This window comes from Myiozetetes cayanensis, unplaced genomic scaffold, assembly GCF_022539395.1.
Source record: "Myiozetetes cayanensis isolate MyiCay16 unplaced genomic scaffold, myiCay2020 scf5-8, whole genome shotgun sequence".
NCBI classification, from domain to species: domain Eukaryota; kingdom Metazoa; phylum Chordata; class Aves; order Passeriformes; family Tyrannidae; genus Myiozetetes; species Myiozetetes cayanensis.
This window is the reverse complement of record NW_026087742.1, coordinates 96,235,489-96,523,846: the sequence shown is the minus strand read 5'-3', so window position 1 is coordinate 96,523,846 and position 288,358 is coordinate 96,235,489. Positions and strand designations below refer to the sequence as shown.

Sequence of the window (288,358 nt, the reverse complement as noted above, 5' to 3'; positions counted from 1 at the left end):
GTTTTGTTTTCCTGCCTTGTCATGCACCATCTCACTGCTTTAAACCGTATGAGGTCTGAGATGGGCTTATAACATGTTAAAAGAAAAAAGGCAACATAAAAAAATTCCCCTTAGCAACAGAGATACAACATTTGAAAGCTGTCACACCTGAAAACAGTATGACAAAACACAGAGGGGTGAATCTCAAGTTATTACATCAAATTTTGCTTTATGTCCATATGTAACCAGCTCATGAGCAGAAGACATCTGTGGAACTTTCTACTGCTATGGCTTCACTCCACCACCCCACTGCATCAGTGGGATAGCTGCTCATGCTTGAAAATTCTCAAGATATATTACTAAACATATGCGTCACTGTAACCAGGACAATGCTATGGCTGCTGGCAGCACCAAAAGAAAACAAGTACTAAACATAGAGTCCACAAAAAAGTATCCCTGATAAACTGGAAACCAAAAGGTATGATGGACCCCACTGTGCATATTTTCCAATTCATCATTATTTATCCTGCAGTGTTATGCACAGGACAAAGCAAAAATCAACAAAGCAAAACCCCCTGCCATCCAGCCTCAATATTCAATGTTTGTTATGGGTCTTACAAGTACATGTATCATATAATTCTTCATTATGGCTTTTTTTTTTTTTCCAAATTGTTGCTTTAAATAATTGTTCACTGTTCTTTCATGCTAAACCTCCTAAATTCACAACACAATTTTGAGTTGTTAAAGTCTTATACCTAGTTAAAAGAGAATATGAGAACACCACAGGAAATACTGCTTTGAGGGGTCCCACTCTCTCTTGGGTCCACCTCTCTTAGTGATTTTGGTCAGATCAGATGGGCTCCTTGAAAGCAAATCACCCATTTGTCTTCACTAACCACACTTCAGTTCATGCTACATGGTGATCTCTGAGTCATTTCAAATGACTTTGATGCACCCTAAGAGCATATGTGACAACCTCCAGACACCAGCAAGAGTTCAGCCCATGGGACCATATGAAAGTAAATGTAAATAAAATCTCATAAGCATCATCATCATCATCTTAAATTCATAGACTTGTATCTTAGGATGCCCTCTATTTTTTTAATTCCACAAATGATCCCAAGACATAAAACCAAGAGATTTCACTTTTTTAGAAACTGAAAGTTCAAAATGAAAATTGCCACTTTCCATGTGCATTTCTCTTTCAATAGAAAATGTGTTCTATTGTATGTTTGACAGTATTTTTTCTTTTTTGATTGGATGTTGTAATGTGGATTTTTCATGAAATTGAAGGTTACTAACTCAGAGGGGAATGGTAACCTGGCTGCTGTCCAGTGGTTGATGAATAATATTCAGACAAGCAAATGCCTCAGAGATGTGTCTGATCTAAGAATAAAACAGGAAGGTTGGTGGAAAAAAGGATCAGTATCCTCACAAGACAGGAACCTAAATGAAGGAAGTCCTAGCCTAAACAGGTGTGCATGACAGAGGTTATCACCACAGGTGGGCAGACTTTTGGCAGAGCAGTTTGGTTCAAAATGCCAGACTTTTTAAGTGGGGTGTGTGTGGGTCTGTGTGTGTGTGTATGTGCATAAAAAAGTAGAAATCTCAGAATCAAAGACTAAGAACTATGTTAGCTTTCTAGTTAGCTAATGGGAGCACTTCAGGCCATTTGGAAAGGAAATTCATATGAAATGATTCCCTGTCTCTGTTAATGGTAAGGGACCTCATATGTCAGTTGCAATTCGTCTGAAAAGCTCTCTTTAACTTTGTGGGGCTTTGCTGAGCAGCTGTCTAGGAATAACATATTTTTCTGGCTCCATTTTTGGACAAGTACACTGAAAGGTTTAGGAAAGGGGCAAGGGATGCCTGTCAAATTCTTACTCTCAGAGATTCTGTTTAGACCTGTACATTTTTTATGACAGGATGTGCTTCTGTGCAGTGATCAAGAAAGGGAAGGTGTCAAGCAAAATAATTTTAAAATCCACTCAAAACTGAGTTTCCATGAAAATTATCTCTGGGAAGTAACCTGTAATAAGCTGCAAAAAGGCAGTATCAGAACACGATATAAAGGTGCTTTCACTTGCAGCAACTACAAAGCTTTATGTTGTGGGGAACAAACTTACACTTTACCACGAGAGTCTCATGGGTGAAGAAAAGCAGCATTTCAGCCTTTTCACCTATAGTTTGCTTGAAAAAAGGACTGGTGGGACAAAAATGTTGACTTAAAGACTGAACTGAATGCATATTCACAAATCGCTCTGCTTTAGAACAGGTCAGCAAGAAGAGATGATAGACAAAGTGAGTATGACCATCTCCTGCTCTTGTATTCAGCCATGTGTTTCACTTGCTTACAAGATGAAGTCTATTTCCATTTCACATAAGGCCAGTGAACCTCATTCATTTATGCAAAAGGGGAGCTGTTTGTGGATCTCATCATACTGTGGGGAAGTCAAGCTGAAGAGGCAGTGTTGCAACATTGCCTGTAACTTCATGGAATGAACATCCAGTTATGGGTTAAAGGAAAAAATATGGGGAAGTTTTCAAAGCAGATTTACAAGTTCTGAAAGGTCAAGTCTAAACCAGAGTTAATGTTCTCCAATATTACTTGTCTTTTCCAGCCTTGAGATGGCAACAGCCTGTGGGGGTTCTAAGAAGCTCTTTGTATGAGCATCACAGGATTTCATTTTTCAGTCAAGTTCAGGAATCTTGGCTTGTTCACTTTGACTTGAGAGTCATGCCATAAAATGTGAATTATTATATTTTATATTAAAATACCTCACACACTCAAGTAATGCAGAGTTCTTTTTTATTGTTCGAGACTAATGAGTTGTCAGCTTCCACCCCACTGTTTCCTTTTCAGAATGAGATACATGCATCATCTTTCAAAAGAAGCAGTGCTGTTCATGACATTTACAAAGTGTTGCTCTAGTGTATGTGTCTATATTTTTAAAGTGACTACAATTTATGAAGTAAGATTTCTTAAGCAATATGAAAAAAGCCAATTTCTTTATGCACACTTTATACAACAACTGTGATGCATCTAAAGGTCATACTTCCATCTCACTATAAAACAGAGGTGACAAGAAGAATGGTCTGTTTTCACCACTGGCACTGGCTGGAGCTACTTTTCCCAGTCATATGGAGGAGCACTGTACATCAGTGCTGAAAGGTTTTCTGAAAATCTTGGTGTAGAGCAACGACATTGAGAGCAGATTCACAGCAGGGGAAGTGCATGGGAAGAGTATCTGAAAACTCCAAAGAGAGGACTGTGAACTTACTCTGTGACAAAATATAAATGACTCATATGACACTGTTATGCAAGGCAGGGAGATGATAGGGGACAGTAGGGGCCCAACAAATAGAAAAGAGTAATTTTTGAGAAATGACTCTGATAGGCCTGTGCCACCCGTCAGGGACAATTGGGACAGATGCAATGCAGAGGAACAGTGTCTTTGGTAGGGTAGTTCTGGAAGGAGCAGATGACTTTAAGAGATAATAAACTTTCCTCCAGTTCAGGGATCATGAAGAAATTTCTCTGTACTTGCCAGGCTGATGCACTGTAGGCTTGAATTTTGGACCAATTCTGTGACATTTTAGGCTATTGCCTTGCATCATGTGCTTAAATTCCTTTCTGATAAATTCAGAACTGTGGTGGGGCTGGAAATTGCTGTCCACCCACAAAGGGTCCAGGGCAGTGCCTGAGACACAGTTGTTTTGGTTTTTTTTCACCTGCAGAATGAAGCTGCTTAAAAAACCAAAATTGCACCTTCCACACATGTTCTATACATATACCCTACCATTAAATGATACAAATAAACTTATCTGTTTACATTGCAAATATAGTTGAACTCATAGGTCAATAGAAAATTAATTGAAGAACTTACTTGACAATGAAGACCCTTATGACGAGGAACTCAACCATTAAATTACTTGCAAAGAGAATGGTAATGGTGATTGGAGCCCTACTGAAAAGAAAGACCAAATGAGATGAAGAAATATTTCCCAGTATTTAGGTACAACAGCTTATACTAAACTCACTTAAAGAGAAAGGAATTACAAAAGGGAATAATATGTTAAAAGAAAAAAGAAAAGAGGGGAAAACATATAGATGTCTCTGAGGAAGATAAAAGCAGGAATGCCAGCAGCAAACCAAACAGCATTTCTCATGGCTGTTGCTACCTAAATATCTGACAGCTCAAATACATCACACTTTATCTCTGAACCTGAAATTTTTCTTCTCCTTCTTCACACAGATAAATTTCACTATCAGCTATTTCATGGGGGAAGAAACTGAGTCAAAGAAGGAAATTTAAATTGTCCAGTGCTGAGCACTTCTTTGGTTGTGAGACCATAAGGAAGTACAGGAGTCTGAAAGAGATGCTCAGATAATATTACCCTGATTTGTCAGTAGAGAAAAAAGCAAAGAAGAAGCAAGTCCTGCTGCATTGGCCATGAGACCAAAGTGATTGTGTGGTCCAGGGCTGCCTTCATGGTGCAGAGAGTCTGTGCTTCCACTGTGCTGCTTTTTTTCAGAGTACCAAGTCTGTTCTTGGCTTGTAGGAGGGATAGGTGCACACAAATGTGGTCGGAACAGTCAAATATTTTTGCAGGGAAAGAGAAGAGCCCTACTGAAGCCACAGAAAAAAAGAGGTTTACAGCTCTTCCATTGCCTTTTTCAGCACTTAGAGTGCAAAACCCTGTCTGCTATGAATTTGACAAAAGAAGATGGCTGTGGACAGAGATAAAAGAAAAACAACTTTTTTTCCTCCTTTCATTTTTGAACATTAGAAGAATTCAGTGTTTAGTCAGTAAGGTGTTCAGAAAGTCAGGGTTTGCCAGGGGGTTTCATTAAAACATTGCCTGAGGGAAGGATGAACAAGACGAATAATTAATATGTCTGGATGTTTCTTGGTTTGAGAGCAATGTTCCACATAGTAGATGTCTGACAGAATGAATTCAGTTAGATATTCAGAATGCAAGTATTGCCACTTGGTTGAAACTGGCTTATTTACCAGAGCTGCCTAAACTTACTAGGAGATTTGTTTGCAAATGGATTAACCAGAAGAAGGCTCAGGAGCCTAGTTGGTACTCTTAAGTGCTGGTGATTTATTACCCCTGACTACGCAAACACATACCAACATATCTTTCTGAATAATGGTACAGGAAGAGATGTCAGAAAACCAACTTCTTGTACAGACTCTGGAGCTACTTTTTAACCAAGTTTATGCTTAAGATTTTTCTGTGCCAGATCTTTCTGATATACACAGCTCTTCTTGAGACAAAGCATCTCACAAGACATGCCTTGTTTTCGTCTCCTACTTGTCCACAGTAGGGCTTGAAAAGTTGAGACACTGATGAGACATGAGATCAAAGAGAAGGATGCGAATCTCTATTCACTAGATAGATGTGAGAAAATAAAAGCTGTCAGGCTGAACCAGACTGACCTATGCCTTTTCCCTGAAGGTGTCCAACTGCATATGCTCTGATGGAAAAGACAGGCATAAACCTTCTAGCAGGTGATAGTTTACAGACTTGGGACAAAGATTGTAACTCATGCTCAGCAGTGCCTTGGTTACACTATCCATTTTGAGTTTGACTAATCCCTTTTAAAGCTCACTTATTTTATTGTTCTCTCAAATATCCTGTGGCAATGATTTCCACAGCTTTCTCTTTACGCACTGTGAAAACACCATTCTTTGTTGTAACCTGGCTGCCTCATGAGTCATAAGCTCTCCACTAGTTCTTCTTTTATGAATTCTGCAAGTTTCTCATTTTATAGACCCCTGTTACTCTAAATTTCACTCACAGTCATCTGTTTTTCAAGCCAAAGAGCTATCTTTCTTAGTTTGTTCTCCCAGTGGAAGATGCCACATTCCCCTGATCATGCCTGCTGTGCACATGTTATCCCCTGTAGCTCAAGGACACTTCCCACCAGTGAAGTAGAACTGCACTTGTGCCATTTAGGGTGTGGGAGCACCATGCAGGTAGTATGTAACTTCATAACAATATTTTTGCTTTTGCTATTACTTATAACAAGTCACAAAGGGTTATTTGTCTTTTGATCGTTGACCAGATGTCAGTGCTCTGAGGGTATCACCAATTCTGACTGTCCTGCCCACTCATTCTGTAGCTCCCCCATGCTGCCCACAGCCCATGACCCCATTTCAGCCCCTGTTTGCTTCCTCCCAGCCTTCTCACAGGGAGCAGCCGCCTCTCACTGCTCTCTGAGAGCTGATTTTTTGGAGATTATCTAAAATTAATGTCAGAGAGCAACCAGGGAATAAATTGCTACAACCTTCACACAGCTGCAATGAAACTTGAAAAAGGACATATACACAAAAATATCAGACAAAAATGATGTTTTTCACATTACTACTGATTACATAACTGTTGAAACCTATTTCATTCCTTCAAGAAAATTTTGTACTCATTGTCAAATTCTGTCAGCTCCTTAAATTGTGTAATACACATCTATATTGGGTTTATAGGCAACATTCAACTGTATATTTTAGCTATTGTATTACTTAAGTTAGTTTGTGGAGAGAGAGCAAGAATACTGATGAAAATCACAGAAACAGAATTCACTGACTTGTCTTACTCAAAGCACAAAAACGTTATCTTTTACTTTGCTGGAGTGTGAGACTACAATCTCACAACTGAGCAAGAAACTCCTTGGATCACAGAGGGCAGAAAAAATAAGGCATGAATCATTACAGTTTCCCCTCTATTCTTCAGATGGAATAAAATAGGACATCCCCTGAGGAAAGAATAAGACAAGACTGAGGAAAGGAAGAAACCAATGAAATGGGGGCAGGTACAAATTTATTCAGTCTACATTTATAACTGACTGAGGAAGGAGAGAAATGGTGAACTTGTGGTGACTTGCGTGGCTATAAATTCAAATGCTTATGATTTTGCCAAAATACTCAGGGGAAAAAACATTAAAACCTGGCAAGTTATTTAAGATCTATGCAGAATAACACAGAGAGGGTAAGGGGAGTAAGTGAAACCGTGCTCACTAAGTTAGCTACTACCAGTCTAGGAAAGTGCAGCACTTAAGAAAACCTCAATACAGAACAACTTGATCTTGAGCTTTGAAAACATTCCTCTCCCTCCAGGATTTCAAGGATTTTCCTTGAAGTTACTGCTGACTTGTGTGTACGCAAGACACGTAGAAACCAATTCACTCCAGCTGAGTAACAGTGGACAGTGATTTCCCATATGAAGTCCCTTGGAAATAAAAACCTTCTAAAGCACAGAAGACAGAAAATTTGGTCTATACATTCAAAAGGGATAACATCCTTGGACTTTTTGCTTAGAATAGAAGTTATTCTAAATAACTCACCATTTTCTGTTTAAAGAAACTTAATTGTGTCGAAGAAAAATGAATATTTGTTTTATATACATCTATATGTACACCCACATATGTACAAAAAAATGACAAAAAACAGCTTGAAAAGGTTTTTCTAAAGGGTCTCAAGAGTTGAGTTTGTATTCTTGCACTACTGCTCCACCTTGAAGCATAGGATGGAACACAGAAACACTGAATGCAGGAGAGATCCAAGAACTCAAATATACAAATCATGGAAAAAAATCTTTATGTTATATGAACAGTTGTTTAGAGCAGAAGGTCTATAACAGCCTAAGATGAAAAGAAAGTTTCTTTTCTTTAGTTTAGTTCCAAGAGAATAGGACAGGTGAATAGAAGAGGATCTTGCCTAACAAGTATGGAATCCAGCAAAGTCACTGAGCAATGAAGGCTGGCTGCTGGCTGCTGTCACTTGGGAAGGGCCACAGCTTTGGGACTGTGTCTTCTGCTTGGCTTAGAATGCAACACCTTCCTCTCAATTTATTTAAAATCATCAGTGGTTTAATGTCACTTGGCAGAAAAAGCAGCATGTCAGTCAGTAAAAATGGCTAGAAACTGAATTTTTTTGGCCATTTAGCTTTGGAAAACTGTTTAGCCCTGGAGTAACTGAATGAATGTGAGTTAATGTTTTTGTTCAAATCAGTTGAAGCCAGTCCCCTGTTCATCCCTTGTCCTGTGCGCTAATTTACACTGCAGCATCATCTTGGAGCATGTAAAGTGGCTTTTTTTTTTTTTTTTGACAGAACAGAATGGAAAGATATACTCAAGGAGGGCATCCACTGCAATAACTCCTAAAGACAGGTGCATTTGGATCACAGGTGAGACCAGAGCTTGTTGAAAAAAAAAATCCCCCAAATCTGTACAGTGCTGTCTTCAGGTCTGCAACACAAAAGCACCATCTGTTTTTTCTGATGGGTTTCTGGGGGAGGCTACACTACCTGCTAGTGAAAATGCAGCTACTGCAGTTCAAACCACCCAGGCACTAAGAGCTGTCCAAATGCCCGTCCACTTAGCCTAGCATATGGGAAAAAATTAAGCTAAAAATGCAACATGTTTCTCCTTAGTTGTGCCTTAAGGCAACAGAAAAAAATTGGGATAGGAAAGCCTGAAAACAGATGTTCTCCACCCCCTCATTCATACAATTTATAGAATCCTGTTTACTTCTAATAGCCCTGCTCATACACATAAGCTTACTGAAAGCAATTAAATCATAATATGTATTTTAAATTAAATTGAACCATGACAATCATTCCTTTTGGTATCCAGTTCCAATCACCTCTTTAGAGTTTACACTGCCAATGGATGGAAAATATGTGTGTAATTTTGATAACGCTTTTGCTGACAAAGTCATTTAATTGATGGCAGTGAAATCTAAGACTGGAAATGAACCATGCCAGACAAAATAATTATTGCCTTCTATAATTTCCCCCCCAAAGGCCACCTGCATTATTAATATGGTCTATTAAATGGTGCATTTTTTAAAGTAGCTTAGTTACATTTTGAGAATGACCTATTCAAACCAAAACAGCATTTTTCTAACTCTGGATTATAAATGTCATACAAAATGTATTTTTATAATTTAAAATGAGAGCTATGAATGGCAGTCACCTAAGTGAGAGGAGGGAAATAGAGATCTGTTGGGACTTAAAGGGCTCTGTTCTGACTTCTCTTGATTATTCCTGTGTTTGGCTTGTATGGTCTGGCTGGTTTAAGGCGTACACTTCATCAGATCTCTTAGCTTAACTTTCCCTGATGGTCTTTTAAGCAGTACAGTTTTGCCACACAGTTTAATAGACCCTTGTGTGAGAAGTGCTGTTCTGCATCGATAGACAGCCCTGCTCACTTAACCCATGTTTAATTTTCCTGGAATATGGAATTATTCTAAGTAGAGCACTCTGCAGAACCCTCCTCTGCAAGGACAATTTCTCAGTGAACAGTAATAAAGAGTGAATGCAAGTAATCAAATCTTGCCATGAGATTTCAGTGGCATTCCTTAAAATACTTTAAATGTCTGCCTTCTCTTGTCCTTAGACCATATTCCCAGAGTTGCTGCAAACTGGGTTTTTGTTTTTGATCTAAGAGTGATTGCTCTTGCCGTTTCTTTGTAGTGATGATGTCTCAGAAGTTATTCCCACAGAAATTTCAGCAATAAAAGTCTTCCGTATACAACAGGAGTAATACTAAATCTTAGTTGCAACAGATATGACAATTGAATAATAATGATTTTTTTGGCAATGGTACTTAAATGGCTCCTGAATAGAACTATTAAAATGTTTGGTTGCCATTTTCAAAGGTATTTCTCAAAGCTGATGAATCTAAGTCTCACCGACACTTTTCTCAGTCTGATTATTTTCTGTTATAGGGGCTTGAGTGCAAACCAGAGGTGCTCAGCACTTTTGGAACAAAATCCCATAGCTAAAGATGGATTTATGAATCTGCTGTAAGCATTAGGGCCCTTCTGTTCTGTCATAGGTTATTTTATACATTATAATGCTGAATAAAAGGAATAAAAGTACTACAGTGATAAAAGTACTACAGTAAAAGTTGCAGCCAAGTGCAATTTGTGAATATATGTTAGAGAATATTTCCATTTTTGTGGTTTAGATCATCAGTTATTTGTCACTGGAAAGCTGATATGAGAAAGTAAGCGGAACGTTGCCCGAGTAAAAGGGTATGGATCAGGAAAAACAAAGAAAACCAAACAATCCTCCTAATTTCTATAAATAAATAATTATTTTCTAAATGTGTATGGCTCTCTAAGACACAGTATGTACTTTAAAGTGTTAAATCCAAATTAAATTATTTCAAAATTAAAGTCAGCTACATTGGTACATGCTTTATCTGCCACTGAAATCCTGAAATGGGCTTACAGATATTTGAGAGTTGAACATGTTAGGGATGGTGATCTCTACATGGCTGGGGAAGCAGCCCAGCAGTAGTGAACAAGTAGAGCCACAGTACTCATTAGTCACTACTGAAAAATTAAGACGCATTTTTTAAACCAGACACATTTGTCCTGCCTCTGAAATTCAAGGGGTTTTCTAATCATATACCTTGTCCACATTCAGGCTCATGCCCAGGGGAGAGCTGTAAATCTTTCTGCATTGGTTATGAATCCTCTTTGTGAAAAAAAAGTAACTGAAGTCCAAATTATTTTTTGGATTTGGCCTTCTGCTTCATGGTAAAAATAAAAACACATCACAGGAAGAATTTACATTTTATTTTTCTTGTTCAGTCAATTTTATGGATCACTGGCTTATTTAGCCATATGGTACTCAACCTCCTCGTTTTTCTAATAAGAATTGACTGTTAATGTCTACTTTCTATTTCCTTACTCTTGTTTCATATAGAAATACTGAAACTCATGACATGATGATCATCATCTTTCCTTAAAAACTTTTTGAAGAACTGTAAAAAAATTTCCGAAAGGTTAAAAGGTTTCTCCTCATGCATGTGTGGCTAGGTTTAAAAAGAATTTTAAGGAAAGTTGGAGAACAACATTTGATTTTGCATAATACACACTGCAAAATGGCATGAATTAAGGATGGAAATCTTTTCTTAACTTACTTGTCTTGAGTTTAGACTTTTGAATTATTGCAGTTTATATCACTGAAAGAAATAGATTTGTCCTGAGCACAAAGGCAGCTTAACTTATTGTAAGAAACAGAGAGTTATCATCTTTTCCAGTCCTCCCTTAGCACTATATAAGTATTTTTAGGCACTCAGATTCCTGTATAGTGCGAATGAATTTGGAACACTGAGGCTGTGACTGAAGACTTGAAAAATAACATTACTGCAATATTCATTTTCAATAAAACCAGTCAGACAAGAGGATGATTACCATTTGCAAACAGTCATGAAGCAGTGAATTAATTTTATGAAAGTATGATAGACTAAACTGCTTCAAAATGATCGCTATCAGCACTGCATATAGCAGTTCTTAATCTATATTTTGAATATATCTTTATTTAACCAGGACAAAAAAAGCTGACTAAAATTCCTTTTGACATAGAACATAACAAGATAGCAATTTCTGCAAAACTCATAATTCTCAGGGAAATTGTTAACCAATTATAAACATAACACAAAATATCAATGGCTATGATGTATTTTAAACACAATTATGATAATAAAGCATAATCAAATATGTGCAAGCAGTAGCAATTACTAGTGCATATCATTAAGCCATCTGCTAATTAATCCAAAGCAATAATATGGTTTATTTAATAAGTTACAGCATTTCTCTTTGAAGATGTGTACAGAAAAATAAGTGGTTTATGTCTGGTGAAGCAGAAAATGATTCTATGAGACTGGAGTTTTGCTGTAATAACTTGGAACCTCTCAGATGTTTTTATTTAATTGTTGTCACTACTTTAATACTTTTAAATATCACCAGGCTGCTGGGAGCAAAACCTGCAAGACCAAAAATGTGGGAGCTGCTTTTGAGTATAAAGCAGTTTAAACAAATTGATCACAGAAGAGGTTATCTCCAAGGTCTAAAATGATAGGAGAAACTCAATTTCAGGGGGCTGCATATGGGATGGGAACACTCAGTATCATCAAATATAAACTTGTTTAGTTTTACTACAGAATTCAGTAGATTTATGTAACTGTTACATCTAGCTAAACACCTTGTAAATAGTGTCTTTAAGTATCTATCAAACATTTTTGGCTGTCATCCTGAAGTTTGCTGCTACACATACAGGATGCATTTGTTCTTATCCTCTTATGTGAATGTTTACTATCAGTCCTTATTTTCTCAGTGGAAAAGTCCATTCCACCAGGTAAAAAGGACTACCTTTTTGTAAAGAAATAAAATATTTAGAGTATATTATATTATAAGCTCAGCACTTCCTAAAGATTTAGAAAATATTCTTTAAACCCCACACTAATACACCTAGTGCCAAGTCTTTTTGACACAGAAAGATGTTTCTTCATTTTCTTAAAGAAGGAAAGCAATTTAGTGCTTTATGAATTTTGTAGTGTTTGAACTGCTACATCTATAAATGCTAAATTAGCAGTATTTGTTTTAAAAAGGGACAGCTTGTGCAAACCTTAGGGATAAGGAGGATTAAGTGATATTTTCACCACTCAAGATGACATTGCTTTTATGGAGAAGGAAAGAGGGGCTGTGAAGGGGCAAGAGGAAGAAAAATAAACTTCCATTTCTCTTGAAGAAAATACTGGAAAGATTTATCAGTTGGCAGAAAATGTCATCTGATAAAAGGCTGTGGTCTGATCCACCAAATCCTCTGAAACTCTGCTGAAGAAAGTATGATGCAAAGAGAATAATTTCAGGTTTAACCCACTGTATGGGTAAAAGCATTTCATATGGATTTTATCTGACAGTAAGATTAAATCAGCTAAGTTAGAAAGAGAAAAGGAGCACTTGAGTTTTCATGGTCCTTTACTTTTTCAAATTAAGGAAAAACATTACCTTACAAGTCTTATTCATTTGTACGAGAGAGCCAGAACAGTCAGGGTTTCAGACTGAATCTAAAGCAAAGAGAATTTACAGCAGAAAGGGAGCTGACTTTGCATTGCTCATAGTGATGGATACTGCTGCTGCCTGACAGGGCAGGCTGTAGAGTGCCCAGCTTGTTACTTGCCACTAACACCTTCTGTGAGGTGTATCACTTCTGCTGGGTAAATGAGTCCTGCTGTTGTTTTTAAAGCCAACCCAACTGATTTGATCACAGGCATAAGGCAACCCTGACAAGAGAAGGCCACGGTGGTCTGGTCTGTGGCATCAGGCTGGGAAGCGAAGCTAGGCTGAGCCAAACCCGCAGTGACCAGCTCACAGACCTTGCACAAAACTGGTAGGACTCAGATATATCTTATCTTCCTCAACAATCTCCTTGCAAGTTATTTAGGCATTGAGACCAACATCCAGGTGCACAAGTCTGGGTGAACAAGCCAACACACAGGGAAAGGGAGACATTGTCCAAGCCATGTCTATGGTGGGTGCCAATCTGGAGACAGCTCCTAGCTGGATTTGCAGAAGTAGCCTCTGTGTGCTTCCATTCAAATCCCTGCCTGCCCTCTTGTTCCTCAGCAGGCAACGGCTCACCTCCTATAGCAGGCAGAGTAGCTGCACAGGAATGTTCCCAGGGTAGGAAAACCACACTATGCCAAATTTCCCCTTTTCCTTCTTTGCAAGCGAATAGTGTTAACCACTTTATTTCACTCATGTCTCATAAGATGACGGAGTACAATCAAAAGTAGAATGTGCCCTGTCATGCACAGGACTTAAAAAGCATTATATATATTTATTCTTATTCCTTAAACACAATTTTCCCTCTGGTTTTGAATCCTTCATAGTTATGTAAAGCCATTATTATAAAAAAGTAGGAGATAATACAAATACCTTAGAAATGTGCAGTGAGCTCACTACAGAAGAGTCAATGTAAGCTAGCAATTACAGTAGAAAAAGAATGCTTTATGCAAAGCATTTTTCTTTATGTGTAAGATAGGTCTAATAACAATAATAGAAAAAAATATCTCCATCATTTGATGTCTCAGTCAAAATCAATAATACCATTAAAAATATTATTTTACTGCTGTCTGGGACTTAAAAAGGTGTCAGCTTCCACAGCTACTAGGGAAATCAAACAGCACATTTTTAAACTGCAGGTTTCTAGATTAAAACAAAATATTGCCATTGGCACTTTATGCAAATCAAAGATAAAGAAAGAGTTTATTCAGTAAATAAAACCAAAATAGACAAAATATTAAATGTGGCTACAGTATGGTTTTAGTTCTTCATGGCAAAAATCTCCAGACTTGTATAACTTCATCTGTACATAGGATTTTTGAAAAGACTTTCAAGCAATAGAAGAATTATTTGAGGGGGTGAAGTGAAGGAAAACCTTATGTGCCATGAGCTGTTATTCAGACTTGAAAACATACAAGCTTCACAGTTTTTAAAACCCAGGATATTATGCCTATCCAAGGCTTCCACTCATCTCCTTGGCCACTGACTCCTTTCTGCATTTACATCTGCAGTAACTGTCTCAGACAAGTCAGATATGATGTGTCGTCTCCAAAGTAAATACATGAATAAATAAGTGTTTTGGTTTCTTGGTTCCCTAATGGTTGTAGGGGAGTCTAATGTTTCATCTTCATTTTCCACAGTAGTTCAAGAGAAATCTTGCAAATAATGAGGACATTTTCTGGGAGCTGTTACTCTCTGGTAGAGACAAGCCAATGTTCAAATCTGGATTTAGAGGCTCAGACATTTGGGACACATTTGGGGCTTGTGAGCAGGTTTTACACATTCCAAAGGCAGAAGCAAACTTGAGAATTTGGGTTTAAGTTTGGGCTTCAGTGCCAAGGGCCTGCTCAGAGGGGGAAGGGAATGGGCTCTCTGCAGAGATGATTTCACTGCTTACAGTGATAGTATATTTATGAAAAAAACTTTCATGCCTCCCTTCAGTTTTCCTCAGTCCTCATTTTTCCTTCATTTCTCTTCCACTTTGAAAACATAACAATGGACAAATGCATGCTTTTTTCAAATTCTACATAGAGCCCAATATGCAAACACATTTATATGCAAATCACTTATATAAAAATGCTGCATGTTATCTCCAAGACCCCATCAGAAATGAAGCGTTTATGCCTCAGCAGGTAATACTCAGTCAAATATTCCAGTGATTTTTGTATTGTGTCTGAAGTGAATTATGGAGAATTGTTGAGGGTGAGAAATGACCTTTAAGCCCATTAAGTACATTAGAAGTTGATTGTCGCACAACCTTCCAGGATGGTAACTAATTGCTTCCAAAGCAACCCCAGCACTTCTGAATTTTTTTTTAATTATTATTAATCTTGTCATTTTACGAGTTCCTTATTCTTTGATTAAAATTTTTTTCTCTTTTTCAGTTAACATTCTTTTTTCATCTTCCATGTTTCTGTTTTAGTCCCATCATCCATGCTATGATAAAAGATGATGTATTATCAACATTAACTTATCATACATCATTTAACACTCAAGACAGTTTTTTTCCCCTTTTTTATATGTCTTCTTTCTCTTCTTCTTCATTTTTTGCTAAATGCTATGAATATATGAATTTTCAGTTTGGTCTTATTTTTCTCTAAAAAACAACCAACATTTTTAGTCTATCACCTTTTTTTCTTTGAATGTTGCATTATCACCACTGACGTTGAAAATACAAGAACAAAAATCAGCTTTAGAAAGATTTTATGCTTGGTTGGAAAGAAGTCAGTGTGCATTACATGATAGACATTTTACTTCATTTTAAAAGTAATGGTTTATTTCCTCATTTTTCTGTGAACTTTTAGCTCTCAGAAAAAAAAATTTTGTAGAAATTCATGTCTGTCAGAAGTCTGATCTAACTGCTTAGAGATATTTCGTAGCCCTCTGGTGTAACCCCAGGTGGAGGAGGTACTCTGGATTTTGGGTGAGCTGGAGGAAAAAGGGAGAGCATAAACTGTGGGTAATCGGTAACCTGTGATGGTGCCCTAAAATGATTCTCAGGACATACTATAAGAAGGGTAAAACCAAGTTCATTTATCAGTTCTGATAGAAAAATCTGTGCTGCCACCAGCCTGATCCACCAGCATTTGTGTGGAAGGAAGGAGTGAGCTTTCGCTCCTTTCTTGCAAGCTGGGACGTGACTGGCACAAGAATCCCTCTCCCACATTGAGTATTACCATATTCTGCTTGTATCCATGAAAAAAAAGTGTGGGTACTATTTGAGCAGGAAAGCATTGCTTAGCATAAATGAATTTATAATTCCTCCCTGCCTGTACTTGGTGAAACATGACAGGAGACAGCTCTGAAACAGCTTATAAAAGCAAATTCAGAAAGAGTCACCAGGATAGCACACTATGAACTAAATTTCAGATATGAAAACAAGGGAAAAACAAAGGAATAAATATTTAAAGATGTTTAAATGAAGAGGAAGAAGTATACTCCATGGGTCTTTAAAAAGCATAAATGCCTACAATCTACCCTATAGAGAAAAAGAGAGCTCCAAAACCACCTGCCATTAGAGCTGAAGGTTCTGCAAATCTCTGGAGATACTGTAAATTTTATCTGAACTTGTAAATACCAGTTTCAGTGCTGTTTCACTGGGAACCAGTTACTGTGATTTGAGATCTCTAGGTCAGATCCTTGATTAAAGAATAATAATACATGGAAAAGGGGATTTTCAGATGTGATTATGAGCTTCTGTGTTTGCACTCTTTGGAACAGGGAGTGCCATACTGCTGTGATGAGCAGGTCTTGGAAATTACTGAAGTTTGTAGGACATCTTGTCACAGTGAACCAACTGGGAAAGATGCCCTACTGGGCTTCCTATTTGTGTCCTTACTCATGAGGGATGTGGTGGTAGGTGGCTATCTTGGCCACAGAGATGATGAAATGGTTTAGTTAAAAATGTTCAGATGTATGATACGAAGAAATAGCACAGAATAGAAAGTTGCTACCTGGACTTTAGGAGAGCAAACTTTAAGCTGCTCAGGGAGCTACTTTGCAGTGGACCCTGGGAGTCTGCTTCAGAGGGCTTAGGAGTCCATGAGTGTTGGGCAGTTATTAAGAACTACCCTTCAGAAGCACAGCAGCAGGTAATTCCACTGTGTTGTAAGTCAAGTGAGACAGAAGACCACTTGGTTAAACAGGGAGCTCAAGAGGAAAACGAAATTGCATGAACTCTGCAAGTGAGGTCAGGCCTAGCAGGAAGAGTACAGAGCTGTGGTTTGCATTGCAAGAGATATGATATGCTCAGTTAGAGTTGAAGTGTGCCAGTGCTGTGCAGGATAACAAGAGGGACTTTTAAACGTACACTAATAGCAAGAGGAGGACACATGGGAATGGTTCAAAGCAGCACCAAGGGAAGTTTAGAGTGGATGTTAGAAAGCATTTCTTTACCAACAGGGTGGTAAAACCCTGGAATAGGCATCCTAGAGAGGTAGTTGATGCCCCAAACCTGACAGTGTTTAGAAGGCATTTGGACAAATGTCCTTAACAACAGGCTCTAACTTTTCATCAGCCTTGAATTGTCTGCAGTTGGACTAGTGATAGTTGTAGGTCCCTTCCCACTGGAATATTCTGTTCTAATCTATTTATCCAGAAACAATATAACAAGCTTTGAAGAGACATCAGTTAAAAAAGATTAATTATGACTGAGGAAATATTTATACTGCAGTATTTGCCATGGAATCTGAAGCAATTCAGATCTACCCTGCTCTCAGATGCTCTCCTGGGCCATTGTCTGTTAAATTAGGATTCTTAGTCTCCTACTTGATCTGGTCCTGTACAACAGTTCTTACATTACAGTCTAACTTTGGAATTTGACTCATCTAATTTAAATCTTTATTTTTATTGCTTCAAACAAAGGTTTCACCAGGGCCAGGATTTGTTAACTAATAAATTTTGCAACAGGGCTTACTTGTTTTCTTGAGAGTTGCAGTCAAAATGACCAAGTGTTTTGGAGAATCCTACAGTTTGGACACAATGCTTTACAAGAAGTTAAGTTTTATGAAGTGTCTTGGGTTTAATTTTAGTTTTCAGAAAACAAACCATCATATCCAGCTTTGTTACTAGGTATTTTGTACAGGGACACATAATTCTTCAAAAGCAGGAAAGCCCTACCCAACTTCCCCCTAAAGCAACACTTCATCATAAAAATAGAGCTAATATATATCCTACCAAATCAACTTACAATTAGCCAAAAAGTGGATCTCATTTCCTCACTGGAGCGAGTGTAAACTTGACAGCTTTCTTCTACAGCGTCTGTCATTGTTCCTCTCTACATTCTCACTCCCTAAAAGCAGAGTGTTTAAAATAGTCAAGTCTTTTATGATGTTTTCTAGATATACGTTTGGGCATAGTAGGTGTGAGCGCTTAAAAAGCATGATTCATATAAAAATGATATTTCTTGTATGACATCCAGCAATAACATTAGATTGAGATGAGAATGAAAATAGTCACCTAAATAAGTGCTGCAGGGGGTGTTGAAAGGAATATTTACCACCATTCAGGGAACTTCAGCAAGACTAAAATTAGTCACAAATGGCTAAGGGGCCCTTCTGTGAATTCTGTTCTTTACAAACTCCACTTCTTCAGGTACAACAGCAAAGGCATATTTCAGTCTGCCTGAGCACACCTCTTCCACGTGCCAGCACTAAATTCCACATACTGGCTTGGTTTTGCATCCTCATTAAATTCTTCTGTAATCCATTCATATCCTACAAGTATTGACTTTAAAAATCCTCCCGCTTTTGTCATCTATAAATTTTGATGCACTCCATATCAAATAAATTTCTAAATCACTAATATAAATGTTAAATAGAAAATAGCTCTGGGCAACCTCATCTGTCATATTCTGCCAGAAGGATCTTTTGTCATTTATTGTGATCCTTCAGGGGCCTGCTTACTACCCATTATTAATCCATTTTTCCTGACCAGTCTTCATAATTCCCACATGACTTTTCTTACTACTTTCTTATGATCTATATTTGAAAAAGCACTGCTAATATAAATGCAAATCCACTTTGCACTGTTAACCTGTTCACCATATCAGATAGAGGTCACATTATTCTCTATGATATGTTTCCAGTTTTGTGCTGACATCACCTAACAACTCTACCTACAAATACTGTGCTCTATGAAAATGTTATCACATCTGAGACAGTATTAAACATTGGCATCATCTTCTTTCTTAGCCCTTGCTAAAATGACAGGGTTAGTCCTCTAGTTTTTGCTGACATGATGATTCTTGTGATTCTGAATGGAAGGTCAGAGTCAGGCCCGAGGCACCTCGAGTAATTCCTTCTCTAAACCAAAGTGATTTCACCTTCCATGTTTCTCAGCAGCATCACACTTTCTCACTTGATACAGGTGATGCTTACACCATCATGTTCCAGGAGACAATAGGGATCAACTAACTGTTCTCCCTCTTTCAACATCTGTAAAGATCAGGCATTTAAAGTGGGTGTTTAATTACCCTGTCATTATCCGATCACCAAAAAACGATTGCTTTATTGTTTTAGCATGAAATTGTAGTCCTCGTCTCTTACAAATACTCATTTATCTTACGTCTCCTGCTAATTATGTTGACTTTCAACAAGTACAAAAGCACTGTGCAGAGAGTGAAGAGAATAGCCATGTCAACTGCTTGGGGATGTTCAGGAACTCAAATTCCAGTTCTAAATTAATGTTGAATAAAGATATTACTCTTATTTCTGAAGTAGTGTTCATCACTCCTTAGATAAGGTTAACATGCTTATGGAGGTGTTTGGTGGGTTTGGAATTTCATAGTGAGGAAAGGGAAGCAGACAGCATCTGGAATAGATTGGTCCTTTAGGATCTGCTAAGGTGGGTTTCTCACTGGGACAGGTAAGCATCAGTCAGTTGCACTGGGCCAGGTGTTTCATAGCCAGTCAGCCTGGGGTGCAACACTGTCCCAGCTCTGGGGAGAAGGGGAGAGAGGCTATGTGTAGGTGCAGTGATGTGAGGTCTTCCCATGGAGTGAAGGAAAGGTGTATCTCTCCCTTCAAGCACATGGGAGATTCTCTTCAGATTCAGATAGCTCAGGACTCAAGGGACAACTGAGGAGCAGGCTAACTCTTAGGGTGACATGGCCCCTGAAAGATGAAAGGGAATTGCTAAATGCACAACCCTTCTCCGTCCAAGACTGATAAGGATGTGAAAAATTTTCTATAGTCAGTAAATGTGCGTATGCTCTACCCCCACTTCCTTTTCCCATGTATAGTTACAGTACCTCTTTCTACTACTATAACATATGCCTATTTGAAGTATAGTGCAGCTGTTATTTTAAGAAGCAAAGCTGTTTAACTGGGTAATTAAACAGAATATTGTTTCTACCATTTATAGAAGATTTTTTTAATATTTAAGGGAAATGAAGGCAAGTCACAATACACGTAATTTCCAGCCAAAATGGTGCATACTTATCCTACAGTAAGAAAAACTGGCTGATTTTTCAAGAACTTACTGAAATCTCAGGAGTTAACCATCTTGCTGTGCAGGAAGGGTGAGAATTTTGGCAGAAACTATCCTTGGCTAAGAAGGCAGAATCCTGTAGAACTAAAGCGCAAAAAGGAAAGTTAGAAGAAGGTACACGCAAAATAAAAAAAAAAAAAAAACAGGAATTGCCTGAGTACTTAGGGATGAAATCAGGAAGCCAGAGCTTGTCTGGAGTTCAGATGGTGAGGAGCATTTAAAACAGTAAGGGTCTTTACAGTCACGATATTGGCAAAACAAAACTCAGGAAAAAGTAGGGATTCACTGATAACTAGAGGGGACTACAATGAACAGTGTGGAAAATAATGAAGCACTGAATGTCTGAATGAATGAATGCATGTCTACTTATATTAGTAAGCAAAGCTTTCTCCCAGATCTCCGTGTTTACCAGCAGAGTTTGAGAAGGGGGAGTGCAAAAAGTGGTGGAAGAACAATATGTTAGGGGCTCTTTAGAGAAGCTGAATTCATTGTGATCTATGGAGATAATGGGATTTACATATGGATGGTGTCAAAGCTTGTGGATGTGATGGTGATATTATTATCATCATCTGTGAAAAAGAGTTGTAAACAGGGCAGGTCTCTTCTAAGTGGAAAAAGTCTAACTCTATGCCTGTTTTCAAAAAAGGCAGGGTGGAGATCCCAGGAAGCGGTAGACCACTCAGCCTCCATTCAGTTGCTGGGAAAATTATGGAGCATGTTCTCTTGAAATCCATTTCCAAAATTGTGGAGGACAAGAAAGTAATTACGTGGCCTTCTGCAGAAAAATAATTGGTGATATGGATAAGGAAAGAGTAGTAATATTATTGAACATCGATTTCAATGAGGCTCTAAGCTCAGGAGGTATGACCAGGACAAATAAACTGCTAGAAACTTGGTTGGACTGCAGGCATGGAAGATAGTCATCAGTGACATGATGCCTGTCTGGTGGAGGGTGATAAGTAGAGTAGCCTTCCAGCCTTCTAGTGCATCAACACTGGGGTTCATGTTGTTCATGGTCTTCATCAATGACCTGAATGGTGACATGCAAATCATTCTCAGCAAAATTCACAGATTAGAGGCAGTGATCAACACAATAAACAGCAGTTTCAACCCAGAAAGACCTCGTGAAAATTGACAGCTGGGTCAACAGGCACCTCACAAGGTTTACCAAGCAGTACAAAGGCCTGTAACCAGAATGGGAATTCCCACTCATTGGTACAGGCAGACACATGATGGGCTGGCCAGATGACTTGCTGAAAAGGACCTGAAATTCCTACCAAAAAGGTCAGTGGAGTGTACTTCTCGGTAAATATGAACCAAGAACAGCCAAAAAAAAGGAAACTGTGAATAAGTTTCTTTAGGGGGATTATGGTCTGCAGACTGGGGAAAAAGAATGCTCCCCTCTACTTGGTCATGATAAAGCTACATCTGTACTACTGGGTTCAGTTTTGGTTCTTGCATTTCAAAAGACATGGTGTGGAAACCGAAGAGTGTGAGACAGTGGGTTTTCAAGTGTTCAGGGTCCTATGACAAGTGACCTACAGAAATAGTTTCTGGGTGGCCTTTTTATAACACAGAATCACAGAACAGCTGGGGTTGGAAGGGACTTCTGGAGATCAGCTGGTCAGTCCCCCTTTCCAAAATCTTACTAGACAAGCCCAGGACTTGCAGATGTTGAATGTTGGACTACGAGACCTCTAGAGATACCTTTCAACCAACAGTTCCATGATAAACTTATTCATGGCTACAACATTTGTGTAAATATATTACCAGAAACTGAAACATAATGATAACAGCAATCTCTAGATTAGGCAGATTAGTACAGTTTCTGCTCTCTTACTTCATGTTGCACATTAGTCTTGAAGGCCTGCAAATTTGAAGAGATCATGGCAGTTGGGTCCTGGTTGTTGAACAGCCCTATCTGAAGGGAAACAAGTTGGAAGTCTTGGCCTCCTTCAAACAAATGGCAAAACTCCCTTTAAAACTATTTTTATACAAACATATAAAAATAAATCTAACAAAAAGGGTAACAAGATATGGTAAGACAGACTCCCTGTTACTACATGGAAAAAGATTAAAATATTATCTTCATTTTTCAGAATATGAAAGAAAGATACAGGGTATGTGTCCCATATAAGGATCCTAGGAAGGTCTTGACCACCTGTATAGTATGAAAGGACAATGACAGACAGTAGACAGAAAATCTCTCCTGGCAGATGATGATTTAGTTTGAGCTGTTCACTCTTATATTGTTACTGCTGGTGATGACAATAAACCTCTGTGAATGCAAAGCTGTTGGTATTCAGAGAACTGCAGCTGATACAGCATGCTGTAGTACCTTTCCAGAGTGATTGTGGTTTGCACACCTCAATTTACCTCTCCTCTGTACTCCCATACAGAGCAGATCCAAAATTATTGTCTTTGTTCTGAATGTGGTCAGTACTTCACGTGAGTCAGTGTCTAAATGTACATCTACAGTGCATGTGGAGGAAATTGAGCTGATTTTTGGAACACATTATATAACTGTAACAAAACTAGTTGAGAAAAGAGAAAATTAGCTCATGTGGAAATATGTGATATGGCAGCTGCAGCTGGATTAATTCAACTGCAACTGGATTAATTCAACTTCCTAAACTACCTCAAGAGCTGCTACATTTTACTGCAGTTTAGACCTCTAAGACAAGCCCTTATGTTCCAGACAGTTCCAGTGAGAGCTCTGCAATGGGGTAATCTAGGACAGACTTGTGATAAGGCTTCAGCCTGAGGCCAAGTTTTCCATAAAGGAAGATAACAGATATTTTTAAGATGGTCAATGTGTTAAGTGCTGAGTCATTCTGGAAATATCTATGGATGAAATAATCCCAAGCATATACATGGTGAGAACTGTATCAAATTAAAAAGTACCCTTCACCAGTGACCAAATCTCATTGCAGCTGCATTTAAATTGCACATCTCCTCATGAGATATACTGTTGTGAGAATGAAATCACTGGGAGTTTTTCAGGTTTCAATTGGATTCAAGTATTCTCCTGGGAAGGATCGGTTGCTATACTACTGAATTTATAACGTTGCCATCCACAACAGCATGACAACTATTGTTGCAACATCACCTTTGGGGAATTAAAATGTAAACATATTCATGATGGTTAGATTTAAAAATGGAGTAAGGACATGAAGTATAGAAATATCTAGGTTACTCTGACTGTGACATAACTTTTATTTCAGAAGCAATATTAGTCTAAGGCTAAAATTCAGATGAAGAATAGAATCATAGAATAGAACCATAGAATCAGACGGGTGAGATCATCAAGTCCAACCTTTGATCCACTACCACCGTGGTTACTAGACTATGGTACTAAGTAATTGTCTTCAAAATGATACTTCAATAGATGCATAGTTAGGTCCTGAATCAGGTGATATTTATAGGGAGTGACTGTCCTAGTCTTGTCAAACACATTTGTTTTCTTTGTCTGTGGAACTGTCAGGAGGGACACCAGAAGAAAATCAGAAGTTGAAATTTAGGCTTTTTCTCTACCTCCACTGTCATTCCCCAGAATCACTTGCAAAGCAATTGCCAAACCCAGAATGATATGCAAAACATGTGGATTTCGAACTCTTTTAAGACCACAAGCCTCAAGTATAGTTACAACAGTATAGTGCACAGTGGTAATACAGTTGGCCAATAACCCATGTTCTATACATAGATTATTTTGGACCAAGTGAAAAGTGGAGCTGTGATGCCTCCTACTGGCTCTGTTTATGTCTCTTATTTCTATCTGCCATGCCTCACAAAAGTTGCCATTAGATCTGAACTATTAGTGCAGACATAATGATGGTAAAGCGTGCCTCAGATAAAGTCTCTGATATGAAAGACTAGGAGTTATTTAAATTTAAATGAAACTGAAAGTGATGAAAGCAGACTCACAAATACATGTCCAACAGGAGCAATGTATGCATTTTGTCTTATAATCCTGCTTACCAAATAGATATGGATGTTTTTTTGACAGGTTATTTCATTTGATGTTATAACGAAACTGAATGTGCTTTCTACGTTGATCTTAGTCTAACAACCAAAAAGGTTCTTTGATTCAAATGTTGTTCTGATTCAAAACTAACAAATCAGGATCACAAGAATAATTCATTTTTCTGGTGCTACCTCTTTTCCACAGGCTGTAAATTGTACCAGACATAATTTTAAATTGCTCTAGGGATGAAGAGCCTGATAAGTCATTATGTTTGTAGAAGAATTTATGTCTCAGTACCACTGCATGTGTCTAACCCTCCTATGCAATTTAGATATAACACTATAAATCAACATGTTCAAAATATTTAACAATATATATCCTTTATTGTTTAGGAAAAAATAATACCGTGTTACCTTCGTATCTAGAAATTATAGCTTTTAATAAAAGAATTGATCTAACAATTACAACCACACTGTTCATCTGTCACATACTGGATGTAGGTGTAGCTTTTCCTTTGACCACTGTTTTAGACAGGAGCGTCCCTAAATAGGTACTATGCAAGTTTTCACAGTTTTCTGAAAACTCCAAGCATGATCACTGATTTGGAATGACTAGGCATATCCTTGGGCTGTGCATACTCAGCCCAGCAGTGATCCACCGGTCTGTCCTGTAATTTAAACACTCTCCTCAGCAGCTCCATGCTTTCCTGTCTTTGCAAATGATATCCTCAAAGATAAATTTCATTCACGTGGATTTACTTAACACAGACAAGTACATGATCATGGTGTTTAACCTTGGACTATTCGTCCAAGAGAAAACACAGGAAAGTCTTTGTGACAATACTGGATTTTCATTTAAATAAATACATATCATGAAATAGCAACTGTACAGCAAATACGTAGATAGTGGTAACTCAGAGCTTTCAAATAATTGTAACCTTAAAACCCAGAATTACCATGTAATATTTTTTGCTGGTAATTCAAACAGTTAATAGGACTGGATGGGAAGATTCAGGACACACAGCAAACATCTTTCACAACTAACAGCTGCCATGCAGAAGGAAAAAACTTCCATTGGGAACTTGAAATGCACTGAAAATGTAAACAGGAACCAATAAGGGAAATCACAGCACAGATGTACATGTGATCATAACACTCCTTGTCTGAGCTGAGAAGATGAAAGAAAAAGCCACTAATTCATAATCTAGCTTCTTGAACTCATTCAAGCTTGGATGGACAAAAAAAGCCCTACAGTATAACAGAGATAACAAATGCTAGGCAGAACCTGAACAAGTTTGTAGCCCAGAAAGAGAAAGGACAAAACCCAGGACAAAACATGTAAAAAATGCTCATAGTGTTTTGTACTGAATTTCATCCCAAGTTCCTCTCAGGCTCTGATTCCAACTTCTGCAAAGAGCTGACTTTTACTACAATATTTCTTCAGGAACATGACAAATACTTGACAGGTTGAAGAGCTTAAGCAAGTAAAGGTGAAGTGACTCATATGCTGACTATAGCTCATCCATTCTCAAGAAAGTATGTTTTTTTTTCATGCGACAGCCCTGCTTCCACTTGCCTGCCTTTATAGTTTTTATTCACACTCATGTTGTCTGAGGACAACATCAGTATGAGATACTACCACAGATGGAAATGGCTACACAAAAGTGTGAAAAGCCAGATCTTTTACTGAGGAAAATGGACAAAAATATTTTAAAGTGTGTGTATGGAACAGAAAGTATATGGAGGTTCTTTATCAGGCTGATCAATTTATAACTCATTTTTCCAGGCATGACTTTGTCACATTAAGTACTTGTGTCACCTGAGCGCTCCTCTTAGCCTGTAAGGTCAACTCAGTCGATAAAGCATTTTGAACAGAAGTAACTTCAAATGAACTTTTTATAGCACCTGTTAAAATGGTTCCTTGATTGTCAACAAAAATAACTTACACTACTATTAAGCATGACCCGGAAAATTACTCCAGTATTTTCTAGTTTAAGTTTAGTTTTACAGAGAGCAAAAGTTACGTTGCTAATTGGTAAAATTTCTGGCTAGCTGCTGTCTAGAATGGATTATATTAAGAAGTTTATTGCATTGCAGCACACATATTGTGCCAATAACCATATGGAATGATCATTGTCTTTTAGATGTTTTCTGTAGTATTATACTGAACTGTTTGGTGTAGTTCTCAAACCACAAGCAAAATTAAGATATGCAAGATATTGATAACAAAACCCACACAATTACATAATTTTTAAAAAACTCATGGAAAAATATTACTGACATGTCTGTGAGGATGCTTGGTTTTGGAAGTATGACTTTAATTCCCCAGGAAGTAATTTAATAAAAATGGATTTTTCTACCTCAAGTAGATATCTGAAAAAAGATTATATCTATTGGATACAGAAATATCCTTCCAGTAACAACTGTCAAAGCTCCATCTTAAGTAATAAAAAGCTTAATAAAGTTTACCTTTGGTTAATGATGTTTTCCTCTTCCTCTAATTTTTAACTAAATGCCATCAGCTAATAGCATAATCAAGTGTGCCCCTACCTTACTCCTATAAATATTGATGTTCTTCCCTGTAGAATGCCACCAGAATTGTACCAGATGTTTTTGACATGGTGCCAGATTTTAAAGTTCAGATTTTAAAGTTAAGGTAAGTCTGATCCTCCAAAGACCTACCCACTCTCTTTACTTTTGTTCACTCCAGCCAATGCTGTTGAAGTCAATCGAACGTTAATGCATGTATGTCTTTGGGAGGTCAAATGAAATACTAGCTAAATATACTGCCCAGCAACTGCTGCTCAGAGAAATGAAATCAGGCCAGTAGAGCTGGTTTGCTGAAAAAATTAAATTGCCCATTATCCAGGCACACCTGGTAAATATCAAAATCCCAAAGGCCTAATGCACTTCTGTGTTACACCAGGTTTATGTCAGGGAAACCCTATATGCCTAAGCAGAGGGCTTTATATGCCCAAAGGTCTAAGGGTCAAATTCCAACCCTCATGAGCCCCTTCCCTCCTAAACCCAACTATTGTAACATATTTAGTGATTTATTTTCTATTTTAATGTCCAGCCACCTTTGAAGTCATCCCAAGCACCTAAGAGGAATCCAAATCTCATTTACTCAAAAGGGAAATCAATCTTAAGCTTCCGATTTTTACTGCTCAAATGATCTTTAATAGGTGTTAAGAAACAGGAGAAGGAGAAAGAGAGCGGCTCCTCCTTCCTGGAGAGCAGAGAAAGTCCTGCCACACTCTTAGAAGCAAGGATATTGACAGCTATCTTGGGAAGATGGTTCTGGCCTTGCTGAATGAAAATGCTTCATGTGCAACATCCAGTCATCAGAAAATGTGGGATTTAAAGGGCAAATCTTTATTTCAGTTTTTCCTACTAATGCTTGTGTGCTTTCTTCCTGTTGCCATGTGCCCTATCCCTGTGGTGCTGCCCCTTCAGACTTATTGTGTGTGAGCATTATCTTGGTATAATTGTGCCGTACTATCTAATTTGTTAAACACATTTAAAATGACCTGGTATGGGTGAATTCTTGAATGCTATACAGATATTCTCACTTTTAGAGCTTGGGATTGCTCCCCAGAACTGTTACTCCATTTCATGCCTAATGATTTTCTAGGACAGGTCAACCTTCTATTTTTTCTAGGAGAGAAGTCATCTCATTTTATGGCAGTAATAGCATCAAATATAGAGTGACTTGAAGCTTTTTTCTTTATTTTGTCTTCGTTTTGTTATCCAGATATTCCTCATTGTCCCTTTGGGCAATTCCTGTCACAAACAAAATTATTGTTCCATAGTGATATAACCACAGTCTGCCAACAGGAATCAAAATGTCACTGATTGTCACTGCTGTTACGTGGAGCCTTTTCCAAGGCTGCAGATCTGACAAGCCTAAGTAATTGTAAATCTTATTCACAGTCGTTGTCCCACTGCAATTAAGAGGCAATGTTCTGGGCTGAGCTCACAAGTTTGTGTTTTATAGCCCTGTGAGCAGCATTTCAAGGCTTTCCTCAAGTATATCCCTCCAAAGTGAGTAAGTCCCATTAGAAACTATTTATCTGACATGTATCCTTACTTCAAATTTTGTATAGTCCCATAATGACAGAGAACATGGAAAGAGATTTGGGATTGAGTTTACCTAGCTAACATACAAAAGTAATTTGGCAGCTGAGGCTCCACAGAGAAGGATGTAGGCAGGAAAAACCAGTCTGGTACGTAATGCATGTTTTTCAAATCCTCATGGGCTTAGGTACTTACTGTCAAGGTCAGAAACCGATGTATGTTATTGTGAAAATGTTTCCTTCTTTTTTTCTCTCCAGGATCTGTTTTTAAACACCCATTGGTCATATTGCAAATAATCAGTGGTAGTTAGTCTTATCAGGTCACAGCAACATACGCCCTATTTTGCAATATAAATTATTATTTAAATGATATTAAGTAGCATTAGCTCTATGGTAACAAGCAATGGCACATGCTGTACAAACAGATAAGCCTACTCTTCCTACGCCTGTATCCAGGGTGCTGGGCTGAGTTTGTTCTCAGAGGGAGAAGGATATGATTACCAAGATAAAACAAAATCACACTCTATAGTCATTATGGGAAAGGGGGGAGGGGAGAATGTTTAATGTATTTAAACTTCAGGAGGTTAAAACAATGTGTGCCAAAAAATCTCTGAACATGTCAGGATTAATAACAGCTGGAAGCAGGAGCAGAGCTGATTCTCCATTCATGATGCAGAGTACAGCATTTAAGGTGCCAGGATGCTGATTTATCAACCTTTTTCTTTCTATCCCAACAGCTCTTCCATATAATGGGTGTTGCTGATGATAAAGAGGGTACACAAATGTTAAATAATAAATTAATTTCTTTCCTTTGGCATAACCAAAGAACATTGTTTCAATACGCTGGATTATGTCTCCAAACCTCAAGGAATACCTAAGGTTTAGCAATTAAGCAAAAATCAATTAAAAAACTCCAACAAGCCAGAGACACACTCCAAATGAAATAAAAATTGAAAATCTATCTCAGTAATGCAAGAGAGCAGACAACTCAGAAAAGCATGTGGCTTTCAAATAAAAACATAGTGCTTTTGAATGAACCTCCTGCAATAAGATCAGAAAGCAAGTCTCTTGGATCCTTGAGGTGTAAAATCTGAGAGAAGTGGCATGTGAGTGACACTGGCTGATTGAGTTTCAAGCTGCATTTGAAGTCAGGACCTTTAACACTAAAATGTATGCTTATCCTACTCTAAATAGGCAAATTCAGCTAATCAGCATGATGGTATGTTTTCATCTTTTGACAGCCAGTAGGGCTACTTCTTTGATGGTGTTTATACACATCTTATATGGGTAAAGCAACCTATTCTAAATGTTTAAAAGCCCCCAGTTTTATGTTAATGAGCAAGTTTTATGATAAATGCTTCCTTGGGTTAAGAATTCTAAAAGCATGAACTAAAAAGAATTCCATCCATAGCTGGTATGCATTAATATATTTTAATGGATATGTGCTAGAAGAGGATGAAGCTTTCCATTTTCCATCAAACTTCTTAGATCTTCCTTGTATCAATTGCTCTATCAATGCAAGTTAGCACAACACCTACTTCCACTGTCAATTTCCAGAGAGAGGAAGTAGAGCTATTAGTTTCTGATAATATAATATTAGTGCATCTAACGAATAATATTTTCTACATTAAAATCTCAATTAGTTTTATATTACATCTATTCTACAACACAAACACAACATCTCACTCCAAGATTAGGAGATGGATGTACAGCAGATGCAGGAGAGCACCCTATCACCTGGCCAAGTCCATAGTCCTTGTAGGGACACCTATAGGGACTGACATCATGCTGCTCTAAGCATTAAACTTAGAGTGCTTAAACAGACTCTAAGCCTACGATTCAGTAATAAGAAAGTTTAAAAATAGACAAATCTCTACCCCACCACATGTATGAATAAATGCCATGAAAATAGCAAAGGTTATAAATGCAATAGTGTATGATGTAGTGGTGTAAGACTTTATGTCTTTTCTGCAGCCACTCATTCATGTTAGGTGTTATATATGGTTACCATAGTGCAAATAAATTCTGGAATAAAACCAGTAAAAGAATGATGTGGGTTTTTTTCCCACAAGACAATCCAGATACTCAGAGTTTTCCTTTAACCCAAACCACATTTTGTAATGAAGCACAACTCAAAGCCAGAACCAGCAAAAAAATCAGTCACAAAACTGTGACTGAAACTGTGACTAATTAACAGCTGGATGGAGGGCAGCTGATCATATGAGTTTGCCATTAGAATGCCGCTGTCTCAGTGGAAACTTAGTGGACAGGGAAGACTGGGTCTCAGACTTACAGGGCACTACTGGACATGCTTGTCAGTTCAAAATGAAGCCACCACACTGTAATATTTGTTTTGAGGGTTGTCTGTCTCTTCAAAACCAGAGAGGGTGTCTCTGGTTGATGAGGGGCTTGGGCTACTCTGAGTGGAAAGGTTTGACAGGGAGCTGCTGCAGACAAGGGACTCACTCAGCACACTCAAAGGTTTGTGCACTCAAAGTGGTCTGGGGGCTGGGAATAAGGAGTTTGGTAGAGCTACTGACTGGTGAAAAGTTTAGACTGATCTCAATTCCTGGCACATTATGGTTTCTGGCACAAATGGGTTGTGCTTCGGATGAGACAACAGTAGTCCAAACCCAGCACACAGTGAGCATTCAGCAATGACTACAGAAAGTCTCTTCCTGTCTTGCATGGGACAGTTGGAGGTTGGGTTCGTTGGAGGCTCTAATGAAACTATTTGGATGGATCAGCAGGGGGGAAGTGTGTATGCTTCAGATGCTGTGGGAAATGCAATGCCACTTTAGTGTAACTTCCTACAGGGGTCTTTTGATTTCCCTCACGTGATCTGAGACCTTTCACAGATTTACTTTTTTTGCAATTGAAAATAAGTTAGCTATGCTACTTTACAGGGTGGTTTGGGAGGTCAGCATTTCCTTAGACAGTCCTATCCCACACTGTCTCAATGAGATATGAAAAAGAAAGGTCAAGAAAAAATCTAACTGTAGAACAGCAAGTTATGCCTAAGAGAGGAAAGAGGGAAAAGAGAAAGATATAATAGCATTTACTGTCACTGTATCATTTCTAGCCAGGTCAAGGAAAAAAATCTTACTTCCTACCTTAATAAACCATTAGTAATAGGTCAGGAGTCAGCTGCTTTCCTTATCGGCACTAGGAGCTTAAATGTCAATGATTAAATGTTTCCATGGAGATTCCCCGAGCTTCACTAATGTGGGCACATTATTTACACCCACACTGCCAGAGAAACGATAATGACAGCAAGCTTTGTTATGCCCCAGCATATCTGAAGCAAGTGCTGCAGCTGGACTGTGAAACAGCATCTCAGAACACCGAACTGGATCTCAGGGATGTGAGAGACACCTGTTCATCTGATTTTTGGCTCTCACTGGAAAGAAGCAGCCAGCATTTTCAATGTTACATTCTGGACAGATGACTCCAGTGCAGGGGAATTGTCACAGCTACTCAGAAGTAACAAATGAATTCTTGCAGGAGACTGCAGTAGATAGTACATAAACTGTGTGACCTACATAGGCTGCACACAGCTTAGTTAATTTATTTAGTCTGGGGAAAAAGTAGATAAATTCATGATCAGAGGAGTGGGGGAATATCTTGTTTGTTCCAAATTGGTTCAGGCTGATCCAAGTGTGAAAATTACTGGTGTTATTTTGATGAATACTTCATCTGCCATTTAAATAAATTAATTTTCACTCCTTTCCACAAGCATGAAATCACCAAGCTATGATGATGTGGCTATAAGGGAATTTTGACGCCACATACACACCTGTATAGCACATTCCTGAATATTTACTTTCTGACTATGGTGATGCAGGAGACATTTTTAGGCAAAACAGAATGAAGTGCCATGGGATTTGATATAGCACCTTCTGCAGCCTGAGCAACTGCATACAGGCGGCTGCCAAAATATTTTGTTAGGTAATCTAGTAAAATATTTTGATGTATGATTACCTAACAGAATACACAAGTATGTATTTTAAAGTAGTACAGACATGTTTACTGATGACCAATAATAAACTATATATTTTGCACTAAAGAAAGCTTCAAAGTAAAATCTCCCTTAGACACTGATTGTTGTGCAGATGAAGTAGGTTCTTCCATGGACTGCCCTTTTAACCTCATGGGATGGATTAAAAACTGGATGACACAACTGGCAAATATGTATGACAGAACTATCTGAAATTTCTACAAGTCAGATCCGATATACCATGAGAAGATTAGATTCCCATCTCCTCCACTAGCACTGGCTTTCACACAGAGTGGATCAGCCCCAGAGCCACACAGCCTTCTCACAATCTCTGGACTTGTTAACTTATACTATGGAGCATGGCCCTGGCTTTGTCATAGATGCAACAAAGACTAGATAAAAAGCTTTTCCTTTTCTTCCCAGATACCCCAAGGCCTAGAGAAAGCAGAGGTTTGGTTTTTGGGTAGAGAGGATAGGGATTTCTAGCTGGGTATAGGCAGGGCTGGAGAACAGAACAGGACCTGTCAGAGCACTGGAAGCTGGCAGATGTGTGTTTCCTGAGGGTTGGATGCTCAGCAAGACTCCGCTGTGCTGAGAGTTTTCCCTTGATTATAGAATGGCTGAATCTAGGCCTGGGTCTTTACTGAACAGCTGGGTTGTAGTCATACTTTTGCAATATTATTCCTGGAAGTACCACTCTGTTTGATGGCATTTCTGGGAAGGTAGCAGAGCACCACTAACTCTGATTTAGTGTACAGCTTAAATTAAATCCTTCCTGGAAATGTGGCTGATGCGTAGGAAGATGCAAAGATCTTGCTAGTATCAAAGCTGTTAAAGCTATTTGTTTACCATTTTGGAAAAGAGAAACACTGCCAGTGAGGACACTCTTCTGGATGTGTAGGACTATATGGACAAATTCATTAAAAACCAGACTTGGATTGATTGTTAATGATCCTGCTTCAAGCAAACTATGCTTTGAACATATGGAAGACAGAAAAAATTAATTAGGTTCACAGTGAATTTAAGAAGAGGATTCTTCTGTTATCAGTGATGCTGATGAACTCAGCAGCTACAAAGTGGATTTTTGATTTGAGTACCCTTTGCAATGATGAATTTGAAATAAATCTGTCATATTAAACATTGAAAAAAATAAGTGTAGCAATGGAATCTCTAAGTATTTTAAATAGAGAGCTGGGCTGGTTGCTTTTTGTCACTAGTCTTACTTTGGTTCAGGCTAGGAAAAAGAAGTGACTCCAGTTTCATGGTTGTCAGTGGAGGTGACTTTCTCAGTTTAGAAATTAGTGGGCCGTTGCCAACAAGTATAAAGGGGTAGTTCTTATCCACTACCACATAAACCCAAAGTCTCTGTGGAGAGGTGACTGGATGAATGGGTGAGAACCCAGCAAATCTGGGAGGTGCAATCTTAGGTCATAAAATCTTATTCCGTACATTGGGGAAATCTATAGTGTTGCTTCCCAAGTTATTCTTCTTCAGAGGGCCTTGGTCATTTTCACCTCAGCTGGATCTGATTCAGCTGACCAGGCAGTTCACACACACTTGGTAATCTGATCTGCAGAAACCTGGGGTGGTGCAAGGAAACACTTAAGCTAACTGCAGTCAAGTCACTTCTGATGTATCCTGGCTGGAGCTCATATAAGCAGAGACCACACATGGGTTTCATTCAGAACTAGTTCAGGTCCAGCTGGGTAATTAGCTTATGGCTGCTTAATGTGCTCTGATCTACCTGTCAGGCATACCACATTCCCAGAATCAGGAGTACTGAATGAGAGGGAACTTGTAAAGAGCGTCTCTTTCCACAGGTTCCCTGCTTGTCTCCCCAGTCCCTGCACTCATATCTACACCTTTATATTTAAGTCGTGACCACCAGTCCTATGCAGGACATATCTTACTGAACCTGTAGAAAGCATTAGGTGAAGCAGGAAACAGGAGGGAATTGTGGCTGAGAAAGCTGAGGCATAAGGACTAAATTCCAAGGGCCCAACTACATCCCAGGGTGCAAGGTCCCTGTCCAGGACACAGCCCATGGATTTGCACAGAGCACAGGAGGTAATGCTGCCTCATCCTGCCTTTAGGCCAATGGTTAAACACTCTCCAGGGGAGACCTTTGGAGGACACATTTCTCTGAAAATCATCAGCCACTTCACTCATCCCTCAGACAAATGGACTAACTACCATGCATCAAGGTTTCCTGGAGCTCGTATGCCATTTTTCACTAAGGTCTAGGATTGATACTATTATTTTGACATTCTTTCTACTTTGAAATGATAAATCTATATAACAAGGAGTTAGGGAAGCATGTCTGATACTCAGTTTAAATCTAGACATCCAACAGAGAAAAATAATGCCATTTATGCCTTGTGAAAGAACATTCTGTTCTATTTTTAAGAACATAGAAGAATATAATCTGTACTTTTTTCTTCTACAAAGAAAAAGTAAAACATGAAGAAAATAACTTTTACTGTGACTCAGACTTTAACATCTTTTGTTTCTTCATGTTTTTGTCATAGCTCTTCTCGCTTTTTCTGTAAGTACCATGTACCCTTTTAGAGACCCATAGGAATTGCTGCAAATCTTCAGTGCTATATTTTATATAATATTTTTCTTTATATTGTACTTTTGTCAATATGGCAGGTTTTATTACTGTGCCATGTTGCATCCTGAGTTGTGAAGAGCAACCTACTTTAACGTCAAAAGAAGGATTGTAACTATTGATCCTTGTCAGAAGACACACAAGAATCTGACACTTCGAATAAACCCAAAACTTTTACAAAATGAACACTGGATTTTACCAAGTTTTGAGACAGAGAAAAACATTAATATATCTAGTTCAATAATATGACTGCGTCAGTAGCTGGTATCTGGTAGACAAAACTAACACAGAGAAAGTATTCTTTTCCACTGTCTTCTTTTAACTCTATCCTTCTTTTCTCTCACACTAAATGTAGTTTGGTTTAGTTAAAGCTCTTTTTTGTAATTTATTTTTTTTTTAATCTTTGGGGCAGGAAATTTTATCTGGGCCTGGGAAGGAAACAAGATGATGTTATGTTTAAAAGGTTACAGGATTTTATATAGCAATTACAGAATTATTATAAGTATATGCACACACATAGAAAATATTTTAAATTCTTTGCTACTGCTACCTAGCACATTAATTAATTTTCAGTCTGTGGAAACATAGAACAAAATAATATTACTTTAATTTAAAGTAAGTATTCTCTTTGATTTGAATCAGTGTTGGTACTTCATTCCACATTAAAATAAAATCTGTCCTGACTTTTTGCCTGTTTATCTTGCAGACAAACATAAAATAAAATGTTAAGTAGCACTACCTCTTGGCTCCAATTTGCTTTTCAGAGTAATTAATGTTCTTCAACCTTTCCCAGTTCAAGACCTTCCCTATTAAATCTTTCACATTTATAGAAGAAGGAACTAGGAGGGTAAGGCATGTGAGGCTTCTATCCAGTAGAATAAATGGCTTTCCATGCTTCCTTTTTTCACCTTTCCACATGTTTTTTCTGCTTGCTCTTACACTGAGCACAATGCTGTATTTTGTAGCAGTCTGTGCAGGAGAGCTGTGCTGATGTTCTGACTTACCATGAGCTAGGACAGATCCCCAGGGCTAGTCTGTGTCTTCAGAATTGCTCAGAAATGCAAGACAGACAGTAAGAGCCTGAAGCAGACAGTCTGTAATGCCCTGTAGAAAGAAATTAATGTCTAGTAACAAGCTCTCTGGTTTTATCACTAGTGTTTCTGTACAGTAGGAGGCAAAGAGGTAATTTTTTTTGAATTCTGTGAAAAATGCATAGTCTTTTTCCATGGTTTAGTTTCTTTGTAGTGTGTCCATACAGATGTGTGCAGAAAGATCCACGTTACTGGGTGGAAGTGACACAGGCATGTTTGGGTGATGCTGGGCCTGAATAGAATAGAACTGAAAGGAGCTTATTTCTTACAGAAGATTCATGGGCCCATCTGCATATTGTATCTTTGTACAGGCCTTTTGCTGACAGAATTTGACACTGATACTTGCTGTCAGAAGAGCTCTTGCTGCAACCTGTCAATCCTACAATGTTCCTATTTAACCAGATGTGAAAGAAGAGGTGTTTGTGGGAGGAAATTCCCATGCCCTTTCTTCCCCTAACCTCTACTCATCCAGAAGAGCAAAAACTGATACACTTTGCACAACAGAAAACATTCTCCCAACAAATCTCATAGATTCTTGGTATCCTTAGCTTGTCTGACGGTTTATCACAAAGGTCATACACCCTCTAAAGTTTACTTTGAAATGTTTTCTACAAGTGAAGCAAAATAGATCTCACTTGCAGCAGTCAACTTGAACATGACTAATATCATATTTCATAAACTTCTAATATATGTAGCAATCTAGAATATACCCAGAAGTTTTAACACTGCAAAGACAAACTTGTAGAAAATGTCCTTTTCTCTCTCTCACTGTCTTTCTCTTTTTAGTTTTTTAAAATCACAATTAAGTCATGACTAGGTTGTAAATTAAGTTTTCTTTTTCTCAAGGTTCTTCTGCTGTGCCCAAGGCATAATTATTCAGACGTAATTCTCAGTCTGTCATTCAGGAAGGATTAAAGACCTCTTGGTTTATACAGGTTATCTAGGTGATGACATGCTAGTCTTTGCTGTGTTACTGCCCATCCTGTATCTCAGTCTCAGATGAATGGGTACTTCCTTGTCTGCATTTCTGTCTTCTGTTAGGGCTGGAATAATAAATCTTTATTCTGATAAGACACTTATCAATTCTCTGCCATGATTATTTGAATGACTATGCAGTTGTTATTTGTTTAATACACTGTTTCATTCCAAATATATTGTCTATTCTGAAAAAAAACCCACCATACCCTTGCAATTTTGTCAGCTTTGCATACATTGACAGCAGACTTTGACTTTTCAGCATCTCTTTTTGTTACATCCAGCTGTAGTGGAGCAAAATTCTGCAACACTAAGGCAGACACAAATTCTGACATCCAACATTATACAGAGGTGCTGTTAAGACCATCACTGACAATGGTATTTCATCAGAGAGTGGCTTTTTTTTTTAAAATATAATCTCCACACCCGCTCCTCTCAGGTTCGATATCACTGAATGTGGTCATTAGACTGTGTAGTTTTCTGTGGTGCTTTTTCTGCGATGCTGTTGTAGTTTCACTCCTAGGCGATGTGCACAGGCTTAGAGCAATTAAAACTTGCAAATAAAATCTATTCAGTTTGGCACTCTATGCCTGAAATGTTTCATTTCTAGCTCTAAAATGGTCACTGTGGTTGTGTACTGGAGCTTGCCTGGTTCCCAGAAATCTAAATAGTTGTTTCTGCTGGGTGCAATGATTGTTTGTTTGTCAGCTCTTTGGATTCGTGTGCTCAAGTCTATTAGACTTGTTTCAATGGGAATGCATTTGACAGCAAATTTTCCCTGAAGTTATGGAAATTTATAGACTGTGTTGATTACATCAGATTTTTTTCCTGTGGAAAGAAATAGAGAAAAACTAGGTACTATCAAAGTGGAGAATATGTATTTATGTAGAGAAAGAAAGATAAAGGCATTGTTTCAATTTTTTTAATCATCCCATTAAAGTCTAAAATTTAAATTAAATTAAGTAGTCCAGCTACAACACAAAATGAAATTTTTGTAAAGAGAATTTTTCCTGCAAAAATTTCATACATGCAAATACAGTTGCCTGATGTCCTTTTTCAGTTTGTTTATATTTCTGTTCAGATGGCCATTGGAGCCTTGAAGTGAAAGGTACCGGCTATTCCTTTCATTACAACAAAGTCCTCCCCAAGCACTGACTCATTAGCATCACACTGCAAATTTGCCTAGTTACTCCCATCCTGGCATAGCACAGGGGAGTTGGTGACCCACAGTTAGAGTTCCAGTCTGCCTGAGGTAACCCCTGGTCTTGCATGTGTGCCTGCTACATGCCTCAAAACATTTGCATGCACCCAAGAAGATGTACTATTGCTTAATTTGTTTCACATTTTTAGGCACATGTATCCACTATATTGTGTTCAGTGGGATTTTTTTAGATTCATGTTACAGCAGGAAATTAACAAGTGTACTGACTGTGATACTGTAGTTAAATACAATTGCAGCTTATCTTAATTTTCCTTTAAATTTATTTCCCTGATTTCTCCTGAAATATTTTTCCCTTTGTAGTCCTTGTATACAAAGGTTCTGTCATGTCTCTCCATGAATATTTCCTAAAGCCAGCAGGACACTCACTGACTTGTTATATAGATATCAGTTTATTTAGTAGTGTTATCGATAGCTTTTTCTCACAATTTTTTCCCCGTGAACAAAAGTATTTACATTATAATGTTCAACTTGAAGGAGGGCAATTGGATTTCTCACACAGTATGACTTGTCAAAATCAGTCTTTTTGCACTGAAGTGCTGGAATGTAATCTTCCATCCTTCTTAGAACTTTCTAGTAAAATATAATCACTACTTTGTTTAAACAATTTGGACTTCTGCATCTGAATAATTGCTGCACCACTTAGCCAGTTTCTGATTACTCTGACTTCAGTATTGTCTCTTGGTTTGTTTGATTCTTTTCTTTCCTTTTCTGTCTCAATGTATACAAACATAATTAAGAACCAAGACCCTGAAGCACCAAGAGGAGGCTCCTGCAGTCAGAAGCAACCAGACTACTAACTGATGGAGCTGCCAGTCCTGTGCCCTCTGAGGGACCACATACCTCATTCTGTCTGAGGTAGGGACTACAGTACTGAACATGCCCAAAATGCTGCTGCAGAAAATGTTATCAGTATTTGGCTTTAAAAAAAAATTAATTTAGCTCCTGTACCTATTCATAGACATTTTCTTGACCTGCACCTAGTGACAATAAGTTCATATATTCACTGGTAGTTCAGCTGAAGGCTATGGCACTGCAGAAGTTTAAGACTACATAGTTTTGCTTGATCATGTACTTGAGATTCATACTTTCTTTTTTTTTTTTTTTTTTTTTTTTTTTTTTTTTTTTTTTTTTTTATCCACAGTGCCACAAAAATCTGTAGTTGATGCATTCACTGATGTCCCACTGTCTGTTTGGCACACCACTACCTGTCTGCGTGCCACTCTGCATCTGGTGCTTCTCTAAGCTTTCCAAATCATTTAATTTCTTGCCATTTTGTGCTATATTAATGTCATCCATGCACAGCTTTATTCTTCAGTTCCTTCTTGCTTCTGTGATATATTGAAATATGATTATTTCTATTTGTCTTTAAGTTTTCTATAATGATATCTCTTGTCACAGTCATTGTTAGCAATTCAGGATGCTTCATTTCAAGTCTAGATTTACCAGAAGTTATACAGAAGCTATAAAAACATTTCTACCCTTACCAGTTGGGCACTGAGATAGAGCTGAATCTAACCTCATTCTTTAATCAGGATTTTATCACCATATCTCCACATTTGCCCTTTTAAAATACTTTTCTGCTTCTCTGCAGTACTTGTTTGGTATATTAACTTTTTACCTTGTTTTTTTTTTTTTTTTTTTTTGTGCACTGAAGAGGAAGACTGCTGTGATTCACGTTCTGGACTGAACTTGGAATATTCTCTAGGCATTGTCCTAAGCATTCAGCTTGAAAGTTAAAAATATTCTTAGATGTACTCCTGAACTTTTGATCCCTGTTGCTAGTCACAAATTACTGCATCTTTTAAGAACTGTTAGTTGCGTTGGTCAGCTCCTTTTTGCAGTGTACCAGTATCCCAACTGATTTTTTATTCAGTGGTGATGCCTTTTTATTATCTCCTTAGGGTAAAAAAATTCTTCTGGAATTGTTCTTATGACTTCACTTGGGTTCACCTGTTTCAGTGTTAACTTGTCTAGCTGATAATAGAATATACAGCAACCACTATTCATAATACATAATATTCATTGCTACATTCTTTTTCTTTTTCCTTTTATCTAAACCTATTATTAGTTAATTAGTTTTTTTTTAACATTGCTTCTCACAGATAAAGTTTCCATTTTGAATCGATGGTCTGAACACTTTCAGACTCTCTTCAGTACTAGCCGTGTAGTTCAAGACTCAGCAATGCAGTTCATTTCACAACAACCAGTGAAAACTGAACTGGATACCACCCCCACCATGGGAGAAACTCTTAAAGCAATACAGCAGGTGAAAATTGGCAAGACAGCTGGGGTTGATGGGATCCCACCTGAAATCTGGAAGCACAGTGGTCAAGCACTCCATGCTAAGTTTCACAAATTTGTGATGCACTGTTGGGAACGAGGTGAACTGCCTTCAGACCTTCGTGACGCTGTCATTGTCACCTTATACAAGAGGAAAGGAGATAAATCAGACTGCTCAAATTACCAAGGTATTACTCTGCTCTTCATTGCTGGTAAACTCCTTGCAAGAATTCTTTTGAACAGATTAATACCCGCCATAGCAGAAGATCTTCTAACTGAAAGCCAGTGTGGTTTCCGAGACAACAGAGGTACCACAGACATGGTATTTGTTCTCAGACAACTGCAAGAGAAGTGCAGAGAACAGAACAAAGGACTCTATGTTACCTTTGTTGATCTCACCAAGGCTTTCAATACTGTGAGCAGAAAAGGTCTGTGGCAGATTTCGGAATATTTAGGATGTCCTCCCAAGTTCTTCAAAATGATCATCTCACTTCATGAGGACCAGCGCGGTCAAGTCAGATATGGCGATGCACTTTCTGAGCTGTTTCCAATCACCAATGATGTGAAGCAAGGCTGTGTTCTCGCACCAACTTTATTAACAGTCTTCTTCAGCATGATGCTCCAAAGGGCCACGGCAGACCTCAATGATGAAAATGGTGTCTACATCCAATATCGTACCAATGGGAGCCTTTTCAACCTAAGGCGACTGAAGGCCCACACTAAGACCTTAAATCACCTTATCCGTGAGCTGCTTTACGCTGATGATGCCACCCTCATCGCCCACACAGAAGTAGCTCTGCAGCGTTTAACATCCTGCTTTGCAGAGGCTGCTGAGCTTTTTAGACTGGAAGTCAGCTTGAAGAAAACGGAAGTTTTATATCAGCCTGCACCTCAGGAAGTCTCCCATCATCCCCATATAACCACTGGTGAAACAGAGCTCAAATCAGTCCATCAGTTTAATCACCTGGGAAGCATCATCTCCTCAGATGGTAAGATTGATGCAGAAATAGACAACAGGTTAGTAAAGGCATACAGAGCTTTTGGTAAACTCCATAAAAGAGTGTGGCAAAACAAACACCTGAAGAAAAGTACAAAGATCAGTGTTTACAGAACCATTGTACTGTCTACTCTTTTATATGGGTCTGAATCATGGGTCATTTACCAGCACCACTTGCGTCTCTTAGAACGCTTCCATCAGCGCTGCCTCCGTACAATCCTAAACATCCACTGGACTGACTGTGTGACCAACACGTCTGTCCTTGAACAGGCAGCAGTCACGAGCATTGAGGCCATGCTGCTGAGAACACAGCTGCGCTGGCCAGGGCACGTCTCCAGGATGCAGGACTACCGCCTCCCTAAGATCGTGCTCTATGGGGAACTTGCCACTGGCTGCTGCAAGAGAGGAGCCCCAAAGAGGAGATACAAGGACTGCCTGAAACAATCCCTCACCCTTGGCCATATCGATCATCACCATTGGTCTACCCTGGCCTCCAATCGGGAGGCCTGGAGACACACCATCTATAACGCTGCTGCTGCTTTTGAGAACACACACAGGATCACTCTCGAGGAGAAAAGACAACGCAGAAAGAATCGCGTCTTGTCAATATCACCTGGGGAGTCTTTCTGCTGTACCTTCTGCAACCGGACTTGTCTGTCTCGCATTGACCTTTTTAGCCATCAGTGCGCTTGCAGCAAGCATGGGTAGAGCCCTTCTCAAATCTTCGTTCGCGAAGCCTAGCCATGATGAGTTTTAACATTGTAAACTGAGGAATGTCTATTTTTACAAGTGTTGATGGCTGGTTTTGCCTGTGAGCATATTACTATGCCTTTAACTGATTCACCTTGGCCATTGTGATCAGGACTAAACAGCGAAGAAGGAGGCATCAGGACATCAAACCACTCAGGCTTTTCTTAGTCCTCCATAAACACTCTCTTCTCATACAGTATAAATAAATCCTTAAGTTAACATGTCTCTCCACTCCTTGTGTCACTTGCTCTCATTGTCAGCAGGGGTTGCACTAGATGACAGCTCTTGATATGAACTCCCGTAGACACAAGCCAAATCAGAGGGAGGAATAAAAGAAGGGAAAATAGAAGAAAAGCAGAGAGAAGGAAAAGAAGGTCAGATACCTCCCCTTTTAATGGAACAGATGGGATCAAAGCTATACAATCATAAGGTATTATTTATGATTGTGGGATTTTAATTTTCTAAGAATATAAAATTCTGTGTTTCCAGAGGTTCCTCTGCAGGGGCCTCCATATTTAAACATACATAAAGAAAAGTAGTATAGAAAAAAAAAAAAAAAGTGAAATATGTTTTAGAAAGAATGAAACAGCATCTTCTGTGGAATTACAAATATGACTTGGGAGCAAAATGATCTGCTGGCTCTGTTCATGACTTTCAGTGGCATAAATCCACAAAATCTTAGCATCATGGCTATCAGTTAGGAAGAACCTGATATTTTGATAAAGTCCAGGAAAAAGACACAATTAGAGGCCCTTGTCTCAACTTCTTTGAACTAAAATCTAACACTCCCTGTAATTATTATTTACTTGTAATAAGTCAGTAAGCCATTAAGACTAAGCAGGAGTCTTATTTCTGCTATTCACACTCATGAAATGATGTTCAATAAAATTGCTTCTATTTTTACAGTTACCCAAGCATGAAATCAATGATCAGTGATTTTTTTAACCCCTCAATATAGCTGTATTTTCAAAATCACTCTTCCAGTCCAGGCTTCATATTAATTTTCTAACATGAGTAATGATTCCTTAAAAAAAAATATCATTAGTTTCACATCAATATAAATGTAGAAATATGATTATATTCTTCCAGAGATAAGCAAAGCATGAATTTTCCATTCAAACTGTTTTTGAAGTTTCCTTTAGTTCATGCCTCTTCACTTTACTCACTCCAAAAAAAATGAATTATGTAAAATTTCAATCAGGTTTGGGGAGGCATGAATAAAGTCCAAAAATCCATTGCAGCTTGGGAGTTCATGGCGAAAAGTCATGTGACTTAGTGAAGTCTCAACTTCTGTCTGGATGCCCCGAATTATTGAGGTCTATGACTGTGACAGTATAAAAAAATCTGTAGCTTCTGCCTCTACTTCTATTTAGAGAGGACAGATTCTTTCAACTGGACAGTAACAGTTTTATTTCTCTGAAACGTATCTGCCTACTGTGGTTATAAACATGCAGCTGTGATCTTTATGATGAACTCACTTGGCCACCTGCTTAGAGCTTAATTTTAAATCCCTCATAACACTTTTAAGAGAACCAAGTGAGGAGGTAGGCTCGTGAACACTGCATTTTGACTTCAGCTTTTGGCTTGTGTGAGGTGCAGTGAGTCACATGGATTAGACACAGCTTCTAACTCTTTTTGCAAGGTAACAAATAGCTCGCATTTAGACCTACCTGATTGTTGGAATTTACTGGATATCCCCCAGGGCATATGGTTTCTAAGATCATTGTACTCAGGGCATATTGAGATGCGTAGCACCTCCTGTCCAGCTTGTGCAGTTGGGTTGTTGTTGTATAGGTGTCTGCTGTGATGATGAGAAGTAGCAAAGGCAGGCACCCAGAAGTAATCTAAATGTATCTGTATCAAATCTGAGTCACCAGTCCTTGCCAACATCCTTGCAGTAATTATGAGTTCAGAGAGGGTTATGGAAGATCTGCTTCAGATGCTACAGTCAAAAAGCCACTTGCGACTCATATTTAGCAAAATAAAGACCTGTAATAAAAGTCTGAAAGCTAGACAGTATGCCTTGAGAGGAAAGTAGGAAAAGCAGACAGCTCAGTGCCTGGGGTCCCTGGAGTAAAATTTTTCAAGGAAACATGTCTGGAAAGACAAACTCAAATGCAGTTTCTTAGAAAGTGAGGAATGACTATATTAATGAAGATGAGAAAAGTCTCCAAAAATATAAATGTAAAATTAAACTTAAAAATAATTACAGTGGAAGAGAAGGCCCTAGAAATGTGACCTGGGAAAAATTATCTCTTCACCTAAAGGTATACTTTGCAATAAGCTTAAACCAGAGCAGGATTGGGATAACCAAACTAGCCACTCGAGATTTGAATGCCCCAAGAAACTTCTCTTCTGTTACCTGCTTACATCTTATTTCTACTGTAGACAATACTTGTCTATGTTGAAGAAATGAAAGACCAAACCCAAAAGGCCAAACTGAGTGTTTGATGCATCCCTATTAAGGTATCAAACTCCTTGGCGTTTGTGTCTCGGCGTATGTGACAAGCTGCCTTATTTTCCTCTTCCTATGGTTTTTGCTGATTAACTCCTTTCCTCTCATAAAATTCCATTGTCCTTGATTACCCCTTGATTACGGCACACACAAAGCTGTTCTTTAATTACAGACTGCACCCACCAAGCTTTTCCCCTAAGCTTTTCCTGCTCCATTGTGCCACTGGATATCAAAGTTCTCCGCTTTTTCGGGGCTCAGTGTTTCCTGCTCTTGTTCTCACTCTCTACCTCCATTTCCCTTCTCTCCTAGCTGTCAGCAAACATTGACCCTCCTTTTGGCTATGGTAATTGTCCACACCTAAGAGGTCCACATACTGTGGGTGACACAGATATTCACAGAAGTTGTCGCTGCAGCTAAGATGCAAGGCTACTTATGTTTCACCTGGGAGAGGACTGGAGAGTGTAAGGTGCAGAAATGATAAATTTACCTGAATTCAGCTCTTGTATTTTTACTATTCCTGCCAGTGGGAAACATTGCAGCTGGACAGAGGAACTACTGTCTGATTGCCTGGGAACCAGCAGAATTTGTATGTCTTCCAGGGATAAATTTTCTGTGAGTTTCCCCCCTCTGTTCTCTTCTTCTCCCTCCCCTTTACCTGATCGTGTGTATGAGAACTAAGCTTACAGGTTTAGAGAGACGATTTTTATCTTGAATTAATAGATTTTAAAAAAAAAATCATTTATATTTACCGGTAAATGTAATACAGAGGTGCTGCGAACTATAAACTGTCATGTCATGCATAAAAGGAATGTTAACATTGAACTCAAATTCTAGCTGTGCTCCTAAGCTTCATAAATCACGACCATAAACAGACCTCAGTTAGTGCCATGGGGAAAGCCTCTGCATATTCATAAGGTTCTCATTTCATATTTTGCCACTAGAATAAGCCTTGAAACAGTAAGCAGTTTGCATCTGGTGAATCAGTGGCAAGGTAAAGGCATTACAATAGCAAAATACTTCAGTGTGGTAAACAACTGATATCTGCAGATCATCTGTATTGTCCTTGTGTGTAAAGTGAAAACCATTTATTCAAATGCCACTTTGATTAATAACGTTAGTTGCCCTTGATAGGATGTCATTTTCCTGAGGATATCTGGAGGCCAAATATATTATGATATTCAGAAAAGAAGAAAACTCTTTTTCTTATTTCTTACACATTTTGTAATATTGCGTTGATTGCATCATAGTGACAAATGATGCATTATAAAACCAAAATCCTTTCTCTGAATATTTTATAACTTAAAGTACTCCAATTTATTTCTTCAGAAATATCTATTTATGTCTGAAGATTTTTTTAAAAACATATGGCAAATCCCATAAAAATGTTCCAGAAAAATCACAGTGTTGATGTTTCTAAAGTGGATTTCTTAATTAATTTAGACAGAAAAGCTGATGGAACTGATATAAAAATTAAATTAGCATTTAATTTCACCATTTCAAAGAATCCTCTTCTGTTGCCATTTAATGAGGAAAAATCCCTTTAAAACACATTTCTTTTTAAATATCTGAAAGGAGGGAACAAAACAAAGGACAAAGTAATGAGGGGGAAACAAATTTTAACTCAGGTTGAAGGAGATGGAAAGGAAACTTCATGTGTGTAAATCTGCTCTCAAGAGAGCAGATTTTGTCTCTGTTTTGTGATACAAACAACAGGCAAAGATAACATGCAAGCAGTTTAGATGCAAAGAACAAATATTGATAAGCAGTGTAGCTATCTGAAAATTGAAAAGGAAACAAATGCCAATTGCCTGCAGTTATAAAAAGACTGGCTTGGAGGCAAAATGCACTTTTGAGACCATTTCTGGTTACGCTTGTACATCCAACATAATGATGTGGTTGAATAGCTCAGGAGAATTCCTGAACATTTATTTGAATTCTGCAGTAGGAATCAATTCAACTGTATCAAAGCTGAGTTGAAGTGTATTAATGAGTAAGTGTGAGGAAATGTCTATTTTATCACTTCTCATCTTGTAATGCTCTACAGCTACATAGCGAATAAAGAAATTCTTCAGGTATACTACTTATCTGCATGTGCTCTTTTATTCCAAAAGTTGCTACAAAAAGATATCTTCTCACTACATTCGGTTTTTTTGCATATTGAATATTATGAATTTTATATTCTTATTTGTGTGAGTTCTGAAGATCAAATAAGTCATGGATGCTGACCTCCTGATACAGGGAAGGGAAATGAGGTCACCCTCCTGCCACGTCATTCACAGTCTGGGTCTTCACACCAGTCATGACTTAATATTCAGTCAGTCTGTGTGAACTCATGCGGTTTTCCACTGAGGGTACAATCTGAATTGCTGAAAGCTTACTGCAGTCTGAGAAACCTTTAGTGCAAGCAAGAAAATAGAAGGCAGCAGGAACGCAACATGATCCCAAGATTTTTAACTTGTGGGTTGTTTTTGCAAATCTGTGAAGAAAAAAATGTTTATTGGTTAATTGAGCACATTTACATTAGTATAATTAAAAATAAGACCGTGGTTACTATGGTGCCAGCACTATGAACAACATTTGACAAATTCATTTTTATTTGATTAATTTATTCTAACTGGGCCTCCAAGAAGTCTCAGTTATGAATTCCCATTTCCAAGTACACACAAGGAACAAACAAATCCAGAGCGGTAAAAACAATAAGTACAAGGAATGCTGAATAATACTAAAATCTGGAGTTTATTATTCCAAGAGATGTATTGGATATTCTATCCTGTTGTGCATTGCCTAATATGTGTAGTGGAATTTTTATTTTGTGTTTTCAAAACTAATAACTCTATCTCTTTCTGTTAAGGTAAAGGTTCTGAATATGTTATTCTCAGGGTGACTCTGAAATCAGTATTTCTTTATAGTACACTGAGTAGTCCATATACATCAGTATTCCTCCTAGCTTCAAAAACTCAGTGCCTGCTATTTTTCTTTTAGAGGCGGAAGTCTCGAACACGGAAAGTACAACAGATAGATTAAAAGCAAACAAGAAACAAATGAAAACAAACAAACAACAAAAAAAAGAAGAAGGCAGAAAATTACTCGTGGTAACTTGGGACTGCTCAAATAAATTAGTCATAACCCATCATAAAACCGACTTTGGCATTTGCAACTGAAACTGCTTCAGGTACTAACTGATGGAACAACTCTTACACATTTGGACCCAGACAACTGAGCAGCTAATGGTCAGAATTCTGGGGGTTCAGTTACCCACCCCAGCACAAATAATGACCTGTGTTTAACCTCTTTCCCTCTGTGAGTTTACTCCCTTGGTAAACTGAGATGAGGCTGGTATACTTCACAGAAGTGTTGTGGTGGTTGGTATCTGTGAAGAATTCATGCCCTTCAGTAATATGGAGCATGAGCAATTTCATGAGAAGAAATGCCTTTCCTCAAGCTCTCATGCAAGTGATGCCTTAAATAGCAAAACAATTGCTTGATATCGGAATAATGGTTATCTAAGAATTAATGTGCAATTGAGGACAATAGTTAGAGGCTTTCCTACGAGTTGCAGAACATGTATAGGAGGAGCTCTAGGGGAGCTTCCTGTCTTGAAGACCCAGTAGTTTGGAGAGAAAGAAATGCAAAATGCCCTGTTACACCCCTAGTCTCCCTAGGGACAAAGACACTGAGAGCAAGGCACCGTTAAGGTCAATGAAATTCTTTTAGCAAATTCTGTACTGCTATTTGACAGCATGTATTAGAAGACTTAGTCTATTCTTGGATTAAATAGGAAAGCAAATCCACCAGACAAGCTCTTCTAAAGAAAAATAATTGCATCATTCTGGTTTAAGTCTTTTTTGGAGTACAGACAACCAGTAACTCCAATTATATTTCATGCTGTCTTGCCACTTGACAAGAGATTGCTCTGCTTTTGAAGTTTAACCTGGACTTGAGCTATGGCTAAAATGAAAATAATTTATCTTAGACTACTGTCATTAAAAACAACGTTACATTAGTACTAAATCAGTCACAAGGAAAATAACATAATTTTTGAGTATTATAACTGAAAGCCTCAGGCATCTAGGTGAATGAGCACTTTCCTGCACTTGACCTATACTCTGGTTACACACTTCCCACTGGCAGTAGCTAAAGATCAGAGATTAGCATGGACCTTGAATAAAAATGGCTAAATTGACTCAGATGTAGCAAGAAAGTATTCACACATGCCTCCTCAAAACTGATTTGAAGATGGGATACATGGCATACATTTTTCTTGGCTGCCTCAGCAGTTTGGGAGACTGGACTAATGACTGGAAATTTCACCAGACTGGGTTTTTTTTCAGCCCACATAGAAAACAGGAACTATAGACAAATTTTGCATGAAAATTTTATTAACTTGTTCTGTGTTGCTTTTTTTAAAGGCTGCTGGCATAATAAAAAGTACATTCAAATTTTTAAGACTGACAGCTTCTGAATATTTGGACGTGAACCCAAACAAAAACTGTGCAACATCAGTTTCAGACGGAAAACAGAAATCATTTGGAATGGTTAATAATGTAACAGAAAATATGAGAAAAGACAAATAGGTTTTTAATTCCTAGGGCATAAGAAAGCAACATAATATTTGAAAAAAATTTCCTGATAATACCAAGCCAGTTGGTGACAATTTAACATGTGCTTCTGTGATACATCACTAGTTTTGACTTGGGGTGTTAAACTTGTTCAAGATTTATCATTCTTAAGAAATATGTCTATATTGAATATACCAATACCACTCCACATAAGAGAGTATAGAACAACAAATAAGAGAAGCCTCTTTCAGTCTTCGCTTTGTGTAGTTTTTCTTATTAGTCAGTTCATATATTTCACCTTATATCGGTAGTTTGTAGTAGGACCATTTCTGAGTACATCACCGTTGTAAAGAAAAGGAAGCAAACATAACTACTCCAAAGGCAACAATTTGTACTAATATTTAAATCACACGTATTACCTAAAGCTCTGATCAAAAAAGGCACCCACACCCACTGAAAGCCAATAATCTGTCACAAGCAGAAACACCAATGTATTATAATTTCCATTAGGTCAGTCTGCTGGAAGACTCTTATAATAGAAAATAGTCCTGAGATTTAAGTCACAGAGATTTTAAGCTACAGCCTTAGATCTCCCTGGGCACTTTTGTTATATTCTCTGCATTTTCCACGTGGCACTATTTTTTGTGTCATTATATGAAAGTCCATTCTAGCACTCTCAAAGAATTTTGACAACAACAACATCTTGAATCTAGAATTACGAAATTTCATTTTTGATGTAACAAAGAGCAACATTTTACAACTAAAGGATTAAAAATGTAAAGCAACTTTGTGATCAGGCTGACAGATATGCTGTTCAATAACTCCCTGAGGAGTTAAGGAATTTTTTTTTTATACACAGTGAATAGCATAATGTAGAACTATAATGCTATGCTTTGGGTAAAGAGGAGATCAATTAAAATGGCTAAGGCATGCACAGAAAACCAGGTCTGTAGATAATATCAAATGAAATATGAAAGCTGTCATAAGTAAAAGAGATTCCAATGAAGGAAAGTTTTGAAATTTCCCCCTTACTAAATACACATCTATTAAGCATATTAAGCATTGGATGCAGTACTATACTCCGAATTCAATCAAAGTTTAGCATTATTTTATATTGTTATTTTTGTTTGAGCCCATTTTAAACATACAAATGTCTGTACGTGCATCTGTCTCTCTCCATGCATATTCTGGATGAGAAAAACATATGGTTTAAAAAGTACCATTAATAATTTATTTTAAGAGGCTTACATACTTTATATGGACAATATGTATTATCAGTTGAAGAGATATAATACATTCTCCTACAGGGATCAGATATATCCATTAAATCTCTATTATTCCTAATGATGACTATTTGGGCTTTTTCCAGACTTAAGGAACCAGTCAAGAAATTTTCCTGGATTTGGGATGAGAGGGAGAAAAGGGAGTTAACCTACTTCACTGGAAATACCAGAAAGAATTGTCTCTTGAGAATGAAATATTAATAAAAGCTGTGAGGGTTCCAAAGACATGCTGTTAAACTTTACCTGTATCATTTTTGGATTGCTGTTATTGTTATAAGGCATATGCTAAACTGGAGTTTGAGGGACCTGACACAAACTTTCCTGATAGAGTAAATAGCCCTTTAGCTTGTAAGGACCTTGGACTGACTGATGATTACTTGTAGTCATCCATACCCAAATGGTCATGACATACAGATAGAAAAAATCTTTGGAGGTTAACGTTCCCAAGCACAATTCCAAGCTGATTTTGGGCATCACCCTAGCAGAACACAGAATATTTTTGTTCCATTTAATTGCTTGTGGGTTTTTTTGTGACTTTGTTTGTTTGTTGTTTTCGTCCCCCCACATAGTTGCGTGAGGTTTGATTTGCCCAGGCAAAACTCCATGAGTTTTATCAGAGCTAGGTCACTCCATACTCATACAGAATCTGGCAGAAGGTTTCAGGTTTGGAATACTTCTGTTGGGGCACTGTGATAGAAAAACTTAGAAAATACAGTTAATCTCAGATAAATTAACTGTTCCTTTCAAATATGACCTTCAGTAGCAGTCAAATGAAAAATGATACAGACTCAAAACTTTGGGGGGAAATGATTTGCCAAGGAACTCCAGTTTCTTCAGAAACTAAGGGAGCTTGTGCATACCTGGTATCTCTTATCTCTTATGAATAAGTCAAGAGTATCTTGAATACTGTTTTTTGTGTTAATAATTTGCATGGATTTGAAAGGTTATACCAAGTCAGCAAGCCAAAAGGAATGTCTGAGCTGCTTCTGATTTTCATCTTGCAGTCCTTAACAATATCTTCCATAATATGGGGAGAAGAGAGGAATGTTTAAATTACATGCTAAGAAATTATCTTATTTCCATGGACAGATTCCTTTTCAATGGCCTGAAGGCAAACAGGGCTGACACCTGTTCCTTATTCCATATGGAGTTCAAGCACTAACCTTACTAAATCCAAACAAGTTCACTGCTTGCAAGAATATCTTATATGATGTTTTTTCAAAATGAAAATTGAAGGAAGGCAATGGTTTAGAAAGAGATGGTTCTGCCTAATCAGAGCCTTGAGTTTGCCTACAGGCAATAATACATTCCTTAATACTTCTCCATATATAGAATAAAGATTTGTTTTACGTGTTATAAATGTGAAGCTTTTCAGCATATCCATACCTGTTAGTTTGAATTCCAAGGTTTTATTTTAGACTTTACCTTATTTTAGAGGGAAGCTTAGAAAGTCTTTTGTTGGACAACTTCCGCAAAAAAGTTGGGCATTTTTTTACTGTGAGACTGTGCCTTCATGTCTGGAGAGCTTATCTGACTATGAAGAGCACTATAAAAGCTGGTTTCACTATCATCTTGCTCTTTTGTTGCCGTAATGGGGAGGCATCTATGGAAATCAGTGAAGGAAGTTACACATACACTTAAGTCACCATGCAGGCTTTGCTAGTGACTTTGAGGCATGAAGGTGTTAATCTAAATTTTCAGGGACAGCATGGAGAGGGCAGGCTCAAGAAAAAGGGGCAAAGAATGAATGACAAGATAGCAGACGAGAGGAAGAAGTGCAACAACCAAGAAACACAAAGCAGAAGAAATGAAAATAGGTTTCCAGGTCATTACACTCAGAATATAAGTAAGAAGAGGTCTATTCAAATGCATATTTGCTTGTAATCTATTCAAGAGTACTCCATGCAAAAGTTTGGAAACACTGAGTTACAGATACAAAAAGTTTTAATGAGACAGCTGCTTTCCCTCTACAGTTATATTTTTGATTTTGTAGGCAGGATTTCCTATGCAACTGCCTGTTACCTAGTAAAGTTACTGTTTTAGATACTGCAATTGATGCTTAGCAATTTTTAAGTTTTTTTGCTAATACATGCATTAATTATATTACAGTAGAGCTGAGAGCTGTATCCCATTTTGCAAGGTGGCAAACATAAACATAACCCTTCTCCAAAAAACCATATAATTTATCTAGACAACACAGAAATTGTAGAACAGAAAATTGTGATGTTTTACTCAGGCAAGACAGACTTAGTAGAAAATTGGAGGTAGGGTTCATCTCTATCTATTTACAGACATGTTTTAAATGTCTAATCTGTCTTCTCTTTGTAGGCGGTGGAGAGAAGGTACAAATCATCTGATCTATTTTTGAATAATATTGCAAAGTTTAATGAACAGAACTCTAGAGGTGGTCATTTCTGTGTGTTATCTGTAGACGATATTGAGACAAGTAACCCAGATGGAGCTTTTATTTTATTACAAAATTAAAAGTAAAATGTCAAAAAGCAATAGTTTATCCCTATTAGAGTTTCTCTGCTGATGAATTCACAAGCTGCTGCTTCAGATTCTCCCTGTGTAACATCTGTGTACTACAGAATCACAGAATATTCTGAGCTGGAAGGGACGCACAAGGATCATCAAGTCCAACCCTTAAATGAATGGCTTGTACAGGGGATTATTGAACCTGTGACTGTGGGGTTATTACCACCAAATTTTAACCAACTGAGCTAATCTCAGAGTCTCATATAGGACTTCCATATGTACCAGTTTCTATTTCTGGCCAATGTACCTGTAGAAGTCATTATTATTATTGTTTGCATCCCTTGCCAATGTACATAACGTTATATGAATTGTTATATAGAATGTTATATAAATGTTATACACTGAGCTCTTGACACTGGCCATTCTGGGACTTCTCACTCTTTCATTTCCATATCAAATGTAATCCCTGCAGAACGTAAGAAATTTTTTAAAGCTTGGGGGAAAAAATCAAAACACTCCAGTAAGAGAGATTCTTGGTGTGCTGTAACTTGCTTATTGCAAGGAGGGTAAAGGGCTGGTTCTTCTCAAATGCAGAACTGGATAAAAGATGAAGTGAACTGTGACACTGGCTGTGAAAAAGAGCTGAGTGTTTCTAGAGAGCAATTCCACCTGGGCCAGGTTCTCATTGTAGCCAGACATGATTTATCAATACAATTGATACCTTTCAAGTCTTGTGATACTTTCAGCTACTTTCTTACTTGCCTTGTAACCATTCCTTCGTATTTGTACCTTCCACTTGCAAACTGCTGTTATCTTAGTAGTTTTCTTTTTTCTTCTCCATCTATCTTTCGAAGTACTTCTAGAAGTCCAGCTGGATTTTCCCATATAGAATTTACTGCAGTTAGAAGCCCACTGCAGAAGCCATTGGAATACATTACAGAAATCATAATGCTGCTGATTGGGCTGAGGGCAGCTTTATGCAGCCTATGCCACTTTTTGAGAACTTACTGTCATAACCTCTTTTTTTTTTTTTTCCAGAAAAATGACTATATGCTTCCTTTCTCAAAATAGAATCATTGCTTTCCATTATCAAATATTTCTATTGTTAGGCTTTATTTGTGCATTCTCTCTAGTATAAAGGCATCTGCATGTGGTGAGCACAAATTACCAGGGTTTCTGGTTCAGTGGCATATTTACATTTTCAGTTTTAAGGATTAATTTAATAAATGACTTTGTTTACCATGATTATTTAGGGTGGTACTGCACAAAGTCTCTGTCCATACTTTGCATATGATATTTTTAAAGCCTCTTCCTCCAAAACCAGCAAATGATTTCCGTTGTAGAAATATTTTCAACAGTGGACATTTAATTTAAAGGTCTTGGACAAAAGGGAAGGAAGAGAAGGAAGGCATGATAGATACTCCAATGAGTCAAGGAACATTCACACAGGAGAGTGAATTTTAACATTATTTATGTTTTTTTCAACAGTGAACACTTGACAGTGTGGACCAAGCAATGAATTCTTTTGTACATGCTCCCTTTTCTGACAATGTGGCAATATCAGAGCAAAATTTTTCTATACCATTTTTCCTGAGAAGTTATAATTTTTAGTAGTATCCATTTAACAAGCAATTACAACAGCTTTGGCTCTCCCCAGCTGCTTACGTGCTGTGTATTATTTTCACAGCCAAAAACGTTTTAGTTTCTCTCCACATCTAATAGAGAAGACCAGAAATATGGGATCTCCTATAGAGATGAAGATTACATCACATGTCTGGGACCTTGAAACGGTTAGGGTAAAGTTTAACTTAAGATCCCAAGTTTCACGAATTCATGGGTCGTTGTTGGGAACGAGGTGAACTACCATCAGACCTTCATGACGCTGTCATCATCACCTTGTACAAGAAGAAAGGAGACAGATTGTTCAAGTTACCAAGGTATTACTCTGCTCTTCATTGCTGGTAAAATCCTTGCAAGAATTCTTTTGAACAGATTAATACCCGCCATAGCAGAAGAACTTCTATCTGAAAGCCAATGTTGTTTCAGAGCCAATAGGGGCATCACAGACATGGCATTTGTTCTCAGACAACTGCAAGAGAAGTGTAGAGAACAGAACAAAGGACTCTATGTAACCCTTGTTGATCTCACCAAGGCTTTTCAATACTGTGAGCAGAAAAGGTCTGTGGCAGATTTCGGAATATTTAGGATGTTCCCCAAGTTCCTTAAAATGTTCATCTTGCTTCATGAGGACCAGCGCGGCCAAGTGAGACATGGTGACGCACTTTCTGAGCCCTTTCCAATAGCCGATGGTGTGAAGCAAGGCTGCGTTCTCGCACCAACTTTAATCACAATCTTCTTCAGCATGATGCTCCAAAGGGCCACGGCAGACCTCGATGATGAAAACGGTGTCTACATCCGATATCGTACCAGTGGGAACCTTTTCAACCTAAGGCGACTGAAGGCCCACACTAAGACCTTAAATCATCTTATCCGTGAGCTGCTTTACGCTGATGATGCTGCCCTCGTCGCCCACACAGAAGTAGCTCTGCAGCGTCTAACATCCTGCTTTGCAGAGGCTGCTGAGGTTTTCGGGCTGGAAGTCATCTTGAAGAAGACAGAAGAGCCTGCACCTCAGGAAGTCTTCCGTCATCCCCATATCATCATTGGTGAATCAGAGCTCAAGTCAGTCTAGCAATTTAATTACCTGGGAAGCATCATCTCCTCAGATGGTAAAATTGATGCAGAAATAGACAACAGCTTAACAAAGGTGTACAGAGTTTTTGGTAAACTCCATAAAAGAGTTTGGCAAAACAAACACCTGAAGAAAAGTACAAAGGTCAGCGTTTACAGAGCCATTGTACTGTCTACTCTTTTATATGGATTTGAATCATGGGTCATTTACCGGCACCACTTGCGTCTCTTAGAACGCTTCCATCAGCACTGCCTCCGTACAATCCTAAACATCCACTGGACTGACTATGTGACCAACACATCTGTCCTTGAACAGGCAGCAGTCACGAGCATTGAGGCCATGCTGCTGAGAACACAGCTGTGCTGGGCAGGGCACGTCTCCAGGATGCAGGACTACCGCCTCCCTAAGATCGTGCTCTATGGGGAACTTGCCACTGGCTGCTGCAAGAGAGGAGCCCCGAAGAGGAGATACAAGGACTGCCTGAAACAATCCCTCAGCCTTGGCCATATTGATCACCACCATTGGTCTACCCTGGCCTCCAGTCGGGAGGCCTGGAGACACACCATCTATAACGCTGCTGCTGCTTTTGAGAACACACGCAGGATCACTCTCGAGGAGAAAAGACAACGCAGAAAGAATCACGTCTCGTCTGTATCACCTGGGGAGTCTTTCTGCTGTGCCTTCTGCAACCGGACTTGTCTATCTCGCATTGGCCTTTTTAGCCATCAGCTGCGCTTGCAGCAAGTGTGGGTAGAGCCCTTCTCAAATCTTCATTCATGAAGCCTAGCCATGAATCCTGTTTTCTACTAATAATATGGTATGTGACATATCTGTTGGGAACCCTGCTCTTAGGGTTGGGTTCTTCAAGCAAAAAAAAAAATTTATCCCAAAAGAGTTATTATCTTCCTTTTCTGCCTTTGCCTTCACTAAGGAGGAATTCCAAGACAAACACTGCTACTGCTGCCAGCACACCGAACATCTAGAAGGCAGTGATCTGGTGCAAATGAAACTGGGGTTCTAGTGATGCCAGTACCTGATGCTCACAGAAGCCGCACAAAAGGGCAGAACATCAAGCAAGTAATAAAACAGGTGTACCAGATATGTTCTTGTAGACTGGTAACACTGCTGCCCCTGTGCCTTGACCATGGGTTAACCTTTAATGCATGGATGTTGTCCAGCAGGATGAGCAATATCATTTATATACTGAAGAGAAACTGACAACTCTGTCTTCCTCTGGCTGAAAGGATTTTTTTTTTTACTTATTCAGATCAAAAGTTCAGCAAATGAATCTTGAAAGGTCTGGAAGTAAATCTGGGCTCTGAGGTATGTCAGTACTAAACTTGAAGAGCCTCAGAAAGTAGAGATATAAAAAAGAGAATAAAGCATAAAGCAGCTACAGATAAAAAGGTAGTAGCCACAAGGAGAAGAGGGCAAGAAGGGGATAAAATGTGGCCCATCCATGCCTGTTTTCCAATGTGATTCCCCTCAACCTGCCGGTCCAGAATTTGGAGGTGAAGAACAAAATGTGCTTGACCCATGATCAGTTCCAAGCTCAGTTGGAGAGAATAGCAAATTAGAGTTTATTAATTGTGGGTTATTTCTTTTTAACTCAAGGAACAGCGTTCTGGTAACACACATGGCATGGCAAATCACATGAACTCCTGTTCTTGGGTTTTTCAGCTGAAATGCTAAGCTCAAATTTGATCAAGAGATTCTGGTTGCTTGTCAAACTTGTCACTGAGAATGGCACCTAACGTTGATAGAGTGTATTTCAGCATATTTTGAAAGCTATAAATTCAAATTTCACCAGCGCAGGTTATGGCTTTGAAACTAAAACTAGCTTCTGCACTACCTAAATCATATGTTACCATGGTGAGTGGCTCTTTAGGCACAGTCATCCCCAGCTTCACTTGCTCATACAACAAATCAGACCAAACATCCCTCAGGTGCAGCCCCACCTTATTCAGGTTCTCATTAGACAAAAAACTTTGTGAGGGCCCGCTGGAACCTGTAGAAATACATGTTTGTGGTGGCTGTGGGCGTTTTATGGAAATTTACAGGAAATGCAAAGTAATATCAAAATTGGCAGCAAACGAATCATTTGCTTAAGAAGGTTCCTTGAATGCTTGGTGATGGCTAAATACTCAATAGCATCAAATCTCTGCCCTCCTAGTTCAATGTCTTTGACATTATGGATCCAGGACATTTTACACACCTCACGTGTTTTTAAAAGTGTACAGGAGATGCAGTGTTAAATGCCTGTTCTTAAGGAAAGGAATACCTGTACTGTTTGTGAAAGATATTTTACCTGGATAGATTTCCTCTTGTTTTCAAAATTAGCAGGTATCAAGCATCCTGAATCTTTCCTTACTGTCCTTTCACACAGCAGCAGAGATTTTATTCAGATATTGAAGTGGGCAATCTGTGCTCTGGGTACAGGTAGTCTCTGGGTAAAGAAAACTTACAATGCAAGAATGAATTGCCGTTAAATTCTCCTGTGGGCACACTCTGTATGCTATTGAAAACCAGATAAAACTGATCATTCTGGGCTGATATTCCACCAGCGATTGTACAAATTTTGGCCAAACTAATTCATTTATAGTGAATTCATTTATCCCTCTTGATACTGCATGGTGCCATGAGACAGACTCTTTTTTCAGGAAAAGGCAACCACATAATTTTAGTGGTCTTTTGGTCTGATTGTTTCTAACAAATTGTAGGGAATTTTCACATCATAAACCAACATCAGTCATCTTTAATTTGCATTATCATTCAAGACATGCCCATAGATGAATTAATTATGTAAAAATACATAATTTATAACACATTAATATCCAAATATTAAGCATTTATACGTTTATATTTCTACACTGGACATTTATAAACTAACAAAGAATAATACAGTATGAGTGGGTTGGTTAGCAAAATAGGTATTAATTTCTTGCATACTAACCATATGAAATGCATATGTATAGAACATAAAGGATGATCATTTTGACAAAATTCCTTGGTGCTGTTTTACGCCATCATACCCAGTTTGGACTACACCAGTGTATTTATTCACCAGAACCCTGTCTATTCCCAAGGTAAATGATTAAAGAGGTACCTACCAGAGTGGGAGAAGATAAGGACAAAAAACATGGTATAAAATAAGATTATTTAAATGCAGAACAGAGAATTATAATTTTTTTTTTCTTCTGTCCTTTATCCGTTTCTCTGGTTTTGTCTTGAACAGTCTGAACTTGAGTTCACTATTACAGGGTCAATTAAATTTAAAGTGACCCCTTCTAACCCTGGTGATATCCTGGTATATAAATTCTTGTTTTCTTGTGTTAGTGGCAAAATATGTCTTCACTGCAGAGAAGAAGGGTTTCTAATTTATGACTTATTACATTTCAAAATTTGATTTCACTCTAAATCATCTGATCAAGTAAGACTACTCAAAATTTCCTGTGAACTACAGATTTTTTGGAAGCTCCATTTTGAAACAGTAGAAAATGTCCCTTCACTGACCACATGTGCCCCAGACCTTACAGCCCTATAGCAGTACGACTGAAATTCTTAAATGTAGATAAACTTCACTGAACAGTTGAATGCACTGCAAGGGTCTGTGGGATAAAGCCAGGGCTGCTGTGGCCCTGGCTCCATGGAAGAGCATGTCTGTAGCTAATGAGTCTGCCCTGCATCCTGTCCTGCCTCTCCTTTGATGTGGGTGCACTCGGAGCTCCTGGGTTCCTTGATGAATTCTGTAGACCCCCTGATCTCTAGGGATGGAAGGTCACTCAGCCAAAGATACACCAAATGAAGGAACTTGAGCTTGATTCTCTAAGTATTAGTGGCAAATGTCAGTCACTTCTATTTTTACTTTTGATAAATGGGCAGAGTTAGTCATGCTTTACCTATTCTTACGAGACTAATTTAGTTAGCTGCCACCTGGGAACCTACTTAACCTCACCAGCTTGGCAGTGGGCTACATGGACTGGACCCCTTGTGAAAATCATCTTTAATATCTCCAGTGCTCTTGTTTCAAAGGCTCAGGAAATCAGTCTGAACCATAGAATAGTTTGCAGAAATAGCAGTTAGGGAAAGCAAACAGCTTGGAAAATAACTATATTTGATACTAGAGCTATCGAAAGACAGTAAACATGAAACCTACAGATACTGGTTTCACACAGTCTCTTTTCAGAGCAAAATAGTGTGATAAACAGTGTTTTCTAGGAAAGGAGCATTTTTTTTGATTTAAATTATTCATTTTTACTTCTGACCATTATTCCTATGTTGGTTCATGATAAAGTGTATCATATCAAATAATAATATGGTATCATAGCAACATAAAGGAAACCAGTCTCACAGATTCCGGATATGGTGATATTGGATTTAGCTAATGCAAAACAATTGTTGAGCTGACATCTTCAAATAGCTTTATTTTCCAGTTAAAAAAGTGGTGCTACTATCTGATATGACATTGTGCCTCTATGTTGCTTCAGGCTTCTTTTAAAGAGTCTCTACAAGTCAATTCTTTTCTGTAATAACTGTACTGCTAAACAACTTTGTCATGGCCTTGGCTCTTGAACTAGCTGTGCTGGAAAATATTTTTCTTTCATTTTAATGTCAACCACCAACTCAAAACTGTCATTGCAATAACATTGAAAAAAACTGTGTACCAGCTAGCATCCCCTGCTGTGCAATCTCTTTTTTTATGGAGTGGATGGGAGAACAGCTATTTCAAAAAACAGCTCACTCAGTTGCGTAACATTAACCAGGGTCATAATAGCAGGAACTTAAACAACACTCTTGATATATGCAAATGTTTCCAAACTCATCTTCCTGACATGAAATGCTCTAGTGTTAGAGCTGGGTGGGAAAAAAAAAATCTTAGATATAAATGTACTTCTTTCAAGAAGATGCAAAAATTAGCAGAAGTTCAAGCTGTGTAATTAAGTTTTCCTTCAGAATACCTGCCAGCATGTTCACATTCTCAATTTTTAGCAAACTGACAGCTATGGAAATAAAATTCTGCATTGTTTTCAGAAAGCAGCCATTCCTCCCTAACACACTCCTCAGAAAATTACAGCAAGGTAGGGAGGGTACAAAATTCATGCACTGGAAATGGGATATGCTTTTTAAAAGGCATCTACGAGAACTTTTGCAAGCATTTTTTCCGCTGTCATTTCACATTTTCTCCAGAAATTCGTGGTTTTACATTACATCAAAAGCTGCTTTTGTCTCGGATGCTATACGTCGCAGCTCCATCTAGCGGGTGAAGAGCAAAATAGGGAGAAGAAAACGGATGGTTTAAGCCTGTGTGAGAGTAAAACTGATGCCATACACAGCCCTAACAGAAGGGGAGGATGCCTGCCTTTAGCAACTACGTCTCTCGTTACAGTAACTCATCATTAAAATTTTTGCTTTAATAAAGAGAAAAATAGGACCTATATTTTCCCGAGTAATTGTGTTAGTTATGGCATTATGTGAGTCCAGAGGAGGGCCATCAGGTTGATTAGAGGGATGGACCTCTCCTGTCAGGAAAGGCTGACAGAACTGGGTTTTTTCAACTGGAAAAGAAAAGGCTTTGGAATGGCCTAATTGTGCCTTTCAGTACCTGAAGGAAGCTTACAAGAAAGATGGAGAGGGACTATTCACAAGAGCATGTAGGGACGAGGCAAGGCAGAATAGCTTCAAGCTCACAGAGGGTAGGTTTAGATTAGATCTTAGGAAAACATTATCTACTGTGAGGGTGGTGAGGCACTGGAACAGGTTACCCAGAGAAGCTGTAGATGCCCCATTCCTGGAAGTGTTTAAAGCCAGGTTGGATGGAGCTTTGAGCAACCTGGTCTAGTGAAAGGTGTCCCTGTCCACAGGAGAGGGGTTGGAACTAGATGATCTTTAAGGTCCTTTTGAACCAAAAACATTCTATGATTATACCTTATGAAACAGAATTCTTTGTTTAGTGTCTGATTAGCAGAAATTGCCCACCTTGAACTCTGGTTGCATACAAGGGGCTAAAATATAAAGAGAAATATAAGAGAGATAGTGCTTTAATAATTTGCTATTCTACAGTGAAAATTGCATTAAGAACACTGTCCACAACTAGTTCTTTGGAGCCAACTAAGCTGCTACTCTCTAGATGACAAAAGATGTTGCAACACCATGAACAGGTGACACTTGAAAGGTAAATTCAAATACTCAGAAATAGTTATACGGAGATCAGACAAAACAAGTGCAGACGTCTGTCAATCTGCAGCTGCAGGGAACAGGGTCCTAGACAAGAGCAAGAAGAGCCTTTGAAGTGCTCCTTGACCTGATGCGTATGATACTCTCGTGCTCTGTTTTGTGCCTGAGACATACGTGCCCTGGAAAATTTTCCTCATGGGTGGATTTGCATTCTCCCTTATGTTTGGACTGACTCAAGGAGGAAAGAACAGCAGGTCTGGTCTGGTTTAACAGGCAACACTGACTCAAACTGGATGGCCTGTAATCTTCAAATATATACAAGAAGGCCTTGTCAACTCACCTGCTGCTTTCCCAGCTACGTCTTCACTTTAGCATGCTGCTGTGAAACATCACTTGACACCATGTCCAGTGCTTCAAGAAGACCTGAGGGGTCAGTGTAGAAGGGGCCTTTCTCACTGCCTGCAGCAGTGAGACCTTTCCAGGGCCAGCAGCTGGCAAGGTGGGAGTTGGAGCGTCTCCATTTGGCATTGCCCCCCCACCACTCCAGCCAACTAAAGCAAAACCAAAACAGGGACACTCAGAAATAACACAGACGGGAGGTTACTTTGCTCTGAGAAGCCCACTGATCCTCCATCAGGAATTCTAAGGCAGTCAGGTGTCATGGCACTACTTGCCAGGGCTGGACACAACCCACCATTCCCCACATAGCTCCTATCCACTACTGTCACTGTTTGCTGGCTGTCTACTCGGGCAGAGAGGTTTTTTTACCTGCAGGATGCAGACCAGGCAGTTGGACCTTTGGGAGTGTTCTTACCCATCACTTTTACTGTTGGGAAGAAAGAATTTTGGAGCAGCTTCAGGACTTTATAACACATTATCACAGAAAGAATAAGTTCTGAGATTAGAAATTGGCCATATACACAAAAAAGTAAATAAGGAAGACATGAGCTCTATAGATTTGCATCTAAGGCTGTGGGAATGCTGGTGTTGGCTTCTTTGAAAATCACTTTTCAAATAACTGAATCCAAGATAAAGCACAGCTTTTCCCCTTTCATAGGGACAGTTAATTATACATTACTGAAAATACTGGATATCTTAAAAACATTAGTTATGTGTGTTATTCCTATAGGTAACTCAGTTTTCATGGGACTAGGTTGCAAAAGGAGGTACAGTGTTTTCCCTATTATACTGCAAACCCAGGCTTCTATGGAATATTCTTTGTATTTTTCAGGCAAGACATTTCTTAGTGATATGATATACTTCTGTATATACACCTGGAACCACGTCAGAAAACCAACTCCTCTGACTTCAGTGGAGACAATACTGCACTGTAGTGTTACTGAAAGTAAATACTGCACTTTCATGTTTCAGTAACACTGTAGTAACTTTCACATTTCCAAGAACAAGAAATAAATACACTAGTATGGAAGCTTAATAACAATTTCACCCTTTCTCATCTTCAATACTTTTCTAAATGTGTATTGATTCTCTGCAAATTTCCATTCTGTGTTTACTCTCCTCCTCTCAATGAATATTCTCACTAAATGAGAGGTTGGTGGACTATTCTGAACCAGTTTCTCTGCTTAAGCAAAATTATTTCTTTGAATTTTGACCGTAAAGATTCTGACAGAATAAGAACTTTTAAAAGTAGCATGAAAAAAGAGATATGCGCTGGAGGACAAGGTTTAGCAAATCCAATCGCTAAAAGGAAACATATCAGATATGTTACTTGTGTAAGGACTCAATTAAAACCCAGGTATTCTTAAGCTTTATGCCTCCTGCTATCAGCTTAAGTGGGACAGCAAAATTACTTGGGGAACTTTTCCTCAATCCAGATGTTGTAAAGAACATTTGAGGAAGCATTAAAAAAACAAACAAACAAAAACCACCAAACCAAAACCCTACTTTTTCCCCCCTCTTTGCCTAAAGATACAGGTATGTGACTTCTATATAAAATATTGTCAAGATTAAAACATCTTTAGAATTTAAATTCTGTATTTAATACTGATAAATCTTATTTGCAGCATTTCTGCTCCTTGTTTAACCTAGAGACAGTATTAATATTAATGAGGTTGCTTTTACTGATGTGCAAGAAATTCCATAAGTCAAATTCACTCAACCTATATTTGCATAGAATATTTACCTTTTCCATAGTATCTTTAATTTTGTCAATACTGAAAGCAGATAATTTTTCTTTTTCAGTGTTGCTAAAAAAAAATTATCAGACTCTTTTGACATTCAGCAGAGTACTATTCTTGTCCTTGACCCCCCAAGAAAAAATTAAAAACCTTCAATCAAGCACAGTATTGTTCTGTTCCGGCAAGCAAATCCTTGGCATTTTGTAACTTTTGAAACTGTAGCATTACCTGCTTTATTTCTATGGTGATCATGGCATACAGAGAGGATAGCAGCTACATTTCTTGTGCCTTAAAGCAAGTGCTCCTGGACAAAACTGAGGGGTTTTATTAGTCACATTTTTTAGCTCATACTGAAATATTTTTAAAAATGGTTTTGTTTAAAAAGATCTAGGCCATTTGTTCAATTATTAGGTAAATGGTTTGCTATGCTCCATCTCTGCTTGCTGTCACTGTGGGTAGCTTAGCAAATGGTGATTCAGTCTTTGGTCCAAAGCTCATTGTACTGAGTCTGCTCCAGATGTCATAAATACATCTTGTTGGGATGTTTTATTTCTCTCACTTCCCTGCAGGCAATCCAGACTGGAATGGATTTATGTATTTTTATTTTTGGACTGTTTTTGCTGGAAGGCCTACCCAAAAAAACAGGCTTTGCATTTTAAGTGAGCTAAAGTTGCACACCATGTACATCTTAATTTAGCTAGTGAGTTGATTCAGAAGTATCTGAAGTGGTCTGCCTTCAATACCCTTCAGACTCCGAGATATTTTCTCTCCTTTTTTTGTCCAGCACCAAATGAGAACAGCTTGGATAAGTATCAGCCTTAGATTTTTGCTATTAAATTTTGATTATCTTTTTGTGTGAAGAGTTCTACTGAGGCTGCATGGAGAGTATTCTGAGAGCCAAAGGTGCCAAATCTGTACAACATAATTATCTCTGTAAATGTGAGTGTATCCACTGCAAAAAAAACCCTTGTTTTATTTACTGCAAGGATTCTTTTAATAAAATACTCTCATTAAAATATTCTTATCACATCTCTTAAGAGGTGTCTATATCCTCCAGCTGAGTAGAGTGTACCAAGATCCCTCTGAATGGACTGACATACTCAGATACATCAATCAAAAAAAGCAGCATCAAGTAGAGTCCTCACTGGGTTTCAGAAAGTAATACAGTTGCATTACAGAATCACAGAAATACAGAATTACAGAATGTTTAGGTTGGAAGGTAACTCTGGAGAACATCTAGTCCAATCCCTCTGCTAAAGCAGGTTCACCCAGAGCAGATTACACAGAATTGCATCCAGGGGGGTTTAAAATATCTCCAGAGGAGGACACTCCAACTTTACTGTTACCCTTACAATAAAGTTTCTCCTCATATCCAGATGGAAGTTCTTGTGATTGCAGTTTGTGCCTCATCCTCTTGACACCCACCCTTAAGATATTTGTATGCATTGATAAGATCCCCTCCCAGTTTCCTCTTCTCCAGGCCGAACAGCTCCCAGCCCAGCTCCCTCAGCCTTTCCTCGCAAGAGATGCTCCAGTCCCTTAATCATCTTCGTTGTCCTCCACTGGACCTGCTCCAGGAGCCCAATGTCTCTCTTGCACTGAGAAGCCCAGAACTCGACACGGCACCCCAAATCCAGCCTCACCTTGACTGAGAAGAAGAGCAGGATCACCTCCCTCAGTTTGTTGGCACTGCTCTTCCTAATGTACTCCCAGGGCACCCTTGGCCTTCTTGGCCAAAAGGGCACACTGCTGGCTCATGGTTAACTTGTTACTATAAGCAATACAGTTAATTACCATATTGCTGTGTCTGCAGTAATTAGTCACAGAGTAGAGCTGGGTTTACAAATCTGTGCATAGTGCTGTGTGATGCCAGTGCTGTTGTATGGGCTGGTGTTAGCTCTGCACCAGTGCTATCTGGGCAGCACCCCAGCTGTGCTCCTACCCCTGTGAGGAACCTGCCCTGGCAGGGAAGGTTTGCTCTTGGGCACTTGATGGCTCATGAAACAAGCTGCAAAAGTAAGGGACCGACCCTGCTCTAGGAATTCATTGCTCAATTTGTAGCTTGGGTGGGTGGGTCAGAGATATTTGCTCTGCTCTGTGGAAATTTTGGTTTGCCAGCATGTTTATCAGCATAAGTTGAATTTAGTGTAAGATGCTCTTAAAAATCAGGAAATTCAGAAATGTCTTTCTCAGGGCAGTTTTGCTAATATAGTGTTTCAGCAGGCTAAACATTATTTAGTCACAAGCTGAGTCAAAACCTTTAGTTTGCATTTTCCAGTGAAATTTTTGTCTCACTTTTTATAAAGACATACCCATTAGGACCTTATTTTGTCCCTTGCTACCCACTGGTGGTACCAAAGGCGGGTAGTGCTTAAATACATGATCTTCTGTTTTTGTTACATGCTTTAGGAAAGTCAGCAGAAAACATCTAAATCATCCTCAAACATTGCTGAAGCAATGTAGGGACATGTACATGTGCAAGACACTGCTTCAGATACTATTCATATGAAAGTAAGTATTTGTTTCAGTTCTCAATAAAAACACTAGAAAGTAAGTACCATTATAGAGAAGAAATTAAAACAAATTCTGATTCTTCAGAACAAGGTGATCAGCTCAGATATACGTGTATGTGATGTTCTTAGAGTGTAAAAGACTTTAAAAGAGAAATTAAATATCTTTATTTCTTATTCCTAGTGTCCTGTTTTTGTGGGATAGAGTTAATTTTCTTTCTGGTAGCTGTTTTAGTCCTGTGTTTCGGTTTCAGTATGAGAACAGTGTTGATAACACACTGATGTTTTAGCTGTTGCTAAGTAGTGCTTACCCTAAGCTGAGGACTTCTCAGTGTCTGTCAGTGCTCTGTCAGTGGGCAGGTGCACAAGAAGCCAGGAGGGGGCATGGCCAGGTCAGCTGACCTGAACCTGCCAAAGGGATATTCCATATCATAGAATGTTATGCCCAGTATATAAACTGGGGGGAGTTGGCTGGGAGGGGGCTGATCGCTGCTTGGAGATGGGCTGGTCATTGGTCAGCAGGTGGTGAGAAATTGTACTGTGCATCACTTGTTTTTCTTGGCTTTTATTCCTCTCTCTATTTGCTGTCTCCTCCTCCTTCTTTCTGCTTTCTTCTTCTTCCTTCTTAAATCTTCCCTTTCCTAAGTCTTTAAATTCAACTGGTATGTGTTTACGACTTTTTCCCAGCCCAAAACCTGGTGTGGCTAATCTCGTGAAAGAATAACACAACACCCCCCCAGGAGTCAAAGTCATGGTAGTTTTCCACTGACATAACTAACATTTCAGAATTTCACACTGGGATATAAAACAATGAGCCACATATCACACAGCAGCACAAAGCTGTTACAAACCCCAGACTGTTTGACTTGTGATCTATCCACTTGCACGACCATGCTCCCACATTTTGACTCCCTGTACCAGAAAAGCCTCCAGACTGAAGCAGTAGTGCAGAACAGGAAGATTTTACAACATCTCAATAAATAGATCACTAACAAACATAGTGGTCTGTCTTAGTCAAGAGCCTTTATTTTTAGTCCATGAAGTAAAGTTTGGAGAAAAGTAAAGTTTGTAGAATCCTGGATTAGACAGCCATCTCTGTAAGAATGAGAGGGTGAAAGGAAATGGGTCAAACATGCCAATGGGGAGTTTGTGAGGAGTGTAGTGGAACACTGGCTTTTCAGAGACAGATCTGAAAATGATAGGACGTTCCCAGTGTTCAGCTCCGAGGTTATGCCAGGCACAGAGAAAGTGTGAGGAAAACAACAGATATAGGATTAGAAAGATCAGGAAGGAGCATCCAGGGAGACCGAATCAGTGGGGCTCGGGCACGTAGTAGTTGGTTGATATGGGTCCTGAAATGCCATCAGGAGCGTGGCATCACAACACCTTGAAAACAAGGCTGGGAAGCTGAAATGAGGACGAACACCTGTAGTTGGGCCAGGTTGAGGTCTTGGTGCTTTATTCTGTGCTGAAGTCAAGACACACAAGAACCCTTTCATGGGGTTCAGCACTATGATATACATCCTTACTTTGTTGCTTCATTATGCAGCTGTGTAAAGATAATTGAGAGAACCAAGCTAGATTTTTCATCAACAAGCAATAAAATGTGATAAATATGTTACATGGAATGGCAAATGTTAGAATTAATAAGCTGAAATGTTGACGAATTACTGTTTATATACTTGACATGTAATAATTGCTTCATTTATCATCTAAATCTGAAAAACTTAAATAGCAGGCATTTATAATTAATTTTCTCCCCTTGCAAACTTCAATTCATTCCACACTCAAAGGAGTCAGCGTTAATTTCTTTTCTATCAGCCACAGGCCATAAGTTAATGCATAAAAAAAAAATCAGAACATTTAAAATAACAGTCTAATTAAATTATATCCTCTACTGTTGGAGAAAAACACATGATTCTTCAGGAGATGATCAGTTGCTGAAGTAAACACCATTTAGTTCTTCTCACAAATCTCTGTCTACCCACTGGCAATCTTAGAATGACAAGATGAAGAATTCACTTTGCTGAACAGATGAAGGATATTGACTTCAGCCTCATTAGCAGCTTCAAATGAGAATGACAATGGGAGTTCATTAAATAATAATATTTTTCCATATACTGAATTTTCTTCATCATGCGGAAGAATATGCTTTACACAGCAACTGACAAAGCCCACATTTCTGATTAATGTTTCCCCATTGATCAGCTAGATAATGCCCCCTACTTCAGATCTTTTCTGTTTGAACAGCAAGGGCTGCTACTACCTAACTGAAACCAATAAGGTAGATGGTGTCCACCTCAGCTCAAAACCCTGGAAGCGCCCTTCTCCAGGCTGAATCCATCTGAGTCCCTGGGAAGATCTGGAGACTGAGGACCACGTCAGTTGAAGTGGCTATATGCAAAGTGCTCTTCACAAACAGAAGTTGCTGTCCTATGGAGTGGAGTGGAAAAGTATCATTAAAGACGTGTGGACTTTTACTCATACAGCTTTTCTAGTCAAAGAATGTTCAAATAGGTATAAAAGATCCACTTAATGTATACAGCTGGGAACAACTATCAGAGAAAGGCTGGACTAGCTCCTTTTACACAGCCAAATGATCTCAGGTCTCCCACAAATGACAGAATCACACAGAACCATAGAATATATCAAGTTAGAAGGAACCCACAGGGATTATCGAGTCCAGCTCCTGGCCCTCAACAGGACCCTTCCCAAGAGTCACACCATGTGCCCGAGAGTACTGTCCAAACACTTCTTGGATTCTGTCAGGCTTGGTGCTGTGACCACTTCTATGGGTACTCTGTTCCAGTGCCCAACCACCCTCTGGGTGAAGAACCTTTTTCTAATATCCAACCTAACCCTCTCCTGACTGAGATGACTTCAGGCCATTCCCTCCGGTCTTGTCACTGGTCACCACAGAGAAGAAATCAGTGCCTGCCCCTCCTCTTCCTCTCACAAGAATAGCTACTCATTTGACTATGCATAGTCACTTCGGCTGTTTATGTGGTACTTGTGAAAATCACCCAAATAGCTACTCCAAAAGCTATTTTATTATAGAATTGTTACAGCTGAAAAATAATTAGGTTGGGGTTTTTTTCAGGTGGTAGACATTATCACATCATAAATATCATTAAGTTCTGGTAAGAGATTGAGTACTTTATGCTAAAAAATTGCCCTCAGTATAACCTATTTATTTTTAATGATGTTTTTCCAACTCAGTATTAGCAAGAATCTTGAAATACTAAGGATATTTCTCAAAGTGAATATAATGAATGCTTCCTTGTGTACAGCCACTACCAATTAGTTCTCAGTTCTGTGTTAAGAATGGCTTTTCAAGTATTTTTAATTTCAAGATCTTCAGGGCAAAAGAACATGTGACTTTTCTTATGGGTCCCTACCCTAATTAGTAACTTAATTCCACATACAGAGAACTAAGTAGAACTGACAGACTAAGGCTTCTCTTGCATTCTTGCAATTCTCTTTTTTGAAAGATACCATTAAGGTCAGGAGTTTTAGAAAAGTATAGAAATTAGTCTCTTTCAAGAACATTCCAGCACCTTTCTCATGGAAACTTAGGAAGGTCATTCATTTGTGCAGGTTTTTCTATAGTCCTCCTGTGGTATCTGAACTTCCAAGACAGTGCTCCAATTCTTGCTGTCACCAGGAAAAGGCAAGCTGCACTGGAGGTGTATGCAATCCATAAAGTCCTGGCCCCCACTCCCAAGACTGTTTGGGCGTTTTGCACGGAAAAGTCATGGGAAACAATCTGCAGAAGCTTCTCAGAGGGCTTCACTGCTTCCTCTTCCCAGAAGAGTTCCTTTGCCAATGGGCAGTTGGATCAGACTCCTTTGGAGCTCCCTTGTCCTGCCCAGTAGGGCTGTGGAGGGATGAGAGGAATTCTCCCATTCTTTGCAGCCCTGAGAACGCTCATCTGGGACACAAGTAGTGAGTACTTGAGCTCATTTTGGCTCACGACAAATCAAGTTAAGACACTTCGTTTAAAGGTGAGTGGCAGCAACTCCTCTTGCAAGTCTACAGGAAAAAGAGTAAGCCAACTGTCTGTGCTGAAAGGGATATCTTCAGCATCTAGATCCCAGAGATGATTTTAGACATGAAATCTAATTTTACTTAGCAGCCCTTGACCTAGCTCTAGGGTTAAATGAGAGATAGTAGACTAGCAATTCTTTGTAGTCAGCAGAGATGACCTCTTCCTGCTCTGCCTCACTCCCTCAGCAGACCAACCATTGTCTTCAGCTGCAACTTCGGCCCCTGGAAATAAGAGAAATGTGATGCTCCACACTGGCACATCTTTGCCCCTTTACCAATCACATGAGGAATCACCAAAAGTTGTTTTAAGGAATCAACATAACCTGGACTCACTAAGCCCGACGACACTGTATACAGTAGAAGGGAAAGTCAGTTCAAATCCCTTTCTCATAACAAAACCACTGATTCCATGTGAATAGATGTCCTGATCATGGACATCCTTATTGCAGCTGGAATATTGGGGTTTTTTTTCTCAGTTTCTTCAGATAAACAACAACAAAAAAAATTGAGGTAACTGACACAATGGACAAGCAATTCTCTAGTGGTATACAGAAAATGAAACTATCAAGTCAAACCTCTATTTAGACTTCATAATTCAGATACATTAGCAAGAATAATTTTTAACAAATTGTAACTGTTATAATTACATAGCAATTACACTAATTGTATTGTAGTTAATGTGCCTGTAATATAATGTGGTTTATTCTCTTTCCTTAAACCCAAACAATCAGGTGAATGAATTACAAAAAATTGTTTGCGTTTTAAGACAGCTACTCTTTGTTGGTACAAGTCTAGCTATGTTCATCATCTCATCTAATTGCAACTTGTCCTGTTCACTGCAGAAAGTGATCTTTGGACTTCTCCAATAACCAGCCTGAAAAATGCTGCAGATAGTTATTTTGGAAATAGAGCAGCATTTTAAATCATTGGAAGCTATGAGAGGATGTTATCCCAAGGTGGGATAAAATCTCTTTCACTACTGAAGATCTTCCCTCCTCTCCCCTCTCCTCCTCTCTTTTTTTCCCCACATATCACTGTTCTGTTCAATCTTAGTTTTCCTTTTACATGATTTAATCCCGTATATCTCCTCAGATTATCTTCCCTTGCCTTAAATTTTAAATTCATTGTAATGTTGTTTGCTTCTCTTTTTTTCCTAACTTAATAAAATGAGGCAATTAATAGCAGAATAAAAGAAAGAATTAATTGTTCAGCTCCTAGCAGTTGCCAGGCAACAGACAACAATATCACCATTCAGTTGATGGTTGGCTTAATTACTGTCTAAATAAGTATTTTTAGGTTTGAATTGCCTCCTTTAATATAGTCCCAAAGTGAAATCCAGTAGGCTAGAGGTTTCAGGTCCCCACACAGAAACAACAGCAAGCACTAGGCTTACTAATTGCCCCACATAATACAATCTCTTGTTTATTATCTAATAAAATGACCCATGCCATAGGATCTTATATAGGATTTAACCTGTCATTCCAAGAATTGCTTTTCCAAAGGTACCCGGACACTTGAGCTGACAGGCCTGTGTACATTAACATGAATGTCTGGTGCAGAACAGTACTTAATTTATTTTCTACACTTGAAGGTAATATTTAATGATGATATAATAAAAGCAAGTTTAAGATATAAGAAGTATAAAGTGAGAAAAGTGAGTCCGTGCTGTTAAATCTGAGAGTTTTATCTAACTGTGGCAATTAGATAAATACCATTGACAGACTGATTTATGAACAATACAATAAACCCACTCCAGTCTTCAAATTTTTAAATGTGATATTTTTGATTACTCATTTTGCTGGTGTTATTGAGACATTTGAGTTAGGAAAACTGATTTTGTCTGAGTGTGTCAAATAGCATGTAGGTTTTAATACATAATAAGGCCTGTAGGCCAGGCACAAAATATTATAATATGATTTGTCTCGTGGCAGTGCTGTTGAGAAGGAGTGACTGTTTTGCTACAAAGCATCATAATTCTTAACGTCTTTAGTGGAAAATCTACTCAACTGTCTACACAGTGCCAAAATAAAGTTTCTACAACCAAAGATAAATTATGACATTGAAGTATGGCACTGGTTGGTCAGGAACTCCTGTGGAACATGTACTGAACATGGGAAGGGAAGAGAGTCGACATTAGTAAGGTGAACTTGAAGAGACTTTTATCTGTTTCATCCTTGGCCAACATCTGATGATGCTATCGGCCAACATCTTATGATGCTATATTTACAGATGAATGAAAAAGACTTCTGATCATTGCTGGAAGACTGTAGCAGCTGCAGGATGTATCACAGTCATTTACATAAGTATGTGAGGCTATAGGCTGAGGAGGCTGAGGTGAGGTTAAGCACACCACTCAACCAAAGTCATTAAGCAGGATGGTAATCCTCAATTCATGTATAAAGGAGGCACCTGGAACAGTAACCAAGTGTAACTGACATGAAAGAATCAGACCAGAGGACCAAAAGAGATTTTAAAAAGACTCCTAGTCCCACCTGTGCTCACTGTAGGATCAATTAGAACGGGAGGCTCTAATTACTGAAGATACGAAATCAAGATCTTACCATGAGTAGTTCAGCAGTCTAAACACCACAAAATTAATCTTTGTCAGTGCAGGAGTAGCTCAGTTCAGCTCAAGGCAAAAATACATTTCATTTTTACATGACAGAGTCACAGAGATTCAAGTCTGGGTTTGGGACTATTTAATAAATGTCTTCAATCAATATGTTATATATTGTATTCTATTGATTGAAGAAATTCTAATTGAAAAGTCACTAAGGTTTGCAGATAAATTTTGTTTGCCCTCTGCTGTGTTGGTTCTTTTTTAATTTCATGGTGCAAATGTACACTTGATGTTTAAAAATCTTAAAGCAATTTTGTTCTGATTTAATTAACTGGGCAAGTTAATATAGGTTAAGATGACATGTAGGACAGAGAGCTTACTGTAATATTTACCAGAATGTCTTGTGAGACAGTGTTGCCTATTTTATAGCAAGGTGAATTAAGGGTCAAATTCAGTCCTCACATTAGTGAACAGCAACAGATTTGAGAGGAAACCATTGAGGCCTTATTTCCATGATTCCTGTTTTTCTTTCAAATGTCACATCAATCAAAACTTAAAATCATATTTGAAGTTAGCTGCTTCAGTTGATCCTTGACAGTTTCAATGAAAAGTGTTGAATGAGACCAAAAAAGAAGAGCTGTTAGGGGTCTCAGCTCCCACTGGTCAGAGAAAGTGACTTTTGTTTAGATATATTAAGAAATAGTGTTGGGTCCTAAACCAGTTTGCTACTATTTTATAAAACTGTTTTACCAGTGGGGTTTTTTTTTCCCCTTTATGCACTCACAGGTTTGTCTGCAAATTATTTCTGATTTAAATAATTGATTAAAAGTCAAGTTCAGAAGATGAAAAATTTGAGGAGAGAGTCAAAACGATGTTCCTAAAGTTCAAATTTGAGGTCTTCACACACAACCTGTCTTCCCTTCTTATTGTTAGTCTGTGTGTACTTCTATTAATAACCGTCATTTTATTTGAATAATTTTTCCCTATTTAAAGGAACATCTATAAAAATTGTGCTCAATATTAATACGGCTAAAATCATTGCTTTCATTTTCTTTCCCAGTTATTTCCTTTTACTCATATCTAAGGTTGGGTATGGACAGTGCTCTTCTGTATTTCAACTTGCATATCTCTTTGAAGAAAAACTAATAATTAGAAATCACTTAGATTTAAGGGAATCTCAGTATCTATAGTTACAGTGATAATTTTGTCCAATGGAGGAATGTACTGTGATGGAAGACCTAAGCATACTGTAATGGAAGAAAATTAACTTGGTAATACTTACTCTAGATCGAATAAACAAGCAGAGTATTACCTCACATTTGCTGTGAGTGAACTGAAATTCCATGTCATTGAAAAACTTGGCTACATTTTAAATACAAACAGAACACAGATTTAGCATCTACCCATGCAGAGTGGGGTTATTCCTTTCCAGAGGAATTTTCTTTTTGTCATGGCTTAACCCCATCCAGCAGCCAAACCCCAGGCAGCTGCTCACTTACTTCCCCACAATCAGTACTGAGGAGAGAAACTGGAAAGGTAAAAGCCAGAAAATTCGTGGGTTGAGATAAAGAGAGTTTAATAGGAAAACAAAAGCTGTGCCCACAAACAAAGCAAAACAAGGAATTGATTCACTGCTTCCCATGGGCAGGCAGGTGTTCAGCCATCTCCAGGAGAGCAGGGCCTCATCACACATAAAGGCTGCTTAGGAAGAAAAATGCCATCACTCCAAATATCCCCTCCTTTCTTCTTCTTTCCCCAACTTTATATATTGAGCATGTTATTATATGGTGTGGAATATCCTTTTGCTTTGTTGGAGTAAACTGTCCTGGCTGTGTCCCCTCCTAATTTCCCATGCAACCCCAGCCCACTCGTCAGTGCAGCAGTATGAAATGCAGAAAAGGCTTTGGCTCTGTATGAGCCCTGCTCAGCAATAACAAAAACATCTCTATATTATCAACACTGTGTTCAGCACAGATCCAAAACAGAGCCCCACACTAGCCACTGTGAAGAAAATTAACTCTTCCCAGTCAAAAATAGCACAGAGGTTCACCACACTGATGGTAAAGCCACAACACAAAAGTCAGAAAGAGAGGTTTGTTGCTATACGAGTTTATAGCGATAACATGAAGCATAATATGAAATCACATTGAAGTTAACAATGCTAAAGAGAAAATAAATGAGAGGGTTTTGTGACTGAAAAGAATAAAGCTAGATCACTAGATTAAACAAAACGCTAAAATTGAGTGTGTGGTCCTTTCACAGCTCACACCTCGTGGACACGAGGTCAGAATCCAGGGAAGAGGCTGCGGTTCTGCTTTCTGCGGTTCCTGCGGGCAGAGCCAGGGGCACAGCGCCACCTGCCGGGGCGCGCGGGAATGCCGGGCACGGAGCCACCGCGGGGCTGGCCGTGCGAACGTCCGCAGGGTTTAACACTCCCTTTCAGCACACAGGATGCTCACCGAGCTCTGTACGCATGCAGCACTGTTACCCTAACCCCGCCTCCGGTAAACTGTCTGCATCAAATGGAACCTTAAGATTGTTGTTGTTGTTGTTGTTGTTTTTTAATAAGTCTTATATTTTTATTCAAAACAGAGCCTTATCTGAACATGGTTAGCTTTCAACAGAAAATGTGCTAAACCTTTGAGACAATGTTTAGAAATTTAGTCAAGCAGACAACCCCATACATTTTAATCTATAAGTAAATGATGAAATTTTTAAATGTCAAGTAATCTATTATAGGGAATGTACAAAATCAGCCACACTGGAAAAAGTGGGAATAAATTATTTTATCTTGCAAATAATGCTAGCAAAAATCTGATTATTTTGTCATGTAAACGAAACTGTTCCTTTATGGTAGTGTTTCCACAAGCTGTGTACTTCAGAGAAGGTAAACAGGAAAGATTAAATCACTCCTTTTTAGTGACTCAGCTTTATTGAGCCTAGCAGTTACAGTCACAGTAGCCTTCAAAGTGTTTTATTGCTCTAAGCATACACTAAGCCATATCCTAGTTTTCCAGTTAACTACACTAGGACCATTAATGCATATCTAATTTGGACATGAATTATTCAAGTCCCATTACTTTGGGCCTTATTAAAAACCTTTAGCAAGTCAGGTAAGTGGTTAAGAGAAGATAAATGTATTTGCCGTGCTGTAAATGTACCACATTCTCAACAGTGTAATTACTCTGTAAGAGTAGATGGAGTATTTGATGATGACTCGCATTATAAAAACATTATAAAAATATGTGAGGACATAGCATCACTTGAGTCACATTTAAGGTCAACCCTGACAATCATCTGTGCTTAACACTCTGTCAAAGCTTGACTGTTCCATGGAACTTTTTACACAAGGAAACCCTTCAAGAAACCCACTCCTTTCTTTCTTGAAAAGCTATGGTTTTTCTGCCAAGCAAAGGTGGTAGAACTGGAATTACTCAGGAGTGAGCAGGGTTTGGGCCTTGGGCACTGACCTTTAGAAAGACTCTGGCTCTCCTGCACTGAAGGCAAACTCAGGGTTCAGCAGGAGAGACATTAGGACATCTCTGGGATGGAAGTGAGCCTGTCTTTTGATTTGAATTCACAGTCTGAATAATCAGATCCATAGGTCATGACATTCAGCCACAGTGTAGTGGAAATGGTAGACCATTAAAGAGCCAGAAGATATTGCCTGCTCACTGGAGACTGCTTCTGGGCAGAACCTGTTCACTTAATGAGTTTATACAGTAATTCTTAGGGAAACAGGGAGCTTGTGGTTTTTTGCATCATAGCTGCTGCAGTCCGATAGAACATTTAGCCACTTACTTAAGTAAGCTCTAACTTAAAGGTTTGTTACATATTTTTAGCTATTTCTTGTGACATGTTCTTACATGCTTTGCAAAGTTACTGTTCTCTGGAACTCTGCCACCAGCATCATGTGTGGTGCAAAATAAAAATACATTTTAACAGGAAATCCCAAACTGTGATGGTAACTGGTAAATCTGGGGTGGCATACAAGGGAGCCTATTAACAGCACAGTTATGGCACAGTTAGCTGCAAAAGCCTAAAAGTATTGTCCCATTTTTTTCACTGTGGTAATAAATAATAGGACAGAGTCAAATCAAGAGAACTGAGTTCTTTATGGTTTAATTCAAACAAGTAGAGATTATTTTGGTAATATAGTTTAGAAAAGTGTACTGCCATTTGACTTCAATATTCATTCTAGGCAGAGAATGATAAAATACATCCAAACACTTCTTTATGCAAGTGCCTTTCCTCAGTACTAAGCCCTAACATTTGTTTAGGTGTCCAGTAACTACTACAAGAGGTCAGCATTCCATCTCTTGCATTACCAGGTAGCAGAAATATTACCCATTACCATAAACAGAGGTATCTATTCTCCACTATGCATAAATGACAATTATTTACTCAACATAATGGTAGGGATCAGTTCTAATGCCACAGTCCAGTACAAGAGAAGGGCTGATAGAGAACACTTAGGTTCTTGAGTACTAAAGTGAGATTCATCTCACCTAATTTCAACCCTTTTCTTCTGCTTACCTAGGTTTTCTTTATTGAATGTAATGGAAGATAAACACCTCCAGAGGGCAAGTCATTAGAGAGAACCAGGGCAGAAAAATCAATTCAATCCTAGATGTTTGATAATAGAGAAGTTTTAGCTAACACTTGCCTTCTATTTGGAATCTTGTTTGCCTTGATGTTACTGATAATTACTCGTCAACTCAGCTTTCCTGGGGATTGTACGTCTTAAAAAGATGATCTACCCCACATCTTTTGCCAAAGGAAAATTGGGAAAGTTTGACCTTTCTTGGGGATATTGCCAGGCATTTTATCTTACATAACTGGAAAGACATATGCCAATTCAGAGCGGATTCTATTATGACTTACATAAATGATGTCTAATCCATTTCACCTTTACTCTCTCGTACAAAAAAGAAAGGAAAAAAAAAGGGAAAAAAGCAATATATGTCTCAGTAATTAATACTTGTCTGGCAGTTTTAAGGTAAGTGAAAATGAAGCCACCATTTTCATTATGACTTCCTTTTTGACAATGTAATAGGAACTAATTATTATGGACTAGATTGGCCAAGATGCATGTGAAAAATGTGAAGGGTCATTAATAATTCTTTCAGGTCCCATTCACTCTATGAACTTCTGTCAATAGCATACATCTGCTGTAATGTGCTGGCTCATCTGTTATGTCTACCAATAGCAAGAACGATATCAAGACTTTCACTTATTTCCATGCCTGACCCACACATTAAGAGCAAACCTCAGGACACAGGCCATCCTGACAGAGTTTGCTAGAGACACACGTCCTGTTGCAGGTTTACTTCTGAAAATAGGGCTGGAGAGACTCAGTCTTTTGGGAATTTCAGAAGTAATAGGTTAGAGTTTCCTCACAAGGTCTTTATTATGCGGTGTACGTTTTATCCTAGGAAAGAACAGAGAGAAAACAGAGAAGTTCATCCACTGTCTTGGAGACGTTGCACAGAAAATTTTGATGACAAGTAGAAGATTTATTACAGGTCTCCCTTGACACACTGAAGTGAATGATTTCCATCTGCCCACTTCAAGAGTTCCAGAAATGGGAATAGTTGAAGTAAAGAATCCCAAAAGGTCTGAAAGGTCAGTAAAATTTTACACATCTTTAAGAAAACTGCAGATCATTTCTCAATTGGTTGGGATGTGCCACAGAAAAAACACAGCCTCTGCTTGTGTGCTGTTAAATGGCTTCAAATTCTATTTCTTGACATTTTGTTGGCTAATAAGAAGATACACCTAAGAATAAAAAGCACATATGGGACATTTATTTGTCATACTATCCCTGACAAGTGAATTTCCCACTGGACTAGAAATACAGAACAGCTGTGAAAACCTAGACAACTTATTATAAGCAAGTATATGTTAAAACTAGAAAATAAAAAGTAGTTATTTTGGAAATTGAGTCTTGAGGCTCTAAATAACGTCATAGAAAATTTAATGAATTCTTTATATTAACCATGGTTTTTCTAAAAGGAGAAATATGGATTTTTGTGTGTGTGTGAAACTGGTTCTTCAAACTTTCTCTTTTTAAATTTACTCATTAGACAGAACTGAAAAACAGCAGTAGCACATATTATTATTTGACAAAAGTTCAAATGTGAGATCAGATCCTTCCTAAACATTTAAAGTATGTTTGTAAGCAGGATGGAAGTTGTAACATAATTTCCATGGGTTTGGCCATGTCAAGATATAGAACTTTAAAATCAATTTGAATAAAACCCGCTGTATGTAACACAGTATTGATGAAGATACTTGTTATAAAGTTTACTAGACTATGTGACTCTTTGTCCCGTGCAAACACACTATCAACCATTCTATAACCAAGTTGCACTGCAGCACATTCTATTAAACAAGTTGCTTGGAAACAGGATTTTAGAAGCTTTTCTTTTCAAAGTAGAGCTTCCATATAAAAAATTAGATGGAAACTTTATGGAGCCATCTTATATCAACAGAGAGGGATCTATTTCAGGCACTGAAATCAACATAATTCTTCAGGCACGTATTACAGAATAATTTAACTCAACTGGTGGTCTGTGCTTAAGAAAAGCCAAACACTGGAGCAGCAGGGATTCTGCAGGTCAGGAAACAGCGTGGGAAAAGCTGCTGGTACTATGGATGGTGTCCTCATTTTGAGGAATAGCAATTTTAAACATTCTCTTTAAGTCATCAGTAAATACATAAAACCTTTCAGATGAAATTTCACTTTAGTCAACTAGTAGCAAAGATGAGAGATAAAGGGTTTACTTTATGTTTCACCTTAAGTAATTTATGATTTCCACTGCTAGTGTTCCAAGACATAAAACAGCTTTTGGATACTTAAGACACAAAATGTGTTGAAACCTTTGTTATTAATAATAATCTGAACCAACAGGTCATATTCTTATATGAATAAAATTTACTTTAAAATTTCATATTAACAACAAGTTAAAAATGGGCTTCAAAGCTGTATTATATTATGATTACATTATGTATATTTGCAGTCAAATTGCATAAAATGGCATGTTAACATTTCATATCCTTCAGAATGAAAATTAATTTTAACTAGATACATTTAAAATCAGTAATTATGGCAGCTTGGTCTGATTAACATGAGTTAAAGCAAGCCAGAGTTTATGTTAATTAACATTAAATACCTGAATTATAACTTCCGTTACAAACAGAAATATTTCAGAAACTGATAGGAAAGCACTGAATAGTCTGTCCTAAGAATTTCTATGGAATGTGCTAATTTTTAATATACTTTTTCATCTTTCCCTTCAATATCTAGACAGAAGAAGCTTTTCTCTTTTCCCTTCTCTACCCTATTCACTTTAAAAGCATGTCATCACAACTGAGGCAAATGCTGGTCATCAAAAGAAAACAGTAGAAAAAAGGAAGACATTACACTCCTGTTTCACTACAATTGCTAATCTCTTACCTTGCATCTTTACTCAGCACAGTGCTACAAATTCTCTCCAGATCTAGTGCTTGAAGTCAGAAAGTTGAAAGGTCTTTATCCTATTTTCAGTAAGTCTAGCTGTTATATGTCAAACTCACACTGAAACATATCACCACATTACCCAGCAATAAGATTTAATAGACAAACCTCTTCTTTTTGACTGTACTTTTTTTCCATGTCAGGTTTAGTCTGAACCTCTAAAATAACATATATAGTTGACTCAAACTATCCCATAGGGCTGCCTCTATTCTTGCCAGATTTTGACATTTATAAGTTTATATAAGGTCATCTTTCTCCACAGGCTAAGAATTACAGCAATATCACTTTTTCTGCTTAACAAAACCCATTCACAAAAGGGCAAGTGACTACAGGATCCAATTGCTTGCAAATTATTTGCAAAAATCTGGAAAAGCAAAGAGAAGATGAGATTTAACAGCACCTCACATTTATCCAAGAATTTAAATTTCTGGAATTACGTTATCTATTAAGAATTTTGAGGCATATCAGTGCTTTTAGTAAGCTTAGACTGGTCAAAGAATTGAGCTAACACTGCAGTCAATGGAAAACACCCATGCATGAGCTAAGGGACCCAAGGTCACAATCAAGTTGGCTTTAGTGACAGCAATCATGTGTTATGTTGATGGAAGACAGTGCTGTGTGCCTAGAAGAGAAAGGTATTTTCCCCATTTCTGGGATCTGCCATTCATTGCCCTCAAGGGAAGCTGTGAAGTTCTGATGCAACTCCATTTTTATTCTCCTGATGGCTGCAAGCACTGATTTTTTCTGGCATTTATTTTTCCAGTACAACAACCCAATGCCCCTCTTTCCTCCATAATCCCCCCGCTTAGGAGCAGCATACAATATTTGAAGTTTTCCACTGCAGTTCATTTGAATCATTAAGAGTACAAATGCAATTCACCTTTATGTAAAATGAAAAAGAAAAAAAGCCAACCAACCAAACACCCTCCCCTCCCCCCCAAACCAGCAAAAAGCCTTCAGAACATAATACCTTTAGTTTCATTTAGTTGGTGTTATGCCATCAGGAACAGCTTCCCCTTTCTGATTATAGATTAAATTTTAAAAAAACCTTATCGAACCAAAGAATGTTCTACGAAAAAACTTGTCACTTTCATCTTTTTTAATTGCAGAAGTATTTTGTTGGGTTTTTTTGTAGTTACACAAAACCATGCTACTTTTCAGTTTTAGAATATGTAAAACAGTGTAGTTCCTTCTGCTGCAGGAAATCTTGACTTGCACGTGAGCTGCTCTTGCAGCTCCCGGTACCTCCTGCTCCGTTTTCCTTGAGTATTGCTGTTTCCTAGTGCAGAACCACATCAAATACTGCTCTGTTCTTTGCCATAATCTTACTAACAAACTGTATTTTCTTCCATTAAAATCAATGAAAAAACACCACCACCATCACCACCATGAATTACCCCCTTCGCCCCCAACTTTGCATACAGCAAGAGCTCCAGTGGGCATGAATGTAGCGGATTTCTTACCTATATTTTATCTTGTTCTCTGAATGTTGACTCTCTAACTTCCACATAGAAGAAAAAATATAATATTTAAAAATATTTTTATATTTTATATACAAATATTTATAAATATAAATATTTATATTTAAAATATAATTATTAAACAAGAGAAAACTTCTCATGAAACTGATTTAGAAATTGAAACTACCTGTGAACTCATATGATTATGTAAACAAATACAGGACTTATACTCCATCTGGACAGCCTTACTTTCCCTGCTTTCAGTTATGCCCTTACTTTATCTCTTTTTCCCATTCTGTTCAGCTGCCTGTGTTTTCCAAGTGGTCCTTCAGCTCTCATTGCTTTTGAATCCCCAATCCTGTAGTAGCAGTGATGTCATTCCAAACCATGGTGTGTTCTGTGATCTCTGCCTCTGGTCATCCATATTAGGGAAGTGATCAGAGCTCTCCATATCATTCCACATTTACACTTTTTCCTTCGGAAATCAAAACATGGAACTGTTCTTAGCTTCCTGATTTAGGATATAATCCAACATAACTGTGCTATAAAGCTGAGTTAACATGACCAGTTTTGCTTTAACTCCTGAAGGAGAACATCTACCACTATCATGCTGAATCTGAAGTCCATCAGTTCTATCAGAACCACAAAGACCATCACTTAAGAACAAGGGCATCATATAGATATGCACATTTTCTCTATCCTCTCACAGGTTTTCACCAATGGAAGCAGGGAGGATAAGCCCTCAAGACTCTCTACTTCACTCCCTTGGATTATCCTCAAATCAACTCCTACATAGGCTACTTGTAGATCTTCTGGATTACTATTTCCAGGTTAGGCCACTAAAATCACTCTTTTGCACTGTGGTAAAATATCTCACATCAGTTCCCAACACTGACTTCTGCTCAAAGCAAGCCTTCCCCTTCCACTCAAGTCAAGCAGCAACTTGGTTGCTCATTCATCGACACCAACATCCTTTCTCAGGTGAAGTACAACTCCTGCTCTTCTGCAGCACAGTCCTATACTTGGAGAGATGCCTAAGAAGGCACAGCTGAACTCCCTGGATAGGTTAACCCACCTGTCCTGTTCCTGTCATGAGTTAATGAAATTTCTATTACTCATGCACACATGATTGGTCTACATCACATTCTCAGTCTTTCATTACGTGAGATAGGGAGCACAACAAACATATGTGATAGGTTTGATGCAGAACCATAAAGAAATAACTCCGCTACACACTTTACTTCTTTACACGCCACAATCAAGATATGCATATATTACCAAAAATACTTTTAGTCACTCCACATATTATTTATGAAATTGACAAAATCTACATTTCTCAGGAAAAAAAATTATCTCAGACTGCTGTACTTAACACCACTATATTCAGTAGAAGTTTTAATAATGAAACATCTTAACTAGAATCTGACTAGAAGCCAAACAAATAGAATAAAATCCCCAAACACACCCCATAGAACACTATTACAAAAAAGTGAATCTTCACTGACAACTATATTTAGGACTACTCCTGCTTTCTTGGTATTGTACACCACAAATTTTAATGTAGAATTAACTCAGAGGACTATCAAAATTCTATATCAGATTCACATACCCCTACAAAACCAATAAAATCAGTCCATTTGACAAGATGTATTTTTAACAGTACCTAGAAATGTTGTAATGTATACCTGTCCTTAGTCCAAATTTCTTAACATAAATATGTATTTCGTTTATCTGGACCATTGAAACAAAAAAAATGTTAAAAATCACCTCAGCTCACACAGTGAACCTCTGAGACGCCTCACTAAACAACAGTGTTCACACTTAAACGTTTATTAATGTTAATAGTAAGGGTAGATATGAAGAGCAGTAAAGCAGTATCAGTTCCTTCTGTTCATCTGTTCATCTGCACATGTATTCATACCAGAGGGTGAGTATGAAGCATGTAGTCAGGAAAACAACAGTCCTTGTACTGCAGTCTCAGTACAGTTTTGTTATGCAGCTTTATGCTACCATTTTGTCTGCAGGGAAGCTGCAAGATGGATGCTTTATTCGTGGTGCAGCTTTGAGACTAAAGGGGAAAAATGAGGAGAAAGTGAGAAGTTAGGTGGTCTTTTAGAGTCTTTCCTAGCTTTGCTGAGAGTCCCCCATATAAATCATGCACCAGTAACAAAATGGAATGCTGACATAATTTTATATCAAAGACAGCTGTGTTTGCTCCTCAGGTTTTTTGAAGATGGTTCTGAGTGACACCTAAAATAACCCATAAAGGAGATTTGCTTCAAATAAGAAAATTCAAGATATTTCACTTACAGAAATAATATTCTACATTCTCTCACACAGCAGTGTCTCTGGACTCCTAGCCATCAAACACTTACTGGATTGCCATCTCAAAGAACTTTTTTTCACTCAGTGTAGTATTTTTGGCCTTTCTCCTTTTTTGCTTTATATCAGTTCTTTTCAGCAGTAACTGTGGTTAACAGGATAAAATTATTAAAGTGGCAAAGTACAGCCCATCCAAAATGGATATGGTGACTGGCTCGCTTGATAATGTGGATAAACGTTTTTAGAGAGGAAAAAACAGAACACAAAAATACCCAAACAAACCTTTCTGAACCTTCTGCACATATTGTTGCTCTCAGTGTACTCTCTTGAGTAGGTAAAACTTGCAAATGTTCTTTGTAGTTGTGACTCAGCCCTGCTGATTCTTATTTGCATGTTTATCTGTAGATTAAAAAGGCTAACTCGGTATTTTGTTTGGCTGCACGGTATTTGCTTAGTTTTATTGGCATGTCAAGGGACAGTGACATGACAGAGAAAAAATAAGAATGAATGTCTCAACTTGTGAAAGATTCTGAGTAAGATACTGTGGATGTTTGTTTCTGGCATGACATGACATAGTGAGTGACTTTTATAGATTGACCTACAGCTGACTTTTAGCAGTGTAAAATGATGGAGCTGATGATCAGCCCTGTAAGCTCCCTATCACCTCCTTTGAAATTCCTCAGTTATTAGAAATAGAGAAAAAGCAGAGGGTTTTCAAGGGGACTAAAATGACATAGTTTCTGTTTTCAATACCTGAAATAAGAATAATCTTCATAATTGGAAAGCCATAGGTATAGAAAAACTGAAATGGAATCACGGCTTACTATCCAGGTTGTCAGTATGCTGTTAACATGATGAGGGGTGATAATGAAATTTAGTTACTAACTTGCTGCTGTAAATGGAAGTAATAAAACATAGATTTTTTTATAGAGGACAAGAGAGAAGTTTTCTTCTTTATTAGGGAGTTGTGAAGAGCAATTATTCTTTGAAATGTGCAAGGAAATTCAGTGCAATGTCAAACCATCATATTCTTTTAATGCACACCATGAAAAAATATATGATGGATAAACTGTATGGAAAGCATGAAAGTCATACTGGTATTGAATTTCTAAACACTTACTTGGAATAAGCTTTGGCTACATTTTAAATATATTAAAATAGTTTAAAATATAAAATACGTAGTGTAAAGATGTTAACATTCTTTTAACCCAAATAATTTTGTTTTCATTATTAAAATGGTTTATGTGCTGGTGATAAATACACAAGAGAAAAGGACTTCACTAGGGAAACAACGGCTAAGAAATGGGCAGCTCTTCAGGTTTAGGAGGAAAAGCAGTGAGGTTGAAAATAATCAGTTACAGAAACAAAGGAGAAATTTCAACCAAAAAGAAATTCTTCAGGCACAACTGTTTTGAAGATATAGAAAATACTAAACTAAATTTGACAACAGTTTTCAATTCCTGCAGAAGCTGACTCTGAGTGTTTCCATAGCACTCCTAAGCTTCTGATTCTAATAAAATAAGAAAGATTCATTTAAAGATGTTTCCCACAAAAATTCTCTATATGCTTTCTGGCACAATTTGTGTGAATTGAGACCTGAGGGCTTTAGAGAAAAGATATCTTGGATTTTAAACGTTCGGTTTGAAAAAACTTCATAAACATAAAAGTTCCTAACATAAGACTTCATAAAACTTCATTTCACCTTTGGGATTATGCTTCCATTAAGGTCGCTGTTTCATATTCACTCTTTCATTCACTCATTCATTCATCATGTTATAATGAACTGCTTCAGAGGAATAATGTGAATGTCTCTTCCCTTTATCTGCCCTGTGACAGAAAAAAAAAAATAACAGAGGGGAAATAACTCTGTATAATGCAATTCATTTTCAGTATTTTCTTCTACTACTACCCTTTTCCCATCTTATTTGAATTTCATAAGACAAAAGAAACACAACAGCTGCCTTCCTCTAATCTTGATGTCCTGGTAGTTTCAGAGTAGTGGAAAACTCTGCAAACAGCTTAGTCTTACTTAGCTCTAAGGGACATGATGGCTACAAAGTTCTTTTGTCTTCTTATAGGTAATACTTATAAGAAAAAAAAAAAAGACAGAATAGACAATGGAGATTAAGTATAGTGTCTTAAAAAAGATGAAGCTGAGAAACTATGGAGTGACAGTAGATGGTATACTGAACTAATCATTCTTTCTATGCAGTTTGTCAGAGCCCACAGTTCAGAGCTGTATGGCATTAAAGAAAAAAATTGAAAAAACCCATAAAAAAACCCAGTAAGGAGGGGGGCTAAGGCTATAGATTATGCAGGTATTAGATATCAGTTATTAATTTATATTGATTATTATTACTTCCCAATCAACTTCAGACAAGAACTGCTAAAGATTTCATTATTGCATAAAAAACTTTACGTAACAGGGATGTGATCTCCCTAAAATTCAAATTCAAATACACCCTATCAACTCAAGTGCATTTTGGACATGCCTTCCCTGCTAACTAGATTCTAATGTCTACATCCTGCATGTATTTTAACAGATTTGCTTTAATTTTTTTTTCTCATATTGCAGATCACAAAACCACAAAATAAGTGCTTGGATATTGGAGCCCCTGGTGGTCTAGTGGTAAAGGCGCCGTGCTATCACCACCGAGACCCGGGTTCGATTCCTGGTCAGGGCCACTCCCAGGCAGATGGAGCTCATTAGCCCTTAAAGGCAACCCACCTACGTCCTAAGGACCTCGCTGCCACCGTCCAAGCTCGCTTGGCCCCGGCAGATGAACCTTAGGATTAAAGGGTGGGCTCAGTTCCGCGCACACTGTGTCTCACCTAAAAAATCCAATGCGCAGGCTGGAAGGTGGAAAGACCTTCCCCGGATCTTCGCTCGCGAAGACTGGCCGTTATGTTATGTCTAAATACTACGTATGTGGTGAAACAGCTTAGAAAGCCAAAGATATGTCAGATATGGACTTCTGAAATTTAATTTTCAGTGCTTAAATTCTGCAAGATTTTGGCAGATAACAGTGGAACTGGTAAGTCTGCAGCACTGGTTTAAGTAGCTGGAAGACTGCATGAATTAGGTGCCACTCCATACAACAGACTTCTAAGACCTTGTTGCAAACCAACACTCTTCATGGAGAGTGAGGTGTATTTCCTGTGGCCATGAATATCTACAGGGTTTTGAATTTGTTTTTTCTTTCCTATTTGAAATACTAAGCTAGAGTTTAACACCTTTGTACATTACTCATCTGATATGAAAGATTTTGCTCTGACAGGCTATTTCACCAAGTGCAACCTTTTTTTTTATAACTACTGCTTTAATACCTGTTACATTTGTAGAGGCATTTATGTTCTGTTAATGTAGCCAATTGTTAACACTAGTTCTTCCTCATTTTCACTGCAGCATATTAATGCAGTTCAACAGAAAATTTATTTAATAGCTTTGGGCATCTCGGGAATGTAGAAGTAATTGCAGGATAAAATAACTTAAGAAATGGAGTGAAGTGCATGTATAATTAATATGTGTTTTTTCTCATCTGGGAGAAGGATTGGTGCTGAGAATACAAGTGTAATTTATGTATTAGTAAATTCCATTTTTCGCTGGCTGAGGGGAATCCTTTCTTTTCACAAAAATGATGGACAGTTAAATCAAGTTAGAGATAATAGATATGAAGATATTTCAACATTAGGTTCATATCTCCCTATTATTCTTGGCAATAACAGCTCCTATAATTAGGGATACTTGCAAGGCGTTACATAAAGGAGTATAGGAACATTTTCTTAGTTTAGTTTCCACAGCTCTTGGATTCCACTAAAGGCTTGTTAACTCCTGGAAGTTTAACAAACACTAAAAGTCTCTGAAAGTACCAATACACAGGCTCTTTTTTTTCCATTAATGTCAAAGAGAGATTTTGTTCTACATTTTGAAATTCCAAGGTCCTTGGAAGGTTCATACTTATCAACAAGCATGAACCTTATTGATAAGTGACAGCATTCATTATTCTAAATATGTTTGTAAATCTAACCCCTCTGATAATAAGTGAATTCCTCAGTCTTGAAATCGGTGAGGCAGCATCCATTCAATGGATACAATCTATACTTCAAATTCACTTCAAAGTAACTTCTTCCACATAGATGTTCATGAAGAAAGGTTTAGATTACTTCATTTTGTAATTCTCTTTAAAGTCTATTTTTTCAGAGACAGTGACCTTGATCAGCATTTCCTTCATGATATTGATCACTTAAGCAGATTCAGTATCTCATAATATTGTGTTATCATTTGCATTATCATTCTAATGTTTCTAATCTAGTTTTTACAGACAACAGAACCTTCTCAAAAACTTATATGTCTTCAGAGATATTTTTTTCCTTTTAACTGTAAGGAGGTCTTTCAGAGCAGAGGTTGTGGAGAGAGAGCTGGCTGCTGCGTTGCTGAATCAATCCTGAGACTCCTTTAGGTCAATTTGCTTCGAAATTTTAGTCACTACCTAATCTTTACCTAATCTTTTTTCAGCTATCATTTTTGTTCAGTTGAAATTAGGAATTACTATTTTTGCCAAATTAGGTAATGCCATGCAGGATCTGAGGTGTTGGAGCAAGAATAATTTTCTACTTAAATTTCACTCAATCCAGATAATAGCAATTAATAAACAAAAGAAAGTAATACAAATTAAGAAAAAAATAGCTAAAATGTTGTTAGTGAAAAAAACGGTTACTGAAAAAATATTAGTGAAAAAAATTTGTTATATGCAAATTATTTTCATTCTACCTACAATTAACAAATAGAAACACTTTAAAATTAGGGTTTCAGAACACAAAACCATTATAAAATATTAATTAAATTTTCCTTATTAACTGTATCAGTTGCAACCTTGAGGTAATACAAAACCACCACCACCAGCAACAACAACAATAATAAAAGCAGTAATTCAGATTCGCTTCATGTTTTAAATCTTGCAAAAAAATTCTTTCAGGAAAATTCCAATCTAAAATGTATAACATGATTTAAATAAAAGCTGCTATAGCAAATGAAATTTTGGGCTCAAGCATCACTTTTATTACATATTTCTGAAGACGGGAAGGGCATATAAATTGGAACAGTACAGATGAAGATTAGGCTGAGGCTTATGACATAGCCTCTGATAAAGTCTGTGTCATATATTGTATCTATGGTATATCCTATAATAGACATATCTACCTATGTATTTCTGCAGAAACACGTCACTGCAAAGTACCACATCTTGTTACTTTAAAGGTAAAAAGGAGAAAATGTAACAGTTTTACATACATGTGTTTAAAATGCAGTTTTGGTTTTAAATGGGTAGTGATGTTAAAACCACCATGTTCTGCTGAGACATTAGGAGGGAGCAGCATATACCTACAAGTCCATGAGGGAGTGGTCCTAACCTTTTAGACTAACCAAGTTTTAGGGGAGGAGGGGAGGGTGAGATGGATTACTGATAGATTGGTTAATGCACTTACTGCATCTAAATGTTTTGTGTTACCATTAAATTATGAAGCTGTGCTTTTGCTTTTTTCTGACATTTATTTTAAGCATATGTGATTCTAGCTTTCTAAGTCATATCTATTGACTGTGTGGTGCAGGTGCAGTTCCTCTGTACATGTGGATTAAATTATGTGTTGGGACAGCAGTTGGATCTTAACTGTGATGTGATGATCATCAGATGGGTTTTGCCCTTCTTGAGCACAAAGGCCTGTAGTATACCTAAAACCATAAAATTCCTGTTTAGAGTAATGTTAAAGGTCTGACATATTCCCAGCAGGATTCAAGCAAATGAAAGCTGAAGCTGTTGATGGCCAGAAATTATTGTGAAAGTGGAAGCATCACTTTCTAAAAGCAGTACCTCAGAGGAAAATCTTACAAACTGACTGCTAAGAATGGACCTCATTAACATCCTGAACTTCCTACATAAGAAGTTGCATGGATACCAGGTCCTTCCATGTAATTTGTTTGTTATGTTGTGCAATAATCCTGTGAACACTATTTTTAAATTCATAATTGTAATTAGTTATGAGTTGATTTTATATCTTAATGAAAGAGATTGTTTCCCTTCATAATTTTGATGCCGATTTTTAAAAACTTTTTTAAAAAAAATACGTTTTCCTTTAAAAATTTGTTGTTACTGTTTCTCACAGAAAGATATCATTAATCTCACTGGAATCAAGTCATGACATAACAAGAAAGAAAAAAAGACAACGTGAAATTTTTGTCTATTTTTATTTTTAATTGTCATTCCAGTCTTTTAAACAAATATTGGTTTTTATTTTGGTCTTTGCAAAAATTTATGTTTTATTTCTCTGTCAAAACAAAGGAATCTAAACTTGGAACATTTATGCCATCAATCTTCTTTTTTATTCCTGTAAATTCCTTGATATCTATGTAATTTTACTCATCTATGTCATCTCTACATTTTTGTTCCTTTTTCCTGCTCTATAATATTGGAAATATTCTCAATATTAGATCTCCTATGAAGATTAAATTACTTTCATCCATTTTTCAACAAGAAAAATGTCTCATCCTACAGAATATTTTAAATTAAATCCAGTGGCAACAAAGAAAAACAAGTAAAATCAATGATAAAAAATATTCTTCAGTGATTGAAAAAAATAGTAACTGTTCTATTGCAAATCATCCAAACTGTACTGAAGAAAATGGGAATACTTCTATAAAATTAGTTTTTCTATTAGTTTGTTTCATTTTTTTCTCCAAAAGCTCCTTGCAAAATTTTCTGGGATTTGTGTTTAGTTGAAAAGTTCTGGTCACAATTGTCATGGACCTGGCCTGGATCTCTGGAACTATTCAAATCAGAGAAGAAATATGAATTAAGCTGAACTTATTTTCTGTGTAATTTACGTATTTTCAAATACATTTATGATGATAAATTTCAGTCTATGCATTACTACTTTAAGCTATTCACATATGTCCAGCATTTTATAGCACCTTACTTCTAGGTAGACTAATGCATCAGCTGCACATATGTGGGTTGTAATGAATATAATTTTGGTGAACTCTATGTGTTACAAATTGGAGCTCTATGAAAGAAAATTGATTCCTCACTAGAGATATCCTTGAAGAACCTATAGATCTATTTTGAACATCTATGAGGTACTTGTACTTAGAGTAAAACAGATTTTACTACTCATTGCCACCTAGGTGTGGTTTAGTTGGCTTACTGTAATGGTTGTCTCAAATATATTTTCTTCTTTTTTAAAGGTAAGGCAAATTCCTTGTCAGGTATGAGATGCATTTGTGGATGGAAAATTCCTGAAGAGATCAGAAAAGGACCACCTCTTTAGCAACTACATCTTTTGAGAGTGTAGTTTATCTAAGCAGTGGATATCACAACAGTGAAAACTGTTATCTTAATCCAGGTCAAATATGGTCTGATATGATCTATGTTAACATACAGAAATCAAAAAACTTAATTCTAAATGGTCTACAGCTGCATCATGCATTGCAAGTATGTATTTCTAGAAGTTACTGTAATTGGGTATGTATTTCTGGTTGCTCAGCTTGTCTAACTCAGAAAGGTCATGACTCAAGATGTTTGGCAGAATGACATTTGGAGGGAAAAGCAAGTGTTTGTTATGGAAAGTAAAAACAGATAAACAGGAATACAGAAGAAAGCAGTAAATGTCAAAGCACTTCAACACCATGCTGTTTTCCATGGGTTTTTATGTTATTTATATATAAATTCTTAACATAGTTTGGAGAGGTGGCTCAGCAGTAGATAAAAAGATAAGGTGTAAATAAAATAAAATTGAAATAAATAAGATAAAAAAACCCCACATACACACAATCCTGCCCCTCCCCACACATCGGAGAAGAGACTACCTTTACTGTCATTGCATGATAAGACCTAAAACACAGAATGGATGTTACAGGTTTCAAGGGGAGAAGAGGAAAGAGGTTTTGCCTCACTTCCTGCCCCATTTATCCTATGAAGGGCATGACAATTGTGCTTTACCTAACTTATCCATTAAAAAGTCTTTTAAAAAAATATATCTTTTGGTGTTTATGGTCTCCTGTCTCTGACTGAATTATGAATTGAGCACCAAATGCCATAGCTGGAAGCATTTAACTTTGAGGCTCTGCAAGAGAAAACAATCTTTACAGGGGACATTACCTCAGTAATCTATCCCCCTTATGTTGTTTCTGCTTTTCTTGTACTCAACCATAGTAGTCCCAAATGCCCAGATAGATTCACCATATAAGACACTTCCCAGGCCTTCTAACAGGCTCCATGAGTGTCAAGGCCAGCTTCATCCCTGGCCTCAAAAGAGTGACTGAACTTTGTTGTTATATGTGTTGTATGCACAAAGTGTCCGAAAGTCTGCCTCTGGGCACCTCAGCTCTCATTCTGTCATCTTTCCAAAGCTCACTAACTGCAAGAGGGGCAGGATTTGTTGCACAGTGTGTGCATTAGAAGTGCTACCTCTCTGTACATGACAGATGAACTTCATTTACTAACCCAGATAATCTGAATATACTTTCTTAATAGAACAAAGGACAAAAAAGTACCAAAAATGTGAACCACCTCATTTAATAAAACAATCAAGTGCACCTCATAGCTCCTAAATATCAAAAGTAATGAATAAAAAAACCATACTGGGCAGCATCTCTCCATATTCATAAGTTAAATTTGGGCCCTGGTGTGCTGCTGTAGGAATTGCAGTTGTCTGAACCGTAAAATAAAATGCCAGTGATCACCATCTAAAAGTCTGACTTTACTTTAAACCATTGTGGCAGAAGCAATATTGTTTTTCTGTATTTGATGAATAGGGAAACTTTGCAAAATATTAAATGCACTGCAAATTCTAACTTTTAATGCGTATTTCAATAACAGAACAGACAATTATATATACAACAGGAAAAACAGAAGGCATACTAATGGTAGAGGAAGGAAGTGAAAAACATCATAAATGTATGTAAAAGGTAGATCAGAAAGGGCTTGAGTGTTTAAGTGTGATATGCAGCTTCTTTGCACAATGTATGTTTGAGGTAAGACTGACAAAAGAAATAATGTAACTTCAGAATATAAACACTGTATGTAGGTTTAAAAGATTATTGTGAGTAGATCTATTAACCTGGTTGGAAAGGAATATAAAATATAGCATAAAAGAGTAGGAAATACCCTGTGGTGGAGTGCTCTGAAAGAAATATGAAGACACCAACTGTCACTGTAATCGTGACAAAACCCACAGAACAAGAGTACAAATTTATTAAGCACTTCTTATATCGTTATTTTATGTTGAAGTATTTGAAGTTAGAAAGTAAGATTTTGGCTATAAAAACACAATAAAGGACCATGCTACATCAGAAACTTCTATTTGACAGAAAGAATCACTAGACATGCAGAAAGTATACTGATGGGTATGAATAACTAGATGAGAAAACCTGGAGTACAAAAAGCAAAACTTTAATTCCAACATTATGATGTGGCTATGATAGCCATAAGATATAATATTATTTCCATTAAAAGATATTGAGTACTTCTGAAAGCAAAATCCATGGGCATTCTTAAATACAAAGGAAGCCCAAAGTCACGGAGTCACAATCAATGGCTGCATTAGCAATGCCATCCTTGACATTTTAGATAATAAGTAAGGTAAGTAATCAATGGATTAGTAGTTTTTACACATATTTCTCAGAAGCGCTGTCCAGGGAAAAGGAATCATTATTGTCCTTGTGCAAACAGCAATCCAAGGCACAGACAGAACATCAGACCTAATTATGGTTGCACAGTAAATCTGAAGCATAGCTGGGAAAAGAGCACGAGGTTACTAACTCCCAGCTGGGATTCTAACCGCATAAAACCATTACCATTGGCTGAGATCATATTGCTAAGTTACACTGCACTGAGAGAATTGGAATAGTAGCCATCAGACAACCATTATATTTGTACAACACTTGGATTTATAGGATCTGGTCTAAATCTTCTTTATAGGCTTGAAATAGAGTGAAGTTAGTGGAGTCTCAGTGGAGCCTTTGAAAGTGGTGTTAGATCAGAACATAGCAGAGAACCATGACATAAATGCTTGAGGTAAAACACAGCTTTCTAAAGTAATATACAATGAAAGCATAATTTGTTGCAGAATGAATTATCCCAGAGAACAGTTTGATTGCTTGGAACGAATCCAAAAAAGCAAAGCTTTCTGTTGTGTGATAAAAACAAAATCCCGCCATAAAGTTTTCATTAAGAATTTCACTATTATTTGTTATATAATTTAACATTCAGCATACTTTAATATCTTGTTATTTGATACTCTTATTCTGTTAGGTAAAAGTTACAGAGTATTGCAGCAAACCAAAAAAGGGCTTGAAATCAACACCAAAGCCTTATATTCACTCATTTGCAAGCCTAAACCTCCATTTCAGTATTCAGAACCTTTCAGACTGCACCTGCAGTCTAGTGGGAAAAAAACAGGCTATAGCAGGTTCAGCCAAGACAGAGAAGAACAGTCAGAAATTCAGCCAAAACAAATGCAGGGTCCTGCACCTGGGGAAGAATAACTCCTGCACCAGTACAGGCTGGGGCTGACCTGCTGGAAAGCAGCTCTGTGGAGAAGGACCTGGGGGTCAACAAGTTGTCCATGAGCCACCTGTGTGCCCTTGTGGCCAAGAAGGCCAACAGTATCCCGGGCTATATTAGGGAGAGCATTACTAGCAGGTCGATGGAGGAGATCCTGCTCCTTTGCTCAGCTCTGGTGAGGCCACATCTGGAGTGCTGTGTCCAGTTCTGGGCTCCTCAGTACAAGAGACATGTGGAGCTCCTGGAGCAGGTCCGGCTGAAAGCTACAAAAATGATTAGGGGACAGCAGCATTTCTCTTACAATCTCTCTTCCCAGAGAAGTTGTGGGCACCCCGTCACTGGAAGCATTCAAGGTCAGAGTCAATGCAGCTTTGAGCAACTTGGATTAGTGGAAGGTGTCACTGCCCTGCCAGGGAGTTGGACTAGATAACCTTTCCTTAAAGGTCCCTGCCAAACAAACCATTTCATGGTTCTATGAAGTGGGGACTGTATCACCACCAGAAAATTTACAGAGAAGCCTGTCCCTTCTGAGAGTTTTTGGAACATATTTCAATAGACTGATGATGATACTGAGACAGAAATCATGCCACAGACCTAGTTCATCAGCTGTTTCTCAAGAAAATGGCTTATTCTACTGCCTACTCTGCTGTAATTTTACTTAAATCATTAAACCCTTACAAATTGCTTTTCCTCACTCTTCATATTAACCATCTTATCATAAATAGCTTACAAGAAAGAAACTCTATTACAATTTTTTTTCCACTGTAAATCTGTCACCTTTCTCAATACCATCACACTGAAGTAGGTAGAGCCAGGAACTCATGAATGCATATATTAATCCACAAAATCCAACCATGCTAATCATGAAAGATGAATTGTGCAGAAAGTTCCCTATTTTTGTAGCCCAATTCCCTATTTGTTTTATGGAATCTCATTATACTTCTGAGATAAAATGTTTAAAACGAACTTCAGTTTGTAAGCATTTTAGACCCTGAAGTTATATTGAAAGATGCGAATGAAGGCTGTTTGTTTGTTTTAAATAATACCATTATCATTCTAAACAATTTCCTTTCTGACTTTTATATTTCTTCCTAAAATAATTAAAGCAATAAAGTAAAAATATAAAACACCCGCTGCTTTGAACATTTTCATTTTCTTCCTAAATGGACGGATGAAATGACAGTATGGTTAATTGACACTTCTGAATTAAGATAATTAATCAGAAATGGAACCATAAGGAGAGTGGACTGGATTTTTAATCTAGTTTTCAGTAACGACTGATTTTTCTCAAGCAAAATAAGTAGCATTGTTTTTGTTAGCTTCTTGCAGGTGAAATCATTGAAAATCAGAAGTTTTAGAGTTTTAGATGGTTGGTTTACCCTTTTGAGTTCTGCATAGGAAAGTCTAGTTGATGAATGCTATTTTTTATTTTTTTGAAATACAGGTTTGTGATAGAAAGATACGATAGGAAAGAACTTTTTAATTGACTTTAATTCTTTACATTAAACATTGAAAATGTATTTAAAAAGCAGGAAAAACGTTTGATATAAGAGACTATCCTCTACTGGGGGTTGTGGTGAGTTGACCTTGGGTAACTGTCAGACAAATACCCAGCTGCTCTCTCACTTCCAGTCCTTAATAGGAATAGGGGTGTAAAGAAGCTAAAAAACCACTCATGGGTAGAGATAAAGAGAGAGTGATGGAGATCACTTACCAATTAGCATCACAAGCAAAACAAATTCAACTTGGGGAAATTTAATTTAATTCCTTGACAATTAAAAGTTTAACTGGATAGTGAGATACACAGACAGAAAGTAAAACACCCTCCTCCCAAGTAACGTTTTTTCCCCAGACTCAACTTTGGTTCCTCATTCCCAAACCTTTGTCCTCCTCCCTCATTAATTTGTGTGTGGAAGATGGGGAATGTGATCACTCCATAACAGTTTCTTTCTGCTGCTTCATCCTCTTCACATTTTTCCCTTGTTCCAGCATAGGTCCTCTCCATGGGCTGCCGTCCTTCAGGATAAACCTGCTCCAACACTGGCTCCTGCATGGGCTGCAGTGTGAATATATGATCTGGCATTGTTACGCAGGCTGCAGGGGAATCCACTCCAGTATCCGGAGTATCTGTTACCCCTCCTTCTTCTCTGACTTTTTCTCTGACCTTGCTGTTTGCAGGATTATTCCTAGTGCCTTTTTTTTTTATTATTTTTTTTTAAATTTTTTATTTTTTGTGCTTTTTTTCTCACTCCTCACTATTGTGCAGAGTTTTGCTCTTCATTAAATATACTTTCCCAGAGGCACCACCAGCTTGGCTAATGGGTTCAGTGGTGTCCTCTGGTTAGTGTCTTACAGAGTCAGCTGGAATCTGCTGTGTTTAAGAGGGGTAGGCCCTGGTCTCTTCTCACAGAGCCTACCCCTGTGGTGTCCTTTCCACTACCAAAACCTTGTGATGTACACCCAATATACACTAACATTGGAAGGATGCCTTTACATCTCCTGTTTAAAACATGTACAAATGTACCTTCAAAAAAACCCACAAAAAACCAAAATCTAAACCAAAACCCCCCAGGAAGGAGGAACTGAAAAAAGTGCACTACTTCAGAAAAAAACAGGTTAAAGGGCATTGCATTGTTATGATCTGCAGGAATGTAAAATGCTTCTGGACTAAAGAACAAAACAATGAGTTCTCCACGCCTAGAGAGGACGGAACCTGAATTAATGGGTTCGAATTACAGCTTGGAAGATTTAAGATAGATATTAAGTCAAACTTTCTAATGACATGGATCACGACACACTCAAACTGATTGCCTGAAGAGTTTCTAGATTTTCAGTCATTGGAAATCTCTAAGGACAGGTTAGGTAAACATATACCAGAGTTGACAGGTACAGTTGATTTTGCCTGTGGGCAAAAGTATAGAGTAGATGACCTCCTGAGGTCTCTTTCAGACTGCTTTTCTCTCATTCTGTGATAGGCAGTGATTTAGTCTGCAAGTACATTCATGACTTCAATGGGTATTTATAGAAAAAAGTACTCCTCAAAAGGACATTTGCAGAGATGTATGTTTTTGTGAAAGTAAGGAGGTATGCAGCTCCTGGCTGAAAGTGTCATCCACTTATTTGTTTCTGATCAAAAAAACATCTTAAATAGATTTTCTCAAGACTACAGAGAACAGTTGGGTTTCAATTTTCAAGAGGGTGTGCACGGAAAGCCACATTGCCTCCACCATTATAAGCAGAGTAAGACACTGAAACACATTTACGTGTCTATATGTCTACAGGATATGACTTTGTAGAGCTTCATCACTGGGTACTTCAGTGTCAATCAGAAGATGGTAAATCTTTGCCTGAGAAACTGCCCACACTTCATCTGGATGATCATTATAAGAAACTTGGAGTTCTCTCACTGAGTAATCTACCAAATACCTGCAGTTGCAGACATTTGAACATCTACACCCAAGACTTCCTTTGAAGTCAGTGAAGAGGAACAGGCACATTGTTCAGCTGACTTATTTTCAATGTTGCCTTTAGAATAAGACAATTTTTGCCCTAGAAATACTTATTTAAGAATGTGAAGAAAACTAGAAGTGAAAGGTGAACAGTTGAAAAATGAGCATACGTAATAAAAAAATAAGTAAATGAATATCACTCTTCCTTGCATAGATTTTCACGTTGTGTATCATCACTTCATTGTCTTTCACACAGTTTATTTTCACACGGTTTCTGTGGAATAGGAAAAGCTCTTGACTTCTTTTTGAAGATGTGAAAATGAAGCACAGGACAGTTATGAGAATTGCCCCAGGTTATACTACAAAATTCAACAGAAGAGGAGTCTGAATCTTAGTTTGTGAAGTTTCTGACTGCTCCACTGGATTTCCCTTTTCTTAAATAATAAAAATGAATTTTTAACAAAGTATGTGTTCCTAAGGCAGTCATTATCAAAAGTCTGACACTGTTGCTGCTCTTGACTTTATCCCTCCAAACAGAGACTGATTTCCTTAGTTAGATTATTAAATGAACAAAAAAAAAAACCAAATTGCTGTGTGTGAGAAGGAGTGGGAAGTCTTTCTAATTAGGATGCTGCAAAACATTTCAGGATTTTATAATAGAAAATTTTCTGGTGGTACAAGGACAGCAGATTTGCAAAAATATGTATCTTCAGAATGAGCATAATCTTACAAGCATACATATGGTAAAACATTCATTATTTCTGATTTGGAAATGAATAAATTATCTTCCAGGGCTAAAATGCATATACACACACTTGTATTCAATTACTTTGTGTGTATTCATACTTACATGACATATAAAAGCATTTCTTAATTTTCATTAGTTTGATCCAAGGACGAATCCAACTGTTTTCTTCAGGATCCAACTGTTTTCTTCAGAATGCCTAGCAAAAGGAAAACAGAAGTATGGAATACCGGAGTTGACAAATGCCTAGTGCTTTAAGTATTTTTTGATCATGAAGAACTGCCAAGCATATTTGTAAGGGGAAAATCATAGTTTATCTTCAGCTATGTGGCATGTGGCACCAGTCGTACCAGAGAAGATATCCAAGACAAATAAGCTCTAAGAAAGTTTTTTAGTTTCAAACTTTTCAGAAAATTCAATAGGCCTTGATGTCCACAGTTTTGTCGTAAATATTTGAGGTGAAATCCCAGTCTCATTTTGGCAGAATAACAACAATCCCTTGGTGTGAACAAAAAACCCAGGTTCATTGGTTCATTCTTCTAGGTTCACTGGTGCTCTAGAAGCTAATGTCTGAAATGTATATTTAGTTCTTAAAATGGAGCTCAGCAGTGAAATGAGGAAACAAATAAGAGAGCAGAGAAAATAACTCTTCCACAGTGTAGAAAAAACATGCAACAAGGAATCTCTAGGACACAGAGAAGTACTTCCTGAAAGCACTAGCTTCTTTTCCAGCTCCCATGATATTCTCCAAAACTGTGTGTGCATACATTCAGTTCTTATATTAATTATCTTATATTGGGAATAAATCTCACCTGTGATAATATACCCTTCTTCTCAATACACAGAGACTTCAAAGAGCATCAGGTGTAAGTCCTCTGGTAATTCTGTTTGTCTAATGTTTATGCACCTTGATCAAGGTGAAAAGATCCTGTAAGGTGTGAAGAAGTACAAATCTGAAATATTATTGAATGCTTCTGAATAATCTGTAAAATGTTACTGCTAGGGTTATTAAAAATTTAGAGATGGTATAGCTGGTTTTAAACTATCCAGCACAACAATCCTCAGATCAGGGGTAATGCTGGCAATGACAAGAGGTAGCTACAATGCACAGGATGTTTTTTTAAGTGATATGTGTGAAACAATACATCCATTAGCAGCAATATTTTGTTCAGACTACAAGATCATACCCCATAACATTAGTGAGAAAAGTGGCTGGCTATATATAAATACTAATTCACCTTTTCAGCTAAAGACAGAGAACCAAGGAAAACTGAACTAAGTCTCCTCATGTTAGTAGTTCTAGGGACAAATCTGGCATCTAGCTGGAACAAGCCCTTAGTGAAGTGCAGATGGTTTCTCTGTATTGTGGTCTTTAAATGCATTACACAATGAATTCAGCCCCTAATTTTTCTTATGATATATGTAAATGTTTTATGTATTCTCAGTGAGTTAAGTCAAACTCTATTCACTTGGTAAACTCCATGCTGATGTCCTCCACAGAGAAAGAAACTTTCTGCTATGTACAGGAAAACAAATTTACACCAGAATATTCTTCTCCATCAAAATAATAATTTCAGAATAAATATATAGAATTCTATTCTTTCTTGAACAGACTTGTTTTTAGTTATCAGGCCTAAAATCCAACTAATTTAATTTGTAAGCTTTTCCTAAAGTACAGTAAGATGGAATTCTAAAATATCCATCCTTTGATATCTTTGATAAATAATATGGTATGTGTAAACCAGTAAAATCAATATTGATTCAAAGATATATATCAATGAATGTAAAGATTACAGCAAATAAAACAGTTGAAATAGAAATTTTTCTTTCATTTCTGCAGATTCTTCCAATGTTACAGAAATTTTAAACAGATTTGCAGATTACTATGTGATTTTTCAATGAGTGCCCAGCACAGGGATTCTTAGCTCTATTATGTTTTACATACATCAGATTATGTGGCAAGAGGAAGACCTGAAGCATGTAACTCATGGCCACATGGCTGATGTGCAGGAAAACTGGGACCCAGCAGCTGGTGTTCTGAGTCATTAGGGGTACTGAAAACTGAAGCACAACAGACATGTTATTCTAGAGCTACACTAATAAAATCTTGCATTTCATTACTACCTCTGCTTTCTATCATGGGATTTACTTTGCCTTTTATTTTTATACTTCTGGGAAAATGTACTATTTAATGTATTATATATCTTTTGTAAGGCTTTATCTTTACTGCTTCTTTTTCTATCACCAAATAAAAACAATTCTTCTTTTTTCTTTTTACAAATTCCTCTTTTTATATCCACTACAACTCTGAAGGTAGTTTTACTTTAAGAGTGTTGGAATGTTGTGTTCAACCTTTTCTTCCTTGCTTAGCCTGCAAATTCCAGATACAGTTTGCTCTTTTGAATTAATGTGTCTGTCTTTTCTATATTAAGGTCCTTAAACTCTCAATCCAGTCATTGTCTCTAATTGGTTCTCACAATTACTTAAAGTTTGACCTTTCAAAATCAAAATCCTTACTTACAGACATGCTTTTGTTTATCCTACTGTTTCATTTAAACCGGATCAGATGGGGATCATTAGATTCAAGGTTTTCTGCAGAAGGTTCTTTTATTATGTGACTTTTATGTTGTCATGTACTTCATATTACATCCATGTTTTATAACTTCTATTTTAAAGTATTTGTTAAAGATAAAGGACAATGAGCAAAAGGAATTTTAAATATTCATATATTTTATACTATAAAGCTCCATCTAAACCCAACGGCATAAAAATCATAAGTTCAAGCATTCCAAAATAGGAATTACAATACAAAACCTAAAATTATCCTGATAATTAATTATACCCATTTCTCATGTACATCCTTTTAAGGTATTTAGCTATGTGATCAAATCTCACTTACATTTCCACAGGAGTTCTCTCTCAGGTTGTTCATAAAAAGCATGAAGACGAAGCTCTTGTCTTCTACTGGAAATATATATACCCAAGTTTTGAAAGAGGTGAATCCTTCACTCAAATCTTTACAGAAATATATCATAAGAAGGCAGAAATACTGTATTCCAAGCAACTGCTTCACTTATTAGATTCAATCACAGCAGTGTATATCTTTGTCATATCAGGACTGAATCCTCCGGAGTTCAGCAGGGAGCAATATACAAAGAAGAGCTAATTAAATATCTCTAGTTTGGTGCAGCAAATTGGCATGGAAACACCTTTCCAAGATTTGTTAAAGTAGAAATGTGACTCATTCAAAACTGTGGCCTCACAAACAGTTTTGTGCTACACTGGTAGATGTTTCTCATGGCAACTGAGGACCACAGAGACCACTATAGCTCAAGTTTCTATGTATTTAGGAAGGTTTTCCTACAGTTTCTTTTACATCAGAATGAAAGTATATTCCAAATACTCTGAGTGTGATTTTTGAAGCCTTTCTTCAACAGTGAAAAAATGGTACCATTACTTAGCAATTGCACAGATTTTTTCATCTGTCCATTTCCAAGAAGTTTTTGGAGATGGGAAGACTTAGGTAACGTGTAAAGAAATTGTATGTCTGAATGTGAAATAAATATACTGCTCCATTTTGTCAAAGTCATGAAGTTTTATTTTAACAGGGTGAACAGTATCACCTCTGTAATGATGAGGTGATCAGGAAGGTGGGAACACATTATTAAAGAGCTCTCAAAAACTACAATGTTCATAAAAGAGCTTACTGCTGTTAAAACACATAGGTTGAATTGAATTTTACTATTTTGTCAGGAATGCTCTCAGGTAGGAGGAATGAAATGAAAAAGAAGATTTGATGTAATTTCTAATAAACATATAAAATGAATATTTTTTTATTTGTAAAAATGAAGTACAATTCTTTGTATCCTGCCTTACTAATGCATTTTTTTTCATAATTTTATTTCTATTGGCCATGAAATACTACCTTTTAAGTAAACCACAATCTGTTTTTCCTCTTTTTTCCCCCTTTCTACAGTTACCATGACAACCATAGAATTTTGGTAGGAATAAAAGATTTGACAAGCATGTTGTCTTTCTGCTTTTAAAGTCTTCACGCAATACAGATTATCAGAAAGGCATTATTAAACAAGGCTGAGAATTATACAAGTGTGAAAGGTATACAAATAAGGAGGTCAGGAAAAATGGTATTTCATGTCAGGACTGTGATATAAAACAACACAAGAATTTGTCATTGCGTTAGAAAAACATTAAAATTGTTATTTACTTTTTTATGGGAGTAGGGGTGGGGAAGGATATTTTCAGCTAGGGTGAATGGACCTGATACAAATGGGAAAAGGTGTACAAAGAACAGCTCAACATCAAGATTAGTGTAATATCAGTCCAACCTCTCAATCAAATTAGAGAAGTTTAAAGGGTAGTATAAAAAACAAACATTCTCTGAGGATCCCTATCTCACTCCAGATTACCAAGACATTGGAGCCATACAACCTTTTTCTAGATATTAAAACTATTAAACAGCTTTTGATAAGTCTGAGGACAGACCTTTTAAATTCTTGGCATTCTAATTCAAATAAAAAATGTGACACTTCAAAATAGGGTTTCATTCTGATTTGGTATTAAAACTAAACTGTGACAAAGTCTCCTAGAAACAGAAATGTGGGAAACATATCACTTTGACATGATTTTTGCTTAGCTAAAATAAAAAAACCCTAAACACTGTAATAATTTTTTTTTGTTAATTTGGTAGATTTTCAAAATTTATTCTATGTGTTATTTTTATGGCTACTTGTTAGTTCATGGCATATCAGCAGCAGCATATTCACCTGCAGCACTACTACTGGCATGTGACAGTAAGAAAAAATAATGACATATTTTATTATTCTTAAAGTCAATACCAATAACTGATTTGGGCACTTTTGGAACACTGGTCCTTTTTTTTCCCTGTTTCAAAACACTTCATTACAAACACAAACGAGATTCTTTAATGTGGGTTTAAAACTGCGTCATGTTTTCTTTTCAAAGCATTCTTTACCTGAGAGAATTTCATTCAAAATTAAAAAACCATTTCCATTCTATATTAAAACCATATTTTCAATGACATACACTTAGTAGAAAGAATTCTCATCAGTTCAGCTGGCTGTAAATAACTGTTTGGGTTCCCTATTTAATTTGTGTATGTAGTGGCATCAACTGTACAAAATATTAAGTACACTGGAATCTATATTGTGGGAGATCCACCATACTGTATCACTATTTCACTATTAAGCTCTGACTACTTCAAACTGTGAACTAAATTTTCTGATTTTTTGGGAAAAAAATGATTTTTTTTCTCTTAGCCAAGAGAAAATGGGCAGTTCCTATAACTACTAGTCCTTGCTAGTGAAGGCCTGATGAGTACCCAATACCATAAGTACATACACTGATACTGGACAAGCTGCCAAACTTCATCTGCTCAGTGATATTTGTGAAGAGAAATCAGACAAATCAATTAGGTTGCTTAAGATACACAGTTCAGCATTACCTCGGAGGTAATCAACAGGAATTCTGCTTAGTAGTGTAGAGGACAGATTTTTGACATTTTGACAGGCTCATTTTGCTTGTCTAGCTAAGCTACAGCTAATTACTTCTTTTAGCCCTATTAGACCATCATGGCGTAAATGGCTGGACAAGAAGGGAAAAAGCTATTTGGGTGGGCAGGATCAGAGTGGATAGCACTCCACATGGCTGCCTGTGACAAGTGGATACCACAGGGGTCTGCACTGGATCCTGTCAGGTTTGAGAGCTTTATCAGTGATCTGCGGGTAGTAGTGGAGTGCACCTTCATCAAGTATGCAGATGACTTCAACCTCCAACTGGGGAGAACAGTCTATGTGATGCAGGGCAGGGCTGTCATCCAAAGGGATTCTGGAAGGATGGAGGAAGGCTCCAACAGGAATCACAAGAAATAAAACAAGCATTGCACCTGAAAAGGAAGAATCCCAGGCACCACCAACACATGCTGAGGACTGATGAAAGTGTCACAGGTCACAGAAGTATTTTCTTATAAAGACATCATATTTGAAGACATTGGAAGGTGGATATTAGTAGTGATATCCCTATTTCTGTTGTGTCCTCCTAAGCTTTGATATTGCAGGGAGTAATATAACTGTCACTAGATTCTGCTCTTCTGAGTGGCACAAGGAACAGCATCATTCTGAAATTTATTATCAGGTGAGAAGAGGCAAACAAAGCAACTTTTCTGGGATCATTCACTACACTCATGCATTTCACATATGTGTCTCTCTGCACATGCAAAAGCACAGTTGCATAATTTAACATTTTTAGTGCAAATAATAAAAGATTGGTAATAAAGGCAAAGATATTGCTATATACATTCCTTCTATTAATTTCAGAAATAATTAACCCTGAAGAGAAAATTGTGAACAACAGAAGTCAGAATAATTCTGTACTTTAAATATCAGCATTTGCAACACAGAACAGGAAAATCCACAAAAAACCAAATCTGAAGGATCAGCTTCTTCTTAATTGTCATTTTTCATTCTATCACTTCTGATGTTATTTTAGGTTAAGGACACAGTGCACAAACAACAACCACCGCTCAAGCACATCGAAAGGTTTCAGCTTAATTCAAGGCAACACAGAATGTTTTTATACATCATGCCTTACCTTTAACTGTTTGGTGTATAAAAAATGTTATTGCAGACACTGAATAGGAATATTGAGACTTCATAATTATTAACTAGATATGTTTAAAAAGGAACAATTAATTATGTTGTAGTTCTGTCATCTGGAATGTTTTCTTAAATAATTTGCAAATAAATCTTAAAGGATAAATGAAATAAAATTATTATGTGAGTTGAGAAGAACTGATACATTTTGTATAACGGGCTGGATGGCTGCTTATGACTGATGCTAATTAAAAAGAATTATTACAGTTGTTCAGACTCTGCACACATCCACTGACTGTTTGTAAAGCCTAGCCCAAGTGGTTTTTCACCTTGATAGGTCCGCCTCTCCTTTGCAAAAGCAACAATGGCAAGTATAATGGTAAATTAAATTAATAAATAAATTGGAATTAATGGAAAAAAATTTCACATGTATAGACAAAGCAAATCTGACGTGTTTTAAGGCGATTACAAATCTGATTGGCAAAGATAATGCCAAAACCATGTCACTTGGCTTATTATCTGACTTTCTAGCTAAAATTTGACATTCAGCAACAATTAATGTAAAACATTTGTGTTATCTAGATGAGAAAAAACCCCTTTATAACTATACCATCTCCAAAACTAATAATAAATGGAAAATCATAAACAAATTAATGAGTTCAGGGCTGTCTGTTCTTGACTTAGTGTTATTTAGTTTGTGTATTGGTGATTAGAAACAAATAATAAAATCAATTCTTACAAAGTTTCCATGTGACATGATTATTGACTCAAGCGATAAATAATATATATAGAATTCTGAATCGCTCAGTAATCTGAATTCATTTTTAAACATCATGCATTTTAATGCTGCCATATGCAAGACTGTGCATTTAGGAACACAGAAAGTAGGTCACACTCACAAGACACAAATGTTTCTTGGAAAGCCTGTGTCTACAAAAGCCTTTAGGGTTTACTGTATAACCAACTGAATATGAGCACAATACAGTGATTAAGACTAATCTAGCTCTTAATTATATAAGGTGAAGACAAATAAGACATACTATAGATACCATATTTCATCTGTACGTTATTGTTGACATCATTACTAGAATAACGTGTCCAATCCTTAGGTATAAACCCCAAGATTGAAAGTCTGAAAAAAAACAGGTTTTCAGAATCTGCAATACAGCCAAACTTCACAAAGAAATCTCAGTCTGGTTAATTTATAGAATAAGTTAATCATGATCTGCAAGTCACCTCCCCTTATGTCCCAGATTTAGCTTCAGATAGATCTTGACCTACATTCAGGTGGATTTCAACATGAAAGGAAGCCTTCATCTATCCAAAAGGTGGAAAAAAGTTCAACCTCTAAACATTAATAAACACTGCAGTCAGGCTAGAAATAAGGTACACATTTTAAAGTAAGACACGAACAAAAAGAAATTTCTCCCAAGATACATTGATTTCTACATTGTTTTCTCTCCTGATATAAAGAGTGGCGCCTGTTGAAAAACATCCTCTAGTTCAATCTGAAGATAAGTAAGGGATATACAAAATGCAAGACAAAGATTTATGGTCTGTTTGAAATAAGAAACTATATCAAATGACTGAAGTGACAAGAAGCAGTGGGGAACATGCCAGTAAGATATATTTTTACTGCAAAACTTATTTTTGCAAACCAGTTGAAGACACAGATTTGGAACAAAGCCTTGGCTTTGCCCTATTCTCTGTGACCCTGAAGAAGATGAGAGTCCTTGGGAGGAAGTATGTTCATTCAACTAATAGCATTTTTTACTTATGACCTTTTTTTATGGGTATTTCATGTTCACCATGTTCCTAATTTTTCTTGTTTGTCTCTTTTCTTTAGCGTTATAAATGAAACCTCATTGAGGAGTATTACTTGGGCACCATCCTTGATTTAAAGGCTTTGATCCCCACATCTTGAAAAGTAAAGTTTGTCTAAATCTGCATTCTTTGGCATAATGTCCCTAGTATTCAGTCCTTTCTACCTATTCATGCAGCTAAATTCTTACAATTTTCCATTCTAAATATTTTGACCTCCTTTCTCTACTCTTGACATAATAGCAAATATTCATTTGTCAACGGCAGAGCAAAAGATGCTTTCCAAGCCTTCTGTTTTAGTCATCTTGTCTCTCTGTGTTTCTGAATTTGTTTCTCTTCTGCACTGCATTATGACACAGAACACTGAGTTCTAGTTTAACACTGAAAAACCCCATCCTTATTACAGAAAACCTATGATGTCAGAAGTTATTCTTCATTTAATAACTTTTAAAATGAGCACCTTCATATTTTCTCTTATGATTCTTATGTCTGGGAAGAGTGCCCAGTGAATCTCTCTTAAAATATCCCATCATTTTGATTCAAACCCCTTCTCAGACCTCACTGCTCTTGTGTTTCTCAGACACGCAGTAGGAGACCTACCATATAGTCCAAAATTACCTAATTCGTTCCCCGCATTTCTTCAAAAGTCTCTGGATGGGCATCTATTGTCTCTTGCTTTACACACAAATGATGAGATTTTTTGGAACAGTGAACTGTTACTTTGTCCTGCCCTCCACTGTGACTACTAACTTATTACTTACTACTGATTTCCCTTGTACAAGAGGAAATGGTGATGCAGAAAATTTCTCAGGAATTGCTCCCAGGAGAAAGTATTATTAAAAGGACTGCAATTCTCTACCCACAAATAAAGAATATAAGCTTTATGAGACACAGAGACAGATTTCTGGATTTTACTTACAGGCTTGACCTAGGACTATGCAAAATTCTACTTCTCAAAAGGAGTTTGGGAAGGTCATTAACTTCAGGGATTACGTGAGGAAGGAATGATACAGGCAACCCTTAAGAGCCCATGGGAAAAAAAAGAGGTCACTATGCCGCCCTTACTGAAGGAATGGAGCTGTATTTGATCCCTGAAGAAATGTTCAAGGCCATAAGAAAGTATATCATAGAATCATAGAATCATAGAACTAAGTGGGTTGAAAGAGACCTCCAAGATCGTCAAGTCCAGCCTCCTCATATCTCATCCTCCCATTCACAGGCATGAATGTTTGTCCCCAGATGGTATTACTTCGGGCACAAATTAATTATGCCAATGTCAATTCTGGCTTCCATTGTTTTACTTGCAGAAAGAAATGGTTTTGTGAAGACATCTTTCAAAATCACTTATTTTTCTATGGTAATTTTCTGCTATCCCTTGAGCAGTAGAAAACTGTAGGAGACAAAGGTTGGCTTCAAAGCTCAGAGAGAAAAAGAAAGACCTGTATCTAGAAGAGTTCTAAGTTTTACAGTTTCTTCGAAGCACTGCTTCTAGCAAGAAATCACAACCAAGAATCATACGTGAGCTGGTCATCTCCCAAACCTTCATTAAGTCTATAAGTACAGTTAATACAGTTTAAGAATATAACTAATATTACACCTAAATTATTGTATATTCTCTATATATACTACCTTCCTCATGTATGCCCTGAAAACTAGTGAGCTAAAGATGCAGTGTAGGTGGGACATGTAATAATCTCTTTAATCCCTGGCTATAAATTCACTAAAAAAACAGACAGACCACTGCTACTCAAAAAGGCCATATAGTTCAAACATAGTTGTACTTCTGCATTAAATAAGTGCTTCTGAAAAAAGTACCTGCAGACTTCAATGAAGACAATGGCAAGCAATTAGTTCTCAAGGTAAGCATTAATGGTAAACATTTCTATTTAGCTTTCTTTTTCATTTGGGAAATGCAATTGAAAATACATTTATTTGTTCAAATCATTGTATGTTCAAATCAGTGTATGTTCAAACCACAGAATGGTTAGGTTGTAAGGTCATCTGGAAGTCATCTGGTCCTACTTCCCTGCTCAAGTATGGACACTTATAGCCAGTTGCCCAGGACCAGGTTAAGGCAACTTTGGAGTATCTCCAAGGATGGAGACTCCACACGTCTCTAGGCAACCTGCACCAGAGCTTGTTCACCCTCAGAAAAAGCAGTGTTTTCTGATGTTCACAGGGAATATACTGCGTTTCAGTGTCCATTGCTGCTGGTCCTGTCACTGGATGCCACTGAAAAGAGCCTGTCTCCATCTTCTTTGCACCCTCCAGTTGGGTATTTATATGTGCCCCATGTGCTGGTCGTACTTTACCCAATGCAGACCAGAATATCTTTCACCTTCATTTCTGTCATAATGCTGGCTCATATTCAACTCGATGTCCACCAGGACCCTGAGGACCTTTTCTGCTAAGCTGTTTTCCAGATGGGTGGCCCCCAGCATTTATATTTGTGCATGGACCTGTTCCTCCCCAGGTGTAGGACTTTGTATTTCCCCTTTCTGAACTTTATGAAGTTCCTGACATTCTGCTTCTCCAGCTTGTCAAGGTCCCTCTGGATGGCAGCACAATCCACTGGTATATCAGCCACTCCTCCCTTTTTTGCGTCATCAGCAAACTTGTTGAAGGTACACTCTGCTCCATCAACCAGGTCATTAAAAATACTAAGGAAATGTGGCTGAAAATTTATTTCTGGAGTAGCTGCTCCATCACCTTTCCAGGGATCGAACTGAAGCTGCTTGGCCTGCAGTTTCCTGGGTTGTCCTTTTTCCCTTTCTAAAGATAGAAGTCATATTTGTTTTCCTCCAGTTTTTGGGCCTTTCTCCCAGTGACCATGACTGATCAAAGAGTATCAGGAGTAGCCTCCCGATGACATCTGCCAGCTCTATCAGCACTTGTGGGTGCATCCCATGAGGGCCCATGGACTTACTCATGTCCAGTGACCTGATCATCTTCTGACAGGACTACATCTTTCTTGCTTCAACCCTTCCCCCTGGTCTTTGGTACACAGCATCCCCGAGGGCTGGTCATGCCAGTAAAGTCTGATGCAAAGGCAGCATTCAGTATGTCAGCCTTTTCCATGTCTCATTGAGCAACAGGCCCATGTTTCCCTTAGTCTTCCTTTTGTCTCCTATGTGCTTTTAGAAGTCCTTCTTGTTGCCCTTGAAGTTTCTGGCCATATTTAATTCCATTTGGGCTTTAGCTTCATCTCTGGATGCCCAAACAATGTTTCTGTATTCCTTACAGTTACTGCTCATTGCTTTCATCCTCTATATGCTTCTATTCTATGTCTGAGTATTGCTAAGAGCACCTTGTTCATCCATCCAGGCCTCCTGGTATTTTTGCCCAACTTTCTATTCACTGGGATGGACTGCTCTTGAGCTTGGAGTAGTTGACCTTTAAACCTCTACAACTACTGAAAGGATGTCGAAGCCAGGTGGGGGTCGGTCTCTTCTCCCAGGCAATCAGCACTAGGACAAGAGGGCACAGGCTTAAGCTCTGTCAGGGGAGGTTTAGGTTGGATATTAGAAAGAAGTTCTTTACAGAGAGAGTGATCAGGCATTGGAATGGCCTGCCCAGAGAGGTGGTGGCTTCACCACCCCTGGAGGTTTTTAAGATGAGGCTGGATGTGGCACTGAGTGCCATGATCTAGGAATCACAGTGGGGTTGGATCAAGGGTTGGACTTGATGATCTCGAAAGTCTCTTCCAACCCAGTTAATTCTATGATTCTCATCCATCCCCACACAGAGCTTCATGTACTCCAGCTACTGTCTCACATAATGGGTAACTCTCCCTCCTAATTTTTCTCCTATAGTCCTCCCTAAAAACAGATATTCTTTCATTGCAACATTCCAGTCATGGCAGCCATCCCACCATATCTCTGTGATCCTGACAAGATCAGAGCCCTGCAGCTGCACACAGATCTCTGACTCATCGTGTTTACTCCCCATACTGCCTCCACACAGGCACTTCAGAGAAGCACCTCAGCATGCTGAATTCCTGGGAAAGGTTTGGGGATTATGTTGTACTCAGAATTACAATAATTTTTGACATTAAATAATTAACGCTGAAGAGGATTGAATAATAAATGGCACATTAGGATGATTTATTACAACAAACTAAATCAGTGAGCTAGAATACGTGAAAACAATAAATATTTTTAACATAATCGTCTTTGTTTACCTGCAATTAAACCTAATGTTGGCAATTCCCTTTAAAGTAAGAAGCAATTACTTAAGATGAAGCTATCTTAATTCAAAATCGATTAAAACCAACTCATTAACCAGAAATAAACCGGTACAAAGCCCAGTAGCTCTCACCTCGTAAAGCCAGCATGTGGCGCTGTCTCCTGTAAAAAAAACAGCCCCGAGTTTCGCGGAGCTGGTCTGCAAAAAAGCTCATTTGAACATTGTCAGGCTCCTCTGAAGCACAGGCAGGAAAATAATTCGTATACTTTAGAATAAAACCAATACTATGCACTCGCAAGAATTTGTTAGTACTAATTCTACTGCTTCTAATAAGAAAAGATTATTTAATGTAATTTATTGACAAAAAAGTTAGCAAAACATACAAATGTGTCTTTATGTCTATTTATCTTGTTATAGACCTCAATTACCTTTACAGGTTGGTTGAACTGTATACATAATTTATTTCCAATTTTCTGTATTCTGTAGCCAATTTACTGACATCTTTAAAATGAGTGTACTTACAAGCCTGCATATCTTCTCTTTCGGTCTATTGGATATTTAGCCCATAGTGGGTTTTAGTTACCTACTAAATTCTTGACCTACCAAGCCTGTTTCTTAATCTCCACATAATGGAACAGGACCTGTGTGAATACAGTTTTACTGGAAGTGAACAGCCAGTCTTTTGTGTGCTAACCAAGTCAGCCCTTAGTGAAAAGGAATTCACAGACTACACTGATGATCTCTGTAGCCATGAGCTTTCAAACAAAAGCAACAGAGTAAACTGTGTATTCAGTAATTTTTTAATTATTAAGGGCTCTATGTCCTCTGCTACCAGAGTTTATAAGACAAAAGAAACAGGGTATTTACAGAACCACCTGGCTCTCTAGACTTACATCTGATTTACAGATAGCTACATACTTTTTTGGGCAGTTCTTATTATCTACTAAAATATGGTAAAAGTTCAATGCATTCAGTGTACCTGTAAACACTATGAATCAGCAAAGCAATTTTCTTTTCCTGACTCAAGGCAAAAAGTTGTGAAATTTTTAGTCGGGGCTTAAGAAAATCTATTTAAAAGTTCATCATCTAGAAACTGGGAAGTTCTGAACTTAATACTGAGGCCTCAACACTATTTCTCACAATATTGCTAGGACTGTGCATTTATTTCTGTGTTGTTCTATAATGTCTTGGTTTTCCTTTGTAAATATAGAGCTTCGGGATTAGGCAAAGTAACCAGTTGCCTAGTGGTCAGAAATCAGTCAGAACTGGGGAAAGCACTTCTGAATTGCTTATGATCCCTGCTCACTGCAAGAGGAAGGGTAATCATTCCAACTGCAAAAATGAGGAAGACTTCAGGAGGTGTAGCTGAGATGGTCTTCCTTGCTTAACCAGGGCACTTCCAAAATAGCCGACAGAATATGCTAAACAGTGCAGTTAGCAGGGCAACTTCTGTGCCAGCATGTTGCAGGTGACCTTGTCTTTTGGGAGCCGCACTCCTTCAAGCATCCAAGGGCACAAACTGTCATCTCCATCTCATAGCACTTGCAGGACTGAATCTGGCCTACTGGGTTTTCTCAAGTGAAGATTTCTGGTGAGCTGACAAGAGACACTGTAAGCTGCAAAGTAACATCTAAACTAAAATTTGTCTTGCTTTCTATTATATTTGTATGTTAGCAATACTCGTGACAAGAACTCTTCTTAATCTGTGCCTTTTGTGATAAGATAGTAAAACTATAGCTAGAATATAAAAGTAGAATTTAACAACTGATTTATCAGTTTGGATGCAGTAGAACTTTTTATATTTTGAATTTCTGACATATATGGGTTTATGAAAGGTGTATGCATATACTGTGGTAAGAATAATAACATTGGGGAATATGCTTTATTTCACAGTTGTGTTCATAAGAACATCCATAGAGAAATTAGAGATATGTAAAATTAGTACAAGCCAGACTGGTTGAAGATCTTGCTGTTTTTTATGAGATTTTAGATGACTTTCCTAATGAACACTTAACTTATGCTAAAACTTGTATCAGTAAGGATGACTCCTATAGTCTCTTTAATACAGCGTTTGATAACCACACCAAACTCCTACTTGTAGGAGGTCTAAGGTCTAACCGCCTAAGGTCTACTTATTTCATCTCATACAACCCTGGGATTTTCAAGTTCAGGAGGCTCAATCCACAGGCACCAGAGAGGAATGATCCACTTGCTCTTTCTAGCAACACATACTTGCGACGGGAGGAGTCCATACAGCGTGAGCAGGGAGAGGAATGTGGTACGTAACCTCTGTGCTACATACTGTGGCACGCACTCCCAGCCCTGGAACTGACGGTGCAGAGAGAAAGGATGTAAGGCTCACGTATACTGTATGGTGGCCATTTTACAGCTCAAGGCACTATTTTAATTTTTGCAGCTATTACCCGGAGGTATTTGGACTAATGACTTGTAGATTTTCATTTTTAAATAACTCTTCAGAGGAGCCTGTATGGGTTTCACCTTGGGACAGGCGTTCACCGCACTGTTTCTCTGCAAGAAACACACCGACTTTCAAAAAAGTGATTGATTTCCATGCGTTCTTGTCGTCTTGTCTCCCCGCCCTCTTTTTTTTTTTTTTTTTAAGAGAAGAAGTAAAAGGCACTAACTAGGCTGTAAGGACTGGTTACCTGCGGCCCCGGCACTCAGCGCTGTGCCAGCGAGGCGGGACCCCCACCCCGCCCGCCTGCGGGCAAGGACAGGGCGTGCGGCCCCTGGGGCTGCTCCCAGCTCCGCAGGTGGCGGCTCCGGCGGAGGGTCCGGGAGCCGGGGCGGCCCCGCCGACCTGCCCGCGGGCACAGGGCCCGCCCGCCCCGCCGCTGCCGCTCGGCGCAGCCAATGGCGCGGCCGCTGTCAGCATCGGCCCGCCCGCTGCCGCCGGGGGAGGGCTGTGGGCCGGGGAGGGAGGGAGGACGGGGGTGAGAGGAGTTGAATGATTGAACTTTCTTGTGTAGTTTCTGCGCGCGGAGGTGTCCGTCCCCGGCGCAGCCCGGCACCAGCCCGCCGAGCGGCAGCGAACTCACCCCGGCGCCTGCCGCCCCCCGCACCGCCCGGCCGCCCCTCTGCCCTCCTCTCCCGCAGAGCGATGGTGCGGAGGGCGCCCGGCGTGTCCCTCGCCCTGATCCTCTGGGTGACCGCCGCCTGCGGCAGCCCCGACGGACAGGGGGCCGCCGCCTCCGCCCGCAGGCAGGACGAGGTTTTCTCCACCGCCAGATGCACCTCCAGGTGCCTGAGCCTCCAGATCACCCGTATCTCCGCCTTCTTCAAGCATTTCCAGGTAGGGGCATGGCGCCGCGCAGGGGAGCCCCGTTGCCGCCGCCCGGAGGGTGAGGGTCCCCCGGCACCGGCGCAGGGTGGGGGCGGAAAGGACGGCCGGGGCCGGAGCGCCTCTTGGCAAACTTGGGGGGCCGCGCCCCCAGGGGATGGTGTGCGCGCTGGGGGAGCCGCCGGCGGCACCTGGAGTCGCCGAACAGGTGGGCACGGCCCCGCGGCAGCGCCGAGCGCCGCCGGTGCCGCGGTGGGTGTCCGTCGGGCTCGCCGCGGGCGGGCCGTGGGGTTCGGCGGGGACACCGCTGTGCCCTGGCTGCTCGCAGGTGCCCAGCGCTCTCGGCCGCTGCCCCTGGCAGGGCGGGACGGGCCCCAGGAGCTGCCTCCGGCGGTGTCCGAGGCGGTGGGGCGGGAGGGCGGCCGGAGCTCGGTGCTGCCGGGCCGGGGTGCGCTCGTCCTGCCGGGCTGCAGGCGGTGCGGCGGCGATCCCGCCGGGCTCCGCCTGCCTGCGGTGCGCCCGCGGGTGGTTCGCTTCTCCAGCCTGGTGGGAAAGTTTGAGCCTATTTTTAAGAGCGATAATCGGGAACGAGTAATACTTAGTTCTGACCTCCTGGGAGGTGAGGGTGGGAGTAACACTTTTCACTCTTTTTTTTTTTTAATTTCCTGGGACAGAGAGGCACATATCTGGCTAACGAGGGGGGAAAATAGGCATATAGTGGGAGGAAAAAAGGGGTTGAAGTGGTGGGAGACCTGAGTGGCATAAAATGAAATGCTGGAAGCAGTGCGGGAGCTGGTGCAAGAGCAGCGGGTGTCTGCCCGTCCTTTCCCCTTTTCCAGTCACACGCGCACCCTTCCCTTTTTCTTTCCCCACCTGTTCTACACTGCGCAAATATTAAACGGAGTCGACTTCATCTGAATGATGGAGCTGCAATTCAGAGCTGCAATTCCATCTGCCTGCCGAGCACCCGGGCCGCTTTGGGAAAGGGCTGGCCAGCTCGGTGGGAAGGGAGCTACCCTCACCGCTTGGAGTGGCAATCTCGGCGCCGCCCCGGGCACCCGGCGGGGAGCGCCGCTCACTCACCTCGGGCTTGCCGGGCGGTGAGAAACCGGGAGCACCCTGGCAAATGCTTTGGGTGGAGCAGTGTTCGGGACAAAGGTGTTGGCAGAAAAGGCAGGTTTGAGAGGTACTTAAGGATAGCCAGATTAAAAAAAAAAAAAGGTCAGTGTGAAAGGAAAGCTGAGTATGTGCGTTGCCACGGCAGAAGTGTTTGGATGCCTGCAGCCGGATTTGGGTTGAAGAGACCGCGGGTGCACCCCGAAGCGGGTGGGGAAGGGATTGCCCTGCCCTGCCCTGGCCGCCGCCCCGCGGGGCTCCGCCGAGGTCAGAGGCGGAGGAGCGCTCGCTGTCAGCGTGGTCCCTGTATCACGGGATGGTCTGAAAGGAGGGTACCCATTAAAATAGTTCATTATCCCAGAGAGGGATTAGTATTTTTTATTGCATTGTCAAGAAGTTGTAACTTACTTGTTTTACAGTTTCAGTGGCTAAAGAGACAGTTTAGATCAAGACAATTCATGGTGAAAGACTTTTGCGTGTGTGTGTGTGTTTTCTTGGCAAGATTTCTTTTTCGATGTAAAACTGCTGACAGAATGCACATTGCCAAACAATCGTGATTACATTTTAATTATCCAGGGTGAAATAAGCAGGGAATTACTCACTTAGGTCTTGAAACTGGTTTTTTGTAATCATTTGAGAATCTCAGACTTTTAACCTCAACCTGCTAAAGCTTAAGGTAATTTATATAAATCACCAAGGACTAAACTCCTGAAATGACTTTAATGTTTGGAAGATAAAGTGCTCTCATTTGTAAAAGTTAAGCTCTCCATTGTCTTTTAATGAGGGAAAGGAGGAGAGGTTTACAGTACATCATGCATCCAGTGTTTACACAGGAGACTGATAAGACACAGTGGACTGTAGGACATGCAGGTTTGAGCCCTATTATTCCATACTGGCTAAAGGATAAGATGTTCCTTTCATCCCTTTCTCTTCTCCTTCCTTCTAGCCACTCCCCTCCTCTTTTCATCTCAACTAGTAGCAATTTCTGGAGTTCTTTTTATTTCAGAGATGCCCACTTATCTTGTAATCTGATTCAACCTTTGAAGCAAACTAAACACAAGCTCGTCCCAGTTGGAGCAGGAACTCTAGTGTCTCCTAGTTATAGAAAGAATGGTAAGAAGACTAACCCACTGATTTCTCAACCCTGCTTTAGATACAACCTCAGCGATTGGCATCTATTACAGACCTCTTACGTATCTTCCTACTTAATGTGTGCAGCTTGATAAGTTAGTTAAGGCAGAGGAGCAGTTAGTCTTGCTTACAGGGTCAAAACCTGAGAGGGTGGTAGAACATGCCACAGGAATTAGGGGTGCTTACCAGTAAAACTGTCTGTGTTTGTGGTATGGAATCACAGGAGAGGCCACAGACACATGCTTACAAAGTGACTGAGTAGCTGAGGCTGGCCAGCACCTCCTGGCAAACTGTTCTAGCGTTTAATCACCCTCACAGTAAGAAAAATGTGTTTTCTTATGTTCAGATGGAGTGTCCTATGTTTCAGTTTTTGGCCATTGCCTCTTGTCCTGTTACTGAGCACTAACAGTGCTAGTTAGTGAGCACTAACAGACTAGTGAGAAGAGTCTGTCTCCATCTTCTTTACTCTCTCCAATCAGGTGCTTATAAACATTGATGAGAACCCCTTGAACCTTTTCTATTCAAGGCTAAACATTCCTGTCTTGTCGATATCACCTGGAGAGTCTTTCTGCTGTACCTTCTGCAACCGGACTTAGACGTCTATCTCGCATTGGCCTTTTTAGCAATCAGCGCACTTGTGGCAAGTGTGGGTAGAACCCTTCTCAAATCTTCATTCGCAAAGCCTAGCCATGAAACGTTCCCAGTTCTCGTAGCTTCTTCTCATGTGAGAGATACTACTTTCCCTTTGCTGGACTCCCTCTGCTAAGTCCACATCTCTCCATGTAACAGGTAGCCCAGCGCTGGACCTAGTACTCCAGATGTGAAGGAGTGACTAGAATAAAGAATAGGATTAGCTACATTTTAAAGGTATAACACCTGCTAAATATTGTTACTTCTTAATTAATTTTCACGATTTATGTTTTCTTACATGAGTTCATGTATGTCCATTTATGATTGTCAGTGCATTAAAAAAATGCTAATGCTAAGTCAAATCAGGGTTTTTTCCATATTTTTAGATATCAGTACATCTCATGTAGATTTGTTGTTTTGGTGGGTAATCTTCAGTAGTAAATCGAATCTTAGCAAATCCATTTCTTTATTCTTAAGGGGGAAGTACAGGTACGTTAGGATTTATACATGTAGTGTGATCCAGAATTGTGATTACTGCTTGAAGAGGCTCATGAGAGATTATTTAAACTCGTTAATAGGGGTACTATTTAGAAATATACCAGCAACACTCCGGATGAACCTGGTCACATAGGTGTTCTGTGTTAATTCCTAAGTTGACTTACTTTAATAGTGGATGAGTTGTAGTTGAAAATTTTGATACAGCATAGACATCCCTCAAGTGGTAAGCCAGTTTCATGATACATGGAAGGAAATTAGAGAGAAATTTCCCCTTGTAAATGTGATTTAGTGTAAATCTAATAGTAGTGTACTACGGATTGGTACTTAAGAATTAGTACTAAGCTAGATGAGCCAAGGCTAACTCAAAACTGTTTTTGAAAGTGTGGAGAAACATTGTTTTAATCTAATAGAACCTTATGAGGCATAATGTTTAGTAGCTGTGAGAGGAAAGAATAAGGTCTTAAAAGTTTGTTATATCGAGTGACTGATAACTATATGGTGCTAGGAGGTTGTTTTTACTGTTGTAGAAGGACTGTTACTTGTCAGGACAAGTTTTTGAGGGAAAACAGGCAGTTCTTCTAACTAAATAGTAAAAGGTTCTCAGACTGTATATCTGCAAGCAAATAGTGTGCAAGTGGTTACCTCTAGATAACCAATACCAGATTTCACCTACATGTCAGGCAGCTAGTTGTTTAAATGCCAGCACATCTTCAAATTGCTTGTAACTCCAAAGTGACTGCACCTGCAAAAATATGCAATAGGTTCCAGCTGGGAAGGTGGTAGGCCAGGGCGATAGTCTAGGGTGTATGTGTCTCTCTGTACTCTGCTGTAAAGAAGGTGGAGATCATGAAGAAACCATTTATTATAACTGTCTTGAATGATTCTGAAACCAAATTTGTTTTTCATGAAATCTTTTGAAAAGATACTTGGTACTTTCATAATGAGATGTAGTAGAATGTAGTGTGTTATTCCCAGAACATTTCAGTTCCAATGGACAGGCTGCTCAGATACTTGAGTTTGCTTAGATCTTTTGGGACATGTTGACAATCTTTTCTGTGTGTGAAGATATGTGCCATCTGCTCATGTTGCCATTTCAGTACTTGACTCCTTTCCAAAAATAGTCCTTGTATTAAATAATTCTGGCTTTCATCTGTCTTGTAAGGGACACTGCTGTTAATTTATTTCCATAGACAGATTTTAACATTTGTTATTACTTTATTTTCCTCACAACTTGTTAGAAGTCCCAGTCATTCTCCTGTCTTTACTGTTAATATGGTACATGATCTGGATAATTATTCTGGCATTTGATCTGCTCTTATTATTGAGATCTGCTGTTGTGAACAAGAGGTGCACGGATCTTATAGTAGGATCTTACATAAAAACTTTGAAGATGAAAGGTTTGTTCTGAATAATAATGGTTGCATCTAGTGGAAAGACCTGCATTATTCACCATACTGTGGGATTGAGCCACAGTTAGTCTTTGCTGTTGTAACCTGGTTTGGTATGAACCTCTCTGATTTCAGTGGGAGTTATATTAGATTTGTCATAACTAGAGTCAAATGTCTTTGGCATTGGTGATAGCTTGCATGGTTGATATAAGCATGGGGGTTACAAAGCTGGGTTGTTGTTTTCTAGCAGTTTTGATTATGCAGGTTTCGGATCTTAAACTTGTTTCGGATCTTAAACTTGCCTATTGCTTTCCCACATTAAAATGTCTGTCTGTGCCTCAAGTGTAAGTTTTAAATGCAAAGCAAATGAACTGTATGAAAACAGAAGTGAATGATTAACAATTGTATTGAACAATAAGAGTTGCCAAGATACTTTTCTCTCATTTTACTTGTGGGTGCTTACATATTAATAAAGAAAATCTTTATCCTGTCTTGCTTGTGTTCATAAAATTAAAACCTCTGTTAATGTGGTAAATGTACCTGATACCAGATGAAATAAATCCAACAGGAATGTTACTAATATGTTTTGAGACAGACATTTATGTATAGAAAATATTGGCAAAGCATAGTTTTAATGTCACAGGCATGTTAGAGAGAGGGAAGAGATGTTGCTTCTGAAAAGCATTAGTAAACTTTTGAAAGAAAAACACTTGGAGTACTAAAATGTAAATCCTTTTTCCATTGGAAGATGATATTCACATACTGCAGAGCGAAAGGTTTTAAAGATAAGCAGTGTTCATATTAAAACATTACTAGTTGTCTGCATATGGGTTGTCTATGTAATTAACTAGTGCTCTGAACTGTATTTAAATGTATTTGGTTTAGAAAGAGTCTTGTAAATTTAAAAAAACCAACCAAACAATACATTTCTGAGATAGCTTGAAAAACAGACTGATTTTCCAGATGCTCAACCTTTGTCATTTTGCAAAGGGCAAACTTCTTAAGACTGAGCGCTGAATTTGTGTGTGTCTACAAAAGGAGATTGAATAGCCAATAGAGATGTAAACCAGCTTGTGAATTAACAATGTGAATTTTTGCTTTCCCAGATTATCTGTGTTTGATTACATAGACAACTTCTGTAAACAGAAAAAGAAAATGCTGTACTTTAGTATCCATATTTTTAAAGATTGAAAATAGTATTAATGACTAAGTATCAGGAACATCACACAGAAGACAGACACATTAGTACTGATATTTAGTAGTTAGTACCTAGCAAGTGTTAACCCTGAACCAAAAAAAGCACTTGTCTAGGAGTTTACACCAAGAATCTTCATTTTTTGACCTTTCCCACAGCTGAGCCTTATAAGGCCTTATATTTCAAAAACCTTTGAAGTCCATGAAAAGCCTTCTGTTGATTTCAGCTGGATCAGGTCCATACAGCCTTTGTCAACAAAGTAGAGTGCTGTGAACTTGGTATTCCAACTCTAGTTGTATCCCTTTTTTAGTCTTTTAATGACCAAGACATCACAGGACACAAAGGTGAAGAACTCGGGATGTTGAAAGGTAAGTGGACTCTTTAAACTTGAAAGTAGAGTACTGTTCCTTTCATCTCTGATTAAAAAAAAAAATCACACATTCAATTTCTTCCAGTGAAAAGAATATCAAATATTTCCAGATTTGGGGAAGAACATCAGTCCAAACTTTTTATCAAATTTGCTTTATCTTCTGTGAATCATGTTTTCACCTCTATGTCTCTCTAGACTGTCAAAGAGGTATGACATCAAAGTTATATACAAATATAATACAGGAAAATACATTTTCACCATGAGAAAGTTCCCCTGTGACTTATTATATCTTTAAGTTAAGGACACTGCATGTTTTGCTTTGGTTTTTCTTGGTCTGTATGTTACAATAAATTGTCCTTTAAAAAAGAAGAGACTTGTCTCAAATTTGCAAAAGGTATGACTGTCCTAGTAAGTAGATGAGATTCCTGAAGAAGGCACGGCTCTGGAACTTGCAGGAGAAGCAAAAGAAGAGACACAGAGTTTCAGAAGGGAGAAAACTGGAGATAGGTGACCTCCCACAAGCTCACAATGCTGCAAAGTGAAATTATCTAGGAGAAGAGGGCACTGTAAAATTTACTGTGACACAATTAATTGAAATTAGGGCTGGAAACAGAGAACAGACACAAAAGGGTAGGGAGAGTTGTTTGTAAATGTTTTTTTGTGAATGTTTTTTATTTCCATTCTTTGTCAGCTGCTTGGAGTTTTATTTTGTTTAAAAAGGTCAAATTTTCCTGTTTGTAGTTTTGTAAAAATGTTTTGAAAATCCTTTTCTTACAGGTAAAACCTCCAAGAAAATTCACCACAGAATTCTAAGTAATTTGTGGTACTGTCATGTATACCAGTGCAGGCCCATAAATATTAAATCTGTTCTAGATCAGGGGTGCTCAAGTGTGGAGCCTGTCCAAGTAAAGCTGCTGACCTGTGACTGGCTTCTTTTCAGCTTGTTTTCATTCATTTCTTTCCTAAAAGTAACTTGGGAGTCTGAAGGCAGTTTATGGACTTAGTATGTCCTGGTGATGGCAGGTTGTTCCTCATTTCTATCTTTTCCTTTAACCACATTGATGGATTGTGAAAAAGAGGGACAAAGAAACAGGCTACTTTGGCTTTCTGAATGATTCCTTTTCTCCAAACATTTTTAACTTACTCTCTTGAGAGTTTTCAACCAGAAATATTTTCTGGTGATGGCTGCCTGCTCTCTTGAGTCCATGTTGTGATTTACTTACATGTATTCTGAAATAAGTAGTAATCCCGATTCTTTGGAAAAAGCTTTGAATCTTCTCATACATGTGTTCTGTGTGTTTTCAGAAGTGCTGGGTATACTGTATTGCACATATATGGTAAAGTTTGATCATATGATGAGACAAAAGCTGTACATATGTTTTATTCCCATACAGTAGAAAAAGGAAGTGGCCTCCCCAGGCAGTGTGTTGGACATCGTCTACTACAAAAATGTCTTTTAAGTCAGAAATAAGACAAACTGCTGCCACTGTAATTTCTCAGGTGGTCACAACTGAAACTGCAAACCTAGCCAAGGTACTGAAGACTTTGTTTTCTCTGCCTGTGAGGGTTGCAATCCAGCTGTCATGGATCCTATTATAAGATAATATGAGGGAAATAGGATTGCTTCAGAGCAAATGTCTTCTGTCCATGGAGCCAGAAATTGGGGTTGATGGTGAAGATTGGATGAGAGTAATGTACTCTATTCATCCAATGCAAACATACTTCAACCTTTTTTTGCCATTCTTATGAGAATTTATAAACATAAATCTGTTTTTCTTTTTTTAATGGATTACTCTTTAGGGAAGTTATATTCACATTAATTTATATTTTAAAAAAAGAGATGTGATCACAGCTCATGTACATGAACATGATTTCTCATCTAATAATTTACTCCATGAATGTAGGGACTATACATCATTTGTATTTAACTTCTAATGCTTTTTAACTGTTAGTGACTGGAACATTCCAGTCAAGCCTCAGGGCATTTTTGGACCTAGACACTATAAATTCATTTTCTAACCTCCCTTGCTGCAAGATTTTGGGTTTTCTTTGAATTTAATACATGGCTGAAAATGAGGCAGCAAAAAATGAGGAAGGGGTGATAAAAATTTGGTATTAGTAGTAGTGTTAGTGTAACTGTCATCATCATCATTGTCATTATATTTCTGTCCTAATACAGTGACTACTTGTCATTTTTTTTCCAGAATTTGAATCTCTACATAGAAACTATTTCAATAGGGTGGCTTTTTTTTTTAGGTGATGGTTATAGCTCATTTTGAAAACAATGAAATCATATTACTGTGTAACCACAACTAGACAATAATGAATCACATCATTACCTGCCCCCATTTTTCTTGGTCACAAAGAGTGACATTTGATTCCTATCTAGCAGTTTTGGGAAGGGCTAAGGGAGCTTGAGGCTTTCTTCTGTTTTCAGATTTCTTTCTATGCAACTATGAACTGAGATCTGGGATTAGACGAATTGACCCAAAGAGGTAAAAATGATCCAATTAATAAAGTGCGTGTCACTTCATATAGTACTGAGTAGCAGCTATAGGACATGTTTGTCAGAATAAATAAGGAAAGAAGATGTAGATTTTTGCAGCTAGCGGCTATTGTTGAATTTTTTCTTTGAGTTTAAAAATTGAATAAACAATGGGAGAGGCAGTAAGCTTTTGGTTTCTATCTAGTGGATCTTCACTGACCAAGTGGAGTAGGAATGCCTTCAACGCTGCACATGCAGCATATTAATTCATCTTGTAAAAGATTTAGTTTATTCAGAGAATCACACAAGTAGGCATTTGAGCAGTGGGCAGCAGAAAAGCTGTAATTACAGCGGCAGTAAATGTGCAACAGCAAACAATAATTATTTCAAGACTTCTTCCACTAATCAAAACTGTCCTTAAGTAGAAAAGAAGAGCAGCAATGTGGACTAAACTTGAAAGTTAAACCTAACCTGAGCCATTTTCCAAACTGTAGAAAAGAGTGAACATTTAGAGTTTCCAAAAGAATACACTGACTGCCTTTGTTTTGGAGTAGAATACATGACTCAGGTAGTTATAAAGACTGAAGAGATCTGACACATTAATGTAGTGTAAGCTCATGTTGTTTTCTTTAGCTGGAGACCCTTCAAACTTCTGACTGATATTTGCTGATTCTTCCATTTATATAATTAGTAGTTTGACATGATTTTTCTGGAGCTTTCATTACTGACCTGAATCTTACATTACTATCAAGTGTAGGGATATATCCAGTGATTTAAATGGAAATAAGCTTAGGCCAGTGAAAATATACTGTAAATGTCTGTTCAGAGTTTATAGATAAACCTGAGAAAACTCCCAGTATTCTGCTTAAAATTAACTTGAATTTGTTAAATATGATCTTACTGTATCATGACATCTTCCTTTACAATTCAGAGTGGTAGTAAATGGTACTATGCTTTAGGACAAAGTAAAACTGCATTGCAGTTATTTGTCAGATGTAAAGCACCTTGACTTCAAATTAAGATATTTTTAGAAGAGATTCTTTCAGATATTAAGGAAGGTAGAAGCAATTTTTGATGTAATCAGAGCTAGGTGCCACTGAAGACAGTAAACAAATATTTTTTTAGAAAGAAATATTGACCAGTTACTGATTGTTACTCCTTGTATCCAGGTGCCCTCAGGGATTCCAAAGCATCTCTGTAAGTTTCATCAACAGGCATGGCTTATCCTCTTAATAACAGGAGCAGATGTAAAATTTTCATGCCTCTAAGATACTTACTCATACCTAGTAGAACCATCTGGTACAGATCGAGCCTCAGTCAAGTTGTTCTCACCCATGAACTTCCTACTGAGAAAGCAAATCGAGCAGAGCTCCTCAGTCCAAGGAAAAAGAAACTTGAATATTATCAATATACTTGTAGTACCGAATATTATCAATATACTTGTAGTACCACAGCCCCCTTCACTGTGTTTCTTAATTGCTTTACACAGGTGAGAATGCTAGTAAAATGGAAGGAAACATTATGATTGGAATAGAATACCTGGACCATACCATAAGTATCTGACACTTTCCAAAGATGAAACAACTAAAATATTTGTCAGTTCTGCAAAAAAGGATGATTTGAGAAAAAGTAGTGCCTGCTGATAGTACAAGTTATTGACAACCACCGTTGTCCATATTTTATAAGCTTAAGGATATATATTATTATGGGGGTTTTTTTGGTGGCTGTTGATTTTAGATTAAAGATATAAAAGCAAATGCTGGGCTTCAGAACCAGCAGATACTTGATCAGAACCAGTTTGATACTTGCAATAGAACTCTGAAATTTCCTATCCAATCGTTTGCATTAACTGGAGGCATTAAAATACTGTGGCATAGGTAGGGACTTAAGCTGAACTTTGACATCTCTCAGTTACAAACCTTTCAGTTACTTCAGTAGAGATTAACCTCATTTATGTTTTACTTCTTTCACCTGATGCCAGAAAGTTCTGAAACATGATGGACCTGTCAGCAAATGATTGCTCTGCATAACAACTATATTTCTGGTAACCAGATGTGCTAATGACAAATGCTTCAGTACTGCCTTGAAGAGAGGATAATTTTCTTTTTATGTTATGTTTTCATTAGCTAGTTATCAGGCTGTATTCTAAAAACTTGGTGTATGAAGTGCTTTTATGTTTGTGGGAAATTTTATGGCAATGTGATGAGGCAACATAAATCTCCCACTGAAGATTGTCACTGTAGAAAGATACAGTTAATATCCTTGTAGTTTGAATTGTATGAGTAGTTTCAGGATATCTTTCTCAACAGAATTTAATGTTGGTTTGTTCTCTTGTTCATCTGTCCTTTCACAGTCTTAGGTAGGTTGCAAGGTGGTCTAGAAGACTGGACTGCAGCAATTGTCCTGTGTAATAAACATTTCTTGTGGCATGCAGCTTTTAACAAACTATAAAAAGCCCCTAAAAATGGCAAGAATCTATGGTAACCTGCATTAAAAGGATGGTTCTCTGACAAGAGTAGACTGTCAGCATTGCAAGGCCAAAGGATCCCAGCTAGGATCAAGTTAGCAGGTGTGTTAAATTTCAAGTGGAAAGGGAAAGACTCACCCACTCTTCTATGTGCTCCTTCACTTGATGCCTGTTTTTCATCCATTGTCAACACAATGTCATTGCAACATTTGCTGTTGTGGGAGCTATTACCATTGCTTAGAATAGGATAGGAATAAAGATGTGGTCTACAGTCAAATGTGAGCAGGGTTTACAGGTCTGGGAGCTGTGGAAGGAGAGCAGTACTGAACTGGTCTGGAGAAGGGCATCTTAACCTCCTCTTGTTACATGATACAGTTAGGAGGAGGACATTGATTAAATGATGTGATATGTGATATCTGAGCAGTATGCAATTGGCATCCACTAATCTTTATTGTAGGCTTAATGTGGCAATCCTGTGTGTTGACTTTCTGCAAAAGTGAGAGCTGGTTTGGGAAGAGAAAGGCCAAGGACCAAAACAAGAGGAGCAAAGGAGAGAAGAGTGTTGACTTGCATGATGTGATTTGTTGTTGGGTTGTGCTTTAGAGATGAAAGAATAAAGTCGTGGGCTTATTAAACTGCACCCATTACATCTTGTCTGTGTCTCTGCAATGTATACAATGAAGGCATATGTATGGGAAGACTTATAATTAAAATATGTCTGGGAAATAAGACTTCTTCCTGAAATGCTGCCTGTTGTGGTGAAAGACTGTTTTGTGTGGCTGACATATGCTTCTTTGAATTAGTGCTTTCTGAGTGTATGCTAACAATATTGTGTTGGTTTATGTTCAGATTGCAGATAGGCTGTTCTGTTTGAGTCCAAGGGTCATTTTTATTTGAAAAGTTCTTTAATTCCTGAATCACCACAGAACCCTTCTGCAAATGTTTCTAGGAAAAGAAACCTCCCAGGTCTGGTGAGGTGTTCTTTACTGACTGAGCAGGTCTTCTATAGCAAATGGGGAAAAAAAAAAATCTCCAAAGACTGTTTATGCAACTGTTAGAGCTGCAAGAATTGTGTTAATTTTTACAGTAGTTACTTTTGAGAGCTTTGTTATGAACTTCAATAGTTCCTCCAAAAGATGATTTTTATATAGAAAAAAATATTATAAATATTAAAGAGTCTGTGAAACTATAAATGATTGTAGTAAAACTTTAGACTGCGTATTTCATCTGTAGGATCATTGTTTGTGCAGCATTTTTACTGCTAAGGTTATACTTTACTACATGCTTTAAATATATTAAAATAACTTTGACAATGAAACAGTATTTGTATTGGCAGTGATCTTTTTTGAACTTATTGCTTTGCACAGATCAAAGAGGAGAAATTTTATAGTAATACATGAAGACAATTGAAATAAGGAGATATTTTTCACAAATATTTTCTGTTGAAAAAGGTGCTGCATGGAATTTATTCATTCATTTGTTTGTTTTCCTTTAAAAGGGAAATGTATGTATCCATCAGCTTGTGGTAGATATGGCTGCTACTATGGCTTGAAATATTTAGTACCTTGTAAACTAGTAACACACGCCAAAGAGAATGGAAATGAGTTCCTGAAATTTATCATGTGAATTTCATGCAGTTGTATTGGAAATAGGTAGTATGTTAAACATAAGCATGTGAGCGTAACATTTGATGGTGCCTGATACTGAGTCATAGTAACTTGGGTGATGAAGAGCTGCTAAGTTTGAAGGAGGGGGCGTGCATGCATACTCTTGCCAAAGATACAAATGTAGTATATAATGGTGTCCCTCTCATGCATACCAGAACAGAATAGGAGAAAATACAGTAAAACTGCACATGACCACTATGTAGCACAGAGCATTTAGCAGTTTTGTAATCAGGAATTACTCCATGACAATGCAACCTGCATGGAATATCTGAATATTCCATGCTCATGTTTATAGTTAGACTATTTATAATGGACATTCTTGATGATCTAGAAACCTATGATTATTTTTTGTTTTGTGTGTGTGTGGTTAGCTTCTTAAGAATGTGAAACAGCAGAACCCTAAGCATTTTGAAAGTCCAGTAAGGAACACTACCCTGAATGGCCCTGGAACAGTGTGGGTTTTGTGGAAAATCTAGCCTAGTAGGAAGCACTGAATTACCACTCTTGCGTCTTTGGGAGATGTTAGAAGTGTCTGAGGTGCATCTACACATTAGTATTTTGTTGTGGATCAGAGTTTGCTTTTGGAATGAGTCTCTTTTGTTTCACATCATGGACCAGTCAAAGAGTTCATGCAGTGGATTTCTTCTGGATTAACATAACTGGGAGAGATGATGCAGGGTGACCTAATGTGCTTTAGTCGGCATTGTGTCCATGGGACCAGACTAGAACTAGCTGAAGGGAAAGGGGAAGTTGGAATATGTGTAGTGCAGGCATCAAATCCATCAACACCAAGTTTTTTTGCTCAACAGATGTGTTTCTGTGTTTCACACGACTTTCTAGTGTGGAGATGATCTGGGGTGTTTGTAGTTGATTCTGGAAGGATCTTTTGGTAGGCAGTGCAGGCAAATGCAGCCTGTGGTAAGCATACCACTTCACATGCTGTTGGGAGTCAACCAATAATCTTATAATTATACAGAATAGTAATACGAGCTATAATTTTCAGTTACGGAGTCAAATCAGCATTAAGAGCAGCATGTGCACATTTCTGAAACATTGAATACTACTGTATTTTGTAACCATTTCTGTTTTTTCAAATATACTAAAGTAGGTCATGTATGTCTACATTTATATTGCATTTTGCATAAGTAAGCATTACATTTTAAGAATGCATTTAGTTCTTTTTGGTGTAATTTCCCAATGGGCTACACTTCTGTCACATCCTTGAGTTGGCATATGCTTGTATTGTCTCATTATTTCATATGTATAGAAAATCTACTTTATGACATGACAGAAAAGGCACATTAACTTTTCGGAAGGGTGGGAATTTTGAAATAAGGCATACAGCAAATAGTCAACAAGCTATCTTTTGCTTACCATGTTAGTGCTAATAGATTAGTTTCTGTTCACTTCAACTGGATTACTTAATCCCAAGAAATGTGTGCAGAATTTGGCCCAAATATATCTTAATGTGAGATTCAATATATAACTTTAATATCTTCAAGTTAATGTCAGTGTATTTAATTCCTCCTATTGCACGGTGAGGTGAAGTTTATTTCATCTGGATTCTTTTACAGATTAATAGGAATTTCTGCTAAGTAGAATAAGACCTCAGTTGAGATCAGTCTTAGAAGTGGTAAGAGTGAAGTCTGTGAAACCACAAGAAGGCAGTCATAACTCACAAGTGTGGTGGAGACACAAGGATTCCTGTGGCTCATTTGTTTTTACAGCTTGTGTTTATCTAGTAGTTTTTCTGTGCATTTGAGAAGACAGTGCTGTAAAAAGAGAAAAGGTGTTCCATACTTAAAGATGAAAATTTAATCCAAGCAATACATAGTCTATTTTAAAAACCACTGATCTTTTGCTGTTTCATTGGTAATGACCTTTGGGTTTTGATGACTGTCTTTCTAGGAACCTACTGATGCTGACAGAGAACAAATATTGTTGTGTCTCATAATTTAGGTGATGGTTGCTGATTTTATTTAATTTCTTTTTTAATTACTTTGATTGTAATTTTTTTTTAGTGTTTGTATTTTGGTGTGTGTTAACTTGTGGTTTTAGATATTTCAGTCTGTAATAGCAATGAAAGTTGAAGATGACTTTGCATGAACTTTTTAGAAAATACCAATGCAAGGTTTTTGGTCAATATAGTTCTATTTGTAGCCATTCATCTACAGGAGGACCCATCATATCATTGTGATAGAAATTAGCACGTTACAGGTGATAGCAGTGTTAGTGTAAATCCCAAAGAAAACCTGACTATTATTTGTGATATCCATTTTCTGGTGTTAAATCCAGATGTTTAAAATTAGATGACAGTGTGAGCCATGCTGTTACCCATGATAATTTAATTTTGGTTTATATTTACAAACTGCAGTTATGTCACCAGAATGAACTGTTAGGCTGATCAGTTTTATAATTATTTCTTACATTCAGTCATCTCTTTAACTTAATTACTTTGGGTTAACCAGTAACAAACATTGACTTTTCTACAGTTTGAACATCTGTGGTATAGAAATGGCTTCCTCTGAGGGGGATCTACATTTGATTTAGCTGTGAGGAATCATAGTGGCTAGTTACAGTAAGAGAAGAATTTTAGTTATTTGCTCCAGAATGTGTTCTTGCCTTCAGCTTCCTTTTCAGAACACTGTTGCTCAGTTTTTGTCTCTTTTCTTTTTTTAAAGGAGTTGTATATAGTTATAAGATGGCAGAGGAAATATATGTACATAGTTAAACTTAGTGTTGTATTTCTATGTTTTTATATAACACAGTCATAAAGTTATCTGGTAGAAATATATTAAACAATGCAACTAATATGTCCTAAGGGCTGTTTGTTCTCTTACCTTGTCTCACATTAGAGTCCCATGCAGTGATTTTGTTTGTTTTGTTTAGCTTTATATGTTTTGTTGTTTTGTCTGATTTGGGTGATCTTAATTTGGTTTTGGTGTTGAAATTTTGCTCTGTACTTTTGCTAACTAGACCAAAGTCTAAGGACATTACTTATACATCAGGAATAAATGAAGATGTTCTTATAGACTCCAAAACACAGTGGTCTTCTTTCAGGCACAATGAGGGTTGTCTTCTCCCAGGGGATGGAGAGTCAGGGGTTGACCCCATTGCAGGCTATGACCTCTCCAAGGGGAGCAGCCCCAAAGGCCCTGGCACAGAATGGGCAAAGCTGGCTGCTGGGTCATCTACAGCCCCAGACACGGCAAGGGATGAGCCACAGTCAGCAACAGCTGTGGGATGAGTGGGTTCATTGTGTGCTGGGTATAGAACTGGCTGAAGGGCAAGACTCAAAGGGTTTCAGTAAACGGAGCTAAATCTGGCTGGTGATGGGTCATCACCAGTGTTACTCAGTGTTCAGTCCTAGGGCTGATTCTGCTCAGTGTGTTTATCAGTGCTCTGGATGCAGCAGTTGAATGCACCATTAGCAAATTTGCTGATGATACCAGACTGGGAAGTGCCATTGACTCTTGAGGGGCAAGAGGCCTTGCAGAGGTGTCTGGATGGGTTGGAACATTGGACAATGAGTAGTGGGATGAAACTTAACTAGTAAAAAATGTTGGATTCTGCATAATGCTAGGCACAAGTATAAACTGGCAGAGGAACAGCTGGAGAGCAGCTCTGCAGAAAGGTATCTGGAGTCTTGGTCAGACATCAGGCTGAAGAGGAGTCAGTGGGGTGCCAGCGCAGCCAAGAGGACAAATCCCATCCTGGGGTGTATCAAACACAGCATCACCAGCTGGTCAGAAGAGGTGATTATCCTGCTATATTCAGCATTGGTGCAGCCTCACCTGGAGTGCTGTGTGCAGTTCTGAGCCCCAAAATTTAGGAAGGTTGTGAAGATCCTTGAATGCATCCAGAGAAGGGCAACAAAGCTGGTGAAAGGGCTGGAAGACTTCATTGTTCTCTGCCTGCGAAGGGGAAGTGGAAAGGGAGGTGCTGATCTTTTCTCCCTGGAATCTAGTGACAGGGCAGATGGAATGGCTCAAAGGTACATGATAACATTCAATTTATGATTTGTTGATGATTACTTTATTCAGTGTCATTCTTTATTAGAGCCATTATAAGGCAACAGAAATTCCTTACTAAGGAATTATTTCCTTAAATTTACAATGAAATACAAAACTATAAAAAGAACAGAATGTACTAATTTCAGTTGTTTGTATTTCCTTCCTTTCTTCCCTAAATGGAAGCCAAGGAACTAGAATATTATTGGTATTCTGTTGTGTTTTATGGGTGGTTTCATCTCATAATGATTCTGTTCTATTCTTGGCTTATCCAGTGGGTTGTCTTCAAACTTGATGTACATTGGACAAGAATGGAGTGGTGGTGATGATGCTAAAAATACATTTGCATCAGTTATCCTTGAAGAAGTGATCTTGTTTCCCAGAGAGGTAGACTTTATGACCTTGCTTGTTCACCACCTCCAGCTCCATGTTTCTCTTGCTCATTTCTGCAGAGTGGCTCAGTTTCACTGGCCAAGTGTCAGTCTTCACCCTAGCCTGTTGTTAAGAGTAATTTCAAAGTGAAGAAGGGCTTTAATTTGCTTTAGCTTGGTGAAAGACTTTGGGGCAAGTGTTCATGATATCTTATGACAGAGCATCCTTTTTTCATTTTCCTACCTTATTTTCAAAGTAAAATGCATTCTATTTATTTATATGCAAAAGGATAAGTAAATACCAGAACCCTGGAGAGGTAGTACTGTGGTTCCCATGCGCATACATTCATTACAAGTTTGTGTTTCATCTCCAGAGAAAGGCTTTGAGAAATAAAATTTTCTTTGGCATTTCCTATCTGGAGGCTTTGATATCTCTCTCCAAACTTTTCAGAAATTTCTGTGCAAACTTGTCTGAAATTCATTCCTAAGTGCATACTTTGGTATTTGGGAGCTGGAAAGTCTAGTCTGAATTTGTTGATTCTGTTTTGCGTCCTAATTCCACACTTCAGAGTTGGACCTGGGGAAGCCCAGCACTGCTGTGAATAAGTCTGTCTATTAATTTGTGTTATAGTGAGCATGCAGTCAGGAAATGCATGTCAAACACAATATAAATTATATTTCAATGTTACTTTTAATTTCATGCTGTTGAGACTTTTGAAAGGTTAAGGAAAATGTATATTGGGAGGCTGTCTCTCTAAATTCATCATTGCAGCAGTTATTGATTTGTCTACTCAAACGTTCTTTTTCACTTCAGTGGGTACTGTTATTTGAAGGGTTTATTTCTATGCTTTTTTGTCATTTTGAAAGAATTGGTGAGGTCGTTGGAAGAGGCAAATTTTGAGAGATAGTAGTTTCACTCAAATGTGAGTTGAAAATTGGACAAGGGAGAAGAGACTTCCAAAACTGATAATGGGTATACAGGTACTGTCGTAGCAAATTCAGTGACTAGTACATTTTTTATAGATCATCTCTGGCATTTCAAAAGAAGGGTTATATCTCCTAAGATAATTATGGACAGAGATGCAAATGAAATATTTTTTTTTTTTGCCATTCCTCAAATTAAGGACCAGCTTTTACTTGCTTGTGAAGGTTATCAGCTTTTTTTTCCCTAGGGCACACTGTAGATAGAAGATCCATTTTTCTTGCTTCTCTACATGTGTTTTTTCCTTTCAAGAGCTGCTGCACAACTTTTCTTTTTCTCAAGGCATAATAGGGCACAGAACAAGGATATTTATGGTTTGCCAGAGGAAAGAAAATGTGCACATATACTTGCTGAAATGTAGCCGAGTAAGACTGATTAGAGGTACCAATTTAACAGTTTCATTGCAAATATGTGTGGCATGTATTTTCTTTAAAAGTTTGAATGATAAGTCTTGTAATATTTGTCTGTTTTAAGTTTTTTTCTCCATCTTGTCCTTGCTTTGGTAAGCTCTTGTCCTTATACGACTTCAAACTATCCTGGTCTTTGAAGGTCTGATTCTGGAAGTTTATATGCATTTTCATTCCTGGCAGACTGAAAGAGTGTGGGGCTCAGGTGGTGATCTCAGTTCCTCAATCTATGATATGCTGTTGAAGAATGCTTTAGTGTCTCCTACCTGATGTCTTTCCTATGACGTGTCAGGGCTGGGAAGAAGGATACTTGCAGTGTGCCCTATTGCGTGCAGTTTATTCTCTTCAGTATACTCCAAGGTTAAGATACTTCAAGGTTGCTGAAGGTGCACTGGTGCAAGGCTTACAGATGGGTCTATTGAACTCTTCCTTGAGGCCATTTCTGCACCACAGAGTTAAGCCACCACTTAAGACTGAGTCAAAACTCTCATTTGGCATAAGTCAGGTCAGGATTGGGTTTGAACAGAAACAGACATGAGGGAAATTTCTCATAGTTTAAAATTATGTTTTCAGCCAGGTAAACGAACAGGAACAATAAACATAAGTTATGGATGTTTCTGATTAACCATTTGCTAAGATGCAGAGTGAAGGAGAGCCTTCATATAGCATTTGTGCTTCCCCTGATACCGTGTTGTTCAAAGGAAACTTGTAGAATTTGCTTTTTCTTCTTGTGTAATGAAAGATCATTGACATCATGTGAATGTGAGTTTGTATGAAGCTCAAGTTGCTAAACAATACGTTTGCTTATTGATAAACTTACCTTTTAACTCAAGCACTAATACTTTTCAGTAGAGAAACGAAAACAGTTGTAGTCGTTGAAATTATCAAGTAGGGGAGCTGCACATCTGGACATTTATGGCTTCATTGTCTCAAGTAACAGATTTAAAAAATTTAAAACCAGAGGTGCTTTTTCTAGTTCAGTGGAAAGTAGCAGTGTAACTGAAACAAAGTGGTGAGCTGCTACTAATCTGTTATTGCAATCAGCTACCTCTGTCACATTTTATATGAAGAAGAAAGGGGGGATAAATTGATAGTAACACATGAAATATTGTTTTAACATTACTGCTGGCTAGATCTTTAAATGGAAATAATAAATCCTCATACAGCATTGAGGGTAATACTGAAGAATTCCCACTAGCATATGTTATTTATGGCTGTTCTAAAGTTTTATTACTTCTATTTGTGTCTCTTTTCAAAGGGTTTTTGACCTGACATGGTGCTCATAGTTAGCTAATGTTATGCTAGCAAATCTCAGTTTTAGCTAAATTCTACAGTAATGATAAATAAAAGTGGTATCATAAAATCAAGTAGTGATTGCATTTTAATCTGCTGGAACATAAAATAAATTTTCATAAAATACTGAAATTATTTGAATTGATTTTGGTTTTTTTTAATTACTGCTAAATAAGCCTACCAAGTGGAAAGGAGTAAATATATCTTTATCATCCCTAGAGCTCCTTAGGTAATACAGGAGTAGAAATTTTTAGTATTACAGCTTATATGGAAAAAAAGGCTTACATAAAAGTTTCTGAAGTCCAGATCAAAAGTTGTGGTGAAAACCAAACCATTTTGTAGATTCTATGGCTGTGGAGGCTGTTGAAGCCACACACTCACAGAATGATTGAAGTTGGAAGGGATCTTTAAAGGTCATCTAGGCCCCCTTCCTGTCCTGGGATCTTTTACAAGATCATACTTGTTGCTGAACAGTTCCAGTGATGGAGCATTTACCGCTTCTCTTGGCAATCTGTTTTAGTATCTCACCACCCTCAATGTAAAAAGTTTCTTCATTATATCCAATATAAATCTACCCTCTCTCAGCTTAAAACTATTGCTTCTTGTTCTGTTACTACAGACCTTGGTGAAAAGTCCATCTTTCTCATAAGCCCCCTTTATATATTGAAAAACTGCAGTAAGGTCTCCCTAGAGTGTTATCCAGGCTGAACAACCCCAACTCTCTCAGCCTTTATTGAGCTCTGGTCTTCAGATCATTCTTGTGGCCTTCCTCTGGACCTGTTCCAACAGGTCCATGACCTTCTTGTCCTGGGGACTCCAGTACTGGATGTAGTTCTCTATGTGGGGCTCATGAGAGCAGATTAGAGGGGGACAATCCCTTACCTTGACCTGCTGGCCACATGTTGGGAGCTTTTGTGAACATGTAACATACTTGTATGAAGACATGCACAAACAGGATCTATTGAAACATTCACAAAGAGAGATCCAGCTTCAAAGCATAGACTTCATAGTTGTGGTAGCAAGTCACTGTATTCAAGCTTGTAAGCTTTGCTGAGATCAGAACTAGTGCTGCAGTTTTGAGAAACTGTTCTAGTTGTCTCAGTTAAGATGTTTCTAATGTATCTGTTTCTCTTTCTGAATTGTGTTTGGTGTATATAAAGATAATAATTTTGAATATATCGGTGTGTGTTTTATACATAAACAATTATATATTGTTGTTGTTAAAAGCCAGCTGGCAACTAAGCTTGATACACGTGCTCACTCAGTTGCCCCCCTGGGTGGGATGTGGGAGACAATCAGAAGAGTAAAAGTGAGAAAACTCATGGGTTGAGATAAAGACAGTTTAATAGGTAAAGCAAAAGCCGTGCACACAAGCGAAGCAAGGAATTATTTCACTGCTTCCTGTGGGGAGGCAGATGTTCAGCCATGCCCACGAAGGCTGGGCTTTGTTAAGCGTAATGGAGACTGGGGAAGATGAATGCCATAACTCCAGAGATACCCCCTTCCTCCTTCTCCCCCCAGCATTATATGTTGAGCATGATGCCATAGGGTATGGAATATCCCTTTGGCCAGTTGGGATCAGCTGTCCCGGCTTTGTCCTCTTCTAACTCCTTGTTCACCTCCAGCCTTCTTCCTGGTGCGATTGGGTGCAGAAAAGACCTTGATGCTGTATGTAAGCCCTGCTCAGCAGTAAAAAAAACCAAACATCCCTGTTATGAGCATTGTTTCCAGCACAAATCCAAAGCATAGCCCATACTAGCTACTGTGAAGAAAATTAAATCTATCCTAGCTGAAACCAACACATGTATATATACATTATTCTATTATTTGTATCACCCTTTATTAAAAAAAAAAAATAGAAAAAGGTATACTGCTGCTGTATTAGTCCTTTGTATTCTGGCCTACCTGAGTTCCTCCTCCTTGGAAGCTGATCTCCAAACCTATAGTTGGTGCCAATGGCAAAGATATACTACAATCACATTAATTCATCCCTGTGGGAATACCTTGCCTAATTCATATGAAATCAGACTCACAATTGTAGTCAGATTCTGAAAAGCAAATTTACCAGAATCTTCATCCATTCTGTTTCCGGAGTATGAACTTATACATTATGGAAGAAATACATACATATGAGGTCTTAAGTACATGAACATGCACTCTGTGTTGCAGAGTTTGTGCCCTATTTCTCATGTTCAGTCTAAAGAGTCACTCAATTATTCCTGATGTTGTTTCGATCTTCCTCTATACAGAAAGTGAATCATTGTTTTGTCTCATCTGTTAACACCACAAACATGTTTCCCTTTTCTGAGCTGTGCTTTTTTAAAACCAGGAAATATTGTTTCCAAAATTCACTCTTCAGAAGCTCCTCTGGGAGAACAATAAGTTACTGTTTGTTCCTGTGCCAGTTTTGTATTTATCTTTCTGTTCTCATCATGTTTTCTTTTCCTTTAGCTTAAATTATTATTTTGCATGTTATATTTTATCGGTTATTTTACTGCAACCAAAATAAATGAGAGCTGTAGTGTTTCTTTATCTGGAAAATGCACTTTATTATCAAAAATATAAAATAAAACTGGCACAGATGTCTTTGGTAAACTCATGTCTCATTTAATTGGATTTTCCATTTACTTCAAGGTTGTTCATTGTCTTTCCTCGATAATATATTTTAAATATCATGCAATATTGAAATGTGACTAATGGACTTTATGTTCATGAATCACTACCAATCTATATCAGTTTCTTAAATACAAGTGGTAACTTTTGTCTGCTTTTTAGCAATTCTAGATAATAAGTGTTTACAAAGATGGAGTAAAAGATGAGTGGTCAGTTTTCCACCAAACTTGTCTGGTGAAATGCATTTCTACCTTTTTTCTGGTCTCTTTACACTCACCTGAGCCTTTTACGCCACACAAGGGAGTAGGAGTCAGCATTGGTACTTGTGTTGTGGCACAAGATCATTCTCTAAGCAGAACCAGATGGCATTTTCTATTTTAACACATTAGGGTGGACATATTAGTCTGAAAGAAATATTAATATTTATTTATTTTTTGTTTATCTTTCAGAACAATGGGTCACTTGCTTGGTGCCAGAATCATAAACAGTGTTCAAAGGTAAGTTACATTTTCCCCCCCTCATTTAAGTTACCTAGCTGCTTTCAATTTCATCTATAGTTTAAATGCTTCTCTTCTTAGCCTATTTTCAGAAGAATCTGTTTATATTTTATTTTTAAACCTCAACCTATAATAAAATATCAAAAATTAAAACTAAGTGATTTATTCTTTCAGGACAAAGGAATCATGTTTGAGGATACATATCAAGTATAGTTAAACTATAATTCTGTGGTTATAACGAAGTTTACACTGGCTAAAATCTGATGTATCCTATGTGTTTTTTCAGTTTTTGTGGTCAGAAGAGAGTAAAACTGTCAATAACTTTAAAATCTTCCTTCAGCAGCACGAAGCTATGTTAACATTCAGTTTGGGTATTTAATTTTCAGCTGGACGCTGAATTTCTTTGAAAACATTCTTGATGCAAATCCTAGTGGCTCTACTGATGCCCTGTCCTATCTTAGCATTGTAATCCTGAAAACCTGAAGGGTAGGTGAGATAATTGTCAACTGATTTTTTTGTGCAAGAATCTCTCTATGGTGCCTTGGGGGAAGCAGCAATGATTTGGGAGCTTTGGTGGATCAGGTGGAATTACACATTTTGGTGCTGACTGTTCATAAAAATCACAGAAGTTACATCCACTGGAAATTTTTCTGAAAATGCTCAAGGTAGTATTATTGTCTAAACATCCTGAAAATGTATTTCTACAATAATTTAGGCCTTTTAATTTCAATAATTATTCTTTTTCATGAAGGCTGTACTGAAAATGGGATTGAATCTAAGTAGTGTTGTTCTGTATTAATAATGTAATTTGTGTAAATACGGATGCTAACCCTTGATTTTAACACATGACAATTTCTTCTATACATTTAAAGAGTGAGATTACTGATTCACTGCTCTAGCTTCTGTTGACATAAATGGAATTGGAAATGGGACAATTTGGTATTGACTGTTCCATCGTGGGTAAATAAAACAAAGTTGATTGCTTTTGTCAGCATTAAAATCCAGGGTATAACAATGTCAGTATAAGAAAAGAATGGAACATTTCCTATTAGTTCTGCCTCACTGCTAAGGATTGCACTTCTGCAATGAAATCTCACCGTTCTCAGAAACACCAAACAGAGGTGCAGAGAATGTGTTTCATGGTAACCTAATTGCCTTTGAAGCAAAGCATGAGGGCCTTGTACCACAGTGATTCTGGTATAATTTTTGTTTAGCTACCAAAGCTACTGAGCTAAATAATCTGAAAGGTTATCCAGTGGCTTGCGTCTGCCCAACAAAGAAGGAATAGTATAAGAAAAGTAGTCCAACTTTTAAGGAAGGGCAGGGTTTACAGGAGTATATCTCAGAGTTTCTCACAAGTTTATACAATCCACAGAAGGTTCCATAAGATGTTATGGATTTAAAGTTTACCTTAAGATTTTATTAGTCTCTTGAAATCAGTGTAAGAAGGCTACAAATTAATATTTTATTGTATTACAAAACACAATGATATCTTAAGTTTTAAATTACTTAACATATACTTTACAGTCATGTTACCTTATCTTTTTCATTCTTTTTTAAGAAGGTAACATATTTTCTTTAGAAAGCTTTGCCATATTTGGAAAATAACTAAATATAAACTTGATCAAATTGTTAGCAGACCTGAACATAAGCAGAATGTTGTCTCTTCAGGATGGCTTTGGTTTTCTGTGTTTTGCAATATGAAGTCAAACAATTGTATTTTCTAACTGAAATTTTGAAAGTGATGCAGGGAATTGAGTTAACCTTTTAAAAAAGCAAATTCCTTTCACTGCTTCTCAGTACCTTGATGGAGGAGGTTTATATGAGTATGGCAGGTAGTGGAGGATACCACAAGGAATGGTGTGATACTTGACCTTATACTAACTAACACAGAAGGCCTCGTTGGAGATGTAAAGTTTGGGGACAACCTTGCCTGACCACGAGATTGTGGAATTCAGCATTGGGCAAGAAGGAAGCAGGGCAACAAGTAAGATTGCAACCACGGATTTAAGGAGAGCTAACTTTAGCCATTTTAGTGGTCTTCTTGGAAGAATCCTATGGAAACAGGTCCTACAGGAAAGAGTGGTCAAGGAGAGCTGGTTGATATTAAAGGATCACTTCCTCAAGGCTTAAGAATGATGCATCCTGATGAGCAAGAAATCAGGCAAAGTGGGCAAGAGCCCTGTGTGGATGAATAAAGAACTCATGTTATTACACAAGCATAAGCAGGAAATATACAGGAGATGAAAGCAGGATCAGGTCACTTGGAATGAGAATAGAAAGGTTTTCAGAGTAAGGAGAAATGAGGCAAGGAAGGCCAAGGCCCATCTGGAATAAATGGAGTGGGGACCACGGTAACAGAGGACATGGAGAAGGCAGAGTTACTGAATGCCTTCAGTGCATCCGTCTTCACTGACAAGACCAGCCCTCAGGAATCTCTGAGCCAGGAGACCAGGGTGAAAGAATATTGTAAGGAAGACTTTTCCTTGGTCATGAGCACTGGATTAGAGAGCACCCTGACCATCCACAAGTCCATTGGCTCTGACAGGATGTATCCATAAATGCTAAGAGAGCTGGCGAATACCATAGCTAGGCCAGTCACAATCATTTTTGAAAGGTTGATCAGGTGATCAAGGGAGGTACCTGAGGACTGGAAGAAAACAAATTTTACCCCAGTCTTCAAAAGGGGCAAGAAGGAGGACACAGGGAACTACAGATCAGTCAGCCTCAACTCAATCCCTGAAAAGGTGGTGGAGCGCCTACCTCTGGAGGCTGTCTCTGTCCACATGGACGAGAAGAAGGTGATAAGGAGTAGTCACTGTGGATTCACTGAAGGTAAGTCATACTTGAGCAACCTGATTGCCTTCTACAATGAAACAGCTACCTGCAGGAGTAAGCAAAAAGCAGTGGATATTGCCTACCTCAGCTTCAGGAAGGCTTTTGACACTGTCTCTCATGATATCCTCATAGGATAGGCAAACTTTGCAAGTGTGGACTGAATGAGTAGACAATGAAGTGGATTAAGAACAGGCTGAACAGCAGGTCCCCGAGGATCATTATCAGTGGCACTTGGTCTAGTTGGAGGTCTGTCACTTGTGGTGTCCCCCAAGGTTCAATACTGGGCCTAGTATTGTTTAGCTTACTCATCAGTGACTTGGATGGAGGGGCAGATGCCTCCTCAGCAAATTTGTTGATGACACAAAGCTGGGAGGCGTGGCCAATACCCCAGGGGGCTGTGCAGCCCTTCAGAAGGACCTTGATAGGTTGGAGAGATGGGCAGAGAAGAACTGTGTGAAATTCAACAAAGTACAGGGCCCTGCACCTGGGGGAGAATAACCTCAGGCACCACCAGTACGGGCTGGGGGGCTGACCTGCTGAAAGCATCTCTATGGAGAAGGATCTTTGAGGTGATTTTTGGTAAACTGAAGATGACAGGAGGCATCCATCTACTTTGTTAGGGGGTTGATTTTGGAGCACGGAAGTATCTTTTGTTTGCACACATATTTGCATCTGATACACAATGGAGAAGTTTTACTTGGAAGTTGCATCAATGTATTAGACAGTGGCTGATACAACAATAAAAGATGTAGTTCATTTAGTAACTTTTCTATTATTTTAGTCTTTCATAGAACAGTTTATAAGATGGAAAAGGTACATTGTGGTCCATCTCCTTACTTGTAACATAACTAATCTCAATTTTATTTTAGAAGCTTTTATTTTTTCTGAGGACAGATGGTAGCCTATAAATGTAAAAGTCCTGAATGGGAAATGGAGCTATGGAGAAAGAAAAAAATTATAAAGCGTGCAATACAAGGCTTTTGCATGTGTTTTCTCCTCATTGAGCCTTTGATGTCTGCTTTGATTTCATTTTGCCTAGACCTGATCTGAGAAAAAACCTTAGTTCTAAAGTCTCTGTCCATTATTCTCTGAGAATAAGATCAGTCTGACATAAAATACTGTAGAAATTTTGTGGCTACTCTTTTCTATGTAGAATAATTAGGAAAAATATCTTAATACCAGCATAGAGTGAAAATTATTTTTTTCCTTTTGAAAGTCTGTGGTCTTTAAGAATACTTCCGTAGTTGAAGATAGCTCCTGATAAAGTAGCGTTTCATTTTGCTTGGTCATTGAAGTACCTCTAAAGCTAATTTCAGCTATTATACCATTGCCCTCTAATACAAGTGTAAACAACAAATGCCTATTTGAAGATGAACATCTTTGGCCAGTTTTTCACAGTGGTGCAAATCTAATGAACTAAAGTGACTTTAGCTTGCACAGGAACAGTTGTAGATCTCTAACCTACATCCCAAATGGCTATTTTTGTTAGTTATATTAATGGAGCAAGTCACAAAAGCATGACTGTGAGCAGCAAAATATGTACTAGTGATTTTACATATAATTTAATTGAATGAGATCTCTCCAGAGGTCTGTTTTGGAAGATAAAAGAGCTCTTGAATGTTTGCCCTGTTTGACATAAATGTGTGTAATTTCAATATGTTAAAATACTCTTATAATTAGGACAACTGTAGGATCAACAAATAAATTGCCATTTTTGGTTGCAGTAGTTAGTAATTCACTGCCATCATGCACTCTTGCTTGTCTGCTGGCACTGTGTTGAAACAGACTGAGGGCTTTCTTTCTTGGATTCTTGTCAATTACCTGGTTGGCTCCCACTGTGCATATGAATATTGAGGTAAAATTGGCACTGTAGTTGATGATGCTAGAGAAATTCCTTGGAAGTGGATTTAAAATGCAAATTTCTTTGTCCAAATTCATTCATAGTTCCATTGTTTTATTTGAGCTCATGCTTATTGAGTTGTAGATGATTCCCTTCTAAGGGGATAGAGGGTCCAATATACCGACTGGACCAACCCATAGGAAGGTCTGCTGTCTCCCTGTGGCCTGGGTAAGGATACCACCAGAAAACTTTCTAGCCTGTTGAGGCCCTGAGACTACTACTCATTACTGATCTTCCATGTAGGGAATGATGAAGTGGCAACATGCACTTGAGGATGATCAAAAAGGACTTCAAGGCCTTGGGATGTTTGGGAAGGGAATTTGGGACACAAGTTATATTTTCGTCCATACTTCTAGTTGAAGGCAGCAACAATCTAAGAAACAGACAGGCTGAGTCTACTAATAGATGGCTCTGTGGCTGGTGTCACTGCCAAAGTTTTGCTTTTTTTGACTAGTTTATCATCTACTGAATGCTTCACCCATCAAATCCATATCTATCCAATTTAGAGAGACAGATACGGGGGGGGACCCTGTAAAAGACCTGGTAAAGCTGTTCTGTGTGTAGTGAATCACCTCCTTATCCTTTATGCACCTTAGCATAGCTTCTAGGAGGATCTGTTCCATAATTTCCCAGGCACAGAGATCAGGCTGACAGGTTGGTAGCTCTCAGGGTCCTCCTTTGTACCCTTTTAAAAAAATGGCTACAATGTTTCCCTTTTTCCAGTCACCTGGGACTTCATCTGTATGCTGTGACTTTTCAAATATCATGGCAACTGATATCAGCCAATTCCCTCTGGACTCTGGGATGCATCTCATCAGGTTCCATAGACCTATGCATGTTCAGGTTCCTGATCTTAGAGTTGGAGGGCTTTGCTCTCTCAGTCCCTCTCTTGCAGTTTATCCACTCAAGAGATGTGGCAAGAGTGGTTGCCATTGAAGACTATGGGAAAAAAAGTTGTTGAATAAATACCTCAGTGCTCTCCCTATTGGGCCGTGTCCCTTTACTCTTCCCAGGGCAGATGTCCCTGGTTCCGCTGCCTGTGTGTTTCCTTCTTACCCTTTAGCTTAACCAAGAGGTCTCCACTCATCTTTGCTGGTCTCTTGCCTTCCTTTCTTGATTTCTTACACCTGGTAATCTAGTGCTTTTGTACTTTATGGAACATGTCCTTAAAGATCTGCCAACTCTGTTCTGCTCCCTTTAGAGCAGCTTCCCAGCAGGTCCTGTTAACTAACTTCTGGAAGAGCTGGAAGTTTGCTTTCCAGAAATTTTACGGTCCTGATTCACTCTTCATCTGACCCATATCCCTCAGGACTGAAAACTTCATGATGATTGCATCCCAGGCTGCCTGCAGTCTTGACATCACCAGTTAACTCACTTGAACTAAAGCATTGTAATAACCATTGAGTTTGTTGATCAATCTCCTACTAACAGGTCTATGTCGATTTAAGTACTACATGATATTTGAAATACTATCAGAATCTGGCCTAAGAAAATAGTCTTCAAGAATGACTCAAGTACTTCAAGGGTAAAAATGTTGCACCAGAGGTTTACTCATTTTGTACAATGGCAATAAATTGCTTTATGTTGTGTTTTGAACTCCTGCACTGAGTTAACCTTTGCTATTGGATTTAACTTTCATATTCCTTACATATTTCCTGTTTGTTTGGGGTTTTTTTTGCCTCTCCTTAACTTATCCTCTGAAAGATCTTTATGTGGTATTTTGCCTCTTTCTCTCCGCTAGTGCCACTGTTCTGGATGGCCGATCTACCTGTTTCTTATGAATCTACCAAAGAATCAATGAATTGTTTATGTTGGAAGATCTTTGATCTTCCAATACAACTCTCCTACTCAAGCAGGGACAGCTAGGCCAGGTTGTCCAGAATCACATCCAGTTGGGTTTTGAGTATCTCTGTGCATGAAAACCACAACCTCTCTGGGCAACCTCTTTCAGTGTGTGTCTGCCTGGCAGTAAGAGAGTTTCTATTTCCTGTTTTTTAATTTATTCCTATTGCCCCCTGTTTAGTCCATGGGCATGACTGAGAAGAGCCTGTTTCACTCTTCTTCATTGCATCCCAATGGGTATTTATAAACATGGGTAAGATCCCTCTGAAGCTTCTTCTCTCTAGGTTGAACAGTCCTAACGCTTTGAACTTCTCTGTATATGGCAGATGCTCCAACCCCCTAATGGTATTCTTGATCCAGTGTTTTCTTCTTGTCTTCTATTTATGGTTTCTAAGCCCAAAATGACTCCCCTACTTCCATTTGCAAAGCTCATGTCTTTAAAATCCCACTGCCTTTTGTTATCTTATTAGCAGTGATTCATGCTAGTGATTCATGTTTGTTTAGCATTTACTGTTCCTGCTCTATTTTTCCTGTTTGTTTTTGCAGTGTGAGCTCCATATTCCAAGGCCATTCAAGTACTTGGAAGTGCTGAGCACATAACAGGTGCTTCACTATAAAAACAACAGTGAGAGTCAATTGCTACTGAGAGTAATATGAAATGACAAACTGTCCTGCATTGATGCTGACTTAGTGAAAAATGTATTTTAGCCCTAAGCGGAGGAGGTGGTGGTGGTGGTGCAATGACTGGGAAGGGCATTTCAAGAGAGTTTGTGAAGTAGAGATAATTATTTTTTTATTTTTTTATTTATTTTACAGCTCCTTACACAAGGTTTTCTTTTAGTAGGCAACTGAAAGTCAAGAGAGCAGCAGGCATAATTTAGAGCTGCATGTGCAGTGGCATTTACAAGGATTGGAGATAAATGGGGATCATCATAATGCACTGTGAATTGCAATACAGCTTTCTTGTTCTCAGTAGCCAGTGGTCCCTGATTGATTGATTCTGCAGGAAGGCTGAAACGCTATTTTTTGAGTTTCTGGAACTGAGACGAAAATGTGAAAATAAAGATAAATAAGTTTACAAATGCTGGAGCCAAATAAACAGACTGCTTGACTATTTAAAAAAGAAAACTCTAATTTCTTTATAAATGTACACTCCTGAATTCCGTATGTGAGCAATTGTTTCAGGTTTCAAGCTGAGCTCTTTCCAAAGATAATGCAGGTGAAAAGGTGAGTTAATGGTTTAAACAATTAGAATTTTGATGCAGTCTTTCATCTGTCAAAGCCCACTGAAATGAAAACTCACAGTTTTAATTTGTGCCTCCAGCATCTAATTCAGTCTGAAATGGTGTCAGCGATTTGCCCTGCCCACAGTATTGTCATTCTTATGTTAAGCTTTCTGTGCACACATGCTGGGACACTTTTATCAAACATATTAGTGTGCATTTGAGAGATCATTAGCCTGAAGTAGCTGGAACATTCCGGGTTTCTTAGCTGAGAAAGTCACCTCTCTGCTGGAAAGTATGTTGAGCCACTGTTATTTAAACAATAAAGCTACAGCAGGATAGGGATAGCTTTGTAAAATTTAGTAGGAATAGTGGTATCATGATTTAAGTGGCACCCATGAGAGAGCAAGATAATGAATGTTTTGATTTTTGGCTAAAAAGACAGAATGAGTAAAAATTTCTTTCTTGATCTGCCAGACATTGATTTTCTTTCATTTAGTAAAAGATAAGGTAAAACCATTTAATAGAATCAGAGTTCATAAGACTTGATCAGATTATTGGTCTGCTAAATAGATGAAAATAATCCTGATCATATAAGGAATAAGAAGACAGATCTGATACTTATTGCTGGAATTCTTATAGATTATTTGATATTTTTTTATTATATTCATCTAGGAAAAGGTAAAGGGGGTTGAGATAACCATAGTGGTTATTATGATTAAAGCTGAACTAGCTAAGAAATAGGTGGACTGAGGTTTCTGAATATTTGTGTTTGGGGAAAGAGAAGAAAGAGCTTTATGTTTCAGCATTTATGTTGGTACAAAAGCATTAGTGTATAAATGTGCTGTGATGACAGGTATCCCTTTGTTCTCTAAGGGCCTTGAGAACTGACAAATAAACAGAGCTAAAATCCAAACATTGTTTACAGTACTTTGTAATACTTTGATGTATTGTTATCTATTTGTAAATATCAAGTTTTGGTTTTTTTGGGTATTGAAAACATAGTTATGTTAGAACATGGGACACTGAAATAAGTGAAAATGAAGTAAGTTCATATTCCTCAACGTTGCTGTGTTGGATCACATCAGTCATCCTTCCAGTCTCATAGTTGTGTTACCAGCTAGATTCTCCAGAGGTAAGTAAACCTGCAGGTCTGGAATAACTACTAGATAACTGCTAGAAAAAACCTTACTTGAGCCCTCTTACTTACTTTGTGTGATATTGTGAAATATGAAGGGTATGTCCTTTTCAAGGCACTAGTTTTGGTTTCTCAGTTAATGCTCGCTTACTGTTTTGTTCAACTTAAATGTTTTTGCCTTGGCAGAACAGATGTCAGGGCTTTATGGAAAGTGGTGTGCTTGTCTTTCTCTCTGAATGATGCTGCTGACAAAATTCTGTCTCTATTACAAATAATTAGAATCACTTTCCTTTTTCTCTTGTTAAAAGATCATTACCTCTGCTTGAGCCCTTATGATAGGCAGGGAGGAAAGGATCATATTGGTTTTCTGTCCCTGTACCCCAGGTTTTTGTTAATGCAGAATTCTGCTGAGGTTCTCATTGATCCTCAGTGTGGATTTATAGAAAAGGTTGTCTCGTTTGAGGCTTGCTGTTTTGGACAGTTGTATCTGGTCCGCTTTTAAGGAGGTAATCAGGTCTGATCACTGTGCTGTTTGAAATTTGACCTCCTGAATACTGAGCAGACTAAGCCAATGCTGAGAATTATCAGCCGAAGATTAAGTAACCCTCTTTGACAGAGAAAGGATGCGAAATTGTCATTAATGACTGAATTGTGCCAACACCGGCTTTGAGGATAATGGCATAGCAGCCTCAGCTCTGGTCTCAGAAATGCAAATGCTGGCTTTAGACTTAAGTCTGCATACTCTACACTGTTTACAGACATGCACTACAGCTGAAGGGAGAAGCGCGTGCGTGGGCGTGCACTCATACACACACACACACACACACACACACATACCCAACAGATATTTATTGAAACTGGCATGCCGAAGCACTAAATGCTTCTTTAACTTAGCTTTATCTGCTTCAGTGAACACTCTTCAAAATCCGAGGATATTCAGACTGCAGAACCCTTTATTTTGAGCTATTTAAGCACAAACATAATCCCTTCCGAGAAACTTTCAAAATACCAATGGAGCTATGCAGCCTAATCAACTGTAAGTTTTTGTCATCTAGAAAACTGTTGATTGAGTAGCATCTAACAGCAGGACAATCATCATTGGAGCAACACTAGTCAGACAGTAAAGACAAATCGTACAACTGAGACTCAGGAAAATTGGCAGTAAATATGCTTGAAAGTAAACAGGAGATTTATCTTTCTAAATCATTAGTTTTCCCAGGTCTCTTCTCACTCAGTTTACTCAAACCTTGTACGTATTTTTTTCTCCTCTTTCAATAACTTTGCGTCTATATGCAGAGGGATAAATATAAGATGAAAGTGTATTTGAAATTTTGATTTCCCAAATACAATCTTAGTTCCCAAAGCTCAGCTGCATGAATTGCTATTAGGACATTTCAATAGCTCACATAAATCAGAAAATGTGTACAAAATTTATAACTTTGCAGTTGAGATCAGAATCCTAATTCTATCTTATTAAAATACATTTCATTAACCTAATTAATTCTTAGTGCAACACAGGCTGTAATAGTCTGTTTGAATGTATGGTCCTTTTCTCCTCTTGTGGGAGACAACTGCAGAGTTAGATCAAATATAGCTCTAGTTAAGTGACAAAGACAAAATGTACTTGCATTGACCTTTAATATAGTAATAAAATACATTCAGCCACTGTAAAGAGTTTTGCTTGACTACACCAAGGCATTATTCAAAGCCCACTGAAATAAAGAACACTGACTTTAAACAAGCTTTATACCCATCTGTAATGCAAGATTGTGCATTTTCAAGTGACCTACCTGGGAGTTTCTCCATTACTGTAATACTGAAGGAGATGTAAAAGTGTGCTTAGGCAGATGAAGTGACTGTGCTGAGAGGAAGGCAACTGTCTTTGAGACACACAGGCAGGGAAGTTAGCACCATCTTCTCCACACACTGAGCTGTAAGGAAAGCATTGAGCTGGAAGGGAGAGCTAAGACTGTTTTCCACTTTGAGTGCTTGCTAAGAATTGGAAAGCTATCTGAGCACAGAAGTATAGTCTGTCCTAAAACAGAAATTGCAGGTTTTGTTTTGTAACAATAACTGGGATATTTAATCAGACATTAATGAGTTAATTGCTGTTTAGCACTGACTGTATATTAGAATAACTCTCTATGCACAGCAGACAAAAATGCTTCTGAAAGGGTGCAGTGTTAAAGAGCTAGTTTTGTGCTATGAATTTTAAGCAGATCTCCTCATTGAGTTTCCGTAAAAAGTTCCACTTTAAGTCAGTTCAGGATATAGTCTCAGGTTAACAGGTCAAAAAGGTAACTGGTTTTGACATTTCTTCCCTAATATTCACTAAACAATACTATTTACAAGCTTGCATTCTGATCTTAGTTTATCAAATGTTTTTTGCTATTTCAATGGCCTGAAGAGTGTAAGCACATAGAGTCAGCGTAGAACTATACAGGCAGAGGTCCCAGCACTGAGATAGTGACAGGAAAGTATTTGGACCTCTTTTCTGAAGTCACTTATTTATCTACAATACGTCTAAAGGCTATTTACTGCAGTGTAGTTAAAATTGGTTTGCATCCTCATTTTATTATACAAGTTAGCAGTTATTTGGGATGTAAAGTACAAGGGGAAATCGTAGCCATATTTCTTGAATGTTGACATATATATTTAATATGTGTGGGAAATGTAAAGATGTATTTTGGGTTCATGTTCAATCTAAGCAGTTGCCCATGCAGGAGTACCAGCAGGATCCACTACACTGAAATGAAATAGGGCTATTATTTTAGAAATAACTATTCAACCTTGTACTATGTTGATGCTGCTGTATGTATACATAAAAGGGATTTTTTGTTTCAGAAAGGTGTTTTCATGTTATACATTTAGAAATTAAAGGATTGCCATAATTAATTCTGTGAAGGGATTTTTTCCTTTGAAGTTTGAACCAGGAGACTGAGTTATGAACAAAGATCTTTTCCCCAGTATATCTAGTGTTCTATTTACTTTAAGTTGTAAAATCTGTGGGTCCCAACAAATGTCAGTTTGAAACCTCGAACTTTGGATAATACAGATGGATATGTTTGTTTTGTTTTTTTTTTGTCACAGAAGAGATATTTATTGTATCCAAAATAAATGAAATTTTAATATCCACAATAAACCATGCTGTGAAAAGAAAATTGAGTTACAGCACTTGGGATTTGAACTGCACCCTCGAAAGATAGTAGAAATTTTCCAGAGTTAGCAGTGCAGAATCAAATTTTAAAGCAGTTTCATATTAGGAGTGAAATCTCTCAAAGTTTATGGTTTATGTAAAACATTAATCTGTGTTGTTACTAACTGACTTTTGAATACCTTTGGGAAGGAAATAGACTTAATTTTGTTTTATGTAAATATGACCACCCTGTTAGCTCTAGTAAACAACAAATTATTGGTTAAACTGTAGTTACCACTATATAATTTTTTTCAACTTATTTCCACTTAAATCAGGCTTTATTATTACATGGATTCTGATGTGTTACTCTTCCTAATATTTGGAATTCTTTCAGTTTGTCCTGAGAATACAATATATACCCCATGAACACATCTCTAGCCTGGCCCATGCGGCTTGTTTGAAGGAGAATTAACCAAGTTTGCTTCTGGGTGGCAGGAATGCTCATGGGAGGTATGGACAGGCTGGCTACAGTTGTTAATTTTTGTTTGGATCTGGACCATATTGTTGAGTGATATCTGAGGATATCTTTATTCACTTACCAGGTGGCAGGTCTAAAACTCCTAAAAGCCATCAGCCAGGGAGGAATTGCAGTTCTTGGTGTGAGATTTTTGAAAGGTTAGGATTTACAGCTGTAAAGAAGAATTGAAACAATGAGAGCTGATGCGTAACTACTTAAATCAATGAAGACATTACCAAACCTGTCTTTACCACTTTAAGATCATTGGCTCAGCAAATATTTCTTAAGGATCCACTGGTGTCTCAGAGAAAGTCTTCAACATCTTTTCACTGGAGATCTGTTGTGCTCATACATTATTTAGTGTTCTATTTTCCTACCATTATTTATCGTTGAAGGTATCTGCATGACAGAAGTATTGTGTTTCTTTAGAGTTCAGCTGTTCCTGCTGCACAATTTCCTCATCCAAAGTCATGTTTTGCTTTGTGTCATACACAGCTCCTATGATAATTATAACCCACGTTATTTGTGGGGTCATGGTACAGAAAATTATCCCCTTTTAATTGCTTATTTTCTTCAAAAGATGAATGAAATATGTTTCATAACTGAATACTTTAAAATTAATCTGTAGTTAAATAACACATTTGAATAACAAATTATTGTTAAAAAAAGAAGAAGAAATGTGGTTGGTAGCTTTCTTGCTTTATTTTTCTTTTTAATTTCTAGCTATCCCATTAAATAAGCTGAAACCAGGAGAACTAAAACAATGTAGCTGTATTGTGTAAATACTTTTTTTTTGTTAAATGATAATAGTGGTGCAGAAACATCACAACGTGTACTTCATTCAAAGTAATATCCATCTGTAGGAGAAATCATCTGATTTTCATGTTTTCTAGGTTTAATAAGGGTTTAAAATGATTGCAGATTGAGGAATTTAATTCCTTAAATGGCAAGTAAGTAGGTCATCATCATCTTCAGGGAAAGACTTATTTGTCCTCATTATTCCTGAGTCCAACATTATGCAAATTCACTTTATAATACACTTGAAAGTAGTTATTGTAGGGAAGTGGGTGTATCTATATGCAGTACTTTCAACATTTTTATTCTGACAACATCAACAGCAAAATAGATTTGCAAACACTATCCATATACATGAATGTTTTTAATCACTAATACAGGAAGATTGAATTAATTAGAAATTAATCTTTTCTTCCCCCTTTTTACTGCTTCTGTGGTAGAAGGATTGTCGGCTGTGCTTGTGCTTTGTGAATTGTATGGTGCACTTAATGGCTATTTAAGCTTCTACTTTTGGCCGATTATATAAAAATGTTAAAAGGCATTGGTGGTATTCTATTAAAAAAAAAAAAGTAGTGACATGACATGGTGGTGAAAGAGCAATGAACAGGCAGCATAGTAGTGTAGGCAGATCACATACTTGCATCTTTGCCAACAGATGACAGGGGTTGTTCCTGCCCTGCTAGCAGGATCCTAGTGGAGGCTTGTTGCACCTCTGCTATCTGCCTACCACACCTTCCTCTTGATAGAAAAATGAGCTGTGGTTTTAATTGTCTAATTTTTATTTTTAAAATGAAGTTTTTCAGCATAGAATTAAAAGAAGAAAGAAGATGTTATATTGTAATAATGTATTTCCCTCCGCTGCTCCGAGTTGTCACAGTTTACTGAGTAGGTCAGTGTAGTTCAAACAGTTGCGTGTGTGGCAAGTGTGTTGTGTGTTTGTACAGAAACACACTTGATTGATCAGTTAGACCAGAGTGACATTTTAAGTGCATTACAGTTTGGTTTTTGATGTTGGGTTTGTTCCTCCCCCCCTTCCCCCAGAGAAATACTGAAATACTCAGTGCAGTTGTGCTTTTTATTGTAGTTTTATCAGACATTGAACTTAGGGAAAAGCTCTTGAGTATGTTTTATTATGCTGTCATGGAAAGCTAGCACATTTTTTCTTATTGCTAACATTTGTTGGGTGATGACAGGTTATCAAACGGTACAGAGCTATTTAACACCTTGGAAGAAGACAATAAAGGCACTTGTGACGTTTTCTTAACAAGAAACACAGTGTGTTTTGGGAAATCTGTCAGTGAGAAAACAGACCTGTAAAGATGTCTGGCCTATTTTGACCTTTCTGCCCCTTGTTTGTATTCTACTGTTTCAGTTTTGCAAATTACTCCACTTTTGGTACTTGAAAGTAGACATCACATAATGAGGAAAGGATATGAATATGTTTCAGAAATGTTTCATTGTACAATGGAAAAAATTGCACTCGGAAAATGATTACGCATTTTGTTCATGGCTCCAGAATATTATTATTATTATTATTATTAAAGGGAGTAAAAATATTTTCTTATTTAAATAAATTGTATATGTAATTATTTTGGGGTGGTCTGTCAAAGTGGTAGATGTTGCATCAAATCCAAGTACTACTGAAGCATGGTACTATATGCCTACAGTAATCTGAGCTCCTCTGTAATGATGTGTGACACTCACTTTGCATGCTCTGTGCTATATTTTATCCAACATTTGGATAGCATGATATTCTGACCTTGTCTGATTGGTGATCTCATTTTCCATGAATGTTGCAAGAACAGTAAACAAAGCCTAGAAGAGTTGTCAAGCTGACAAGTTGTATTGTTCTGTATCTCTTCAAGACAAAGCTACAGAAATTTATCCCTCTTGACACCTTTGTCTCTTGTATTAAGAAAGCTTTAACTAACTTCTCTTTAGTTCTATGGTCTACCATCTAAAAATGCCACATCTTATAAAGAGAACAGGTAGAAAGGCTTTTAAGGAGAGGCCTCAGGGAGATGGAATAAGTTAAGAAAAAACAGCAGCAGCTAAATTGTCTAAGGGATTCCAAGACTGACAAGAGTGCATCAGAAGAAGAGTGTATGAAACATTTAAATGACACTTCTGTGTTAAAACTTATAAATAACTGTGAATTAAACTAGTGTATAAATACATTGTACATATATGTCAGATAGGAAAATACTTTTTTGCATGAATCCCACAGACATTTACAGATGTCAGTGATTGCAGGAATGCTGAAATGGTTTTGTTTTATTGTGTTTTCCTTTCACCTTCCTCTCTCACTCCTTCAAGAAACCTATAAACCAGAAACATTTCACTCTGTTCAAACTGTATGGGGGTTTTGCATCTGGAAAATTTGAACGTAAATCTGTATGTAACTTTCAGTTGAATATTGATCTTATTTTAATTGCCTTAGTTAAGTTCCATGTGTGAAAGATAAAGTCTGGGGTCTAGAATTGCATCTTTATAATGCGGTTGTACTTTAATTGTTAAAACTAGCTTTTGTAACTATTTTTGCTTTTAATGGGAAGTTGACAGTACACATCTTCAGCAGGTATTTATAAACAATGAGAACTTCAAAAATGAAGGCAGTATATAGCTAAGTGGCAGTCTGAATGGGAAGTGGGATTACAGCATACCTTTATTGGGGTTTGGATGTAGGGTCTCTAATTTATTTATAACAAAGTTAATCATCTTCTAGTTGAACAGTTAAATACTGAGGACATCTCTTTTTTGAGTCGTCTTATGCTTCAGCCAATTGACAGAAGATAAGCTTCTGTACCCATCCCTCCCAGCACTTTCAAAGCGCAGTGGAGCTTATTATAAATGAATGACTCATACATAGGGTGGAACAAATGCACCATTGGTAGCCTACAGAGATAATAACACTGACCTCCGGTCATTTTACAAGGGAACTCTCTCGTGTAGGTCGACTTCCCACTGCTTTAAACCCAACCTAAATAGACCATTCACGGGGAACTGGATTGACAGATTAGAGATTTATATGCACAAATGTAGGCATTAGCAGCATGGTCTCTGCACTTCAGGAGATGAGAAGTAGTTGAAATATCTGAGCACTTAAAGCAGAGAGACCCTTTTCTGTAAAAAAGTAGGTTTGTAAACTTCCTTCAGACTTACTGAAGTATGTCGGGCAGTCATAAATGTCCAACCTTGCATAAACCTGTGTTTATGCAGGACTCCCAATAATAAGAAATTATTTGGAAATAAGGGTTATGATAGCACTGCCGCTTCATATGGGATGTTGGAGTGGGTGAAAAGAAGACGTGATTTTAAATTCTAAGTCAAAATGCTTAAAAATGCATTTTTTACCTTCTCCCCTTCAAAACATACGCACACGCAAAGTGAGTAAATGAAAATAATTTTGTGAAAGTATGAAGTTTAGCATTTGTCAAATGATACCCATTTTAGAAGGATCTTGAGATACTAAATTTAAGCTTAAGAATCGAAAAGTAATAATGTGTACTAGTTCAAATTTTTGTACCACAGGGTATGACCTAAGTGCATCAAATATCTTCATCTTTCAACTGTGTTAATGCTCTTGTAATGCAATTTGTCAGTGTGTACTAGAAATATAATTTGTGCCTTTCTACAGAAAGAGATGTGTTCTTCTGCCTGATTTCAACAAAAGGTTATATTCAAAGGAATGATTTCAAAGCAGATGACAAATTACTGAAAAGACATTTTTATTGTACAATAGCATTCTCCCACAAAGAAAAACAAGAGGGGGGAAGGGGAGACAATATCCCCCCTCCACCCACCTCCAACATTCCCTAACACTAATTTAAGGAAAAACACACGAAGAGGAAACCTTCAGTGGCTTTTTTCTTTTCATTTCTTTTAAAGAATGAGAATCATAATAGCTTCTTTCTTTTTTCCTGGTCTCTTCAGTAGAGAACATTATTATCATGCAATTGGATCTCTCAAAAAAGTTGGTTTGTCAAATGATTATTCCTGTTATATTGTATCTGTAGAATATATGGCAAGTGCATCAGTGATACTTGATTTATAGAGACAGAAATAGTAAAAACATGTTGGAAATCTGTATGAAAGAAAATGGTGAAACTATAAATAGGAGTTTCAGTCCAAATGTAGATATACCAATCTGACCCCCTTAGTCAGCCTTTATATGGAATAACAAAATCTAAACTAGATCATATAATATAAGCTACTGTGATCTGTTTTCAAGATGTTAATTATCTGAATAATGGTCTTTTGATACCATAGTTTTTATATTTACTGAAAGCAGTGAAACTTTTCCTATTTCTTTTACAAGCTTCTACACTTTAAACTTAAGCGTTTCATGCATGAGAAAATAACCTCTTGTTGATTGGTAATGGAGTATGTGTCTGTCTATTTATTTGAAAATAAATAATTTTTATTCTCATTGAAACAAATTGATGTTTGCAATGACATTGAATTACCTGGCTCAGGAGGCTTTTCTTGAGACCTGAATCCAGGGTTCTTTACTTGGTCATGCCTACCACAGAACAAATCCAACAAAGCTGTTTCCTGGGACTTTCCTTACTTTGTATCCAGGCAAAATTTCAGTCAAACTCAAGACACTGCAGTCATATAAAATCTTCCTCCAGCAATAATACCCTTTAAATTGAAGATTGTGCAAGTAGGCTTCAAACTTGCAGTGATTTTCTTTTTGGAAGATGCAGGATACAGCTAGGATAACACACATGTATTTATTCTTTGTGCCTGGTTTATGATGGATGTTTTTATTAATTGTCATTTTTTAGACAGAATTCATATTTGAAGTCTGGTTGTCTTTTTCCATATCTGAGCTTTTAAAAAATAACATAAAGTAGAAACTGGTGTTCGGGAGAGATAGAACATTATCACTTGTATTTCTGCTGTTTCCTCTATATAAATAAGCATCTACCTATGCAGAAATGCACAATTCTCAAATATGCTAATCTTTCTTCCTTTCTAAATTCCACTTGCTTAAATTCTATTTTTAAAGGGTTTTGAGAATCTTTTGATTCTTCAAATATGTGAATTAGTCTTAACCTTTTCGTGACTTTTGCTAGCATTTACGAGGATGTGCCTTTGATTAATTTTTGGTTTAGAGTATATGTTTTTATAAAGCATAACCACTCAAGGTTATGCTCAAAATGGCCATATTTGTTCTTGAATGTACCCAGCCTTCCAAAATAATGACAACCAATCAGGATACTCTGAGAGACAACGTTTTCTAGGCTTTGAAAAAGAAACTGTGCAGCAAGAGGTCGCAGTGGAAAACTAGAAATCTGTTAAAGGGAGTTGATAATCATCCATCACAGGTTTCTACACTTGGGCCCAAATTGAGAAACATTTGTTCATGCTTTCTCTACTGTGTTTTTCAGGTAAAAATCCAATCCCTAAGGAAGTCAGTGTAATTTTCTCTGAAAGTGTGAATGTGGTAAGGAACAGCACCGAAGTTTATTGAACTTAGAGTACCATCATTGCAGGTAGTGTAATTCTGAAGTTAAACAGTGGTGCTCTAGTTGGGATAATTCATGCTACTTCAGGATTTACTTTTCTAGTTGATGCAGAAATATTTACAGAGGATTATAGCCTGAGGACCTAGAACCTATGGAGTGCTATTTGCAAGAATGTCTAGACAAAATGTCTATACATCTATAAATTGTTTCTTACTGAAGGATTGTGTCTGTGTAAAATACTATGATGACAATAAACTTTGTGCCACTATTTATAAAATTTATTAAATATCTCTTAGGGAGTGATATATCTAGTTAGGCTGAAATTACAAGACAAAAATTAGTAGTTGCCTAATATTTCTTTAGTTATCTTTTTGTTCACTACCTACTCTTACAATGCAGCAATTAGGTAACTTGTTATGACTGTAGAATTTAATTTATCTCCAGTGTTGCTTCTGTTCTGGTGTTTATGATGAAATAGATATTCTGTGAAGGCTGGGCATATCTCTAATTTTAGTCACCTTTTTTAGTTATAGTGTTGCACTGATTTGTTGAATAATTTTTATTTGCCTGGGAAACATGGGATTTTTTTCTTATGGAGCTTTTGTGCACATTACCATATAGGATCCTGACATAACCAAAGAATGAGCCTGCTGCTGTAGTATGAAAGCACATATAATAGCAACACTCTTTTCTCTCTATATAGACATCGAGCAACTTGCTTTAGTAGACTCTGCTTTGAGTGGAGGGAGTTGGACTAGATGATCTCCAGAAGTCACTTCCAGCTTCAACTATTCCATGATATAGATATAGGTATTATCCTGAAGTAATACACAAATTAAAAAATAGACCCTCTGATTGTATTTAATAAGTGCTTATTCGCACAACCCAGTTCTTACCAGCCAAACTAGGTGTCTTAAGATAGCAAATTGAAAAGGAGAGATATGAAACACAAAAGGAAGAGTAGGCAGATATTGTCTCATTATCCAACATAAAATTGTCTGTTTCCTTTGAAATGCAGATTTTGTTTAAAAGAGGAAAAAGAAGAGAAGCAGCATTTAGTTCATATTCAGGTTGATGTGAATTTTTTTAAAGGAACAGATAAAATACCTTGGAGGAGGGGTATGTGCTAATTTTAGGCTTGTACAGGCTGTCTTTTGAGCTGCAAGAAAGCATAATGTCTTAATTTTTAGCAGTCTTTGTCACTGAGGAGTATTGCAGCTAGCACTGATGGTTATTTGGTCACTTTATAATTGCAGCTGACTTTATTCACAAGGGGACACTTCTTGTGTAATTCACAGTTATAAGAGGAATGCAGAAAAATATACATTATTCTGCACTGAGTTGTGTTATGACTATATTGTTACTACATAGAGTTAATTTGGGGCACTAACTGACCTGCTAAATAGTGTCCTTGGTTTGTTGATACACATTCACTCTTACTGGTCGTGAGAGGCTGCTCTAAGTCCTTGGGTAAGAAGTAAATCAACCCCTTTTTCTCCTCTCCTTTAAAGTTGTAATTTACCTTCAACATGTGCTGTTATCATCCCTCAAGTTCAGCTGGTTGGTCTTTCTTCACTTGCCAGTGGTTCAGAGTTCTCTTGGTGCAGTGCTAACTAGGTAAATATGCTGGCTAGAACAATACATATCTTCAAGCTGGACTGCAGGTTCTGGTTTGTTTACCTTTTTGAGTTCTTATGGTACCACAGAGGAGGTTATTGTCCCCCAGGTGTTTAAAATTTCTTCCCTCTTTGCAGTATATCCCTGTGATTAGTCCTTCTCCATTGTGCTACTCCAGTGAGCATGTCCTAACCTGTTTCAGTCAAAACAAGTTAATCTGGAAAAATGTACAGTTTTTGCTAAGCAGCCTCATTTTGACTGGAAAAAGTCAGAAGACCCACCTGCCTGAGGATATCTCAGGGTACAGTATTCTCTTCTGCAGAGAGCACAACAGAAGACAGAGGTGGGATATGGGGATCACCACAGCAAAATCTGAATGTGGTACTTAAGGCTCGGGGAGGTATCTGCTGTCACCCAGGGGTAGAAAGTGTTTTTAAGTGGTGAATTGCTTATAGGTGACTTTAATTCAGGTAGGAGTAAGATTCTTTTGATTTACCTGCAGTTGAGAAACACATGTTCTTATTGCTGATTTACTTCAAGTTGTTCTGGCAAGTTCTGTGCTCTTTGTATTCTGTAACTTCCCCATCTGTATAAGGGAATGATACTTAACTCTTGTGGACTTTTTGGAAAATACATAGATGTCATGAGGTTTAATCAAATACATAGATATCATTAGTTCTGCTGTCCTACTGAAATATAATTCCATTGTGTAAGTTTTACATTACATAGTTGGCTTTATCTAAGAACTGAAATTTGTCCTCGGAAGAAAACTGTAGTAGTGTTTGAAATTAAAGTATTACTTGTATCCAGCAGCTGTCTTTTTTAGAATGACGTATTTCAGTGAACGTAAGAAACTTTTGCTGTCCAGCATCTTTGTTAGGAGTCTGCATGAGCTCAAACCTGTTATGATTTTATTTAAGTCAACAATGAGAGATGGGGAAGAAAGAAATATGGGTGCACAACACAATAACACAAGAGCAACCAAGGGTTGCTATTCCACCACTCTGGTGGAAGGGAGGCTTACTTTCTTGTAAAATGTTAGTCCTAGTTTTCTGTTGCCTTTTTTTTTTACCAACTAAGTTTGAGAGGGAAGTTATTTTTAGGTTATACATGTAGGGTGCCTGGTCACTAGTGTCTGCTTAGATAATACCACTGAGTTCTGTAATAATTTTTCTTGACATCTGATCTCAGTACAACAAAGAAACAGTAGCAAAAAACACAGTGATGAGAAAGACTTATGATATCCTCTGTCAAGGAAATCATGAACACTAATGTCCTCTTGATGTTAGTTGATGAGATAATTTTAATTTAAAATATATACTGGCCTGTTATGACCATTTACTGTGTTGATTGTAGTAAACTCCTACATGGCTAGCAATAGAGAGTGAACTTTTAGCAGTTTATGGGTATGATGTCTTATGATAACAGTTGGCATAATGGACCAGAAAATGATGAGTAAATAGGTGGTCTACATAATATTTTCCCTACTACTTGCAGCTCTATTTAACTCCTTGCTATCTCGACTGAAGCAGTCACATGCTGCTGTGTGAACCATCTGTCTTTTTAGTGATGGTGGTTGAAGTTTGGTGACAGAGATATGAAAGGCTATGAAAATATAATGTTTATTTCCTATATTGTGACCCAGAATATAGAAGATATAATAATGTAGTTCATAGGAAATCAAAAGCTTTACGTTCACCTCTCTGTGAAACTAAAGCTTTTACACTGTTTATGTTACTCTTTTGTATTTTTTTAACTTCAGTAAAAAACTGGCTTTCACTGTTGTATTTAAATCATATGTAAGAGAGAATGGAGGAACACAGTGAGTCTGAGACAGATTTAATTACTAGTTCTTATTGAATAATTTCATACTGAAGTATCCTGTATGTCAGCTGAGTATGGGAAACAATCGCAGCTAACATTTTTTGCACATACAGGGTGTTGGGATGAAGGAAGCATTTGGATAAACCCGTAATGATCATACTTCTAATTTTATTTGAAAGAAATACAGGTCTGGCTGGATATTCTTAACAGCTGTCATTTTTTCTAATGTGTCTTACTGTTACGATGAGAAAAAAATTTCCATCAGAAGCCATCTGTAGCAGCTCTTTCGCTTTTGGGGTTAGCTTAGAAGGATGGTTACATAATGAAATAATCTACAAAGTTGTCTGCCAAGTCTTTGATCTGTGGATATTCATTTCGCCTAGATGGCATGTCTCCTAAATCATGACAATATGCAAAACATATTGTATGACTCTGAAAATAAGAAGTGAAATTGTGTATTGTTGTTTCAGTCTCGTAGGATTTTTCCTAAAATTGACTTAAAAATTTATTTACATTATTTTCCATGTTTTTTCACTCAACAGGCAGAATTAACACAATAGTAGTTGCCTGCGTAACAAAAATGTGCAAGATGACAAACAAATATGGAATAAAAATACAGATTAAGCTTATGTGCCTCCTGATGCCCAAAAAATGCTGTAACTGTTACAAAGTGTAGTTACAGCTTTTGAGCTTTCAGGGAGAAGATCTTACTGTGTCCTAAATCCTCAGCAGACTAGGATATTACATTAATCATCTCGTGGCTGAGGTAATACTTAAATCTGTTTCAATGTGATTGAGAACTTATTTGGAACACTTCTACTCTTCCGAGGAAAATGTTTTATCTGGGAACGGCACAGTCTTCTGGAGTTTTGTTTCCCATGTGGAGCCAATGCTCTTCTCTAAGAATACAGAATCTCTTTGTAGGCATAGATAGGCACGTCTGTCTAGGCATACATTTCCTTCTTGCGGGATGGTTCTGTTACCCAGTAATGTTGGATTCCCTGCACCCCATAAATCTTGTTAGCAAGCTCTCCCAGCCAGATAGAGCTGCAGAAGCTGATGGGTGAGCAGGCATGTTGGGTGGGGGCATCAAGCTAGAGGGGCAGGCTTGAGGGGAAGGGGAGGGAGACTGGGCTTAAGGTGAAGGCCAAAATGGTGGGCATCTCTTCTGTCACAGCAGACTTGACAGGTCTGTTGTTTCTCTCTTCTGTTCTTCTTCTTCACTGCAAATAAAGGGAACACGTATATTGCCCAAATCATGAACAGACTTCATAGTGGAAATCACATTTTAATTTTTTTGAGAATTTCAGAAGTTACTTCAGCACTTTTATAGAAGGAGTGGTGCAGTGCAGAAAAAATAATACCACATATTGCCTCCATCATATTATGTCTACATATTTTAGACTTTTAAAGACAGCCAAACATGGGAAAATATAAACTGTTTTGTATGTGCTTTTCTATTTTTGTAATAGGAAAGTACTGTTCAGTTTTTAAAAATCTCATTACTTATGTACCATAAATCCTCATAAAAATGAAATTGCATGTAATTTATGCACATTCAGTATTACATGTTACACACATCTTAACTATATAATTAATATATCAATTTTTTTTCCGCATCTGTTGTTGGAATAAACATATTGCAGAAGCTATACTTATAATCTGTACATATTTACGGATAAACATTTTGAAGAGGAGGCTAGTGTGTTTCAAATTTACATGAAAGATATTTTTCTCAACATCTTTTCCTGTTTGTTAAACCATAATGACATTACATCATTTGGAGTCAAAGTAAAGAACTGTGGTAAATATAGATTAATATTTAATCGGATATTAGCAATAAACCTAGTCTAAGTTGAATGGGAATAATTCCAAATTTTATAAAATCATGCAACCATTCTATAATATTTCACTGAAAAATAACAGGAAACAAAAAATGTAAACTCGTAAGTTTTCAACAGGTCTTGGGATTTTTTAGTGCTAAACATGTTTTGTGTGCTCAGAATCCATTGACCAAAATCCTTTTTGAATTACAAATTATTTTCAGCTTGAAAGCCTGTTGTTAGGGAAATGCAGGCTGTGAATGCTAATTTGGATCTACTTTAGCAATTAAGAATTGTAGTTTGAGCTGGACACGTTTTCTGTGAACAGTTCTTTATTATAAATGTGTGAATGCAACACCTATAAGCTATGCTAATGAAGTTACTATCAAGTTTAACAGACAACTTTGGTAATTAAACACAATATTTTTGAAACTGGTAAAAAGCTTTAGAAAACCTGTACAGTTGCAAAGTTGTAGAAATTTATGTCTTCTGTACTGTTAAAAAGCTTTGGGAGAGAAGTTTTGCTGTTAAATCCTGTGCAGTAATTGAAAGTGATAGACAAGAACTTCAAGGACAGATTAATAAAATCACTACTTCATAGAAATTGTTACAATGAAGTAAACATTTGCATACAATGTTAATTGCTACAAAATTGCTGAAGTTCAGTAAACATAGTTTTAACTGTTTCACATTTTGACAGTAGGCTGAAAATATGCTCATCTGCGGAAAAAATGATCTACTTTTTTCACTGATAAAATGAAAAAATAATTACACTAGAAGGAAATGCTAGGACAGAGTTGCAATATTTCTTTGAAAGGCAAGCTGCTTCACACCTTGAGTAAATACAAATGCATAAGGATATTGGAACAGTTTAAAACTTTTAGTTTAGAATCTGATGGTGAAAAAAATACAAACTAGAATAAATATTTTTAAAAAAATTATTCATTCAAACTACAGAGATGGTAAACAAGTGGGGAAAAAAGACCTTTTGAGATTAAGATTCTCAGTTTTCAGTTGTCTATTTTTGTAATGTACATGATATAATCAGGAGCTATCTTTCAAGACTCAATTAAAGCAATTATAGCCTTATTGAAAGCCTGCTGAATTAAATGCATAGATATCACTGATTTCAGTTGACTTTGATTCTAAGCCTAATTTCACTATGTGTGATTATTTTTTTCAGTTTTAAAAATCTTATTTCTTATTATAGAATTTTCAGAATGCAATTCCTTGCCCTTCCTCTGATTGTTCTTCACTTGGCCAGTAGTACATCTTCATTTCTTCCATTTTAAGGTTTTCAGGGTTTTCTACCAAAATAACAGTTTCAGGATAGATAAGAAATATTTATCTTTCTCCAGCCTGGATTCTTCATATTGCTGAGAAGCACTTGAGAAACTCCTGAGCTTTTTTAAGGAGAATTTCTGGAAAGAGCTGCATGTACCCAAAGCTCTTGTGAAAATGCAGAGCAAAGAATGTGTAGTTGGGGTAGAAGGTGGAACGTTGTAGAGTGGTAAAAGGCAAGGGCAGTTCACAGCTCGTTGGGAACACTTGCTTCAGGCCAGGGAGCCCAGGATTGAAACCTGGTAAATTCTCCAACTCCCATAACTTATTGCTTTCAGAGGGAGCATGTGAGATTGGAAAAAAAAAAAAACCTCTTTACTTTACTCCTTAATATGTGTGTCAGTTTGAAAGTAAAGTAACAAGTTGAGATATGTGCAATATATGATTGCAAACAGTATCATCCAACCTTAAAGCATATAACCTTTTTACCCAAATAAGAAGCAAATTTAAAACTATAAATAATGATTTAATGACTAAATTTTAATTTCTGTGCGAAAATTTGGTCACTGGACTAGTCATAAGCATCACAGTGACATTAGTGTCTTCCTTGTGAGTATGTTTTCTAATTCTCAGATCGCTGTAATTTGTGTATTTGAGACCTTGAGGAAAAATAGGGCAAATCATGCTTTATTGTTTTAGAATGCAATACACCTTTCTTTGAGGATTATGACAACAGGAGTCACTTTAAAATCCCCAATTTTTTTCGCTTTAGTAAAAGGATGACGAAAAAGGAAATTTTCAAAATACACCACATTTTGAGGTGGATTGGCCATAAGGCTGTTTTTTATATTGGTTGATGTGTCAAGCTACCTGTCTCATCCCAGTACTTCATGCTGACTTATCAGTGAGCAAGGTGGACAGCTCACACATCTGGCCGTAAACTACTTGGGGTAGAGGAGATGAGCAGAGGGAGATTCGTCAGCATTGCCAGCAAAGAGGTGTGCTCGCTTTTTCAGTTGAAGTGCAAAAGAGCAAACACAATTGGCAGCCCAGACAGAGTGGGAAGACAGAACCAGAGCTTCTGCCCATGGCTGATTTGGCTTATGATGTTCCTAGAGCCTTACCTGCTCATGTCTGCAAAGTGCTTGCTCATGCTCATTATAAAGGGCAAGGGGACTTGAGTCTACTCTCACTTGTAGTACTTAATAGCTGTGGGGGAGGATGCAATCTCTTGGCTTCATCTTGACTAATACTTTTGTATGCCTCTCACTTAACCTTCACTGATTGCTTTGTAAAGACGGCATCTCTAATTCCCAAACTGGATTCAATGAGTTGGAAAACACTATTGTTCTGTTTTCGTATCACTTGATTTGTGCTTTGTTTGAATGGCTCTACAAGAAGCAATGCTCTGGAAGGTAAAGCCCACCACAGGTCTTGTATTGTGCATGATCTGCATAAAGTTCAATAAAGCTTTTGTAAGGCTGTAGCATTGCTTGAGGGGGAGGGGTGTGATGGCGATGGTGGTGTGTGTGGAACAAAACAAAAAAACACTGAACAGCGTTAGCATATACAGTCTCTCGAGTGTATTTATATTTAGGGAGAGGATGTTAAGTATTTTGGACTGATTAAGTGTTCCTTGTGTAAACTTGGGAATTAAATACCACTGTTTAGTCTGCTTCTGCTTTCATATGTTTTTGAAGACACTGTTTCAAACATGAAATATTCCTATCTTCTGCACTATGTATTCTGTTATAGTAGTCAAATGATCCTTTTAAAGTTACATTTCTACTTTTTAAAAAAGCAAATCTGTCTGTGAGATGGTTGTCATTTAGAAAAGTCAGTAATATGCCTGGATGGAGGAAATAGCTTCTGAAGACTCATATAGCAAATGTTGTGATTGATTGTCCTTCTTGGGGATAACTGGAGCAGTTTGGGTTATTAATGTGGAAAATAATGAACTTCAGAATATTTTCTCTTTATTTTCTAAAATATTACATGGAGGTTTGCAGAGTACATGAAATTTAGTTCTACTTTTACAGTGGGAAAGGGCAAAATGTGCGAGAACTATCCATGAAGCAAATAAAATAAAACTCTTTAAAGAAAGCTTTAGCTTATAGTATTTGCAGGGCAAGTCAGTTACTTGAGAACAGTTAATGCCAATAAATTAAGCTTAAAATGCATTACAGTTGGGGCTGATATGTTTTTTTCTCTTCAACTTCTTGGATTGGATTTGTGCCTGAAGTGATACAGTGACGTATTTCACGAACTGAGCTGTAATGATTTTTATCTAGAAGTGTTCTTCTACTCTAAAAAATACTTTAATTGCATTAACACCATATCTTTGTTATACTGTTGTCAGATCCAGGAGAGGACACAAATATGAAATTATAACAGCAGCTGGTTTGGCAGTATAGAGCTTTTTGATACTCTTCTATCAAAGTACTCATAGGGATGTAATTATAATGGCATAAAAGGGCTTTTGCAGGCACAGACACAACTTTACTGTAGTAGGCTGTGTCTTTATGAGCACATGATATGATATTGTAAACGTCATCTAGATTTGAACAACTTTCCATGTATAATGAGTCTTAGTTACCAAAGTAAAGCCTGACATACACTCAAGAAGTTTAGATTTTCTTAACACAGGTGACATCCATTTTTGCCTACAGTGATGCTCCTTTTATGGAAAAGCTCTTATATCTGTAGTATCTTGATATGGTAATTTCTATTGGTCATCTTCAGACCTGGAGAGGATTTCTGAAGAAGAAAAGTTTGCATAAAAGGACTGAGTAAGAAGTAAATAAACTGTAATGGCCACAATTTAGAAGAACATAATTTGTAAGCTACTTTTTAATGTCTGAAGGAATATTTTATTCATAGAAACAAAAGACTCAAAAAGACATAATTTGAAGTTATTTTCTGAAAAATGCAGGTATAGATTAGTCTAAGTGTTAAAATTAAAAAGAGAGAGATGTATTTGGACAATGAGCTGTGACAGCTGTTATTGCTCTTGCCTCTTTTAAGCATATGAATAGAAAGATTGTTTATGTAAGTGGCTTGGCCTAAATAGTGTTTCAGAATTTGTGCCAAATTCTTAAATGAATTCTTAAGATACTTTGATCCAGACTCTGTCTCCTTGATTGCCTGGGTGGCTTCTACTGATTTTAATGAACACTGCATGTCTTATTTCAAGAACAAAATTGGTCCTCTGGTACTGAGGTTCTTTGTATATGAATGTGTAAGCAGTTTTTGGATACTTGAAGAATATTTGTCAGATGCATTCAAACTTTCATGGCCATTTCATTAGGCAGCTGTAAAATGCAGAGAGAGATATTATAGTTCTTCACAGTCAGACATTATTAAGATTTTTTAGTAGTCAAATCTGGAAATATTCTTCATTCTCATGTGTATAAAAATGCTACTCAAAATATTTTGTACTATTCCCTAAAAAGGGTAGTTTTGAGTGATTTGATTTGTGACAATTGGCATTTACAATCCAGACAATATATGTATTTTATGTTACAAGTAATTCTGTAAACAGTTTCAGTGTAGCACTTTTGCCTCTAGGCAGTGACAATTTTACATGGTGGTAGAAAACTTTTATCTGACTGTCTTGTGGAAATTAGGGAAAATAGAGAATTAGTTTTTTATATACATAATCATTTGATGCATTTATTCTCTTTATTCACACAAATATAGGATGGTTAGTCTAAGGTGCTTATGATAATAACCTCTAGCCATTTGCCCAAAGAAGTGCTCTGGAAAATATAAAAAGAATGGGACAGTTTCTTAGAATAAGCAGAAACTGGTGTCATGGTGGTTTCATTCATAGACCTAAACATATTTGAAATGTTACAGCAATTGAAAATTATATAAATTCAAATTGGGTTGAGGGAGTAAAAATTAGTAAAATCGTGTAACAAATGTGACTGGAAACAAACCACATTATATTTTATGTCTTCTGCAGAAGTCTCTTCATGAGTAGTTTTCTATCTGCCTGTGTGTCCTTATATGTAAGAAATAGAATACAACCACAATATTATAAATGTCTGACTGAAATACTTATTACTGAAGTATTCTGTTTTCAGCAATATCCTAAAATGTTAGAGTTGATGAGTAAGAAGTGGTTACTCGACACTATAATCCCACTATGCCAATAAAATTAACAATATCCTTGTCAATGGTAGGACTTGAGATTCAGACACCTGGATTTTTAATTTTTTACAGTTATGTGATGGAACTATCCCACTCTGTTGTCAATAGGGATCAAGTTGGTATTGTCAGCAACCTCCAGAGAGCAAGGTATATCTCCCTGTAGTAGACACTGAGTGGTCCACACTGTGATTCTTCACATGCCATTGACTATTTTGACTAGATCTCCATCAGCAGATGGGAGGTTAAGTCCTTGTCTCACCTGTCAACGTGCAACTTAATTGTCTGAGACTGAATCCTGCAGAAGGGCTGTATTGTTTTTTACACAAGAGCACCTGTTTCTCTTTGAGCTTCTCTAGACTTCTGGGGGCATTCGTGTGGAGCTAGCAGGTGTGACAGATACCTAAGAAAAAGGTGTTTGGCTTTCAGGAGTAGCAGCTGGAGGCTAGTTGCCATACTGTGTATTATATTGGACATAGGTCTCTGTGAATGGACAATGGTCTTTCATACTTTCTTTCCTGATGTTTGGTTTCAAAAGGAGAGTTTACCTCCTGAAAGAAAATAGCTAATGCATTTCATTATAAAAGAAAACAGAAAACATGGGAATACCCTGAGTGAATGAAAAGCTGCAGTATTTTATTATACATTAATATACCCTAAAGGATGTACTACAGTTCTTACAGATGACTTCATACAGAAAGGTTTGCAGGACTATTTTTTCCCTTCCCTTCCCCTTTTCTCTCATTTCGCTCATCCATTGCCATTATTTTCTTTCTTCCATTTGCATAGAGTCCTCCAACCTGTCATCTTGTCACTACTGCCTAACCTAACCATGTTTTTATTGAGATGAGTGGTAAAAAAATGACATTCAGTTAGAGCTGCTTCAACTCCAGAACCCTCAATGAAGATTTTCAGGATTGTCAAGTTTTGCAGTTTACAATGACAGTAACTACAGAGCAGCTCACAGGTGCACACTCTCTATACAAAATTGAGCATTCTGGTCCTCTTATCTAGACCATGAGATTTAGGAAGCCTCTGAGCAATCACAGAGTCAGTTCTTGAGATTGGTGGGCACCTGCAATCTGTGCTGATGTAATCTGGAGTTATAGCTTCTAGTTCAGACCCTTTGGCTATACTTCATTAACTAGTGTGCATTTCCTTGCATATGTTTGCATAAAAAGGCAAGCTGTCCATTTCATCTGTCAGCACAGAATGCTATGCAGAGAGCTGACTTCAAGACAGTCGTTTCTTAGGGTCTTAATACCAACATGTTCCCATAATCTTTCTCTAGGATTCCTTTGAGAGCTTGCTCAAGAGTCCTGTTAAAATGAATGGCAGAGAACTAGTTGAAGCATTATATCCACTTTACATTTTTTTACTGTGCTATAGCATCACCTTTATCATGCTTTGATTCCATTTCAGAGTCGTAGAATCATTTGGGTTAGAAAGATTGAGTCCAAGTGTTAAAGATAATTTCATAATTTTTGTGTCTGCACACTGATAGCTCACTTCAGGATGACTAGAGGTATATTACTATCAGTCTTTTCTGTTACGTATTGCAATTCATGATAGCAAAGATCAGTATGCTTGAATAATATTAGAAATCAATGGATAATTATTTAAAATACTCAGCTTCCAAGCTAAAGTTAAAAAGAAAAAATCCACCTCTTCAGACACAAATCTATAACACTTTTAGGAATTATATGTGTCAGTTAAATTTCGTATTTAAGAAGAATTTTAGAAGAATTTTGCTTTCTTATTATGAACCTGAATTTATGCAATGAAGAAATGTGGTGATGCCTGTTTGAACTGCAGAGGTGAACTACAACAGTCATGTACACTGAAAGCAAAATGTGCTCCTGTGGTGCAGTCTGTGACAGTCTGGACAGACAAATTGTCTTCCCTTCTGTCCTGGAAGTAGAAATGGAAGTGGAAATGGTCAGTAGTTTGTCCCACATTATTCCCAGGGAAAATGTGTCCAGCTCAGTTCTTCCAGCAGAAGGCTGAGGTTTGATTTAGCAGTTTATGTTCTATGACAGTTTAATCAGAACTATTTATTTATTAACTCAGCTTCCAGTTTGTCCTGCTTACCACTCAACAACGTAGTGTTAACCTTTATTACTCGGCCTTGGAGGGAAAATCAGATATTAGCTGGTTTTTAGACTGTGGTTTTATGGCTGGCTTAAGCTGTTGCAAGTGCAGGCTCACAATTAAAGAGGTGTTTACAGACTCCTCTCTCTTCCCTTACACCCATGTCCCCAGCCCAGACAGCCTGTTTTTATGAGACTACTGAGTGAGCTGAATGGATAAGTTTACTCAGCTAGAAACTGGTCAATTTTTCATTTAGAGTGCCTCTTTTAGCACATTTACATCCAAAGGAGTGCTAGTCCCAGTTCTGGACTGCCCCTTTTGGTGGCATTAGGGATTTAAATTTGCTTATGCTCATCACATAAACATAACCCAAAAACCCCACAAAAATTATGGATAAAGAAATTCAGCAAGGATGTGTAGTCTTTCTTGCTTATGTGTAGCATGCATTGAAAAATAAAAAAAAGGGAAGGCATTTATGTAATAACTTTTGAAACAATTAATTTGAAACAAGATAACTATTTTAGGTTCCTTTGTTTAGATTTCTTTTTCCCCCCTTAATTAATATGTGGAACTATCTAAACTTTAAAGTATTTCTAAACGATGTTTATTCTATGAATTGTCATGTAAATTGATAGAATTTTACTCATTTTGATGTTTCAGTAGACTCTGTTAAGAAACATGAAGAGATTGTTGTGAAAAGGATTCACAATATCTTTTTACAGAAGGTTCAGTGGATACAATAGGGTTTCTAAAAATGGGACAGAAAAACATTGTGTGTGTATTGGGAATATACTTGAAAAATCCAAGATAAGTGTAGAACACTTAATGGAGTTTCCTGTTGCATTTTGGCTTTTTCTTCCTGTTGTACTTGGGATTAATGGAGTTATTCCTACTACTTTTATAGAATTAAGAAATATTTCTATTACATATGGTCCTGGATCTTTTAGAAGCACCATATTTCTTACTTGTTATTGCTGATCATCTTCACTGGTTTTAGGTGGGGGGTTTTTGGTATGAATGTTTACTGTGAAATTTTAAAAAATGCAAATTTATTGCCTTTGGATAATTTTTTCCCTTCCTCTCACAAGTTTGTATCATCAGTCTACTTTAGGGCAGTAGATTTTCCATTAAAACAACAAACGTAACTCTGAGTGCACTGAAAACGTTCTGGACTTACTAGTGTTAGATTGACTGGTCTATCAATGAGGTGGACAAGAGATATATTTAAAACTACTTAGGCCAAGCAGTAGAATATGCATGCTTCAACGTAGGGGATTAATTTTTTTTTTTCCCAAAAGAACCTCCTTTCTATTTTGCTGGTTTTTTTCCTCCCCCTTTGCCATAACTGCTCGAAGAGGCATGCACAGATGCCTGCTGCCAGCGTGTGATACTTAACCTGACCGCCAGACCAGCCTCACAAAGGAGGGCTTTTCAGGTCCCCCAGTGAAACAACCACTGCATTTTATTATGGCGTGAAATTAGAAATGAAAAGCCCTATGGCTCTTGCTGTTTAGTAATGCGGAATATGTCGTTTCAGATGGTGATGGTAGTGCTGGGAGGGAAACAGAAAACCAGGGGAGAGAAACAAAGTAACAATTTAGACAAAAAGGGCCCCCCTTTTTTTGGTCGTCTCTGATTGTTTAGTGGTCTATAAAACCATAGAACTGTGGTGGATACAAGCAAAAAGAACATTTAGTTGCGGCTCTCTCATTCAGAAATGTGTGTGTGAATTTGCAGGGTGATGTATAAGTCGAGTCATCTGTTATCAGAAGAGTTCACTAGTTTAACTCATTTATAAAACAGCAACAAAAAATTTGACTTCTTGGAGAGAGCAGTACTGCTCTGACAGACACTTTAAGTTGCACAGCAAGATGGTGTTTATAACAAGACTGTGTGTGGTTTTCTGAAACTGCCTTGTAACAGATTGGAAGGCGAAAGTGCCAGCTTGAAGAGGCTTTCTCTTGTCTGTTTAAGATTAAAAGAATTATGTTTTCTCAATGGAAATTCTTTACATGTATAAAATGTCAAAATATTTATGCTCACTTTTACTTTAAAAGTATTATGTAATCACTAAAGCAAATGGTAAAATATTAGAAAATGAAAATGCAGTTTATGAGAGAGACATTTTAGAACATAAGATGGGCTTCTTTTTTATAGAATCATAGAATCATTTATGTTGGAAAAGACCTGTGAGATCATGAAGTGCAACCGTAGAGTTATCCATGAGCTGATCACTATCACTACTACTCAAAACAATTGGTGAAAGCCCATCTGCATTTCTAAGATTTGGAAGGGAAAAAGCTGTTACATTTTGCAGACCCGTCATGTTAGCAGTAAATATTGCTGTTATTTTTACTCTGTTACCCTCTTTGGACCATGTCTCTGTGGAAAGGGTGGCAGGGAACAGTGGCCTAGAAACAGTAGGAACATACAGGCAGAAATATTCTTACTGTGTTGCTTACTGTCTAAGTTCCAGGTGCAATCTTGGAAAAGCTCTCAAAGAACCGGGAAGAAAATTTTTTCATGACTGATCCATGATAGATTGATGGAACAGATGCAAAAATGAAAAATCAGGTTTTTTTGGTAAACTGCACTGCAGGACTTCAACCTGAAGAAAGAAAGTCGGGCAGAGAAGTAAAACTGCTACTGTTGTTTAATTTGGGTAGCTCATTTCATTGTTGATTAATGCAGTAGCTACACTGCCAAAGAATGGAAACAATAGCTCAGAAAGAAGCAGGATGGCACTAAGCAATTAAAGCTATTAGCACTATGAGAAGAATTCTGTTACAGGGAACTTCTTAACCTTTTTAGACTGCACCACTCTTCATTTGATTTAAAATAATCTGTGCACTTCGCTACAGTATATATGTTGTGTGCACACTATTGCTCCGGGCTTGTCTTGCTGCTTCATAGCATTTTACCAATGCTGGGCCTTGTATCTTGATAGGTGAAAATTCGGAATGTGGAGATTTAGAATAAGGGTTAGGAAGAGTTCTGAAAGAAGAGAACTAATTTGCACTTGATGCAGCACATAAAAGCAAGGCAACAGAAGAATAAGAAAATGCTCTTTGAGGCAGCAGTTTGAATAGGGATAATTAGAACAACACTTTTAAGGCCACAGTAGGTTAGTAGAGAAATCAAAGATGTGAAAAGAGGAGAGAGTGAGAAAGAGTATTATCTCTGTAGCAAAGAAGGGGTGGTGGAATAACTACTGCACTGAGAAAGAGCCAAAATATTTGTACCTATTTCAAAAGAACTTTAGGAGGATCAGAAGTGCTGCTAGGGCATGCTCCCTCAAGGTGAGAAGCTGACATTTAAAGATCTTCTCTAGAGAAGATCTCATTGTTTATACAAGATAAAACAGCTTCAACAGGAGAGAGAACGATCCATCAAATACTCTATACTTAGGGGATTCATCTTGAATGTAGGAGGTTTAAGTTCAATTTCACGTTTCAGAATCAGGCAAAATAACAGCTCAGAGTTGTTTCTTTGGTGACTGTGTTAAACTTTAGGCCATGAGAGAGGAAAAGAGAAGAAAGTACGTGTTCTGGTTTCATCTGCTGGTACAAAACCCTGTAAACAAATTTAGACAAGAACTGGTCAGGAATTAACTAGTCTTTGGGAGCCAATTTTCTGTTGACATTGATGGCCATTATTTTGACTCGGTAACAAAGAACAAAAACATGAAAAGAATCCTAGGATTATTCTGTCCTCTCAAACAAACACTTCTGCTGGCAAACTTTGACATGCCAGACAACTAAGCTATACAGATAGATACTAAGCTGTCAGTGTTGAAAGTTGTTTTCACTTTAAAAGGATTATATTTGAAACTGCTGAATTTCAGCTACAGTGTGATGATACGACTTCTCTTTTTTTTTCTCTTTTTTAATAGTAATTTACTTTCCAAATATTTTATGTCAAAACAGTTCCTTCAACACATTCAGTGGTTCTCACCTTCGTTACATGTACACTTTTCTAGTAGCTTTCACTTCCTGTTTAATTTTGGGAATTAACAGCAAAGGCTACATGAACTTTCAGAATATTTGACCTGAAGTTCTTGGCAAGGGTCTTGGACTTTCTGGTGCCATAATTTTAGGAAAAAATCCTGTAATGCTACTCTGTATATGTAAAGGTCTGTCAGACTTAACTGATACACGGTGACTAGCCCTTTCCCTCTCTCTATTCCAGGAAATATTGGTACTGATCCTAAGTCATAAGGCTCCCTATATATGCATAAGGTATTGAAGGCATTCATTAACTCAAATTGCTAATACTTAGAATTGTGATACTGGCACTCCTGATGCTGTCTACTGAAATGAGGTGGACAATTAAAAAAACTAAATGTTTCAAGCTCATGTTTTTGTTAAATAACAACAGTTACTTTTCTGAAAATTTCCTTTACTCCAAGTCCTAATTTGATATTAGTAAGTTTGCATAACCATGGAAAGTGGTAATGCCTGTCCGTGTGTGTGCTTTTAGTCCCTCCACACTCAAGTAAAATAAATACACATTGAATGTAGCTATTTGCTGTAGCAGTTTAAGCTGTGCTGCTTAACTTTACACCCAGTCAAATTTCTCAGAAATCTTCCATTCTGCTCTGAAATAACCATTTGAATGATCAGACCACTCTCCAAAGTACTGATAAGAGATACAAGGCAGTTGCACCTCAAACTGCTGTAGTTTGCTCCATTAACTGTGTTTCTAAGCCTTGTAAGAGGCTGAGTAAACAGAGCTGTAGTCAAGGGTTTGTCCACCTCTCTGCTCAAGAAGCAGAATAGAGCTTCAAAGAAACATATCAGTATGTTGTCCTTTGCTTACTTATCTGGATATGATTTTGAACATTTTTTTTCCTCTGTGTCCTTCAGAATTTTTAATTGGAAAATACTATAGGTATGTTCCACCTGGCTCGGTGAAGATTGTAGTGGTTTGCTATGAGACACTGACAGTCCCATCTGCAGAAACACTTTCCATTTGTTGGGAACACACTGCTTGAATGGGAAACCAGAAGTCAAACTGTTTAATATTGGTTTGGAAATATAATTTTAAAAAGTATTTCTTATCTAAAGCATAAGTTCTGTATTTCACCTGCAGGTTATATACATCATCCTACTTAGATAAGAACTTTTAAAAATAAATCTTAGTTGCATATATGATGATATGCTTTCTGTCTCCATTATACAGTTTTGTTATTCTTTTTATAAGGGATATACCAAATTCTGCCAGGAAATAGAACTCTCATTCCTGTTGACTATGACCAGTGCTGAATGACTTATATTCCCTTTACTTTCTGATGTTATAACTCAACACAAAATGCTGTTTTCTCATAATTTAACCCTTGGTGCTTTTAATGGCAAATTGCTCCTGGGATGAGTTCCCATGTGAATTAATCAGAAAACTCTTAGGGTGTTAGCCTCAGATTAATCCCAATCCCTGCAGGTACACCCTGTGTGATGTGTTATAATATAATGTGATGGTTGCTGTGGTTGCTGTTCCTTGTCCTTATCGGTGCCTAACTGCTCCTATTGGAGCATTCATCTGTCCTAAAACATTACACTGAATGTTACACTGAATGTCTGAATGTTGATTACAAATGGAGGATTTTTCTTTGCATATATATTTATACTTAATTAGAATAAATTAGTACCTGCAGATGATAACAAATTCCACCTGTTTCTTGTCATCTACCCCACCATAGCCCACATCAGGATGTCATCAATATAAAACAACAAAAAACATATTTCAAGAAATCTAACTCCCCTCAACTATTTAAAACCTAAGACCTGGCTTACATTCAAAACCAGCTCTACAATTAGCAATACTTTCAGACAGTATCAGCTGGGTTCCCAGTGTACATGATAATGTCACACAATAACCCAAACTGTAACTAATTTAATTAGGACTTGATCCTCGAATACAAAATCATTCCTTTTCACCAAATCATGATGCTCACTGACCTACAGGAGAGGAAACAGGAGAGCACAGACAGGGAACCTTTCTCTGTCATTTAACCCTTTTGTTTATTCAGTTACAAGGGAAATATGTTACTAGTGTAATTCTCATGAGAACCTCCTTAACATGAACAGAGGAGTAACTGCAGATAGCCACATGAAACTTCTATTTTACATAAAAGAATTTGTTTCACAGTTGTTCCTGTTAGACTTTTTAAAACTTTAAAAAGTTTTAAAGATACATAAACTTACATTAAACATAACTGAGTTTTAGGCAGTGGTTGTGGTTTAAACTCAGCTGACAACTAAGCCCCACACCTCCACCTGATGGGATGGGGGAGACAATCAGAAGAGTAAAAGGGAGAAAACTTGTCATTTGAGGTAAAGACAGTTTAAGACAGGTAAAGTTGTGCATGTGAGCAAAGCAAAACAAGGAATTCATTGACTGCTTCCCATGGGCAGGCAGGTGTTCAGGCATCTTCAGGAAAGCTGTACTCCATCACATGTAACAGTGACTTGGGAAAACAAATGCTGTCACTCTGAATGTCTTCCCCTTCCTATGCTGAGCATGACACTGTACAGGGTCCCTTTGGTCAGCTGGGGGCAGCTGTCCCACCTATGTCCCCTTCCAGCTCCTTGTGCATCCCCAGCCTCCTCACTGGTGGGCTGGAGTACAGAAAATGATGCTGTATGTAAGTGTTGCTCAGCAGTATCAAAAACATTCCTGTTATCAATACTATTTCCAGCACAAATCCAAAACATAGCCCATACTAGCTACTGTTAAGAAAATTAGCTCTATCCGAGGCTAAAACCAGCACAGAGCTAAAATGTCTCACTGATTTCTAGAAAGTTGACAATTATTGCTTTAATGATTCAATCTGCTAATAAGGGAGGAGAGAGAAAAGAGTAAGAGAAGCAAGACTGACTTGGTCTAAAATGGACCTCACAAAATGCTGAGAGGCTTCTCAACATGTATCAACCTACAAGCTAATATGATAGCTATTGATTCTGACGTTAAACTCTTCTCTTTGGATTCATGGATTTTTTTTTTTTTTTGGCCTGAGTATCTGACTGATTCATTAGGTCAGATCTACCTCTAATGGTTTGTTTTAAACAGGATAGATGTGTACAAGGAGGTGCCTGACCCGTTAGGGCGTGTGAGCACCTGAAATTTCTCATACCTGAAGTGCTGCAGTGCCTCATCTTTGGCACTTGATTGCTAGGAAAGGTGCCCGCAAGCTTGAGTGTGATACCGTGATATACTCACATGGAGCAGTACTCAGATGAAGCCTTTAAATCAGTCAAACTATCGAGCATGGGTTTTGGAGAGCATTGAGAATGATCCAGTGTGGAAATGAGATTCACTTACCTGCCTGTGTAGGATTCTCCACTCTTAAGTGCCTGAAATTCTCACTGCATATAGATTCTGTTTACCTGAGCTTTTCATTTTGTAACACAGTCACACCTGTGCATTCTGGGTCAGTAGATAGCCCATACCTTATTACTGGTCAGAGATTTAAACTGGAGATTAAAAAAGTAGAACAGGGATCTTTAAAAGAGTTTGTCTAACTTCAATTTCAGAACCAAACACTTCTTTTATTTTAATATACAGAATTCAAGTTAGTTGCCTTGAATCTACAGAAGGAAAATAGCCATCTTAAAGTTTAGGAGGACATGCATAACCACAGCAAGTTGCGACATCAATGTATAAATAGGTTTTTATAAAATAAATTGACAAAAATTATGCACATTCCTGAAATGGACAGCCAGAGTCCTTCAGATAGATTCACTGGTCTCATCCTAGGATGCTTTTTTAATATTTCACTGCAAATTGTTAATAAGTTGTGATTCTTACCTACTTTTACATGTAATTAATATTCTCCTGCTATGCTAAATTATTTCCTTATAGATGTAGTTTTTACTATTACACTCCTAGATGCAGAAATACCAAATCAGAATCACGTGTCATATTAGAGAATCTAATTTGGTCTTTGGTTCTAACAGTAATGTAAGTATGGATATTTCTTTTTGGCATTAATAAATGAGATGTGTCTTCTTGGAAGAGAATGTTTTAGGACTGGTTTCTTTGTGTGTATGGATCTTTTGGAAAGATATAATCCAGAACTAATGGGAGATTTTTTTTTAATTGATATGGCAATTTTTTAAAAAAATTATAATCTTCCTGATGCATCTCCTTAGTTTTATCATGAGAAATAGTTTCAGTAAACTCATCCTACATCTCATGACCCATACAGTACAGAACAAAAGTAGTAGTTTAAATTGTTCAATGGTAGTGTATTTTGGGATGTGATATTGGTAATACCTAATATATTTTACCACTCTAACATGCTGTTGATTGGTTTGAACTGGATAAATATGCAACTGTGCATTTACTGTTCTGAAATCAAAACATTGCATGCTTCAGACATCTCACAGTCCCATTTTTGAGAAACAGAAAGTAACAGTTTCTGTTCCTATTTGTAAACAGCAGATGAAGATTAAAAAACCCAAAATCTCAAAATTACTATTTCTCTCTTGCTGTCTGTTTCTGTTTTGCATTTTACTGCCACTGTGCTGAGATTTACAGATTCAAAATCACTTTTCTTGTGGTTCCTTTGAGTACAGTTGTAATTTAAGCATACCCATCACAAAATTATTCTCTCTAAGTCTAATGAACACAATATTCTTCTTTACTTTGGCTAAATTCCTGATCCTAAAAATGTTCTGATAGTGAGCACATGCATTTTTCAGGTACTTGTCCTCATGACACGGTAGATTATTAAGAAAGGTGTTTGTTCCATTTTTTTTTTGTTCCCAACCATCTCAGATCCACTTAATTAAGTTCCTCAGGACAGCAAAACACTTAACTATTTGTTGTAAACATAAGCCATTCATTTCTGACCTTCCTGTTGGGAGCAGCAGTAATGATGGATGATAATGAAAAGAGTAATTCCATCCAGCTATAACACTTGGATTCCATTGTTTTTATAACAATTTGCATATGACTTGGTTTCCACTCTGAAGAAAAAACCTTTTTAGACAAAAATACTGTAGGTAGACTCTTTTGCTCTGAAATAAGTAATTTTTGGGTGTTTAAATAACTATAAATATGTCATATGTAGCTATTTAATTTAACTATAATGTTTGAATAAATACACAGTATTTGAATAAGTATGTATTTCCATATTAAATGAAGTTTTGCAATTCATTAGACTCTGAAAAGTGCTGTGTTGGTGTAAATCTCTCCCATTCAGGTCAAAGCATGCTTTCCTAAGAAAAAGTGTTAGTAAGCTATTTTGAAGATTCCTTTACTAACTAATGTAAATGGCATGCATCATATGCTAATCTCCTAGTTGCTTTATTTTTAGATTAAAAATTAGAACAGGAAAGACTTCTCTAACAGGGCCCTTCACTGCAAATTTTTTTAAAAAGATGAAATAAAAAACATGACCCAAAATATTTTAAAGCAATAGCAATCCTTTTTCCTTGAATGAAACAGTACTTTGCTCTTGTTCTTAATTCTATGCAGTCTGAATATCAACAGGTCTGTAGTAGAGTGCTTACTGTTAGCAGTCCCTTTGGCTTTTGATGAAATTGTTTAGTATGAATAACAACTCCACAGCAGTCTAGGTGATAAAAGAAAGCCTGCAGCTTCCAGATTTGACCACTGGAGATGATGAAATAAGCACCTAAGGAGGATTTGATTTAGCAAGGCTGGTGTGATTGACACCCCTTGCCCTTTGGTGAGTACCACTGATCTGTCACGACTGGTTCAGGGTTGTGTTTCATGTCTTGTCCTGACCCAGCAGTACAGAGCCTGTGTGGTGGTGCCAGGGCAGGGGGCAGTGGTGGCTCCGAGCCACTCAGGCATCTGCCAGATGGACTGCCGGGATGCTTCCTGTGCCACTGCTCCGCTGCCTGGTGGTGGTCTGCCATCTTCATACCTAAGCTTACCTTCTGAGGGCAGGTAGCTATGTCTGGAAGTTGTTTCTTATTACACGAAGCAGAGCCCAAACCAACTGCTAGCTGCTGCTCTGCCTACAGTCTTCCTTGTTCTGAATAGAGGATTTCAGCATCCTTTTAACAGACACACACACATTTACACTAATCCAGAAAACCTGAATGTGTTTCCCTGCAGGGTGGGACTAGTTTTCTCATTAGTGTTTTAGGTATGTTGAAACTGTTCTTATTGGTGAGAAATACTGTATGCTTTCCTCTCAGATGTTGAGGCTAAGCTAAACATAAGCAGAATAGCTCCTGTTGATCCAGATAAGCTTTGGGTCAGTTATATTGATATTATTAGACATGTAAAGTTCAAGATGTGTGCCTTATTCTATGAAGACTTGGATTTGAGGAAACAGATATTTGTGACACTAGTTCTGACTCACGTTTTCTTTATTTTAATTTTTATTATGTACTGAACAATACCTATCACAAAACCTTCAACTACTCTTGATGTAAGGCCCAAATCTTCTTTTTCTTGAGACGTTTTTCAACTTTGTTCGTGCCTGGAATAGATGGTCTAAAAAGGGGGGAAATCCATAGTAGAGGGATAAATGTTTTACAACAGTACTGTGCAGAGCACTGCAAAATGTATGTTCTTAAGCAGACTCATCTTGATGCACATTCATAACAAATCATATCAGAGATGATGAAAAAACCAACACAATCCTTGCAGATAAAAGATAACAGCTCAGAGTGCCATGTGTAAATGGGATGTGAAAGTTTAATAGAACCAAGCAGACAATAGTTTATGAGGACAGAGAGTTTATTGGAAAGCTGACTGGAAAAAGACAAACCTATGTACATGATAGCCCTTCTTCAGAGCTAGCATGTATATAACACTTTGGATTTGGAACACATTTCCATCTCCATGTAAGAAACATAAGGAGAGCATTCTTAGGGGAGACAAAGGTATCTCTCTGCCTGAGATTATTGCTGTTTAGAGGATATAGCTCACCAGACAGTAGGGGGTATCTCAAGATCTAGGCTGATTTACAATTTAAGTCAAGGATTCAAAGGTGAGACCTGTATCCAAGCTTCCAGTGTTTCCAGCTACCCACTTTGGGGTAACCTCATAATAGGGTAGCTAAGAGGATCAGCGCACGAACCTCAGTGCTTGTGAGGTGTTCTCATCTTCGTCATTGCAAGGTTAAGAACAACCTCTTTAGTAAGACAGTTCCAGACTCTTCTACTGCAAATTTTCTGTCTGCTAGCAGTTGTTCCACCAGCAGAGTGGTGCAGCTCCAGTAAAGCTGGGCAGTTGGCTCCTACAGCTGCCCGTGGTGCTAGGCTGGCCCAGTGCTCAGAGGACTCCTCATACAGCAGGAGTAGAGAGATTTATTTTTTAGTGTATGTATAGGTAAGAGCATGTACCCTAATCAGAGCCTTAAAGAGCCTGTGGAGGCCTTATGGCTGGCTACATCATCTGTTTTCCTTGGCATACTCTGAGAGCAGTTGGATTTCAGGATACTACTCAGCCCTGGTTCATTTTGTCCTTTGAAGTGTCAGAGTTGAGATGCCCATTATCTCTGCTTACCCTGAGGCAAGAGGTGCTGGGGCCCAACTGAAAGTAGCCTGGGCTGTTCTGTGTGATTACTGAAGCAGAGCAACAGCCAGACGGCATCAAGTGCTGAAACCTACTTACATTGCAGATAAAGATATCCTGGGACAAATGCCTTGAAGAAACCATCTGAACTGTACAGCGTCTTGGTATTTCCTTCCAGGAGTACCAGCTGCTTTGCTCTACAACCTGCAAGGAGCGTGGTCCAGTCAGCATGAACTTGGTCTTAGCTGCTGACTGAAGATTGTGGATATGCTGGTTTAGATACACTCTCCGTGGCTGCACAGCAGTGAAACAGGAATTCAGAGAAGGCAAGGACACAGTCATCCTGACAGCTTTGGGGATCACCAACAAAGTCCCAGAGTGGTCAAAATGTCTCCCATTTTGTCTTTACACCACTTAATGCCTCATAAATTTTTGGATTAAATCCATCAAAGCAGGAGAGTTGTAAAATGCATGGCAGAGGAGTTGGGCTCAAGTGTGCGGTAACTATACCACAGGAGAAACAACACTGGAATTAATAAACTTGCTGACTTCAGTGACATTTTGTAATGTGTCTTTCTAACTACTCTGTGTACACACACTGTGAATTTTGAAGAGCTAGAAATCGAGTCTGGAATACCAAAATATATATAAAGAAAATGCTTTAGTGGTATTTTTCTTCCCGGAAATACGTAACCTCTGTGACTAATGGTTTTATTATATTTTTAGGCTATGTTGATAGTAAGAAAAATGCTTAATGTTGGTTTTATTACATTAATGTACAGGTGTCCAGCCAAGATGCAGCCTATATGTTTTCATGCTTGATTTTGAATAGCATAAATCTAATCCAATCTAATGCTATGCATAAGAGAAACCATATAAACATCGCATTGCATGCCAAAGGCCTTTCTTTTTGGTCCAGTAATATCTTTCTGCTGTTACCAGAAGGAGTAGGTGTTATAAAATCATAACAATGCCAGTGTTTCCCAATATCTTACGTTTAATAAAGGAAGAGAATAGTTTTCTGGATGTGAATCTGAATTTATGTTTCAGCTGCAGTAAACACTCTTAATAGTGTGATTTTTCTTTTTGCTGTGCTATGAAGCTTAACTCTGGTTTGTAGAGTTTCAGTCTCAACTCTCTGTATAACCATTGCAGTAGAGGTTGAAGGTGAAGTAATGGTAATATGGTACTTGAAATAGAGTGGTTTTGCTAACAGACCAGTGAACATTGTCTATTTATACAGAAATAGCATTTAAACCTCTGCTGAGTTTACTCCATAGCTTGATGAAATAGTTTCTCGCTTGGGTAGGCAATGTGCCTGTCTAATCTTTAGTCTGGTTGCTGAGGAGAAGATTTAACTTTCTGTACTTCTGCTTTCACTACTTAGAGTAGTGCTTTTGACATTGTCTCTGTGATCCAGTGACATGGTGTTAAATGGTACTAAGACCTAGGTTCAATAAGTTGGAAAATAGGATGGTATAATAAATAAGTGAGTTGATTGCCTTGCACTGTAAGAAATACTGAATGTATTTCTTGTATTCTAACCATAGCTTGTCGTGACCTTGCTCTGACACCATGACTCAATGACACAATCTTTTCCCCTGGAGAAGTGGATTATTAACTTGCTGTAGGCCAAACAACCAACTGGAGAAGAAATGGGGTTATTTGTGGTTGTTTATTTCATTCTCTTCCTGACACTTCTCTGCCTCCTGACTCTTCCTAGTGCCTGGAGCCCTGCAAAGAGTCCTGGGACCTGAAGAAAAACCATTGCCAAAGCTTCTGTGAGGTACGTCAGCCCAAGGGCACGCTTTCTTACTTTGTTCTAGCACTCTCTTTAATTTAAATTATTAAATTATTAAGCTGGCTTCAAGGAGCCAGCTGAAAAACATGGGATTTTTACAGCAGTCACCTTCATTGGAAAGAATACACATATAACAATGTAGCCATGTTAATTTTGAGTTTAAAAAAAAGAAATTATTTTTTTCTGACTAAATGATTTATCTCAACTTACACTTTTAAGCCTTGGTCCAGTCACACTTAAATAGCATCTCTCAGAAACTGCTGTTAAATCCCTCCCATAAGATGCTGTTTCTACCACTTGCCCTTCTATCTTTTCTGGCCGTGCCTAAGAAAAGCAATCTTTGTTTAAAAGATAAAATGTCATTGTGTAAAATATTCTTGTGCAGGGTAGCTAGAACAGATGGCTTTCCTGCATGTGAAAGTCAATCTGATTTCTAAAAGAATAGTTCTCCAGGAGTAACTGGATTGTGGACTCCAAGTTCAGAAGACTGATATCAAAACGCATAATTATTCAGGAAAAAATCTTCAGAAAACTGTTTTTGGAGCATGTTTCTGAATAATCTGTGAATAAGCAAAACATGAATCAGTTAAACTAGAACAAAGATAGAGATGGTTTTATTGGATTTGAAACATGACTCTGTTGAGTTGGTGGAAGTCAGCTGTTACAGTTCTTAAATGTTTTTTTAGTTCAGAATGGAAACATCATCTCAATAGAATGTTGATTTTTTTATAACTAAATCAATATAAAGGTAAAAATTTATTCAAGTCTATTAAAGTGAATCATTATGAATGTTTTAATCTTTTCCTATAAAAAACATAGAAATTACCATAATTGATGTACTGATCTCAGTGATACACTGATTTAGCTCGTCTCCTTTTACTATGGACACTCCTTTTCTGGTAAAAGAGCATGTCATGTTTAAATGACTTTAAACATCATGAAGATGATTAAGAAAAGCTGTAATTTCAACTAAAAAAATTTGGATACAACAGCGTGTAAGTGGGGATTATATGTGACCTATGTAGTTACATGAGAAGACAAAGTAAAAGTTTCTCATGAAAACCAAGACTTGTAAGAGTTTTTCAACCCAGATTGTTTGCTACTTCTTCATATACAAAACTCTAGGGTAATGTAATAAAGCAGTTTTAGTGGATCTAATTTATGTTGTTCTTTTATATCAATCCTCACTCAGACTGCATGTTTCCAGATATGAGTGAAAATATGTATAAAATTGGTTTAAAAGGAAAACATTTGTAGAACACTGTTCTATTGTAGTTAAAAACTGTGAGCATCCTTCTTTGATTAGTGTTTTGTGGTTAAAGCTAAATTTGGAACTTCAAAGGCCCATAATGAAGAGCAGCACATTTAGCAGCTAACTGAAAAATGAGCTGTGAAATAGGGTGAGGAGGAGAAGCCTTGAGGACGTATTATGCCTCAGGGAGCTATAACATTTTTAATTAAGTAGCTGCAAATTTGTGATGTTTTAGGATTTGAAATTAGCTTCACACACACAAAAGCCCGGGACCACTTTCCTTTCTCTCAGACTCATGTATACTCCATAGACATTGATTGAGTAAAAGGAGGATGTTTACCTGTGAGAGTGTTTTCAGTCTTTTTGTATTTTGTACAAAATCGGGAAGAAACAATCTAGCTTTGTGTTTCTCAAGGTTCCTGCTTGTGTATTACTTCTTATCTACTGAATGAGTGTGCTACTGAATGTTAAAGGGAACCTTATGTATGAAGAAGAAAAATAGACAGTTTATCTGACTCCTTTTTTTTTCTCCTTTAAATTTGGTTTCTGCTGGTTTAGCTTTTTAACTGGCTAACCATGGGATCAGGTGCATTCCAGTAGGTGGAACAGCTGGAGTGTCTATCTCAGAATCACTGGGGTCAGCAGGAGACGTAGGGACTACTTTTGCAGCCTCTAGGCTAATTAAACCTGTAACACCCAACTGCAACCTTAAAAGCCCGATTCAAAGATTCTGGACTGCTCTGTAGGAAAAGATTGGTGGCATGTTCTTGGACCACAGTGACTTTGGAGAATAAACTGACACACGGATTGTGAAACACCTGGTCCTCGATAATAGCTAAGTCTTTCTTATTTTCCCAGAAATATGAGAACAGTAAAAACAAGAAAGTAAAACATTTGAATATGGAAGTTTCAGAAGTTACATGAATAGGTGGACAGAAAGTGGGTTATAACTCCTTTGTAGCCGTAGGAACCTGTAAATGAGATCTGTCAGGGTGGAAGGTTTTTCGTTGTTCTAGGATAGAAAGGCCATCTATAGACAACCCCAGTTGCAAGGCTTGCCCATCTACAGTTCCACCAAGCACTTTGAGGGAATCACTTTTACTGGTTTTGCACCAAACTAAACAAAGAGGAGATGTAATCTCCATGCCACACATAATATTCTCCCCAGGATTCTAGATGCTATTTTAAATACAGTTTTAAGTGGACCTTGCAAATCTCTCAGTAGTACATGTTATATAATGTCTATGTGTTGAAGCAACTTCTAATATATCTAGGACTAGATTTCTCCAAGAAGTAGCATTTACTTTGATCTTTAATCAATGTATCTTATTTCAAATCGTGTTTTCTGCTGATCATTTTACCAGAAATTTAGTTCCAGTCATTGAAGAGTTATACAATTACTAATACGTTGGCTAGAGCAAAAAGATGCTGCAAAATCTAAATCTTCTCTTAACCAACTTAGTTCAAACAGTATAATGACACAAGATTTCCCTTATTTATCTAGAGTGGCATTACATCAGATATTGTGGTGAAAATGTTACAAAATACAGAGGGAAGAATGTGGGGTAGTCCAAAAAAAAAAAAAAAAAAAAAAGCAGACTGTCTGACCATTGCTTCCCCTTTGTTTTGGGAATGTTTTTAATCTGTCATTGAGCAACTTTGTACCCAGCCAATGTGAGGAAAACAAGGGAAAGCTGGCAGATATAAACAACATTATTCCATTAAATATGGTGGTCTTACTTGAGAGAATTCATCATTCTGTACTTGGAATGCTTTTTTAGAAGTGGCTTAAGTATATAAATCTTCAGGGATAGTCTTGCAAAAGCTGAAAATCTGAATATTCCTTTAGGAGATCTTGGAAAACTTACAACATTTTTTCTTTGGTGTTTTTATATTTTTTGTTGTTGTTCCCATTGAAAATATTATATACTTCTTTTGTTTTTCTTTTAGCCTCTTTTCCCCAAGAAGAATTATGAATGCCTAACTAGCTGTGAATTCCTTAAGTACATCCTGTCTGTGAAGCAAGGGGACTGCCCAGCACCTGAGAAGGCCAGTGGTTTTGCAGCTGCCTGTGTTGAAAGCTGTGAAGCTGATAGTGAATGTTCTGGAGTGAAGAAATGTTGTTCCAATGGATGTGGTCATACGTGCCAAGTTCCAAAGAATCTGTACAAAGGTAGAGATTATTAATACGTACTCAAACTGGGCTAATAACTTCAGGCTGTAACAAAGTCTCCTAGAAAACCAGGACTTTCATTTTCCGAGACTTTGTGTGGTTGGAAAGAAAAAAGAGAGTTGCCTGTAGAGATGTGGCTGCACAGTGAAGGGGTGGAAAGCCAGAGAGAAATGCTGCTTAAATTTCTAATTTTTTCCCCCTTGTGAAGTCCATGTCTGGAAGTCTGTGGAACGTAAACATGGCTGTTAAGCAGAACAAACTTTACCAATTTAGGTGAAATCTCACTTAATTTGATACAGATGAGAGATAATGCAGCAGAAAAATATTTAATGATATATAGTTCAGGTCCCATTAAACACAAATAACATTTATTATCTGTAAGCCAAGCATGTGGGACTACCATGTAGGAAGTGTAAAATAATCTGGTAAAAGAACAGATCAACACAGTATATTTGGCATTGATGTTCCTAATGACCTAAGAACAAAATAGTGAAAGATTATAATACTACATTATCTTAATATTGTATCACATTATATTAATATTATAATATCACAATATTAACTCATTATTTAAATCTAAGGCAATCTTATTTAAAAAAAATAATTGATTTGAGTCCTGTAAAAAAAGGGCTTTTTTTGGACATCCTTCAACAAGAGAATATAGGCTAAGACATTATTTGCTTAGACAACTTCCAGATTCTAATTTACTGGAATTAAAAAAAGACTTATACATGGAAATACTTGAAAAATGTGCTCCTAATCAGAAAAATAGGCATTTGTGAAAGGCATATTCTTGTTCCACACAGTTGGTATGTTTTGTTAGAAATCTATTCTTCTTCATTAGTGATAAAAAATAAATATTATTCAGTTAATCAGTTATTAGTCAGATATCATGGGCTCTCTATGGGAACCTAATCAGCAGAACTCTGAACTAAGCTCCAGTCTTAGATCTGAATCCATGCTTATATCTATCTGTGGATGGAAACACGATAAAATATGTGAAGAAGATGGTGATTTTACTTTCAAGATCATTGTTCTAACTGAAATGTTAATGAATCTTTTTCAGTGTCTCTAGCGATGAGAATGTATGTCAGAAATAATGTGCTTTGACTTTTGAATCCTGTCTTTGAGTGTACAGGGTGGGTCATCAGGAAGCACTGTCTTATTTACTGATGTAAATAGAGCAAATTCAGTCTAGAAGTCATAGAGTTGAGTAAGCATAAAACTTATGAAGGTAGTACTCAAAGTATTTTGAACAGCAGGCAATATTGTGATCCAGATTTCCAGTGCAGAAGGGGGAATTCTCTTGTTTCCAAGATACTTTAGAGCAGGCCCTTTAAAACTGTAAGGAATTAGTACACTCTAAAATACAACACCTTCCAAAATGGAAGTTATTAAAATGTATCACTTATTTGTTTCTTTTGTCGTATTGAGACAAACGACCAGAGAGATAAACAGGTATTCATGTTGTTTATGTAATGATTTACATGTATGATCAAGCTCCATGCCACAACTGCAAAGCATTCCAGTAAATGTAACAGCTGGAAAAGGTAAAAACAAAACAAACAAATGAAACAAGATTACATGCTTCTGGAGCTGACACAGAATATGAGAGGTTATGATACATTCTGTAACTGCACACTGGAAGGTCTACTACTGTTTAGCCTGATTATGTAGGAGCAGAACTAACCTTCCCTATCATCTTATCACTGATCTGCAGGAGGTGTTTGCTTGTAAGAGCATATATGTCTTGCAGATGAAGGGCAAGCTCAATACCCTACTGCCTTCTCAGCTGATGAATTCAGCTAATTAGCCTCTTCAACCTATCTTTCTGCAACAAAAGACAAATAGACGCGGAGCAGGCTTGCTATTCATTTCCTCCAGGGATAAATGACCTTCCTGTCACTAAGGAAGAACAAACTCTGCAAGCATGACTGAGATCTAGTGAATAAGTTTAGTACTTATTCTTATCATTTTGACAGCACTCACAGCTTGAAAATGAACTCAGATTGAATCTAAGAGTCTGCAGAAGTTCCTGTAGTTTTACTGTTGATCAAGCTCTGGAGATTAGTTACAACAGCAGATATAAAATTCCCATCTGATTTGCTGGATTAACAAACTGAATTTGCCCTCTAGTACTGAGTGCTAAAGCCCAGTCCTAAAAGAATACTGATGTAAGTACACTGCCACCAAAGGCATATTTTTCCCATGTTGTTGGATTAACCTAACCAGTCCATTATCACTGTACTTTCTCATCTCTGTTGGAAGTATTACTAATTGGTTACAGTCTTGATATATTGATTTCCCTTTACTGAAGATATGATGTGTTGTTTCCTACTTTTCTCTCATCGGCCTCACCTTTCTCTACGCCATCTCAGCTATTGAAGAAACACTTCAGAAAGTGTCCCTTCTCCACTCACCTACCTAATTTGTTTGCTATATGGACATAATGATATTATAAATAACAGTAATTATCTAAAGTAGATTTGGTACATTAGAGATAGATAGGGGAGCAATAAATCTGCCTAGAAATAAACCAGTTTAAAAATGCAGAAGAAAAATGAAGGAAGAGAAAGGAATAAAAAATGTGTGACTAGGTTCACTTTATCTAATGTGCACATATGCATCCCCAGCTGAGGACAAGGACATGTATATTTCTCTATGCTGAGCTGGTGGCAGCTGAAAAAGTTACCTATCACATTTTTCCTGTTTCAGAAGTAGTGGTCCCTCAGATGTGATGATGCACCTGCTTCATGCTGTCTAAACCAGTCTAACTATTTTACTCTGAAATGTGTAAGGGGGCAATCCATACAGCAGAACAAACTGCAGATCTATGTTAAAAAGGTAAACTGTGAAGAAAAGATTATGACATTTAAAGGATGTGATGGTGCCAGATGGTCACCCACAGTCTAATGACTCTTTTCATGCTTAAAGAAAAATAGTTTTCTATTGAAAACATAGTGTACAATTTTATAAGTGTCCATCTCAGTTGTTGAACAACTGTGTTTACAATTGTATTGATCCCATTTACCCTTTACTGTCCAAATACCTTTCATGGGAACTCTGTGAATTCTTGGAGATCCGACATTTAAGATGTGACATTTGTGATGGACCATTGTGCACTTACTTTTCGTGGCACAGAGATGCATGTACTGTTTGAAAGACACTTTTAGAAACATTTCTCCTGGACTCTGTTATTGCACATGTACAACAATCACTGATTTGAATTCTTTGGTTAAGCTCAGCAGACTTCAGAGGACTAATTTGTTCCAGCATGAAGAAAGAGCTGACCATTTACATAATAAAAAGCACATTGAAGAGTAATTGGATCTTCACATCTGGATATTAAATTGATGGTGCTGGTTCTACAAAAGTATTTTAAAATGCACTTGTGCTGTGCTCTCATTGTTTGTGCTGCCGCGCTCCATCTGCACACAATTACGTAACACTGGAGAGGCCGAGATACTTGCAATCAAGTGAATCCAACTGCCCCTAATGCAAAGCAGATGGAAGTTTTCTTAACATGCAAATTGTAGGATTATTGTATATAATAATTAAAGAAGGATTTTCAAATGTGGAAATCTAAACTGACATGTTTGGTGATGTTCATTGTATTAGACTAAGACTACAGGGTGTTGAAGGATATCCAGGTTCTAAACTGTTGTAATAACTAGATTTAGGTGCAGGATTGTCTTCAGGTTGATCTTAGGTTTCTTCAAGATCTACAAGATTACTTTTAATTTACTTGTAGCTACTTGTATACTTGGACTTTTGAGAAGACCTCTTAAAATATAAAAGCAGTTTGTTTACCTGAGGAAATTCTGGTATTCAGTCGTCTTTGGCAGACTGAGTAGGAAATGATTTATCAAACCAGTACATATGGCTGGACTTATGTGGGCACCCACTGAAAGAGCAAAATTAAATTTGGTGCATACGATAACTTGCAAAGAAGGTTTATATGTCAACATAGAAATCTTATTTGTGACATATCCTAAAGTGACAAAATGCTGCACATTCAAATATATGTGTTTCTAAAGTGTGTCTAGAGAAATGTACCTAACACTTGGATTTGTTGATTTAATCAAAAGATGCCAAATTTGAACAGTTGTTTTTTCCCTTCAAGCTACTGCAGATGTTTTCAAAAAGGCAATATTACCAGCAGTATAAACAACAGAAATAACAATTCTTTGGTGTCACTGTGTAATGAGAAATTACAGTAATATTTTAGAAAGACATCTCTGTCTCTGAAATGCAACAGTTTGACAATATACATTAGATACAACATATCTATTCCAAGATGTCTTGAAATTACCTTTCCTAGATCACTCTAGGGAAGAGTGGAGAGTGACACATCATACAATACAGCTGCCTGTGAGTCAAGAAGATCATGCTGCCATGGAGAAGCAAACAGCTTTTTTAAGTATATCAGACTAATGTAAAATGTGTTAAATAATCATGCTTCACTAGTTTACACTATTAAGAACTTAGTCTGCATGCAGTTTTAGGCTTGACTCTGGAGAAGGGTGTTGGCCAGCTGAAGAGTCTCCAGAGACAACTGCAAGAGTGCACAGAGGTCTAGAAACACAGAGAGGAGATGGAATGTACTGTGGTTATTAGACTGAAGAAGAAAACATTCCGAAGCATGATAATAGTCTTGCGGTACATAAAAAGCTTCTCCACAGATAAAAGAAAGAATCTGTTCCCTATGATCCATGAACATCTTGGACCAGTATCAAGTTTAAGATGCATCTGAGGAGACTAAACAAGGTAGTGAGAAAGCTTTCTCATAGTAAAGATAGAGAAGTAGTTGAACAGATCACTATGTGATCCTGTGGAAATGTTGTCATTAGATGTGTTTAGGGATAAATTAGGTGAAAAACTGAGCAACAGGTACAGCTGATTCTGCTTGGGATCAAAGAGATCTTTTTCCAGGTTATCAAAGCTTATTTGGGAAATCTTTTCTGTAAGATCAGTTTTAGCTTACAACTTTCAGATCCTTTAGTTTTTTTAATGAATTAAAGGAATAATTTTGAAGGTTTTTTTAAAAACAAGTTTTAATGTTTGCAGAGATAGGTTAGCTATTAACATTTTTGAAATTCCGTGCTTATCATTTTTCCCTTTTGCATTCTCACCGACCAACGATCTTTTTTATTTAACTATTCTTTTGTACAACTTCATCTACAAATGACCTAATTGCATCTTGTAAATTACTCATATATTTTTGTCTGTACATTCCTACTACAGGTGTTCCACTGAAACCCCGGAAAGAGTTAAAATTCATAGAACATCAGTCTGGAGACCTGGAGGTGAAGTGGTCTTCAAAATTCAATATTTCCATTGAGCCTGTGATCTATGTTGTTCAGAGGAGGTGGAATCAAGGAATCCATCCAAGTGAGGATGATGCTACTAACTGGCAAACTGTGGCACAGGTCAGTTCTTTACAAGCGATATGGACCCCTGGTTTCCAGGCCATGATCTAAAGGTCCTCTTCAGATCGGAGAAAAGATAGATCACTTACAGGTGGGGAGGCTTATGCTCAAAATAGCCTAAGGTTTATGTTTTCAAAATAAGTTTATTTTGTGGGTTTACTCTCTATAAATAAAAATCTATAGAACTAGCCAGAGACTTGATTTTCATGAGACGAGTGGGTAGCACTTTCTTGCAAGCACATATTTGTGATCTATTCAGATGGGAATTCCAAAGTCACAAGTCTCTTGAAAAATGTACAATTAGAGACCAAAATCCACCAAAGGCAGCGCATAAGAGACAAAATCCTTTTGCGGTCAGTGGGACTCGTTGCACAGTGTCCAAGGCATGACTTGGGTCTTATCGAACCACAAGAAATACAACTGATGAAAAGGCCATTGATTTTTTTTTTTTTTTTTTGGTAAAACAGATAGTGAAAAAAAAGACTTAAACCTTTTTTCTTTTTAACGTTGTTTTTTATAGATGTGACCCTCCCAATTCGGCAAATTCTATGATGTCATGCTCTTATCACTCAGAGCAATCCAGACTGAAAATGTAAGATTCATGAGCAAATGTTTCTTAATGAGAAGCAGCCAACAGAGCATAAATTTTCACTTAGTTCTTTCCGAGTTTCAATCTGGTTTTTAGCATGCTGACAGTCCACCTGGATGGCAGAATTCCAATCGTTTATCTTACTGCTTCACCCTCATCCCTCTTGACAAGAAAAATAAATGCTGATTTTGAAAGGATCTGCAAAATGTCATTATAACTAGGAAAAAAAAAGGGAGAGAATAAGTAGAACCATCCTCAAAATAAAGGATTTAAATTCTGTGACAATTGTGCTCTTTCTAAATTCAGATTGTGTAGGAAAATGCTATATTTTAATAACATAAAGCTTGTGTGACTGAACACTCAGAAGAGAATTTCTTAGCTTCAATATGGTGCTACAGGGAGCTGGTGCTATGTTGGAGTGTTGCTCAGGAAAAGTCACCTGCAGCAGAGCCTGATGAAACCGTGCTTGTGCAAGCCAAGGGAACAGGCACACCTCCAAAGCTGATAAAGTCACAGTGACTTAGTATCTCTCAGCTGAGGTACAGGTCTTGAACCTTCATTCTTCCTATCCAGCAAACAACCACCTGCCTTTGCTACAAGGAAAATACATGTAGCAAAAGTGAGCCAGGTCTGAATTACTCCTCACTGTTACCATGCCATGTGTATGTGCTGCAGGCTGCTATGCTTTTTCTCATCCCAGAAACAGACCTCATGCACATTTCTGGCGGTATGCATCATATAATCTCCACAGCAGTGGAACATATACAGACATATACATCTACAGGAGAGAGTGCTTCACAAACGTGTTCCTGTGCAACAGCAATAGGAACCCTGGCAGCTGCCTCTCCTGGAGGTCTGTTAAATGTGGGCAGAAGAGGCTGAGTTAATCACTGTGGCAGGAGACTCCTCCTCTAACTGACATCTTTCTGACAACTTCACCGTCCCTTCTGCATCAGAAGAGACAAGAATTTGATTGTGTGCTGGACCCCCCTGGGTATGTCAGTTCAAAGCATACTTCAGGATGCCTGACTGGCTTTCTGGACTGTGTATACCTTATGGGACATTTAGGTTGGCACCCTTGAAGGGTGCAAGTAATCAGAATTCCTCTCTCTATCAAGTAGTGTACCGCCATGGTGTTTGTAGTTTTAGATATCCCACCAGGCAATCAGATTTGTGTGGCTGCTTGCAATGCAATTTATTTTGCAATGTCAGCAACAAGGATGGATATCCAGATTGACTAAAGTGACTCTGTGCGCAGCCTCCAGGCTTTTCTTGTCTGCATAACTGAGATTTTTTTTTTTTTATATGATTCCTCAACATTGAGACCTTAATTATAGACAAAGGCTGAGAAGAGCTCAGCCGTTCAGCTGAGAACTCCTGGAGTATCTCAGTCCAGGGGAGTTGATGCTGGTTCTTGCATTACTCTGCAACTTAAGCATGAGACCATGTAAAAACAAAGATCAAAAAGACTATGAGTGAGGATCTGAATTTCTCTATGCCTATCCCCATATGTAGTGTAATTATGCAGTTATTGTTTGCATCTTCTTATAAGAAATTTCATAACGTTTTATCAGAGTTTCTCATCCAATGTTTTAGTTTTATTGACTTTTCAAGAAGAAATGGGGTTATAATTTTCAATAACTTTAGGTGTATACTTTTTAAAAAAAACTTGCTGTTTTCTATTGCCTTTGCAAGAACTAATTTGCAAGTAATTTCTCATATCACATAAATTTTTACTTGGTGTTGAAAAAATAAATTTGAAAAAGTTTGTTTCCTTTGTGTTGTGTCATCAACTCTTTTTTTATGCTTGCTTTTTAAGGAAGAAGTCTCAATCTACTATTTCATTATTTTAGTCTCCAGTTGCATAAAGAAAGCAAACACATTGAAAACAATTTTAGTTATTTTTCACTTCATGAAGAAAAGAATTTTTTTAACTTCAGTATTTGAACACACATTTTTTGGAAAACTTGATATAATTAACCATTTGACTAATTTCCATTGGTTAATATAAAAACTGTGGGAACCAAGATGCTAATTAGGCTAGTTGGCTGGGATGTAAATTGTCCTTAGTTTTATGCCAAGATTCTTACACTACTGTGTTAAAGGATTTAACCAGCTGAGCAGGAGCTGCTGCACTATCCCATGAGAGTACTGTATGTCTTGTGAACAAACTTATTGTTCTGTTTGATGCTAATACTTTCTAAAAATAGTAGTATTACTGTTTACATTGGAAATTCAGGTGTTAATTGTGTGTGAATGCATCTCAAATATATGTATAAATATGAGAAGACAATAATTAAGTACACTTATTAGTTTATTCTGTTTTTTGAAAAACAAGGGGCAGTATTTACTGATAGCTTGATTGTGACAGACCTTAGTTCTTCACCTTGGAAGTGTCTAAATTCTGTGGACAACTAATTTTTTTTTTTTTCTGAGACACCTGAAGTTCTGGTTCTGAGAATCTCAGGAGGGTTCTCTGTCCTTGGCAGTGACATAGCTCTGCTGGAGCTAACCACCAGTCCTAAAGGTTTCTTTCTCCATCTCCCAGAAAGGGCTTACTTTGGTAAGCATTCTTAGAATTCCCACCTTGTGTGGGATTGCATTCACATGAAATAGGGGAGATCTGCTGTCCTTTGATAGAATAGTGGATACAGCACTGTCAGTTTTCTTTTGTATCAGAGGAAACATAAACACACATATGACACTCTGGATGGTATCCCTTCACTCTCTGAAATGCAAATTCTTTTATCACCATGCATTGTTTCCAAAGGTGTAGAACTGTAAAATCAGCAGGGTAAGGCTGTACTCTCCTATTTCTATTAAATATTTGCTCTACAGAGAGGAGTCCAGGATTGATAGTGTGAAAGAAGGGGAATGAACACAGTGAAACAGATCCACTGATTACTGTAATACTTGGATAGAGGAGAGTCCTCTTTACAAATCTTTACCACAAAGACCTTCTTGCACCATTTTTTTACATATAAAATTTAGAAAAAACTCTTGGAGTGGTGACAGAAGAATCCCATCTGAATGGCCAAATTGCTATGGTACTGAGTCATATATTCTCTTTTTTCTCCCTCCCAGTCCTAACTAATTCCACCTTTCCCTTTCAAGAATTGTTAACTTTCAGCCTTTCTTACTCTAAGGAACAGTTTTACCTGTGAGTGTAGAACACATTCTAATGGTAAATAGCATGCAACATCCAAGATGATAGGGAATATTTTCTCCCAACCTCTCATACAAAGGTTGGGATTGAAGATAGGTCATCCATGCTCTGGCCAAGTGCTTTAATCATTAGTCAACTGTATAAGCAGCAGAGGGAGATTTCTGTAAGCATTCTGAAGAGAATAGCAGACAATTGCCTTTTGAAGGATAGAACAAGGAGGCTACTTTCAAGAGAGGGCTCAGGGTTTAAACAGATAAGGGCTCCTGGGAGAGAGAATTGTCAGTACTTCCTAAATGGAGCAACTCTGGAAGTCTCAGCCAAATTCTCACCTGAAAGTCCAACCACTTTCTTCTTTCTGGCTACTGGAGGTGACCTGTTGTCCTTTGGACCTAAGATGCACTCTTGAGAAGGAATGTCAAGATATTATCTGTATTCTCCAGGTTACATGCTGCTCTAGTTTTATCTTAATGTAATTAATGAGGATTTTCCCTTATCTTCATTAACTTTGAGTGATACTGAAGTTGGACATATTGGCCAATTATTTTGTCTGAGGATTCATTTATTATTTTATTCCAAATTTATTATTTTATTCCACATGAAATGCTTACTAGGATTTGCCTAGGAAGGCAACTGCTTAGTTTTTCTTTTAAGTAAACAGATAATGCATAGCCTAAATTAGTAATTATGGTCCTGAAATGATTTGAGTGGTGATATTTAAAGTATTTTTTTGTCTTTTTTTATGACTCTTTAAAAAATATTCTAACCTTTTAAAAATTTAGTAAAACTTTTATTTATTTTCTCTCATATTCAGGTAGAATTTCAAGTGTGTGATGAAATTCAACCATTAGTTACTTATTACCACTCAGTATACCATTTAGTGAGCTTACATTAATATGACAGATATTGAAAAGACTCTGGATATTATGATCCCAGCTCCAAACATACTTAAGTAGTGAGAACTAACTACACAAAAGCAATTAAACAAACAAACAAATTAGATTTACAATAAGGTAGTATAAGATATCTCAGTAGTAATTTCTTTCTTAAACTGTATTAATTCTTTGTAAAGGTTGCTTCAGAGTGCCCAAGTAGTTTGTAATGTGGGAGTCACAGATACACCTCCTGCATGCCATCAAGCTTAGCAGGAGCTTTACCAACAAAATGAATTATGAAAGTAGTAGGCTCAAGGCATTTTCATAAATTAAAATAATTTTGGTGTTATGAATTGACGGATAATTTGATTTTATAGCACTTCAAGGTTACCACGGAAAACGCAACAGAATTCTTTATTTTAGTCAGCACAATAGCTGAGATGATGCCAATGACAAACAAATTCCTTAGCTGAGGAATTTGGGATCAAGTCTATTCAGATTGTGCTTACCCTGTAATGAAGTTCAGCAAATGTGTTTTTAAAAGCCCACAGTATTGTAATTAGTTATTTACAATTAGATATTGGTCCTGTTTTCAGTTGCTGCAGTAGCCTGAATATATCCTTGGATTTTTTTCTGTTAATAATGATAGTTTATATTCAGTTCACTATTGTGTCTTATATGTAAATTCTTGGGTATGTGGGCCTGCATATTGGAAAAAGATATCACATTTGAGCACTTCATAAAATAAAAATAATAACAGAAGTTGGTTCAGGTAGACTTTTTCTTCCCTAGGAAAACCCTTGATTGGATGAGATAATTCACTCTACACATAATATAAAAGATGAAAAAAAAAGGAAAGAAGATGAGGCAGACAATAAAAGCTTTGGGACTGTTACCCCTGCTTACTCTAAAAAGAGAGAAATACCGTAGTCTGAATGGAGAAGGGTTCTGAGTAGCAGCAATATGTGATGGGCCCAGAGTCTGCAACACTTATCAGTCTGAGAGCAGTTAACAGTTTAGAAAGGCTCTCTTTCCTTTATGTACACACACAAACATTCCCTAAATTTTCTGTTTGTTATGAAATGAAGAGACTAAAAGCAGGATAACAACTACAGATTTTGTCAGGTTTTTAAAAATACCATTACTGGAGAGCTGAAGCAACTTCCTCAGTTTCTGGCTATCTGAGTTATGTCAACAGCTGCTATTTTCTTACACACATTGGAAAGGGAGCAAAAAGCAGAAATTATGCTGTGTCTTTTTTGCAGTTTACTTGGCATCATTGCAAGTATCATTGAATCCTGTACAGGGAAGGTGACTTGAAGTTGTAGAAAACAGCTCTTGTAAAAATAAATTGATGGAACTACATTTTCACTGAGCTTGCACGTTTGGTCAGTAATGGTAATTAGTAATGATTGTATAAGTATATTTAGGCATATATGTGACATCTGGTTCAGATTCATGTGTTATTTTGTTTAAAGAATTAAATCGAAATGCAATAAACATGATATTCTAAAGTAAATTGAAAGCTAGATAATGGAGAGTTAATTGCAAAAATAAAATTCACAAGTGCATGTGTTTCTGATGGGTTCTACAAAGATGCTACATCTTCTGTATTTGGCAGTGATTCAGTAATTGCCAGGAGGCTGTGGCAGTTCTGGTGTTTGTACCTTAGGAAAAAAAAATGCAGCAGATAGTTCTTCAGAAGTTTAATGGAGAAAAAACATAGAGGAAAGCAGGGTTCAGAATAAGAAAGAGTAAAGCACCTTCTGCTGAAAGAGTTCAGAGTGCATCTGTGCTTGTGCCATAATTCAGCAGTTAAGGCTCTCCCCACAGAATTTGGAAATTGAACTCATGACACTGTCATTCTCAGTGGGTGTTACTGGAGAAAAGGTCACCTCCTATGACATGAGAAAAGTCTGAAGGGAACAGTTAAGAGTGTGAGTGTCTTTTTGACGTAAGTGTCAAAGATCTGAAGAAGGCTTACTCTCATTACCTGAGAGTTTTGTGTTTCCTATGAAGTAGAAAAAGTGACCTCTCACATTGCTGGATTTCATTAAGCCGTTTTGGACCCCTTATTCTCTGAGAGTTGAGAGTTGGAGAAATCATTCCTGTGACCTCAGGCAGTGAGTTCCCTGAAACATCAACACCTGAACAGCTAGGCCCTAAACACTGGTGAAGGTTGTGATAACTGGAAAACTAATTTTGTGAATTTAACACTTCACTAGTTTTCTAAAGGATACATTTTCCAGAAGAGATCTGCAATACGCTGCAAAATTGGGTAGTTATATCATTTTGTTCACAGCTGCAAATGCTTTGCAGTGCCGAATGATGGTCAGTCAGATGAGGTGGTTGCACAGAGCCTGTGAACTAACTGATGTTGCACAGGAGATGATATCCATGTCAGAACAACGAGTGTAAGTGTGACGTTTTCCCCACCAGACTACGGATGAGCGAGTTTGGCTGCCGGACATCCGAGCGAGCAGGTGGTACCAGTTCCGCGTGGCAGCTGTGAACGTGCACGGGACGAGAGGCTTCACAGCACCCAGCAAGCACTTCCGATCCTCAAAAGGTTAGTTTTTGCTCACTCTGTCTGGTACTCACCTTCCTCTCACTCACACGTGGAGTGCAACCTGATCTGCCCACTTTTGCAGCAGAAGTTTTTTAACAGATGGGTTTTTGGGTACAGACTTTAGAAATGATGTGAGATTTGTTTGGAGTTGGCAAAGGAATTAAAGGTTAAAGGTGTCATTATTCTTTTATCAGTTAGGGGTCTCCACGAATAAACCTCCTTTTAAACAAACAGTTTCCACATGATTGGTGTCATACACTATAACCCTGACCAAGAAACATGAAGGAGCTGGGGTTTCAGTATATTATTCAGAGAGGTTTAGAATATTTTTTCTTTTTAGTTAGAATAAGTATGTTGCTGCCATATGTTTAGTAGAGCACTGTAATATTTTGTTGCCTGTATCTAAATAATTATAGCAGCAGTGTTTTGATGGAACTGTGGACCCTCTTAAGATACTTACCTCTTTGCTACCACTGATTATAAGTGCTTAAGAATAAAAAAGGTATAAATGGGAAGTAGCATGTTTCTGTTCATTAGAAAGGCATGCCTGATAGTCCACAAAGTATTGTAGAAATTTTTGTTGAGAATTCTGGTTTTGCAATGGTTTGGGTAATAAAATAGCTTTGAAAATTATTTCTGTACCAGTAAATAGTACTTGAGGGATGGAGGAGATAGAAACAGTTCTCTCATCCTGTGAAGTTCCTGGCATTGTCCCTCGTGTGTCTTTGACCCACGCGAAGCAAAGTTTTCCTGGATGACTCTCAGGCATAGTATATGGGTTACCACATGCCAGAAACTGTTCCCAACAGGCAGATGGTCTGGATGTGGTCACCTTCTCTTAAAGACAGTCAATAATGTGGGCATAGCCAGACCATGTTAGTTGACTTCAGTGCCAAAAAATGAGATCCAGCACTTTTCACTCTCTAATAGAGGCACTTTCTAATAGAAAGACTTGTAGTTGTTTTAGGAGTGACAGAGTCTTTATGCTGGTATAACTCAGCATGCTTCAAGGAATGCATTTCCTCCTTTTTCTGCAGACAGAATTATCTTGCAGTACAAGCTTTTAGCTTGCAATGTGGCCATAGTCAGTCCTAGAAAAAAATCTTATTGGAGGTGCATATATAGAGGCATGCAAGTACTTTTACTGGTATAGATGGTTTAATCACTTACTGAATAAGTATATGTTAGATTTATTAGCTTTTTGGTGCTATATCCCTATTTGTGGTCAGAAGGTTGTCTGGCATAATTATCCCATTACTGTTGTGACCTCAAACCTTTTCATGTATAAAAGGAGTATTATTTTAAGAATATATTATACTTAAGTAACATACCATTTCAGTCATATGAAAAATACACTTCCTTTGAGCTGTATTGAGCTTATTGTAAGGACCCTTCAGCAGCATTATCTTTCTCTCTACTTTTCTTCATGAACAGTTCTTCAGCAGATTCAGCAGTTTGTTGCTGAATCAGGCATCAACTTTCTTTTAAACTGAGATCATTGTCAGTTGTTTACTGTGTTTGTAAATATTTTCTGACTATTCTGCTTGAACCCACTATCACTTCAGTTACATAAAGGTCTATCACGACAACACTGATGTTTTGGCTTGAATGTGACATTTTCAGGCAGGATTTTTATTACTTCCCAAAAACTTCATCCCCTAGTGAGTGTGTTAACCACAGGAGTGTATTGCTCAAAATACCTGCATTGGTAATGAATATAAGAATATCCATGGTAAGTAATCTTGAAGGTCTCTTTAGCTCAGAATCTGACCCCAGCCAGAAGTGGGTTTCTGGAGAACAATATAAGAGCATGATAAGCACATAGAGGTATTTTTTCAGAATAGTCTCCCAGCTGGCATTGATTTGTGCTTCAGGAGCTTGTGGTTTTGAAACTATTACATGAATACCAGAGTCCTCTTTTTCTGTGTTCTCTGCAGCAACCCCTGAAACACTTGCTCTCCTTGAGAACTACTCGTGGCTGTCTGGTGGAGGTGGAGAGCATTTTTAGGACTTTGTGACAAAGACAGTGGGAAACAGTAGTACCTCTGCATGCTCTTGCCTAATAAATAAAATAACTGGATTTTGATAATGGCAGAAAGTATGTAGTCAGCATTCTTTCTTCAAAAGGCTTCTATAACTCTAAAAATAACAGTTTTCAAATCTGAACTCCAGCCCTTGGCAGAGAATCATGAATTGCCAGAAAAACAGAAAGGAGTTCAGTTGACTATCAACTTCATAGTCCAAATCATCCTAATCTGGCAGTTTATTTAAGGGGACTTTAGTACTGTCAGTGGTTGTTATAAAGATGCCATGTTTGCCAGATGAAAACTGTAGTCGCACTGGGTGACTTGCATGAAGATGTTTCTGAGTGCTGACTACTGGGAATGATACTGGGATGCTTTAATGGGTATCTTTTAGCCTGTATGTCTCCAGGTAAGTAGTCATAGTGGCAACAGTTATAGTGTCACATAGACATTTGATTACTACTTTGGAGCTCAGTGGGAAGTGGTGGCCCCTGCCTGGCTGAGAGGCAAGAAACTGCTGCTCAGATGTGCTTAGTTTTTAGAGTGCCAGCATCTACTGGCCCCTGCTGAGCTCCTACAGGCACGTTTAACCTCCAGTTTGGAAAAGGAAAGTGGATTTTGGCACGTCACCTTTGGAAGGTTGCTGCCTGTCTGTGCTGTGTTTATGTGAAGTGTGCACAGAAATTCACATCAGTGTTTCACTTCACCCTGTTGTGCCAAGACCAAGAGAAGATTATTATCTTTGTCAGACTTAGCAGAAGTTTTCTTCAAAAAGAAACCCTTTGATCAAGAAACATGACAGCAATTCCTAAGACAGTTTCTCACACAAGATGCTGAACTTTTACCAATTGCTCATAAGTTATAACGAATAGCAAATTATTTGGGTTTGGTTTTTTCTTTAAAGGAGGACAAAGATGATATTTAATCTGAATCTAGGGAGAAGTATGGCACCACGAAGTCTCTGTCACTAAATATTTTAAGCTGTTAAGAGGAACGTTCAAAAACGTGCTGTAATTACTTGGAGAGAGACTTTTTGTCTGGTTACCACAATCCTGTTTTATACTATTTTGTCCTTTTTGCAAACACAAAAAACATGATCTCTAAGTAGACAGAGAAAAGTAAAGTTTTGTTTTATTCAAAATAATAAGTCTTCTGACTTATTATATGTAAATATTAATATTTATATTATCATAAACTTTTCTATCACTAAATAAAGCTCCTTATTACCCAAAGTAATTTAAAATGGAATGAAATGAAAAAGGCTAAATGAGGAAAACAAGAGTATTGCATCAAGCATTTCAGCTTGCTGTTCTCCGTATAGTTGTGTTTTGAGGTTTAATCTACTGCAGCTTTTGATGCTCTTATACTGCAAACATTTGAGGTGAAGATTTATTAGCTTTTACACTGCCTCATGTGTTCATCTATGGCATTAATTTGTAAATTGTTAATAATCAAAATTACACAGCTGAGACTTTATGAAACATCCAAAGCTTAAGCAGAAGTTTGGATTTCTTTTAATACTGTTTATTTATTTTTTATAGAGGAAATGAAGGGTTTGCATGTGCTTGTCTGACATGACTTTTCACAGGAAATAAAGTGATGCTTTGTTTTGCCAGAACACGATTCCAAAATGACAAGAAACACAGGTTAGACTATACCTACCTGTTCGTAGAGGCTGGAAAATGAAGTGAATGCTGCACTTCGGAAGTGGGTTCTTTCCTAGAAGTAGGACTCTGCACATGGACTTTTACGTTAATACTGTCAGCTAAAATTGATCAGAACTTTCTTTTATTTTGACAGTGGTTTCCACTTCTCTTTTTGGGGTTTTTAAATTGTGTGTGCTTTCTTTTTCATCTTTAACTAAGTGTCAGTGATTTACAATAACAGCAATAAATAAAACTAACTGAATACCTGGCAGAACATTTTTGATCCCTAAAGATACAAATATACTTCTCTTCACATTTAGACTGGCTCTCTCCAAGCTATTTCTTTTCCTCTGAAAGCAGGAGAGAACTGTTCTATAATCCATAAATTAATGTCCTTGGATGAGAACTACCTGTACTTTTCATCCAGTAAGCAGGCACTGGATAGCTGACCCCAACTGGTCAGAAGCTGCTTGGTGCTAGTAATACAATTTTTAATTTGTTGCACTTGGTTTCAGAGTTTTTAGGCTATTTTTTCCCTAGTTTTTTATGATTTGTGATGAGAATGAACTCTTAGTAACTGAGACTACAGTTATCTACAGGGATCAGTGTTAGGCATTTGTGTATAATATATTATCTCACTGGTCTGTAGGTAGGTACTGTGCCATTCTCAGAGAGAAAAAACAGGCTGTAAGATCAACACAATGAGCCCAAACCATCCAATCCTTCTACCTCTGCTAAAGGTTTCTGTCTTCATCATGAAGGCAGTTGCCAGCACACGCAGGATAGATTGTCAAGCAAAAGGAAGCAGACAACATTGTTTTCACAGCACATAAGTACCATGCTGGATGTGATTTCATGCATACATTACTGAGTGTTAGGAAAACCAGAACAGACACCCATTCACAGCAATAAAATTCTTTCTGTTGCTCCTTTGAGACCAATGATTTTTTTATACTGTTGCACAGCTGGTTTATGTGTGCCATTTCCACTGGGCAAAGCCAGTCCTCCCTCTTATGCCTTGAAACTGCTTAATGGTTGGAAACTTGTCTGAAGAGGATCTTCAGCAGATTTTTAGAGTTGGAAGGTCTAATGTTTGAAAGATAGTAATGTGAGATCTATTTTAAGTCAGAAAAAAAGCGCCATAAAAAAGGGTTTAAATTATTGTCAAACTTGCTCTCACTTTTACAGCTCAGAATAAGAATTCTGGTTGCAATGTCATTATCCCCTTTTCTGACACATATTCCAAATCATTTACTGTTTTCACTACAGTTGCCACATAGAAATCCAAAGTGGATGCATTGCAGCAGTGCATGATGTGATTCTTGTGTATAGCTTGCCCAGATTGTTTTTCAAGGTTGCAAAAGTGTTTCCAGATTCTATTGATTGAAATAATTTTGGAAAATATAAACTATCACTATGTTTACAAATATGAGTGTGGGAAGACAAGCATTTTGAAATGGTGATGTGGTGAGATTTTTCTTCCTTTATTTGCAGCAAGAAATCCTCCCTTTTGGGGACTGGAGACAGAGTTTTGCTTGTGATGGCTGAGTAGCCAGCAAGACAAGAATTTAAGTCCTTTGGGTGTACTCAAGCCAAATACAATCCAGACAAATGCAGTACTTACTCCAAGTGCTGGAACAGCAGCTTCAGCCTTGACCTAATGAAGCTATCATTTCTAGCAGTGAGAAGCAATTTACTTGTCAGGTTGCTGAGACCGGAATTTTTTCAGGGTTGAGGACAGCTGTCTGTGCCAAATTCTGGTATATATAGAGTGACTTCTATTTTATTTGAATTGTAGTATAAAATGCAAGGGAAAAACTGCCACTAGCACCACTCTTTCTGCAGATCAAAGAATTTGATTTAACACTCAGTTAAATTCATGTATATAAAATTTCAGATTTTACATTTGAAAATCTGGCAGCAGTTTCCATTCCAGTAGTTTAATGTTAATGTATCTGAATTATACATGTGGGCAGTCAGTCAAAGAGATCACAGGTATATGAAGACTAACAGTAGAATGGCTGTTGGCTTTATAGTCAGCAGAATGTTACTTGAGCTTTATAGCCAGGTTAACAAACACCTTATGTATGTAAGCTTTATGATTCAGTACCAGTTATTAAACCTTGAAGTATTTTAGTATGAGTTGTACGGTGCTTTTAATATCTACATAGACATAACCATAACAGACCACCTTGTAGAAGCATTGAGTTTTCTGTTCAATAACACATAAAAAACCAACTAATCTCTTATCTGGTAACTGGCTGGCATGCATTGTGGAGGAGAATGCTCTTACACTTAACAGGTTTTTTTTGTTTTTCTGGGTTCTTGTTTATTTGAGAGGTCTAGGAGGGTGTTGGGTTTTTTGGGTGTTTTCTTTGATGGTGGGGTTTTGGTTCTGGTTTTTTTCCCCTGTTAATAACAGAGATCAAATATCTTGCTCTGCTGTTCCTTCTCACTTCTCTGTTTTGCTGATGAAAATAAATTCTTTCAAATGAAGAACCGATTAATATTCTTGGGTTTTTAGCTTACAGAATGATGATTCTATCACTTTGTGATAGTGATGACTGTCATAGAAATATAGAAATAGATGAGTAAATTATATAGTGGTGTTGAAATACTTAATGTGGAATGGACTCTCAGCTGGTATAAAACGCTCACTAAGTGGCTTAATATTTCACGTCATACACCCCAAATTTAAGAAATATTTTACTGTTGCATCCATACAAGCAGACATGATTTTTTTCCAGATGCTTAAATGCAAAACTGTAGTAAATTAAGTTAGTTTATCTTTGATGTCTTACATCTTTCTAGCTCAGTATTTTCTCCACCTTACTCTGCTAGTTTTAAATAAGGTCTTTTAAAAAATGAGTCACTTTCAAATGGCTCACCTTTTCATGTTTGCCAGCTGCAGATCTCCTTTCTGTCTTCTACTACTACCACCACCACTGTTCTTCGTTGTTCAAAGCCATTTTTGCGGATGACATTTGCAAGATTTGCAAAGGAAACTTTGAAGAAAGAGGGCACTCAGGAAAATCTCTGCTATTGCTCTATTATTTCACGTCTATTCCTTCTATGAGGACATTCTTTCTTTCCTTAACTGTAATTAGCCAATGATTTTAATACAGTGTTTATATTCTCACATAACAAAGTGGAAACACTAATAGGTTTTCTTTCAAATGCAGATCAGCATTTTGTCTGCTGACTGGACTGTTTCTAGTGAGCACAGAAGAAATGCTATTGATAAAGTAATGTTTTAAATAAACTGTGCAATGATAAAAGATACAGGATGAAACACTAGTGCTATAGAATTCAGAAGAAATGATCTGTTAGTTTTAGTATGCATATAGTTCTTCCTTACTGTTTTATTTTTTGAGGTGGCAATAGAAACATTTGAAAAGGAAGAATCTAAATTTGGTCATTTGCTTTTAGACCTAAAAAAAATTGTTGACTACAACCTCACAATATTTTTAATCATAATATACTTTGTCCAGAAGAGTTATTTCATAGAACTTTTAGAATTTTTTTTAAATGAGTCTCAGTTTTCTGTAGATGCAGAATGAGGAAAACCAAGTTTTATACTTAGAATTTTTTTTACTTATATCTGACCATTTGGAAAGACATATTCTCTGAAACAGTTTAATTCTATCCCATATGTTTTGTATACATAATACATGATGCATAGTACTTCTGGGAGATAACCTAAATAATTCACCTGCAATAATATGATCATGTTGCACTTCAGGTTATAAATGTTTTATTTCCCTAATACATTCTCATAGGAATGTACCATAACCCCCCCCAAACATTTTAAATAGTGAAGATGAATGCTTAATAAAGGTTTTAGATGTAGGAATCATGATTATGTTTATATTTATCGTATATAAATATAATTTATGTTTACTTATTTTACTAAACAATAGAAATAAATAAAAAGTTGTATTAGAGAATAGTACAAACCGTTTAGCTAAATTTTTCTTTAATTTATCCATTCCGATGTAAGTACTTTTATATACTTTAAGATGGAGTGGTTGGCTACCTCTCAGGTGTTGTGGTTTCACACCAGCTGCCAACCAAGCCCCACGCAGCCACTCACTCACTCCCCTACCATCAGAACTGGGGACACAGTCAGAAGGGTAAAAGCCAGAACACTCGTGAGTTGTGATAGAGACAGTCTAAGAGGGAGAGCAAAAGCTGCACACACAAGCAAAGCGAAACAAAGAATTAAGTCAGTGCTTCCTGTGGGCAGGTGGGTGTTCAGTCATCTCCAGGAGAGCAGGGCCCCATCAGACGTAACAGTTACCTGGGAAGACAAACACCATCACTCCAAATGTCTCCCCCTTCCTCCTTCTTCCCCCAACTTTATATACTGATCATGATGTGATATGGTCTGAAATATCCCTTTGGCCAGTTTAGGTCACCTGTCCCAGCTGTGTCTCCTCCAAGCTTCCATGCACTTCCAGCTTCCTTGCCAGTGTGACAGTATGAAAAGCAGAAAAGGCTTGGGCTCTGTGTGAGCCCTGCTCAAGAATAACAAAAACATCTCTATATTATCAACCCTGTGTTCAGCACAAATCCTAAACATAACCCCATACCAACCACTGTGAAGAAAGTTAACTCTACCCCAGCCAAAATCAGCACAACAGGTAAGGAAAAGAGTGTAACAGCAGTGCTTCTCCAGAGCCAGAAAAAAAATAAAAGCAAATGGCTTGTGACTGGATTAAAAACAAACCACAAATGAGAACTAAGGAATTCTTACTATTTGAAAATTATGTTAAATTTCCAGAATACCTAAGTATGCTTTGTAACTTTTATGGCCAAAATTTAGGTTGAATTATATGTGTGAGGAAACAGAGACATCCATTACTATTTAAGTAAAATGGCATGTGTTAGGAGTATCCATTGTTACTTAGGCAAGAGTCCTGTTCAGTAACAGGAATAAAACATTATTTCACATCTGCTGATCTTTAAAAGTGAAATGCTGTCTTTATTAATTCTGAATGTCTTATTTCATGAAGTAAAGGATGGAATTTTTCAGTGAGACCATTTGTCATAGGGATTATCTAATGAACTTAGTACGCCTGGAAAGTTTATTTAACAGCTCATTTACCATTATAAAAAGATGCAGGTGAGCCATGCAGTAACTGAATGTCTGGTGTCCCCTGTGCACAGCCCCGGTTTTATTTCTGGCAAATAAGGCTACAGGTTCCTAAAAGGTCTTAATTAACATGAATTTCCTTTATTGTGCTTCATATACTTATGATTTTTTTCTTTTTGAGCCTCATCATTTACTTCTAGTAAATTTTGGTTTTTTAGTTTCCTTGTATTTGTCATGAATTTTTGACTACCACAGCCATTAAAAAAAAAAGGTAAGAGTTAAAAAGTAGGATTTAAAAGTAGGATTTGTTAAACAGCAAATTGGGCTTTCAGAAGCTCAGTTGCAAAATTTCCATTGATTCACATTAGTTGGGGCCAGGATATTATATAGTAAGTCCACATAAAGGACCTTACATTCAATATTGGAAAAGATTCAATATTTGAGCATCTGACTGTCAGATGTCCTTTTTGACTCTAATGTTAGCACAAAGATAACCAACAACTGTTATTTCAGTTGATATTGACCAAGAATTGAACAGAATAGTGAAATAAGTCACAGGAGAAGGTAACTGCTTTTTGTCATTCTTACAAAAAACCCTATAGGCTTCTATCACAGAATAATATATCACTACATCTTAATTGGATTAATTCTAAGGAAGTATTTATGTCCCATGGTGGTAGATACCTATATTAGAATTTTAGAGAAAGATTCAACATGTTGAAACATAATTTTATCATCTGCAAATTATCTGACAACACCAAAAAAATACTCAGTATTTCTACCATACCATTCTGTGGTGACTCTACAATACCACTTGTAGAACTTGAGTGTTTTACACTCACTGTGTATTTAAAGTAGTAAAACCGATAGTCTAGTACATTTTGACAAAGCTTCATAATGTTTGTGAACTTTCAAAAACACAGAGTAATGACAAAACTAGATGCTAACCCATAGTTTTAATTTCAGTAGGTTTGAATTTCTGGAATTTACAAGAAACCGTATCAATTATGGGAAATCTTTACCTGAACTTTCCTCAATATATTTAGTGTGTTTAATCCAGCTTATGTATGCCTGGTGAATACATAAAATGAAGATAATCTTTACCTTATTGAGGATGATCTTTATTTTAGAATCTCTTTGTTTATTTTAAATTCCAGATCCATCTGCTCCACCAGCTCCATCTAATATCAGAATTGCCAATATCAGTGCAAGCAATGATGGGAGTGTAAATGTAATGATTACTTGGGATCTTCCAGAAGAGCCTGATATCCCAGTGCACCACTACAAAGTCTTCTGGAGCTGGACATATAGCAAATATGTAATTCCAGCGAAAAAAAAGAGAAGGAAGACTACTGATGGGGTAAGAAATAAATTAATAAATGGGGCAGAAATCTGGCTTATTTCTGGCACAAAATATAGTGTAAGTATAAAATATGTGACAAGTTGAATGATTTCAGCAGCTGCTAAAGTGGTAGTCTTCGTATCACCAAGGCCATAGAAAATTTTGATCTCTCAATACTAATCTTACACTGAATTCAGGGAGAGAAGCAGACTTCTGCCTTAAAATGAGGCTAAATACAATAAGGTTTTTCCGGAAAGATCAACAGAAAAAGTTAAATACTGTTAGTCCTCTAAATTCAGGCTTATTCTATTAGTGCTTCTTAAAGATGCAGTGGTTGTTTTATTTAAAAAGCCTAACTTCATCTGTAACATTGTTCTTTCACTGTGCAAATAAAACTTGTGACACTATCTTAGAGAATAACTGTTAAATAGTCAGCATAAGTCCAAGGGAAGAACATTCTCAAAGCTCTTTAAATAAGCTGCTGTACCAAGAATCTGACATATTTCCTTAGCAACAAAGAATGAGTTTCTTTAATGATATATTAAGTATTGGTTTACTGGAAAGCTTTCTGTTACGATATCCTTAAGTATATTGCATATTATTTAAAGTAATTAAAAGAAATATAAATCAATTATAGATAACAGGTCGAACTTGATTCTCAGTGCATTGTGCATAGATGCATTGTGATAATTTTGTCCCATGTCTACATGAACTCTGTGTTTTGGCTCTGGCTGCCCATTTGAACTGTGATGAATGATAGATGGTCATAGTTCCCTCTTTGTCCCTTGGTCACCAAACCCTTATAACAATAAAGTCAATGAAGGTTGCGTGATGAAATCATGCAAGTAAATTTGCACAGAAAAAAGATTAGTTCTTTATTGTTCTCTAAAAAAATTATTCTGGCAAGATAGGGGTAGGGTTGGACTATTCTATGTAGAAAAGTTTGTGTTCCTCAGGACAATTTATATTGACTTGAGACGTTCAGGACAGAGTCTTCAGCCTAAAGATACGAGGGACCTTTCTCTCTTCAAGCTGGTCCTTAAATCACAAACCCCAGAGAATTTCAAAATTCATGTGGTCCTTAATGTCATTTTGGCACTTTGCATAGCTCACATCCTACATACAAATTTATTAAAACAGATCTAATACTGAACATTACATTAATTTGGACCAAATTTCTGACCATGAATATAGGGAAATACAGAAGAATCAAGGCGTATTTTTATAGAAATGTATGGCTCTTGCAATATCTTTCGTATTACTCCTGGTTTACTGTACTTTTTCTTCTGCAGCCTGTAATGAAACTGTACATCAGTGCAAGTCATATTCAGATCTTCCTATGGGACACTCCAGATGCTGTTGCTAATCAGTAGTCATTTCAATATTATAGCAACTCTTAGGCTAAAAATGGAAAATGCAGGAAAATTAAAAAAAGAAAGGAAAGGTGGAAAAATCTTGGTTTCCATAGATAATTGAAGATTATTTTAGCTTAGTTTTAATGTTTAGATATAGCCTAAGTCAAATAATTTTATACTGATTTCCATGTGAAATCATTCCAGGTAGACATTCAGTTAATTTGACTACAATATTAACACTCTTAATCAAGAGGTATAGTCAATATGTCAGCACAAAACAAGTAAAGATAATTAATATTAAATGCTTTTGGCAATACCTTGTTAACATTCCAAGTGTTAAATATGGGATGGTTACGTGGGTAAATAGTTATCTTTTTCACTCTGTATTGACTGTCAAACTTAAGAGGCACAAGGAATTCTAATAAAATCAAGGAGTAATGTCTTCCACCTGGCACATGTGCTTGAAGGACATTTTTACAATTAAATCTAGACAAAATTAAACTGTAAGACTATTGAGAAGCCTGGACTCTTCTTTGCAATATTGTCTGTCATGCTCTAATCTATGGATTATTTACTGTAGAATGAGAAACCTAATTTATTGTTTCCCTATTAAAGACACTTCTATGACACTGGAAACTGTATTTTTTCTATTATATTTTCCATTTTATAGGGGAAAAGTGTTCTTACAATGAGTAGGTATTTTAATTTTGGTTGGTGTGGGGTTTTTTCTAATTTTTATTTTCAAAAGTTGAAGCAAATAGAAAATACTGAAAATGTATTAAATGTTGGATTTGAACTGTCTTCAGACTGGCTTCTCTAGAAAAATTTTTCAATTGCTTTACTAACACAGAAATTGGGGAATAAAACGTTTAAATTCCTTTGGCTAAAATGGTTTTGTCATAAGAAAAAAAATTTTTATATGGAAGAAAACCCCTTGGTTTTGGCCTAAAAAAAGGTTTGTAATTGCCAAGGAACTGCAAAAACAGCATCAAGAAGGTTAGTATTTTTAAATGACACAGAAAAACAGAGTCCAATAAAAGAGATTTTTTTAAAAAGGAAATTTTGCTCTGAAATTTATACATGAGTTTTCTTATTTCAAAAAGGTAACAGACCTGTTTTTAATAAAGGCCTGTGTTTCAGCAATACTATAACTACTTTGTATATTTATTCTATTATAGGCCCAAAATTATGTGGTCCTGGAGGGGCTCCAGCCCAACAGCAACTACAATGTAGAACTGCAGGCAGTAACACGTTGGGGTCAGATACGCCTAAAAAGTGCTAAGGTTTCTCTCCATTTTAGCACGACTCAGGACATCAGGAGTAATAGTGAGTAATCATTCAAATACCTGAATGTCTTTTCTCTCCTTTATCTGGAATTTGAATGTTTTATATAATGATTTCCCAAATTTAAAAAAATTATTTTCTTAAGCAGGCTGTTTCATAGCACAAAGATCCTCTCTCAGTTGAGTAACCTTTTCATGTTTAATTTCTTATCTAAAAATTGGTGTCAGTTTTTGCTTAATTCTTTGTCTTAGATACTACTCATCTAAAATAAAAAATTGCAATGATGCATCTACATGACTATTGTGTTAGTATTCTTTAGATGTAGGTATAAATACTGACTGTATTAGTCAGTGTCTGGAATAAAACCATTTCTATGTTTTTGTCTTAACTTGACATTATTAACCTGAAATATCTTTCAAAATCCTAACTATTTTTAGTAGCCTGGAATAGGCCTCCAGGTTCTTGGACCACTCAAATATGTATCTACTATGAATTGATATAAAACATTGTCTCTTCTTTTAGGGAATCAAAAACATTCCATGTCTGACAAGCAATGACTTCTCACAATATTGCTCACATAGGACTTGCACGCAAATTAAATCTCAGGATCTCTAGGGGTTAGGTTATGCATTGCTATGGTCTTTAGAACCTTACATACTAACTAATGTGATTGAAAACTATCTGAATCTGAGACTAAACCATGATTCTTAGTCTTGGTTAAATGCTATTTGCATAGTTAAAATCCAGTACTGGGTTACTGTCACAGTTGCTGATGTTTCTCTGTTTAGTATAGAAAAATTCTGATAATAAGATGTTAAAGAATATGATTTTAAATATTCTTCCCTGTCTCCATTTCATTCTCCATTCATTTACATTCTCTATTTAAAGCACACTCAAAGTTTAAACTTGTGACCATTTTCATAACAGCGCTGTAATTACTTTCAACCTAATTAATCAACTGCTCTTGTTGCCATATTCTGTTTGGGTGTACATAAAATATTGTAAAGTAGTTGTTATCTGTAACAGACTTTCTTGTCTACAGTTGCTTCCTGTGTTAATGTACCAAGAAGAAAAAATAAACCTAAATTTCCTTCTTTTTCCCATATTAAACTTATTTTTACTACTTTTCTGGGCCATCTTAAGAGACAAGAGAGGGTCAAGTTTTCGTCTCTTCCATACACTGTCTTTTCTCCAAATCCATACCAGAACATCAGCTTGAACCTTCACAGTCTGTACATTAGTCAAGTTTGGGTTAAATCCTCAGTGAAGCCCGGTGTAAGTGAATATAAGAGTTCTACCCTTTCCTTATTAGGTCTCCTACATTGTACCAGTGCTTTTTGTCATGCCCTAGAAAAATAATGTAGTTTACAGGACAGTACACAATATCAAAAACTTCTTTGAGTTACCAAATTAAGTTGTGCTTTATTTTTTTTATATGTACACAGGAGATGTAATAGAAGAGAAATTACAGTGAGAACTGAGTGTTTAATTTCAGTACACTGAGCCATTAAGCTCCACTAGAAACCTATCATTGGTGTTTATGAGATGTGTTCCTGTTTTGATGAATCTTTTCCTAAGAATTTTCTGTGGGATTTGCTACTGTTTTTCCTCTCTCTCTTCCTCTCCCCCCGTGGAAAGTTCATTTTGGTAGAGAGGCAAGCAAAAATATTGTTGGTTTTTTTTTCCATCCCCCTCCCAATTTCCTGCTACCGCTGGTAAAATTTTCTGTTCTTGCTCTCAGTCCTAAAATTCAAGGTGTTTAGTTTTCAGCCAAGTCATGTTGACTGTCATGTCACCAGATTACATCAAAGCTCTGAGACAGAACATGTAGCTTGGGTTTACATCAGATCACAGGAGAACACTGGTGCTGAGATTTCAGCTGAGTCAGGGGTTGGTCTGTGTTCTGATAACTGGAAGAAAATTCTAGATAATCAATTTACAGAACTAGCCAAGGAAACAATGAGCACGCTGTTAAATTTCTTTCTTTCATTTTCGTATGAGAATAGCTTTATAAGTGTTCCCATCTTGGGAGCAGGGATAATTAATCAACCGACCTTTCTCATACTTTATTGCTAGTGATGACACTAGGTCAGATCATTGTAGTCTTTAAACATAGTAAATAAAGACTTTTAGTATAAAAAAAAAACCCTCTAAACTGACGCTGAGTAGTTGAGATTGGACCATGTAATTTTTGGTACAATTCCATACCTCCTGTGAGAAACCCTTTCACTGGTAGTGCTGTATCAGCTCTCCATGGCCTCACTAATGGTCTGACTCTCTTGGTCTGTGTCATCCCTGGGTTTGTGTTGAGGGAGGAAGATCTTTGTTTCACTTTTCCCTCTTCAAGATGTTGTGTTTTTCAGAATCTGATGCAGATCACATCCGAGGCATTACTTACAAATCCTCTACCAAACGGAGTTCATTTATGCTACACCTCACGTGTGACTTTGGTTATTTCATCCTTTTTTGTCCACTCCAGTGTCACCTCTTTCCTATCACTGCCACAGCTGGATTTGAATTCCTCCCACAATTTTGCTTGGATACTCTGCCTTCTCCTTGGTTGTTTTGCTTCAGAAAACAGTCTATCAGTATTCTCTGTGAAAGTCTGCTATCTACTTATTTGTAATTAGTACAGACTTTCTAATGCCTGGTGCTTTATTTTGCTTTACTGGGGTGGCCTTTTTGTACTAAAAAGTTAATTAATTGTTGTATTTTTTTTAAAAACTAGACTAAGACTATACTGAGAATAATATTTTTGTATTCTCATATACTTCAAGTATTTGACTGTTCTGTTCAAATTATGAACATCCATGTAGTTAATGAACAGTACGTTCTTTCTAAGTGCAAATCAGCGCATGCAAGAACTAAAACATGTATTTGTTTTACAGTATAGTATTTCAGTAATAAATTTATAGACAAATCTGAGCATCCTTTCTACTAAAGCTTTGAGGTAAAGGATTCAAGATTCTTTGAACCTAAACATTGATATCACACATTTTAGTAAATAGAGCACTCTGCTGAGAGGTGTATTCAGACCTTTATGGACATTTAAAAGAAATGGCTAGATTGTAGCTTACGTCAAAAAGGAAATAAACACTACTCCTAGAGGAGATGCAAATTTTTCTTCTGAATCTCACTCAAGTTAGGTACAGATCCAGTTCTGCTTGAGGTACTTTTGAGAATACTCAGAAGCAGATGGAGAAATACGAAAAAGAAAAAAAAATTGCCTGAAATATTATCTAGGACATGACATTCGTGGCCTGTCTTTATTTTGGGACTTCCATAGCCTTTGGGAAGTAATTCCAGGAGCAACATGCCAATTTTGCTGAAGTCTCACTGTCAGATGCTCAGCTCTGTGTGGAATTAAGCTCTGGTTTTTAGGTGTCTGGTCCTATTGTCAGAAGAGAGATAGTCCATAACTCACTGAAGTAATTTAGTCCAACAGACCTCTGTGAGCTTTGACCCCAGCCCTCTGGCATTATATTTCCTCACACTCAGAAATATGTTACTTCACTATATTTGTGTGCTTCACTTCTGGGAAATGCAGCAAGACTCTTGCTTGATCTTTATATAGAAATATTCTAAATTGGTGTCCTGGTTTTTCTGGAAGTGGAGCAGACAGAGAATAGCAAAGCAGAGATTTAATAAAATTAAAATAATTTAAGTTGAGGAATACCTAATAGATTTTAGTTTGTACTTCTCTCTATTACTTTTTGATTTTCATTTAGGCAGCAGAAACATTATGGTTACCTTGAGAAAGAATTTCCTAAAGTTTGGTAGTTTTACTTTAATGTAAAACAAAGAAAAAACATGAAAAATTGTTCCAGATTCAGGAAATGGCTGAGAAAGTAAAATTTGACCATAAAGCAAGTGAGTTTCAGCTGAAGCTACATGTAAGGCAAAATGGTCCATTTTATGTTACTTGTGAGGCAAATTGTTCTGGTTTATTTGTTATTTGTGACAATTATTGAAATGAATCTTTCTCTCTTTCTCTCAAGTGTGTAATTAGTAATTTACCACTTCCTAATTATTGGATTCTTCAGTTTTCATTTAGGTGTACTATTGAATTATACAGTTTTTTTTGTTTATAATCTGATCCTCTTAATTGGATTGGATATATTTGCAAGTGTGCGGTGAAAAGTGCAGTTTGAATCAACACTGCTGCCTTTTCAACTGAAAATATCTAGAAATACTGTCAACTCTGCCAAACGTTGATAAATTGTTGCCAAAGAAAAGGCTTGATGAAGGACATCCCATTACCATTGATTGTTGGAAGTTAGGCACATATAACAAAGGGAATTGATGAGAGAAAATTCTGCTCTTACAGTGTTTCCTTAAGCATTCACCATTGACTGTTGGAAAAAGAAAAGTGGGCAAGAAAGATCTTTAGTCTGACCACAGTGTTCTTATATAGCATACCAAAAGACTGTATTTACTTTGATGTAATAACCACATGTGTCACTCTGTGGGATACACTCAATGCCATCCTTGGTTTTTGTGAATATTCAAACACTGCACGAATATAAAGACTGAATGATTATACAGATCTACTGCTAGATGCTGTGTCGGTTTAAAAAGTCAGCCTGTTAACATTTCTTGTTCTTGGGGATATAAATACAGTCCCTTTCTTTATGATTATTTGGAAAATTTACAGAGCATTTTCATATAATAATATATTTATCTTTTTCTGTCCCTGTCTAAAATATTTTCTTTGACTGAATTTCAAACAAGTGATATTCTTTTCAACTCTTATGGACAGTTTGTTCTTCTTATTAATTTTATTTAGGTAAGATACTGAAATAAGATAATTTGGATCAGAGATAGTATTATTTTCTGAATTTCAGCACAGTTAACATAGTCATTTTACAGCACTTTACTAACTAAATAGTTTCCTGATTGTTCTTTGTATTGCAGAGGAACGGACATCTGCTGGGAAACCACAGAAAGGACTGGTAGATCCTTACCCAGCCTTTCAAAGAAGGAAAACCACTCGTTTTCTAAAAATTGGAACTCCTTTCTATCAGGACAATCAGCTTCAGGTCAAAGTCTACTGGAAGAAGCCAGGTTTGTCAAATTTTTGGTTTACTATTTTTTCTAAGGAGGACTCTCAGCATCTGTCTCAGAGTTGTAGAACATTAATACAATACTGTACAATAATTCAGAGTTAAATCCTACACTCATTCTTCCATCTCTTCACCTTCACATTGGAATGTTGTGTTATGTCTATGTAAATGTCTCACGGAAGGAAGTTACATGAATGAGTTATCCAAAAATTGCAGTCAGTCATGTTGGGATGCTGAATCTTCATATAGCTGAGACAATTTCTATTTCTGTAGGAATTACTTCTGTGAAGTTTTAAATAGGCCAGAGCCACAAAAGCTTTGAATGTTGTCCCCCTAGAGCATGGTTGGAAGATCTCAAGCACATACAGTTCCAGGGCAGATTTTCTGCTGATGCCACTGCAGTGTCACTTGTTGGACTTTGTCTTTTGAGAAATGAGTCAGGAAATTAATGCATATGGAAATCATGCAGTGGTGTCACAGAAACTAAAATGTAGTTTGAATCACTAAATTTAGAGCTATACTAGCTCACTGTAGGGCCACAACAGGCTTTATGCCAAACTTTATAGACAGTCACAACCACTGAAAAAGTCTTGAAGTTGGTTCTCTGCTAGTCTGCATCCTTCTGGTTTTCAGAAAAATCTAACAACAATTTTATGGTTTAGTCTTCCAGTTTAGAGGAAAATACCTTAAATTTAAAGTGTCTAATCAGATTCAAAAATCAAAAAAGGGATTTTCCTTTCTTGTACTCTAGGAGCATATAGGTTGTTACAAATTGTACCAGCTTAGCCATTACATGTTCATATGCTGTTATTTCAAAATACGCTAACACTGTGAGTGTTTTAGCTTGGAGCAATCTACATGTGTAGCAGTACAACTAAATAAAATCAATTCAATTTTTGTGTTTGAAATAAAGGGCTACAAAGGGGTTAATCACCTTTTTTTCCTGGAATTTTTCAAAGAATTTCAGAAATATTTAAGTGCTTTTGTGTTTAGGTGTGTGCAGCAGCACCCTGAATGAGGACAGGCTATATAAATGTTCAGTTATGCTATATAACATAAAAATATGTTACACTAAATTGTGTAGATTATGAGGCGTATACTTTACTTTAAAAAAAAAATCCTGCCCTTTTGAGTGGTTGCCTTCTGCTATGTCAATTACTTTCAAATCCATCCTTATTCTTTCATAAAAATCTGCAGGCTTTGATTCAGCCTGACTACATACACATTTAAAATGTTTGTCCCTGTCTTGGCTGCACTAGTTTTCTTTTTCTGGCTTTCCCCATTATATTTCAATTTTGGGTAGCTTCATGGGAAGCTGGAATAATTTAAATAAAAAAGTGAGGTATTTTTAATTGGGAATATTGTTTACCTAAAAATATGATTTTTGTTATCCAAAGCGAGATTTATATATTCTAAGATTGGTTGGGACTAATCACCTTGAACTTCAGCCTTTTGCAGCTGTGATGTCAACTCATTGGCCAAGCTCCTTTTACAGTCAGAAGAGAAAAGCAGGTGATTTCTGAAGCAGTTCATCCCCCTCAGCAGCAGAATTGTTCTCTGGAGATACCTCTCTTCTTTACTGAGAACAGAAGGGAACCTAGACGGCTCATTTATAGAAGGCTTAGGGATGCCTGATGTCTGTCTGTGAGCTGAAGTTCAGTTCTTGGCAGTCTGTACTGAAAAAACTGAGGGAAGGATTCAAAGATGAGGAGGCTATGATATCTCCCACAGGCATCAGGCAGGGCTGTGCAACTCACAGGCTGCAGGCAAGATTCAGCCCAGGGGAACAATCAATCCAGCTGCAGTTGTTTTCCTACCAGCCTGTTGCCAGAAGAAAGATCATGTGTCCTATGACCAAAATGCCAGTACTGCTATTAAAATTCACCTTATTCATAGTTTTCCAAAGTTAGTTGTACTTAATGAAGGAAAAATCATGACCAGTACAGCAATGTTCTTGTTCCAAAGTCGATACTTTGTCCACTAATTATAATGGTAACAGAGGTATCAGGCTTAGAGACATTGCACTGTAGATACCTAAATGTTTCCATCTAAATATGGAGCTGAATCTCACCCTCTACTACATACCTGGAGATAATATTTGTATTAAATGCTACAAATGTCTATAAGAAGAAATAGGTAGTCAGTATCCTTACAGTGACTCATAGTTTGGAAATAAGAGTGTTTGGAAGTGATGCAATCTCCATAATAGGAAAAAGTCAAAGACGGATATGTCACAGACCTGTCAGAAACGACATTGCTTCACCTTGTGCCAGGAATGGACTAGCTGAGTTGCCAAGAAGCTGACTGTACAGCTGACTCACCTTGTGTGAACATGTGTGCATCCAGTTACATAAGGGACACTCAGAGGCCCGTTTTGGTCGTGAGCTGGGGGCAAGCTCTATGACAGGCACTGGGGTGTTTAAATACATGCCCCAGTCATGCAGTGGAAGATGCCTTCATTTTTCTCGAAGAACAGTGATAGCAAAGGTAAGTGACGAGGGACAGAATATGGCAGTTCATCCAACTTCTTTATTTTCTTTTTTTCTGTGTTCTGAGTGACAGCATATGCAGTAACTCAGCGGGAGCCATTGCCTCATGTGGAACTGACATAAAACCAGTTACTCGCTCCTGAGAAGCCAGTAACTTCTATAAGCCCTTGCAGGAGTTTGGAGATTATGTAATGCTGACTGTAAATTTAATAGTGACAATTTACTGCAGAGAAAGTCTGTTTCACCATGCAAGGAATACAGCGGGAGAAGTATATTGGCTGTGTCCTGTATTTATGAAAGACAGCAGTTACTGGGGCCAGCTATGTTGGGAACTGTACCCACGCATCTTTCTCCTTTATGAACTGCACTGCCTTAAGTTGTGTTTAGTGAGTTGCAGCAACTACAGTAGGAAATACTGACAGAGAACTTACCTGAGCCTGCTCTGTGGCATGACATGTATTTTTGTTATAGGTAGGCAATCAGAGTTCAGGTCCTTCCTCACAGGAAATTGGCCTCTTTGTCTCCTACAGGATGGGTGAACACAGGAGTCCCTGTTGATTGCAATAATGTTCTCATTTTCCTGTGAAAAATCAACACTGTTTTGGTGGAGAAACACAGCCATTCTATGATCCTATATTAGAATGTGTAATATTAAAACATAAAAATTAAGAAACTATCATGAAACCATGTGAAATAAGTATACTGAGAAGCATAAGAGTTCCCGTGATAAAAAAAAAATTAATTCAAGAAATAAAACTTCAACACAAAGATGTTGAACATTTGTAAATGGATCAAATTTCAATTGGTTGTCTCAATCTTTGCTTTGTCTCATTTGGCTTTCAAGTTTTTTTGTACTCTCTTGCAATAGACATCATGATCCTAACAAGAGATGGTTGTAGAGATAATGAAATAAAAACACTATTTAGATTTTGAATTTCTTTTTTTAGATGAAGACTTTTAAACCAATATGTTGTCACAGAATCACAGAATGACTGGGGTTGGAAGGGACCTCAGAAGATTTAGTCCAACCTCCCTGATAAATCAGGTTGACCCAGAGCAGTTTACACAGAATTACGTCCAGGCAGGTTTTGAATAACTCCAGAGAAGGAGACTTCACAACCTCTCTGGGCAGCATGTTCCAGTGTTGTGTCACCCTCAAAGTAAAGAATTTTTTCCTCATATTTATATGAAACTTTCCCTGTTTCAGTGTGTGCTTGTTGCCCCTTGTCCTGTCACTGGGCACCACCAAAAAATCTCTGGCTCCATCCTCTTGACACCTGCCCTCAAGATATATGGATGCATTGATAAGATGCCTTCTAGGCTGAACAGGCCCAGCTCCCTCAGGATTATTCGAAAAGAATAATCTTTTAGATGATTCTTTATTTTCATTGGTTCCATTGTTAGCTGAGAAATCATTTTGCTTTTGAATTTAAATCATTTTACTCAGTCTAAAGAGCTAAAAATAGGTCAGAATCATAAAATAATTTAAATGGGTTGGAGGGCACCTCCGGATGTCAGCTGGCCCAACCATCTGCTCAAAGTAGAACTAACTCTGAAGTTAAATCAAGTTATTCAGTTGTGTCTGCAGGGTCCTATAACAGATGTTGTCATTGTTTCCTCAGTGACAGGGAATTTATCCTTCATGAATACCAGCCTACACAGACCATCTAAGTTTATTGCAGTGTGCCTTAGGATTTACAGAAGGTATGGTGATGTCTTTTGACATTCAAAGATAGTTCTTCCATGACTATGAAGACATATTCCTCAGTGAAATTTGCAGATGTGCCTCTCGGAAGCCAGTGAAAAGAACACAGTGATGACATCAGGGCTGAAGCTCTTGGTTTTGTATCTGATTGGAATTCATCAGATCTCTGTTCTGTGCAACAACTGCAACAGAGGGTGTGTTGCAAACTATGACCAACTGATTTCATTATACAGTAAAGGAGTGATTGCATGTCAGTACTCAGAAACTCATTCAGAACTCAGAAGTTTTTGAGTAAAAGTCTTAGTAAGTGGATGGATTTCCATATATATACATCATAATGTGCCATAATTTGTCAAGCAGAAAAGACTTATCTAGGCCTGTTCTTCAAGTGTCATTTCTTAAGTCCCATTGGTTTCAGTAAGCACAAGGCATGAATAAAAAATGTAGGATCTGGACTTTACATTAAAATAGGTCTCTTTCTGAAATAATCTTTCAGTTAGAATGCTTCAGTATGATGGCAATAGTAACTTCTCTCCGGGATGTGTGCTAGAAAAAATATCTCCACACTCCAGGCAGTACAAGGTACTAAGCAAATGCACATAATTTTGCTAGAGTCATCAAAAACATATTGCATATGAATACAATAGCTTCTTTCTGAACAAAGAAAATGTCTTTCACTTGCTGGCTCAATTTAGGCTTGGGATTAGAGAAAAGCAGTACATTCCTTAAGCAGCATGAATCCCACCTTTGTAAATGAAAAGAAGAATGTGTTTGTGTCCAGATATTTTGGCCATCTTGACTGTGTGAAATTAGAAATTGTGAGCTATTTATGTGAAATGATGGAATCAAATTAAACAAATCACTTTTAACTCCTTTTTGCTGGAGTCACAGAGTACCATCCATTACCAAGAATGGATACACTCTGAACCCCCTACTTAAAAGGATTAGCTACTTAGGATAATTAAGATCCTTCATATTTTGTGCAGTAATGAAGACTGAAAATGTGAAAATAAAAAGATGTTTAAGTTTTCTCTGGTTTTCAGTGGTTGGGCAGCTGAAGAGCTGAGGTTTTGGATGTCTGCTGAAAAGCCTTCAAGTTGCTCTAAATTTGTATATGAAAATAAGTTATTTCCAATAGACAGAAGAAAAAAAAATACTTTTTATGAACTCACTGCATCAACTCTCATCACTTGCTGTAACATCTATAATACATTATAATATTAGGAAGTATTTTCTTTCCAAAGCAACATGTCACAACAATATTTTCTAACCCATTACTCTGCCATCACTACCATTTTCTTAGTGCTTGTTACTGGGGTGTAATGCACCTCTCCTTTTTCAGGTAAAGTTTTATTTTCCTTCACTTTTTTTTTGAATGACGTCTATGTGCATTTACTTCCCTCTGTTTAAACTAAATATTTTAAGTACTTCTAGGTATTTAAAATAAATATATCTACCCCTTGGTTTTGCTTAAAAAGACAAATATTTAAAATGCATTAAGACTTGGCTTCAGGGTCCTTTCTTTGTGTTTCTGTAAATGCTAAAGCAGAAGAAAAAAAGAACACTTAAGGCAGGGAGAGGCAGAGAATCCTCCATTGTCTGATAAATCAACCAAACAAGAATAATGAATTAAATTACAGGGAAGAATAAAATGCAAGGCAAGGCAAAGCAAACAGAAAGTTACCACAAATGCTTTTAAACCCAGATCTTAGGAAAACAAAATTAACTTTCACTTAGTTTAGGGACATAAATGAAGTGACTGTATGTGCAGACTCTTTGTTTGTAATAAGGTATTTCATATGGCAGGTTTTAAAATAATCGAAAGCTTATCGAACGGTCCTTTCTCACAGAAGTAGAGCTATTGAGGCTGACAAAACCCTTCAATGCCAGCTGGAGTTTCTTGCTGTTATTGTAAAGAATTCAGCAATAGTTGCTTAACACTAATACATTATTTAGTTTGGTACTAACTGTTGAACTGGGCATATTAGTGTTTGAGGAGCTGACCATATTCTAATTATAGATATTTAAGCAGTAAAATATTTGTACTTCAAGATATCACTGTGGTCCGGATGATTCTTCCAAGAAAATGACCTCACTGTTATTTATAGTGAAGTATACACCAATATATTGCCCTTGGACTTCCATGGGAATACAGAAATTTTGTCTCAACAGCAACTGATTGTGTGGGTATGCATAATGTGCATTAGTATTTAGGGATTTAATTAGTAAAGCTAGCCCCAAGCACAGGAATCTTCAACTAGATCACCTCTTTAGAAACATACTAGTAGACATTGCATAATTTGCTTTTCCACATGGGCTACAGCTGACTCAGATACCTTTATCCTATGGGCTTCCACAGCATCCTGCCTGGGGAGATAGGTAATGCTGTCAGCTTTAATTCCTCTGGGAAATTATTCCATAGTTAAAAGAATATCCTATCTGAAGTATCTGTGTTATTCCTACTCCTCCCTGACTTTGTCTTACATAGGCTTAACATAGTTCTGGGAGAAATCTCTTTGCCTTTTTGGAGAGAATGAAAAGGGAAACATTTGACCATCTCCAGTTCTGCCTATTGTTCTTTATAAACCGACTACAGGACTCTGTGTGTTTGTTTTGTGTCCAGATGTAAAGTGCTAGCAATACTTAAAATGTTACCTGTGGGAGTCGTGAAAAACATCAACCACAAATAATACAATTTGATAGAGCAGATAGTGTGCAACTTCTCAAATAGTCTGCAATTGATTAGTGAGACAATAAAGTTTTAAAATTACATTTACAACACTGGTAACCTTGGTGGCATCTCCCCTGCAAATGAGACAAGATGGGAGAGTCTTTTCAAGGGCAGTGTTTACTGCATTTTCATGTTTTCACAAGCAGAACAGAAAACCATTACTTGTTGCCTTTCACTTGATTCCAAACTTCCATACCTGTCAGGGTAGGTTGTAGAAGCTCTAAGTATGAGAGACTTAGGGGCAAGTTTGTCCAACTGTTAGTCACAGGAATGTAATTGGACTTGATTCAAAGTCTACCAGGAAATCAAACAATCACAAGCCAAATCAAAACTACCCACTGTGGTGCCAGAGCTCAGACAGCACAGAAGACTGACTTTGCTTAACAGCCACCCAGTGATGTCTGCTAAAGGCAGAATGTCCAGAACATTCATCAGACTAGTTCTACCACTTTGTACAGTTGATCCATTTATTGCTTCATTTTAAAATTTACATGGTGTGGGCTGTTCAGAAGCCCTCAGTATGACCTGAACCATACTCCAGAACACCTTCAGTAATTGCAGAAGTGTATTTAATTTGACTTAATTTATGCATTTAAAAGAAATCTTCTTTTTATTCTTAAATTTAGTAACTGATAGAAATTTAAGCTTGATTTCTTTTGAACTTGCATTGAAGGATCAAATAGAAATATAATTGCAAATTACTCGGTCCATGAGTGCAATCCAAAGATAGACCATTATTAGGTGGAATGAGGACCTGCAGTCAGACTGTAGATACACGTTCAATATTGCATTGCAAAATTATTTACCAAGACTTAACTCACATGCATTGAAAAAATTAACAGGCCAACTAATAAGTTAACTCTTGACTGATTTTTAATTCTTCAGGAAAAAATAAGTTTTCAAACCCAACATCTTTACATACCTTCAGTAATAGTTTGCCTAGTACACATTTTCTATATTTCTAATTACTTTTTGAGTATTACCACAACCTATAAAGTTAATTATTTTAACAAAAAATACAGTACTTCATATGTATGCATACATATATAGTATCACTAAGCTTGTCAGTGGCAATGTCAGTTGTGAGGCAGTCCCAGTAACAGAGGGATAAAATGGCAAGCTTTTTACCATCTAATTTTCCAGTTCTTCCTCTCCTTTTCCCAAGCTGTATCACTAGATCATATTAAGTCAAAGTTCTGTCATCTGCTTAGACCATCATACCTGGAGCAATCATACCATTCCTACTGTGAGTAAAAAGGTACTGAGGCACTGTAGTTTAGCAAGATACTTTTCCATCAGCTATGGGCTGATAACTGTTCATGAGTACTCTCTTATCCTGCCTAAGTTGTGAATGAAACATTTATCTTATGATCCAGGGAGGTTAAGCTATCAGCAGGGAATCATCATGCTCGTGGTAAAGGTGATTTAAACTAACGAGTGTCCTCTTGTAAATTGGGTCAGTTTTCCTCCACATGCCTCTTTTTAAACTGTACTTTTTTATTAGCTTGGTTTTATAAGGTGACTATGAAACCAGTTGCTTAAACTCTACAGATAGGGAAGGAAAATGGACTGTGAGAATGATTAGCTAGAGTTGAGGGAAAGAAACCAAGAAAAGGGTATCTTTTCTATAATCTAAATTTTTTATATATCTTTATATATATTTATCTTTACATATATCTAAGATTATATATATCTATAATTTTTTCTATAATCTAAATTTGAAGATGTCACATGTATTTATCTGATGAATGATGAGTTCTAAAACACCAGTTCCTTTTCCTCCTATGACCATAAACTGAATTGAAAAGTATCTGTAGTAGTCTAGACTAAAGATCTTACCCAGCAGGTATTCTGTTCTGGTCAGTGACCAAAAGGAAATCGGAAAGAACTTGAGAACAGGGCAAGAGTTTCTGCAGATTATTGTCCTGGCTTCAGACAATGTCTTTTTAATGAAAATTCTTGAGCCTGATGTGATTGCATTTTATTTATTCATTGGTGTGTTAATCTTCATGATAATATCCAGTGTCCCATCAGGGTAACAAGTTTTTGGGCATTTGAAACATCCTAGGCTATGGAGTTTCAGAGTTTTAAGTGCTTGTTGTATGAGGAACTAAATTTTTTAATTTGTTTTGAAGCCAGTTCTTCTACCTTTATTTGAATACTAATTCTTACACTGGGGACACAGAAAACAGTCAAGCTCTGTTCACCCTGCCTGTATGCGCACGATTTTATGGGCGCTTAACCTGGTTTCGCTCTGTTCTTTTTTTCTTGTAGACTCATTAATTTTATACTGCGGATTTAGAAACTGCGTGTTAAGGCAAAGCAACATCCTGATATGGCATGGCATGGCATGATGCATATCAGGAAATTCTGGTTTGGGAATTTGATGGATCATTGTACATGTGTGCAAACCCACCCATGTGGCTTTTGCATGGGGTATGAGAGAGAAGGGAGTAGCAGGTGCACCATCTCTTCCCCCTGTGGAGTTAGGGATAAGATGGGTCTGTATCTTGACTCTGGAACAGGGAGAGATTCCAAGATTATTTACCCTCTGTGTAACCCACTCATCTAAATTATTGTTCAGATTTGTTACCCACAGAGTACCTAGTGGCATTTTCAATTTATCTATAACCATAGTGAGTGTTGACCTTTTTTATTTGTGTATTTGTTTTCTTTTTTTTCTTTTTCATTCAGTTAAGGTTTTGAATACTTAGATAGCTTTGAAAATCTGGCTTTGAGGGAGTAATGTAGGAAGCTTCTATTCAGCCTACAAGCAGCTATTGTGAGTCTTGGAGCTTACAAGAGGCAAATTTCCTTGTAATAGAAAACCAGAATGAGATACTGTTGAACTCAGTTTGTATAGGATGTTGTGTAGGGGGAAATGAGTAACGGTAGAGGTAATCCGGCTTAGAGATGATCCCAGATGTAAATCCTTCAATATAAACATCTTCAAACCTTGGGGCTTCCTAGGTCTAGATATGGACAAAAATACTGTGGCTTAGGCCTGTCTTTGAATTACACAGTAATTGTTAATATAATTTTTGGAAAGGCTTATTATACGAAGAATGCGTTCTACAGAAAGAAAGTTTGTTTTAAATGGCATAATATGAGAAACAAAATCTTTGTGATTTAATTGAAACTGCCTATATTCCATGTAAGAGCAGGAAACAGTAAGGTTTGCCTTGTTAGGAAGTGTTTATTGAATGAAGTTTAAATGTCAGCTGAAGGTTTTGGTGTTTATTTTAATCATACTGCTTGAATAGCTGATTATTAAAAATTTTTCTCAGAGGTGTCATGAATACCATGAGTTTTGTAACCAAACAAAAGTTTGGATTTTTTCCCCCTTTTTTATACCACCACACGAATCAATGCATAGGCAGCTAAAGAGACAGAGAGGTTTCTTTTAATTGTTTTAAGATTCCTGTGACAGAACAAATAGTTTTTCCAGGGAAAAGAGGAGTACAGAGAGACTTGCAATCCATTAGCACGTCAGTGCAGCATTTTAACATTAGTTGAAGGTAAATTGTGTTTACCTCACTTTGCCCCTGCTAAATTACCATGAGTAAAACAGCACTCGTTACTGTGTTATTATTTCTTGTCCTGTCATTAACTTCAGATTGCAGATGTTGGACATCCTGATTCAGAGTCATATAATGTTCATGAAGCAATATATGAAGAAATAAATAAGTGTTAAGATCTGACTGAGCATATTTTGCTTCTCTGCAATACACTGAAGTATCCCTTCCCTAACAGATCTTCAGCCATGCTGTAAATAACCATGTGGATTGCTTCATGCTAATCAAGTCTTCAAAACTGAAGGAACTAGTAGTAAATATCACTGCTTTATTTACTCACTTGGATTTTGCCCATATTTCATCCTTTCCTTCATATTTTTCAGCAACTGAGTTTTAGCAGAAAAAGTGTTGATGGAAAATTGCATATTATTGCGTATTGCTCTGTAGACATGGAAAAGAATTGTGACCAACACAATCTTGAGAGAGCAGAGGACACTTCATCGCATTCTATCTCAACTATTTTTTTAAAAGTTGTAGGTGTGGAAATACAGGCAGGTCATGCTGTATTTCTTCTGCTGGAGTGGTGGGTTGGAATCAGTGCTGTGTTGTATTACTTCCACAGTTGTAAAGGTGTATCAGGAGTTACATACTGGGAGTAGAAAGAGCAGGAACATTTCTGTAGGAAGCCTTTGACTTCTACACATCTGTGGGCACTTTGGAGATGATAGTTTGTTCTACTTTATGGAAGGCGTCATAAATTTCACCATTTGCCATTGCTACTTTTGCATTCACCACAGCACAGCTTCACCATTCAATACAATGAGATAAATATTTTTTCCTGAATTGTCTGCTATTTGACACAGGATTTATACACAGCTCCCCAAAATCATACAAAAACTTTACAGTAGAAACAATTAATCAAGCTTGTAGATACTGAGACATGCACTTTATGTGTCCTGAGCAGATTATGCCCTGTATTGTGATATTAAATACAAAACCCTTTCCCCTTGCTGTAGTCTATTTTTAGAGCAGTAATGCTGCAAGACACATGATCCAGAAAGGAAATTACTTAATTTTGCTATATTTCCTTCTTCCTATTAATCTAAGACAATTAAAGACATGTTCAAGATCATCCTTTAACTGTAGTTAGTATGGTCATTTATGTCTTGATCTTTTTGGATTCTAAACTTTCTGGCCTGATCCATTAGCTACCCTTAACTATTGAAGTCAACATGATTGTTCATATGCCTAAGTGCTTTGTTGAATCAGGGCCAGAGTGCTCAGAAGCTTGTAAGATCAATCCCCCCTCCCCACCATGAGAAGCAAAACAAAAAACATATGGTCAGTCAGAAAAAATCATTATGGTTTTGTATGAAATACCAGATCTAACAAAATATAATGAAACTAAAGGTTTAGCTGCACACAGAACAAGTTGTTTCAACAATTTTCTTGCTGAATAGTTTCACAGATACTTCAGACTCCTCATGGTATTCTGTTTGCAGGAATGTTAGCTTTGAATGAAGACAGCAGGTTTTCATATAGCTAATTATCTTCCAAACTTTGAAAACAAGTAATTTTGACATACAGTTACCATATTCATTATATGTATATATTTTGGAGGGAGTCAGTTTGCTGAGGTATCTTGACAAAAAAATACAGAACACCATTTTTTTTTACTGAAATACGCATTTCACTGCTACTACTTATTTATATAAATTAACACTTTAATTTAAAGGTGGCAGGTAAAGATTTTCCTTTAAGTATGTCTTATTTTATAATATTTATTCTAATGAGAAAATCTATCAAACACTGCATATTAATTACTTTAAATCCCATCACGATGCAGAAATCAACTTGATTTTGCTGTGTTTATTGATGCCAGACATTTTTATGTTAATGACACCTTAATTTGAGGTGCTGTTGTTGAACGTGTCTGCTGTGAAATTCTTGTTTTCCAGCAAATCCCATTTGATTTTCCTTTCTTACAAGTTTTTGTAATTTGGTTGCCTGCATAATGGTGCTGTCACAGCTGGTATTAATTGGCATTTTTGTACCAAATGGTAGAGACACATATCAGAATAATTTACAAGAGCTGAAATACTTTTACAACATACACTGTTATCATTATCACCACTTGACAGAGGTGGAACAGAGGTAAGGAGCCATGAATTGCTTTGCCTAACGACCTCCAGCAAAACAGCCTCAGTTCTCAAAACAAACTGCTGCAATCTTCTTGCTGTGGATCACAGGAATACAAAGAAATAAATACCTCCTAAATCTGTTTACCTTATCTCCTGGAGTGACAGTAGGTCCACAGTGGTGGTGTTGGGCTGCATGAACAAATTTCACTGCTATTATGCCCATGCTATGCCAGTTTTTTAGCTACAAAACAGCCTTCAGTTCCTCGTGACTGTGAAGTTGGCACCCTCCTGGAACAGTAATTGCAATATAAAGCAAATAAAGTATTTGAGGCAGAGAAAGTAGCTGTTTGCAGCAGCATGGTAAAAATAAAGAAACCACATTAGAAGAAATTATTCATATGGCTGGCAGTAATGTATATGTACAAAACAGAAATATGGAAAATGTTGGCAAAGATGAGGGAAAGCGATCACCTTTAAAATTTAGTTTATTTTCAATAGACTGTAGAACCATTTAAACCAGAAATTCCATCTAGGAAAAGTTGCACAGTTACCTGGAATTATGTTGGGTTCTTTTTCTGAATGATTCTCAGAGCTTTAAATTTTGGGAGATGATAAAATTTAGCAAGTGTAGAATGTAGGCCTAGGGTATTCCTAGAAACCATCATGCAACCATGGCTTAGGCTTTGTTCCAGTACTTGGTACTTATCAATTTAAGATGCTTAAATTGTGCATAATAACCTGAACTTTTCCAAGTGGCGAACAGATGTGTTGGGCATTGGCATTGATAGGATTTTGAGCTATTTTTACAGCTTGAAGCTACAGAATAAATGCACCTTTTCCACCCAGAAAAATCTTAAATATATTGTTTTATTTTTATTAAAATGGAACTAAAGAGTTTAAATTGTGGAGGGGGAGAAAACAGAAAGTTTGGTGAAGAATATCTTTCTAAACACAATTGATAGAGAGCTTTGTGGAGATACTCATGTGAAAATAAAGGCAGTTTGGGGCAAATTAAAGAAAAAAAAACCAAACATGCGTTAGAGCATCCCCTGATCCATACCTTTCTAATTAGGGTTTAAGATTTCTGTCTAACAAAGTTAGCTGCATACTCTTGTTGAGCAAAAGAGCTAAGTACGTGTGGTGTCTGTATAGTAATCTTTTCTTAGGCCTATGAACTCATTTTATACTTCAGAAAATTTACTTTAAAAATCAAAATCAAAGGAATTAGCAACAACTATTAGTTTATTTGAAAAGACTAGTTATCTGCAACTGTTCTATAGATCTAAAAATCTTTAGCTTGGGCAGCTGGAGATCATTTCCATGTCATTATTATTAAGAGATTTTCAAAGTAATTGTCTCAGATTGCCTTTTTTTTTTTTCCCCCTCACTTTTAAGAATACTTTTAAAATAAAAGTAATTATTTGAATAAGCTGTCTGCTGTTCTTACTTAAGTAAGGCTGTTGACTAATTTCGCAAGCTTAGAGCTGCTCAGATGAGTGCTAGTACTTATTATGTACTTCAAGTTCAGTGTTTCTATACAAATATTTTGAGTTCTGGAAAATATGAATGCTTGCTGTTTGTGCAAGCATCGCTTTTTTAATGTCAAATGATTTTCTAACCATGAGAAAAATGAAGTTACCAAGCTTTATAAAGACTACTGATTGGAAGTACAGAGTCAAGAACACTCCAAACTATTAAAAAGGAAGTTGATTATATACAAAAAGGCCTTATACTGTGACATCTGGAATATCAGGGAAGCAGACTGGAGTCTGGCAGTTTCTTGTCAATGTTATGTACCTATTCTAGAAGGGATAGCAAAATGAGTCCTGTTAGGTAATGAATATTTTGTTAATATTAACTACTCAAATGACTTTTCAAAAAAAGATGTGGCTGTTGGCTCAATATATTAATTTTAGCTGGACTTAATTTGGTGGCAGTGGCTGGCATTCATCTAGACTACAGCTTGAATTGATTTTCCAGTACCTATCACTGAGTTTGTAATGGACAGCTAAAACCAAAAATCTAAGTAAAATTATAGTAGTTGCTGAAGGGAAGGCTGGGAGAAACTTTCCTTTGTTGTGTGTTGTAAATACAAAATCAGCTATATAGTGTTTATTAAACCTGGAGAACTGTGAGCTTTCTGAGCACCTTTATAAAACAGTTGCATATTTTCATAATTTTTTAAAATTCTCTTATTGTAACCTTTTAGATACTTCCATACATTTTGTCTCCTTTTGCTTTTAAAAATATTAAAGATAATTTCTAAAACAATCTTGTCATTTAATATGCATACTACATGCGTGCACATACATTTGCAGTTTTTCAGGCTTCCTGTGTATCTTCAATTTTTTTAGATAACAGAAATTTTGAAGGTGGAGCTGAGAATCAAAGAAGTCTTAGTCTTGAAAGTAGAAGCTCAAGGAAGTCATAAAGCCCTGTTCTAATGAAATGTTTTGGATAAACTTAGCACCAGTTAAGCATCAGCTCCAGCTATCATGATGCCTTCAGCATATAACCGCTGATATACTTGTATATATGTATGCAAAAATCTTTTTCAGGTATCTTTTAATTGCCTACTCACTCAAAAGAAGAAGAACTCCTCTATTTCCAGTATAGTTTGTTATCAGAATACCAGATGTGAGCATTATCATATCTAAGATTCATTTGTTCAAATAAAAGTCTGAAATTTTTTTTAAAACCTTCATTCTACATTTACAGTGCAAATTACAAATTTACAGTTGATAGGATTTTTTATACATATTTCTGGTTTTCTATCTTGAATAGAGAATTTGTCAGAAACCACAGCTGTTTACAAATGAGCTACTAAGGATTTGCTAATGCAGAAAAGGAAAAGTAGAAAGGAAGAAAAGAACCACTTGAGAGCAGAAGGTCACATAATGAATGGAGGTGAACCTGCCACATAATCAACAGAATTCTACTATGCCAGTAGCTGGAAATAACAAATATTTTTCCTGTCCCTGGCAGTGTTCAAGGCCAGGTTGGATGGGTCATGATTCTGTCTTGAATTACATTTCGGAACAGAGGCCTAGTAAATTTCTACAGCGATATATCTGAATGCTGAGCTGTTGTACTTGATGCTTGGGATTTGTCTTTCTGCAGTTACCCATGTAGTGATATTCAGTAACCTACCTCAGATATGTGTTTTATCCTGTTCTTGATGGATGGATAATTACAAGGCTTGGATAAATCTCTACCAAAAAGAGAGTGATTTATTTTTAGATTACAAATGACAATCGTTACAAATGAAAATAGCCATTTTGTAGCTTTGCAAAGAGCAGCCCACCCATGCAGGTAATTTAAAATAACTATAGAACCGTAGGATGGTTTGGGTCAGAAGTGACCTTAAGGATCATCTAGAGAGTGATAGGTAAGAGTTGAGTGAACTGGAAGAGATAAAATCAGATGAAACTAACTTGCAAATGCACTGTGAGTTTGTGTCTCCATCCAATGGGCACATCAAATGGGAAAGCCCAGCAATGAAGATACAAGAAAAGCACATCCATTACTTTATTTATTTTAAGTGGGAGGGAACAATCACAAAGCAGTACATTATTTTTTTATAGACTTTATAGATTTCTTTTTGAAAGACGTATTGTTTTTAAAGAAATCACACAAATAATTAGCATACCTGTTGTTATGAAGACAGCTACTACAAAAATTTATTTCAATGAGCCATTTCAACTAGTTTCATACACTAGTTATTTTCTCTGTAGTTTACAATCCTTCCCTTCTGCATCCAAATTGCTCATAGCAGTCTAATGCCAGATCAGCCCTTAAGGCATCAAATGTATTTGTTTTCTCTCCTGAAACCCACAATCAGGCACTTGGCATTAGTGGCTGTGTCATACCGAGCTAATTAATAGTAACAGACATAATTCTGCATCCCCTGTATAAAGATAGAGAATGAAATCCAGAAAAATGTCAGAAACTATTTGCGCTTCCTAATGAGTTTTTTTCTTTTATTAAATTCTTTATTGCTCTTTGTTTTGCTTCCTTATTAAAGCATTATTAGGCTTGAATTCCAGCTAGAAGAGCTGGAAATAAGTTGAAAGCTTAACCTATTGATACTGCGGCAAGTTTTGGCATTGATTTAAATGGGAGTAAACTCAAGACTTCAGTATTTTGCTCCTAAGAGTCAAGACTAGAATTTTATTTGGCCAGATACTGAGCAGGTTTTATGGTGAATTCTGAAAGGTGAAAACTCAGGGATTTAGAGGCATTTTCGCATATCTTCAGGCACAGATTTCTCAAGCAGTGCCAGGCAACAAGCAGTGTTGCAATGCTCTAACAATATAAAGAGTCAGGCAGTTGTCACAAAGTCATTCCCTTTATTTGCAGGATGATTAGAAGTAGTAGCATTGAGGTTATTTTTTTAATGCTCAGTTTAAATTCTTGATTTTTAAAGAAAATGTAGGCAGTATATGCTAACATATCTGAAAATGCCATTCCACTGTTTTTAAATTTATCTCCATTAGCTGATACAAGGTTTAAATTACTTCGGTGTATAATATTTTCTCCATTAAAGGTTTCTTAGGTACAAGTGAGGACGTACCATACTTACAACTCCTATTTTCATGCAGGGAAGCCAGAAAAGTTGCAATAGTGAAAGCATACTTAAATGTCTTTTCCTCTCTTTTTAGATATCAGCATGAATCAGTTCCAAGTCCACTGGTTACTGGAGTCCTGTGCACACAATGACACCAAAGGACTTAGGAAAGTAACAAAGCTGACTTATGTAAGTCTCCATTCAGCCTTCTGCTTGACTCTGAATAGCTTCTAAGCAGCACGAGAAAGGATGGTTCTGTATCATAACACAGTATGCTTAATGCCTTGTTTCACAGATAAGTAAGGATCTTTCTTTTTTATGTTCCTCTTTGCCAAAAGATAAAAATTTTGCATCTAGACTGTTTTGGGTTGTCTGTTTTTTTAAATTCACACAAGGCTAAAATTTTGTTGTTGTTGTTGTTATTCAGAAAATGAGACCTGGCAAACTTCTTAACTAAGTACTTACGCATTTCTACAGCATATAAACATGGAGCTTTATCTAAAATTAGTAATGTAGGACTCTAGCACAGTGCAAATACTGAACGGTAATAATAGTAAGTGATAAACCAGGTTTTCTTTTAGACATGCAGGTGAGTTTCACAACCCTGGGGTGAATAATAGGTATATGAAAAATATATAATAGATATATGAAAAAAAGGACTGTGGGTGAGAAATATTAGACATTAAATCTGCAAGTCAGGCAGATATCAGATAAGAAGAAAAGCTCCATGTAAGTACATGTCAGCCCAAATATATATATTGCATGGCTGTTCTTCGTTCTCAATTTGTTGGCAATCTAGTGTTATGTGTTTCTGTAACACATTATTTGAACAACATAGTAATGTGGTTGATGCATCACAATTGATTTTGTGGGTTATGGAGAATGGACAAAATCACAATTCATCTTTCCTTCTTACCCTGATCTATACTACCAAGGCCAATTATGGGGAGTTAATGACATGTAAAATTAGAGTAAATCAAAAGACATAATTTCTCACACAGGGTGCTGTTAGCTCGTAATACTTAATGCTTTGTGGGGGTCAGCATAGCAGATATTAGAGGTAGATTTAAAAATGATTGTGTGTAATGTTATGATGTTCATTCCCAGTATTTCAGGCTATGCACATGGAGATAAGAGTCAACATTTAAGAAGTTTATTTCCACTAGAGGTCAGGAAAGACTGTTCATACATCTGTCCAAATGCATTGTGGGATTAATTAATTTATTTCCTTTAATCATTTTATGGTAATTCATCCAAACTACTTTGGGAAACTGTGTTCTTTTGAGGAAGAAAATAATTAAAAGCAAACAGAAGAAGGTGGATACTACAAAAGGTTTAGTACTGGGTATGTATAGGTCAAGGAGGGTAAAACCCTTAAGCTTTCAGTGTTGAGCATTTAGGCCCTGCCACAATAAATAAAAATAGCCCTGTCACAATTTTTAGGAGATGTGAAGCCTGTTGGAGCACTCTCCCAGCAGGAGGAAGGCAGGGAGTCAAGTCCATTCTCAGCCCAGTCTGTATGTCCCATCAAAAATGACCTTCCAGGTGAGGGTTAGATGCAAATCCAGTTTGCAATTAGAAAAAAGAGGGAGTTATGCAGAAGAGCACGGGAATATTAGTCATTCTGAAGGGAATTAAAGAACTTAAAAGGTAGTGAAAGTCGTTTGACCTTAGCCAGTAAGGTATTATTGGACATTTTCCCAGGAAAAAAACCAACCAAACCAGCATTTTTTTTCCCCATATATGATCTGTGGTAGAGCTTTCAAACTGTGATTTTCAGAAGTACTTCAAACAACAGTAAGAATTTGTCAGGACACTTACACTTTGTGTAAAGTTTTCTTCTCCACTCATTGTCCTTAAACAGAGACTTGTGGTTTGTAGTTTAGCTGTGGAGCTTTTCTTCTTGATAAGAATATAGAAGTAGTTAAAGTACTGAAGTGGAAAAAAATGCATCCATAATGCCATGCTGAACTTTGAATGTGCTTTTAAAAAGTTAAACATAGATGAAGCCTGTCATTTACAGCAGCTTAACTTAGATTTATTTAATTCCATTAGCATTTATATCTCACATTTCTGCCCCCACTGCCATCACTCAGACTGTTCTAAATATTAGAAGCCAGTTGCCTTGATGCAGCATGGCAAAGGAACTGTGTAGAATTGAAGGACATATTCAAATACCGTGCTAATATACTTTACTACTGAAAATAATCATAACATTTGCAATGTTTGCTTTCTTCTCTAAGTAAAAACCATGTTGGCGTGTGTTAAGCATACCGGGAAAATATTTTTTTGGAGAAAACTTTTCATCTTTTGCCAGTCTTATTCCCCAATTTCTTCTTTTTCTTTTCCTTTTTTTTATTTTTTCCCTAGAGCTCTATTTCCAGCATGTGATCTTTTTGTTTGTTTTATTGTAGGAAAACTACATTATTCTGAAGGACCTGTCATTTTCATGCAAATACAAAGTAACTGTTCTGCCTGCAAAATCTAAAGGGCGTTTTAAGGCTGAGAGCACTTCCTTTGTTACCCCACCTTGCTCTGCATTTAAAGAAAAAAAGCACAAGCACATTAATTGTCCTGCTGAAGGAGGTAAGGCATTATCTGGAGAACTAGTCAAATAGTTCCAAATGCATTTCTAATCACCAAAAGAGAGTCTTTAAAAGCAATTCTAAAACAGGAAATGAAAGATTCGGAACAAATAGAAATATAACCAATGCTTATGTGAAAAATCAACTGAAATACAGGGCAGTATCAATTTGGGCTAGTATATTACTATTTTGTCAATTTAGTATAGTTTTATTGGATTTTTTTATAAATCTTTGATGACGTATGTTATGACAGTTTTTATTTTTGTAAGGAAGAACAATTTCCCAGTTATATGTATTATAATGATGGATGATAACTGTAAACATAATTGTGCTGGCATGACCTATCTTTTCAATATTTTGGTGCTGATACAAGCTACCTTTTCAGTTTGTTTTTGATTAGGTTAATTCTACTCTCAAATAACAAATACAGGCACTCATACCTTTTACAGGATTGTCACAATGTATAGAGGGTTATGGAAATGGCAGAATTATGGAGATATTGATTGGAGAGGACTTCTGAGTTCAGCCATCCCTAGGTCGGGTCAGCCATGGCTATGCACCACCAAGACGGGATACCTTTCTCTTTGGTTAGAGGATAGCCCGCTTACTTTGAGTCCCTACTGTTCCCAAGGGTACCCCCATGCTCTGTGAGTCACCCAGAGTCCTGCTGGCCACCACTGCCATTTCCTTATGGCCCCTCCTCACAGTTTCCAGCATTACAACCTTCCTGGGCAACTACGACTCAGGTATCTTTCCCATAGTCAGAGTGCTGCTGTTAACTTGTGCTACAGGTTTAGAGCATGAATTTTACTTTTTGGCTGAATTATGGAATTCTGTGCTATCCTGTGGGTTTTCTTGTGCTCCCAAAACTCAGCTGGAGCTCAGGTATTCTGAAGTATGAGAAGCAGGAGGATGGCTACCTGTGAATCAGGCACTTAGATCTTTAAATGCTATAGGCTTTCCTTTCTGTACCTGCAGCTGATAGCATTGAATATGAAGTTTGAATTTGGCCCAAAATGCCAGTGGAATTTATCAAAGATAGGCTTTGGTTAACACTGAAAATGTGATCCCAGAAAGCTGACTGGATCCTGTCAGGACCAAAAAGAGATCTCTGGCTGACCTTGATTTTTGAAATTCAGTGAATGTTATTGAAGATTATATCTCAAAGTTTAGCTTATCCTTTTTACTTTTCAAATTTTTAGTGCCACTTCTACCCAAAGTGTTGGCCAAACCCGAGAATCTATCTGCGTCTTTCATTGTTCAGGAAGGTAACATCACTGGTCATTTTTCCTGGAAGATATCTAAGGCAGACCTTCACCAGCCCATGACAGGGTTTCAAGTCACTTGGGCAGAAGTGACCACAGAAAGCCGGCAGAACAGTTTACCCAACAGCATCATTTCACAGTCGCAGATACTGCCAGCAGTAAGTTGTTTGTTACCTTTTGCTATTGGCTTCATGAGTGTGTGTGTGTATGTGGCTCATTTTCAGTGTTCAGTGGTGATCCAGATGTCAAACACTCTGGGTCTACAAGCAGATTGGAGCAGGAAGTGCTTATTTTTTCCTCCTTGGTGGAGATACAAAGTACAACTACTCTTCTTGATGACAAGTCAAACATTTTGGTGTACACAATTTTCAAGTTGGCAATTGTCATCTGACAAGTGCCTGAAAGGAGGAAGAGATCATCTGTGTAGCAATAGATGGTTTTTATTTTCTTTTCATGATCAAGCTGTTCAACTTGGCCAGTAGTATAGTTTTACTAATTTACTAATTATTTGGTGTCCCTGTTGATGAATTTAAGAGAATTTTCTCTTCCTTTGAATCACTTATTACTCTTAATGAAAATAAAAACCACTTCCCCCCTCCACCAATAAGCACCATTATCTGATGGACAGATAATTTTAGGACAATTAGATTTCACTGTTTTTTGACAGTGGGAGCATTAACAATTTTAATTCTTCTCCCTATTTTCTTTAAGATGGCCTTTGCTATTTCAGCCCCTTCTCTAGTAGAGGCGGGTAAAGAGACCTTCATTCAAACTCTACTGCCAGCTCTGCCAGAGTAAACAGACCATGAGATGTTGATTTTCACTTTGGTTTTCATCTTTGTTTTTTAGGAGCAGGTGTGTGTTTTATTTAGAATTGCTATTCCTTTTTGTAAGCTTTTGGTTCAGTTAAATACAAAATGTATGTAAAGTTTTATTTAAAACATTCCTTTTCATTGTGTTGGACTTTAGTGGGGTTGTGTTCCTCTAGTTTCACTACTGTAAAGCCTGAAGATTTCTTTCATTGTCTGTCACTATGTCTGTCTGTCTATTAAGGCACACAGTTAATTTGCAGAAAACTTTGTTTTGAGTTGAAACAGTATTTTCTACCTCTCGGGAAGCACCAAAATGTAAGGTATTTTATGGTGAGGGTCATTCATTCTGACTAAAAATGTAGCATTTACACAACCAGAGCTGAAATGCTCAGGTTCTGACTGCTGGAGGAGTACCTGAATGAGCAGAATGAGTGTATGAGTGCAGTGTATGCACTCTTCTCTCTTTTTGTTACCTGTTCAGTATTTATACGAGGTGGAACAGCTTCAGCAAGGTCTCTTAAGGGCAGCCCCCTCTCAGAACCCATGCTAATTCACCAGTAAAATTATATGTTTCCCCCCATTTTTTCTCTCTGTCCTTTCCCCTTTACCTTCTGCTCTGGCAGTAACAGCGAGTTATCAGATATTCCCACGACTCACTTTGGTTTCCCTGCATGGTGCAGGTACAGTGCCAACCAGAAAAACTTGTCCTGCAAATTCTTGGCCAGACCAGCCTGGCAGGTCACAGGAACACACTGTGCCCACGCTGTCTGGCATCACTGCTCCAACTGTCCCCTACCTGGGACTGGGCCTTTTCAACTTAGAATAAGATGAGTGATTTGTAACAGGTGATGTTTTGATTTATAGTTTAGATTTTGATTTAGATGAATAACTTCTGATTCTTTAATACCTGCCAGTCTTTAGCCATCTGGGATGTTCTTTGAAATTATTCTGAAATTATTTTGCACAGGACTAAGTGACCATGAAAGGTATGGAGTAGTGAAAAGTGAGTCCATCATGCCAAAAATGGCCTTAAAAAGACAAAGTCTTACGGTGCAATTGGGACAAATCTGAAATCAGTGTGATCACCCTTTTTTTTTCACTAGCCACAGAAGGGGCTCCAGGCCAGCCACTAATTAAATTACCAATTAGTAGAATTTACATGCAGATCCAAAATAAAACCAAGTTTATGTAATTAACATGTTTGTTACAAAGAATGCTGAGAATCTGCATTCTTATTCATCTTTTAGTGATGAGCACACTGTCCACTTTCTGGAACAATTTGGACCTTCTAGGCATGAAACTGTAATATTATGGTGAAGAAGTCTGTTCAGAGGGAATGGCAAGCAAAAAATTGAAAACAAACCCTCTCAACAAAGTGATACATATGTTAAATCCTTTTAATGGAATTCTGAGAAAGTGATTTGTGAGTTCTGAGAGTGATAGAACCTCTTTAAACCACTGATGTGTGCAAATAGAGCAACCATGTTTTATTTTTAGATTCTCTGAAAATTAAAGTGATTTATTTACTTTTAGGATCATTATGTACTCACTGTGCCCAATCTGAGGCCATCGATGCTGTACCGCTTGGAAGTTCAGGTGCTGACGACTGGTGGGGAAGGTCCAGCTACGATTAAATCGTTCCGAACACCTGACCTTCCACCGTTTTCACCCCACAGTAAGTACTGTTCTGACACGTGGTGACATGTTGCAAAAGCTTCAGTCCTCCACATGTGAACAGTTTTTTCAAGCCTCAGAGTCTTTATTGATTCCAGTAGCCTTCCATAACCTTAAGATGTGGGGAAAATACTGGCTTTTGTCCCCCCACAACTATCCATCAGCGATGATGGAAGCAAGTGCAGTCTTTTCTGTCACTCAGTTTCTGTGGTCTGACATTTGCCATTCATTCAACCACATCTCTTTTACAGAATCACAGGACAGACATTTGAATGGGTCGTTGGGTCCATGGGGGTGTGTGATCAGCTCGAGGTTATCTGGAGTCACCAAAAGTGCCAGGCAGGCCTGGGCTGTTTTTGCTCTGATAAATGCACACGTCCCTGGAGGTCAGAGCTCGCCTTTGACTTATACCTGTAGCACTTGGGATTCAAAGTTGGTCTGTCCTCCAGGTGCTGCCTAGGCCTAGCATTCCTTAGCTTTCAAGATTAGATTTTTCTGGGTTTGCTCAGTCCAGCATGGCTAGAACCTGATCATATTTTTAAAGCAGTGCAAATCTCTTAGTGGCCATTTCCAGCACTTCATATGTTTCTGAAAAGTGCAGCTCAGTGTTGAGAAGCCAAGTAAAAAGTGTAATTAATTAGTTCAAGACTCATCTGCTTGGATCTTCCTTGTGCTTTCACAGCCCCACTATAGTTCTCTGGACTGAACATGCACATAGTTGTCAGCACAGGTATTTCACTTGCAAGCTGAAGGACTGCAAACTGAAGGTCTCACAAAGCCTTTTAAGTATGGATAAATGTTGACATTGCATATGCAGGGTTTGATATGTGCATATTTTCCTGTTCTTTTTGTTTAGGACCTCATCTGAAGCAACATCATGCACATCACTACAAGCCACCCCCTGAGAAATATTAGACTGTTTCAGATACAAATAACTGAGCGGAAAAAACTGAGCTCCCAAATGAGGTCTGGGAAAAGGCACATCTGTAGGAACAGTGAACCCAGTTTTCCAGTGGAAGTTCCCATCCTGTACGATCTGTATCTACTTCTCTGTAGTTTATTCATGAAAGATTGTATTTGCACCATGACCTGGATGAATCATACAGCGAGTATCACTTCATTACCACCTCTGTTCAACAAACTGAAGATCACATCCATCTCAACACCTGTGAGAAAATTTGGAGTGTGTTCATTATAATGTTTTCATATTCTATGTTTAAAGTAGATTGAAACAGTGCAGTATATACAGCTTTTTCTCTTGGTGAATTCAATGTTAATATTTGCAAGGTAGTTCTGTGATTTATACATACTTCTGAAAGAGGTCAGCTTCTCATCAGTGGATTTAAATGATCTATTTTACTTAAAGCCCTACCTGTCACCAGTTTAAACCCTAGTGTATTTTACCATTAAAAAGATCTCCATATGTCTGAAATAAGGACATAAGGAAAATAAATACCAGTAGCAAAAACCCTAAAGTATCCAGTATTTAATAATTGCAGTGTCACCAAGGAGGAGGATGGTGATACATCTGTATACCCGTCTGGTCTAAAGTGGTAATGTTCTATCACTTAGGTCGTCTATTAATATAGTTAATAGCTAAAGGATATACAGGGTAGATATATCCTTATATAGAAACAAATGGCGATTAATATAATTGTTTAAAGTTGATGGCAATGAATGCAAATAATTGATAGGTCCTGGAAGAATGACTTTAAAAATCTAGTTTACATTTTTTTGATATATAATATTTCAGGGTATAATATTATCTTGAAAGAACCCACCTGTTTTCTAATTAAAAGTCTGAATAGTTAGCATTACCATTTTAGAAACTGAAATTCTGAGGCACATTTATTATCCAAGTAGCTGTAGAGCTACTTTTGGCTTTGAATTTTGACGCACATATTTCTTTTCCCTGTGGAACTTTAGAACAGAAGGATGGATGTATTGGCTCTGTTTTGCTGTTCTGCTTACAGAAAGAATTATGTGACAATATTCTGGCATCTGGAAAACATTGGCTTATAGTTTATTTGAATGCATTTTTCAAATTTAGACAGAAGGGTGCCCTTTTTAACCATAAGGGAATTCATATTGCCTTATTGTGCAATATAAACTGTCTAGAATAATTTGTCACACAGAGAGACATATCTCAATAGTAAACAGAAACCGCTTGGATTTATTATTGAGAGGGTGGAAAGTATCTGCCAATAAACATCCATACAAATTTTAATGTTCAGGATGTTCAAAGTGGTCTCATTCTTTGGCACCGTTTCCATTGCTCCCTGAATCATCACATGAGACTGATGTATCTCAGACACTCGAGTCCAACTTGACAAAGTGGCCACTTCTTCTACCAGCAAATTCTACGGACTCACCTGTGCTTCGTATTTATCTGAGATATTCAGTGAGAGGAGCTCAGAAATTAGTGGTAAATATATTTTCCTTCTCTCCATAACAAAGTGTTTTATGGAAGAAAATAAATACATACATGAAACCAAGGATCAGAGCTATATTTGTTATAGTAGAATATTCACAAAATACTCAGTTTGTCTATACTGAAGTTTGTAGCTTTTTGTTTCATGTGGATTAATACCAGAAGGAAACAGTTTTAATTTCTGATCACTTGCTCGTCGCAGTTTTTTGACATTTCTACCTTCAGTTTTAAAGGGCTCTTTTCCATTCTCTTTCTATTTTGCTGCTTGTCTTTTTTGATATTCACTTGGTGACCAAGAACTTTTCCAGACATTTTTTATTGCTACATGGTTTGGGCCTTAGCAGTACTTTTTAAAAATGTTATAGGCTATGGTGCTTTTAATTCCTTCCTCTGTTACTGTGTCATCTCCCAAAATACATTAGCAAATAAACACATGAACTCTTCTTCAAAAAAATCTGTAGTATTAAGGTTTATTTTCAGTTTTGGCAGAAGACCAGATCCTGAGAGATTTTTGTCAGGATGGAAATGTTTCATGTGTATAAGTCTTTACAAAGAAAACAAAATTTGAATTGGACTAGTATGCAGCACTGCTTCCACATTTGGATTGCGCAGGGCGTAGATGAGTCTAGAAGTGATCTTCCTGGTATTTGCTGGATCAGCAGGATCAGGGAAAGTAATTACCTCAGGCTTCTCTGAAGAATTCTGTCCAAACCTTTCAATCACAGTCTGTTCTAGTTGTGCTGGATCAAATCTTCAGTGACTTGATTAAAGTTAATGAAATTAGGTTTCATTCGTACTGACATGGTAAAGCATGGAACAGGAATGTTGATCTTTATTACAATGATGCCGAATCTGGACTGGATATAAACAGGAACTTAAGAGCCCTGAGTCATCACACCCTTAGACTTGGTTGCTGAGGGAAAGCTTCATCCTTCTGAAATGAATCAAAATGGTTACTGTTTGCTGATGCCAGTCTCTCTGAAGCATTCATCTTTTCAAAGTAACAAGATACTTCTGAAGAATATTGAGAGGTTTTCCCTTTTAAAGTAGATTAATCAAAAAAAAAGTTGATAAAGTAGAAATATATTGAACAAGTGTATTAGGTGGAGCCCACTAAGATGTAAAATATTTTTTTCCTTCTACAAATGATCTTATCAATTCACCTTTCAAATCACCCTCCAAATCAAAAATGAAAAATAGAAAGTCAGCAAAGCTCATGAATGGATGTTAAATTCCCAACTGTGATTTCTTGGTTATTTTTTTAATTTAGCAGTACAGATTTGAAGTTTTTAGTGCCTAATTCTAAAGTCTTGTTTGCTGAATTGTACAGGATATTGTCCTAATTTACTAAGCCACATTAAGCATTTAATTCAGCAATAGAATTGCAGTTTGCTACATGATTCACTAATTAAAGATTTATTTTCTCTAATGATGTTGTGTGATACAGAGCTAATATTGGGATGATATCAGAGATATTGGGATGTTTTTAGATACTCTGCACCTTTACACTAATGTATTATTTGCTATGTACGATTCTGATGGATTTGTCAGTTGACTTCAGATGCATTTTGTTTATTTCTTAAAGGAGAATTATAATATTATGCTATTTTTGCTAACTGCTTTGTGAAGTGGATTTTTTTGTTGTTGGTGGTGATTTTTGTTGAAGAAGAAAATGATTTGTTCTTGTTATATCTGTTTTGACCATTTTTGAGTTGTTTATAGAGCAGGAGAGAATAAGACAGAACTTGTGCTGTATCATCCATGTGTATCATCTTGAATATTCATTAGGAATATAGCACAGAGGCGATAAATAAGAAGTCTCATTTCTGAAATGCTGAACATCCTCAACTTCATGGCTTCAGCAAGAGCTGAGGACGTGGTGTGGCAATGATAACATCAATATTTGACGTGGTCACACACAAAGTCAGAGAAATGCTCATTGATAATGTGAATGGGAACTTTCCCCTTGGTATTAGCAAAACTGTATAGAAACCTTAATACTGAGTCAATTTATTCCACAATACTTTCATTTCTGTGCTCCCAGCTGAAGTCAGGGAGAGTTTCAAATGAGCAAGTACCGATTTAGGAAGGTATGCAGAAGAGGAAATGTCCATATTCACAAAAGAAGCCAGTGGAATGGAAGTAAACCTGTGCAGCTAAGAATGAGCTTTAGTGATGTCTCAAATCAAGCATGGATGTCAAAGTTGGCTTGAACGCTCTCTTAAATCTGGGCCTTGTAGAACAATGTGAGGGAACCAGACAGTTCTAAATTCTATGTACAACACCGTAAAAAAAAATCTATTTTTCTCTGTGTATATGTAAATGTCATTGTGATATTGAGTTATTTATTAATTAATTTTCTTATACCACGTGCCAAGTATGTTCCTACCCTTTTGATCAGTACCTGTGAACATCAATAACTAAAAATAATGTTATGCAAACTTGTGCATTTTAACCAGGAGTATAATGCTAATAAGCTGTTGCATGTAGTTTTAAATAATTAAGAAAACCCTTTATTTAAAAAAATGTAAATGAATACCTGCAGTTGTTGATGATTATATATGGGTTTGCATGCCAAAACTCATTGTTCAGTTGTGGGCATGAAATGTAACGACTGTATTACCTCTACTGAATATATTAGTAAGGTACAATTTACAAAGTAATTAACAGAGCTCTATGTGTAAAATTTTTCCTTTTTACTGAATTATATTGTAGTAGAGGTAACAGAACTGCTTCTCTGTTACCCAGATTGGCTGTAGAAATTATGTTCCTATAACAGTCATTTAAAGTCAATATTTATTTATGTCTGTAATACACAAAAGATTGGTCTTCTGTGTTTGTCCTGTTATTTAGAGAAAAAAATACACTTCTTGTAAAAACAATTTGTAAAAAAATGTAAATGTAAATAGAGTCTGATTTCTTTTACTCACTATTTTCATGTTTAGAATTTGTACATACTGTTTAGATAATAAACTATCCTACATCTTAATATTGCTACATTATCTCCTCCATACAGAATTTAGAGGGTTTTTTTTCTTGAAGACATAAGGCCATCTTAGAAGAATTGTCGTCGTGCCAAGTACCTTTGCTTCATCTAAATTTCATTGTGTATGAAGTCATACCATTTTATCCTCTACAGCATTTTATTTTCTTTAGATAGTAATCAAAATAATCTGAAAATAAATTTAGATATCATTGGAATCACTTACATTGAAAGCCAATACTGGAAGTAAAAAGTAAGACATAAGAGCTTCTCTTTTTTTTTCTGTTTTAATTGGATAGTTCACAGTGAAGACTTGTTAATCCTTTTGTTATGCTAATTTAAATTAATTAGGTTCCTGGATCTATGTCAGTGGCCTGATTCCGCAAATCAAGATTTTCATGATTGAAACTCATGTTGAAAGCTATGTGTACACCAGATTTGGAGTATTTTCTATTTTAAAGTGCAGTATCCCATGATTTAAATTCTGTATTTTTAATAAATATAAATTTCCATCTTAGTACAAACACTTAACTGTTTCAAATTGTCAGATATCTTTAGTTTGGGGATGCATCTTTGGGTAACCTGACTTGCCTAATAAACATTTAGATTTTGTTAACTTGATCATAAACTCCAAAATTTCCTGGTACTTCTTTTCTCATTAGAATAACTGCTTACATTTTGAGGTTTGGTTTTCCTTTTACATAAATGGGTAATATTTATAAAAACTCATATAGAAACAATTCTCTGCAAGTTGGACTATTTCAATGATATTTGCCATTGTGGTTCAGTAAACCTGAATAAGAATGGTATATCACATGAACAGATGAATAGGTAAGTTGTCATAATAATTGGTTGAAGAGTTCTGTACACTGCAATTCAAAACAACTGTTCATTTTTTCTTTCCGTAACTTCAAATAAATATTTTATTCAACATTGGATTAAAAGACACAATGACTGGATGATGAAAATTGTGAAATAAAGCAAATTTGGTATATATTGAACAGTATTGATTATTCTGCGTTTGAGTTTTGCAGCTTATGCTTCTGTGCAACTTGACTTTTTTGCATCTAAAACCAGAATACACTCAGAAAGTTCCACTTCGTAAAAAAAATAATCCAGTGAAAGCTTTTTGCAGTACAAAAAGCAAAACACAAAAGAAAACCAAACAGAACCCACAAAACACCCACCCTCTATATTTCTGCTTTTTTATTACAGGTACTGTCATTGTCTGAATCTCTGCCAGCCTCCTTGAGGAAGGCCTTGGGGCCAAAACAGTGGCTGTTAGCCCGTTAGTGGCAATGCAGCACCTGTGAGGGTAAAGAAATCACCAGGGAGAACAATGAGAATGTGAGCTTTGGAATAGAGCCAGTGTGCAAGAAACGAACTGCAGTGTCCCCTTTGGACTGTGCCTAATATCCTTCCTGCTACTCAGGGTGCTGGCAGGAGCATAGATTAATATTTAATATATGCCTTGCTCTAAGCATTTGCTGAGAGTGCTGTGTGGCACAGAAACTAAAGAATTTATTAATGCTTTCTGTGCCCAGTTCCTCACCTGTGATGGTGATTTATTCATGTTACTTAATAATAAACTGCATTCAGCAGGTCTGTTTCTCCTCAGTGGAAGATCAACTTTGGAAATGATGGACTTAATTTTTCAAGTGAGCTAGGCAAATATGCTACACACAAATTTTTCTTTATATTTGTGTGCAGGTATATTTGTACAGCAAATAGAGTTTGCTTGACTGTCTCACAAACTGTCCAGGAATATATGGTGCTATAGGTCCAAAGCTTAAAAGTAACTCTAAGTTTGCTGATTAGTAATGATTAGTCAACATATTTTTCATAATTTTATAATTTCATTTAGAAAATGTTGCCTGATTTAAGTGGTTCAGATGTTGATAGGCTGGGATTTCTGTGCTGTCATTTCTGTGTAAGGTAGAGGAGGAAGACTGGGGACAGAAGAGTATAGGTGGTACAAAAAGAAGCTGATTATCTGGTTTATTAAGTTCCTTGCTGACATCAATTTCTAGTATTAGTTCTGGTATTAGTAGCTATCTGCAAACATTCAAATTAATATTTTGAATTTCTTTTCTGAGATGTGCTGCAATACTTGCTTGAAAAAAAAATATTTCAGACTTTCAGTGAACATTCCTGATGAGACTGTAACTCATAAAACAGGAATTTACAAGAAAAAAACCTGATGAGTGCTAATTGTTCTCCCAGAGTACTTAGGGACAACTGTTCTTGCTTGGTGTTTATTGAATCATATATGTAGACAAAGCAGATCCACATGCATTTTTTGTGCTTTGAGGGAAATACTTCTTGTCACAAAGGATACCATTTAATTGGCTAAAGGTGCTTCATGAATGGCTGAGTTACCCTAACACTGTAATGAGGCAATACTGAATGAACCTTGCATTTTTTCATTTATCTGAAGATTTATATGAAGATTGTGTTAATTTCCTTCATCTTCTTTCCTGAAGTTGAAGGGGTTTTTTCCTGCTTTATAGTGGATCTCTGTTCATCACTTTTGTTGTAAGGAACTTGTCTCAGTTACTATTCTTAGTCATATATGACACACTGAAAGCATGTTTCTCTTCAGTGCTCATTACTGTAAAGATTTAATTTAAGATGCTTTTCCAATAAAAAATAAATCAAGTAAAATAATATATATGTTATTGTATTTAGTGCTGATTTCAATAAGGAGTTCCTTGTCAGCAAAGTAATATTCATTTTTAAATATAAAGTTTATCTGTAGCTGTATCTCATTTCAGTTCTGGAGAACAGAAAACCTTATGGTCTTTTTACACAGAGCCATGCTAGCCTCAAGAAACTGTAGCAAGCACACCGAAGTGTATTAAATTGACAGCTGTCACTCATATTAGCAGCTTGAAAAACGCCATTAAGACAATAATTTATGTTCAGGTTAGCTAAATACATCACACTGAAAAATTCATCTGCAAAACAGAAATGTGAATAAATACAAGAAGTCTGGAGAGTGGTGTAGCAGAAACATTATAAACTTCTGTGCCTGCATAATATCAAAAAGCACAAAGCTGACTGATCTTAAACTGTATGGGTTTTTTTTCCCCAATCTCTTATAGAGAATACAGAATACTTAATTCTTTAATAAAATCCTAGGATGATCCCACATTTATTTTGTAGGTGATTTTGTAACATTTGTAAGTAACTTTATAAAACATTTGGAACACATAACAAGCAATTTAACCTTTCATTTCAAAATTATATATAAAAATATTGAGAAACTTGGGGTCAAAAAATATAATCAGTGTTTTCCATAGCTGTTATCAGACTTTATCTAGGAGATACACTTGTTCTCTTAGCTAACTTCAAAATCTCTAGAACATCTCTATCATAAATGATGAGTTGCTCAGGGCCTTTCCCTTTCTTGTTTTGAAGATAATGGGGATTCTGCATCCTCTCTTACTAATTACTTTCGAAACAACAGTAAGGCAAACAGTGACACCTTGACTATCATGGAAATTGGGGTGGGTGGGAAACACATGGCATAAACAACTCATGGAAACACTTTCAGAACATGTAAATGCAGCTTACAGTTACCAAGTGCAACAATCTTCTGCTTTATTTTTTTGGTTGGTTGGAGTTTTTTTAATTCCATGATGGTCATCATAAAGGGACAACACAATTTTTTTTTTTTAGAGATGAATGTAAAATCAGGTCTTAATTCAAATGGTACTCTGCTTTTAAAAACAACTTTCAACTTTTAACAAAGGTGACAGAATAATTCATTAAAAATTTGTTATTTGCAAACGTGATTTTAGTGTTAGAACAACTAAGAAATATTTCAGGCTGAGGCAGTTGAGGCTGTTCCACCTGGAGAAGAGAAGGTTGTTTGGAGACTTCATAGCAACCTTCCAGTATCTGCAGGGGTCCTATGGAGGGACTTAGTCAGGAACTGTAGTTGATAGGATGAGAAATAATGGGTATAAATTGAAAGAAAGGAAATCAGGAAGAAATTCTTCACTCTGAGGGTGATGAAATATTGGAACAGGTTGCCCAGGGAGATTGTGGATGCCCCAACCCTGGCAGTGTTCAAGGCCAGGATGGATGAGACTTTGAGCAACCTAGTCTAGTGGGAGATGTCCCTGCCCATGGCAGGTGGGATTGGGACTAGATGATCTTTTAGGTCCCTTCCAAACCCTTTAACATTCTTGATTTTATGAATTGTGTGATGGGCCTGTAAAACTACAAAGACATTGAAAAACATTCTTTTGAAGCACCAGCTTATAAGTTCTTTTATTCTCAGCAGGTTTGTGATTAAACCCTTCTTACACTGCCCCAGGAATGCAAAGCTAGCAGAAAATGAAACCTGCAGATTCTCAATATATTTGTGTTTTGTCAGACATTAGTTACCTCTCAAGCCTTGAGAAATGAGCAAATGAAATTGATCAGCCATATTTCTAGAAAATTTGTGCTGGTTGCTTAACTTGCAAAACTAAATGAATTAGAATTCATGTGATATTTTACCACATTAACGTTCAATGAATTATTCAAGAATAAATTGACAGTGGCAATGACCCATGTGTGTTACCTCTTTTGCATGCCATGGGTTGTTGATTTTAGGAGCTGCAGCTACCCAAATCAGTCCTCCTTTGTCAGGAAGAATATTACTCTTAGCAGGTGGAGCAGAATGCTCTGTGTTAGAATGGAGTAAAACAACTGGGACAATGCCCTGTTAGCAAAGGTACCAGGGGTAGATGAAGAAGGCTCATGCTGCTTTTTCTGTTGAATAATGCTGAAACCAGTCTGAATCATCAATCCCAAAGTTAAACATCCTGATAGTGAGATGAAGATGTGGTAGACCTGCTAACATACCCAGAGAAAGTGTCAAATCTGTGAAATATGTTACTAGTGTGTCACAGGAGTCAAAAAATGCCTCTGTAATGTTTGGAAGCTCTTAGCTGCAGGATTTCAGTGAGTCTGGACATCTTGAAATACTTCATTTATTAACATTGTATTGCTCTTGACACATTTTAATGATGTCAAGAAATGTATATATGGCTTTGCTAAGTGTTGACTAGCATCAGCTCTGTAAAGTCACACTACACAGTCAGTTTAGTAATGACTGATGCTTTGGTGTTTGCCATGTTCTTTAGCCAGATAAGAAGAAAGAATGGCAAAGATGCCTAAGCAAAAGGCATGAAATAAGATCTCTTTTTTCATGATTCTAGATCGTTATTGCCAGATTTAAACCAAGCTTCTTCCAGTTGCTTTTAATCTGCTCCTCAGTGACTGGGATTTAGTTCGACATTTCAGTGTTTGGAATCATAATGCTGAGTTTGTCAGACTCAGACACCCTCCCTGTGTCACTGAGATAGACTTTGCACTAAAGGAGGCAACTTATGTGTCCCCAGGGCTACTGAGCACTAACCGTAACCACTCCATCTGGTTCCTGGGATCATCTCTTGTGAAGTCTCTTTACAAATCGCATTCACCTCTGCCCTTAAATCCAGTTTAAATTTATTAGTAGCACTGCTGGATTTGAGATCAACAAACCAAACCTGCTCCTCACTGTAGACTTTGAAAGCATATCCTAAGTTGCATGAAGCACTTGCCACATTAGGTGATTTCTCTAATTCTTTCATTTTAATGGACAATCCTGACTTTTCCTTTACACATCTTGGATATGCCTGAGCCTCTCTCCTCTCTGTTGTGTTCTGCCTTGTCCCTAAGAACCATAATTCTGCCATGAGAAACCCAGTCTTCTAAAAAGAATTTTTAAGGGTTCCTTCTTTCTCTAGAGAGCTTTTTCTTGACTGCTGAGCCTCTACTTTTTTGTAGGGTAACTTGAATTTTGCCTAAGTTGGACAGTGATACTCCTCCATTACTCATTTAAGAGGAAATACAATTAGTAGCCACAGAGTGTTTTTTAAAATTCCAGTTACTGAACACTGCATTATGTGTACCTCAGTTGCAAAATTTTCAATTTCTCATTTATAAGTCAACTTTACAAAGTTTTTTCCTTCTCCTAATCACTGACTGTTTTGTGGCAAAAAACTTATCTCTTTGGGCATAATATGCCTTTTAGGTTGCTTTTTTTTTTTTTTTTAACCTTACTATTACTTTTTAGAGGGATGATCCAGCAATGTTATTGCATTCCTCATTACATGCAGATGCTTTTTGCTTCACAGGTTTGCATGAAGCTTCATTTTTCTAGTATTTAGTGTCTTTTTCTTTCCTCCCAGGTGATTCAAAAAGAGAGGATTGAGAGATCTTTTAAAAGGTTAGATTGAAGCTGATTGTCTTTTTCATTTAGTCCTTTTCAAAGTGGGTCTATGTCTCCCTAAAAGATCTAAAAATTATAGAAAAAATAAGAAATTATAATGATGTGTGATTATATTTTTCTGTATTGAGTCACTATTTGAATGATAGAATGTTTATACTTTTAACTTAATTCCACATATGTTTCCTAAATTTTTCTTAACCCACCTACTTTCTTATTCCAGGATCAAAGAAACAAAGGAAAAATCTTCACAGCAGGTAACCAGTATGTCACTAAAAGATTGATTTGATATTATATTAGGTTTCCCTTAAAATGTTTCTGAAGGATGACTGTCTGAGGCACTGCACTCCACGTGTATAAGTTCATTTCACTGTGAACTCGGACTTTTTACAGAAGTATGTTTTAGGAAGTATTTCAAGAATTTAACCAGAGATTTAGCTGAAGTGGAAGTTTATAACTAAATACTTTTATTTTCTCTTCAACCTCTTACCCCTAAAGATGGATGAGTTTGTGTTCTTTGATTCTACTATACTTTTAATTGTGGTTGGAAAATTAATTCCTGAAATTAACAAATTAATTATTAACTCATATGCTTGACAATTCTTTGAGTTTTCTAAAGAGAAACAATATGTTTTTCATTTTGTTTTGTTTTAATTTTAATTTATATTTTGGGTTCTTGCCAGACAGTGTTTATTTTTTGGAGCTTCTTTTTTCTGTGATTAGAAAAGTTGTCATTTTAGAAGAGTGACAGTAACAGAGGGGGAGAGATTGGAAGAGATTAATGTGAAATTCTCATGAAGTTAAGATTTTAAAGGATTAGAGTGAATGAAAAACAACAAGTAACACCATTTCTGTGACAAGATTATAAGATTTGTCCATGACAGTGGTGACGAGTGCAACAATGGGACCCATCTGTTGAGAAACCTTGACATTGTGGGAGGCATGCTGCCTCTGAGGAACCCAAATCCTTGGTGTTACTGAAATACTGCTAAGGCTTCTCCAACCCTCTGAACACTATCCCATGCTTATATTCCATGTGAGTGTTAATAACACTACTGGGACTGAGTTTACAAAGATTAAAAGCTACTGTAAGGATCTGAGAATGGGGAGGTGAAGGGGTCAGGAGCTCAGGTGGCTTTTTTGTCAGTTCCACTGATCAAAGGTCAAGGCTTAAGGACAGTTGTGACATGGAGATAAATATGTGAGTGAGCAGATGGTGCTGCCAGCAGAACACCAGCTGCCTTGACCATGGAATAATGTTCCATAAACTCTATGGTAGAAGGAAGAACTGCACCTCTCTGACACCAATTTACTGATTTGTTGAGACAGTTTCACAAAACCGACCAGATCAATATGAAGTTTTCTGCCCTTAAAAAAGAGTCTAAATATTGTCAAAAAGAAGATTAATATTTACCATACGGTCAGAGAAGAGACAAAAGAAGAGAATGGTGGGTTGTCCGCAAGTATCTTAGGTAATGTAGGGATTAACTAGGAGGAACCAGAGGCTTTATTACATGGCCAAAATTTTGCTGTAAATGACATTTAGTTGATGAAAAACTTGTCAGATGATTCACATGTGTCTCAGTATTGAAGGGTATAGCTTGCTCAGAGAGGGCAAGCTGGAGACTAATGCAGAAACAGGATGATGATACCTAAGTATTTGGAAAGTAATTTGTATTAGTGAGGACAATAAAACACTAGAGGACTTTGCCTGAAGAGATTTAATGTGGTTTCCAGGACTTAAGAGCCATTGAAATAAACTTCTGTCCTAAGCACCATCAATTTAACTTTCAGACACATGAATATTAAAAGGTCTCAGACAGCTTTAATATATGAGGATCACGGTCCTACTTCATTCCTGAAGGATAAAGACTTGTCTTCAGGAGAGATTTATTTCTGGGTTGGTGCAGAACAAGTGAAATGGAGAGTGGGAAAGTCCCCAACAAGTGCCACCAGATCCTTTGAGCTGAGGGATGCATATTGATGTTGCTTATACTAGTAGAAGAATGATATTCCAAAGAAAGCCCTCTTTCCATCCAGTTAGTTGTTGAAGCAGTGATGGCAGAATTCATGTCAAGGAACAGGGATGTGGAAAATTCTCCATCTTAAATATAATGCCCATTAATACCATCATGCACAAAACTTTGAACAAACAAAATTTGTAGATTTCTTCAGTGATTGGTTAGATTTATAGATGTTCTTTGACTTCTCTCTGACAGTCTTTGAGAGTTATTAAATCATTTTGTTTAGTTTCCTTTTAGTTGTTGAAAGTTCATGAAGAGTTGTGATCATGGGGTTTTTTGTATTTGAAAAAAATGTTTCCTACAAAAACTTCATAAAATGCTCTGAAACAGTAAATGTCTAAAACATTAAACCAATGAGGAAATTTTACATAAGAAAAAAGCATAAACTATCATGAGTTTCAACAAAATGAAATAAAAATTTCACATCTTTCTATATTGTTATAACCTACAAAATGATGGATTCTTTTATTAGAGAAATAATTCTTTCTCAGTATATGTTTTGTTAAGACATTCCATGGCATATAGAGTAATTATAATATTTTTAGCTGATGCATTAAATCAATTTCTGTAAAAAACCTATTACTTTAGAGTTACCACTTGATTTTTAACTTATTAGAAATATGTGCAGTATATTCTATAATACAGGAGTAGGATAATTATGAGAAAGATTATAAAAGGGTATGGTGAGTTTTATCTCTGCAAGTGTATATAGACATACTTGTAGTTTGTGTCAGCTTCATTAGTGAGGGTAAGAGTTGTCCTGAAAACAATGGAGGAGGAATACTGAAATGAGACAAGGATTGGTTTGGACAAAGAGCCAAAATGTCTAGTTTAGACACAAACAAGTGGGAAGGCATCATTACACCACATTCCATTTGCCAGTTTGTTACTGTTCCCCTAATATTGATGGAACAGTTACTATATGTTGACATTCCAAAAAGATGAAACTGCTTTATTATTAATTTATTCACCTTCATTTTTTATTTAATCTTATTGCAATGACCTTCATTTTGCATTTAGTTTTAGTTTTGATTTTGATTGTAAAGCAGCAAAGCTACCAGTTGCACACATTTTGTGTCATTGTAACACATGCACTTTCTATGTTCTATCCATGGCACAGTTCTTCATTCAATCATTGTGCTGCATGCTTAAAAATTTAGGAAAAAATTATTTTCTCTCTCACTGTTAAAAATTAAGTGTCTTTGAAGAGCATTCCTAGAACTGTTTTGGTTCCCAGTTGAAACCTGAGTGTCACCATTATCTGTTGTAATTAGTTTAGGATATTTGAGTTAAAGGAAAGTTTCACTCTGAATTATCAATTTAAATAGTCACAATCTCCTTATGAAATCAGATGGGTAAGCTGAGCACATGTGGAGTCAAGAGTCAACAAATGCTTCAAAACATTAGAGGAAGCTAGAATAGGGCAAGATGCCACAGAGGAGGGCAGATGCTTAATCAGGGATACCAGCAGCTAGTGTTCCTGGGCAGTGGAATAACAAATCTCAGTTCAGTGTTCAAGCAAATCACTGTGTCTGCTTCACTTAGGGGGAAAAAAAACCCCACAAAGTGGACCCAGCTTAATACCCTGCCTGAAAGGTGCTTTCCCAGTTCTTCTCATAAATGCTTGTATATCTCTTCTGCAATGTTTTAGTGCATCCTTCAAGAAACTGGGAAGCTCCTAAAGGACTTGAAAGTGAAACAGCAGGATGGACAGCACAAATTGTCAAATTTGAAGTGATAAAAATTATTTAATTGAAAACAGTTATGGCTTAATATTGAATTTAGCATATACAGGACTGGAACACAATATAAGAAAATTTCTGAAAATTTACATTTTTAAGATGAATATCAAATGCTTTAGAACTGATACTGGGAAAAAATATAACTCAAATACATTTTTATACTGGATCAAGGTAACTGCAGAATTAGCCCTTCCTTAAGGAGTAAAATAAAAAATTTTCTTCAATTTTCCAACATTATTTATTAACTTTTATTAAGATAATATTTGAAACAAAGAAATTGTTGCTGGTTAAATCAAAAACTACTGACTTCAAACATGAGTTGCTTATATTTTTGTTCTATTTAGAAATTGAATTTCCAGGTCTGGATACACTATCATACTCCTCAGAAACACAAGAAGCAGTTTAGAATTCAAACCATACTGTGTTGCTAGTGTAGGAATTTTTCCAATAGCTTTTATAAGGAATCTTTATAAAAGCAATTAAAACTTTATACAGAGTCTTATTTCTAAGAGAGGGCTGCTGGAAAAAATTGAAAAAAGGCTAATAGGATCACATTACTTTTAAGAGCAGTTTCTTTGACTTCAGTGAATATAGAGTACTTATCTAAAAAGACTTCATAGTATGAAACTGAGATCTCAAGAAGAACCTGTCAGAAGTGTGGTAGTTTTTTAAAATTGAGTTTTGTCTGCATTATTAATGCATTGGTGTAACACAAGTGCAAAAGTATGATACTTACAGGCTTGTTTGGCATATCTCATAAGATCCAAAGATGATTTGTACATATGTAAATGTCTAGGTTTCCTTATAATGTTCATGAGTAATCCTATTACAAAATTAATAAATCCTAGCCTTTGTCAACTCAAAGTTACACCGTATTCTTCCAGGAATGTTATCAAAGCTAGTCATAGTATATTCCCATTGTTTTTGAAGCACGGTTATGACTGAGAGATAAAAGGTACTAGATGTATTTTAAAAACTGTTCGTCACCTCAGGATGTAAAACTGACATTGCAGAAGGTCATACATTGATATTTGCTTTAGATAAAAATGTCTTAAAATTGCTAATAAAATAAGTAAAGCTTTGGGGAAAAAAAAGATTTCATTTTGATATTTTTTTAATAGACAAAGACAGTAGAAGAAGAATAAGTATTGGCTAAATAGACAAAAGCCATGTTGAAAGTCAAAGATTCAGAAAGGTGTACATACACTGTGCCTATATAGTCTGCAATTATTCATCACCTAGAAATATTGCAACTGGAGTAAAGGTCAGTATTGACTAGAAGTTTCCACTATAACTAAATAATCCTCCATGCTTCATTGCTTTTGTGCAATTTGTTTCTGTCAGCTCTGCATATGACATTTGCCTTAATGCTGCTTAGTGTATGGGAAAAGAAATGACCAACTGGCTGTGCATTGCCTTGTCTTTTGGGGTACACTGGCAGAAATGGATGTAGTCAAAGGAACTTGAGCCCTGACATAGTCCAGTACAGTTTTACTGCAGAGGACTAAACAGAAATGTTACTGGAAACCTACCCTGTCAACAGGCAAGGCTAAACTCTTTCTGAGGACTGGAAGACAAAGGAATTTGGGCTGCATTCAAAGAATCTCTATTTGCTGTACAACCTTTGGGAAATCACTGGAATTTTGCTGATTTTTCTCCTACAAATAACAGTAATTTCTTGGTTATCTGGGTAATAAATTTGTCTGACTAGAGATTTATTTTCTAGCTAGAATCCTATAATGCATCCATAAATACATTCTCAAGCTTCTAGGTGTTTCTTCGGTAGAAAATAAGACAGGGAATTTCAAAAGAAAAATACTCTGTACTCTAGAATTTTTGAGTTCATTGGAAATTTTTAAAGAAAAAAAAAACCACCCACCTTAGTAAGCTTAAAAAGGTAACTAAATCCTGCTGCTAGGACAGCTATCTATCGTGCGAGAGAAATTATTCCCTTCTGGTTGTCTTCTCTCTCTCTTCTGCTTGGTGACTCCCCTTCCAACTTCCCCTTCCTGGATGCAGTACAGCTGGTGTCCTCCCTCAAATACATACCTTCAGGAGGAGAAAGAAGTAATGTTCTCACAAAATTATAAGAATATGAAGAATTTGTACAATCCTAAGCTGCTTACTCCAAACAGCTAGTAAATCAATATGAAGATCAATGTGTTTGAAGATGTTGGATGGACTCGTTTTTTATGGGGCATAGTTGTGTATGATACAAAAAAGTAAAAACAAGGGCAGCATTGTCTATTCAGAAATTTAATAGACCTGGTTAGTCTGCAAAATTTTGCCCTGAGTCCTGATTTAACTTTTGCATAATGTCACAGATATTTGCAACCCTTTCAGTTCTGCTGCTCCATGTGGAAGTCAAAGTCCAACATCTGGGATGCCAAGGGTTTTATTAATCTTCTCACAGCTACTACAACATCTAAGAATCTGTTTAGACTAATTCCTTCCTTTAATAATGCTCAACATTCACTTTCACTTATAGTAATTTTATTAAGATAGAATTGTATTTTATACCAGAGTTTTGCACAGGCTGCCTTGTTTGTGTCCAGCCAAAGAGGAATGCAAGCATACCTGGGCTAAACATTTAACAGTACTGCTAGACTGACTGTTAAAGGTAGGAAATGTTACATCCTTCCTGCCATGACCTGGTCAGGGAAGAGTTTGTATTCTTGTTAGAAATTAGAAAGGCAAGAGAAATTTTGATCTACATGAGGGGGACAATGTCTTTTATGACAGTTATCACTCAAGGTCAAGAGTAAATTAACAAGTTTCTCTTTCATTCCACAAGACAGGAGCACTGAAGTTTAAATCTTTGAAGTTGAGCTTGCAATCTGAGAAAATACAGTGCCATTTTTGTTTGATCAGTAGCATCAAAGATGCAATCAATAAATTCACCCTGTAGCAGCGTCCCTTTACTGAGAAACTGTCTTGAGGGAAGTAATATTACTCAAGTCCTATATGATTCAAAGCTTCCTGGAGTTCTTTGAATATAAAAGACTACATTCTTACCTACTGCAAACCAGCATAGCTATTTTGACTTTAAGATGCTACCAATTCACGTGTATTTTTGCAAGGCTCCATTATTTTCTTGCTCAATACTGACTTTAATAATGGCTTATTTAGTCTCTCCTGGTTTATGCTATTTAGTCACACCATAAACAGTGAGTAATTTCTTTTCCTTCCAGATATTACTTTCCTTGGATGAAGGTTTCAGCCACAAAATAATTTTATTGTAAAGTTGTTTTATAGGAACTGATTTTCACAAATCCTTGCTAGGATTGCACTGCTATGCTGCAGTTCTATCATTTCAGTCTTAGCAGTGCTATTTTGCAGTTGGCTCAGGCTTGCTGAATTACATTACCTTAATTGGCAAGTATTCTTAGTTTTTCTCTTTCCATGCTGAAAGAGTTGGCATACCACCACATTCCTCACAAACCAAACTTTTCCACAGCAGGCAGTTTCTCTGAATATATTTTTTAAATCTTTTCTAAGACTGAAATCAACATAATGAGAAGGAATGTGAAGGAGGTTAATAAAGGTTCATTAAACAAGAAACTTTGACTGCTCCATGTTCTTCTTCCATTTCAGTTCTCTCAGTGTCCCAGGGTAGCTCAGTTTCATTAGAGCAAATAGACAACTTAGGTCACAGAAAAAAAAATGAGCGAAGTTGCTGACAGATGATTAAAACAAAAATAATAGTTCAGAGTCTGCCAACTTGTCTTCATAGTCAATGTACACATGGTGCAAAAGAATTAACTTCTTGTCTATTTTTTTGCAGATCTGAATTATTTCTACATTACAGATTCTTATCATAAACTGACTGTTCCCCAGATACGATCCGACTAGGTAACACCAGAATTTTCATCTTAAAAAAAAAAAAAATACAATTTTCAGGAAATTATGGGAAAACTTATAATATTGGACTTGATTCATTCATTCATTTATTCATTTATAATATTCATATTATGAAAGTGATGTCATATAGAGTTTGAATATGCCACATTAAAGTTGCGCACATGCAGCAATATGTGATGTCAATAATAATAGAAAGTACTCCTCGTATTAAAGACTCTCCATATTATAAGACATGTTTATAAACTAATAATTCTAACATGTGGTATTTAAGTTATCACATTTACCAAATACATAGTAGAGTGAATTTCCACTCATAAAATGATTGTAAACAACTCTCACGTTTGCCAAGATATTGTGGAATTCTCCTTGCAAGGAGAATTAATTAATTTCTAGTTTGAGTTTTGCAAGTGTAAATTCAAAGGCAATTAGATGAAATCAGAGAGTTTAAGCAGTGGTATTTCAGATTTTAGGTACATAATCATGACTAAAATCTGCTTTAATTATAATGTTTTCTTGGTTTATAGTTTCATTGCTTTCATTTATTTAATTGAGAGGCATAGAAATAATAGTAGCATTCCATGTAATCTTAGCATTATACAGTTATCCCAAAGCTGTAACAGATTAAGTTCTAGCTCCAATACTGTAGCTGATAATGTGAAAGCCTAATTCAAAGCAAAGTAAGGAAACACGAAAATCTTTTATAGTTGTTACACCTAAATATTGAACTCCAACTTGATTTTCTATTTCTGTACAAGACTAATTTACGTTTCCCACCTTGCAAAATGGAGACTAAGAGGAAGTAATCACTTCAGGCAATTTTTCCTTTTTTTCTTTGACAGTAAATTAACTTATGAACTAACTGAGAAAAAGAACTCTCCATCTACAGTTCATGTGAACATAGGTTCTTAAGAGCAGCAAGCAGATGGCAACAGCAAACACATGGCAAGAGTTTGAAAAATGTGCTGAAAAAAGGCAATAAATAGAGAGCTGGCACTGTTAACAGTGCAAACAGTGTGAAGGGGATGGTGATGGGGTATTTTCAAGGAACAAGTTAGGATAGAGCTGAGCAAATAAAATCAAAAGCAAAAAAGTATCAACTTCCAATAGTTAGTAATTAAAGAGAGGCAACTCTGAAATAATTTACTGAAAACAGAGGTAAAGGTAGCATGAGCAGGGATATGCATTTCAGATAATTTGAAATGAAGGGAGGTGATTATGACCTATGTGCTTTATCTGTGAAAGAGCCTTCTCCCATAACACATGACGTATTTTAAAATAAATGTCAAGGTTAGGTGAGAGACAAATTAAGCATCTTTATTACCTGGCCTCGAGGTAGATGATCTAATGACATGAAGAAAAGAGTCAACATTGTCACTATACAGAAAAACAGCAAAGATGTGCCCAAAGAATAGATTTTTTTGTTCTCTCATTTTCAAAGAAATGAAAACCTTACTTGTTCAAAGCAACAGCAATGTGAAGGTAAAAGACTGCTTTTCACTTAATGTCAAATATTCAAAAATACATGTAAAAAAACAAAAAAGGAGAAAAATCCAACAAAAAGCTCTGCCTGCTGTCGGTTTCACATTGCTGGGAAAATAGTATTCTGATGTTACCATGAAAAGAGAACAGCAGGTGTGTAACTATGATCACATCTTATTTGTAACAAGCAAAGGGTGGTGAAAGATGGGAGCAGAACAGCACCAAAAGCAGGGCAGAGGAGGTGAGGGAATCAAACAGCAGTGGTTTAATAGGATATTGTGAAGGGAGGGCACAGAAAGAAACATAAACCATAAAGACAGATAATCTAAACCCTACTGTATAAAACCTCTGCTTTTCAAATTCTTTGTTAAACCAGCCAAGCAAGGAGTACACCTTTTAAAAAACAATCATATTGCTCCATTAGTAAGCACACATGCATGGGTGTGATGATGCAAATGCACAACTCTGACACCGATAATCCCGGTGTTGCTACAGCTGTCTTTGGGTAGAACCTCCCCAAAGCGGTTTTTTTTTTTCCCATCCAACCACCTACTGAAAACACAGGTGCCAGGACCTCAGTGGTGTTCCAACACTGGCTTCACTGGAATGCAGAAAAAATGGTGAGCCATTCCTACTGAGAGCTTTACTTTTTGCATAGCTATATGATGCACAGTGGTGGCTTTTTGTATGTGTGTGTGTGAGAGGGAGAATTCAGAATCGTAAGAAACTGAAGATCTCTCAGAATACAGCTAGACCTCCCAAGAATTTTCAGAAAACCGTCATTAACCCAAAACATTAACTTCCTTCATTTCTTAAGAGTAGCCCTGACTTCCCCAGAGGGTGTTTACATTATCCCACTGAGTTGCTTCTTCTTTCCTGTTGCAACCTTCTGTGGTTAACAGTACTACTGAGGGCTTGGTCCTGTGTGCTTAAAAATTCTGGCCTAAGCTTTTATAACACCACAAATGTACAAGCTTTTCCTTTTTTGCCCCAAGCACAAGCAGAGCTTTCATCCTTGGAGAGTTCTTGCATGTGTGAAATAGAGCAATCTTTAGTAAGGGCAAACAGGGCCTTGGAATTTGAGAAACCCCAGTGATAATTTAATACTTATGGAAAGACCAAAGAATTTTTGGCTCCCCTGTGATATTTCCATTCAAGTTGGAGGGAAAGTATCTGTCTGTCTACCTTTTGTAGGGATATAAATAATTAAGTTGGTTAATTTGATTGATTTGTTATACGTGTATACACCAAACTGGGGGAAAACACAGTAAACAAAACTTCTGCAAGCACAGGCTGGTCCAAGTACCTCAGATTTCACTTACAAATTACAATATTAGCATTAATAGTAAGAACCACATTAGTATTCCAGGTATTTAGAAATGACTGCATATCGATCCCATTTCATCAGGAGGGACTCACAAGTATTGCACAGCAACTCTATTTACATGTTGGATAAGGAGCTTCCCTAACTCTGCTAGGGCTTTGGAAGAGTTTTTTTCCTGAAAAGTTGGTTTCATGCTTCGTGAGTCTCCATAGCTGAAACCCAAACCGTCTGGTACCCCAAACACAAAGGTTTTTATGCTGAAGGTGATCTTGGTGAGTATTCCCTTTTCCTTTCTTCTTGGTCTTTAACAGTTATCTCCCTACTAGAACAACAGTTTGGTAGGGGTAGGATGTTTCCCAGCTGTGACTGGGAATGATGTATAAGAACCATATGAAAATAAAGCTGTCTAAATCTATGATTTTCCTTTCCTCCTGAAGAAACAAAGGTTATTTTTTTACCCTGAAAGTTCTAGTAGCAGCTTATTTATAGTTTATTTTTCACCAGTCTTCTGTCTTACTTTCTTAGTTCTTAATATTTGTCACTGCAACTCCCACAGATAACAAACACTGCCAAATATATGCCCTTCTTTTTGTTGTCCTTTCTCAGACATAGCTGAGAAGCCAACAGAGACACTGACAGTCCACTATGGTTAAGGGGGGCAATATGGGTCACTGCAGGAGTGTCAAGTTCAAAAATATAAGTTTTGTAATTATCCACGAAGTCACTGTAGCCTAGAGCCATGGAAATGCTAAAATATATTTTTTTAATCTCTTGATCCCCACTCAGTTTTCTCTTTCCATTTCGCATAACTCTCAGCCATCTCAGAACAACTTGGAGAATTACTACCATCAGCATTGATGAGGATATAAATAAACTGTCTTCTACTGGTGAGGGTATGACTCTTTTTGTAAAAAAGAAAGAGAAGTCTGGAGTATTTTTTCATAGCAAAATATATACCACAAAATTCTTCAATGTCTGTATCTAAGATAATTCTGCTGGTGATTTAAAGAATTCTTACTTCTGCTGAAGTGATTCTGTTATCTATATTATAAACTAAGCCTAAAGCAATACATTCTTTGGAATTAATGAAAACATGAAGAGAACAAGCCTAGAGATATGTACATTTGCCTTTGGCTTTGAATTGAAGACAATGTGTCTGCCAAACTCACCTCCACAATCTTTAATGGCAAAAAAAATTAGGACTTTGATGTAAATGCTTTGAACTACTCCTATCTAAAGTAAGCTTCCAGGCACGTGACACTACCCACCTTAAAGCTTTCTAAGCACACATACTGTATGATTTTGGTGGACTAAAGACTGACTGGATTTGCTTAAAAATACACGTCACTGAATATAAAAACTGTGTTCCTCATAACTAACAGGAAGCTTGCCTTCAGTAGGCAAATTTACTGCGGAAGTGAGAAACAACCCCTTCTATTTAAAGTTGTGTTGTTAAGCGTATATTCAGCAAAATCTAAGCAAGAGATGTGTGCTAAATGCTAAAGGTGTGCTCATTGATTAAGTCAATAAGGCTGGAAATCAGTCTTGGTATTATAAAAATGGTGTTCAGATGGTTGGAAAAACCAACACAGATGTTTGCAGAACTGCAGATGCCATCTTTGACCAGTATCACTGTCCCTATTCACCGAAAAATATCTTAACTGCAAAAATCATCCTGGAATGAAGAACATAGTAGTGAGCGTGGTAGCATCCCAGGGTGTTTCTATAACCTAATTTGTTAAGCATGCCTAAATGATATGACTATACATTACGACCTCTTTTACAGGACATTTACTGCCAAAGTGTGAGCAGTGACATTCATTCTATAATGGATTAATATCTTAATCATATAAGGAAACATTTATGTAACATCCTGCTGCTATTTCAGAAGAAATATATAACATAAGTATTTCTGGGCATTAACAATGTGATGCTGTTTCATAGCTATTATGATTTGTGAACTGGATAATTTCCGAAGCAGTTTAATCCAGATTCTCTTATAATTTGTTGCTTTACATAATCCAAGAGAGGGGAAAAAAAGGAAAACAAAAAAATTAAGTTTTTTTCAAAATCAGTTACTGTTTTTCCCTGAATCCTTGAAGCAGCCTCTAAATTGCATCCCCCTGAGGTGGAATTCAGGGATTTTGTGATGCAGTAGAAGACTTTTGGGGTGATTTGAGAGCAAGATACATTTTTTTCTCTGAATATTTCCCAGGTTATTCATAAAGAGTGCTCTCTACTTGGAGAACTGACTAATACTCAGGTTTTGTATACTCAGCTAATGAAGTTGTACAGTTTCACTTCACAGATTGGTAAAACAGAGCCATTTAGGGTTTAGGATTTAATGTTTTGAATGGCATTGATGGAGTTTAAGATTTTTTAAGAAAGACTCAGTATTTCTGCACTACAGTATTTAAAAAAAAAAAGTGAAGAAATCCACCAGAACTTTGCTGCAAGGCGTGACCTCTGGATTCAAAGAGCAACATACTAATAAATTAGCATTAATCAGCGCAAGCAATTGCTGAACTTTACTTTGTTATTACTAAGGTTGCATGTCTTGGTTGTTGGTATTTCAATAAAAAAGCTAAACAGCATTAAATATGCACACCTGGAGAGTGGGTGTTAAGGTTTTTTTGGTCTGCTATAGAAAAATTAAGTTAACTTTAAAAGAAACCACTTTGATTAATTTAGTTTCCCAAGTGCCTACCTTTCTGCCTTCTTCTTTTTCCTGCATATTTATTTATTAATCCAAGGACTGGACATGCAGTGCTTTGGAATATTTCTGGAAGAAATGGATTGATCACATTATAGTGCAATTCATTAACATTAGCCAAATCATATTACATTATAGTTAATGGAAAAGAATTTTTTTTTCCTTTTTCCTTGGTTGAAAAGGCAACTAAGATTAAGGAGATACCGAGTAATTTAATTAGTATTAATTAATGATACAGCAAACAGTTTGGTCTAGAGAAGAGCTGAATACTTTTCAAAAATTGGCTCAGTCTTATTTTTTATTAGAAGAATGTTTTGGTCCATCAGTTATAGTACCACAGTAAACAGTATCCTCTATCTTGTTTACATCTGAAAGAAATTTTTTCTTTTCTTTTTTTTTTTTTTTTTAATTCCTGGAAAACCTGCAAAGGTAGGTGTATCATTCTTTTTTCCAATCTTTTCTCACTTATATAGCTGTTTATCTCACAAATGCTATTGGATTGACATAAAATCTCAAAAACATCTGAGTCTTCGTGTGTTTCACACTAAAATACATGATGGATTTTTATTTCATGTTGTTTAAACGATGAACTTTATCAGGCCTGTGCACATCATTTGCTACAGATGAGAAATCTTTAGCTACTAACTATATTGCTCTCCACAGACCCTGATAGCTCTGATGTTATCGGCACTGTAATGAAGGCAGAAAATATGTAGTTACTGACATCACAAGTGCAGCTGATGTTTGTGTTGGTCTTTGAACACAGTATTGGTGGGCTCATATTCTTAGTACCTTTTTAAGTCATGTTGTAGGTGAAAGTCTTACTACCCATTATGGTTCAGTGAGTCTGCTCTCATTCAATCAATGGGACTGGAATGGAGATGTTCCTACTAACACTGTGTTTCATGATATTCCATCTCTGAGACAGGCAAAAATTAACACCAAGGTGAATGGAATATTGCACTGTGGTATTATAAAAAAGAATTTTTATGAGAGTCAGTACAACTGAAGCAGTGCAATCCTGTTTCTCTGGCTTTGAAAAAGGGGCAAAGACCCCTGTGATTGAATGTCGATAAAGTCAGTGTTTGTATAAAGAACTGGGCAGGGAGAAATATTTCCTTGTGACACCCTCCCAGAAGAAACAAGAAAAGGAAAAGCTTTGAAATGGTAATTTGCTTCCTAAAATAATTATGATGTTTAAAAGTACATGGAAGTGCTGATTCTATCTCAGTTAAAATGTAAGTGTACACACTATGTACAAAGTAGAAAACTTTGTAATAATTATAATTAATTAGGTTTTAGCCTTTCATTTTGTCTCCATGTTTGTGCTTTCTGTCATGAAAGCCAACACCTAAACAAGAAGCTGAGAATCAAGTGAAAGACGAGATTGTGTTTCCAAAGGTCTACAACTCATAATGACATATTATTTTGATTTTAAGTAATTAACAAAAAATATAGACAGAGTACTCATATAATTTAATGAGATACTTTGCATTAGAATTTGTGTGAAAATAGTTAAAATTTCAAAGAGAAATAACAATCTTTTATTCTTTTCTCAAATTGATAGGAATAATATTAATAATTTTTTTCATAATACAAAATTAAAAAAACAAGAGAAGAAAATGTTCTTTGTAAACATCTTTTACAATGATAAAGCTCAGAATTAATAATGCCACAGGCTATGCTCAGATCATTTATTTTCTCCCTACTCCTGATTGAGCTATGCTGAAAACATACCACAAGGTTAAAAAATTACCAGCATTCATGGAGAAAAAAGTATTTTTTAAAGATGTAGTTAACCAAGGTCAAAAGGTCAAAAGAGATCAATATTCCTGCCGCACCAGTGTTTGCAATAATACATTGGCAAAGAGTGTTATAAGCCACTTTGTTTCTCTTCACATGTTTTATTTTTTACTTCAGTGTACCTAGTAAAGCACAGCTCATACTGCAAACATGTCTCTCTTTCTCTCTATCAAATCCTCCACCCAGAAAAGGTAAGGATTGTTCAGAGAACTTCCATATTTTGTTCTACATGGGAATAAACCTGACCATAGAAAAACAGACATCCAGCCCATAGACATAAAATTTTATTGTTCAAATACCTCCTTGCAATGGTGGAGGCCCAGCTATAAGTCTGTCCTTTGTATTGCTTTTCCTATTGGCAGTAGTATTCTGATTTTAATAAACTTTTTTATAATAGATACATAGAAATTCAAATCTTTTGATGAAAAGATTTTAGTTTACATTAGCTGGTATTTTCAGGTGTAGAAATGTTGGAAGGAGTGCCTTTTTTTAGGCAAAATATATTTCCTGTGTTTCCATTGAGAGTGATTTCCTGATGTACAGGAGAAAAAAGCAGTAAAATCAGAATGGGATGGATATGGAGGTGTTTTGTGAGGCTTTTTCATGCTTCTGCTTTAGTTTTGTTTCTGTGCTGGGTGTTTGCATATAGATGAGAAACTGAATGAGCACGAAGCCAAGCAAAAACTTTTTGTTGTGCTCTGAAAAACTGAGTCTTTAAATATAATTTATCGTATTATAAACATTCAAAGCATAAAACCTGCTGAAGCTGAAGTACAATATTTTCCTCTTATGAACATTACCATACTCTTTCTTGTGGACACAGCTATTAAAGATGCTAATGTCATGGATGTAACGTCAGTCACTTGAGTAAAACTGATGAAAAACTAGATTCGCTTTTTCAAAGAAGCAGTAGCTTACCATGTTAGCCCTTACTGTGGCCAATGCCCTAAATTGCTCAGAGGGACAGAACAGAGTTTTGAATTTCAGATTTCTTCCAGGCACCTGCACACAACTGCTCCTCTTCTCTTGCAAGAGGTACCATCTATTGAGCTACTCTGAACTCTCTCTTCCCACCTTTCATTTTCCAGGCCTTAGACCATAAGTCATTTTCTGTTATCAAAGCACACAGCCACCAACAGAGTATTTTTGCAATCCTTGTAAGCAGGGCTTTCTGTGAAAGAAAGAAATGTATTTCTAACTGGTGTCTCACACCACAGCTGATCTTGCTTCCAGCAGACAGGTCCTGGACCAGGAACCTCCTCACTGGCAGAGATGATCTCCAAATTGCCTTGATCCTGAGCAGGGGCAGTGTCAGCTGCAGAGACTGGAGAATAATATTCAGGGGTCATAACAGGGAGAAACCCATCATACAAAAGCAGTCTGCTTATAGCAATGTTGTGGCTTAACCCAAACTGGCAGCTACTCGCACACTTTCCCATCCCCACCATCAGTGGGATGATGAGGAGAACTGGGGAAGAAAACAGAACTTATGTTTTGCCATAAGAATAGGTTAATAATTCAAACAAGTAAAAAATTAATATTATTATTATTAATAATAATACCTAGAATCATTTTAATAAAAAGCAGAGGGAGAGAAGGAGATAAACCCCAAGGCAGAAAAGTGATGCACAATACAATTGCTTACCACCCACTGACCAATGCTCAGCCATCCCCAAATAACAGTTGGTGGCTTCCAGCCTACTCCACCACGTTTATATACTGGGCATGTTGTTCTATAGAAGGGAATATTCCTTTGGACAGTTCAGGTCAGCTCTCATGGCTATGCTGCTTCTCAGCTCCTTGTGCACCTTCTCACTGGCAGAGCATCAGACACTGAAAAGTCCTTGACTTAGGGTAAGCACAACAAGGAAAATATGAGTGTGATATTAATGTTATTCTTATACTGAATACAAAACTTAGCACCGCACCAGATACTAGGAAGAAAATGAGCTCTATCCCAGCCAAAATCAGGATAGCAATCTCTGCCTACAAACAGACAGAACGTTGAATTCTGTAGCAGCAATTAAGTAACTTTAAGATTTTATACCTTAATATTAAAGTCACGATAACAACAGCAACCTTGTTGTTGTCTATTAGCAACTGTAGTTGTTTATAAATGTTGGAATTATGAATATACATGTACCCTCTAAAGTAAAATCAAGATGCTGATGGAGTTTGGAAAGGTAGACAAATTAGCCATAAAAAACTTGTTATGGTGCCAGATGGAACAGATTTATAATTCGTACATCAATAATATGCATTTCTTTAAAATCTATTGTCTGTAAATAATTTTGAAGACTACACATATTTTTCTCATCAGTTACCATTCTTTGACTTCAGTGCTCTTTGGATAAGGGCCTGTAGCTAGTCATTTAATGAAATGGTAATGTGCTTACCCATAACTCTTGAAGGGAGGTTCATCTGGACGATAGTAGTTTGGCCATCATGCTAATTTATTCAGTAAAAACTGAAATTTATGCAATAAAAACATTTCAGGTATCAGTATGTACCACGTTACAGGTAATAGTAGTAGTGTGCTGTAAGTTTCACTACTTCAATGTCTAAATCCTAAACCACAAAATTAATCCACTCTGACACATCTGAAACAGTAATTACCTAATACTATTCACATGGTGTGGAGCTAATTGAAAGAGGTCTTGACCTTCATGACCTGTTAGTTTTGCCTCGTCAGTGTGACCCAGGTCAGAGATTATCTGTGATAAGTTTTACTTATCAATAAAACCTCACTGTATTAGAAACAGCCTGTGTATATATATGCGTGCACACGGGCATATCATAAGGGTATGTATACATATGCACAATAATAGTTAAATATAAATAATAAATATTTGTGCCATTGATTTTTATATTTTATATTTTATTTTTGTTTTCAATTAATACAGGAAATAAGCAAATTGCAGAGTGAAGACTGTATTAATTTTGTTTGTAGCTTAAATGTGATACCAGAGCACATTTTCCAGCTGAAACTAGAGCAAATTTATTGTTGCTTATGTTATCACAAATGCTTTTGAGAAATTAATTTGGCTGACATAAGATTTTCAAATGGTAACATATATTAACATATATTAAAGTAAAAGTCCTCTTTAATGTAAAGATGAAATTAGTCAAAAATAGTGACCTAGTTGTTAGATGGGTCCAAAACTTGGGATACTGTTTGAATTTTGTTCTTTGCTATTACTAGAGAGAAATATGTATTCTATCACCTATCCCAAACTTAACTACATTTCAGTTGAAAAGATGAGTACCTGAAAACCAGGAAATACCATGGTTTAAGTTACTTCTGGATTTACAACAAGAAATCAGAAGTTTTGTCTTGAACCTTATACTTCTCCTTTCCTAAGCCCAAAGCCATAGTTGGTACAAATCCACTCAAATACCTGAAGGGTGTAAAGAAGACAGAGCCAGGCTCATTTCAGTGAGTGGTGGTGGCCAGGGACAGGACCAAAGACAATGGGAACAAACTGATACACAGGAGGTTCCCTTTGAACATCAGAAAACACTTTTTCACTGTGAGAGTGACCAAACACTGGTTCAGGTTGCCCAGGTAGTCTGTGGAATCTCCATTCCTTGGAGATATTTAAAAACCATCTGAGCACAGTCTGGGTGAACAGCTCTAGGTGGCCCTACTTGAGCAGGTGGCTTGGAGTAGATGACCTTCCAACCTCAGTCATTTTGTCATCCAGTGATAGGTAAAGTGGAGTTCAGAAAAACATCATAAGTTCTCAGGCAGGTTATGCCCAGTTGCTTTGTGTAATTAGACCATATGTGCTGCCTCCACGAGTCTGTACAAAAGCGATCTGGGTAGAAAGCTTCAGTACCAAGTGCCTGACCAGCCACATTGCTTAATTGTTGGTTTATTTCTTAATCCAGATAGAACCACTCCAGCTAGCAAGTATCCAGGACAAAGCCCAGAGTTTGGATAAGTTTCTCTTGGCACTACTCTCCAGAGCCAGGGTGTTCTGTTAAACCACACCATTTAGGTGCCCCTGCATGTTCACCCTAGCACTCCTTTACATGGCAGCTCAGTGTCACTTATCCCTCAGTCTGCTTTTATAGTAAAACCACTCAAATGGGATACAGAACAATCCTCTTGTTATTCCAGAAAGTTTAGGGCAAAACCCACATAGTACTAATGACGATGCAGGAAGAAAGGAGAACAAGTACTGTGATGCACTCTCAGCAGTGTGGTTGTGAACCAGCCTCCCTGTGCTCTGACATGGGGTCCTGGGCCCTGGGAAGGATGGGGAGAGCCCCAGCAGAATGGTGGCATCCTCCAGTCACACAAGCAGCCATTTAGGATCACTCCAATGGATCAATCACTCCTAGCCCACAAGGAGCTGTATATTTCATCACAGCCATCCAGTCCTCTGTTAGCTTACCTACATCTACCATAATTCCACATGAATTACATTTTAAAGTTGCAACTGTCAATACCAAATTTATAACACCTTTAAGATGAACCATAATGCAGTGAAGATTTCAGTGAAGATTTGCCAGTAGGTTACTCTGCCTTCAGAGAAAAGGAGCAGATCCAGCAAACTGACCTGGCAGAGACCCTGTGCATACTTAACCCTCAGTTTTTTATGCATCACATGCACTGTAATCTTGTTTTCTCTGACATTTCTCAGATGCACTAATCCTTTCATCCAGTGAGATCAAATCTGAACCCTCATTGATTTTATGCTAAGGCAACCCGTGGGCCCCTTAGACAGTAACTTCTTGTCCCTGTCTGTAGTGGGTCAGTTGTGGTTTCTGTCTATTGCCTCGGTGTAAAACTACATTTTACTGGTTAATTCACCTACTAAGTCAGCCTTAGACATTCTGATTTACATCTGCTTCAACCTATTGGCCCGTGTGTAGTTATTCTGAATGTATATTAAAGTAAATCACATAACTAAAGGGACATATTTTCTCACATCAAAAGGCTAAAGGGAAGACTGTGCTGCCAATCATGTCACTGGAGGATGTGTCCTCATAAATACTTCGTGAACTAGACAGAAGAGTAAGACACTGCTGTCGATAATGTTAGTGTGTTATGGCTGTCCATCACTCACAAAGGCAAAGTATCCTCCAGTTCTGACAAGAGCTGAGACTCTTTGCAGGCAGAATAAATTAAAGAGCAAAAGACATTTTGTAGTCCACAGGAATATAGCTATTGACAAGGCACTAACAAAATCTAATCAGATACAACCGATGAAGCCTTCAGTATTCTTTTACTTTTGTATACAGCAATGTTCCCCAGTTCCCTCTGTTAAATGGATGAAAAAGCTTTAGAAGAAGGTAGAAAAGGTGGCTGGTTTTCTAATATGATTATTAGAGATCTTGGGAAGCAAGTTCCTGACAGTAATATTTATGGAAAGAATTGTTGTGGAATTGATTCTGTTGAGTTTTCCAAAACTGTACAATACTTAATCCCATGAGTGGTCTCAGGAAAGTAGATTGTGCTTCTGAAACATCCTGGTTTTAATTTCTAGCAGATATTATTGGGCTGCATATTCCATTTGTAGAAATGGGATATTTTGTTACTGATATCTGCTTAATATCTCCAGCTGCTCTGGAAATTTGTCACAGAAAAGTATTTGTTTGTTTTCCGTTTTCTCTCTCTTTTTTTTTTTTTTTCTTTTTCTACAGCTTTTTTTTTTCCTCACATGTTTTGTCTCCATGGTATTTTTGAACTATGATGCATTAGACATAAAAATGATCTGAAACTGTCAGCTGCTGAAGTAAAATATCTTATGTATATCAGAATATGATTCTTGTTGGTGTAGGCTTACAGAATCTGCTTAGTCAATGAGATGCATGTGTCTCTGGTGTTTGGGTACTTTTTGAACATGTAGTAAATATTATTCCTGGCACGTGTGTTACTGATTGTTTCCAGAATGAACAAAACATAAGGCAGCATCATTATGTCTGGTAGATGCAGGCCACACTCTCAACAGTGGTCTTGTTTCTATAAATTAGTTAAATGGTTTCCAGAGAATGATGTGCAGAACTATTTGGGACACATTTCTTTTAAGCAAATGATGAAAGGATTTCCAAGTAGTTCCAAATGGTCCAAATTTGCTTTGTTTAACATACAGGCATACTAGTCACCTGGAAAGTATCTACAAAAGATTGAGGCTGTGACAGAGTAATTTACTTTTATTTAATCTTTACTTTGATTCTAAGCACTGCATTTCTACCTAATAAGACATTACCATATTAATAAGAATTTAATTCAAAATCATGAACAGAATAATTTTGTTTATGGCTTAAATCTGTACAGAGTGTTTCTTTACATATATTTGCATCTTAAAAAACTGTTCACCTAATGTTCAGAGATGAAATTGTTACCCCATTCTAAAAGAGGATCTACAGGATTTTTTTTGGTAAAATGTTAAATCTCATGCCTAAATTCATCCTAATAAAAATTAAAGTTCTCTAATGAATGTTATTTTTTTTGTGCTGGTAGCATAAATAAGATAACAGAAGGCATCTGATTACTCCAAATTGCTTTACTCCCCACAAATTTATAAAAGGAATAAGAAAAAAAGTGATAGAAATATTACAAAATTATTAAGGTTCACAAATTGCCTAGGGCAATATGTCACATAGAAAAAAAGCATAGCCTTTGTTTTAATCTTTAATTTTGTTTTCTGAAAACAATTTCTCTGTATGATAACTCAAGAATTTTTCTCTTGGAAACAAAGAGGAAACAAAATGTTTCCTCTCCCAAAGGAAACTGGTTTTCATTGCACTTGTAATATCTGATCAGGTGAGATTCAGATCTGTCATTATTTCAGATTAGTACAATGGTCTCTATTGGAATCTGAAGAGTAAACCAAAGGAGAGATTTCTTTGAGCAGCAAATGTTGATCAGCATTTGACTATGTGTATATAGAAACAGTTTTTTAAAATCTAGATTGTGTCATCATTTCTGTTGATAGGAAGCTGTATGATTTCCTGTAGAAGAAAATATGAATACTCTAAAAGCTAAATTTTTGCTTTAATATGACCAGGTAGAATGAGGCAATGACAAATATCCTTATTAAATGTTTATTCCCTAGTTTCTGATGTTCTAGAATTTCTTATTATCCTTAAGGTAGGGGTTCCCTAGTATTCCCTAGACATGCAGAGAATATGCAGCAATGTATCTCTTGTGTATTAGTGCATCCCATCTAAATTCAGAAATTGGTTCATCCAAATTTAATTCAGTTTCAATATCTATTTTTCAATATGTATTTGTGTATAGACAGCTACTTAAAATGTTAACCTAAAAACCCCAGAAAACAGAAGGAAAAAGTTGCTGTTCTGAGCGTGATTTGCTTCTGATGTTCTCACGAACTTCTTCACAAATATTAATGGTTATTGCCCTGATGAGGTCTGTACCTGGTAACTCAGACTTTGTGCTTCAAGAGGCTCACTGATTGACAAATATTTCATATCTGTCTAAGCTAACATAAAATTAAAAATTCTATTTTTGATGAGGAGAAAGTCAACAGTTCATTCAAATCTGACAGAGAAAACACAATATGGATGAATGAGGAAATGGATTCAGACACATCTCTAGGAATCAACACATGTTTTCGAAACTCCCTTTCACAGAAGATTGTCACATTTCTCAGAGCTACATTTTGAATATGCTTTGGGATTGTTTTGTTCTGCTTTTTTTTTTTTTTTTTTTTTTTTTGCAAAGGAATAAGTTCTTTTTTCTCCCCAATTCACGAGGGAACTAGCTGTTTTTCAAAGTCTTATGTTCAGGTAAAAGTTCAGCATAAAGTGTATGTAACAATTGCATTACCACAGCTATTTTGCTTTTGTTGGCCTTGCAGCCAACATAGACATTCATTATAAACCTGCTTCACAATAAAATAATTTTTTCTCCCAACTAATAATCCAATAGCCCTTCATTAAAATCCACCTTCAAAAGTACAACCCTGAAATAATAATGACCAACAATGCCAAAGACTGACTTAATCTTTAAACAGTGCCAGCAGCTTTCAGAGCAGCTCAATGTGTTAATTACTTCATACACTTTTCACAATATAGTCTTTCATTTTTGTATTTTTTACAGTAAAATCAAATCCTATCATTTTAGTTTGCAATGACTATTTCTTTCTGCTTTATGTGGTATAATTTTAAAAGAACTGAAGAACTTGCAAGCTGCAAAAATTAAAATGGTTGAAATTAAGCCTAGGAAAGGGTTTTGTTTCATTTTATCATGACAAAAATTGTTAATGAAACACAGCCTTTGCCATAAGTAAATGTCTCTCTTAGCCTGTAAATTTTCTAAAGGAGTAAAAAAAAAAAATTAAATATATGGTGAGATTTTATAAACAGATACTGTTTTTAAAATAAAGTCAAAAGGAAGCATCACTTCAGTTGTCAGGAAGGAAGGGTTACTTTGCTAATGATTGAGGATTAATTAGCTGATATGAAACTTGCATGTACATCGAGAACCATCTTGAACATTCAACATAGTTATCCCACCTTGGTTTATGTTCAAGAAGAACATAAACCTCTGCCTCTCCTGGATGCTTTGAGAGGAAGAAGAGTTTTGATACCCTATCATGTCAATGCTTACTCAAAAGGCTGTTATGCCTCTGGTCATATGAGTCCTGGAAGCTAGCTTACTTTTGCCCAATTTTTAAAATTGTTAGATTAAAGCCCCTTTAAGAACTTTTTCTTGTTTCTATATGAGTCCTTGACTAACCTAAAAATAGATTCTGGTTTTCCCATTTCCCTACAGTCCAATCTGAAGCAGAGTGGATTAAGTGGCAACCCAACACCGAGGTTGACTCCATCTGAACTGCTGTGCTTCATGTAGTCCGAGAATTTATTGACACAGAGAGAGAAATTACATTGCTATTAGCACTTCTTAGTCAGTGCTTTCAGTACTGAGATCAGAGAGTATTGACATCAGCCATCTTGGTCATCTCTTCCATGTAATCTGAAAATGGTTCACGGATTTAATGTTAAAAGGCTGGATTAAAATCACTGAATAGATGGGGTTGGATTGTCTACTCTCTTGGGATTGTCTAGTCCAGCTTTCCTGCTCAAGCAGGTTTCTCAGGGCTGTGTCCACTCAAGTTTTGAATATTTCCAAGGACTGAGACTCCACAAACCCAGCCTGATACAGTGTTGAGTCACCCTCACAGAAAAAAAGTTACCAGATGTTCAGACATAGATTCATGTTTGTGCCCTTGTCCTGTCAGTGGACACTACTGAGGAGTGTCCATCTCACTCATCTTTATTTTCCCCATTGTATGTTTACACTTGTGGATAAGATCCTCCCTGAACCTTCTCTTCTCCAGGCTGAATAGTTCCAGCTCTCTCAGCCTCTCATCCTGTTGAAGATGCTCCATTCCCTCATCCCCCTTTTTGATCCTTTTGCAGAAGATTATGTAACTAAACAAAATTTTCCTTAATGGATTTTTCTTCTTTCATGACATGAAAGAGTTTTTCAATATGCAAACTTATTTAATTTTCAAATTATATTGAGGGGGGTATGTTGAGCAACTGCAAGCACACATAGTTGTCATATCATGACATTACAATATGTTAAAATGAACCTGTCTCTTGAGTCCTGCCTGTGCTATGCCATCCCTGTGCCTTAGATTAACTGGAATTAGATTTAGGAATTAACAGAGATGGAACTTCAGCATCTTCAGAAGATTGGCTTGTCTGGAATGGTCAGGTTACCACCATTACAGGTATTACTGTAGAGGACAACGAGATAAATCCCAGTTTTTCAAGAGATTTATGAAAATAATTTATCTTAGGAAATAAGGCTGGGCATGCAACTTATGCTCTGCAACATTGCAATCTGCAGTACATAAGTACATCTGGGAGCCCAGCTTCCAAACACTGAAGCTAACAGAGGGTAAAATCTACACATTTCAAATTCTAGGGACCTTGTAGATTTATCAGTCTTATTACAGAGAAAGGGATGGACAATTTTGTTCACTTTTTGCACTAGAAAGAAGCAAAGAAAAAGTTGTGCCTAAATAGGAAAGATAAGCCTAGCAATGATCAGATAAGTAGGAAGAGCTAATGACTCAATTAGGATGCTCTAGATAACTGATAAGATTTATATTTGGCAAAGGCTCAGCAGAAAATTGTTTTACAAGTTTTGCAGTGGAAGAAGAGTTATACTGTGTTTATAGCAAAGGCAAGTTGGATCTTATCCTAGGTAGTCTTTTTTCCTTACCAGTATTGTTCCTTAACTTCAGTGTGGCTTCAGTTCCTTAGCAAGTGAGAACTATTAACTACAGGAGATGTACTGCTCAGAATATGATATGATTGCCATACTTATTAAGCTCATGTCTGACTAGATTGTCACAAAGCAGAGGCAGGTGGTAAAGAGTGGTGAGAACAAGTGCCATTTACTTTATTGTGTACACACACAGTCCCTGGTAGATAGGGAGAGGTCATCCACAAGCATGTCAAAGGAGCTCTGTGTGCTCCCACTGCAGAAAATTTTTGCAAGCCAAATATGCTTCTGAAATGTCAAAATGTGTGGCATCGCACACTGTTTTCCTGTTAGAATCCATCCCCCTATCCAACAAACCAACACTCTTCTCCTGCCAAAAAACCCTGAAGACCCATAGTGGAGTTCCTAGCAAGCTCGATAGACAAGACAGATCTTGTCTAAATCCAGTTCAGATTTTATGGGGACTTACATATTATATCTTTACAATAGCCTGGATTGTGCAAACTCTAAGAAAAGAAACAATTTTATCCAGCAATCTCAAGTCAGTGTATAAGCAGATATAAATTATACTATCAGAAATGGAGAAATAGGAAAACAGAGGTTTTCCTTCCAAAATTTTGTGGTGGGCTTTTCCTCCACTGGGTATTCCAAATGGGTGCAAGTTTATAAGTAAAAGGGAGAATAAAAACACTAAGCACATAAAGCATTAACATGCAGCAGGCAAGTGGACTGGTGTTTTTAATAGGCTACATCAAACCGAAGTATGAGGCTTTGTCATATTAAGTCTGTAAAAGTTCAACATTTTGGTGTAAATCATACCATGCCAAGTGCTTTTAGTTTTGGCTTCCTTAAGAATCCTTGCAGAGCTATTGTAATCTCAGGGCTCTGAAAAGGCCAGTTCATTAAATTGCTGACTTGGCTGCTTGCAGATGTTTAGGGCAGGTGTTCTGTACAGATGAAGGAGTTTGCTTTCTTCTGCAGCATGTTGCACTGCGGGTCAGAGGTTACACCTCAATGGCAAGGTCTCAACTGCATGGCAAGTCTCAGAGGTGTTTGTTATGGGAGAGAAAGAATTTAGTCTCCTTAAAATTTATGTACTGCAAAAGATAACTGCACCTGCAGACTGCTGTTCTTATTGAAAACACATGGTAGTTGCTGGAAGAACTACAAAATGCTACTCTGTTGTTCCTGTTGAGAATATGCAGGAACTCCAAATGATCAGTATTAGACCAGAGATACCTGAATGATTCATGATCCAACAGCAAAGAGTTCTGGTAAAAAGTGCAAGTTTTTGTCGTATGCTTAGGGACTTGTGCAAATCCACTTGTGTTTTAAAATTAACTGTGGCCAGTGTTGTATTGCCATCCAGCAGTTTCATCACACAGTATAATGTATGCCAGCAGGCATTCCCAATGACCCAGCTAGTTCATAATTAGAAAAGGTTAGTCCACTGTTTCCTGGCCACCTGTATGTTGGCTTTGTAACCTCCCAAATGGAAAGAGCAAAGATAGATTCTTCTAGATGAAGGAAATCCTATAAAATGGACCACACATATTAGAGAATCTTCAGTTTTAAAAGACAACTGCAGGTTTACAGGGTAAAACTGTTTTGTTCTTGCTAGAAAAAGCCACCATGTTTTATAGATTTGAGTAATTCCAATGGCCATGAGTGATAGAAATGGCCATGTAGTTTTAGAAACTCTTCTACTTTTCATCTGGTGAATATCTCTCTCCACTGAGTAATGAGTGGAAAATGTACCAAGTTGCAGTTTTGATAAGCCAAGTTTTCTGTGGAAACTCTTTTATCAAAGCAATTACAGTCACCTGTTTCCCCAAATCCTCTATTACATATAAAACCTGATATGGAATATGAGCAGAACAGAAAATCAGTTTTTTAGATTTATAATCTGAAAACAAAACAGATAAACAGGACAAGACAGAGACAAAATGGAGTGTTCTGCTGCTAAGTAGAGACAGCTAACACACACGCAGCACTTCTGCATTCCTTCCATTAAAAACCAAGTTAATAACTCATCCCATTAAAAGTTAAAGCAGAAAAATTGTGTTCCCAGTTTCAAAATTAGACATGTGGGGCAAATTTGCAAGCATAATTTCTTCAGAGCTTTCTAGTCTCTACTTATTACGATGATGATGATGCTTATGTTAATTTTATGTTTTACTGTGGATCATATAAAGTCTGTCTTAGGGAATATCTTTTCATGTTGTCCATCTTGTGTGTTTTGCTCAGATTGCTCAATTATTTGAGTCTCATATTAGGACACATCTATAGAAGCCTAAGTATAAATCTTTCATCACTTGCAGTATGAATCTGAATGTTTTAAAGGTTTTTTTTTATGTCTCAAATATTTTAATTTGAATTGGACTATGCAGCATTTCAAGCATCAGGAAGCTTTCTGTTTTTCTAATTTCTTAATGTATAGAAGCATCATTCATGAGTTTTAGTACATTACATTACTACCATGCTGTTTCTTCTTGTTTTAAAAGAAAATGCAGTTGTACAATGCAACAATAAAATATATTCCCTGTGTTATTGTATTGTAATAATCACACCTTCTGTAGGTGGCTTTCTGTAATCTGCACTTCTAAACAGGATAAGAGATTTCCCAATGGATAAGATTTGATGTTAAAATAAATAAAATAATAAAATAAAATAAGTCTTTTTTCCTGGTAAATCAATGCAAAAGAAAAAAATAACTAAAAAAAGAGAAATGTTCAATGAGGAAAATATTTTAATTATAGTTACTTTATACAGCACAGGTTACTTCTTACACATTGTCAGGTGAATCTTGTCCTTGAGTGTTATGAGAATGTGATTGATACTTTTCAGTTTTTTTCTCAGGGCACAACTGCTTCTTTATAAATTTCTTAAGATGAATGACTGTTCTCCCTCAGTGCTGCAAATAACACCAAAGTGTATATAAGTACATCAGTGCAGAGCTAGGTTTGCATGAACTTCACCTTCTAAGTTATTATGGAAAATGCTCAGGACAGTCAGTCAACAAGCTCCCCCTTCATTCTGACAGTATTCTTAAATAACTACTTCATTTTTTTTAGGTGTGTTTTTTTTTTTTTTTTTTTTTAACTTCTCTGGGCAGCCTCAGGCCTGTAGGATGAGCTTATGCTATACCAATAAAGCTCTCCCCTCACCCTTTACCTCAATTCTTCATCATATGTGTCATCAGTTCTTTATGCAAAAAAAACCCACCTTGGATGTATGCCTGCTGTTTTCACTTTTTTCTCTGACACCATGAAATAATGGTGTCTCTGAGCAAAGGTAACAAAGAGTAATACCTGTCAGATGCTGATGAAAATCTAGTCACATCTTTTATTTTCTGATCAAGGCCATGACACATAACAAACTACAGTCACCTTCCCAGAAACTGCCTTTGATCAGACGGATTGTCCATTCTTTGTCAAAATATCCTGCAAATTATCAGGCAGCGGCAAGGGAGGTGTTTCTGGCCAGTGAATGGAGCTACCCATGATTGAGCAGAGTCAGGGCAACAGACCTTCATCAGGCATTTCCCTCAGTTCTGACTACATACAAAATTCCCAGGCTCTCTTCTCTCTATTTTTCAGTGGCACAGTCCACAGGAAAGGCTTGTGTCTCAGATGTCTGGTCACCTATATTCCCACTAATCTGTGTACTACGTTGGAAGTTAAGGTCAGGGAAAAAGTTGATGCACACGGGGGGTGTCAATATGGACATATTCTCACACTGAGACAAAATTTAACCTGGCATAATATGGCATATTCTTCAAATTTTTGTGTGCGGTTCTTTCCACCTGCAGTTCCACATCTTTCTCCCATTTTTGTTAGTGCCCAGGTACTGACTTGCCTGGGAGGTCAGTGTCAAAGTCTCTTCATTTATCATACCAGCTAATTATGCCAAAGCAGACAGACCAGTGTTTCTGCCTTTCGCTGCTGGACAATTCAGACCCGTGCATGGGTCACTCATAACTCTCCTGATTCAGGCCTTCAGTAACATAATATCTCTTACCAATAGTAGTCCAGAAGGAGGTAGTCAGGTACATGTTGAAGGACTGTCTCTCTAGAAGTCACATATTAGAAATGTTTGCAGGAAACTTAGTCTGTGTCAGTATACAAAAGAAAGATCACAATAGCTCATCCTTCTTCAGGACAGTATTTGTCCACGAAACAGCAAATGTCACTGCAGTGACAGTTTATTAACTTCTTTAAAAAACCCACAGAATAAAACAGGACAACTGTTTCCCAAAAAAGCTTTTCCACTTTCCTAGGGCAAATGATTCCATCAGGAGTATACATGCAGATTAGATATTTTAGGGAAAGTTTTTGGATGTCCCCCAGTTTCTCTTCTATTGCATTACTCAATAAATGTGATGACTGATCAATTAATCATGTCTCTGGTTTTAGTAGCTCATTTTGCATCTTCTTGTCTGTGTACTAGCTCTTACTCTTCTCTCCTTATCTTGATCCCTGCCAATTTTTGAATATTCATCAGTTGTGATATTTATTGCCTGACCATTATTCCTAGTCTCACTTCCAGGCAACAAATTATTCCCTAATTCACTTGGAGCACAATCTATTTTCCATTTAAATCAACAGTATCTTGGGGAAGCTACTGATAAGAACACAGTTCTAAAGATGCAACAGTTTTAAGTTTTTTCTCAAACACTCCTTTTAGAACTCTTGCAACATTGGACAGCTTTCAGCAGCCCCTGAAAAGTCACCTGGATCGAAAAAATGAGCACAAACACCACCAGATGATTTCTGTTTGAAGCTCTATGCTGTTTGGTTTCTGCAGCTGAAGGACAGAGTTCAGGTTTGATACATTCAAAACTGTTAGTTAAGTTCACACAATAGTACAATGATTTGCCATGAATTGTAACTGTGCTTGATCTGAATGCATTCAGAACAGCCTGGGTTTGATTTACTGCTATGAAGTTCTATAAAGGTGATAAGGATGGTCAAGGGCACTGTAAGAAGCTTTTAGGCATAAATAGTTGCTTATTGTTAAAAAAAGTAATCCTTCTATGGAAATAAGACCTGCATTTGAAAGACAAATAAAATCATAGTCAAAGTTCATCTACATGAGGTATGACAATATAAAAAATAGTGTAGTAATTTGCCAGGATAAGCTTCTAATAGAACTATTTGCCTTACTATTTAACTCTACATAACACTGTAAGACAAAGCAGCTGCTATTGACATTAATATTTTATCCTAAATCACAGCAGTATTTCCAACATACTCAACTTTCTCATAGAAGACATTAGGGAAAACAACCTGTGATTAATTTCAACAGTGTGTCACTCTGTGATTAAAAAAACCCTGAACCCCTAACCCCAGCAAGCTCAAGTTATGAATGAATATGTGTGTAAAACCTACCGAGACACACGACTTGAAAGAACTGACACATGGATGTGCCAGCCAGCTAGGAATTGCAGTGTAGGAGGTCTTACTGAGAACTTTCAGCAAATGTTATTGTAATACTGTTGTGCTGCCTTGGGGGCTTGGAAAAAGCTTAACATATCTTTGCCGAGTGAAAACAATGATAAGATGAATGAGCTATAACAGAATCTAAAGAAGGAAAACTTTACCATGTTTGTTTCATAATTCAAGAAGAGTGTGATTGGGTCTTTCTGCAGCAAGCTTTAGGCTAGAGGTCAAATGTGCAAAATGCTAATCAAAAGGAAAAAGACCTTCTAGAAAGGGGGTAAAGTAATTTTGTTTGCATGCTTAGGGCCATAGGAAGCCCCTGTCTGTATGAGCTGCATACAGCCATTTTGGTATTTCTGTTCATGAGTAAAATATGTAACTTCAGTAAATCTGAAGTATGAAACTGCAGTAACTCTGAAAACTCACATGTAACTCCATACATGAGGCAAATGCATTTATAATTAGTTCCACTGCTACGTTTTTATGATGTATCTGCTTTGCTAAAATTAACATGGGAGATCATAACCTGTTTTCCTAGGTTATCAACCTTTTTGCCATAAAGTAAAACATTTTCATCTGATCCATTATCATTCTACCTTCACTCTCTGTTTATTTTTGTTCTGTGGTGGCTTAGCCACTAGATCACCAAGGCAAAAGACAGATAGAGGTGGATGGATAAGGAAACTGATTTCCCCCCATCCCCCAGCAGGAATCATGATAATATATAAAAGGAATTGAGAAATTTGTTCAGATGACCTTTATTATAGTGATTGTGTGCCACTATGGCTGTGAAATACTTCTTAAAAATTCATAAGTAAAATCAAAAATTTACAAATTTGAAAGTATTTCAGTAATCTGAGTTCTGGATTTCTGGACATATGTTCTTGTGTGTAGAAGCTGCATGACACTGGCTTCACACCATATGATTATGTGTTGTTCTGACTTTAAGAGCACATCATAGAAGGAGTTAAACTGACTGCAGCCACAACTTTGCTTTCTGCTGTCATCAGAATCTTTCTTTGTCATCCTGATTGCTTTGAGAAAACAATGATACTGCAGTTGACTCAAAAGAGGCACTCTTGAGCAGATTTCAGTGTTCTTTCTGCAAGGTGACATTTGTCTTGCAGAGCTGAAATCATCATTTTGTCTTGAGAGTAGAAACATCCACCTAAGGAACATTTTGCACTTTCTTATATATCTCTTATATTTGCAGCGTTGGTGAAGTTGCAAGACTAGTAATAAGTGTATGTTCTTTGCTTTGATCTTGACTAAATATGAGAAATTTCATGATCTGTTACTTTGAGTTAACATATGTATGACTATTTTTATTTTCTGAATATAGGTAGCTTGATTCATCATTATCTCTTGACATTTCTTAGGAACTCCTTCTCGGGAAGTTTGGCTTTCTCACTATATCTGATCTTAAACTTTTCTGATCTTCCTTTCAGAAGGAATTGTAGTTTCTATCTGATCAGCTGGACTGAATTAAATTCCTGTGCCTTTTCAGTTTGAGAGAGTAGGGTAGATAAGCTGTGTTTATGTCTTTTTGATTTAGTGTCCTGGAAAAATAAAACATTTCTGAAAAAGTTGCTGTCCAGAACATTGCATATCATATTCCAGGATCCTTAGCAGCATCCCAAGTTGTACCTAGTGCCAAATATTCTCAGAAACTGAAATCAGTGCTGCTACTTGTCCTTTCAGTTAGAAAAGAAAAAGCACACATCCGAGTGACGTGACTGGCATTTTGTATTTTATGTCCTGACATGTAAATTTTTGCTTGGATACTTTGTGATCAGTTTCTGAAGTATGTATACACAATGTTATTTTTACTAGATTTCTGGCATGCAAAATTCATAGCAACGAGAATATTTAACTTTTGATTCCTTTAGCTGCATTTTTTTGTAACATTTGACTACCACACCCATTACTATTAGCTGTATTATATAGTGGTGTCTTTGACAATTGTTGATAGACATATTTAAAGTCAATATTATATCTTTCATAACTGATATACTTTTGCCAAAGGTATCCTATAAAAGTCAATAAATTGAGGAAAATTAATGTCATCACCCACAAATCATACCCATAAAGCCCCTCTCCTTGTGTTAGAGAAATCTGTTTTATTTAATCTACCATAATTACATGTATCACCTTCCAGCAACTGCTCAAGAATAATCTCTCATGGTTTTTCAGAGCCTCTATTACCATTATGTCACTTGGAATGGCAAGAATTTATTTCATCCTTCTTTCACTCACTTTGATGTGAGTGAAGGATAAATATGTTATTCTACCTACAAACCATCAGTTAAATGAAGTGATAGCTGACTTCTCCATTTACTGATTTATTTTCCATTTGTTTAAGGCACCATCCTGCAGTTCAAATCCTTTTTAGCAAGGTGATTGGTGGTAGGCACTAAAAATCCTTGTCTTCTCATTTTATTTTTTTTTCTTTTGCATAAGCAATAACTTCGTGTTAAGCCTTTTTTTCTTTCTTTCTTTTTTCTTTTCTACCCACTTGGACATGTCAGATATTCCACAGTATACTCACTGCTCTTCAAACTATTTTTCCAATTATAATCAGTCCAAGAGGATATTTACTCCCTGTGCACAGTCACAAATAATTTGTGTCCAGAATTACAGCAAAATCTGTTCACGAATTTCATAACTACACAGCTTAGAGTGCAACTGTATGTAGGGAGTGGCTTTATTTTCAGTGCAAGTCACAAGAAAAACTGGGCTGAGGGAGCTAATATACGATTATGGGAAATATCTTAAAGGAAATTATGTTGCATCTCATCAGGACATCCAAGGAGGTTTATCTTCTTGTTTTGGATTTATTTTCCTGCCTATTGTTTAGCCGTGTTTTTAAGTGCTTCAAACCACTACAAGAACATGAAAATTTATTCTGTCATTCAGTTGGTCATTAACCATTTGATAAGACTTTACTGGCACTACAGAATGCAACACAAACAATATTCAACAAACTGAAACATTTTTTCTGGTGAAACGATCTGATTTATACTTTTGAGAGTCAGCCAAGAAAAACACAGGAAGAACGAAAAAAACTTCTGAGATTGGTGATACCATAAAATTTCTAAATTTGAGTTTTGGTTATGTAACCCCCTAAATTAGAGAAAGGACTGCTTAAAACCTAAGCCATTTCAGTCTTTTTCTCTGCAAGGTTTTCAGGAGCTCTATCAAACCAGAGGGAGAGGAATGATAGCCTATTTGAGCTATAGAAAGACAGAGAGACTGAGAAATACAGTTAAAAAGATTTCACAATGTTTGCAACAGAAGAGAGACAATAAAGACAAAAAATAGGGAAAGGAGATATGTGATCTTTAGCAAGGCACCTTGCAAAGGGAGCTTAATTTACTGAGCTATTTCCCAACCATGGAAGCTGAAGTTCCATCTATATTGCTAAATAAAAGTCCAGGGATTGATCTTTTGCTGAAAGGCTGACTGCTGCCAGCTGGCTCTGGTCCACAGTGCTTAGGGCTAGACACCTCTGTAAGAAATTTGTCTTGGAGAAAGCAAGCTGGAGTATTCCAAAAAAAGGAGCCAGGAAGTGCTGTTAACAATTAGGCAGTAAGGATGATATGGTCCAGTGCTGACCTCAGTTTTGGCCCTTTTTTAATACAGTACAGAGGTATCTGGAGAGATCTTTAGCCTGGTATTATCCGCTGGAAGCTATCTGATTCTCCAGATGAAAAATTTCACAACAAGATCAGTATCAGTAGCATATAACTAGCTCTAGTTTGAGTCTATATCAAAGTTATATTAATTAGAATAAAAAATTAAACTCATCTATTCTTTTATTTTCAGCCTAACCTCAGAAATGTTTCTTATACCCTTCCTGATTTATAATATTCTGTTTTATTTTGTTCGTACATTTTCAATGTTATAACACAGATAAAGTTGAAAACCTTGAACTGGCTTCATGCTTAGCTATGTTTGATTTTGAATTCTTCTGTTGAATGTAATGAGAATATTAAGAAATATTAAGAGCTCTGCTGGATTGGGGCCAAGATTAACATTTCTGGATAGACTAAGCTATATTTTACATAAGCTTTAGCTAAATGTTCATAGTCTTTCTCTGTAACACTGAAAATGAAAATCGGTCTCCGCTAAGTATACTACAGACATTACACAGTGTGCCACAGCAGGAAGGGTAAGTTGAAGGTTGTCAGTTTGCTTAATGCTGAACGAAAACAAAAGGCTGTTTCTAAATGCCTGAAATAATAGGACCATCGTGGATCTCAAATCCAGTTTAATCCTCTTTGGCAGCATAATACTTTTCTAAAGCTATATAATCAAAGCGTGGGGAAGAAAATGATCAGGTTTAACCTATAGACTAGAATTTGGACGTCTGTATGAAACCTATGGATTTCATACATAATTTAGCAGATGCATTTTTCTTATTCATATTCTTATATATAAAAAATACACTATTTATTTAAGACTTTGGTGATGCAGTAATTTTCCTTTTTTCTATGTTTGTTTTACTTTTCTACAAAGCACCTTCTTCTGCCAGCTTTTTCTTCCTGGTGAAACAACCTTTCCAGTGTTTCTCCTGAAGGGCTCTATTTTATTGTACTAACTATGTCAAGCTGATTGTAGGCATGTATTGCAAAGATAGCACTTTCAAAAGGAGAGTTATATTTCCCAGTTTTGAGAATAATACATTTAGTAAATATTTATTAAGGGTCACAATTTTTATTATTAACTCCTGGTGACTTGTGAAATACCAGGAATGGGGCCCATTGATTAGGTACTGTAATGCCTTTCCTAACCTTATTGAAGTCCAAATAAATACTAAAAGAAAGATTGAAAGAACAGAAGCAGAATATGCTGAAAGGTTAGCATTGTGGGACAACACCAATCTAGGGGTATAATTTCAGGAAGGGAAATTGTAGGATGTGATTAACTAAATGCTTAAATAAAGTAAAAGGAGAAAGCAGTTCCTACTAAACCCACAGTCTTTAGGTCTCTGTTTTAGCTGATTGCATACTCCTTCTCCTACATCGAATGGGAAAGAAATACTTCTTTAACTATTCAGTTTTTGAATCTCTTGTGTGTGGAATCTTGTTTGCAAGTGTCTTTATATTAGGAAGGAAATTACTGAGGTTAATACTCCATAAAATAATTAATTTTTTGTTTTGTTTAATCATTGACAGTGTCAGTATTGAAAAACATGCTTGTCACTAGTATGTGAACTTGGTTCATTTGCAAAGTTGTAGATTAAGAATGTCATAGAAGCACTGATGCAGCTCCTGTTGTAGTTTATTTTGCCGGTGATCCATGTGAGTAAGGTCTATGTAAGCACAAAGCGAAATGATCATTAATAACTTTTGTACACTTTGTAAATTATCCATGGGTAAGGACAATTTATAATATATTTTGATTTGATCTGAGTCTAGAAAGTGGTGGCAATAAATTTAATATAAGGAATATAAATTTCACATATTTCTATGTTTTTAATTATGTCAT

The 288,358-nt window shown here is 37.1% G+C and overlaps 1 protein-coding gene and 1 long non-coding RNA gene across 2 annotated transcripts; one reads left to right on the top strand and one right to left on the bottom strand.

Moving 5' to 3' along the window:
- The first annotated feature begins 114,827 nt into the window (after nucleotides 1-114,827).
- On the top strand, nucleotides 114,828-247,009 carry ANOS1 (anosmin 1). Its single transcript, XM_050333379.1, has 14 exons — nucleotides 114,828-115,190; nucleotides 138,251-138,298; nucleotides 183,169-183,231; nucleotides 186,449-186,671; nucleotides 191,916-192,100; nucleotides 199,167-199,296; nucleotides 209,219-209,421; nucleotides 211,937-212,084; nucleotides 216,957-217,106; nucleotides 234,348-234,442; nucleotides 236,668-236,839; nucleotides 238,041-238,261; nucleotides 240,449-240,590; nucleotides 241,446-247,009. Exons 1-14 carry the CDS (start codon nucleotides 114,846-114,848, stop codon nucleotides 241,502-241,504), a joined length of 2,184 nt encoding a protein of 727 aa, XP_050189336.1. The 5' UTR covers nucleotides 114,828-114,845; the 3' UTR covers nucleotides 241,505-247,009.
- Nucleotides 136,655-149,207, bottom strand: LOC126649329 (uncharacterized). The gene is made up of 3 exons (XR_007631011.1): nucleotides 149,030-149,207; nucleotides 138,079-138,205; nucleotides 136,655-136,867 (listed from the first exon to the last, which is right to left on the bottom strand). It is a non-coding gene; the product is annotated as an uncharacterized LOC126649329 (long non-coding RNA).
- Nucleotides 247,010-288,358: the final 41,349 nt, after the last annotated feature.

Bases quoted from the DNA above. Each gene is read 5' to 3' on its own strand.
- ANOS1 (XM_050333379.1), top strand. From the start codon at position 114,846: ATGATTGAACTTTCTTGTGTAGTTTCTGCGCGCGGAGGTGTCCGTCCC. The intron at 183,232-186,448 runs GTACGTCAGCCC...TTTTTCTTTTAG, and splicing joins ATTGCCAAAGCTTCTGTGAG to CCTCTTTTCCCCAAGAAGAA. The intron at 217,107-234,347 runs GTTTGTCAAATT...CTCTCTTTTTAG, and splicing joins AGTCTACTGGAAGAAGCCAG to ATATCAGCATGAATCAGTTC.